The following is a 276,822-nucleotide window of genomic DNA, read 5'->3' as shown; positions in this document are numbered from 1 at the left end:
GGTCTGGGCTAAACTGATGGGGTGTTACTTCTAGATTAAATGTTCCCTAATTCTGAGGACAATGGTTGGTGGTGGGTCCCTGTCATACTGTTTGGAAAGATGTTTTCTAGGAAGGGAAGATCTTTTAAGCCTTTTCTACCATTAAGCCATGAAATTTTAGAATCCAAAGGGTCTTTAAATATTATCATTGGATCTTTAAGTTCCCCAGTCTGTAAGCCTCTCCTGGACGAGTCTTATGATTCATTCATCTTTGTTTCTCCAGCAACCACCCAGGGCAGCCTGGCATGTAGTCAGCCACCCATGTACGTTTGTTGACCTATGTCATATCCAGATGAAGAACCGAAGCCGAGAGAGGCACTGAGAATACCTGAGACCACACAGCAGGCTGGGAGGAGAGTCAGGAAGAACTCAGTCCTCTTGAATCAGTTTGGGAGACACTCGGTGTGGTCCCTGGCCCAGCAGCAGCTGCATTACTTGATCGTTTGTTAGAAACAGAGAATCTCAGGCCTCAGCCCTACTGACTCTGAACCTGCATTCCTATTAAGATCCCCCAGGCGGTTTGTATGCATCTTAAAGTATGAAAAGTGCTACTTGAAGTCATGTCACCTTCCTCAGGGTAAGCCTCCCTGTCTGTGCCCTGCCAAAGCTATTCAAAGTCTATTTCCAGGGACTTCCCTAGTGGTGCAGAGACTAAGACTCCATGCTCCCAACGCAGGGGGCCTGGGTTCGAGCCCCTGTCAGGGAAACAGATCCCACATGCAGCAACCAAAGATCCTGCTTGTCACAACGAAGGCTGAAGATCCTGCGCGCCACAATCAAGACCCGGCACAGCCAAATAAACACGTAAATAAACAAAACAGTCTACTGAGAGTCCAGGATGCTATTACTGTGCTCTATAGCGCGTGGGTCTTGGGGCTTCCCTGGTGGCTCAGACGGTAAAGTGTCTGCCTGCAATGAGGGAGACCTGGGTTCGATTCCTGGGTCGGGAAGATCCCCTGGAGAAGGAAATGGCAATCCACTCCAGCACTCTTGCCTGGAAAATCCCATGGATGGAGGAGCCTGATAGGCTACAGTCCATGGGGTTGCAAAGAGTTGGACACGACTGAGCGACTTCACTTTCACTTTCATAGCACGTGGGTCTTAGTCACAGAGTCGTGTCCAACTCTTTGCGACCCCATGGACTGTAGCCCGCCGGGCTCCTCTGTCCATGGGCTTCTTTAGGCAAGAACACTGGGGTGGGTTGCTATTCCCTTCTCCAGCTATGCCCTAGCTCTAGTCTATTAGTAGAATATAGAATGCTAGTCATGGAGACTCCATGCTGGCTAATGAAGACTAAGATTGAAGGGCATTCAAGTAATATTGGCTGGGCCTCTGCTCTGTCCAGCACCTGGAGCCAGTGTACCCACTCTTCTTCCTGAGGGTTTGAGGGGGTCACGATCTTATAGCACCTCCAGGAAGAAGTGAGCCTTCACCTGAGCACCGTCCCTGCTTTGATGTCAGAGAGTCCAGGAATAATTTGAATGGAACCAGGTACACCTTGGGAGTCAAGTCTGATTTTTCAGATCCAGGAAAAACAAGACCAAAATCAGTTGCATCAATGTCTGTATGTTGTTTATATCTTCCAGTCGCTCCCTTCTCTGCCTTTGCAACGATGCTTACAATTCATGGTGCATTCCCAGCCTGTGACAGAACCCCAGTTGGCAGAACTGGTCTCTAATCAATAGCTCTCCAGTCATTTTTTAAGACTATCCCTCATCCAAGCTTGCAAATAAAAGCCGTCTACTGCAGAGATTCCACTTTTGCCCTGGCCGTGGGCAGGATGGATATACGGCTTTGAGACTAGAGGAAGAGGCAAAAGAACTAACAGTTTGCAGGCCTCACAGATGTTCACCTGCGTCTACAGTAACGGAGCCAAGAAGCCAGGTGACTTTCTGGTGAGCTCAAGAGACAGTTTGAATGGCCAAGACAAACCAGGGGATCAGCTGCAGAACTGGGTGATGTGCCTGGAAGGTTCGTGATACAGCCAGAAGGTGTTCAGCCTGATGAATGTGTCAGGTGGCCCTGCTGGCTGGAACCACTGCGTTTCAGGCCGCGTCATGTCATCCCGAACTATAAAAACCCTTTGGAAAATGACCAAAGCAAGCCGCCGGGGACCCCACTGAGCCAGCTGCCTGGACTGCCGGGCTTTCACCCTCGCTGGGTGGACGCAGCCGGCCAGAGGGCAGTGTGTCGGTGCCGCTATCCAGTCACTAAGTTGTGTCCGACTCTCTGTGACCCCATGGACTTCAGCCTGTCAGGCTCCTTTGTCCGTGAGATATCCCAGGCAAGAACACTGGAGTGCGTTGCCATTTTCCCAGCCCTGGGGTTGAACCCATGTCTCCTGCATTGCAGGCAGATTCTTTACCGCTGAGCCCCTAGGGCGAACGGGTCTTAAATTGAACCAAGCCCTGGCATTTGTTGAACGCCTATGTGCCAGAGATGGTTCTAAGCAGAAAAAAGCTTGTTTAATCTTTGTAACATTTGTGCAGCCTGGCTCCTATTGCAGGTCCTTGTATGAGTTTGTTAGGGCTGCTGTAACCGTGAAATTCCTGATGTTCAAGCTGGTTTTAGAAAAGGCAGAGGAACCAGAGATCAAATTGCCAACACCGCTGGATCATGGAAAAAGCAAGAGAGTTCCAGAAAAACATCTATTTCTGCTTTATTGACTATGCCAAAGCCTTTGACTGTGTGGATCACAATAAACTGTGGAAAATTCCGAAAGAGATGGGAATACCAGACCACCTGACCTGCCTCTTGAGAAATCTGTATGCAGGTCAGGAAGCAACAGTTAGAACTGGACATGGAACAACAGACTGGCTCCAAATAGGAAAAGGAGTCCGTCAAGGCTGTATATTGTCACCCTTCTTATTTAACTTCTATGCAGAGTACATCATGAGAAACGCTGGACCGGAAGAAGCACAAGCTGGAATCAAGATTGCCGGGAGAAATATCAATAACCTCAGATATACAGATGACACCACCCTTATGGCAGAAAGTGAAGAGGAACTCAAAAGCCTCTTCATGAACGTGAAAGTGGAGAGTGAAAAAGTTGGCTTAAAGCTCAACATTCAGAAAACGAAGATCATGGCATCCCGCCCCAACACTTCATGGGAAATAGATGGGGAAACAGTGGAAACAGTGTCAGACTTTATTTTTCTGGGCTCCAAAATCACTGCAGATGGTGACTGCAGCCATGAAATTAAAAGACGCTTACTCCTTGGAAGGAAAGTTATGACCAACCTAGATAGCATATTCAAAAGCAGAGACATTACTTTGCCAACAAAGGTCCGTCTAGTCAAGGCTATGGTTTCTCCTGCGGTCACGTATGGATGTGAGAGTTGGACTGTGAAGAAGGCTGAGCGCCGAAGAATTGATGCTTTTGAACTGTGGTGTTGGAGAAGACTCTTGAGAGTCCCTTGGACTGCAAGGAGATCCAACCAGTCCATTCTGAAGGAGATCAGCCCTGGGATTTCTTTGGAAGGAATGATGCTAAAGCTGAAACTCCAGTACTTTGGCCACCTCATGCGAAGAGTTGACTCATTGGAAAAGACTCTGATGCTGGGAGGGATTGGGGGCAGGAGGAGAAGGGGACGCCAGAGGATGAGATGGCTGGATGGCGTCACTGACTTTATGGACGTGAGTCTGAGTGAACTCTGGGAGTTGGTGACGGACAGGGAGGCCTGGCGTGCTGTGATTCACGGGGTCGCAAAGAGTCGGACATGACTGAGCGACTGAACTGAACTGAACTGAACTGATGGGATATTTACTACAGTCTCTGTACTGCACAGTAGAACCCTCTTTCTCTATTTCTTTGATTTTTGGCTGTGCTGGGCTCTCTCTAGCTGGGGGCCAGGCCTCTGACTGCGGTGGCTTGTCTTGTGGAGCACAGGCTTCAGTGGCTGTGGGTCGCGAGCTTAGTTGCTCCGTGGCAGGTGGGATCTTCCTAGACGAGGGATCGAACCCGTGTCCCCTGCGTTGGCAAGTGGATTCTTAACCACTAGACCACCAGGGAAGCCCCCTCCTTCGTTTTCTTAAATACCTCCTCTTCCTAATGCATAATGAGCTTGTGTGCTCAGTCATGTTGGGTTCTTTTTGACCCCATGGACTGTAGCCCCCAAGGCTCCTCTGTCCATGGGATTCTCCAGGTAAGAACACTGGAGTGGGTTGCCATTTCCTTCTCCAGGGGATCTTCCCAACCCAGGGATCGAACCCATGTCTCCTGTGTCTCCTGCATTTCAGGAGGATTGTTTACTCACTAGCCATTGGGGATCCCAATCTTCTTCCTATTAATTTTAGACCCCTTCTATTAATTATGACCCCTTCTTAATTTCTTATCTTGCTATCTCTACAGGGCTCTCACTTGGGCTCCCACCAGGGATAGAATTTAGGCCTCAGCAGAGAAAGCGCCGAGGCCTAACAACCGGACCACCAGGCACACCTCACTTGTGCTCAGAGGCTGGAACCAGAAGGGCTGTCTTTGGAACGGGCAGCAGTAGCACACTTGGGTCTGTGGGTTTGAGTCTCAAGCAGAGGCAGCATCTTGGAAGATAATCTCTCTTATGTGCAGCCAGCGGTGACACCGAGCTGGGTGCTGCCGGAGCCCAGCCTCTACCCTGGGGCTGTGCCCTCCTGGGGAGTGGACTGCACGGCCGGCTCGCCTTCAGTGTGGGCCGAGGGCCTGCTGTGTGCTGCTCCCACCTCAGACCAGGGCTGTCACCAGCCTGGTCAGATAGGATGTCCCCTCCCTATCATGGCCTTAGAGGAGGTCTCTCCCTGGACCCCCAACTGCCAGGACCAAGGCAGGGGCCACAAGCCTTGGCTTCCTCTCTTCACTCTGCAGCTCAGGCAGTAGGAGCAGCTTGTGCAAAGGCCCTGGGGTAGGAGTGCAGTCTGCTCCTCTGGGCAAAGTGGAGGAGAAGAGGATGACTGCAGCCCAAGTGCTCTCAAGGTGCCTGTGGGATGCGCCCCGGAGCTGTAGCCATTATCTCTGTAACAGGCACAAGGGGAACTGCAGCTCGAGGCTCAGGCTGCTCAGCTGACAACTCCTGATGTGGAGGCTGGGACTCTGCGATTCTGAAAGCCACATCCTTGATGCCACCCCTCACCACCCTTCAATCCTGAGACCTGGGCCTCTTCTCAGAAATTGCCTCAGTGGTGTCAGGCCTGGGCTGTGGGCAACCCTCCTGGACCCCAGGTATCCTCACTGCAAAACAGAGGGATGGGTCTGGGCTCCATGGACGAGCCCGTGGACATACTCCACAGACACACACCGCAGACGTGGACCGTGAATGCACAGCTCACGCAGGCACCGTGGCTCTGCACCCAGAGGGGTTCTGGCTGGGACACTGATGGACATTTTTAAAATTCCAGTTGCTGCCCATTTATTTCAGTGCATATTAGAAATCTGTACATGTGTGTTTAACTAGCAACTCAGTCCATGCTTCCAGTAATAAATGATTCCTTTTCAAAATGATTCATTTCAGTTTAAGTTCAGTTCAGTTCAGTCGCTCAGTCATGTCCGATTCTTTGTGACCCCATGAATCACAGCACGCCAGGCCTCCCTGTCCATCATCAACTCCCAGAGTTCACCCAGACTCACGTCCATCGAGTCAGTGATGCCATCCAGCCATCTCATCCTCTGGCGTCCCCTTCTCCTCCTGCCCCCAATCCCTCCCAGCATCAGAGTCTTTTCCAATGAGTCAAGTCTTCGCATGAGGTGGCCAAAGTACTGGAGTTTCAGCTTTAGCATCATTCCCTCCAAAGAAATCCCAGGGCTGAACTCCTTCAGAATGGACCAGTTGGATCTCCTTGCAGTCCAAGGGACTCTCAAGAGTCTTCTCCAACACCACAGTTCAAAAGCATCAATTCTGCACTCAGCCTTCTTCACAGTCCAACTCTCACATCCATACATGACCACAGGAAAAACCATAGCCTTGACTAGACGGACCTTTGTTGGCAAAGTAATGTCTCTGCTATTTAATATGCTATCTAGGTTGGTTATAACTTTCCTTCCAAGGAGTATGTGTCTTTTAATTTCATGGCTTTAATCACCATCTGGAGTGATCTTGGAGCCCCAAAAAATAAAGTCTGTCACTGTTTCCTCATCTATTTGCCATGAAGTGATGGGACCAGATGCCATGATCTTCGTTTTCTGAATGTTGAGCTTTAAGTCAACTTTTTCACTCTCTTTCACTTTCATCAAGAGGCTTTTGAGTTCCTCTTCACTTTCTGCCGTAAGGGTGGTGTCATCTGCATATCTGAGGTTATTGATATTTCTCCCGGCAATCTTGATTCCAGCTTGTGCTTCTTCCAGTCCAGCGTTTCTCATGATATACTCTGCATATAAGTTAAATAAGCAGGGTGACAATATACAGCCTTGACGGACTCCTTTTCCTATTTGGAGCCAGTCTGTTGTTCCATGTCCAGTTCTAACTGTTGCTTCCTGACCTGCATACAGATTTCTCAAGAGGCAGGTCAGGTGGTCTGGTATTCCCATCTCTTTCGGAATTTTCCACAGTTTATTGTGATCCACACAGTCAAAGGCTTTGGCATAGTCAATAAAGCAGAAATAGATGTTTTTCTGGAACTCTCTTGCTTTTTCCATGATCCAGCGGATATTGGCAATTTGATCTCTGGTTTCTCTGCCTTTTCTAAAACCAGGTTGAACATCAGGAGGTGCTTATTTAAAGAGAGATTTAATCAGGCGTTACTGTGCCCGTGTGTGTGGTCAGTTGCTTAGTCGTGTCCAATTCTGCGCAACCCATGGACTATAGCCCTCCAGCTCCTCTGTCTGTGGGATTCTCCAGGGAAGAATACTGGAGTGGGTTGCCATTTCCTCCTCCAGGGGATCTTACCGACCCAGGGGTTGAACCCTCATTGTAGGTGGATTTCTTGACTGCTGAGCCCCTGGGTAAGCCCCCAGGTGTTACCTAGATCTTGCAAAAATGGGGAAGATGGTTCAGATACAACCTTGGCCTGAGAGACCCGGATCTGCTGTTCTGACACGTGTCCCAGCTCTTATGGTCTCAGGTCTACGATGGACCAGACTCTGACGATCTAGAACAATCCACCATGAAAGGGGACTCGGGCAGCGGACAAGAATGCAGGCTCATTTGAGTGAACACATGGGATCATGCAGTCTGGCCCTGAGCCACGAAGGACTTCTTGGCTTTGAATGTGTGACCGGGTGTGCAGCCCGTCATCGAGCGCCAGCCTGATTATGGGGTTTAGGAGCAGGAAGCCGGCCTGGAGGAGGCTGCGCCCGGCCTGCCGAATCTTGTGTGCATGTGGGAAAGAGCATCCTTCCTGTGTCCATCAGAAGAGAAGCCTTTTCCAGCTGGAGTCTAGCCCCCTCATTTGAGGAATGAGCAAACAAAGGGAATAAGAACCAGGGGAGGAGAGCTGTCTGGAGTCCAGGCTGGAGGGTGGACGCTGCGTCAACTCCCCAGTCCCCTCCAGGAGCCACCCTGACACCTAAACCACTCATGACTTTTTATCTCCTGGGTGGTTTAAATAACTATCATTACGTGCACGTTTTTCAAAAGAGTGCGCTTCTTGCCAAACCTCGTTAAGTTGCCAAGTCATGGGCTGGTGCCCCTTCCCTGCCTTGGAAGGAAGGAAGGAGTTTGGTTGGACACAGGCACGTTCTTCTTCCACGCCATCATCTCCCAGCGCTCTGTGTCTAAGTCAGGGCTCTGGGGACCTCTGGGTGACCAGTCTGGCTGGAAAGGGATTGCCGGTGACCCACAGGGCAGCAGTGAGCACAGGTGACCCCAAGAGGGAGTAGGGGTTGGACGGGGTGAGAGACAGTGTGGGAGGATGTGGAGCGCTCAGACTTTGGAAGTGGCTGCTCTGGGTTCAAATCCTAGCTCTGCCAATGGCTGTGTGATCTCGGACAAGTTAAATAACCTCTCTGTGCCTCACTTCCCTGCTCTCCCAGTGGGAGTGATGACACAGAAGCTACCGTGGAGCCACATTTGGTGGCCTAAGTGACCTAGTCTTAGGATGGCGCTGACAAATGCTGTCGGCTTGCTATTTTCCTAGACCTTAGGAGGGGAGCCCAAGAGCCACAGAGCCCGACTTGTACCGTGACCCTGGGCCCCTGACTATACTCCCCTGGATCTCAGTTATCTCATGGGTAAAACCAGGGTGATGAGACTGAGCCTACTCCTGGGGTTCTCAGGCGTCCAGGCCTTGAGCCCAGAGACTGGCCCAGAGGGCATCCTCGAGAAAGAGGAAGTGTGAGGCCAGACTCTGGCCCGCGCATCACTGGGATCCTGTTGCTTCACATCGGTGCTCAGGATGCCCGCAGAGTGAGTGTCCTGGGTGTGTGGGTGGGCGGGGTGGCGGAGGAGGCCCGGGGGAGGAGCCGAGGGCCAGGGGCTGGGAGCCCGGGGTCTGAGTCTCCAAGAGCCAGGGGCGAGCCCTGCGCCCCCAGCCCCGCTCCAGTCAGGGCACGTCGTGGTTTAGTGACTCTTTGCGACTCCATGGACTGAAGCCCGCCAGGCTCCGCTGTCCCTGGGCCTCTCCAGGCAAGAACACTGCATGGGTTGCTGTTTCCTCCTCCAGGAAATCTTCCTGACCCAGGGGTTGGACCTGTGTCTCTTGCATTGCAGGCGGATTCTTAACCATGATGCACCAGGGCAGCCCAGTCAGGGCATATTCCTTTTTATAATAACAACAACATCAGTTGGGTCCTTGTTAAGTACCAGGTACTTCACAGAAGTGCGGTTAACCCTTACAAACTCCTGAGATGGTTCCGTGTTACAGAGACATGAAGCCCAGAGGCGATGCGACCTGCCGAGGTCACAAAGCCAGCCGACAGTGCAGCGGGATTTAAACTCAGTTCTGAGTGACCCCTGAGCCTGGGTGTGCATGTGTGTTCGCTTTCTATTGTGAAATAAATCTATATGGCTTCACAGGACAGAACCTGCCTGCCCAGTGCAGGAGACGTAAGAGACACCGGTTCGATCCCTGGGTCGGAAAGATCCCCTGGAGAAGGAAATGGCAACCCACTCCAGTGTTCTTGCCTGGAGAATCCCATGCACAGAGGAGCCTGGTGGGCTACAGTCCACGGGGTTGCACAGAGTCAGACGCGACTGAAGCGACTAAGCACACATTTATTTATTTGCTTTTCATTGTGAAATCATGACAGCTTCACAGGAAGTTGCCAAATAGTATAGAGTGGGCCTGTGAACCGTTCACCCACTTTCCCCTGATGGTTACATCTTACACAACTGTGATACGATATCAAAACCAGGAAACTGCCATGGGTACATGCACGTATGGTATAGTTCCGCGCCTGCTTCTGTCCATGGGTAGAGTTGTGTAACCACCACAGCCAGCAAGATAGGAAACTGCCCCACAATCGAAAGATCCCCTCTGTGTTAACCTTTTTAGCCACACCCACATCCCGCCTACCTGCCAGCCCTGCCTGATCTATTCTCCACCTGCATAATTTGGTTCTTTCAAGAGGTTACGTATTTTCCGAAAGATCTTATAGAAAACCCCGAGCAAACCTTCTGCCCAGTAAGTGGAATCATACACTTTTAAGGCTGACTTTTTTACTCAGCGTGCTTCCTTGAGATTTCACTCAAACCGCTCTGCACATCAGTGGTCTGTTCCTCTTTTTTAACAGGTTGTGCTCCGTGGTACAGATACCCCATTCAGCCAAATAAAGGACAATTTGCTGATTGCCAGTTTTGAGCTATTACAAATAAAAGTGCTATAAACATTTGTATAAAGGTTTTTGTGTAGACATAAGTTTTTATTTCTCTGGGATAAATGCCTGGGAGTGTAATTGCTGCATCGTAAGGTAAGGGTCCTTTCTGAAGGAGATCAGCCCTGGGATTTCTTTGGAAGGACTGATGCTGAAGCTGAAACTCCAGTACTTTGGCCACCTCATGCGAAAAATTGATTCATTGGAAAAGACTGATGCTGGAAGGGATTGGGGGCAGGAGGAGAAGGGGACGCCAGAGGATGAGATGGCTGGATGTCATCACTGACTCGATGGACGTGAGTCTGGGTGAACTCCGGGAGTTGGTGATGGACCGGGAGGCCTGGCGTGCTGCGATTCATGGGGTCACAAAGAGTCAGACACGACTGAGCGACTGAACGGAACTGAAGGTAAGAGTATTTTCGTTTTTTTTTTAACAGAAACTATCATACTCTTTTCCCGAGTGGCTGTCCCGCTTTACGCCCCAGCCAGCAAGGTATGAGCGCTCCCCCCCGGCCAGCATCCGCCGTTGTCACTATCTTTTCTTAATTGAAAACTATCTTATTGTAGCTGTTCTAGTAGGAAGAGGTAGTGACGTCTCACGGGAGTCTTCATTTACTTTTCCCTAATCGCACGACTGAGCGACTGATCTGAATCGCTAGTGACGTCAACCATATTTTCATGCTTATTTGCCACTTGTAAACCCTCTTCAGTAATGTCTTTTGGGAATTCCCTGATGATCCAGTTGTTAGGACTTCGATGAAGGCCCAGATTCGATCCCCGGGTTGAAAACTAAAATCCTGCATGGCCAAAAAAAAAAAACCCAAAAAACAAAACCCAGAAATGTCTCTTGCCCATTTTCAAATTGGATTTTTTTCTCTTGAGTTTTGAGAGGCTTCCCCCCACCCCTGCCCCAGCTATAAGTCCTTTGTGAGGTCTGTGGTTTACAAATATTTTCTCATTTTGATGAAGTCCAGTTTATCAATTTTTTTCTCTCATGGATTTTGCTGAGGACCTTAGTCCTGGGTGTGAAAGACAGTCACCTATGCTTCTTCTAAAAGTTTTATAGTTTAATGCTTTACCTTTAAGTCTGTAATCCATTTGGAGTTAATTTTTGCATGCTTTTTAAAATTTATTTTTGTATTGACGTATAGTCGATTTACAATGTACAACATTTGTGTTCATTTCTGTACAGCAAAATGTTTTCACGTTTTTGTATTAGGTGTGTGATTTAGGTTAAGTTCATGGCTTCAGCATTATTTGTTGAAAGTTATACCTTTTTTCTAACCTTTTTTAAAATTGAAGTTGATTTTATGCCTACCCTTTCCAGCGTGGATTTTTAAAAAACCATAACACTCCGCCACCTCCTGTCTTTATTTGTGATCCCTGCAGGATTTTGTTTGAAGAAAAGATTGCACTGCTAAAATAATTTGAAAACGATTAAACAAGAAAATGCCAATGTTCCCCTGACTCTTAAGTATCTGATTAGTTAGTTCTAAGCTAATAAGTCTTGGGTCATGCCTGAAGTTCAGCAGGAAAAGGGACTCCTGGGTTCCTGGCCTCTGCTGGGTCCCTGGCCTCTGCTGGGTCCCCTTTCTCACTGTTTGGGGCCTCTGTCCCTAGAAAAGCATGTTCTCTGCCTGGAGGTTCATTTGTGGGACAAACGACATCCCTGGCCTGGGGCAAGAGGCGGGCAGCCCCCAGGAGAAGAGCAGTTAAGAGCCGGTAATTTAGCTGCGGGGGCGGAAGGAGATCAAGGGAGGAGACCAGCCCGGAGGACTGGGGCGGGGCTTCACAGTGAGAATTTAAATACTTGGCTCCACCCACCGGCTCTTTCAAGCTGGAGAGAATTCCAGCCACTCAGGACAAGAGGTGAAGCAGGCAACCGAGGATGAGATGGTTAGATAGCATCACCGGCTTAAAGCAAAGCCCTGGAGACATGAAGGGCGGGGAAACCTGGCGAGCTGCAGTCCCCGCGGTCGCAGGGAGTCGGACACGACTTAGCGACTGAACAGTGAGGCCCCAGTTGAGGCAAGAGCATTTACAGAGGCCGGAGGGGCATGCGGGACCACTTCCCTCCGCACCCCCTCTCCCCAAATACATGGGATGCTCCAGGGTTAGCCTCATACCAGGAACGGTCCAGATTCCCCTGGTAACTGATGTCTCTCCCATTCCTTCTCTGCCATCCCTACCAACTGCATTGAGATCTTGAAGGTTGCTTGTCAAAGTCTCTTGATTTCTGCCAATAAAAGGCAGCTAAAAACCATAAACTCGGAAGGCCCCTGTTTCCAACAGTAGGATGCTTTCAAGTTTGCAAGTCAGTCTTCTGTCTCGAGTCTCAACCATCTGGTCAGGACGTTTGTCACAGATTATTATGCCCATTTTATAGACAGGAAAGCTGAGGCTCAGAAAGGTCACGTTGACTTTTCCATCCACGAGGCCAGAAGCTTGAAGAGGGAGGGCTCAGGCCCGCCTTGCTGGCTGCTGGGTCCACAGGTCTAGGCACAGCTTTCAGAACCTAGTAGTCGCTCGGTAAATACCAGGCAGGTGAGCAATGCCCAAGAGGATAAGGCTAGTCAGGACAGCAGAGCGTGGATAACCGTCCTGGTGGTTCTCTTTGCAACAAGATCCAGCCAATCACAAGTGACAGGAAGGAGTTGGTGAGAAATGGCCCAAGACCTTCAGAAAAAGGAAAAGCACTCAGAGAGATCAAATTCAAGCTAAGAAGTTCTTAACTCTGGGAGTTGAGAACCGGTTCTTCATTTGAACCCCAGGTAAGCAAAATGTTATCCCCTTCCCTAAAGGATTTTGCTCTGTTCATTGGTAGATCTGTGTTTAAAAAATTCTATTCAATTATTACTTTAGAATTTGTAAACCAACGCTAAAGCATTTGTGAAAATCTATTTTCCCTCGTTATATGAGTATCCACATAGGGTCCCCAAGGGTCCCTCTTTGCTCAAAAAGCCAAAAATATTTACAATCTGGGCCTTTGCAAAACAAAGTTTGCCAACCCCAACTGCAGAGAGAAACTTGAGCTTAATGCAATGTTGGAGGAGATGGGAGAGCGCCCAGGTAAAGGGATGAGAGGTGGGTGACGGATGTTGTGTCCCGGGGCGGGGGAAGGGGCGAGCAGCTCTAAGGAGTGGGCACAGCGCTGCCGTTTCCCCGAAGAGCCTGTCACGGAGAAAGCTCCAGGTCCAAAGTGGCATCACTGATACTAAATAAAGCCCATGGTACCAGACCAAGACTTCCTACCTGGTCAAGCTGCAGTTTCAACCTTTCCCAGAAATGTAACCTTCATCCACCACCCTGGAATGTTCCAGTCAGCACCTCTGAGGTCATCTGTCCTGTGGGACCTCGCCATCCCCCAGGGGAAGAGGCATCTTCGTGATAAAATCCCTGCCACTCCCTCCCTCCACCCAGGAAGCCATCCTGGCCTGAAATGAAACCCTGGTCTTCCTCTGCTGGCGTCAGGAGCTCCCTTGCTCCGCCCGTCTTCCCATAAACGCCTAGTATTTGTCTGCTCCCCCGCGTGGCCTTCCAGATGCTGGGTGAGCTGCTGCGCCATGTAGGGACCCTTGACTAAAGCCAGGTCTTCAGATTTGCTCGGTTGAACTCTTAACGGCGCTTTCACAGTGACTGTGCCCTACAAAGTCCCCATCGCGCACGTTGCACAGACTCCTGGCCTGCAGGGCGGTGTTGTCAGGACCCTGCTTTCCTGCCAGGAGACTGAGGCTGAGAAAATCCCCACAGCCGGTGGGAGGCAGAGCCAGGAGCCTGTGACCGTTAGTTTTATGCGTCAGCCCACTGGGCTCAGGGGCGCACAGATAGCCGGTGAAAACATGACTTCTGGGTGTGGTTGGGAGCTGGTTTCTGGAAAAGATGAGCGTTTGAACTGATAGGCCGTGAAGAGCAGCCTCGGCCCGGTGAATGTCTGTCATCCAGACCCTCGAGGGCTGAACAGAACAAAAGGGCAAACGGCTCTCTCTGCAGCAGTGGGGACCGCCCAGCTTCTTCCGCCTCTGTCGCTACCACTTCAGACTCACACCCAGACTTACACGGTTGCTCCCACTCAGGCCTTTGGGCTCGTTAGTCACTCGGTCGTGTCCGACTCTCTGTGACCCCCAAGGACCGTAGCCCACCAGGCCCCTCCGCCCATGGGATTCTCCAGGCAAGGATACTGCAGTGGGTTGCCATTTCCTCCTCCAGGGGATCTTCCCGACCCAGGGATCAAACCTGGCACTATCCACCTTCTTTCATGAGCCTCCAGCCTGCAGACGGCGGGTCATAGACCTGCTCGGCCTCCAGAAGCAGATGAGCCAATTGGGTACAATGCATCTCTGTGTTTTATGTCTGTATGTCCTACGGGTTCTGATTCTCTGGAGAACCCAATACAGATTCAAACACAAGACTGACCAGTCTCACTCCTGGACCCCAGGCTGTCTGTAGAAGCTGGGTCTATGCCGTCCTGCCACCCCCTCCCCGCCACGTTCTGCAGAATACTTCTTAGGTGCTTGTCCTGTGCTCAGGGCCATCCTGAGTCCTTCAAACTCCTTCCCAGCCTTCCAGGGTTACGCTTTTCCGGCGGCCTTCTCTGATTTCCCAGTAACGGTGGTGGCCTTGCTGCTGCTGCTGACGGGACAGGCCTTGGAAATATTTTTGCGTGTATTACTCACAGCAGCCCTTGTGACTCGGTGCTATTGTTGCCAACCTTGGTTTACAGAGCGCCCAGAGAGCTCACGCCAGTACTCCAAAGTTAAGCATCTAGAAATGCAGGATCGGAACACAGGCCCCACTGGTTCCGAGTCAGTGATCTCTACCGCACACTCTACTGCTTCTGGAAAATAATGAACAATTTCTCACGTGTGTGTCCAAAAGTGCTTCACAAATTCTCTGACATCATCTTCAGAACAGTCCGAGGAGCAGGTCTTATTATCGTCCCCACTGCTGTTTTTCTGATGCTCAGAGAGCTGAACGGAGTTCTCAGAAGTCGCACAACAGTTTCAGCAGAGGGACTTCCCTGGCGGTCCCGGGACTGGGACCCCGCACCTTGGTCCTCCTCCTAAGGACCTGGTGAAACCTCCCTGGGAGAGTCCCCCAGGGGTGCTGCATCCCTGGGAGTCCCCCACCCTCCGGACCGTGGGTCCCTGGTTTGCCACCTCCTCTGCAGCCAATCAGCTTCGCGAAACCACTGCCTTCCTCCCAACCCAGCTCAGCCCAGGACACCCTGGGTCCTGGGAACCTGGAGAATCATGGGTTTGGGAGTGAAACTGAAGAGGAGAAGCCTTTGGAGAGGCGCCCAGTTCAAACTTGCTTTGCTGGGCACGGCCCTCAACCCAGGGTACCACGGGCTGGGGGCATTCCCAGCTTTCCACCTGCCGGCCTGGCCATGCCAGGGGCCAAGAAGGGTGCTTCAGGCAAAATACCTGCCTGCGAGAGTGGGCTCCCTAGGTTCCTCCAGGGGGTACACGTAAGGCCTGCACCAGGGGCGGGGACACCGAAGTTCCGGTCAGCACCTCTGCTCAGACTCAGAGAAGCCTGGGAAATCTCCCCGTCTTAGGAGTCAAACTGAAATAAGGACCTCAACCAGAAACACAGACTTCCTTCAATCCTTACTACGCCTTGCACTAGAGAACGGCTCCTTCCCAAACCATTTCATGCATGTGTTAAAAACAAGTTCTGAATCAGTGACTAAACAAAATCACAGAGCTTGTTTGCACTTAGGATTATTGTTTCAGGCTTATTCCCAGAAGGAGAATTACTGGGGCAGAGGGCATGCCTATTTTTAAGGCTCCTGATGCCGACTGCTCCCCAAAAGAACAGGGATGCTGCAGACCCTGCCAGAGCAGCACGCGTTCCTGGCATCATCACTGAGTGTGAGCTCCGTCCCCCCGCCGTGTCCGACTCTCTGTGACCCGTGGACTGGAGCTGCCAGGCCCCTCTGCCCATGGGACTCTTCAGGCAAGAGGACTGGAGTGGCTTGCCATGCCCTCCTCCCCTACCCAGGGATCTACCCCAACTCTCCCGCATTGGCAGGCGAGTTCTTTACCGCTGGTGCCACCTGGAAAGCCCCCGTCATCACTGGTAGATGCATTTTAAATTCCTAACACCAAACACTCCGCACACCTAGCACATCTTTGCTGAATATGTAAAGGGAATACCGGACCACCCGACCTGCCTCCTGAGAAACCTGTATGCAGGTCAGGAAGCAACAGTTAGAACCAGACATGGAACAATGCACTGGTTCCAAATCTGGAAGGAGTACATCAAGGCTGTATATTGTCACCCTGCTTATTTAACTTATATGCAGAGTACATCATGAGAAACCCTGGGCTGGAGGAAGCACAAGCTGGAATCAAGATTGCCAGGAGAAATATCAATAACCTTAGATATGCAGATGACACCACCCTTATGGCAGAAAGCAAAGAGGAACTAAAGAGCCTCTTGATGAAAGTGAAAGAGGAGAGTGAAAAAGCTGGCTTAAAACTCAACATTCAGAAAATGAAGATCATGGCATCCGGTCCCATCACTTCATGGCAAATAGATGGGGAAACAGTGGAAATAGTGACGGACTTTATTTTCTTGTTCTCTTTATTTTCTTGTTCCCTGCAGATGGTGATTACAGCCATGAAATTAAAAGACACTTACTCCTTGGAAGGAAAGTTATGAGCAATCTAGACAACATATTAAAAAGCAGAGACGTTACTTTGCCAACAGAGGTCCGTCTAGTCAAAGCTATCATATTTCCAGTGGTCATGTATGGATGTGAGTTGGAATATAAAGAAAGCTGAGCGCCGAAGAATTGATGCTTTTGAACTGTGGTGTTGAAGAAGACTCTTGAGAGTCCCATGGACTGCAAGGAGATCCAACTAGTCCATCCTAAAGATCAGTCCTGAATATTCACTGGAAGGACTGATGCCGAAGCTGAAGCTGCAATACTTTGTCTACCTGATGTGAAGAACTGACTCATTGGAAAAGACCCTGATTCTGGCAAAGATTGAAGGCGGGAGGAGAAGGGGACGACAGAGGTGAGATGGTTGGATGGCATCACCGACTCAATGGACATGAGTTTGAGTAAACTCCGAGAGTTGGTGATGGACAGGGAGGCCTGGCGTGCTGCAGTCCATGGGGTTGCAAAGAGTCAGACACGACTGAGCGACTGGACTGAAAGGGTAGACATGTTGCCCTTAGAACACGCCGTATAAAGGTTTTGATGGTTCTGCATATTTTAACTTGGTTATTTAAGCCTCATAATGGTCTTATGAAGTCTATGGTCTTTTTATCTCGCTGTCACAGATGAGGAAGCTGAGGCACCGAGGTCGGAGGCTTGGCCAGGGAGAATGCCCCTCTGGCGCTTCCAGACATTTCTGCTGCCCAAAGGCAGGCCCTCGGGGCTCTGCCTGGGTTCCAGCTGCTGTGTGGTGTTTGGGGAACTGTCGCCAGGAAGAAGGGAAGTGGTGAAGGGCAGGGGCTCCTCTTGTGATTTTCTCTCCTGTCTCCGTGCTGCCTGTGGTTCAGTCCTGCAAAATGCCGCTGCAGCTGCCCTGCGCAGTTACCCGTCGCCCAGGACGGGAGCTGGCGGGGCTCCGTTCCGCCGTCACAGCCGCCGTGGGCTTCGCCCCAGGACGGTGTTTCTTTTCTCAGTTAGAAGTCTTAGATGGTGGTTATACACATACATAAAACATAACATTGACCATTTTAATCATTTTATTTTTTTAGAAATGTTTTGTTTTTCTGGGCCTCAACGAGCCGCTTGTGGGATCTTGGTTTCCCAACCAGGGATTGAACCCAGGCCCTCCTCGGAAATGAGAGTGGGGAGTCCTAACCACTAGACAGCTAAGGAGTCCCCGCTTTAACCGTTTTGGCGTGTTCAGTGCAGCAGTGCCGAGTACGTTCACATCGTTCCGTAACCTGCACCACCGTCCAGCTCCCCAACTTTCGCATCTTCCCAAACTGAAACTGCAAACCCGTGAAACAGCAACGCCCGCCTCGGGCCCCCTTCCTTCTACATTCTGTCTCCGCGGCTTTGACTACTCTAGGACTCTCACATAAGTGGACGTGATGAACCAAAAAAAAAAAGTCATTTTAAAATATGAAAACGATACAGAGATCACTGAAGCAAAGAAGGGGGAGAAAGACGGTCCGATGAGCCATCTCTCTGTAGATGTGTTTCCATTTGCAGCAGCGCTTTGGGGACCTTCAGGGCAACTGCTATTGTAAGTCAGCTGCACCTGAAAAGAACAGCAGAATTGCTCTATTTCATGGCGGGGCTCTAGCACGCTGAAGGTGATGAAAGATCAAAGGCGTTTCCAGTGGTTAAGACTCCACGCTCCCCTTGCAGGCGACTCAGTCGTCCCTGACTCCTGGTCAGGGAACTAAGATCCGGCATGCCAAGCAGTGCAACCAAAAAAAGGGGAAAAAAAAAGATCGTGAACTTGGCATGGCCTGAGACCAGACTCAGTGGACTTAATTGAAGACATTTTGCAGACCTGTGAACGATGAAACTTTTTCCTTCGTTTTGTGGAGATGTAATTGACCTACATGGGCTTCCCTGATAACTCAGTTGGTAAAGAATCTGCCTGCAATGCAGGAGGCCTCGGTTCAATTCCTGAATTGGGAAGATCTGCTGGGGAAGGGATAGGCTACCCACTCCAGTATTCTTGCGCTTCCCTTGTGGCTCAGCTGGTAAAGAATCTGCCTGCAATGTGGGAGACCTGGGTTCGATCCCTGGGTTGTGAAGATCCCCTGGAGAAGGGCTACCCACTCCAGTATTCTGGCCTGGAGAATTCCATGGAGCCACAGAGTCGGTTGGAGCCATGGAGCCACAGAGTAGGACGTGACTGAGCGACTTTCACTTCATTTCCCGATTGACATACAGCGCGGGTTAAGTTTAAGGTATGCAGTATCATGATTTGACTTGCATCTGTGGGACTTACTTTAACGAACCAGCTGCAGACCCAGGGCCTCGCTTGGGCCTCTCCATGGTGGTACCTTTCCACGGTTCTCCCGTGAAGCACTGCGAACCCCATTTGTGGCACGGAAAGCCCCTGACTTCACACTCAGAAGCCCACAGGCTGTGTCTCTCCGCTGCCCTGCCTCCCCGGCCCGGCCAGCTAGTGACTCAGCCAGGCAAAGATACCTGACATCTGGGCCCACTTCTTGGTGGGTGCTTAGCCAATAGACACAACCAAGCCAAAAATCGGGAGGAAGAAGGATTTATTCCTCAGAGCAAATAAGAAGAACCCTGGGGATCTCTCCCAAAGCAGCGTCTCCCCAAACAGCAAATTTGGGGACGTTTTAAGCTAAGGGTAGATGCTGATGTGAGAGGGCTTGAGTAGAGAATTCAGCACAGAACTGGGGCAAAGGTCTACAGAGTCTAAGCTCAGTGGGTTGAACTCGGCATCATCCCATCCTCCACCTGGTGGGGGCCTTAGCTCCTGCAGAACTTGGTCGTGTATCATTATGTGGGGTTTCCCTGGTGGTCCAGTGGTCGAGTCCACTCCTCCGCTGCAGGGGGATTGCCTCTGATCCCCGGTTGGGGAAATAGCATCTAACAAGCTGTGTGGCGAGGTCAAAAAAAAAAAAAAAAAAAGTCATGTTCTTGTGTAAATCCCTGGAGGAACCGACCTGCCCCGAGGCTGCCCTATTGTTTCTGGCCTGCTCCTCCCTCATTTCTGCATTTTCTCCCTTAAGCGCTCAAATTACTGGGTTGGGCTCCTGGGCTAGCACTGGGGAATGGCCTCGGCCAAAATGGGTTCTCTGGTGTCGAGAAAGTCTTTCCTGGTTCTCTTTATCCATGGAACTCCCCTACCGTAGCTTCTTACTGTAATGTTTTCCCTCTGAAGGCCTTTATTTTTAAAAACTTAAAGACAGCCACTTTGGCTGATTTTGTTGTGGTGAGGACCTGTAAGAACAGATCAAGGAGCAGTGGCTAAACCTCAAATTCTCATTGCTCCGGGGCTGGACCCTCAGAAAGCAATTTAGTTCCTGCCCAGGAGGGATCTAAATGCTAAACACAGATGGATCAGGGGCCCAGAAGAAAGCTGGCGAACAAAGGGCAGCCGTTTTGAGAAATCATCATAATTAAAGCTACCTTTTCTTGTGCTTTTTCTAGGAAGTGTTGAGTACTTAGCACACACTATTTTATTGGAATAAGGCATTGTTCCTTCCAGGAGACAGAAGCTCAGAGAGGTGAATCGATTAAGGTAAGCTCACGTTTGGTAAAGCAGAGATAATGCTGATAATCATGGGAACTAGTCCGGGGCGAGCAGTTACCAGGCGCTGGGCTAAGGTTTATGTACTATGTGTACGTGTGTCTGTGAAGTTGCTCAGTCGTGTCCGACTCTTTGCTACCCCATGGACTGTAGTCCACCAGGCTCCGCTGTCCGTGGGATTCTCCAGGCAAGAATACTGCAGTGGGTTGCCATGCCCTCCTCCAGGGTTTCCTTCCCAACCGAGGGATCGAACCGGGGTCTCCCACTTTGCAGGCGGATTCTTTACGGTCTGTGCCGCCAGGGAAGCTGTATGTGTGTGTGCGTGTATCTGTATATGGGTATTTGCATGCGCACACGTGCGTGCTCAATTGTGTCTGACTCTGCAATCCCATGGCTATGGCCCACCAGGCTCCTCTGTCCCTGGAATTTCCCAGGCAAGAATACTGGAGTGGGTTGCCATTTTCTTCTCCAAAGGATCTTTCTGACCCAGGTATCAAACTCAAATCTCTTGCATCTCTTGCATTGGCAGGAGGATTCTTTACCACCTGTGCCAGCTGGGAAGCCCCATATGTGGGAGTAATTTTATATAATTCTGTGTTTCTGCTCCCTGTACCATAAGATCATCCTGCTGCAGAGCTGGGCCTGTGGCCACCTGGCCCAGTGCGGTCCAGAGAGGGCAGGACTCCCCAGAGTGCAACAGCCAGCCTCCAGGAAGGACAAGGCTGAACTTGGGTGGTGAGCTTCCTGTTCCTGGAGGCATGCAAGCAGAGAGTGGGGGCTTCTGCTGGAAGGGTGATGAGATTGTATGCGCCTCCGCTTTCAGATGTCCTTCCCTCCCACCCCTGGTCCTGTGACCGGTGAATGGGTATCCGTCCAGCCAAGAGGGTCTACAGCCTGATGGGAGGATCGTGAGGTGGGAGCTATTTTCACCATCGTCCCCATTTTACAGAGGGTGAAACTGAGAAGCAGGGAGCTGCTGCTGCTGCTGCTAAGTTGCGTCAGTCGTGTCCGACTCTGTGCGACCCCATAGATGGCAGCCCACCAGGCTCCTCTGTCCCTGGGATTCTCCAGGCAAGAACACTGGAGTGGGTTGCCATATCCTTCTCCAACGCATGCGTGCATGCTAAGTCGCTTCGGTCATGTCCGACTCTGTGTGACCCCATGGACAGCAACCCACTAGGCTCCTCTGTCCATAGGATTCTCCAAGCAAGAATACTGGAGTGGGTTGCCATTTCCTTTTCCTGAAGCAGTGAGGTCCTCTCTCAAAGCAGCATCTGTGATCCTGGGCAGAGCTAGGACTTGACCCGAGGTCCTCCACACCACCTGTAGTTAACCTTTGGCTGACCTGACCCCTGACCTCTTTGCTGAGTCTAAAGCCTTGCCTCTTCCCAGCCACTCTGTACTTGTATAATAGTATCCATTTTTGTGTGTGTATATGTATATATATATATTAATCTATTTATTTATTTGGCTGCCTTAGGTCTTAGCCGCTGCACTCAGGATCTCCCTTGCATCTTGCAGGATCTTTCCTTGTGGCCCAAGGACTCTCCAGTTGTGGTGGGCGGGCCTGAGAACAGGCAGGCTTCAGTAGTCGTGGCTGGAGGGCTTAGGTTGCTATGTGAGATCTTCGTTCCCTGACCAGGGATCTAACCCTTGTCCCCCAGATCCCAAGTGACCACTGGACCAGTGGGGACGTCCCAACACTGGCCGTTCGTTCTGGGCAGACCTGAGTGCTGATCTCAGCCTGGAGCTGGGATGGGGGCCTTCGGGATTTGGCTGCTCCTGCCGAGAATCACGGGTCCTCCTGACTCCACTAGGGACGGCCCCTCCCTCCCCGGGGCGGAGAGTCGCTCTCCGGACAAAGGCTGAGACCGGCCGGCTCCTCGCACGTATTTGTAGGCTTGGCCGCAATCTCCATGCGTTCGGGATGGTGGAAAAAACAGGCCCCATGTGTGAATTTTACACCTGCTCTCTCTTTTTAAGAGCAGTTTCAGCATTTTTTGGAAACTGCTTTCTCTACCTTCCAGTTCATTCAGGCCAGCGGGGAGATTAAGCCTTTGCTCTCCCATCCCTCTCTTCCTCGAATGGAATCCTTCCCTCCCTCCCCTGCTTTTTTCCTTAAGACCCTCTCCACCCGCAGTGAAACGCATCGGCGCTGAGGCACAGTCTGATCAGGTTTAAAATTTTAATTGGAGGATAATCGCTTTACAACCTTCTGTTGGCTTCCAGTGTAAACGGCGTGAATCATCTATTTGTCAGTCGCTGTGGTGTCCGACTCTCTGTGACCCATGGACTGTGGCCCACCAGGTTCCTCTGTCCATGAAATTCTCCAGGCAAGATTACTGGAGTGGGGAGCAGTTCCCTTCTCCAGGGGAACTTCCGACCCAGGGATCGAACGTGGGTCTCCTGCATGGCAGGTGGCTTCTTGACTGTCTGAGCCCCCAGGGAGGCCCCCGACCATCCGTAAGTACACATGAATACCCTCTCTCGAGCCTCCCTCGCACTGCCCGCTACCAGTCTGATCGGTTCTGACAAGTGCATATGACGATGTAGGTCTCCCCTTGTCGAGGTATGGACCGTGCCAGTCACTCCAGAAGTTCCCTTTGGTCCCTCCTCTCCCTCATGCGCCTGGAGGAGGACTCTTGCCAGACACCTGGCCAAACACCTGGGTGGCTCAGTGCCTGTTCTCCATGGTCCTGGGGCAAGGGTCCCCCAGCATTAACCGTCACCGAGCTGCCTGGTTTCAGAGTGGGGACCCAGGTAAGGAGAGAGAGGCTAACGAGAGATACAGAAACAGCGCAGCAGAGGGCTTTCCTGCCAAGGGGAAGGTGCCTGGAGGAGGCCCGGAGCCCAACCCATCAGGAATGCGTGTGCCTGCGTGTGTAAGACCTGGCCACGACAATGCATGCGTCTGAAGAGAAGAGGGACTGCCCTGGACATGGTTAAAAACTGTGAGGAGGATGAATGAAAACGATCGCAGGAGGGACGTCCCTGGGGGTCCAGTGGCTATGACTCCGTGCTCCCAGTGCAGGGGCCCAGGTTCCGTCCCCGGTCAGGGAACTAGACCCAAATGCCGCCGTGAAGATACTGGAGGAGGCCAATAAATGACTATTAGAAACAATGATGGCAATGGGGGAGAGACTATTGCAATATGGAGAGAGACAACCCGACTGAATGCCTCGCAGATGGGCTGGGAGGGGAGGGGAGGTGGTTTCAGGGATGGATTTATAGCCAAGGAGCAGAGTGAGGCAGGTGAATCATTTTTCTCTAACAGTGACCTCTACCAGGAGAGGGAGGCTCGCCTGATTCACTCAGGACATTTATTTGCCCCGGCCCAGGAGTATTTCCACAAATGGGAGAGCAGGCGGCCCTATATGTAAATTATTTCGGGGGGGAAGTTGGGAGGTAGAGATGGGGAGGGGACGGTGGAACGCAAAATTGAAATGTAAGCAATGTTCAGAGTTAAGGTGAATATCTGAGAATTCACTTGATCTTCTGAAGGGGAGCGGAATATCCTACCCCCAAAGTACGCCATTTTGGCATATTGATTATCTTGATCTTCTGAAGGGGAGCGGAATATCCTACTCCCAAGTACGCCGTTTTGGCACATTGATCATCTTGATCTTCTGAAGGGGAGCGGAATATCCTACCCCCAAGTACGCCGTTTTGGCACATTGAGCATCTTGAATTAAACTTACTTGAGAAACAGCCAGTGCAAGAAGGACACTCCGCCTTTCTTGGTCCCCGGAAAACAGGAAATAAGCCTCCCAGGTGGAGTGTGCCCCCTCTACGAGGAGGGTCGACGGTGGCATCTTAGTGCAGGAGGGAATTCAGGGCTGAGAAGGCGGTATAAGGAAATCTTGTTGGACTTGCCTGCTGGCTGAGCAGCAGCGGATCCGCCTGCAATGCAGGAAAGGCAGGTTCAATCCTAGGTTGGGACGATCCCCTGGAAGAGGGCACGGCCTCCCACCCCAGTCTTCTTGCCTGGAGAATCCCATGGACAGAAAAGCCTGGTGGGCTACAGTCCACAGGGTCGCATGGAGTCGGACACCACTGAAGTGACTGAGCCCGCGTGCATAAACGAAGCTTGATACTTCCTCACCGATTTCCCAGCCCGAGCCCAGGCTTCTGTGTCTTGCCCGTCCTTCGCAAGTTGTCTCTTTGTCTAAAGGCATAGAGGCATCCTGCTCCTGTCACTGTTTTGAGTCTCATACTTTTCTGAGCTCCTGTATGTACGAAATTAAATTTGTCTTTCTCCCGTTCATCTGTCTTATGTCAATTTAATTATTAGACCAGCCAAAGAACCTCGGAGGGAAGAAAGGGAACGTTTCCTTCCCTACGCTGCTTTCCTTCCCTTCTTCCAAAGCACCACCTGTTGGAAGAATTCCTTTGGCCTTGTTTATTGGACCGCGAGCCCCGTGCTGTTCTGGCACCAAGGATACAATAGTAGGCAGTGCAGAAACAGACCCTGTCCTCCGCGGGCTTCCGTGCGTTGTGGGGAGGACTTCCTGTATGCAGTACAGTACGCAGGACTTCCCTGGTGGCTCAGCCGTAAAGAATCCACCTGCCAAAGCCTGCCAATTGCAGGACGCATGGGTTTGATCCCTGGGTCAGGAAGATCCCCCTGGAGAAGGAAATGGCAACCCACCTCAGTATTCTGGCCTGGAAAATCCCGTGGACAGAGGAGCCTGGTGGGCTACAGTCCATAGGGTTACAGAGAGTTGGATATGACTTAATGACCAAACAGCAATAGTAAACAAGATAAAGGTGTGACTTGTGATCTGATTGAGGGGACGATGCCAGTTAGTGGGAGGGGAGAAAGAGTGCCGTGTGGGAAGGTTTATAATTGCAAACAGGGCTGCGCAGAGCCGGTCTCACCGGGAAGGAGACACCCTGGCTGTGGAGCTAGCCAGGAAACAGGAGGATGCCTGTGGGAAGCAGGGAGAAGGCAGAAGGCGGCTGCAAGGTCCTGAGGTAGGTGCACGCTCCTGTGTTGAGCATCCCCAGTCAAGGAGGCTGCTGTTGTTGCTGGAAGGGGGACCCCCTTCCAGGGCCCGAGAGGGGGCTCTTATCTACTGCAGCCCGCCGGGCTCCTCTGTCCATGGGATTCTCCAGGCAAGAAGACTGGAGTGGATAGCCATCCCCTTCTCCAGGGGATCTTCCCGACCCAGGGATCCAACCCAGACTTCTTGCGTTGCAGGCGGATTCTTATCCATCTAAGCCTCCAGGGAAGCCCGAGAGATGCAGGTAGGTCATCTAGGGCTTCAGCGTGTACTCTGAATGGCAGGGCAGCTCCTGGAGAGCACTGAGCCGAAGAGGGACACACTTCTCTTATCTTTCAAGTGGATCCCTTTGCTATGTTGAGAGAGGGCTGACAAAGGTCCATATAGTCAAAGCTATGGTTTTTTTTTGTTTTGTTTTGTTTTTAAAAGCTATGGTTTTTCCAGCAGGATGTGAGAGTTGGACTGTAAAGAAAGCTGAGCGCTGAAGAATTGATGCTTTTGAACTGTGGTGTTGGAGAAGACTCTTGACAGTCCCTTGCACTGCAAGGAGATCCAACCAGTCCATCCTAAAGGAAATCAACGCTGAATATTCATTGAAAGGACTGATGCTGAAGCTCCAATACTTTCGCCACCTTTCCGAAGAGCTGACTCATTAGAAAAGACCCTGATGCTGGGAAAGATTGAAGACAGGAGGAGAGGAGGGCAACAGAGGATGAGATGGTTGGATGGCATCACCGACTGGCTCAGTGGACATGAATCTGAGCAAACTCTGGGAGACAGTGAAGAGCAGGGGGCCTGGCGTGCTGTTGTCCATGGGGCACTGAGTTGGAGGCACAAAGGAGTACTCAGAGTCGGACACGACTGAGAGACAGAAGATCACGGGGGTCGGCAGGGAGATCAGTTAGGAGACCGACGTGAAATCTAAGGGAGGGCCGTGCACAGGGAAGGCGGTGAGAGAGGGTCGCGTGGAGATGCCCTTGGAAGGTGACGTCGTTTGGGCTCATCCTCTGCAGGGTGCGGGGGAAGAACAGAAGGATGTCGCTGGAAACACGGAGTGATTGTCATCAGGGGGGAGGGGGAGACCCACCTGGTGGAAGCAGGTTGAAGTCGGGGGTAAGGGGAGCAGATTGGAAGAGGGGGCCCTCCTGGGGGCTCAGTTTGGGACCTGCTGAAGTGAGATGCTGTTGGACACCAAGTGGAGAGTTTGAGCCGGCAGCTGGCTCTCAGAGGCCGGGGTTGGGGAGAGGCTCAGAGGTATAAACATGTGAGTCATAGCTTCAGCGTAGGCACACTATTTAAAGCCTTGAAATTACGTAGGAGCTTCAAAGGAATAAAACCTCGGATAATAGCATTGGAAAGCTTCTCAAAGTTCTGCCCATCTGATGCTCGAGTTTTACAAGGAAAAAAGTGGAGCCCAGAGAGGGGAGGTCCCTGGTCTCAGGTCACCCAGCGAGCTGATGGTGAAGCTAGGGATAAGACCCTGGTTCCGTGATTGCTGAGCAGAGCCTCTTTCCTATACCCGGTTTGTCATTGCTCTTTTTATGATGGACAAGGTTCCCGGTCCCTAACACTTTGCCTTTTCACTTCATGGCAAAGCTCATGAGGTCATCAGAGAGCTGAGAAGCTAAGATGACCCCTTACAGCCACCTGGCAAGTGGGGGTGAGGGACTTCCGACTCCTGGTCCGGTGCCCTTGCTCCCCAGCCCCCTTCCTGCCACCTCCTCCAGGAAGCCAGCTGTCTCTCACGCCTGGACCGTCCCTGGATCTTCTTTGTCTTTTGCTCATCTTCCCTCGCACTGGGTTCGGGTCTTTGTCATTTTAGATCCGTTTAGTGTTGACAAAGGTTCTCTCCTTGGCCAAACTGCGCGGGTTCCTCTGAATTGTCTTGTTGAGTGGGCTCTGACTTTGGGCTTCCGTGTCCGCCTCTGCTTTGCCCTGCTTTCTCAACAATCCTGCCAAGTTAGTTCTGCCAGGATCTCCCCCTGATGTTTGGTCGCCCTCGACATCTGACTGGGTTCCTTCTCCTCCACCTCCTCCCGCTGATGTCAGATCACCCTGACCTGCCTTCAGCAGGAATCCTGTCAGGTCTGTGTCATATTGTGATTTATAATAACAAATATACATTAGGCTTTTCTCCTGTTTCTGGCATAGAGCTCTAAAACCCTTGTCATTTCTTACAAAAGAGCCATAGGGGGCATCTTTTGTTATAACATTTACTTTTGTTACTTAGTTCCTGAAATATTGAATAGCTCCAGAGGAATAAATCCTGGAGAAGGAAATGCAACCCATTCCAGTACTCTTGCCTGGAGAATCCCACGGACAGAGGAGCCTGGTGGGCTATAGTCTATGGGGTCTCGAGTCGGACACGACTGAGGGACTAAACCACCACCAGATGGATAAAGGTGATGGATGTCTTTTGTTGCTCATAACGAGCTCCTTTCAACCCATACCTGACTTGATGTTAATAAGGTGACTTTTGGAAAGCCCCTAAGGATGGGGGCTGGTTGCCAGGGACACCAACTAAGATTAGAAGGTTGGAAATTTTAAGCCTACCTCTCCACTTCCCTCCTATATACCGGAAGGGGGCAGTTCAGGACACTGAGTTCAGTTAGCGCTGGGCGGTGGTGCAATCAATCATGCGTATGTCATGACGCCGCCATGAAAACCTGAGAGGGTGAGGTTCAGAGAGCCTCTGGGTTGGTGAACACAGGAATGTGCTGGAATCACGGTGCCCCCTCCTCACATATCTTGCTTTCTGCATCTCTTCCACTGGGCTATTCCTGACCGGTATCCTTTTATAATAAATCATCAAGCTCCAGGAGTTGGTGATGGACAGGGAAGCCTGGCGTGCTGCAGTCCATGGGGTCACAAAGAGTCAGACACAACGGAGCGTCTAAGTAACAACAACATAATAAATCAGGCATCTAGTAAATAAAGTGTTTTCCTGAGTTCTGTGAGCCATTCTTGCCAGTTACATCAAACCCAAGGAGGGGTCGTGGTAATCTCTGATCTCTAGTCTGTGGGTCAGAAGCACAGACAGCAACCTGGACTTCAATGAGCGTCTGAAGTGTGTGTGAGTAGCTTTGTGGGACCGAGCCTTAACCTGTGGGATCTGATGCAAATTCAAGGTGGCCAGCGTCAGGATGGAGTTGAACTGGCGGGCATGAAGCTGGTGTTGGAGAACTGCGTGGTTTGGGATCCTGCCTCCCACTCCCAACACACACACCCCACATTTGGTGACAGAGTGCAGAAGTGTTCAGAGTATTGTGTGTGTGGTTGGGGGTGTAAGGGAGAACAACACTGTGTTTTTTCTTTATAGTTCTGAATCTCCCCAAGCCCTGCTGTTCCCTCTTAGGAATTTTCTATCCTCAGACCCCCACCCCCTGCTCCTTGGCTATACGTTCCCACTTCTCCTGGTTGTATTCTGAGATGAGAGTTGGGAGATTTCTCCCTCTTTTAGTCACTAAGTCATGTCTAACACTTTTGTGACCCCGTGGATAGTAGCCCACCAGGCTCCTCTGTCCATGAGATTTCCCAGGCAAGCATACTGGAGTGGGTTGCCATTTCTTTCTCTAGGGGATCTTCCCGACCCAGGGATTGGACCCAGGTCTGGTGCATCTCCTGCACTGGCAGGCGGATTCTTTACCCCTGAGCCATCCGGGAAGCCCTGAAGTGCAATAGTCCCTGAATAAGATCCGCCCGTCTGCTCTGTGACAGGTGCCGTGCAAATGTCTTCTTTTACAGGAGGAGCCATCTTGTAGGAAGCATGTCTGTGATGATCTTGCAGGAGTGACCTCCCAGGGGCGGGACCCTGGTGGTTGGTGACGTTTGTGAACTGCACAAGGCCTGGCCCAGCACCAGGGACGTGTGAGTGGCCCTGTGAAGATTGGAAGGTCAACCTGCCCATCTTGTGGTCCACATTCATGCTTTTGGGGTGACATGTCTATAGCCACTGGTGAAGGACAACACGTCCAGTAGCCTTCTCTGTCCCTCGGGCCAAGGCTTGGGTGTGAGCATAGGAATTTTGGGGGGTATTTTTAAAGATCGAAGTATAATTAATGTATAATATGTGTTAGTTTCTAGTGTGCAGCAGAGTGATTCAGTTATACATGTTCTTCAGTGTACTTTATAGTAGATGGTGAGTACAGCTCCCTGTGCTGCGCGGTAGGCCCTCTGTTTATCTCCTGTGTACAGTACTGTCCTGGGTTAGCAGTGTGTCTGCTTATCCCAAACTGCTGATTTATTGCTCCCTCACCCTCTTTCCCCTCTGGTAAGCGTAAGCTTGTTTTCTGTTTGTGAGTCTGTTTCTGTCTTATGAATACATTCATTTCTGTCATGGTTTAGGTCCCACACATAGGGAATATCACATGGTGTCTGTCTTTCTCTGTTTGACTGGCTTCACCCAGTGTGATAATCTCTAGGTCCATCCATGGTGCTGCAAATGGCATTTATTTCATTCTTCTTTATGGCTGAGTAGTATTCCTCATCTGGAGAAGGAAATGGCAACCCACTGCAGTGTTCCTGCCTGGAGAATCCCGTGGACAGAGGAGCCTGGTGGGCCACAGTCCATGGGGTCACAGAGTTGGACACGACTGAGCAACTAAGGCATACTCGATACACATTATACACACATATTACACCATGTATGTCTCACCTCTTCTCCATCTATCACTGGGCATGTAGGTTGCTTCCATGTCTTGGCTTCTAGCTGCTGTGCACACTGAGGTCCTGTATCTTTTCGAATGAGAGCATTTCCAGATACAGAGCATAGGAGCTTTTGCCTCTCATTGTGAATAAGCCCAGATAAGCTTCCCCCTGTCAGAGCCATGCCCTTTGCTAACGAATTTTCCTCCCCACTTAGCGCCTGTGATTTGTCCCCTTCCCGGGTCTGTGAGGAGCTCTTACATTCTAGGGCCAATGCAGGCGTTTTGCAGACACTGCTGGCATCTGGGCCGGCAGGCTTGTCGTGCGGGCGGTCCTGTGCATTGCAGGGCACCGAGCAGCGCCTCTGGCTCCGCCCGCTGGACGCCAACAGCACCTGCTCTCAGTTACGACGGCCGGACTCGTCTCCAGACTTCGCCAGCTGTTCCCTGAGAGTAAAATCGCATCCTCCTCCACTTGAGAACTCCCGAGTCACTGGGAAGAATTGTTTTCAGCTGTGGGAGCAGGAGGGGGGCTGGTGTGGGGCCCCTCCGGGGGGAGGTGACCAGAACCAGATGCATCGCTCTGATCGTCACACTGCAGCTCACTAGCTGGCCATGTGTTTTGAATCTAGAGGGGCCCCTGAGATGCTTTCCCATTGTCTTGGAAGTGCTGGCAAATTCTGAGAATGACCAGGCTCCTCCGCAGAGTGAAAGGTGACGACACGTGCGGGATGTCTTGATTAGAGAGAAGAAAGGGCCACTTCCTCAAGGGGAAGGGGAAGAAGGGGGAGTCTGGGTGCTGATCCTGGCCCAGCTCTAGATGGCTGTGTGCCTCAGGGCAGTCACTTAACGTCTCTGAGCTGCGAGGACCAAGTGCACCCAGGGATGAGAGGTGCCCAAGGAGTGTATAGTTGGCATTGGTCTGCCCAGGAAATGCAAATTCTCCATTTTAACACGGAATGATGCTGCACATGATGGCTGGGCTTCCTGATAGCTTTGTGATGTTGAACTCTGTAAAACCGAAACCAAATGTAAGGGTCCTCTACCCAGTGTTAGATGTGAGGGTAAGTGAACGTCCGGTACTTATGCAGTGCAAGCCGCAGTGGGGGCCAGGACATTGCCTCTTTCCAGGAAGAAGAATCAAAGAGCTAGAAAAGAGCCTTTAAAAACAAAAACGGGCAAAAAAAAAAAAAAAAGAAAAGAGCCTGAGTGCTCATTCAGTGACTTCGTGGTTTGTGCTGAACTGATTCAAATGTTCTTGGAAAATTGGATGTTTTCTTAAAAACATTGGGGGAAATGAAGGAAACACAGATGCACCGGGCAGCTGGTAAAGCAAGGCTGGACAGCTAAGTCCCTGTCCTTTGTTAGAAGCGCCGGCCCAGTGAACCCACCTGGCCCCTGCAGACCCCTGGTGAACAGGTCTATGTTATTATGTTGGAATGGGGTTGGAAATCGCACCCAGGTTTGCAGGAGGCACAGTGACCATAGAAAGACTGGAAGTTGCTTTGAACAGGACCAAAGAGATAACAGGTTACTTCTCTTTTAACTTGACTAATAGCGACTGAGAAAAGTGAGCCAGACCTACTGAAGAATTGGTCGCCCGGGCAGGCAATGGCAGCCCACTCCAGTGTTCTTGCCTGGAGAGTCCCAGGAACAGAGGAGCCTGGGGGGCTACAGTCTGTGGGGTCGCAGAGAGTTGGCCGCAACTGAAGCAACAGCACAGGGCTGATCAATATGAGGCTCTTTTCTTTTGGGCTCGAACTGGGTGGCCCAGTATCTGCTTCTGGAGAGTCCTGGACTTGAAGATCGGAAGGAACCTGATTCTCTCTCCCTCCACGGCTTTCTTTCTCCCTCCTCCCCTTCTGTCTTTCCTTTTAAAAGAAATTTTATTTGGCTGCTCCGTGTTTTAGTTGAGGCATGTGGGATTTTTAAGTTGTAGCCTGTGGGATCCAGTTCCCTGACCAGGGATCGAACCTGGGCCCCCTGCATTGGGAGTTTGGAGTCTCAGCCACTGGACCAGCAGGGAAGTCCCAATCCCTCCTTCCTTCATTCCACATTTATCTCTCCATCCATCCACCCAGTGGCACTAACCTGGCAAAACCCTAAGTAGTTAAACGCAACCCTACTTGCTCCCACCCCAGCTCCATGAGTGAGAGGAAACAATCACCTGAGTTACCAGGGCACAATTTACATTAAAAACTGAAACGTAGTTGATCCATAAGGTGGTGTTAGGTGTAGGTGTACAGCAAAGTGGTTCATGTATATTTGCTGTTTTTCAGTTGTGAAGTCGTGTCCGACTCTTTGTGACCCCATGGACCGCAGCACGCCAGGCCTTCCTGTCCTTCACCGTCTCCCGGAGTTCACTCAAACCCATGTCCATCGAGTCGGTGATGCCATCCAGCCATCTCATCCTCTGTCGTCCCCTTCTCCTCCTGCCCCCAATCTTTCCCAACATCAGGGTCTTTTCCAATGAGTTGGCTCTTCCCATCAGGTAGACCTTAAAGTACTGGAGTTTCAGCTTCAGCATCAGTCCTTCCAATGACTATTCCAGATTAATTTCCTTTAGGATGGACTTGTTTGATCTCCTTGCTGTCCAAGGGACTCTCAAGAGTCTTCTCCAACACCACAGTTCAAAAGCATCAATTCTTCGGCGCTCAGCCTTCTTTATGGTCCAACTCATATATATGTATATGTATTCTTCTCTTTTTTCAGACTGTTTTCTATATAGGTTATTACAACATACTGAGTATATAACATATTGAGTATAGTTCCCTGTGCTACGTGGGGTCCTTATTGTTTATTTTACATGTAGCAGTGTTAATCCCAATCGCCTGAGGTGTTCCTCCCTGCTCCCTTTCGTCTTTGATTATCATACATTTGTTTCTACGTCTGTGAGTGTTTCTGTTCTGTGAATTAGCTCATCTGCCTGTCATTACTGTTATTACTGCCATTGTTATTCTGGCTGCACCGCACGGACTTGTGGGCTCTTGGCTCCCTGACCGAGGATTGAACCTGCCCCTGGGCCGTGAAAGCATGGAGTCCCAAATACTGAGCCGCCAGGGAATTTCCCGTATGGGTTTTTAGATTCCACACATAGTGCTATTGAACGACGTTTGCCTTTGGCTTATTTCACCAGCGGATGGCCTCCAGGTGCGTCCGTGTTGGGGCAAAGGGCAGTGTTTCTTTGTTACGGCCGAGCAGTATTCCACTGTGTGGCCTCGTCTATCCATGGACATCTAGGCTGCTGCCATGTCTTGGCTAGTGTAAACAGCACAGTTCACATTTTCATAGAAGAATTATTTGAATCCCTGTCGATTTTCTACAGTCTGCAGAGCTGTAAGTTCCTTTAAAGACTGAGGACAGTGGTGGGCAGCTGGTCAGGACGCCTGCCACGTCTCAGAGTCTTCCACCAGTCGCTCTGTGCTCCTCGGGCCTCCTCTCCCTGCCCTCTTGCTCACTCTGGTCCAGGCACAGTCTCCCTGCTGCCCTCCAAGCTGGCTAAAGCCCTGCCCTTGGGGCTCTGTGTCCTCTGGTCCTGCCTGCCTGGAGTGGGCTGGCCTGAGACGCCCACAGCCCCCGTCCCTCTCAGGCCCTGCCTGGGGTCACCTTCTCAGGAAGGACCCCATCCCCTCCCCGCTTTATTTCCCCTTCTAGCACATACTGCAAATGGCGGAATTCTGTCTCCTCCACTGCACATCTGTTGAATGGAAAATTAGAGTGACTACCAGTTCCCAGGTACTAGGAATTATTTTTAGAGTCATAAGTCTTAAGTCATAAGATTTAAGATCTTTTCAGCACTGTGTCATTTTTTTTTTAAAGCTGGGTTTCTTAACTGAAATAGAATTAATGTACAATATTGTGTTGGTTTCAGGTGTGCATCAAAGCAATTCAGTTACATATATATATGTATTTACATGCACTTTTCAGAGTATTTTCCATTATAGGTACATTACAGGATATTGAATATGGTTCCTTGTGCTGTTCAATAAACCCTTGCTGCTTCTCTATCTTGTGTATAGAAGTGTGTATTTGTTAAGTCCACACTCCTCGTTCATCTCTCTCCACCTCTCTTTCCCCTTGGTTGCCATGAGCTTGTCTTCTCTGTCTGTGAGTCTGGCTCTGTTTTGTGTATAAGTTCATTTGTATTGATTTTTCGATTCTACCTATGTGATATCACGTGGTATTCATCTTTCTCTGTCTGACTTACTTTACTTAGTATGATAATCTCGGGGTTTATCCACGTTGCTGTAAATGGCAACATTTCATTCTTTTTATCACTAATCTTCTAACATATATATGTATATCTATGCATATATATGTGCGTGCGTGTATGTGTGTGTGTGTATGTATATATGTGTGTGTTGGTCTTTCAGTCATGTCTGACTCTTTGCTTCTCTATGGACTGTAGCCCGCCAGGCTCCTCTGTCTACAGGATTCTCCAGGCAAGAATTCTGGAGTGTGTTGCCATGCCCTGCTCCAGGGGATCTTCCCGACCCAGGGATCAAACCGGGGTCTCCTGCCTTTCGGGCGGATCCTTTACCGTCTGCACCGCAGGGAAGCCGTCACCGCAGCTTCTTAAACCGATCATCTGTTGATGGGCACTCGGCTGTTCCCACTTCTTGACTGCTGCAGAGAGTGCTGCTATGACCATTGGGGTGGGACCCCACTATTTTAAAGACAAGGAGACCGAGGGGAGACGAGGAAAGAGACCGAGGTCAGGGCCGTGGCAGCGGGTGTCGTGATGGAGGCCACGTTCCAGACCGGCTGCTGGGCTCGGTCCTTGCGGTGTTGCAGCGGACCCCGTCCTTCACCTCCCGACAGTCTCCTCACCTTTAGAATGGGCGCGCTGCTGCGGCTGGCGCTTGCTGGAAGCATGTGGGTGAGCTGCCCTGCCCAGCAATACTGAGCAGCAAATGTCAGCAAATTAGGAACCCACAAAACCATGACACAGAGCCACGTGGTCCTCAAGACTCTGTCCAGACAGTGTTCCTTCTGTGAGCTCACCTGGTTTGAAAGGGGATGAGAAATGCAGCCAGGAATTGGCCATCCTCAGGGATTGCTTAGAGCAGCGGTACTCAAATCTTAGCATCACTTGTGGTGTGTGGGGTGAGGTGGTGGGAAGCTTATTTGGTAACCTGCATTTCTAGCAAGTTCCCAGGTGACAAGGTGCTGCCAGCTCCCCCGGCTCATAGACCAGTACGACCTCTCCTTCTCCAGATGGTTAACGGCCTCCTGCAAGCTTGTGGCTTTACTTCTACCTGCTCGGCCCTGGGATTCCTCTTCCATCCTTACGTACATTTCCATGTGTGGTTCTCATCTTTCTGGACTCACTAATACCTTATCATTCTATAAGATAACAGCTCAGATAGCATTTTCAGCTTTTTAAAAAAAATTGTGGGCAGGATGGCCTATGCCAATTGCCCCGGCCAATTAAACCTAAATTGTTTTGGCCTCCTGAATCAGGCTACCCCATTGCTCTATGCAGATCACCTCCTCCAGGAAGCCCTCCAGGACTGCTCAGACCCAGCAGGTGTCTCTTCTGAGCTGTCTGCTTACCACTCTCATAAATGGGCCATTTCCTCTGAGGGGACTGTGCATAAAGTCCACTTTGTCCCGGCAAGGAAGATGCATCCCCAGTCCACTTGGCGTTCTTTTCATTTCAACCAGCAGAGGGCGGCTTAGTACCACAATTCTACCCAGCTGGGTTCGGCCTTGGGGGTGAATAACCCAGACCTTCCTGTCCTCAGAAGGCCTTGGGGCAAAGGGGAGGCATTGAGACGACCTGGTTATCTCATCTGTGGTTAAGTGCCGGGACCCGGGTCCAGACATTTCTAGCGGTGTGATCCTGGGCTTTGTGACTCACCCAGCTGACCCTCAATTTTCTCTCTGTAAATCGGCCGTAATAATGCCCCGTGGAAGTTTCTGAACATTGAATAGATTGGTCACATGACTTGTTTAGCCCAGAGCCTGAGTCAGATTTAGCACATGCACGGGTGACCGTGGGCTAGTGATCGCACCTCTCTGCACCTCAGTTTCCTCATCTGTGAAATGGGGATAATTTAAAGTACCCCCCTTATAGACTACTGCCTCAGTTCCCTTTATTATTGTTATTACTTGATAATGATGATGATCAAGCCTCAATATTTACCTGTTCCATTATTGCTGGTTGTGGGTCGAGCTTAAAGTTCGTTCCACCCACTTTCCTGGCTCCTCCTGCTTGCCCTGAGCCGTTTCTCCTGGTGGGGGCAAGATCAGCACCCCAGCTCTTCCTGGGAAGAGTCTACTGAGTTCCTGGTTTGAGCTGGGGAACCAGTTGGCATCTGGAAACTTGGATTCCCTGAATGTGGCTGCAGCTCAGGGCAGGAGTGGGAGTCCGGGGTGCTCCAGGGTGCCCCCACATACAACCCACAGAAACCAAGCTGGCCCTGAGCCCCTGAACAGGCCCTGCTCTCTGTGAGGGGCCGGGGGGGCGGGAGCAGGCAGCCGGGGGGCAGTGGCCGGGTCAGCTCTGCAGCCAGCGTGGGAGGCAGGGGGAGCGTGGACCTCCCCTCTCTCTCTCTCCATCCACACGGTGGGGACAATAGGTCCTGTCTTCTCTCTCCCTTCCAGGGCAGGCTGGCGGAGCACCATCCTTATCCAGATGTGGGGGAAAAGCCCACATTCTAGAGCAGATGACCTGGCTTTGCACCCTGGCGCCAGTGAGCTGTGTGACGCTGAGCAAGTGGCTTCACTCTCTGGGTCTGTTTCTCAGAGTGAAGCTGGGAGACTGAAAATGCCATGTGTGTGTTGTGTGTGTGTTTGTTTTGATCTTGCTGCTGTTATTATGTTAGAAGCCACGCGGATTCCTGTGCAACCTTCAGTTAAAGAGCACAAGGTCACGTTCCCCAGGCCAGCGCCTGGACCGCTAGGGGTGTCCACTGCCCTTTCCTTACATGATTTCACCGAATCCTCATCGCAACATCATCATCCCAGCTTATGGATGAGAAGACTGAGGCTCCAGGAGGTGGAGTGACTTGCTGAAGATCCACATGTGCAGGATCAGCTGACCCAGGGATGGGGCAGAGGGCCTGAGGCGCGAGCACAGTGCCTCCCCGGGACGTGTCCAGCCCTGGACACAGCCCCATCCTGCCTGCTGCTCAGTGTAGTGCTCAGCACGCAGGGGCGCCGTCCACCGGGCAGACCCCTCTGGTGAAGCCTGGCCCCCAGGGCTGTCCCTCGGGGCCACAGCAGCAGCCGACCACTGACTTCTGGGAGGAAAGCTCTGTAGCTGGTAATGATCCATAAATGCCCATCCCTGGCCTCTTGGGAACTGGTTCCCTCAAGCCTTTGGCTTTGGTCGCCCTCTGACTTGCTTTCCACTTCTGCAACGTCTTGAGTGTGCCCCAGCTGTTTGTGCTGTGAATTTAATTCCCAGAATGGCCTTGAGCTTGATAGAAGAGAGGCACAATAGGGATCTAATAAATGCACGGGTGGCCAGGCAAACAGGTGTGATTGAGGTGTGCCGCTCAACCTCTTAGGAGGGGGTAAGATCCTTAGAATGCTGTTCGAGGGCCTGAGCTGGAAAGGGAGAAGGCTCAAGTTCAGCACTTGACTTGAGCCTAGATTAGAGGCAAGATGGGCTTCCCTGGTGGCTCAGGGGGTGAAGAATCCACCTGCAATGCAGGAGACCTGGGTTCGATCACTGGGTCCGGAAGATCCCCCGGAGAAGGGAATGGCAACCCACTCCAGTGTTCTTGCCAGGAGCATCCCATGGGCGGAGGAGCCCGGCGGGCAACTAAGAGTCAGACACAGCTGAGCAACATTCAGCGTCACTCAGTTTAGAGACGGCTTGGCATAAGGTTGGAGTACCGGGCCTGCATTCAACTCCTGGCCCAAGAGGGCCGCCATGCTTTGATTCCCTGGGGTGTGGATCTAGTTTACACTCCTTGTCTTCACCTACGCAGAGTGAGGGCGCGTGGCTGCCGAGCCAGGGTCTCAAGAGGCCTTGCCCCCCGCATGTCCTCTCTCTCGGACCTCTGTAACCTCCACCTGAGGCCAGCGTGCGCTGGAGGCCGGGGCCGTGGAGAGCGGCCCGAGAAAGGCTGCCCTAGACCGGAAGACAGCAGATGCAGGAGCAAGTCGAGTCTAGCTGAGATCAAGCTTGGTCCCCGCCGGGAGAGCCACAGCTGACCACGATGCGGGCTTGTCGTTACAAGCTGCTGAGTGGGGGTTGGTCTGTGATGCGGTGACAGGTTCCTGTCATGATCAAATCGCTTGCTCTCTCTGAGCCTCGGTTTCTGACTTTGTGAGATGGGAACAATAAGCTTCTGTGTTCCAGAGGAATGATGGGGTGGTGGGGGTGGATATAAAATGCACACAAAATACTCAGCACAGTGCCGGGCGTGGCAAGGATCCTGGAACGAGCTCAACTGCGCTGCCGTAAAGAAACAGCCTTCGGGGACTTCCCTGCGGCCCAGTGGTTAAGACTCTGCTCTTCCAAAGCAGGGGACACAGGTTCGACCTCTGGTCAAAGGAACCAGTATCCCACATGCTGTGCAGTGTAGCCAAAAAAGGTCCAGACAAAACAAGCAACCTCCAAATCCTAGCAACTGAGAACAAGAAAGCTCGGCTTTTCACTACTTGTTGATGGCCCGTGGGCTGGGGCTTGGCGCATCTTGTCCGTGCAGAGACCTGGGCTGCTGAGGTCCTCGTCCTGAGTGGTGCTGAGCCGGGCACGGTGCCAGGACTTGGAGTCTCAGCTGGTGACGGAGCGCTCAGCCCGGAAGTGACGTGTGGGGCGCTCACAGCTCACGGGCCCCACGCACCCAGGGGTCAGGAAGTGATCCTTCTTAGCAGGAGAGAGCCGGAAATATTGGCTGGACCAAGGTCATCAATGGTAGCTATTGTTTCCGGCTCTTCAAGGCCGGGGAGTGGAAAACTCAAAACAATTAGAGAAGCGGTGCTATAGCAGCTCTGTTTACTGAGAGCCCGCTTCAGGCCGGGCACTGTGAGAGGCCGCTAACGCGTGTCAGCAAACCCTCATTTCCACGATGGAGCATGCGGCTCCAGGAGCCACACGGCCGGCCTGGGGCTCCAGGCTGGTGGCGGAGCCTGAGTCCAGACCCAGGACTCTAAAGCTCACTGTCTTTCTAGCAGACTGTGTGACCCCTTTTCACAGTCCCCAGAGGTTGACCAAGGGGCATTTGAAAGAATGCCCAGTGGTAAGGCAAGGGTCAGACCAGGCTTCCGTAAACAGGGCCAGCCAGGCAAGGCTGTGCCTGGGCTCCTACCGGCCACCACCAGGGGCCCAGGCGGCCGTCTGTCTGCGCGCTTGAATTCTCCTTGCCCCTCCGGTTTCGCGACACATTGTCTCTCTGAGGAATTCCAGATGAGCCCGCTCAGGGTTCTCTTACCCCATCAGACTGGAGGCAGGGCCCTCCCCTTTGCAGAGCCGTTTGTAACAACTGTCCCCGTTACCACACTTGTGCTGTTTGCCATGGTGTCAACTGCCTCATGAGCGTTTTCTTACGGAAACCTCTCTGCAGCCCTCTGTTATCAGCTCCGTTTTACACACGTGGGAACAGAAGCTCAGAGAGGTTAAGTGTCCCGTCCGAGGTCGCGTAGCTGGTGAGGAACTGCATGTCCGGCGGCCGGGCCACACACCCTCATTCTTTTCTGTTTCTGTGACCGTGCTGGGGTCTTTGCTGCCGTGTGTGGGGCTTCTCCAGTTGGGCGCGCGGGCTCTAGAGCTTTGGGCTCAGTAGTCGTGGCATCCTGGCTTAGTGGGCTCCAGGGCACGTGGGATCTCAGTTTCCTGACTGGGGATCGCACCCACATCTCCTGCATTGGAAGGCAGATTCTTAACCACTGGACCCCAGGGAAGCCTCCCGACATCCTCACTTTTAACCACTAAGAGGGCTTTAACATCCCTGAACTCATCTTCCCCCAAACACACACAGACCCCAAAACTTCATGGTATAATGCAACCGTTTTGTGATGCTTACAGGCTCAGGGACTTGGACAAGTACATCAGGGAGAGTGCGTCTCTGCTCTGTGCTGTCTGGGGCCTCGGCTGAAGGGCCTAAAGGCTGAGCTGACTCGAGGGCAGGGTGCTGGAATCGTCTGCTGGCAGCTGATCCCGGCTGAGACCTGGGTTGTTGACTCCGGACCTCGTTGGGCAGCTGGGGCTTCCTCACGTCGTGGCAGACCTCTGGTCACTGGTGTCTCACGGGGTGGCTTCAGGGCTGAGTGGGAGCTAACGGGACTGAGTCACACAGCCTCGTCTGAGGGGCAGGGTCACTGATGCTGCATTCTGCTGGCTGCACAAGGCTGCCCAGATTCAGGCACAGGCCCTATCTCTCCACGAGAGGGGAGTCAGAGCACTTGTGGGCATGTTCACAAGCTCCACGTGGAGGGCATCGGTACCTGGCCGTGCCTGCCGCACGCCCCCACCCCCGCGGGCCATGGAAAGCTGGGACAGTGCGTGTGGAACCCTAACGGGACAACGCAGACTCAGGTTAGCGCTGACGTCCAGCAGCCCATCGCTGCCTCTTGGCCAAAAGGAAAAAACCTTCCCCCCTATTTATTTATTTAGGCTGTGCTGGGTCTCAGTTGCCACACGCGGGCTTTTCCAGTTGTGGCACGAGTACTCAGGCGCAGCATGTGAGGCCTTGGTTCCCTGAACAGGGGTTGGACCCTGGCCCCTGCGCTGGCTGAGCGGCGTCTCAGTCCCTGGTCGGCAGGGGAAGCCCGTTGGCGGGGCCTGGGTGTGCTGGTCCCGGAGGACACGCTCCTGGGGGCCAGCAGGGGGCGCCCAGCAGCCCTTGGCGTCCCCAGGTCAGCAGAGGGCAGGAGAGGGTGCCTCTCTGGACAGCGTCTGCCTCCACTGCCCAGCAAGGAGCCCTCGGGGGGACCCCAGCTGTGTCCACACCCCTCCCTACGGACTCCAAATAGGCTGTCGCTGGTTTTCCTTGCTTCTCACCGGCTGCGCCAGCTCCACGAACCCCCAGGGGCCGCACCCCAGGCGGGGCTTCAGCACTGGCCTTTGCAGCCTGGCCGGTCGCGAGCTGGGACAAACCACACCCCTGGTCTGGACTTTGGGCTTCCCCAGAGGCGAGACTGGGGGCTGGGCTCCGTCCCCCTCTGGTTTCTAGGACTCCAAGGAGCACCTGCATTGCTTAGGGGAACGCTCCCCTCCCAAGACCCCTGCAAGCTCCTTGGGGACAGATTGTGTTGTCTTGCCTCCAGGCAAGGCACTACCCAGGGCTTCAGTCTTCTCATCTGGAAAATGGGGATGTCGACGACGCCTGCCTCAGGGAGTCACTGGGAGGTGGACAGGTTTAGAGAAGCCCCGGCACCTTAGTAGGTGGTCGCTGACAGCTTCCTGCAAGAAGAGCCCAGGGAGGCAGATTCATGGGCACGAGTCCCCTCGGGCCTCCTGGGGGCTCGGGGAGAGTGCGGATGGTTGAGTGCCGGCTGCCACAGCGGCTGGGCCCAGAGTTCCCGGAGCAGGCCTCCTGGGGCTGCCTTCCAGTGGCTCCAATGATCTGAGTGAGGTTGCTGAGAATACCTCTTGTCTTTACAAAATGACTTGCCCTCCCAGGCCTGTGCCCGAGGCCCCCCGTGTGGGCGTCATCTTGGATTGCAGGTGGGCATCAGGCCTGAGGCCCAGAGGAGACGCTGAGGTTGGGGAAAAGACTGGGGACTTTCCTAGGAGCAGTAACAGCCAGCCTTCCTGGGAATGGGCACCTATGATACACCGAGAAGCCCACCCTCCAGCTGCGAAGGGCATCGCCGTTTGTAGGGGGTGAGGAAGCCCTCCCTGCCTTCATGGCTCTGCCAGATGGGAGCCCCGAGTCACTGGGGTCCTGGAAATTCCTGCCTGCCCTCCCCCCCACCCCCGGAGGCTGGGCCTTGCTTGTCCTCCGTCTCTCCTTCCTGTCCCCCCCCATCCTCTCCACGTCCCCAGGCAGGGCCGGGGCAGCCCCAAGGGTCTCAGCTTCTCTTCATCGGTGGCTGACGTTTGCCTGCCGAGTGGAGCTAAGCGTCACGAGACTCCAGCTGAGAGCCTCTCTCAGCAGCAGAGGTCACTTATCTGTGCTGGCCGTCCCTTCCTCCCAGGTGTGGGCTGTGATCCCGAGGCCTGTTTGCAGGAGTTTGAAGACACAGCATCAGTTCTTTCTCTCTGGCTGTCCCAGCTCTCAGTTGCAGCACGCGGGGTCTGGTTCCCTGACCAGGGATAGCACCCGGCCCCCGACGCTGGGAGCACAGACTTGTTGCCACTGGACCACCAGAGAAGTCTTGCGGCGTCAGCAAGAAAGACAGAAAGAAAGAAAACACAGCCTGTGGCAGCCATCCAGAACCAGGGCCTTCAGAGACAGAGGGGAGAGCGAGGCCTTGGGGCATGGAGCTGCCGGGAGGGACCACTTTTCAGGGAATCGGCCGTTAAACTTCTCAGGACTCGGGGGAGCCTGGCCTTGGGTGCAGCCTGGTGACCTGATGGCACAGGCCTGTGGGCTGAGCACCGTGTGACACTGTGGGCACCAAGCAGGCTGTGATGGCACCGGGGGGCACCCTGGCGGCTCAGTCCTTCCGTGGCCCCCTTGCCTTACCCGCCCTCTGTCCCTGGGCACCCCTTCAGTTTCCCTGCTCTGGACCTCTTACCTTGCCTGTCTCCTGCAGTAGGGAGGGGCTGGATCCTCCTTTCTGGGCCCAGACAGTTGAAGAGATGGCCCCAAATGCCACCAGCTTTCCGACCTGGCAGACTGCCACCACCTGGATGCCACTGTCCAGACCCCAGCCTGGGATGGACCTCTGATGGGCTGACATTTGCCAAGTCAGGCCCAGACTGAACAAAACAGAAGCTTCAATCCCAACTCTGCCTTTCTCTCTGTGTGACCACGGGCGAGACACAGATCTTTCTGAACCTCAGTGTTCTCATCTGCAACATGGAAAATACACTAATAAAGCCATAATAAGTCGTGGGGCTGAATCCTGTGGCACGGCGCTGGGGGCGGGGCAGGCGTTCAGCGAATCCAGCTGTTAGGCTCCACGCTTGCAGCGTTGCCCTAAGGGGACGTTTCCCCACTTGCGTCCTGCCTGCAGCCTCCCGCCTTCGCCTCACTTCAGCACACTCAGTGTCGATGGGGCAGCTGAAAGCCTGAGCTCCAGGGGGAGAAGTTCAGTCTATTATGTGCGTCTTTAGTGGACTGCCCTGAGATTTTCAGCGAGTCTGTTTAACTGACACTTAAGAATCGTGAGTGCTTCTCAGGCAGCTCTAGTCGTAAAGAACGCGCCTGCCAACGCAGGAGATGTAAGAGACTGGAGTTTGACCCCTGGATTGGGAAGATCTACTGGAGGAGGAAATGGCAACCTGCTCCAGTATTCTTGCCTGGAGAATCCCATGGACAGAGGAGCCTGGTGGGCTACAGTCCATAGGGTCACAAAGAGTCAGACACGACTGAGCGACCTAACACGCACATGAGTGCTTACCCCTGTAGGAGATAAGAGACTATTGTGTTTTCAAAGCGGTCGCCAGTCAAGAGGCTCTTCAGGGAACTCGGCTGTTGGAAATGTCTCAGAACCTGCGACATCACTTTGGACCTGCTCAGCGGAGGCACATTCATCCTCTGAGGGTGGGTCTGGTGTTTGGAATTAGCAAGGAATCTTTTGGACCCAAGACTGCTGACTTTGGGTGGAGATTTGAACTGGGAAATGCTGACAAGGGAAAACTAGAATTAAAATGCAGAGGGTGGGGGGAGGGTGGAGGGTGGAGAAAGAATTTCTATCAGGGAGGGCTGTGGATCTAATTTAAGCAGTTTTAAAATAAATGTGTGGAGGATGGTTCTCTGTTGGGTCAGGAAGAGATGCTTGGGTTATGCAGGCCTTTTTGGGGGCTGACCTTGAGCAGAGGCTGATGCCCCCCAGAAGTAACTGTCCCCTGATATTTGACTAAGACCTTTTCATTTGCAGATACAGAGCCCTGCGAGAGTGCGCTTAAGCAAAAAAGGGACATATATTCTGAGAATTCAGGGGTGTCTTAGAAACCCAGAGATCCTGGCCTTATGGGAGCTGAGACCAGGAAGTGGACAGCGGCTGGGAACCCAGGCAGCATCGCCCGTCTCTACTCCCACGGTCTCACTCTGTTTTGAGCCTGAGGTGAAAGATGTGTAACACGTGGCTTCCCAGGAGGCTCAGGGGTGAAGCATCTCCCAGGAGGCTCAGGGGTGAAGAATCTCCCAGGAGGCTCAGGGGTGAAGAATTCGCCTGCTGATGCAGGAGCTGCAGAAGACGTGGATTCAATCCCTGGGTCGGGAAGATCCCCTGGAGAAGAAAATGGCAGCTCACTCCAGTGTTCTTCCTGGGATAATCCCATGGACAGAGGGGCCTGGTGGAGTCCATGGGGTCATAAAGTGTCAGACACGACTGAGCAACTGAGCGTGCACCCAAGCTCGGGGAACATCAAACCTGTTTCTGTAACATTTTGAAGTGCACGATTTAATGGCCTCAGGTGCGCTTACAATGTTGTGTGGCCATTGCCACCATCCATGATTTTGATCACCCTTGATGTGAGCTCGGCACCCATGAAGAGCAGCTCTCTGCCCTCCCCCATCCCCCAGTGACCGCCATTCTACCCTCTGTGAATCTGCCTGTTCCCAGTCCTTCATGGAAGTGGCCCCATGATAATATGGCCCTTTGGGTCTGGCTTATTTCAGCACAACGTTGCTGAAGTTCATCTACTTTGTAGCGTGTGGCAGAATTTCATTCCTTTTTAAGGCTGAATAATACGTCATTCTATGGATGGCCACATTTTGTTTATTCATCCATCCATCTGTGGAGTCTGGTGGTCTAGGCTTTTTGGCTGTTGAGAATAACACCCAGAGCATGGTCTCATCTCTGCTCCCCCCTGCGTCTGGGACTGGGTTTCTCAGCATCGCTGGGTGCGTGGCAGAGGGTGGCCGCCCTGCACCATGTGAGTTGAAAGTGCTCACTTCCGGCCTCCAGTAGAAACCCGGTTCCAAATTTCCGAGGCAGAGACTGTGAGTGTTGGGTGTGCGCGCTGTGGGGTTATGTGGTGACAATGTGGAATCCATCCTTGGGAGCGGGGAATGGTTCTGAGAAAGGAAATGGGAGCTGTTGGGGACTGGGCCAGAGCACACACAGATGGAAATGTTCCCACTTTGATGAACCTGTCTGGAACTTAAAAGTCAAAAGACTCAGAAAGATGCTGCGGCGATTTCTGCATACACGTGTGCTTTGAGTCAGCTGGCTTGTTGTTTGCGGGGGTCTCTGTAAGTCACCCTGGACACTGGGCACGCTGCTGCCTTGACCTGGCCTGGGGACCTGCTTGCCTTGGAGGCCAGTTGGCTGCAGGTGTGGGAGGAGGGAGTCTCACCCAGCCCCCCTGGGGCGGTGGTCCCTGAGCCTGCCCTGACTCCACTTCAGCATCCGCACTCATCCTTCAGCCCCTCCGTAGAGTAACTTGCACCTTTTCCAACTTCTGTTTTGTGAATAAGAGCCACTGACTAATTGACATGGGGCACATCTCTTGAAGGGTGGCTCAGCAGTAAAGTATCTGCTGGCAATGCAGAAGATGCAGGAGACCCGGGATCAATCCCTGGGTCGGGAAGATCCCCTGGAGGAGGGCATGGCAACTCGCTGCACTATTCTTGCCTGGAGAATCCCATGGACAGAGGAGCCTGGTGGGCTACAGCCCATGGGGTCCCAAAGAGTGGACACGACTGAAGTGACTGAGCACGCACTCGCACACGTCTCTTGATACCGTGGAACCTCAGTTTCTTAGCGATGCAGACGCTGATGACGCCTGGCTGTTGCTGCAGGCGTCAGATGCAACTGATGGCTACCGGGCAGGGTGCTCCACCCGGGCACTCGGTCCCCCGAGGGCACCTGGTGACATCTGGAGACGCTTCTGGTTGACACACCTGGGGGGAGTGGGCACCGCTGGCATCAGAGGAGCGGCTAAACATTCTGCAGAGCACAGGACGGCCCCAAACAAGAGTTAGCTGGTCCAACATGTTCGCCTCGCCATGGCTGAGAAACGCTGCCCTAGAGCCGCGAAGATTCATTCGTGCAGCAAGCCTTTTTAAATGTTTATCTTGTTTCTCAGGCTGCGCTGGGTCTTAGCTGAGGCACTCAGGAGCTCTGGTTGTGGCACACACCGTCGAGGGCCTCCCTGGTGGCTCAGACGGTAAGGAATCTGCCCGCAGTGCAGGAGACCCGGGATCGATCCCTGGGTCGGAAAGACCCCCTGGAGGAGGGCATGGCAACCCACTCCCGTATTCTTGCCTGGAGAATCCCATGGACAGGGGAGCCTGGGGGGCTACAGTCCATGGGGTTGCACAGAGTTGGACACGACTGAGTGGCTAACGCTTTCACTTGCATTTTGCACATTCTTCGTTGCGGCCTGTGGGATCCTGACTGGGGGTGGAACCTGGGCCCCCTCGTTGTGAGCATAGAGTCTTAGCCACTGGACCACCAGGCAGTCCCCGCAAGCCTTTCTGAGCATCTTTCTGTGCCGGGCTCTGATTGGGGGAGGAGGGAGGTGGTGAGGCTGTAAGAACGGGAAGGACCCCGCCCCTCCCCACCGTGGGGCGGGGCAGAGGGGCTGGCAGGTAGCGGGCACTCAGGTTCTGTTTTTAGCCTCAGTTGGTGGAAAGCTTGGCACGGGGCTGTTTAGAGCCTGCACAGACGGTGGCGCAGACTAGGGGCAAAGGCTCGGTGGGGGCAGGGGGCCTTCGGAACACTGGATCAGCGAATACATCAGCTGCAGTGCCATGTCGGCAAACAGGTGCTTCCAAGTGCCGCCCCACAGCCGCACCTGCAGCGTTGCTCAGGCAACCGGTTACCGTGTCGATGGCAGAAAGCAGACCTCCCCGAACTTCTTGAGGAAAAAGAAGTGGAGGTGAATTCATTGAGTTTTTTCTGGACCCATGGCTTTTCCTCAACTAATATTCAGCCCCTCCTCGGCCACTGGGCCTTGGAGATGGGCTGGGAGAGGAGGGGCCAGAGAAGCAGGGGAGGAAGTTCCAGAAGATGGGCGTGTCGGGGGTGGCGGCTCGGGCTTTCAGACAAAAACACCCAGAGCAGCCCTGGCCTCTCCCATCCTCCTTCCGTGACCCTTGGTGCCACCACTCCTGGGGGACGAGGCCGCCCTGCTGGTGGGTGAAGGCCGTGCCCTCTGGGGTGGGGCTCCGGGGGTGAGGGCACAGCCGCCCAGTGGGGCAGCCTCTCCCGGGCCAGCCTGAGGGAATGTGCTGGAATGGAGGCAAGGGGTGTGTAGGAGACGGTGCCTCCTGTCTCAAGAGCCCAGATCCAGAATCAGGCCCTCCCAGCCCCGGCCAGGCCCGCCGGCAGGGAGAGCGCTCCTCTTCTGCACGTCTGCGGTGGAGGGCCCTTGCCTTTTGCTTCCACTTGCCTTTTGCTTGCACTTTAAGTCCAATAACAAGGAAGCTCTAGCCATGCAGGCTTCCCGCTGCCCCCAACACTGTTTTGGGGGCTTTCATTCTGTATTATTCCCCTTCCCGCCTTACAGCTGGCTCCCGCTGGACTCAAACCCAGGCCGGCTGACTCTAGTCCAGAGGTTGGCAGCCTCCCAGGTGGGAATCCAGTGGACCAGGCCTGCTTACTCTCTCCCATGGGGCAGGATTTTTGATCTTTCTTGGGTTTGCTGAGCTTTTTGTGCCCCAAGCTTCTGTGCTCACCAGAGGCTTCTGCTTCCATCTGCCCATGATTCAAGATGTTCATCTAGGGACTTCCCTAGTGGTCTAGTGGCTAGGACTCCACGCTCCCAATGCAGGGGGCCCCCGAGTTCGATCCCCGGTCAGGGAACGAGGTCCCATATGCCGCAGCTAAGACATGGCACCACCAAATAAATAAATAAATGAATTAAAAAAAAATGTCCATCTACTGTGCTCCCCACGTGATCTTGGACAAGTGACTGATCCCTCACAAGCGTGTTTCCCTCTCTGTAAGAGGGTTAGAGGAAATTATTCATGGAGTGGATGAAACATTTAAGAGCCAAAACCCAGGGTTTCTGTTATCATGCTCTTCATCATCTAAGGCAGGAATCAGCAAACTTTCTCTGCAAGGCCAGATAGCAACTGTTTTTAACTTTGCAGACCCTGCTGTCTCTGTCACCACTCCCAGTTTTGCCTTTCCCTCTCTAAAGCCTGCCCAGTGTTTTGATAAGCCAATGTGCATGCCCGTGTTTTGATACAACTTTATTTACAAAAGCAGGTGAAGGGCTGGATTTGGCTGGCCCCTGATCTAAGACCCTGGAGCCTTGATTGTCAGTGTCCTGCAGCAGAAGGTGGAGAAAGGTCCAGGTCAGGTTTGGAGTGAAGTGCAAGCTGTCGATGAACATGTTACGGGCAGGGGCTGATCTCCTCTGAGACCCCCTTCCTGGAATCTCAGGAACACACAGTTGGGGCAGAGTGCTTGTGGGTAGGTGACCTTTCCCTCAAGACCAGATACTCATGCTGTTCATCAGCTCAGCAGATGTTTGACTAAAACCTGGAAAGTGACTGACACAGACAGCGAGAACGCAGCCGGGGCCAGCCCTGAGCGTGCCATCCTGCTTTCCGGAAAATTCATCCTGGGTTCCGTCACCATTCAGTCTATCGCTTTGCAGCCGGGACCCTAGAGCCTCCATTCCTACAGTTTCATTTAATTCTCACGCACATGCTGTTGTATCGGGACCATTACAACTGTTCCAACTGACCAAGGGGCCAACAGGCTCGAGAGACAAGGCATGCAGCCGCAGAGGCAGGGATTCAAACCTGAGATGCGTCGACTTGAAAGTCATGTTCCCGCACATGTCTGTGGCCTGTGCCCCTTTCCGGGCACGCACGCAACGGCCAGGGCCCAGCCCTTCTGCTCAGAGCCCCTTTTCAGAGGCGGCCCCCGCTCTGCTCACGCCCCGCCTCCCTTCTCATCCTGGCAGCTTCCTGGTGCTCCCAGCCCTGCTTAGCCCTGCCCTGCCCTGCCTGGCCTGACTCAGTCTAGCTTTTCCTTGTGGGCTGCCAGGGCCCGCCTCCCGCCCGCCTGGCAGGTCTGGCAGGTGAGTGACTCACACACCTGGGCCCACTGCACGCCCCACGCAGGGAGCCAGCGGACGTGACCTCCAGGCTCCGGCCAGCCCAGCCAGCCTCTGCGGCGGACGAGACTCTTCTCTGCCGCCGGGGACTGCCCCATCACCTGCACTCCCTTCTTCCTCGGTTGGAACTGGACTGCACAGAATCCAGGTCAGGCTTTCGTGTTGTAAGCATCTCGGTCCCTTGCTGAGTCGGAGCAGGATGCTCTGGAGGTCACTGGGTGTTTCAGTCTCTGCTGCTGTTGACACCCCTGGGCTCCGGGCTCGAGGACACCCTGCTCCCTGGCAGGTGGCGGTGGGGCTGGGAATGGCTGGTGCTGGACTCAGGGAGGAGGACTCTGCTGAGGGCCTCAGTGGATGTGACCCTAACCCTCATGGTCAGGTTGTGGGGGAAGCCTGGCCCGCATGTGTGCGCAGTGGAAACCTTCCCGAGCTCCCTTCTTGGGCTCAGAGTGTGATCCTTGCAGCTGGATCCGACCTAGTTCAAAGGCATCAGCTGCCTGCTGGGAAACCTGGGGTCAAAGGGGAAGCAGGACGCGGGCCACACCGCCGTCGGGGGTGGCGTAGGGGCTGGACGCGCCCCGGGCAGCGCCTGCTCCTCTGTCTGTGCCCTCTCCCGCCTCGTCCCATCCTGGCCGCCTTAGCAGGGAGCAAGGCTCTGCGTGCAGTTTCATGGGGGCGATTTCATGAGCTCGCAGTTGGAAGCCTTTTAAAGGTCACCCTGGTGGCCTGGCCCCGAGTCTCTGACAGGTGGCCGTTCAGCCCCTGCTTGATGATCTCCCACGGTGGAGAGCTCACCGCCTTTGGAGGCGGCCTTTCATCTGTGTGCCCGCTGTCCGCCGAGGGCTGGCATCACGCTTGCTGGGCACTTCCTTTGTGCCAGATGCTTTGCTGAGGGAGTGCGTTGCATGGATGAGCTCATTTAATCTTTCCAACACCCTGTGAGGTAAGTTTTATTATTATCATCCCTGTTCATAGCTGAGGAAACAGGCCCAGAGAGGTTAAGTAACTTACTCAAGGTTTCCCAGCTTGAACAAAGGGAGCTGAGATTTGAAGCCAGACAAGCCTCGTTCTAGAGCCCAGCTGACTCCTCAGCTCCATCACCTGGCTGCGGCTGGGCGATGAGGAGGCTTCCCAGGGCGGGCGAAACGCTGAGCAAGCATGCGGAGGCTGAGGTTTAGCCTGGGAGCTTCAGATGACTATGGTCTCTCTGGCTGACCTCTCAGGGGAGGGGTGAGGCTCAGAGCAGCAAGGTGACCTACTTCAAGGCTCAGAGACGGCGGAGAGTCAGACCCTCCCCCCGACTTCAACAGAGTGTACACCTCCCCAAGCCAGCCCCTCCCGGGGGGGCTTTGCCTCCAGAAGATCCTGGTGTGTCCGGATGCTCAGGGGTGTCTGTATGAGCCTGCCTCCCTGGGTTGTGGCCCTGAACCAGCGTCTCCTGAGGCTCATTCGGGGACCACCCTCCCTTCCATCCCCTTGAGCACCGAGCTCCCAGGCATCAATGCCACCCGCCCTCCCAGCTGCGTCTCCTCAGTCACTGGGACTTTAGGGGCTTCAGGGGGCGATCAGCCCTGCCCTATTCCCTCCCCCCCACCTAGAAGGTGAGGAGAGTCCCTGGTGTCTGCTTTCAGGGCTGGGACAGTCACACAGGTAAGAGGTCCCCAGGGTAACTCCTTTCTGTCCTCCCCGCCTGGCCATAATAATAACGGCAGCAGCAGTGTTGATCCTGGGCTCGCCTCCGCGGCTCCGCCTCCACCTATCCGACACTTAAAACAGCTGGGCTCTGAGTCAGGTAGCCCCCATGTTGTAGCTTGTTCAGGTCTGAAAACCCCACTTGGCAGATGAGGAAGCTGAGGCTCAGGGAGGGGAAGTCACTTGCCCAGGGTCGCACAGCTGACCAATGGCACGGAGAGCAACAGCAGAAAGTGGAAAGCTCTCATCCTCCAAAGCTGCGTGCTGAGTTCACCGGGCAGCCAGGGCCAGAGTCCGGCGTGGTCGACTTCAGATTTCAAGCTTCTCCCCCATGGCTCCTCTGGACTGGGCTGTGCTGTGGCGGAGCTCGAGAGCCAAGAGTGCTGGTCGTGTTCTGCTTCTGAATAGTACAGGACCTGGGGCGAGCCACCCAGCCTCTGGGGCCCCGGTCACCCCTACCTGGGGACAGGAGCTGGTCACTTCTTTCCTGCGATATCACTGAGGACTGCGGATTGTAGTCGCGGCTGAGACAGCCTTACACACCTGGACACGGGGAGCTCCTTGGTGGCCTAGTGGTTAGGATTCAGGGCTTTCCCTGCCCTGGCCCCGGTTCAGTCCCTGCTCAGGGAACTGAGGTCCCTCAAGCTGCATGGCACAGCCACAAACAAACCAAAAAGGAAACAAAAAAGCAAATCTTGACCCAATACATATGCAGAGAGTGAGTGTGAGGAGAGGTGATTACCTAAGTTGAGTCTCCCGGCCCAACTGTGCCTGGGGCAGCCTCGGCGCTGAGTTCCCACAGCTGCCTCGGGGTGCAGAACACGGGCTGGCTCTACGGCAGGGGAGCCGAGGCTCAGGGACGTGAAGTCACAGGACTGGCAGGCAGGGGAGCAGGGCTTTGTCCCCAGAAGCGAACCCCCCGTCACGATGAGAGGCAGCTCCTCGGGGAGGGGGATCTCCCAGGGTGCAGAGGCAGCCCTTTGGTCTCAGGAGATCAGACTCGCAGGAGCGGGTCCGGGCGCTTAGGGGATGGGCCCAGGTGAGCAGGCGGGCGGGGCGAGTGAGATGGATCCCTGCTCAGGCGTCTCCCGTCAGCCCTTTGGCAGAATGAGGGGGACCGCCCTCCCCCATCCTTCCTGCTCTCAGGGACAGAGGCGGCCCTTGTTCCAAGGGGACAGGAGAGCAGGGAGCTCACCTGAGCCATCTGGACCTGCCCTAAAGGAAGCCCCGATCCTGCCTCCTGGCCCGGCTCAGCCCCTGCAGAGAGCCGGGAGGGGGGCCGTGGGGTTGGGTTGCCTTCAGCCCACTTCCTCCCTCCCCACCTTTCCCGTCCTCTGCTTCTCCTCCTGAGCGGTGTCCTCATAACATCTGATAAGCAGCCCTCCGTTCTATCTGATAAGAGGGGTTCCAAGGCCCTGGCTTGTTTGAGACCGCTAGGGTTGGGGGGGCGCCCAGGCTGGGAGCCAGGAGGCAGCCGCTGCACCCACTCCACTCGTCAGGCCCGCAGCCGTCTTGAGCAAAGCCTTTACCTTCTCTGGGCCTCGGTTTCCCCTTCGGTGAAAGGAGGGGTTTGGCTTGGAATATCCAGCAGGGCCCTGCCAGCTGGAAAGGCTCTCACCTGCTTGAATGGGGGCCCTGAGGGTCTGTCCGAGCTCCCTGCCAGCTCTCCACAGGACCCGCGTGGTCCAGGATACACGTGGACATGGGGACCATTCGCTTCTGATACAAGGAGGACCCAAATGCGTGTGTGCGAACTAAGTCTCTCGGTCATGTCCAAGTCTTTGCGACCCCACGGACTGCAGCATGCCAGGCTTCCCTGTACATCTCTATTTCCCGGAGTTTGCTCAAACTCATGTCCATCGAGTCGGTGATGCCATCCAACCATCTCGTCCTCTGCCGCCCCCTTCTCCTCCTGCCCTCAATCTTTCCCAGAATCAGGGTCTTTTCCAATGAGTAGGCGCTTCACATCAGGTTGGTTATATGTATACGTATAGCCGATTCACTTTATTATACAGCAGAAAGTAAACGAACATTGTAAAGCGATGATGTGTGCCGTGCTCCTCCGCTCAGTCGTGTCCGACTCCTTGCGACCCCGTGGACTGTAGCCCGCCAGGCTCCGCTGTCCATGGGATTCTCCAGGCAAGAGTACTGGAGTGGGTTGGCATTTCCTCCTCTAGGGGATCTTCCCCACCCTGGTATCGAACCTGCATCTCTTACGTCTCTTGCATTGGCAGGCGGGTTCTTTACCACTAGCACCACCTGGGAAGCCTGCCGAGGACCGGAGTGCACTCTGTCGAAACCCTCTCGCACTCTGTCCAGCTGAATTTCTGGAATAAACCCAGGGTACCAATGTTTGTCTGACCACAGGGGAGAGGCTGCCTGAGGCTCTTCCCATCTTGTTGTTTGTAGAAAAAGTCTGTCCTTTGGGGTAAGAAATTGGGTTCAAATCCTAGCTCCGTCCCTCCTGATGGTGTGACCTGGGGCAAGCTGCACCGTCTCAGTTGCTGCATCTGAAGAGAAAGAGGATAACACTGAACTCACTGAGACCTCGCAAGGGCGGTGAGTTCTCCCAGGCAGAGCACTTGACCCGTGAATAGCAGATGCTCACTAAAAGGGAGGATCTGTTCCTGGCACCACAGCGGTCTGGCTCCTCGTGGCTCCAGAATGTCAGGACGCCTCAGGGCGCTTCCGGGATCTCAATGCCGCATTCCCTGCAGACGAGCATGTGTCTCCAGGTGTGACAGTGTGCTAAGGCCCTCGTTCTGGTCTTCCTCTTCGTCTTTTTTTTTTTTTTGGTATTTGTTATTGGAGTAGAATTGTTTTGTGGCCTTTTCATAATGTTGATGGTGCTCTCACGGCAAGAACGTTGGAGTGATTTGCCATTTCCGCCTCCGGTAGACCATGTTTTGTCAGAACTCTTCACTATGACCAGTCCGTCCATGCACGGCATGGCTCATAGCTTTATTGAGTTACGCAAGCCCGTCTAGTACGACAAAGCTGTGATCCATGAAGGGGTCATGAAAGGTAAGAAAAGCTATGACAAACCTTGAGAGTGTATTAAAAAGCAGAAACCTCACTTTGCCAATGAAGGTCCGTATAGTCAAAGCTACGTTCTTTTCCAGTAGTCACGTACAGATGTGAGAGTTGGATCATAAAGAAGGCTGAGCACCAAAGAATTGATGCTTTTGACTTGTAGTGTTGGCAAAGACTCTTGAGAGTCCCTTGGACTGCAAGGAAATCATACCAGTCCATCCTAAAGGAGATCGACCCTGAGTGTTCACTGGAAGGACTGATGCTGAAGCTGAAGCTCCAGTACTTTGGCCACCTATGTGAAGAGCCAACTCGTTGGAAAAGACCCTGATGCTGCGAGAGACTGGAGGCAGGAGGAGAAGGGGACGGCAGAGGATGAGATGGTTGGATGGCATCACCGACTCAATAGACATGAGTTTGAGCAAACTCCAGGAGATGGTGGAGGACAGAGAAGCCTGGCATGCTGAATCCAGGGAGTTGCGAAGAGTCTGACACGACTGAGTGACTGAACGACCACATAATTGTTTATGATGTTGTGCTCGTTTCTGCTGTATGACGAAGTGAATCAGCCACACGCACGCATATATGCCCTCCCTCCCACCCTCCCTGCTCTAGGCCCCACAGAGCACCAAGCTGAGCTCTGTACTTGCAGCAGCTCCCCACTAGCTGTCTATTTACACACGGTCAATGCCCCAGTTCATCCAGTTCCAGTTCATCCCCCCTCCCCTCCCCATCGTGTTCCTCTTCCTCTTTCTTAAAGCTGCTCTGGAAACCACAAAACTGCCTAATAGCGGGGAAGGGGCAGCCCGCTGCACACGGACCTCACCCCCACGTGCGGCTGACTCAAAAGACTGATCAGAATTCACAAGGTATGCGGATCTGTGGGTCAGGGTGAGATCTCAGTTAACTAGAGAGCAAGCCACCTACAGCTCAAGGCTCCTGGAGAGGGATCCCGAATTCTGAAGACAGCAGCAGGGCAAGGGTTGGGGCCCTCTTCGCTCAGACCCCAGGGTCTGGCCCAGCCCTGGAGCCACAGGGCGGGCAGCTTACTGCAGAGGGCACACTGCATGGAGGCCCCTGATTCAGACACGGGCCTGGGGATGGAGCAGATGGAATTTCCTGGCCATTGGTGGCTTCTGGGAAAGGGAGAACGTGCCTGATCAGTTCAGATAGTCGCTCAGTCATGTCCAACTCTTTGCAACCCCATGGACTGCAGGCTTCCCTGGCTGTTATCTCAAAACTCATTACCGAAAAGATATGTTTATTTCCCTTCCCCTAAAGATCAGCATATTCTTCTCCGCTTTTCCTGGAATCCTGGCTAGGGGATTTTCCAGTTAGCAGAAAAACCACATGCACCTTCCTCCTGCTTCAGTGAGGGGGTGAGCGGCTGGAAGTGGAGGAGGTATTGTCCTCTAGTTCTTCTCCTCTAGTTCACCAACTGTATTCATCCCTCCATCGTCCATCCATCCATCCATCCATCCATCCAAAGACTGCTTACTGAGTGTCTCTCTGTGCTGGACACTGCATTCTGGAGATACAAATCTGCAAAACAGACATCCTGCCCTTAGGGAGAGGATGGCATGGCAGGCGTTACAGACAGTTTAGGGAATTCAGTACCTGGGGAGCTATGGCCTTATCTGTTCATCAGCTTCCCTATCTGCTGCACGGGGTGATCGTAGGCCCTACCTCCTGGTGTTACTGTGGAGGTCTGATGAGACGACACATGCAAAGAGCTGGCCCAGTGCCTGGCACGGAGTAAGATGCTCAGTAAGCGTTAACCATGAGAAGAACGATGCTCATGAGCGTGATGAAGGCAGCGATGACGAAGCTCCCGGAAAACAGTGCCCGGCACTCACATGAGCAACCATGCAGATCCGTGAGCTGTGCTAGGCAGGCTGGCTTTCCTTGGCAGCAGCAGCAGGTTATCAGGGGAATGGTAAGCAAGGGCAGGACCCAAGCCAGCTTCTCAGGGTGGGGCAGCCCATGAGTAAGTCATCTCAACAAAGGAGCCATAAATGCTGGCCGTGCCATCCAGTGGCGGGGTTGGGGGTGGGTCTGAGGGCTTCTCCAGGAGCTTGGGCCAGCGCAATTGCCTGTCTGGTTGGTCCAGTTAGGAGTTGCTTGTGAAGCACCTTAGGGTGAAATCAGCCATGAGACCGGGAGCTGGAGACTGCCTCTGCAGGGCTGGGGCAGACTGTCTGGAAAGCTCCCAGAAGCTGGAAGGGGGCAGGGCAGCCAGGGCAGCAGAGGAGGGGATGAACCCCAGCGCTGAGGGCTCAGGGAGGGGGTGCTGTGGATGCTGTCCCAGGGAGTGCAGCCAGAGATGGTCAGGAGGGCCCAGGGGCCCCCACGGGGCTGACGGGGGCTGAAGATGGCAGTCTTACTCACTGCTGTACCCCCAGCTCCCGGAACAGTGGCAGGAAAACCTTAGGCACCTAACTGGGGAGCAGAGTCAAATGCGCGCTGTATGATCAGGCCACCCAGGATGGCTGCAGTCTGGCTTTCCATACATCCCTGGCTTGACCCGTCCCCGCTTCTCCTACCCCCTACTCACGTGGCTGACTCTCATCTCACTCACAGAGCCTAATCTACGTAGGTACACGTCCACCTACTTGTTCCCTGGCCCCGTTGGTGGCTGTTCTAATCTTCAGATCAGAACATCTCCACCATAGCTGAGCAAAGAAACCGAGGCTCAGAAAGGGGAAATTCCCCTGGCAAAGGGGCATGAGGGGCGCGACCCTCTGCTGGTTTCTGGGTCACTGGTGAGCCATCCCGACATCAGTTCCCCCCAACAACTACGAACCTCTCTCTCCCAGTCCTCGGGAAGCTGGACTGCAGCAGGTACTGCCTGCCGTCAGCCGCACACAGCGGGGTGCTGCTCCAGGATCCTGCTTCAGAGTCTGAGATCGCCCATCTATTAAGCCATTAATGTTTGTCGCTGACTCTGGGCTCTTGCTCTGGTCTTGAGGCTGGGCTGGTACAGGGCTCGCCAGCCTGGGGGGTGCAGCCCAACACGTACCACGACTCTGTTGGGTGGTGTGGTTTAACCACCAAGCGGGTTTGCCAACAGGAAGCAGTGGTCCTGGAATCCATAGAAGTGGGTCAAACCCTAGCACCCTACTTACCAGCTCTGTGGGGCTGTGACAAGGCATTCCCCTTTCTGAGCCTCAGTTTCTTCATCAGCAAGACAAGAACTGCAGTATCAGCCTTGAGGGTGCTGGGTAGAGAGGAGATGGTGAAGGGATTTAGAAGTGACAGCCGTTGGCAGCTTCCGCGCACCTGGGGTGACATCCGGAGCTGCGAGTTAGGACCGTGGGACTGGGCTGGTGGGGATGGAGTGTCTGCCGAACCCCACATTAGGAAGTCTTGGGGTAGTAGCTTGGTGGTAGCTGGAGTCGGATGGACTCAGAAGCCATCGCTCGCTAGCTGTGTGACCTTGGGTGGCTTGCCTACCTTACTGTGCCTAAGCTCCTCATGTGAAAAAAAGGGGACCTTGCAAGCAGCCATTCTAGAGCGTTCTTGCAAGAGTAAATAGGGTCATATGTGGAAGGCACAGGGCCTGGCAGAGCTCGGTAAAGGGGGATCTCCTGCTCTGTGAAGGGAGCTGGCTTTATCACTGGCGGCGTTAGTTGGGGAGTGGGGTGAAGGGGCTTTGTGAACACGAATGTGAGGCACAACGAGAGGCTCTGGTCCCCCCCGAGGGAGGGGCTGGGGTCCGTCCCTGATGGGTCGAGAGCCCCAGCCCGCTGTGTCTCTGCTGACAGGTGGGAAGGTGACAGAGCCGTCCTGTGAAGGCTCTGAGGTCCCAGAAGATGTCCGCTTCCAGGCAAAACCCTGAGAAGCGCATTGGACTTGGGGGATCTTAGCCTGAGCCCACAGGGAATGGGGCAAGGAGCAGCTTTTGAATTTAAACCCCAGCTCCCCCACTCTGCCATGCTGCGACCCTGGGCGAGTCACTTAACCTCTCTGGGTCGATGTCCGTATTCACAGAACCGGACAAAGCCACCTTCCTTGCAGGGTTCCCTGGAGGCCAAGCACACAGTGGGTTCTCTGTAAAGGGGAGTGATTTGTGCAGGCTCCACAGAGGGCGAGGGAGTAGATGTTAATGAACGCTGGGGCTGGTCCAAAAATCCAGTCTATGAAACTCCTGCCTGCAGCTTCTGTTGCGTTGCTAATGGGAGTTTATGTGAAGGACACAGCGGGATAAGGGCCCATTGTTCCGAGTGGGGACGGTTTTATGACTCTTAGAAAGCGTCTTTCATCTGGGAGACCAGGGAGCGTATGGAACCTCCCAGCCCTGGGCGGTGAGACTGGGGGATGCTGAAGGCCCTGAGGCCTGTGCCAGGCCGCAGCCATGGTCAGGCCCTCCTGCTGGCACGGGCCGAGGCCTCCCCGGAGTGTCACCGCGGCCTCAGGCTGCCAGCTGCCGCGCCTCCCTTTGCCCAGGCCTGGACCGTCTCTCCTGGAGACCTGCTGTCTGGCCCCGAGTCCGCAGCCCGGTCTGCTCGGCAGGGCTGGAGGCTCACAGGTCTGCGGGGTTCCCTCTCTGCTCTCTCCGTCAGCGGCCGGTGCCACAGCCTCTTCATGCTTATGGCGGCTTCTAGAACAGGCCTTGGGCTCTGTCTGCTGTCAGCTGACCGGCAACTCTCCCTGCCTGGGAGGCTCGCCTGGCCCCCGAGCCCCGGGCAGGGGCAGTAACCTGATGCCAGGAAGCAAAGACCTTGTCTCTCTGTCCTTTCCGACTCCTTGGCCAGGGACCAAGCAGAGAAACCCAGCCTCTTCTTGGCTCAGCAGACAGCCCCGAGTGCTCTGCCTACTCCTCCCCTGCGGAGGCTGCAGACACCACGGCGAGTGGATGACGCTGGCTGCCCAGCTTAGAGCCGCGGGCACACGGGGTCTGTGGGGTCTGGACTGATGGACGGAGGGTCTTTATGTGTTTTTAGGTGCCTCTGATGGCCCGGGCTGGCACTTCCCCCTTTGTCTTTTCCCTTTTGGGCGATGAAGAAAGGCTAGAGGAGGATGTTTAGATACGCGAATGGCCCCAGAATCCCCGCTCATCCTGCAGCAAGACAGTGGCCACAGGCAGTGGGCAGCAGCCTCCTCTTATGATCGGACTAAAAATCCACTCAGGTAAGTGCAAGTGAAGTGTGTGGGGTCTCTGTGATGACCCAACAGTCACTCGGATGGACATTCAAGGCTAGGACAGAATGTCAATGTGCCTCAGTTTCCTCATCTGTAAACCAGGGATAAAAGTACCCGCTTTATAGGGTTGCTGTGAGGATGAGATGAGTTAACACACATTAACCGATTAAACAGAGGCCAGTGGAGAGTGTGATGGAGGTTTGCTATTACTGTTGCTACTATTTTTGCTAGGGCTAGATGACCTCTGTCTCCCTGTCTTTTCCTCCAAATTTGCTTTTTTTTTTTGGCTTTTCTATGGCGTTTCTGGCCTCCCAGAACCTCAGCTTGAACTTGGCTGCGGTTTGTTGCAGCGTGAATGCCAGCCCTGGCTTGGTCCCGTCTTTCAGGCTCAGCGCCCCGTGGTCATTTGACTGACTCGGGCTCTCAGCTCTCCAGTTGGAAATTCCTGGGTGAAGCGAGCTGATTGGCCAGTTTTGGCCAGCTGCTGACCCTTTGGTCCAATCAGGTGCTCTGGGAAGGAGTGGGCTGTCCCGGCACGTGGACGTGCATGTGTCCTGCCACAGCGAATCCGGCCTCTTCAGAGGCTCAGTTGTAAATTTTCATGTGAGTTGTAAATGTGTGGCAGGAATATCATGAAGTGATGCTGTGTCTTTTTCACTGAAATGTCCCTAGACTGGTCATGTTAACCCAATCAGACCGCTGGGTGAGGAGGTGTCTGCCAAGTTTCTCTACCATAAAGTTGTTCTTTCCCTTTTTGCAGTTAATAAGTATTTTATGGGAAAGTACTCTGAGTATGCAATAGCATTCCCAGCTTTCAATTTATTCATTTACTTATTACATCAGTGTGGACTCTTGGTTTCCTATTGTATTTAGTAGAATATGAATCCTTACAATCATTACTTATTTTGATGCTTAAATTGCTCCTTGGTTTGGCTAGTGGAGGTCCATCTAGTCAAAGCTATGGTTTTTCCAGTGGTCATGTATGGATGTGAGAGTTGGACTGTGAAGAAAGCTGAGCACTGAAGAATTGATGCTTTTGAACTGTGGTGTTGGAAAAGACTCTTGAGCATCCCTTGGACTGCAAGGAGATCAAACTAGTCCATTCTAAAGGAAATCAGTCCTGAATATTCATTGGAAGGACTGATGCTAAAGCTGAAGCTCCAATACTTTGGCCACCTGATGCAAAGAACTGACTCATTGGAAAAGACCCTGATGCTGGGAAAGATTGAGGGCAGGAGGAGACAGGGATGACAGAGGATGAGATGGTTGGATGGCATCACCGACTTGATGGACATGGGTTTGAGTGAACTCTGGGAGTTGGTGATGGACAAGGAGGCCTGGTGTGCTGCGATTCTTGGGGTCTCAGAGTCAGACACGACTGCGCGACTGGACTGAACTGACTGCGTGGAGCTTGGCTAGCGGAAGCCTCTTTTGAGTTGGTTTCTGTGTCCTTCTGCTGTGTTTCCACCACTTGTTGAGCAATTTATTAATTTCTGGCCCAATAATATGTTTCAGGCACAGCTTGTTCTTCCCCCGGAATCAGTCATCTCTACAAGGAGCTTTGGTCAGCAGAGAGTGCTATTTAGAATCCACGACCTGGCTGCAAAGTGTGTTCACTGGGACTGGGTATCCCTGCTCCCAGGCTCTTTCAGGGGACAGAGCTCTGAACTCACGCCAAAATCTCCAGTTCCAATCTAACACCACAGAATTCATTCTACTTTTCTCCCTTTGATATTTGTCATTCCTTTAAACAGGGTTTGAAGTTTGAACTCCTGACTGCCACTACACTAGGCTGTCTCTCATGAAAAATATCTTACGGTAAATATCTTATGATATATGATAAGTGTGCTTATGATACTGTGGTATCAAATAGCACATGTATCCAATTCTGTCAGTGAGATGTTGAAAAATCTGTTACACTGTGTTCGATCAATCCTTTAAAATCCTACAGGATTCAGTTCAGTTCAGTCCAGTTGCTCAGTCATATCTGACTCTTTGCAACTCCATGGACTGCAGCACACCAGACCTCCCTGTCCATCACCAACTCTGGAGCTTACTCAAACTCATGGCCATCGAGTCGATGATGCCATCCAACCATCTCATCCTCTGTCGCCCCCTTCTCCTCCTACCTTCAATCTTTCCCAGCATCAGGGTTTTTTCCAAGCAGTCAGTTCTTTGCATCAGGTGGCCAAAGTATTGGAGTTTCAGCTTCAGCATCAGTCCTTCCAGTGAATACTCAGGACTGATTTCCTTTAGGATGGACTGGTTGGATCTCCTTGCTGTCCAAGGGACTCTCAAGAGTCTTCTCCAACACTATAGTTGAAAAGCATCAATTCTTCTGTGCTCAGCTTTCTTTGTAGTCCAACTCTCACATCCATACATGACTACTGGAAAAACCAGTAGCTTTAACTAGATGGATCTTTGTTGGCAAAGTAATGTCTCTGCTTTTCAATATGCTGTCTAGGTTGGTCATAGCTTTTCTTCCAAGGAGCAAGCGTCTTTTAATTTCATGGCTGCAATCACCATCTGCAGTGATTCTGGAGCCCAAGAAAAGAAAGTCTCTCACTGTTTCCACTGTTTCCCCAGTTTCCCCATCTATTTGCCATGAAGTTATGGGACTGGATGTCATGATCTTAGTTTTATGAATGTTGAGTTTTAAGTCAGCTTTTTCACTCTCCTCTTTCACTTTCATCAAGAGGCTTTTTAGTTCCTCTACAGTTTCTGCCATAAGGGTGGTGTCATCTGCATATCTGAGGTTATTGATATTTCTCCCCGCAATCTTGATTCCAGCTTGTGCTTCATCCAGCCTGGCATTTCTCATGATGTACTTTGCATATAAGTTAAATAAGCAGGGTGACAATAGACAGCCTTGACGTACTTCTTTCCCGATTTGGAACCCATCTGTTGTTCCATGTCCATTTCTAGTTGCTACTTGACTTGCATACAGATTTTTCAGGAGGCAGGTCAGGTGGTCTGGTAGTCCCATCTGTTTAAGAATTTTTTCCCCCCATATCTTTAAAATAGAAAGGAACAAAAGGATTATTGTGCTTTTACAGGCACTGGGACTGAGTGGAAGAGGCTGAGGGTCCTATGGAGAGTGGGGGGCAGCGCTCCGTGCTGTCTGTGTCCAGCCCTCTGGACGTGGGTGTCCATCACCCGCAGTGGTTGTTTTGGGAGAACTTTGAGACTACATCCGTAAGAAAAAGAGCTGCTCAAACTGTCCTCTCCCTTACACCAACGGCCATAAAGTAGTAGCTCAGGAAAGTTATTTCCTTCTCTACTTGAGCCCCCGGAACCACCTCCGGCTGTGGCTATGCCTTTGAGTTCAGCGTGTGTGCATGCTAAGTCGCTTCAGTCGTGTCCGACTCTATGCGACCCCATGACTGTCGCCCACCAGGCTCCTCTGTGCTTGGGATTTTCCAGGCAAGAATACTGGAATGGGTTGCCATGCCCTCCTCCAGGGGGTCTTCCCCACCCAGGGCACAAACTGGCATCTCTTGCATCTCCTGCACTGGCGCCGCCTGGGAAGTCCAAACGCAGGTCTTGCCTTGAAGGAACCTAGAAGGCAGCGAGGGGACGGCTCAGTGCGTCCCAGATCCCTTCAAAATGCCTGTCCTCCTGAACAGGGACTGCAGTGTTATGGGAAGAGGTTTCATCCTGGTAAGACAGACCCCATCGTCCTCATTCATAATCAAACTGTGATCCAGCGTCTCTTAGAGAAGAGTCTGTGATTGCTTTGATGACACGGGAAATGAGGGCTAGCTGCTTTACGCACACTCCCATTCACACTGCCTGTGCCAGGGCGGTGTCTAGGCTTGGGAAGTCCACTCTCCCGTCTACCCACTTCTCTTCTGATCTGCTCCAAGGCTGGGCCGCTGGCGGTGGGGCTGGGCTAGGAGGCAGAGGCGGGAGCCCTGGACTCTCACCCTCGCGGTGCCATCAGTTTGCTGAGCAACCCTGGCCAGGTCGCTGAGCTTCGCTGGCCAACAGAAGGCAGCACTGTGCCCTGGTCCTGCCCCCTTCCCCGCTGGGCAGTGGAGCCCAGGGAGAAGAGTCCCAGTCCCACCCAGATGTAGCATTTGTGATTATGCTTACACAATGGATCCTGCACCACCAGAATGCTCGGCCAGTGTGAAATTTTGGTTAATTGAATGTTCTGGGACATGGAAACAGTCCCAGAAATCCTTTTTGTTCCTTTTGTGGCTATTGAAAGCCATTCGCTCATCTATTTAGCAAATATTTGTCTCATGCTTCCACTCCATCGGGCTCTGTCCCAGGTGCTGGGGACTCCGGCGTGAGTGAGGCAGCAGAGTCCCTGCTCCCGAGGACTCACATGCCAGGGAGGACATGGGGCAAATCCCACACAAAACACTGCAGGAGGGCGAGGGGGAGACTGTAGGGCGTGATGGGAGCCCAGGAGCCTCATCTCGGGCTCTGGAGAGCAGATCCATGAGAAGGTGTGACCTGTGCGAAGAGCATCCAAAGCCACAGTGTCTTGTGGGGTGGGGGTGGGGCGGGGGCGGGGGGCGGGGGGCGATGTGGAACAGTAACGGCATTCCAGGCAGAAGGAATGAAGGCAAAGGCCCAGGGAGACGCTTTGCACCTTCGTTTATGCTGCGGAGCTCGGCATGGGAAGTTGGGCAGGTGGGAGAGGAGGGGTGTGCAGGGTCAGGGCAGGATGACGCAGACAGCAAGAATGCAGGAGGACTGGCCTGGCTTGTGCCTCCCTGGTGGCTCAGCTGGTAAAGAACCTGCCTGCGGTGCAGACCCAAGTTCGATCCCTGGGTCGGGAAGATCCCCTGGAGAAGGAAACGGCAACCCACTCCAGTATTCTTGCCTGGAAAATCTCATGGACAGAGGAGCCTGGTGGGCTGCAGTCCAGGGGGTCGCAAAGAGTTGGGCACATCTGAGCGACTACTTCTGGGGCCTGGCCTGGCCAAGAAGGGGAGGGCTGTGGGCTCATTTATTCTCGAGTATGTGTTTCCATGTTGTGATTGTCTTCTCATATAAGTAGAACACAGAGAAAATGAAATGAAAACACTAATTCACAGAGGGGGTCAAGGTCAAAAGGGTGACACAGGGCTGGGAGGGACAGTGACAAGTGGAAGGACACAGCTGTTTCTACAGGGCCCCGGCCCTTTGGGGCCTACAGATTGTGGCCCGGGGGGCCAGGCATCAGCGGATCTTCAGATGTGTTAAGAGAAGCTAGCAGTCCAGCAACTCATGGGAAATCTCTCAATTGTTAAATGTTGGGAGCTAATTAACAACATTAACAAAATCACTGTGGGCAAAACAAAAGGCTTCTGTGGGCTCCATTCGTCCTTCGAGCTGGTGGATCGCAATGCTGGCTCCAGGGGGGTCTCCTGATAGGCGTCCGAGGATGCTCACTTGGTGTGCTTCCAACCTCTGCCGGGTTTTCAGGACACAATGGGAGCCTGAGGTGTGGCCTCCACCCCCAAGCTTGGATCATAGCTTCCCTCAAGACAGTTCAACTGCCCCGGAGACAGTTCAAGTCAGTACCTGCCCAGAATCAACTAACAGAAACAAAAGTGCTAACAGAAGCAACTGACCAGAGGATGAAGCGCTGTAGAGCTCAGTGGGAGAGGCGGTTGGGGAGCAGGGGCCGTGTGGAGAGGCGTCCTGGAGATGCGGGGCTTCTGTTAGATCTGGGAAGAGGGTAGGCTTCAGTGCAGCCAAACCTGTGACAGGTGTTCCAGACCAGAGGACTCACGAGGGCTCAGGCCCAGAGGACTCACGAGGGCTCAGGCCCAGAGGGCTCATGAGGGCTCAGGCCCAGAGGGCTCAGGAGGGCTCAGGGCTCAGGAGGGCTCAGGCCCAGAGGGCTCACGAGGGCTCAGGCCCAGAGGACTCAGGAGGGCTCAGGCCCAGAGGACTCACGAGGGCTCAGGCCCAGAGGGCTCAGGAGGGCTCAGGGCTCAGGAGGGCTCAGGCCCAGAGGGCTCAGGAGGGCTCAGGCCCAGAGGGCTCAGGAGGGCTCAGGCCCAGAGGGCTCAGGAGGGCTCAGGCCCAGAGGACTTACGAGGGCTCAGGCCCAGAGGACTCACGAGGGCTCAGGCCCAGGAGGGGCTGGAACAGGTCTGGACGGTCGTGGATGCAGGTCCAAGGGCTTGTACTGGTTCTCTCTGTGCCAGCAGAATCCGAATGTCTAAATTGTGGTCCAGGGCTTAATGCCATGAGCTCTGAGGTCACCCGATAGACACTTGACGATGTTCTTGCTGCTTTTCTGGCATTCCGGAAACCTTCCTCCATTGTTCATTTGTCCCAGGGATGGACAATCCAGAAGTGCGGGGGCCTTGCCTGTCTCGCTCCGTGATGTCTCCTGTGTGCCTAGAATGATGTCCGGAAGCATAATAGTGTCAGCTGCTCAGTTGTGTCCAACTCTTTGCAACCCCATGGACTGCAGCCTGCCAGGCTCCTCCATCCATGGGATTCTCCAGGCAAGAATACTGGAGTCGGTAGCCACTCCCTTCTCCAGGGCATCTTCCTGACCCAGGGCCGCCTGCATCTCAGGTGGATTCCTTACCATCTGACCTACCAGGGAAGCCCAGAGCATAGTAAATGCTCAACAAATATTAACTGGCTACACACTCTGAGCCATGTGGCCCTAGGCCTGGGGGTTAGGATGACTCTGAACAACTCTTAAGACAAGCTCTATGGGGTTTATGTTCTCGTGTGGAGATGGACAATAAACAAGCAACCCCAACAATGAGGAAGATGATTTCAGAGAGCGCGGACTGGTGTGGCCTGTCTCGCTGGACTGCAGAGGCCTGTTATCCGTGTCTCCTTGTTGAGGGGGCAGGGCCGTGGTCTCTCTGGTTCCTTGTTTCATTCCTAGCCCCTAAGACTGGTGCCCAAACAGGGAGTAGTTAAAAGAAAAAAAATGGTGTTGTTTTTTTTTTTTCTGGTTGTTTGAATGAATAAACACAGGCCAACACAGACTCCAGCCTGCATAACACCTGTGCCCTTTGGAGGCTGCAAAACTCATCATTATCAACCCGAGTAATTGCTGATAAGCCTGAGTGTGAATTTCTTTGCAAATAGGGAGGTAGTGGGGCAGTGTTTAACAACAACAGGGATAATCTTAATTAATGGCCTGATAACTGTAATTAATTGCATCATATCCGGAGGCGTCTTTGGATTTCTGAGAGGGAGTAACTGGTGTTTGGCAGCTTTGGGAGCTGGAAGGGAAGGGTGTGCTAGGATCTCGGGTCTACCACTTCTTTGCTGGGTGGGCTTTGCCAAGTCGCAGCTCTAAGCCGCGGTTTTCTCATCAGGAAAATGGAGCCACGTGGCAGGCTGGCTGCTAAGCTCAGAGCCCTCACTGCCTGCAGCTGCCAGCGCTGTGGTCCTGAGGCTGCCCCCGGAAACGTAGGCAGGGCTGGTCGGAGCCCTCAGGAGGCCCCTCTGCGGCTGAGACTGGATGGGGGCCATCGCAGGTCTGACTTTTCCTCTGGGGCCAACCCAGGCATGCTCACCCCTCGGGGGAGAGCCCGGGGCAGACTCCTGGAAGGAGGAGAAGCAAGAATGGGCGTGAGAGCCCTGCTGGGAGGCCTGGGAGGGCGAGCGGACGCGCGGCGGGCGGTGAAGGAGTGGGGGCCCTGTGTGGCCCGGGGGTCTCTGCGGGCGGGAGGGATGCAAGCCGCGGGGCCGGCGGGGAGCTCCGGGGCGGCTCCGGGCCGCCCGGCCCGCAGGGGTTAAGCGGTGACCTCAGCCGCGGCCGCGCGGGGGGCCGGGGCGGCGCCGAGCGCGGGGCGGCGGCGGCGGCGGGGAGCCGGGCGGCGTGACCTCGCGGCGGCCAGCGGCGGCCAGCGGCGGCGCGGGGCGGGGCCGGCCCGGCCATGGGCGCCCGCGGCCGCCGGGCAGCTGAGGCGCGGCCGCCGGCGCCTTTGTGAGCGGCGCGGACAACAAAGGCCGAGCGGTGAGTGCGGCCCGCGGCGGGCGGGGGCTCCGCGATCCCGGGTCCCGGGCCGAGCGGCCCCGCGGGCGTCCCCGCGCCAGTCCGGGGGCCCCGCTCCGTCCTGTGTCCCGGGGAGCCGCCCCCGCGTGTCCGGGTGTGTCTCCGAGCGTCCCCGTGTCTCTGGGGGAGGCTCCCGGAGCCGCGTCTTCTGTCTGAGTGTGTGGGTCAGCCCTGCGTCCTGGAGTGACGGCATCACCGAGTGCGCGCCCCCACGGCCGGCTGTGTTCCTCGGGTGTCCCGGCCCTCTGCACAACCCCGGTGTGGCCTTGGTGCATCAGCGTGTGCGTGTGTCTGTGCGTGTGTCTGTGTGTCTGTGTGTGTTTATGTGTCTGTATCTGTGTGTGTGTGTCTATGTGCCTGTGTGTCTCTGTGTGTGTTTCTGTGTATGTGTCTCTGTGTGTGTCTGTGTGTATCTGTGTGTGTGTGTGTGTGTCTCTGTGTGTGTTTGTATGTGTCCCTGTGTGTCTCTCTCTGTGTGTGTCTCTGTGTGTCTGTGTGTGTGTGTGTCTCTGTGTGTGTGTCTCTGTGTGTGTGGCAGGCTCTGTGCAGACAGCTCGGGAATTCTCACTCGCACCCAGCGCTTCCCTTCCTCTGCTTTCCGCGGTCTTTAGGTCCTGTTGTCCCTGTGATTCAGCTCCCCCGCACTGACCCGGGGTCCTGGGATTGGGAGGGGTCAGGGAGCGCTCTTCTTGTGTCTGCTCCGGGCAGGCCTCTCCCACCCTGGAGCCCTGCCTGGAGGCGGAGCAGGGCGGCCTCCTGGAGGAGGAGAGTGTGGGAGGCAGGCGAGGACGCCTGGGCGCGGGGAGGCCTCCATGGAGCACAGTCAGGCCTGGCCTCTGCTGGAGGCAGAAGACATGTGTCAGGGTGGGAAGGCGAAGACCAGCCTCCCAGGCCCCCGGGCCGGTCCTGAGACGGAGGCGCCCCTGACGCAGCGGAGCCAGGGGGCAGTGCTTCCTCCCTGTCCCAGGCGGGGACCCTGGGGTCAGGAAGCCCCCTTCAGCCTGAGAGCCCGAGGACCCTGCCTCAGGCCACGCAGTGGATGATGGGGAGGGGTCTCTGGCGCTGAGACTGGCTCAGAGCCCTCGGCCCTGCCGGGGCTTCCGTCAGGGGCATCCCGCCCCTCTCCGGCTGCAGCCCTCTGTGTCTCCCCAGACGCCCTTCCCTGCGGGCCCTCTGTCTGTCCTCCCAGCACGGTGCCCCAGAGCGTCTGGGCTCCTGGGATGTGAACCACGCACCCTGTGACTGGGGTAAAACCTCCCTGAGGGGGCTCCAGACCCTTTGCCCGGCACGTGAGGCCTCGGGGGAGGGGCCCGCGTCTTTCTCCTCCACTGCCCCCCTCCTGCCTTCCCATCCGGGCTCCCTGGCTCCTTGCTGTTCCGTCAGAGGGCCTCTGCCCCCGCGGTTCCCTCTCTCCGGAAAGCTGGTCCCGTTCTCCCCTCTCACGTCTCTCCCAGGGTCCTCCTCCTCTCAGGGCAGCAGAATTGCTGTTGGTGGTGTTCGTAGAGCCCTTGCTGTGGTCGGAGTGAGTTTTTACCAGCCCCCCCCGTGGACCTGTAAGCCTAGGAGAGCAGGTCCAGGTCTGTCCTGATCTCCAGGCCTGAGACACAGGAGGTGCTCAGTAAACCGGTGCTGATTAGTGGGATGACCAGGAACTAAGGGTTCCTAAATTGTGCTGTTTCTCAGTTTAGCTTTGAAGGAGTGTGGGGATTCCGCTTGGCGGACTTCCTGGGGCCCTGATACCAGGTTCATTTAAGAGGAAGGCCCACTGGGTTCCCTGGTGGCCCAGATGGTAAACAATCTACCTGCAATTTGGCAGACCGGGGTTTGATCTCTGGTTTGGGAAGATCCCCTGGAGAAGGGAAAGGCTCCCCACTCCAGCATTCTTGCCTGGAGAATCTCCATGGACAGAGGCTACACAGTCCGTGGGGTCAGAAAGAGTCAGACACGACTGAGCGACTAACACTGCTATTTAAATAAATGGTAAACCAACAGATAAGTGAATACTTTATGGAGCCTGGTATGTGCCAAGTGCTGGGCTAGCTGGTGCGCATAGGTCATCTTTTAAACAGCGGGAAGGAGCAGAGTGGGAAGAATATGATCTTAGATTAGTTGTGAAAAGATAAAGTGGGTGATGCATACTGCGTATATGTGTATAATAGTAGCTTAGATTTATGTCGCTCTTTCCATGTACACTCTCTTTCTGTTTCTGCAACTGCTCTGATAATTAGGCAGTGAAGCTGGCTCACACCCATTTTACGGGTGAGGAAGATGAAGCTCAGCGTTTAAGTGACTGCCGAAGGTCACAGTTAGAGAAGGACTCAAGCCGGGGTCTTCCTGACCGCCCAGGCCTTGCTCTCTTCTGCAAGCTTGTCTTTAGTACCTCTGGATTCCCATCTGCTGTCTTTGCCCTCAAGACTGGGAAAGACAGTCAGACTCGTGGACGGGGAGGGGGCCAGAGTTCTCCTGCCGGCCCCGGGCCGCCCGGGCCAGCTCAGCTCCGTCCCCCGTGTGCCCGGCGAGCTCCCTGCTTTCTCTTTGCCCTGATGGCGGGTGTTAGTGTCACTCCCACTGCAGGCTTGGTCGGATGAGCTCCCAGAGCGGCCTGTCCCCTCGCAGCCTGTGCCTGGCCCCGGGCAGCCGTGTGCTGGACTCCGTGTGTGCCCAAGTGTGAGAGCTGATTGCTAAATGTTAGCATTTTGCGAGCTGGGCTGTTAACTTGCAAGTTTATAGTATATAGTAAACTGGCTGTAGTGTATAAATTTATACTTAAATAAATTATACTGAAAACAAGGGTAATAAATACTCAAACTGTAGTACTTCCTCATTATTTCAGTTTCTATTATCTGTGTTTGTGGTTATTTGTATCTTTTGTATGTATATATGTTTCTCTCTCTCTCTATCTATCTATATATAAATATATACCTATGCAAATCTCCCTCAACTTATGATGGGTCCTGATAAACCCATAGTCCGTTGAAAATCGAACTTGAGGGAATTCCCTGGTGATCTAGTGATTAGGAGTTAGTGGTTTCGCTGCCAGGGCCCAGGTTCCATCCCTGGTCGGAGAACTAGGATCCTACAAGTCACATGGCATGGCCAATAAATAAATAAAACGTTAAAAAAGAAGATATCATAAGTCAAAAATGCATTTAATACACCTGCTGCTGCTGCTAAGTCGCTTCAGTCATGTCCGACCCTGTGCGACCCCAGAGACGGCAGCCCACCAGGCTCCCCCGTCCCTGGGATTCTCCAGGCAAGAGTACTGGAGTGGGGTGCCATTTCCCTCTCCAATGCATGAAAGTGAAAAGTGAAAGTGAAGTCGCTCAGTCATGTCTGACCCTCAGCGACCCCATAGACTGCAGCCTTCCAGGATCCTCCATCCATGGGATTTTCCAGGCAAGAGTACTGGAGTGGGGTGCCATTGGCCTGCATTATAGCTTAGTCTCACCTACCTTAAACAGGCTCAGAACACTGCCATTAGCCTATAGTTGGGCAAAATCATCTAACACAAAGGCTGTTTTATAATAGAGTGTTGACTGTCTCATGCCGTTTATCGAACACTGGACTGAAAGTGAAACGCAGAATGGCTGTCTGGCTGCAGAGTGGTGGTAAGCGTCTGGGCTGTTTACCCTGGAGATTGCGGGTCTGGCCGGGAGCGGAGGCGTCACGAGAGAGTGTTGTCCTGCACACACCACCAGCCTGGGGAAAGATCCAGCCTCAGAATTCCAAGTGCAGTTTCCACTGTATGCTGTATTGCTTTCACACTATTGTAAGACTGAAAATTTGTAAATGGGGCCTTCGTCAGTGGGGGCTTAATGTCTACCCAGCCGCTACCGCCCGTCTCTTCCCAGCTCTGGGCTCAGTGGTTCACCTTGTAGCTTGAAATTGGCCACAGTCAGAGAATCGGATGCAGCAGTAAAGAATCCACCTCCCAGTGCAAGAGACACAAGGCACCTGGGTTCCATCTCTGGGTCAGGAAGATCCCCCTAGTAGGAAATGGCAACCCACTCCAGTATTCTTGCCTGGAGAATTTAGGTCAAGAGTCAGACACGACTGGGAGACCAAGCACACAAGAGTATTTACAGCACAGAAACTGGGAAACACTGAAAATCAAGCCACCCCTTCTTCCCCCTCTGGAGAACCAGTGTTTAGACATCCACATACATGCCGAGGGGATCTGGCAGTGGGCTCTCCGGGCACAGCCCCTCCCTGGAGCTGGCATTCTGACGTGGTGACCCTCCAGGGTCCTCACAGGAGCAGACTGAGCGTGGCAGCTCACCCTGGGGTGGGGCCTGCTGGGATGGCAGGGTTACACTGAGTAAGTGGCCCTCAGGTGAGCTCTGCACTTCAGACACTGAGTGCTTACCTTCCCAGGCACATGGGATACGGATACGTTTCAGGTAATTGAGAGCCTGCTTGGCCACTGATGGGAAAACCACGCTCAAGATGGCCCAGGTATCTGGGAGGCCAAGTGGCTGGCGCGTCCAAGGAGAGGCCATGGCCAAGCTGAATAGCTTGGGGCTGGTGAAGGTGTCGTGGCCAGGACGCCGGTGGCCGGTGCTGCCTGGGGCTGGCTTCGGCAGCAGCGGGCAGGACGCATTCATATGGAGTCAGGGGCAGGGCAGAATTGGACTGTCGAATGGGCAGGCTGTAGCTCTTGGACAGTCTGAGAGCCCTGGCTGGGAGAGGGGTGTGTGCCCAGCTACATACAGGAGGGTGTGCAGAGTGCGGCAGAAGAGTGGGTGGGGAGGGGCAGGGGTCTGGGTGGAGGGAACAGCCAAGGCTCAGAGGCATGAGCTATCGGAAGCTTAGTGAGCTAGGACTCAGTGAGCTAGGAGTCTGCAGGGCTTGCAACAGAGCATCATTGGGGTACCTGCAAAGGAACCCTGCCACACCTCTCCTTCCAGGGGCGTTGTGCTCTATGAGTCATCCGCGCCCCTCAAAGTCTTTAATTTGGGGGGTAGTTTCTTGTTATCCCCTAAACTTGCTGCTACCAAGCATCTGTGGCTGGTGGACTCTTAAAAGATTTCCATTTTAATATCAGGCCAAAAAAAGACAGAATTGGGAAGGTGTGTCTGCTTCCTTCTGTTCACCCCAAAGATAAAAGTAAGGGTTATTTAGGTTATTTGGTGCCTTTTCTTTCTTCCTTTTTTTTTTTTTTTTGGTTTCAACTTGTGGCATGTGGGATCTCATTCATAGTTCCCTGACCAGGGATTGAACCCAGGCCCCTGCACTGGGAGTGCAGAGTCTTAACCACTGGACTTCCAGGGAAGTCCTGGTTATTCAGAGCTTTTGATTACCTCTGCTGCTCGTGCCCTTCATTTAGGCAGATAATCAGGAGCTTGGTTTTTAAAGACAACTCATGCTTATATTTTATGGAAGACATTTTTCATGCATCAATTCATTTAACTCCCATACTGATCTTGCAGGTGGGTACCATTATCCCATCTTAGAGATGAGGGAGTGTGTTAGTTGCTCAATCATGTCTGACTCTTTGCAACTCCATGGACTGTAGCCCTCCAGGCTTCTCTGTCCATGGTGGTTTTTCGGGCCAGAATACTGGAGTGGGTTGCCATTCCCTTCTCCAGGGGCTCCTCCCAACCCAGGGATCGAATCCTGCATTGCAGGTGGATTCTTTACCATCTGAGCCACCAGGGGAGCCCCACAGATGAGGAAACTGAGCCTTTGAGAGCTTGAGTGACTTTCCCAAGGCCACAGCCTGAGTGCCAGGGTTCAAACCTGGTAGGCCCTGAGCTCTTGCTACAGTCCCACTCTGTTCTGTCTCCCTTCTCCCTTTGAAGAAGGGAGGGAGCGGAGACTGACCCACATCGGGACTCTCACACACCCTGCCCTTCACTGGAAGGATGTGTGTCTTCTCACCCACATAGCTGTGTTCATCGCTCTGCAGTTTAGGGTCAAGGCCCAGAATAGAACTCGGTGCTCAGAGGGACCGCTGGCCTGGCGTCTGGAAGAAGCAGACAGTAACGGCTGGTGTTTGGGAGAGCGCTGATGGCCGTAGCTCATACTGACGCGTGGCAGGCTCGGCGGCAGGCACAGGGCTCAGGGAGCTCGTTCCACCCTGACGAGTAGCCTGTGTCCTCAGCCCCCCTTGCAGCTCGGGTGGGTTATCTCACTTGCCCAGAGGATCAGACGCAGCCCTGGCTCTCACCCCTGTACCGTGGAGCCATGCCACCCCTTTCAGGGCCTGGCCCGGCTGCACCCCCGATGGCCCCTGGCAGCAGGACGCACACACGGTGGGGACTCGGGGCAGGCGACGGGTCCCTTGGCCAGAAGTACGGGTTGTGCCCACCCTGGGTTAGAGCCTGCACCGAGACACGGGCTTCACCTTTCCCTGACCTTCCGGCTGCGAACGGCCCTTCTGCCAAGGGGTTCACCTTGCCACCAGCCTGCCGGGAGGGTGGCTCGGTCCAGGCCTCCCCACCGCCTTCGTGCAGGGACAGCCCAGGTCCGGGGCAGGGCGGGTGGCTTGGGGTGACCCCTGTGCAGGGCTGCTCTTGGGGCCAGAGGCGGGGCGGCGTTTCTGGGGCCGAGCCCCCTGCTCCCTGAGAGCCCGGCCCTCACAGGTCCCCCCCAGCGGCTCCTGATCGGGCGCGTCCGCGAGTCCAGCCCTGAGCGGGAGGTGGGAGCCGGCTCCCGTTGCTGCCCTCTCTGTGCTGTTTGAAGTGGGCAGGCTTGGCACGAGCTTTAAAAATGTGGGCTTTTTATTCAATTTCCCTACGAAAACAATGGTTTAAATTAAGTAGAGGCATAACAGTCTCTGGAAATTGAAGAAGAATATTCCTGAACCCAGACATTACTCAGAACCTTTGAATTTCTTTTAAAATCAGGGTTTATTTTACTGTTAAATCACACATGTATTATGTGACCATTGACGAAAACTTGGAGCGTTCAGGGAGAAGACGTTTAAAATTGGCCTTTGTTGCGCCACCTGAAGACAACCGCTCTCGGCACCGCGGTGTGTAACCTTCATTTCTTCAGTGGTTCATCTGCTCAGTCGGCAGGTGCCCCTTCAGGACCCACAAGGGCTGGGTCTGTGCAGGGCAGTGGTACCCTGCTCCTGGCCAGGCCTTTCTCTGCCACACCTGTATCGGCCCCTCTGCATCTGTTTCCTCGTCTGTAAAGTGGGGTCATAGGTCATACAAGCACGCTGCTCAGGACCGTGCCTCGCCCCCACCAGAGCCTGGCAGGGTTGCCGGCTGTCGCCGCACTGAGAGAACTTGCCCTGTGGGTCTTTTGTGATGGCGGAGGAGGCAAAAGCCAGAGAAGTCAAACAAGGCAACAGACGAAACGGCGCACCATGAAACTAGCCCTGCGAAGGGAACAACCTGGTGTGATAGGGCGGGAATAATGGGGTGGGGGCGTGGGTGGGGGCGGGGGTGGGCGAGAAGGGGGTGCATGTGGGACAAGCGGTGCAGAATCTGTCAGCTTGAGGTGGTCAGGGGCCTCTCTGAGGGGAGGCATTTAAGCTGAATCTTTTTAAAAAAATGTTTTATTTTCAAATTTTTTGGCCACACCATGTGGCAGGTGGGACGCTAGTCCCCAGGGATCCAACCGTGCCCCTTGCATCGGGAGTCAGGAGTCTTAACCACTGGACCCCCAGGGAAGTCCCCAAGCTGAGTCTTAAGGGACCCTTCCCTCTCCCCCTGCACGGAGCAGAGAGGGGTGTTCCAGGCAGGGGCACAGCAGATGCAAAGGCCCCGAGGCCTGGTTTGCACCAGGCGAGGGGAGGGAGCAGTGTGAGAGGCCGTGGAGGGCCCTTCGGATCACGGATCACGGATCACGGCAGGAGGTTGGGATGGTTAATCCAGGTACAACAGTAAGTCGTAGGCAGTCTCCCTTTAGTTACCCATGAGTACTTTATTAATGAAATATGATCCCCAAGATTTCAGCTATTAACAGCGCTGGAAAGAAGTTTACCTTTTTTCAGATAATTTATTCAGAAATAAACTGAGTGCCTATGAAATAGAGGAAAACAACAGAATGGGAAAGACTAGGGATCTCTTCAAGAAAATCAGAGATACCAAACGAACATTTCATGCAAAGATGAACTCGATAAAGGACAGAAATGGTATGGACCTAACAGAAGCAGAAGATATTAAGAAGAGATGGCAAGAATACACAGAAGAACTGTACAAAAAAGATCTTCACGACCCAGATAATCATGATGGTGTGTTCACTCACCTAGAGCCAGACATCCTGGAATGTGAAGTCAAGTGGGCCTTAGAAAGCATCACTACGAACAAAGCTAGAGGAGGTGATGGAATTCCAGTTGAGCTATTCCAAATCCTGAAAGATGATGCTGTGAAAGTGCTGCACTCAATATGCCAGCAAATTTGGAAAACTCAGCAGTGGCCACAGGACTGGAAAAGGTCAGTTTTCATTCCAATCCTAAAGAAAGGCAATGCCAAAGAATGCTCAAACGACTGCACAATTGCACTCATCTCACACGCTAGTAAAGTAATGCTCAAAATTCTCCAAGCCAGGCTTCAGCAATATATGAACCGTGAACTTTCTGATGTTCAAGCTGGTTTTAGAAAAGGCAGAGGAACCAGAGATCAAATTGCTAACATCCTCTGGATCATGGAAAAAGCAAGAGAGTTCCAGAAAAACATCTATTTCTGCTTTACTGACTATGCCAAAGCCTTTGACTGTGTGGATCACAATAAACTATGGAAAATTCTGAAAGACATGGGAATACCAGACCACCTGATCTGCCTCTTGAGAAATCTGTATGCAGGTCAGGAAGCAACAGTTAGAACTGGACGTGGAACAACAGACGATTCCAAATAGGAAAAGGAGTCCGTCAAGGCTGTATATTGTCACCCTGCTTATTTAACTTCTATGCAGAGTACATCATGAGAAACGCTGGGCTGGAGGAAACACAAGCTGGAATCAGGATTGCCGGGAGAAATATCAATAACCTCAGATATGCAGATGACACCACCCTTATGGCAGAAAGTGAAGAGGAACTCAAAAGCCTCTTGATGAAAGTGAAAGTGGAGAGTGAAAAAGTTGGCTTAAAGCTCAACATTCAGAAAATGAAGATCATGGCATCCGGTCCCACCACTTCATGGGAAATAGATGGGGAAACAGTGGAAACAGTGTTAGACTTTCTTTTTCTGGGCTCCAAAATCACTGCAGATGGTGACTGCAGCCATGAAATTAAAAGACGCTTACTCCTTGGAAGGAAAGTTATGACCAACCTAGATAGCATGTTCAAAAGCAGAGACATTACTTTGCCAACAAAGGTTTGTCTAGTCAAGGCTATGGTTTTTCCTGTGGTCATGTATGGATGTGAGAGTTGGACTGTGAAGAAAGCTGAGTGCCAAAGAATTGGTGCTTTTGAACTGTGGTGTTGGAGAAGACTCTTGAGAGTCCCTTGGACTGCAAGGAGATCCAACCAGTCCATTCTGAAGGAGATCAGCCCTGGGATTTCTTTGGAAGGAATGATGCTAAAGCTGAAACTCCAGTACTTTGGGCACCTCATGCGAAGAGTTGACTCATTGGAAAAGACTCTGATGCTGGGAGGGATTGGGGGCAGGAGGAGAAGGGGACGACAGAGGATGAGATGGTTGGATGGCATCACTGACTCGATGGACGTGAGTCTGAGTGACCTCCGGGAGTTGGTGATGGACAGGGAGGCCTGGCGTGCTGTGATTCATGGGGTCGCAAAGAGTCAGACACGACTGAGTGACTGATCTGACCTGATCTGATCTGATGACGTGGAAGCACTGGGGTGGGTGCTGGGGGGTGAAGGCCTCACGCACGGATGGGGAAGGGAAAGCCCTGCCCGCAGGTGGCCGTGTGCCCCCAGCCGTCCCTCCAGCCCTCCACGGCCCGCTGGAGCCTTGTGGGCTCCAACGTACCTTGGGGAAGGGCCCTCTGGCTGCAGGAAGAGAACCGACCCGGAGCCCGGGTAGACTCGGGCCCGGGTGAAGGGTGAGCATGGCCGGGGTGTGAGTGGAGGCCACGGGGCTGGAGAGAAGTCGTTGCATTCATGTTGCTTATCAGAAAAAGAGTCAGCTGGAACTGCTGGTGGATTGGTCATGGGGTGGTCACCACTTCCCTGGTGGCTCAGACAGTAAAGCGTCTGCCTACAATGCAGAAGACCTGGGTTCAATCCCTGGGGTCATGAAGATTTCCTGGAGAAGGAAATGGCAACCCACTCCAGTATTCTTGCCTGGAAAATCCCATGGACGGAGGATCCTGGTAGGCTACAGTCCACGGGGTTGCAAAGAGTAGGACACTACTGAGTGACTTCACTTTCCTTGGTCGGGGGGTGAGGGAAAGAGAGGAATCAAGAGGAGCCAAGACTTCTACAATCTTCTTTTGAGTGTCTAGGTGGGTGATGATGTCATTAAAAAAAGGTGGTTCACAGGAGGCTGGAAGCATAGCTTTGGAGAATCCAAGAATCCAACTGGTGTCGGATTTGAGAAACTGGCTTAGAAGTCCAGGCGCGACGTGGGGGCCCCTTGGCTGGGTGTCATTAGCATAGAGACGGTGGTGCAGGCTGGTGCAGGGGTCCTGGAGGCCGGGAGGAGGTGGCTGGGCACTCCGGGAAGGGAGAGTGGGGTGTCCGCAGCACGGAGCTGGTGTCGCCAGGGCTGCAGGCTGTTGAGAGTGCAAGTCAGACCAGATGGAAACACAGAGGCGGGTGGGCCTCTATCGTCAGAGCACCTTTGGAAGATTGATGGGGCTGGAGTCTGAAGTGGGAGTGGCTAAGGGGCCAGGAGGGGACCAAGTGTCGAGATGCTGGCCAAGCAAAGAGGGCTTGGGAAAAGATGTCCCGGGGGAGGGAAGGGGGGAGACCCAAGGGAGTGGCTTGTGCTGGGGGCCAGGACTGCTTCAAGAGGGGACAAAAACAAAAACAGAAAAAGTTGTTTTTTAACTTTTTGGCTACACCCTGAAGCATGTGAGATCTTAGTTCTCTGACCAGTGATCAAACCCGGTCGTGCATTAGAAGGTGCAGTCTTAAGCACTGACCTGCCGAGGACATCCCCAGGAGCCTGTTCTTTAGGCAAACGAGAGAGGGTGGTCCCCGGTGTGATGAAGTGGGGTTGGTGGGGTGAGGCGCTGGGCCCTCGATGGGCGTTCAGTTCAGTCGCTCAGTCATGTCCGACTCTGTGCGACCCCATGGACTGCAGCACGCCAGGCCTCCCTGTCCATCACCAACTCCCGGAGTTTACCCAAACTCATGTCCATTGAGTCGGTGATGCCATCCAACCATCTCATCCTCTGTCGTCCCCTTCTCCTCCTGCCTTCAATCTTTCCCAGCATCAGGGTCTTTTCAAATTAGTCAGTTCTTCACATCAGGTGGCCAGAGTATTGGAGCTTCAGCTTCAACATTAGTCCTTCCAATGAATATTCAGGACTGATTTCCTTTAGGGTGGACTGGTTGGATCTCCTTGCAGTCCAAGGGATTCTCAAGACTCTTCTCCAACACCACAGCTCAAAAGCATCAATTCTTCGGTGCTCAGCTTCCTTTATAGTCCAACTCTCACATCTATACGTGACTACTGGAAAAACTATAACTTTAACTAGACGGACCTTTGTTGGCAAAGTAATGTCTCTGCTTTTGAATATGCTGTCTAGGTTGATCATAGCTTTTCTTCCAAGGAGCAAATGTCTTTTAATTTCATGGCTGCAGTCACCATCTGCAGTGATTTTGAAGCCCAAGAAAATAAAGTCTGTCACTATTTCCACTGTTTGCCCATCTATTTGCCATGAAGTGATGGGATCAGATGCCATGATCTTAGTTTTCTGAATGTTGAGCTTTAAGCCAACTTTTTTACTCTCCTCTTTCACTTTCATCAAGAGGCTCTTTGGTTCCTCTTCACTTTCTGCCATAAGGGTGGTGTCATCTGCATATCTGAGGTTATTGATATTTCTCCCGGCAATCTTGATTCCAGCTTGTGCTTCATCCAGCCTGGCATTTTGCATGATGTACTCTGCATATAAGTTAAATAAGCAGGGTGACAATATGCAGCCTTGACGTACTCCTTTCTCTATTTGGGACCTGTCTGTTGTTCCATGTCCAGTTCTAACTGTTGCTTCCTAACCTGCATACAGATTTCTCAAGAGGCAGGTCAGGTGGTCTGATATTCCCATCTCTTTAAGAATTTACACAGTTTTCCATCTCAGCTCCTTAATGGGACCAGGGATGCTTTTAGGAAATGGGAGAAGATGGGGTAGATTTGCATTGTCCAGAAGGAAGGTTGGAGACAGTCCCAACTGACAGCCTCATGTTTCTCAGTAAAACCTTGAGTGGAGGGTGGTGAGGTCCGGGCCCACCAGGACTATGAGGGTGAGAATGGGGAGGGAGCAGGCCGCCTGGGAGAGGTCATTCTGTAGCCCCTAAAGGAACAGGCAGAGATGCCTGGGTCCCCACAGTGGTGGAAGCAGCCTCTGACCCCTATTGTGTGGAGAGAAGGGAGCAGAGAGGTCGGCTGCTGGTCTGAGATGGCTCAGTGGGGCTGAGCCCCCGTTCCCTGACTCCACGGGGTCCGTGTTCTCCAGGGCACTGGGCGGCCGGGTTGTGGAACACGGGTTGCAGATGAGGGCAGTGTCTGAGCCGGTCGGGAGGGTGGTGTCCAGGCTCTCGGAGGACCCTGCGGCAGAAGCTCAGCACCCCGTCATGCCCACGTCCCACTTGCCTTCCCCAGAGGTCAAATGCAAGGAGCCCCCTTTTCCTGCCAGACCCTGAACTCCGCCCCCTGGGGGGATTGACTCCCCGAGCCCTCACCATGGGTGAGCTGTGGGTGCTGTTCCTGTGCTCAGTCTTCGGGGGGAGGGGGAGAGGCCTGAGAGGTGAGGTGCCCCCGGGCAGCGGGGTGAGGGCATGTGGCCAGCGAGTCGGCTGCCTCCCCCAGGGCTGCCCAGCCTGCTGAGGACGCCGCAGGAGCTCACGGATCTGTTACCTTGCTGTCATTTGCTTGCGTTCCTCCCCGCCTGGCGCGTTTGTGTCCGACGCTTATCAGGAGCCGGGTGCTGGGCTCGGAGCTAGAGATGAGTGAGATACGGTGACCACGTGTCTGGGGTGGGTGTGGGGACAGGAAGGTAACTGATGGGGGGGGGGGCGCCTGACCCGGCAGAGGTGCTCAGGGAACTACCCCGGGGTGGGGGGGTGCTGGGCGGAGCAGGGAGTTGGTGCAGGGAGAGGAGGTGGCCCCGGTGGGCACAGGGGCTGGGTGAGCGCACTGTACTGCCCCGCCTGGCAGAGGAGGTGTGGCCCGGGACTCTGTCTCACTAGGAGCTCACAGTGTATCTTGACCATGGGAGCCGTTCAAGAGTTTCAGTCTGGGGGGGACATGATCAGTATGCTCAGAACTTTCTGTCCTGGGTGGAGACTGCGTTGGAAGGGACAGGAGAGGCCAGGGAGGCCTTAGAGCTGCCAGAGGCGCTGTGACTCCTGGGTCATTGTTCAAACTCTGCTGCCTCCTCCGTGCTTCCCAAACTCTGCTCATTTCTCTTGACTGAAGAGGTTCCTGAGACGCAGAGAGGTTAAGCAACTTGCCTGAGGCCACACAGTATGGCAGGTACTGGTTCCTCAAGTGAAACAGCCAGAGTCTCAAAGGGTGGAAGCAGGTGGTGAGTAACTCGCAGAGAGGGGCTCGCCGGAGTCCCATGCCCATCACCATCTGCAGGCCCCCTCGTGCCTTTAAGTGTTGCCCTTTGGCATCCCAGAGGACGGGTGGTGCCCCTGGGGGGGGGGGAGGAGCTGGGTCACTGCTGGGAGCTGGGAACCTGCCTTCCCAGTAGCCAGCCCTGTTTAAGCAGTTTCCTGGGGCATTGGCTTCCTCCCCACTGAGTGACTGGAAAACTCTGGGGCTGGGCCAGGTCATGTGAGGCCTGGGGGGCGGGGCGGTCTCAGGGTGGAGGGGGGTGGGGGGCGGCGGCTGCGTATTACTGAAGCCAAGAAGAGGCCTCCTCCTGGGGGCGGGGAGACACGGGGAGGAGGTCCCAGGCCCCGGTCACTTGGGCGGCTGTCTCGGCTCTCTGGAGTCTGCTCTACCCCACCTGTGAGGCAGGGTGATACCAAACGTGCTTCCAAGGGACTGGAAAAAATACGCAGTGTTTGCTGAACGTGCCGGGCAGTACGCATTGTCTTCTTTCGGTTCTTTGTGGCAATCTTCTTAGGTTTGTCGGGTCATTGTCTCCATTTTACAGATGGGGCAGCTGAAGATCAGAGAGGGTAAGTAATTTGCCCAAAGTCACACAGCTCGCAAGCGACAGAAGGTAAACCTTCTGTGCCTGGCTCTGGAGCCTCCCCTTGAAGCCCCTCTGGGCCCCTCAGACTTCCTTGGCAAATCGCCTGATACAGTCCTGAGGGGCTTCTGCTTTCTGCCACCCACTTTGCGGACACCCCAAATCTGGTCCAGCCCCTTACAAGCCCTTGGAGCCCCAGTGGCCCAAAGCCCCTTGGTCTTCATTTCCTGAGCCCCCCGGGTGGCTCAGCGCTCAAGGATCCGCCTGCCAACGCACGAGTCGCAGGTTCGATCCCTGGGTGCGGAGGATCCCCTGGAGAAGGGAATGAACCCACTCCAGTATTCTTGCCTGGGAAATCCCGTGGACAGAGGAGCCTGAGGGGTACAGTCCACAGGGTCACAGAGAGTCGGACACGACTGCAGGACTAAACAGCAGCATCATTTCACAGCCACTTGAGGGCAGCATTTCAGAGATTCTGACCTTCTGCCCTTTTACTGCGCAGGGCCTCAGGAAGAGCAGTGGGCTGGGAGCCCAGCAGCTGGGTTCTCCCACCCCTTCCTCAAACCAGCCAGGAGAGTGTGGGCAACATTTCACCCTACCCCTAACTTCACCCTCAGCCTCAGTTTTCTCTTCTGCAAAATGGGCAGATGGAGAATCTAGGGTCTCTTAATCTGATGCTCAATCTGGTTTTAGAAAAGGCAGAGGAACCAGAGATCAAATTGCCAACATCCGCTGGATCATGGAAAAAGCAAAAGAGTTCCAGAAAAACATCTATTTCTGCTTTATTGACTATGCCAAAGCCTTTGACTGTGTGGATCACAATAAACTGTGGAAAATTCTGAAAGAGATGGGAATACCAGACCACCTGACCTGCCTCTTGAGAAATCTGTATGCAGGTCAGGAAGCAACAGTTAGAACTGGACATGGAACAACAGACTGGTTCCAAATAGGAAAAGGAGTCTGTCAAGGCTGTATATTGTCACCCTGCTTATTTAACTTATATGCAGAGTACATCATGAGAAACGCTGGGCTGGAAGAAACACAAGCTGGAATCAAGATTGCCAGGAGAAATATCAATAACCTCAGATATGCAGATGACACCACCCTTATGGCAGAAAGTGAAGAGGAACTAAAAAGCCTCTTGATGAAATTGAAAGTGGAGAGTGAAAAAGTTGCTTAAAGCTCAACATTCAGAAAACGAAGATCATGGCATCCAGTCCCATCACTTCATGGGAAATAGATGGGGAAACAGTGGAAACAGTGTCAGACTTTATTTTTCTGGGCTCCAAAATCACTGCAGATGGTGACTGCAGCCATGAAATTAAAAGACGCTTACTCCTTGGAAGGAAAGTTATGACCAACCTAGATAGCATATTCAAAAGCAGAGACATTACTTTGCCAACAAAGGTCCGTCTAGTCAAGGCTATGGTTTTTCCTGTGGTCATGTATGGATGTGAGAGTTGGACTGTGAAGAAAGCTGAGCACCGAAGAATTGATGCTTTTGAACTGTGGTGTTGGAGAAGACTCTTGAGAGTCCCTTGGACTGCAAGGAGATCCAACCAGTCCATTCTGAAGGAGATCAGCCCTGGGATTTCTTTGGAAGGAATGATGCTAAAGCTGAAACTCCAGTACTTTGGCCACCTCATGCGAAGAGTTGACTCATTGCAAAAGACTCTGATGCTGGGAGGGACTGGGGGCAGGAGGAGAAGGGGACGACAGAGGATGAGATGGTTGGATGGCATCACTGACTCGATGGACATGAGTCTGAGTGACCTCCGGGAGTTGGTGATGGACAGGGAGGCCTGGCGTGCTGCGATTCATGGGGTCGCAAAGAGTTGGACACGACTGAGCGACTGAACTGACTGAACTTAATTTATGAGTATGAGGGTTCTGGTTTCTGGGAGTCTGCAAGAATCAGATGTTTGCCACTTTTTTCCTACTTCCCATCCTCTGTCCCTTGAGGGGAAGGGGGAGATTGAATTGAGAAAACCTCTCAGGGAGCCATATAATTAGGTAGCGCGTATGGTGTAAGCCCTGATGAGCACCACTGTGTGCCCGGCCCTGGACGCAGGCCGCGACCGTCTCCCCGTTCGCCGCCCCCTCCCCTCCCCTCACTGTCTGCAGTCTGTCCTCTGTCTTCCTGAGAGGACCCTATAAGCACGCTGGGTGCCGTGGGGACCCTGGAGGCGGGCTGCAGGCTCATCTCCCCCCAGCCCTGTGACTTGGGCAAGGCCTGTAATCCTCTCGGCCTCCAACTTGCTTCATCTGTGTCACGATTTAAGCAGACTCTGAAGTCGTAGCACTTTGATTTCTACTCTGGTGCTTCATGGTCTGACCACTGAATACTTTTTTTTGCAGTAAGACTCGATTAGCATATTTCAGGACACAGGTGTTCCCCAGAACACTTGTGCAGACTGAGAAACGCTGATGTTGGTGGTTTCCTGGGATGGTTTAAACTCAGGCCCTGTGGACTGATTGCTGAGTTTGGGGGAGCCTCCCTACTGAGCTGTGATAATGAGCCCCCTCTCCAGTCTCCCTGGGATCCATACCAAACTGTTTCTGCTCCTTCCATTCTCTGAGGCTCCCTCCTCCCTGGAGTGTGAGGTGCTTTATCACCGTCCGTGGTGGAGACAGCAGGAGCCTTCCGAGTAAAGCCATGCTGTCTTCCAGGGGCCACAGGACTGGCTGAGGTGCCCTGCTCACCCGGAGCAGGCTCGGAGGAGGGGAGGCTGGGGCACGGGCCCCCGGCTGCTGGGCTGGCTCTGCCCTTCACTCGTTGCTGACCGTGGATGAGACGCAGACCTCAGTGTCCACACCCGTGATACGCGGCTGGGTGCAGTGCTCTGTTGGCCCCTTTAGGGCTGATGCTCCGAGCAGTGGACACACTTGTTGTTTGGGTTTTTGACCACATGGCATGCAGGATAGCGCCCCGGCCAGGGATCGAAGCTGCGTCCCCTGCAGTGGAAGCACAGATTCTTAGCCAGGGAAGTCCGTGGGAGTGGGCATAGTGGGTACCTTTTCGTCTCATGCCTTCCCTTGCCGGGTTCTTGGAATCATCCAAGATGCCCTGGTTTTCTCTTTTTGACCGCGCCATGTGGCTTGCAAGATCTCGCTTCCTGGATCAGGAATTGAACCTGGGCCCAGAGTCCCAACCACGAGGCCACCAGGGAACTCCTAAGTGTGCAGATGGGAACTTTTCTCTCAAGAGGTTAGAAGTGCCTGATGGTGCTGGACGCAAGCAGGTGCCCTGAGTGCCCCGGGGACCAGGAGTCAGTAATTCTCATATGTTCATGCCGCCATTGCCCCGACAGCCTGCAAAGAGTACCATTCTTGAGCCTCACCCCAGGAGACTGTAAGCTTGTAGGCTGGGGTTGGACCTTAGAATCTACATTTTAAGAAGTCCCCCTCATTCAGGTTGTTCTGAAGTCAGTAGTTCACCGGCCACACTTTGAAAAGGGCTGTTAGACTGTGAGTTGAAGAAGACTTAGGAGAGGGACAACCTGCCAGGCTCGGTGATGGCTCCTCGTGACCCTGTTCCGTGTTGTTCCCTTCCTTGGCCACAGCCTTCAGTAACCAGCTACTCTGCTTCTTACAAGCTCGCATTTCCCAAGCATGGCCGATTATCAGAATCTGCAGGAAGCTTTTGAACAAAATGTGGGTTCTTGAGTCTCACCCTTAGTGATTCTAAACCAGCAGATCTTGGCTGGGATCAGAGGTCACGGTGTTTAGAACGCTCTCCAGGTCTTTCGTTGTTTGCCATTCTCCGATGCAGTAGTCTAGGTCCGGGGAAGGCATTCAGGACATGACTGTCAGGTCGGACGCAGTCTCGGACATCATGTCACGTGTGCTACAGCCTGGTGAAGGGGCAGAGTGATCACGTAGGGATGTTCAGCCAGATGGGGAGACGTGCCTGGAAAATGACCGGGTCAGACTAAATACTTGGGCAAAGCTGGTTGGTGTTGTTCTGTCACTCAGTCGTGTCCGACTCTCTGTGACCCCACGGACTGCAGCACGCCAGGCCTCCCTGTCCTTCCCTATCTCCCTGAGCTTGTTCAAAGTTATGTCCACTGAGTCGGTGATGCCATCCAACCGTCTCTTCCTCTGTCTGGCCTTCCTGGTGAATTCCAGACGGAAGCAGAGCCCTGAGACCGGTGGCCTGGGGTCACTGCTCGTGGGCCCTCTCATTTTTCATTCACTTATTATTTATCTACCCATCCATCCACCCATGTACTCATCCATCCATCCATAGATCCACTAGTCCACCCGTTTATTTATCCGTCCGCCCATCACGCTTGAATCTCCCACGTGCTGAGGGCTGCACTGGGCTCCGGAAAGACAGGCATGGACAGCATCGTCTCTGCCCTCAAGGAGCTCACTGTCCAGTCGGGGAGTCAGAAAACAAAGCAAATGATTCCCGTCTGGAGTCTTAGTCTCTCAGAGGGCTGAGTGGCGGGCTCCCCCAGTGGGCCTCTTGGAAGATTTCCCTGAAGTTGGCTTGTGTTAAGGTTCAGAATGTAGACGGGCGGGTCCCAGGCAGATGACACAGGGCACAGCTTCCAGGCTGAGAAAGGGTCAGCAGGAGGCAGGTCAGTCTCACGTCCGCAGCCGCCTCCCTCAGTCCCAGCCTCCCCTTCACAGGCCCACACTGGTTTCCGGGGCCTTTTGGAAATGGATCATCATCTGAGGGGCTTGGAGTCTTTAGAGCCGGCTGCTGCAGGCAGGGCTTCTCACTCATCTGTAGGGTCATGGGAGGGACCTTCCTTCCCCCAGCAGCCTGGGCCTGGGGGCCTGGAGGGACTGGGGTCCATCACCCCTCCTGGCCCAGCTCCCTACCCCACCCACTTCACGTCCCTGCTTGGTTTGAGTTCTCAGGGCTGAGTGATTCGGGCAGGCCTGATGCCCTAGAAGATTTGGGTCATAAGCAGGTGAATATTAATCACGGAGTCTACTCCCAGGGAAAACCTGTTAGGGCTGGCTGCCTGGAGGACCGCCAGGTTCTTTGCCTCCCGCCCAGCTGGGGGGCAGGATGGGCGAGCACCCTCCAGCGGAGGAAAGGGCAGGTGCTCCGTTCCCCGTGGCTGCGTTCGCCTGACGCTCCTGTCCCGCCGTCAGCAGCGGTGGTGTCTGGTTTACAGTGGGGAGGAAACCGAGGCACAGCGAAGGCAGGCGGTCTGCCTAGGTTTGCATAGCCGGGGAGGGGCGGGGGCTGGAGCTGGGCCGGGAGGGTCTCCTGGCAAAGCCCCGCTTTCCCCACGCTGGACTCCCAGCGGTTTCTCCGCTCCTCTGGGGCCACGCCAAGGTGCCGAGGTTTGCTCTCTGGCTCCTCTGAGCTGGGGCCTCAGGGTCTCCTTTTGCCAGGTGGGGGCAGGCTGGCATGGGGTCCCTGGCAGGCAGGGCCGGGCGCAGGACACCCGGATGCAGTGATTCTGCAGGTAGGATCCCAGGGAGCTCTTCTTCTTCGCAACATACAGAGCCCTCCTGGGGCCTGGGCATGGCTGTGGGACTGACTGCCTGGCCAATCACCTAAGCCTTCCCTTGGGGACCCTGTACAAGGGGGACACCCAGGCCCCCCATCCCTGTCCTCCGGGAGCTGACCCACCAGCAGGAATGAGGACGTAGGATCGGGGCTTCGGGAGCTGGTCCTGCTAGCTTTGTGACCACGGGCAATGCCTTCATCTGGCTTAGCTTCCACAGCTCCCTCTGAAAGATGGGATCTATACCTCGTGCCTCATCAGGCCATGGTTGGGGGCAGTGAGACTGTTCCCAAAGCTCCTGGTGTAAAGTCAGTGCTCAGCTGCCTGCCCTCCTCAGGCCCTCGGAGGGTAGTCTTCTCAGGCTGAGAGTGACCCGCAGGTCTGAGAGGGGCTTCCTGGTGATGCCCGCAGCCCCAAAGTGTGGGGTCGTCCTGCAGGCATCGGGGATGGGGCAGAAGAGGGTCCGCTCCGCAGCGGGACGGGGGGATGTGGGTCAAGCTTTGTCCAGGAGGGAGCGGGAGGCTGCCTTTGGCTCGGCCCCCCACCCCCAGCCCTGTGGGCAGTAGCAGCCCCAGACCCTTGGCCCTTCTCCCAGACCAGACAGTCAGAGCGTGGGAGAGGAAGTGACTTGTCCTGCGCTGGTGGGAGTTGGTGAAAGAGCCAGCCTGACCCCTCGCCCAAGGCCCATGGGTCCTGATGCTGCTCTGTCCATTGCTGGGGCCGCGGTCCCCGGGCCTGCCCCGGAGCCAGCTGAGACCCGGATATTCTGGGGTGCGTGACTCACAGGCTGGCCCTGCCTCCGCCAGCTTGCTTCGGGTGTTCCTCTCTTTGCTTTTCCTTAATAAGGTCTCCCGTGGCGCTCGCCTGTGCTTTCTTGGGGCCTGGAGGGGCGGTGGCTTTGCCCCAGGAAATGTGTCCTGGGGTTGCTGCTGGACGGCCGGGGCTCAAACCTGGGGGAGTTCAGAGGGCGGTGGGCTCTCTGCTCTCCAACTGCCTGACTTCGGGCAGGTCACTGTGCTTTTCTGAGCCCCCGCTTTCGGGCTTGGTTCAGTCCCACCCACATTTATTGAACCCCTGTTGGCTGCTAGGTGTGGCGCTGGGCCTTTCGGGTAGAGCAGTGAGCAGACTCAGCCGTGGTCCTCTGGGAGCCTCGAGAGAGAGGGGCCCGTCCCGTGGGGACAGGGCTGGTCCATCCCAAAGCGCACGTGAAGCCCCACACCCGGCTCCTGGTTTTACTAGAAGCTCGGCAATCCAGTGAGTCTGAGTCCGTGCCAGTGAGAGCAGTCGCTGGGCTTCCCTGTCAGTTCCTGTCACTTGGATTTCACACCTGTGAGCAGGAAAGCACAGGACCTAATTCTGGAGGGACGGCCTTGATCGTCCATGCACGTGGGCAGCGTGAGTCAGCGTCCCGGGGGTGAGCTGAACCTGCCGTGTTCCCACGTGTGCCCTGACCTTGGCAGGGAGGACGTGCGACCCAGGTCACATCGCAGGCCGTTCACTCCCTGGTGTGTAGTGGGCACCCAAGAAGTGTTTGCTGAGCTAAAGAGGGGGACAGTGGCAGCCTGGGACTCCTCCTAGCAATTGACACGTGGAAGGAGGGCCAGCTTATGAGCGTCCATGCAGCAGGGAGGAGCCTTGTCCTGGGAAACTCCACAGGACCGAATGAGGGCAGGTTAGACCTTTCTAATGGGAGAGCACCCCTGTGGCTCAGACTGTAAAGAGTCTGCCTGCAACGCGGGAGATCTGGGTTCGATCCCTCGGTCGGGAAGATCCCCCGGAGAAGGAAGTGGCAACCTGCTGCAGTATTCTGGTCTGGAAAATCCCATGGACGAGGAGCCTGCCCTGAGGGGCTCCAGCCAGGCTCGGCCTGATATCTGGTGGCCCTCCCTGCAGCAGAGGGGAGGACGCTGGCTGGTACCCAGAGGCACAGTGGGGCCTGAGTCACGGCCGTCCCTGCCTGGGGGCCTGCTCCAGTGCTGGGCTGGGGGCTGAAGGGGTGAGGGTGAATCCCTGGTCTCTCGGGAAGCTGCCTGCCTTCAGCCCCCAGGTGGTTCCTGGTGAGGATGCCCCGCAAGACTTACTGTGTTTGCGTCCTGCTGCCTTGGGAGGGGCCCGCTTATTGAGGCTCTGCTGGGGACAGCGTGGCTAGACCCCTCGCCGGGGCCCTGGCTAGAGCACTCTGTCTACCGGTCCCCCCGCTTCTCCTCTTGACGGGCTGCCTGTGGGGGCCTCGTCCTACCAGCGCCCCCGAGTGGGGTCCTCCCGGTCCCACCCGCTCACCTGAGTGCTTCCCAGACAGCAGGGCAGCCCAGTGCAGGGTGCCTGCTGGAGGCTGAGGGATGAAGGTGTGACTGTCCCGGGGTTCCAGGCACAGCCCTGCAGCCAGCTCCCCCGTATGTTGGCTGCGTGACCTTGAGCCCTTTTCTCCTCTCTGTGCCTCTGTTTTCCAGTCTGTAGAATGGGAGTGATAATAGTTCCTCTCTCAAAAGGTTGTTATGAAGATTGACGTGATCATAGGACTGAAGGGCCTGGACTCGCTCTGGGCCCTTGGCAGGAATGATTGCATGTTTGGTGTTGCAGTGCTCATTTTGGAACCCGCTCCTTGATGGCACGGGGCCTAGTGCCTGGGCCCTGGACTCCACCCGTTCAGCACTGCCTTCAGGGCTGAGCTCCTGGGCCAGGTCGCTGGGGAGAGGCAGGTCAGGGCCGCGGAGGGGCCCTGACTCCCACTGGAAGCCCCCTGCCGCCTCCCTCCCTCCCTCCCTCCTGCTCCCTGCTCCGGGGCGTGCAGAGGTGAACTCTATGTGGTTTCCTTCACTGTTTCAAGGAGCATCAACCCCCATCTGTGTTCAGGGCCGCTCCCAGGAGTCCCCCAGGCCCCCAGGTCTCCCCTGCAGAAGCGCCCCGCCTGCTTTCGACCGTGGGTGCCCTATCGGTTTACCTTCCCCTGCTGGACCGTGAGCTTTGGGGTCTCGGGGCCGTGTCCATCCTTCTCACCACCGTGCCAGCCCAGCAGGGCCGCTCCTGCACGCAGCTTGCTGAGGTGCTTGGTGAGTAAGCCGTGTGCCTCGGCTAGGCTGGGGGTCAGCGGGGAGGGGGGCCTCGCCCCTGGCCCGGACAGCGCTCCATCTGGTGGTTTGTTCGTGAAATCAGCGATGGCTGCGAGGTGCCAGAAACAGTGCTGGGTGCTGAGCCCGGGAGGGGTGAGCCATGGTCCTCGCTTTGAAGAGGCTGCCCTCTCTCCCCACTTCCTGCCCCTCTGCCCACTTCCTGTGTTCCGGATGCCACGCCAGGTGGTGGAAGCACACGGAGAAGCAGGCCATGGTCTCTGCCCACAGTCTCTGCTCCGAGATCCACGAAAACAGTGCAGGTCCTTTGGAGACTTGGAGCCTGGTATTATCTGCCATGGAAACTGGTGGCGGTGATTTTGGTCTCTGTGTCCCTGTGACTGATAGCAGTAAGGCGACCCTGAATTAACAGGCCATAGTCTGCTCTGATCCTCAGAGGACTTGACCAGACACCCTGTGACCAGGGGTTTCCACCTTGGCCCTGTGGACACCGGAGCCGGATGATTTTCTGTTGCGGGGCTGGGCTGTGCGGAGCATTCCTGGCCTCTGCCCTCTGCATGCCACTCGCTTCCCCTGCCCTCCCAGCTGTGAGAACGCAAATGCCTCGCGATGTTGCCACGTGTCTCTCGGGGGCAAAGTCATCCCTGTGGAGAACCGCTGCCTTGGCTGGATCCGTGAAACTGTCATTGTGTAAGCCAAATGGAATGGAAAATTTGAAATCCAATATTGCCTCCCTCCAAAAAAAGCAAAAGAGGAAAAAAAAAAAGCGCCCACAACATCCCGTATTCCTTGGCTTTGGCTTAAAATCCAAACATCCGTTGGGAGGTGGGGGGGCCCTTGGAAGCTGGAGCAGCTGTGAGCTTTGGCCCAGAGGCGGAGCCTGTGGCGAAATGGGCGGGGCCATCGCCAGGCCCCATCCCCTTGTTCTGAGCAGCTACGGTGTAGGGCAGGCGTCCAGTGACCGCGTGGAGTCCACGGGACCAGCATCAGCCCTTGGAGAGTTGAGTTGGAATGTTGGACGGTTGCCCTCAGTCTCAGTTGGGCCCTGGCACTCTCCTCCACCCCATAGCGCGCATCCTGCTTTGTAGCCTTGCGTGCATGCGTCAGTCTTTGCGACCCCGCGGACTCTATCCCGCCAGGCTCCTGTGTCCATGGGATTTTTCAGGCGAGAATACTGGAGTGGGTTGCCATTTTCCTACTCCAGGGGATCGTTTCTGCCCAGGGGTTGAACTTGCGTCTCTTGGGTCTCCCGCTTTGCAGGCAGATTCTTTGCTTGCTGAGCCATCAGGGAAGCCCATATGATGGACTTAGGTGATTGTTTAGCATCTGCCTGCCTGTGGGGTTGTGGACTTCAGCGAGGCAGGAACCGAATCCCCAGAACCTTGCATGGTACCTGGCATGCGGTAGTGCTCAGTCAAATTTTGTGGAATGATTAAGAGATATTGTCGGATGGATCCAGAGAGAGAAGGACTGGCTTTCCTGGGAACTTCCCTGGGGGTCCGTAGTTAAGAATCTGCCTCCCAGTGCAGGAGTTGTTAGGGAACTAAGATCCCACCTGCCTCGGGGCAGCTAAATCACAACAAAGGCCCAGCTAGGCTAAAAAAAAAAAGCCTGGTTTCCCCCCCTCCCCAGAGGAGGGTGTGGGGCCTGGAGGCTGGTCTAACATGCGGGACACACACGTGGAAGGTGGGCCCTTCATCACTCACCTCCCAGTTTGCATCCTTATGGGAAAGGAGATGCTGTCTCTGCCCCTGACTGAGATCCTGGCCACAGGACAGACCTCGGGTCAACCTGGCGAGGGGCTCAGCCCTGGCAGGGAATCCACAGGTGTCTGTGCTTGCGTCCACCCCCCCGCCCACACCAGTGTGGCATTATGGAGTGCCTGTTCATTCTGGTGGCTGCAAGCAGGGAAGCGAGCCCTGGATCCTGGAGCCCCGCATCCTGCCTTCCCAGGTCCGTCTCTTCCCACAGGTCAGTTGAGGATGCTCCTGGCACGGTGTCAAGTGACAGGCAGGGGCAGCCGCGGTGGGGGAGTCACTGTGAGCTTGTTGCCTGGAGGGGGTTTGCTCTTCCTGAGTTTAGCATTTGGGTTCAAGCAAGGAAAGCAGCCTGATGTCTGCGGCTCTCTGCAGGCCAAGTCTCCAGGCTTTGCATAAGGGACCCTCGGCAGCAGGCTGCGAGGCTGCCCCACCCCGCGACCACAGCGTTCAGGCAGGTGGACCGTCTTCCTGGCGCCATACACTGGGTTTCGGTGGTCGCCGTGTTTCGCCGCAACTGAGGAAACTCAGCGTCGCTGCTCCCTTTGGGGCCCTCTCCCTGACTGTGACCTTCACTGCCTCCTTTGGGGCCTTCTTCCCGACTGCGACCCCCCTTTCTGGAATATTGCCTTTTTTTTGTTTGGCTGTTCCTGGTCTTAGTCTCAGCACGCAGGGTCTTCGCTGAAACACGCAGGGTCTGCACTGCAACGCACAGAATCTAGTTCCCTGACTGGGGATCCAACCCGGGCCCCCCTGCACGGGAGAAGAGCCTTTCTCAACCACTGGGGCACCGGGGAAGCCCCTGGAGTCTTGACTTTGAAAGGCGCAGGACGCAGGTGGAAACTTTGTGGAGCCGAGTGTTAGCCTCAGGGCCGGGTCCAGGGGTCCCTGAGCCCGTCAGTGGGGTCACGGCACAGTTAGACGCTGTGAGAGGGGCTGCCCCTTCTCATCTGGCTCTCACTGGCCCACGAAGGCTCCTGACGACAGTGTTGGGGAGGGCCCGCGGGCTACTCAGCTCTGCCTGGGACCCCCTTCCTGTAGATGGGGCTGCTGTCCAGTTAGAGGGAGGTGCTCATTCATTCATTCAACAAACATCTGTTGAGCACCTACTGAGTTCCAGGCTCTCCTCAAAGCATTTTATGTGAATTATTATCTCAGTTACTGTTCAAGTGTTAGTCGCTCAGTACTGTCCAACTCTTTGCAAGCCCATGGACTGTAGCCTGCCCGGCTTCTCTGTCCATGGGATTTTCCAGGCAAGAATACTGGAGTGGGTAGCCATGCCCTTCTCCAGGGGATCTTCCTGACCCAGGGATTGAACCTGGGTCTCCTGCATTGTAGCCGGATTCTTTACTGTCTGAGCCATCAGGGATATCTCATTTAATCCTCATAAAAGCCCTTTGCAGTGGGGATCTTAAGGAAATGGCAATCCACTCCAGTACTATTGCCTGGAAAATCCCATGGACAGAGGAGCCTGGTAGGCTACAGTCCATGGGGTCGCAAAGAGTCACACACGACTGAGCGACTTCACTTTCACTATGGAAGAGGGAACCAGGGATAGAATGGTGAAATAAAATCTTTGTGTCGTAGTAAGGAGGTGAAGGGCTGGTCACTGTCCTACCTGGGACTTCCCGGGTGGTTCAGTGGATCAGACTCCGTCTGCCAGTGTGGGGGACACAGGTTCGATCCCTGGTCTGGGAAGATCCCTCCTGCTGCGGAGCGACTGGGCCGGCACACCAGCAGTGTTCGGTGAGTGAGGCCCGCTGTTGGTGCTGTTAACTGCTGAGCCGAGCTCTGGAGCCCGCAAGCAGCAACTGCTGAGCCCTTGCCCTGGAGCCTGCGCTCTGCAACGAGGAGCCCCTGCAGGGAGAGGCCTGCGCTGCGCTGAAGAGCAGCCCTGCTCTGCGCGACTAGAGAAGGTCTGTGCAAGCGGCGAAGACCTGGAGCAACCAGAAATAAACAAATAGAAGCCACGCTTGGGGCCTGATGGCACCAAAAAGGGGCTCCCAGAGGACACCCTGCAGGGCCAGAGGCAGCCTCAGGGTGGGGAGCCCTGGTGCAAGGGGCACCTCACTCCCACCAGGCAGCGGGCGGGCTCGGAGCTCATGGCGCCCGTGCGGGTTCTGCGCCAAGGGCTGTAAGGAGGGGCACAGGCGTCCTCTGCAGGACGGGCGGCGGGCGGCGTCTGAGCTGCCTCAACCCCTAGGAGTCCAGTCACAGGTCTGCTGAGCACCGGCCTGGTGTTTGGGACAGTCCCCCCCGCCCCCTGCCCCGGGGTCAGAGTCCGGGCTTTGACTCCCTCCCAGGACAGCAGGCTTCAGGGCCAATCCGTTTCATGGTTGAAACCACCTCCTTTCCCGCCGAGCTCCTCCAGCCCAGCCTCCTCTGCTCTCTGCCCCGAGCCCCAGGCAGCACCTCTGGGAGGCGAGATGTTCACTGCAGGGGTGTGCGGTGATGGATCCCTCGGTCTGTTGAGGAGGAGGCAGCCGCTACAGGGGACAGACGTGGCTGGACGTCTCCACCCGGGGCTTCATCACGGATCGGCCTCTGATGGCCTTCTTGACCGTGGATGGATCTCTTTACGTCCCTGAGCCTCAGTTTCTTCCTCTGTAAAATGGGCTGATTCCATCCCTTGTGGGTGCCCTGCCCCCTTTGGGGCTTGGTGGGAGGACGGGCTTTTCTGTGACTCCCTGGCAGGTGCGGAGGACAGGGAGCGCAGGGAACACACTCACGTCTTCCCTGGGGGAGGCTGCGGCACATATTAAAGGGGCGGCTTGAATCTCAGTGCTGCGCCTTGGGGCTGAGGCCTCTGGGTCCCCTGGAGCTCCACACGGGGCATTTCAGGAGACCCCAGATGCTGCCCAGACAGCTCGCCTCGCCTTGCTGGGGTGGGCTGAGCTATTTTTTAGCTCCGAGTTCTGCACGGGTCATTTCTTCCTGCCCAGAGCTCTCTCTGGGACAAAGTGACAGCCTCTTCACTGAGGGAGGCAGAGCTTGGGCCAGAAGAAGAGGCTGGAGCCAGAGTGGACCCCTGTGGGCCGCGACCGGGAGGCTCCCTCCACGCGGGCAGACTGCCCGTGGGGGCTGTGTGACCCTTCGCAGGAGAGCCAGGCATGTGCCAGGGTCCTTCACCTGCCTGCCGGAGCGGCCGAGGGCTGCAGCCACGGCTACCTCAGGGTCCCGTCCCCTCTCCCAGCCCCATGCTCCGGACTCACCGGACTCACCAGAGCAAGAACCTGGTCTTTGGGGAGCAAGTTTGTAACAATAGTCGTGCCCACCCCACCCCTCTTCTGATCACTGCCTGACACGGGCCCCGGGCCTCTTCCCAGATGGGTTTTGGGGAGCCGCCTCCTGCACGGCTTGGCCCTGAGTCTGTCTGTGCAGTTCTCTGGGGAGGGGCCGTCCTGGCTGAGGCTGGGTTCGGGCGGGCCTGGTGTGGGGGCCCCCGGGCCTCGGCCGCCTCTTCCCCGCCCCTGAAGGTGGAGGTGGGACAGACCTTGGGGCTGGCATGGACTGGCCTTCCCTCACTCATGAGCAAGTGTGTGTCGAGGTCTGCTGTGTGCCAGGCGCTGCTGCAGGGCCGTGGATGGAGCGGTGGACGTAAACGATGATGTCCACGTTCTGGTCCAGCATAAGCATCTGGATATATAGACGCCTGGAGGGTCAAATACCATGAAGACGGGGAGAGCGGAGGCCGAGGACATGGTGTGCCGCGGTCACGCGTGGGCTGTTTGAGAAGCGGGTGCTTGGAGGGGCCTCTGAGAGTGGCCTTGGAGCAGAGCCCTGACGCGGGGCAGGCGTGGCCCTTGAGTGTAACTGGGCAAGAGTGTTTCAGGCAGAGCAGCCAGCTGGTGCTCCAGTGGTTAGGGACCCATCTGCTAATGCAGGAGACACGCGTTTGCCCTCTGGACCGGGAAGATCCCACGTGCCACAGAGCAAGGAAGCCTGGGCTCCACGGTGTTGAGCCTGTGCTCTGGAGCTGGGACTACAGCTGCTGAGCCCGTGCACCCTAGAGCGCGTGCTGCACAAGGGAAGCCACCCCAGTGAGCAGCCCGCACACTGCAGGGAAGAGGGCATCCGGGCAGCAGCGGAGACCCGGCACAGCCACGAACAAGCAAACCACGCCGTCAGTGCGGAGGCCCCGAGGCGGGGCGTGTGGGGCCTGCACGTGGTCCTGGTGCCCCGAGGCGGGACGTGTGGGGCCTGCACGTGGTCCTGGTGACTCTGGTGGAAAAGCTGTGGAGAGAGGTAGGCTTTTAAGTCAGGGAGGGCGGGGAGGGACTCATCGGGTGGGGTCTTGTAGGCCAAGGTGAGGAGCCCGGTTTCCACGGAGAATGAAGTAGGCATTTGAGGGTTTGCGCAGAGGAGTGACTCGGCTGCTGGTTGAGAACAGAGTATGTCGGGCGAGGGGTGAAGGGGGAGCAGGAGGCCCGTCAGGGGCTGATGGCCCTCGAGGAGATGGTGCTTTGGAGGGGGTGGTGGAAGTGGGAGCCACCAAGGTTGGCGGATGGGAGGCACGCAGGTGTGGGGGGCAGAGGAGCCAGGGCTGGGTCCGAGGGGTTCAGTCTGCGCCTCTGGCAGGCTGGAACTGCCCCCAGCTGAGGTGGGATGCTTGGGAGCAGTGAGGGCAGGTGTACTTCTGGGCAGAAGTCTGGAGCTCCTGGGGAGGTCAGGCTGGCAGTGTGACCGAAGAAGTGGTCTTTAAAACAGAAATGGTAGCGGTGGTCTTCCCACAGAAATGGGATGTTCCTGGTGGTCCAGTGGCTGAGGCTTCAAGTGGCCCAGTATCTGGAGGTCCTTGGCCCTTTCTGCAGCTTGGACCGTCCATCCTTTGCCACGTCCTGTCAGATTGGAGTCAGACAGACTCAGACCGGAGGCCTGGAGTCAAGCCCCTCCACTTCCTGGTCCCATCTCGTGTTTCCTGGGTGACTTTGGGAAAGTTGCTTCCCCAGTGTGGACCTCAGCTTCCCCATCCATGAAAAAGATGTTTTGGGCTTCTCTGGTGGCTCATCTGGTAAAGAATCCGTCCACAATGAGGGAGATCTGGGTTTGATCCCTGGGTCCGGAAGATCCCCTGGAGAAGAGAAAGGCTACCCACTCCAGTATTCTGGCCTGGAGAATCCCATGGACTGTATAGTCCATGGGGTCTCAAAGAGTCAGACACGATTGAGCACCTTTGACTTTTCACTTTTTCCAGCCTGGAAATGCTCTGCTGATGGTATGAGTATTCTAGAGTCACACTGGTACTAAATTGCCCGCGAGGTGGGCTTTGGATGGGGAAACTGAGGCGCAGAAAGGTGAAAGGGTGGTGCAGAGTCCATGCTTCCAAGTGTTTGTGCGGGGCCCTGTCGCGTGGGCCGCCCAGGATGTGACCAAGGATGCAGAACGCTCCGATCAGCAGTTTTTCACCTGGCCCTTTAGCCTGGGGCCTCCTGCCTGAACTGGCTTGCTGGGTACAAAGGGGTTAATGTGCTGGAGGCAGGGGTGGGGGGCGCCTGGAGGAGGAGGAGGAGGGGGAGGAAGAAGGGGAGGAAGAAGGGGAGGGGCTGTTCTGGGGACTGTGCTGGCCATGGTTTCCTAGCAACAGCCCCCACGAGTCCCTGCCGCCAGGGGCCCAGTGGGATCCTCTGCCTGGTGGCCCCCTTCGGGTGGCTGCCCTCACCGGTCCTGCCTGGGGATCCTGGACCCGGAGCACGCCCAGGAGGTCAGTGCAGGGAGAGGGGACACTCACCCGGGGCCGGGACAGGGCCTCCATTGTCCGAGGCTCAGCCACCGGCCAGCCGCACCCCTGCCCGCGGCAGGAAGCCCATTGAGCAGCCTGGTGCCCGGTGGGCAGGGAGCAGACCTGGCGCTGCTGTGTCTCCAGCACTCGAGGCTCCTGCCCGTCACCCCTGCCCTCAGCCACAGTCCATCTCCGTGACGCCCGGTCTGCGCTGCCCTCCCATGAGAGCCGCCCTGGGCCTCCCTGCCCGCAGCCCAGGGACTCGGCTCAGAGCGTCTGTCTCTCTGCCCCCTGTTCTTCACCAGTTGTGGGAGCCCAGTTGGGCAGGGGGTCTGCTGCACGGCAGTGCTCAGGAGACACCCGCGATGACCACTTCCAAGGTGATTGCTGTGTGATCTCATGGGTGGCGAGGGTCCCGGAGGTCAGGCCGGGCGTTCTTGTGTTCGGGCAGCCTGGCCTCCGTGGAGCGATCGGCAGGATGGGGCAGTGGGAGCCCCAGGAAGGGGACTAAAGTCTGTGAAGGCCCCTCGGGCGCCGTCAGACGTCTCTCCTCCTGCACCGGCGTCTGACGGGCGACGAGAAGCAGAGGGTGAGTGCCTGCCTGGGTCTAGCGGGGAGGGCGAGCCACAGGTTCAGTGTCTGGACCTGGTTTCTGCGGCCCCAGCGGAGCATGGTCCAGGCGTCTCATTGCGCTCTGTCCGGGGCTCTGAGCCCTGGACGTGTCCTTCTCGCTGTCGCCCTGCCTGTGTTTTCTCGGCTAAGCCCCTGCCTCTCCAGAGCCCCCGCGAGCCAGCCCTGCACGGTCTGCAGCCGGGGGGTGCTGCGTGCGCCGTCCTCCCGGCCCTGGTCCTTCTGGGCAGAGGACCCCCGGGGGAGCGGAGGTTGCCAGCCAGGCCATGGCCCCCTCCCGGGGCAGGGGCACCCCAGCCCCCGGGCTCCTCGGTGAGGTGCCCTGGGCAGATGCAGGTGCTCGGCTCTGTTCAGTGAGTGCGTCTCCACCGTGGGCTGTTTGCCGGTCCCGCGGCAGCCCCTGAGAGGAAAGGAAGCGGCCAGCCTAGGCAGGGAGACACTTTCAACGGGGCCGCCAGGCGTCCCGGGGTCACCTGTGCTCCTTGAAAGCAGCCTTTCTCTGGTGGCACACGTGAGCTCCCAGTTCAGGATTGCGAGCCGGAGCGCAGGGCTCGGGGCTTTCTGGCCACACCATGCAGCACGTGGGGGCCTGGTTCTCTGACCCGCGGCCCCTGCCTTTGAAGCGTGGAGTCTTAACCGCCGGACCACCAGGGAAGTGCCCCCCGCAACAGGTCTTTTTAGTTTTCTTTAAAAAATTACTTTGACTGTGCTGCTGTCCGTTGCCGTGTGCGGGCCTTCTCTGGTCATGGTGGACTGGGGCTCGTCACTGCGGCCGCCAGGTGTCTCCTTGCTGTGGCTTCTCTTGTCGTGGTGCACGGGCTCTGGGGTGTGTGGGCTTAGAAGCTGTGGCTGAGTTGGGCTTAGTTGAGTGAGCTCAGGGGTTGTGGTGCAGGGGCTTAGTTGCCTCGAGGTATGTGGAATTTTCCTGGACCGGGGATCAAACTCGCGTCTCCTGCCTTGGCAGGTGGACTCAACCACTGGACCTCCAGGGAAGTACCTTCTCCCCTGCCAACACGCACAGGTATTTTTTTAAACCAAGCTTGGGAAATACTGCATAAGATGAGTCTGGGGAGGTCTCACAGAGGAGCAGGGTCTGGGTTTTAAAGGTTGAGTAGGAGTTTGCTTATTGGCTCTGAGAGGTCGCACTGGAGGGAATAAACAGACCAAGCAAAGACCCAGAGACACAGAACAAGTGGGGTCAGGGATGGGCCTGAAGCTGGAGCTCTCAGGCCAGGCCTGGGAGCTGCTGAGATGAGAGAGATTGGTGGGGAGTTGGCGGCGGGGAGTGGGGAGCTGGGGGGGCTTGGGTTTCATTTTGAGGCGACAAGGAAGAGCCTGAGGGTGTGTATTTCGGGACAGCCGCTATGATGGCAGAGTTGGTGGGTGGGCCAAGCTCACAGCTGACAAGGGCTGAAAGCGAGCACGGCCCCTGGAGGCTGTGGCCGCAGCAGGGCCCCCCACCCCCACCCCCGTCTCACCTCCGGTCGAGCACTTTCCTCCTGGCTTCCAGGAGCTGGACACGGTGCCTCTGAGGCCAGAGTTGCGGGGGAGGCCGGGCCAGAGCCTGGCCCTCGTTTGGCTCTGTAGGACGGGCTGGCGTCTCCCCTTCCTCTGGCGAGTCTGCAGCCCACCCTCCCCTCCCCAGCCACACTCTCCCTCCAGCATCCAGCCTTCCCGGTCCTCACCCTCCTGGCCTGATTTGTGACGATCAGAGAGGCTTTCTTGTGTGTTTCTCTCGGCCTCATTTGGGCGAGTGGATGGGGCCAGTCACTGGCGTGAGAGGTGGGAGATGGTCCAGAGCCCACCTGCCAGCGCAGAGACGTTAAGAGACCCGGGTTCAATCCCTGGGTCGGGAAGAGCCCCGGAGGAGGGCATGGCAAGCCCTCCAGTATTCTGGCTTGGAGAAGCCCATGGACAGAGGAGCCTGGCGGGCTACAGTCCCTGGGGTTGCAGAGTTGGACACGACTGAGCGACTTAGCACGCATGGCCAGTTTCAAGAGCTAGTGAGGAGGGCCTGGTGCAGGCAGCCTGGAGGATGACTTCCTGCTGGGCCTCTGGGTTGGATGGACCTTGAACTCTAGAGGAAGGACAGACTGACAAGGCTTTGCTTAAATTAGAGCCTGGAAGACACCTGCTGTGGCGAGCACGGCTGCTGAGGGTGGAGGCAAGTGTGAATCCGGCTGTTCTCGGGGTTCCGGTCGCTGAACTTGACCTGCTTGGCGGGCACACCCAGAGCTGGGCTGGTCCTTTGCTTCTCTCTCTGCCTGAATGAGCTTGAGAAGCGCTGCTTGGGGGCTTCTCTGGCGGTCCAGGGGCTGAGACTCCGAGTTCCCAATGCAGGGGCCCAGGTTCGATCCCTGGTCACGGAGCTGGATCCCACGTGCCGGAACTAAAGATCCTGGTGCTGCAACAGAGACCGGTGCAGCCAAATAAAATATTAACAAATAAAAATAAATATTAAAGAAGCACCGCCTGCTTCTGGCCATTCTGTGCGGCGTCACCAGGAAGAGCTGTGTTCAGGGGGCCCGCCTGCCTGTCCAGTGCTGGCGGTCGTTTTGAGAGAGCGATGACCCCCAAGAGCAGAAAGTCTCCTCTAACCCCCACCCACGCGGAGGGCTGTGAACGGCGCCGTGACGACAGTGGCCGGGGCGCCGGGAGCTGCACCCGCCCGCACCGCAGCCCCGGGCTCAGCAGTGCAGGGTGTCCGTGGGGTGGGCGGGGGAGAGGCTAGATGGTAACGGTGGCAAGTGGCGGAGCTGGGGTGTGAACTCTGATCGACCAACGGGTTCCACCCTTTCCACGCCGCCTTGAAGCTACTGTCTGCTCCGACCTGTGATGTTATTTAGCCTTTTTAAAAATGAGAATGCTTGGGGCGTCCCTGGCAGCCCCGTGGTTAGGACTTTGGCTTCCACGGTGGTGGCTGGGGGCCTGATCCCAGGTCAGGGAGCTCAGAGCCGAGATGTTCATGGCCAAAAAACCAAAACACGAAAGAGAAGCAATACTGTAACAAGTTCAATGGACTTTAAAAACAGTCCACATCAAAAAAAATCTTTAAAAAATGAGAACGCTTATCTTCATCTTCCCTCCTTGTAATGCTCACTGTAGAAGAGCTCGAAAACTCAGAAAAATGGAAAGAAAGTGGGAAGAAAACCTGTGGAACCGTGCCGCCCTAGCGAGCACCGTTCATACCCTTCGTGCGTTTCCTTCTGTCCTCTCCCTCCCTGCGCTGCAGGAGCCCACTGGGAACCCCTGGATGTGGGCGATCCGAGTCGCTCTTGGTTCTCAGTCGACTTCCATCCCCAGCCAGGCCACCTCTTCTGCCAGAGACCGGCCCGGCAGGAGGTTCTGGGTCGCTTTTCGGAGAGAGGCTCGTATTAGGAGCATCGCGGCACAGTTCTCCTGGCTCAGCCTCCCACCCTGGAGCTTCCAGGCCACACGCAGCTCAGGGGAGACGTTAAAAAAACTAACCAAGGAAGTAGCCAAGCAACCCCGCCTGCTTCTTCCACACATTCACACCTACGCCCCGCTCCTGGCCCTGCCAGCCTGTGGCATCCTCCGGGCGGGGGCTGTCCTGCCCATTTTACGGAGATGTAGCCCGAAGCTCTGGGAGGCCAAGGGGAGGCCTGGGGCCCCACCGCGCAGCTGAGGTGGAACCCCGCTTGCAGATGGGTCTGACTTCGCCCAGGTCCCCGCAGCTTGAAGCCCTTGGGTTCCCCCCTGAGCCTTCCCCAGGGTCTCTTGCACTCCTGGGGCACGGGATCCAGACCCCCGGTCCCAGCCACTGGTCCTGTTTTGGTGGTGACATCAAGAACGGGCATCTTGGCACCGACCGAGCCTGCCAGGGCTCTGAGGCTGAGCTCGGGTGCTGCTGTGAGCCCTGTGGGCCAGGTGCCAGGACCCCAACTTTATAGGCGAGGACACTGAGGCTCAGCTCACCTGCCCTTGGGGAAGACACTTCCAGCCTGGGTCCCAAGGCAGCGCTTGGTCGTCACAGCCTGTGCCCTGGCTGCTAATGACAGCCGAAGAACCGTGGGTCCGAAGGACCCTTGCAAGAGTGTTACCTGTATTTACTCTTAATTTTCTTGAGGACTCCATGAAGTTGGTCCTTTTTAATCCCCATTTTGCAGATGAATAAACTGAGGCCCAGAGGTGGTGTTAAATAGCTCATCCGAGTATGATAGGCCCTGAGCAGTGGGGCCTAGGCGGTATCGGGTAGCTAGCCTTGAACTCTCTGCTGGCTGCTGTGCCAGGAGGGTCTCTCGCAGGGCCCCTGGCTGCTCTGAGCCTGCCCTCCTCACTCACTCACCCTGAGCCCTGGCACACATGTGCAGAACGATCGCCACAGGCCCTGGCTGTGCCGGGGGCTTGCTGGTGTGTGTCCTTGCCCGGGGAGGAGAGAAGGGAAAATAGATGTGTGTTTGGCTGCTCGAGTTACTCATCGCGCCTTGGGTTGTGTGCTAGGTCGCTCCAGGCGTGGCTGACTGTTTGCGACCTTATAGAAGGTAGCCCACCAGGCTCCTCTGCCCGTGGACTTTCCCAGGCAAGAATACTGGAGTGCCATTTCCTCCTCCAGGGCATCTTCCCAACCCAGGGATCGAGCCCACATCTCTTAAATCTTCCCCAACCCTTTGCTGAGAGTTTTCAGCGTGGGACTGAAAGACGCAGTCACGCACTTTGCGGAGATCAATTGGCTTTTAATCAGAGTGAAAAGTGCAATTCTCTGACCCAGCCCATCCCGCCGAGGAGGGTGCCCCACAGGTTCACGCATCCATGGCTCAAGACCAGGTGTGTGGAGAACGGATTATAGCAGCAAAGCCTGGAAACAACCTGGGCGTCCACTCAGGGATTATGTCAGTCATGGCAGACGCCCGCCCCCAGCACTCTGCAGGCATGAACTCGAGACTGATGTCTATGTACTGTGCTGTTCTGAAATGACCTTGGCGCTTCTCTAGCAGAAACAGCGGTTGCTAGGGCTCCCCGGGTGATGCAGCGGCTGAGTCTGCTGTCCCCCTGCGGGGCTTGCGGGTTCTATCCCTGGTTGGGGGGCTCCTGATAGGTCCCCACATACTGCACGTGGCCAAAAAGGAGGACCTGCTGAGTGAAGTAAACCAGACAGGGAAAGACAATTATGTAATGTCACTCATATGTGAAATCTTAAAAAACTGACACAAATGAATTTTTTTACAAAACAGACGTAGACAGCAAACTTACGATCATCAAAGGGGAAAGTGGGGTGGACGGGTAGATCAGGAGTTTGAGATTGACGCGCTGCTGCGTGTAGAACGGGCTTCCCCGTGGCTCAGGGGCAAAGAGTCTGCCTGCACCCAGAAGCCAGCGCAGGAGACGCCGGTTCGATCCCTGGGTCGGGAAGATGCCCTGGAGGAGGACATGGCACCCCACTTCAGTACTCTTGCCTGGAGAATCCCATGGACAGAGGAGCCTGGTGGGTTACCGTCCGTGGGATCGCCAAGAGTTGGACCCGACTGAATTGACTTAGCGTGCACGCACGTGGATTAAATACATAAACAGTCTGTATAGCACAGGGTACCGTTCGATACCGTGTAAAAAGCTATAATGGAAGAGAATCTGAAAGCGAATGGTGTGTGTGTGTGTGTACACACACTGACTCACTTTGCCGCACACTGGAGCACTGTGAATAGACCGTGTGCGTGCTGAGTTGCTGCAGTTGTGTCCGACTCTTGGCGACCCTACGGACGGTAGCCCGCCAGGCTCTGCTGTCCATGGGATTCTCCAGGCAAGAATACTGGAGTGGGTAGCCATTTCCTCCTTCAGGGCATCTTCCCGACCCGGGCATTCAGCCCACATCTCTTAAGTCTCCTGCGTTAGCAGGCGGGTTCTTTACCCCTAGTGACTCCCAAGAAGCTGTAAATAAACCTCAATTTTTAAAAAAGTGGTTGTACCACAGGGTATGCAGTGTGCTTTCTTCTGCATAAAGCAAGGCATTTATGCAGATGAACAGGCTGGTGCACGCATGGCACAGTCCCGGAAGGAGTCACAGAAACGGGTAGCAGCGGTCACTCCTGGGGAACCTCAGAGACTGCCTTCTCATGGTCAGCTAAGCTTCTGTGTTGTTTGGACTTTGAGAGAAGTGGAGCACTGTGGTTATAATTGAGCACACGCAGGGGTCCAGGGACCGGGTTCATGCCCTGGCTCTGCCGCTCACTATCTGTGTGATCTTGGGCTACTTTACTTATCCCCTCTGGGCCTCACTTTTGTCCTAATTTGGATGAATAGATATTAATATTTGTAAAGCACTCAGAATAAGGTCTGAGGTAGACTAGGCACTGCATAGATATTTGCTATTATTAATCAATTGCTATTTACATGCATTCTACTTTTATTTAGGAAGCCAGCTAATGTAAACAGAGGCTTTAGGATTGGAAAGGAAAGCAGGCAGGCAGCCAGTGTGCGGCAGGCCCTGATTAGAAAGGAGGGTTTGGAGCTTTCCCTCCAGGGCTGAGCCACTCTTCCACAGGGACGTCTAGACGAAGTGCCCCCAGCTCAGACTCGGGTGCAGAGATGGAGTGGGGAGAGCTCGGCGGGGCGCGCCTGGCAAGGTTGCTCCAGGGTCCAGTAAGCCCAGAGCAGGCCCTGGCGGCTCGGTCGTGGGCTCCTCCACCTCCAGGCCTGGAGATACTGCCCCCCTGCTCCGAGCACTTGGGGTTCCGCCCCGATCTGGAGCCACCCGCCTCCACGAAGCCCTTTCCTTCCCTCACACCCACGTGCCTGCTGGCCAAGCTTGGGGGCGGTGCAGGGGGAGACGGAGAGAGAGTGGACGGCCTTCGGTGGGGCCTGTGGGGCGGGGGTGGCCCCAGGGCACCCATGGTGACCAGGCAGCGAGGAGCAGGAAGCATCCGGCCCACACCCATGACCCTTCAGGCTGATCCAGTTCTGGAACGCGGGGGCTGAGCATGATCCTGGCGTCCGAGGCTGGAGCTCCCCTGCCAGCCAGAGGGGCCACCTGCGAGCCCAGCTTAGCCGCGTGGGCTGGGCACAGGGAGGCCTGGGCCGGCAGGGCCTCCCGGGTGGTGGGTGGCCAACCTGCAGCTGCTGGTCTCTCTGCAGGTTAATGATTCACCGTGCTCGCGCCATCCTGGGCTCCCGAAGCTGCTGGGAAATGGGCTGAGAGCGGCCGGCTGGCGTGCACCCGTTGGTCGCGAGCTGGTGACCCCTCTCTGTGGCTGGAACTTTGGCCTTGAACGCCCTCTAATCAGATTCCTGGCCTTCTTTTCACAGGCGAGCGGCTGGACAGTGCTGGTCTGGGCCGGCCCCGTCTGATGGCTTCCTCCCGTCCTCTGCAGCCTGCCGCAGGTACAGTCCCCTCGTCTGGCGTCCCGCCCAGGGCCTCTGACCCTGGCTGTGAATCTGGCCCCGCTGGCGGTTAGCTGGGTGCCCTTGGACCAGTGGCCTCTGCAACAGGGAAATAATGGGAAGTGGGCTCTGGGTGGGGGTTGGAGACTCTTCGCCTGTCCACCTGAGGGCCCCTGGGGAGATGAGCAGAACCCCTGGGACTGTGGCGTCCTCGGGGGTAAAACTGAGAACTGAGAGCAGGAGGTAGGGGCTGGGGGTGCTGCCCATCCATCTCCATCTGCTGAGGTTCCAAAGCCAGGCTGTCTGGCCATGGTGGGGTGGCCAGAGTCGGCAAAAAAAAAAAGGAAAAACACATACTTATGCTGAAAAAATTTTTTTCATAGAAATTCAGTTTGATGTCCTGTATTTTTACGTGGCGATCCTAACACTGGGGCCTCGGACAGTGCCGGTAGATCTGGACCCTGGAGGAGCTGGGCTCGAGGCCGTCTGTCCCGCTGGGCCCGGCCTTCCGTCCTCTTGTTCTCCCTGGGGGTGGCCAACGGCAGAATGGTAACAAGCAAGGGCTGCTTCTCGAGTCCAACCAGCCCAGTGGCTTGGTGTCTCTCTGGCCGTCTCGTTGCCCACAAGCGCAGTGTTAATAACGGCAGCCTCTCCCATGTGATTGCAGGGTTTAGGAACAGGTGGGGCTCCAGCGTGTGCTAATCAATGGCTCACTGCCTGGGACATGTCGTCACTGGGGCGTCGGCAGGACCGGCTGCCTGTGCCCCGCTCTGAGCCCCGGGGCCGAGCCCAGGAGGAATCTCTTCCCCCTTGAGCCTCCGTGTCCTTCTCCTCAGGGTAGGGGACCAGCGTGGTGGGCCCGCCTCCTCCGTAGCGTGGGCTGGCTCCCTGGGTCCCGGCCCCCTGGACTTGCTGGGGGCTCACTGGGGTTGGCTCAGAGAGCGTCTAGGAACATCAGAGGTGTGCGTGGCTCCCTCCCGTCCTGCGGTCTGTCTGTCTGGGTGGGGAGAGCTCAGTTCAGCTCTCAGTCACCCAGGGATGGGCTGTTTGACTTTAAAAGGCGCCATGGCTAGTTGGCTGGGTCTCAGGATCCTGGGAACACAGTTTGGGGAAAAGGGCACTTCCTGATTCATGGCTGTGGCTTTGGGTTCCACGATGTCCCCGCTCCCCGTCATCGGCACCCTGCACCCTTTCTGCTCCACACTGAGGGGCCAGACGTGCAAACTGAGAGCAGGATTACTTTATGATGAAATCAATTCAGTTTCATTAAGCAAACATTTGCTGGGCGTATCTGATGTTGCAGGCTGGTACCTGGTGGAAGCAGGCTCTTGGCCACTCTCCGATTCTCTGAGCGCTTCACACCGTCTTCCCAGATAAATTCAAATCCCCCCACCTCCTTGCAGCCGTGTTCTCACCCCGTCATCCTCAATCACGTCTTCGCTTTGACTGGGCCACTCACTGTTGTTCTCCGCTCCTGCTGTGGCCCTGGCCGCCCCCCAGCCTGAGCCTGTCAGGCCCTTGCTCACCCTTTCAGGCCCTGTACAGGGGCAGCCTGGTGCCAAAGCTGTGCCCCAGGCCCTGGCAAGCTCAAGCCCCCCCTCTGTTGAGCACTGGCTCGGTCTTCGGGGTTTTATGTTTTTCTCGGGTCAGATCTTCCTGCCTCATCCTGTAGTGAACTCCTTGACATTGAGGGACCACGTCTTACTTTTGTTTCAATCTTCTGGCCCAGGGGCTCCTGGAAACAGTTCACTGGATACTGTACAATCTATATGGTCTGATCAGTCCATCCTAAAGGAAATCAGTCCTAAATATTCATTGGAAGGACTAATGCTGAAGCTGAAACTCCAATAGTTTGGCCACCTGATGCGAAGAACTGACTCACTAGAAAAGATCCCGATACTGGGAAATATTGAAGGCAGGAGGAGAAGGGGACGACAGAGGATGAGACCATTGGATGGCATCACCAACTCGATGGACATGGGTTTGGGTGGACTCCGGGGGTTGGTGATGGACAGGGAGGCCTGGCTGCGGTTCATGGGGTCACAAAGAGTTGGCCACGACTGAGTGACTGAACTGAACTGAACTGATAGATTGCTGGGCTGACTGAAGCTATTTGTATTTTTTTTTTAATTTAGTCTTTACTTGCTGCACGCGGGCTCTCTGTCGTGTCAGGCAGGAGCCTCTGGTGTGACACGTGGCCTCTAGTTGTGGCGATTGGGCTCAGTCACGTGGCTCATGGGCTTAGTTGCTCTGCAGCATGTGGGAGCTTAGTTCCCTGACCGGTTCCCTGCATCTGCAGCATTGCCGTGTGGATTCTTCACCACTGGGCCACGAGGGAAGTCCTGCTGTTTGTACTTAGGTGGTTCAGTAAAGAATCAGCCTGCCAATGCAGGAGACCCAGGAGATGCTGCTTCGACCTCTGGGTGGGGAAGATCCCCTGGAGGAGGGCACGGCAACCCACTCCAGTCTTCTTGCCTGGAGAATCCCTTGGACAGAGGAGCCTGGGGGGCCACAGTCCGTAGGGTCACAAAGAGTCAGACACGGCTTAGCAACGGCTTAGCAACGGAACCACAACAACAACAAAGAGAGAAAACACAAAAGTAACCTAAGTCCCTGGACACAGCCTGGGGGCTGGGTCGCCTGGGGCTGGGCCTGGTCTCTGGATGGGGAGGCGGTCTCCATCCCCCCCGGGGTCAGGGCCTGGGCTATGTGACTCAAAGTGATGATAACAGTCATCACGATAATGACTGGGGCTTCCCCGGCGGCTCAGTGAGTAAAGAATCTGCCTGCAATGCAGGAGACACAGGAGATGCGGGTTTGATCCCTGGGTTGGGCAGATCCCCTGGAGGAGGAAATGGCAACTCACTGCAGTATTCTTGCCCGGAGAATCCCACGGCAGAGGAGCGTGGGGGCCTACAGTGCAGAGGGTCGCACAGGCTCAGACACGACGGAGTGAGTGAGCACAGCGATAATGTGATGGTGCGGCAACAGGGACGGCGAGCAGAGACGTCGGGAGGAGCTCGCGTTCAGCCCGCGAGGCCGGGCGCCCGGGGCCTCCAGTGTGCCTGTCCATCCCCCCTCCCAGCGCTCTGTCAGGCAGCTACTCCTGCTGTTCGCATTTGATGGACCAGGAAGCTGCAGCCCGAGGGTGAGATAACGCGACACTCACACAGCAGCCAGTACACAGGAGAGCTGGGGTCTGAACCCAGGCTAGTCACTGCAGTGATGCAGGCTGCGTGCAAAGGGAATCCTCCCCACTGTCCGCCCAGCAGGCTCACGTGGGCAGGACCGTGGGCCCTGAAGCCTCCTTGGTCAGGACAGGTCTGGCTCTGGTAGCCCAGAAATAGTAGTGGGCAGGGACTTCGTGGTCACTTATTCCAGTATTTTTAAAAATAACTTTTTGTATTTATTTATTTTCGGCTCTGCTGGATCTTCGTGGCCGTGCTGGCTTTCCTCTAGTTAGTTAAGGCGAGCTGAGGCCACTCCCAAGTTTTGGCGTGTGGGCATCTCATTTTATTTTATTTTATTTATTTCTGCATTCACGCCTGTGCTGGTCGTCCTTGCGGTGCGGGCTTTTCTCCAGTTGCGGGGCACCGCTTCTCCCTGCAGGGCCTTCCCTTCTTGCGGAGCACAGGCCCTCTCGGGCTTCAGCAGTTGTAGGTACAGAGGCTTCGTTGCTCTTGGCATCTTCCCAGGCCAGCGATCGAGCCCATGTCCCCCGCATTGGCAGGCGGATTCTCAACCACGGGACCACCAGAGATATCCTGGGCTCCCCATCGCGGTGGCTGCTCTGGTCGTGGAGCGCCGGCTCTAGGGCGCACAGCAACACGTCAGCAGTTGCTGTGCAAGGGCTCAGTAACTGGGGCTCCCGGGCTCCAGAGCACAGGCTCGGTAGTTGTGGCTTGCGGGCTCAGTTGCTCCATGGCATGTGGGATCTTCCCGCACCAGGGACTGAATCCATGTCTCCTGTACCGGCAGGCAGATTCTTTATCACTGAGCCACCAGGAAGCCATTTTACAGGATTTTTTAAAATCGTCTAAAATTTCAGCCCACAGACCTGCCAATAGGAGCGTATGTGTGCATTCACCAAGTCCTTATTCTGTACCTGTCACGTGCTGGGCACAGTACCAGATGCTGGGGGTACGACAGTGAGTGAAACACCCGCCCTCAGGAGGCATGTGCTCTAGTAGAGGAGACAGACAGAAAGACAGGGAAAAGCACAGCCTGCCACGTGCTGATAAGGGCCACAGAGACAAGAAAAGCAGGCAAGGCGCGCCAGGAGCCCCAGATGCCACTGTGGGCAGTTCTGGTCCCCAGAACCCTCAGGAGGTGACAGGTTGTAAATAGACCTGGAGGCCCCTGAGGGCGGGAGATGCTCCCTGGGGCAAGGGCAGCCTGGACCCCAGGACTGAGGTGCAAAGGTCCAGAGGCAGTAGCAGAGCGGACACTTGCGTGGTCCAGCGAGGAGGGCCACACGGCTGCAGGGGAGTGAGCAGAGGAGAGCGTCAGGAGGGTCTGCGCTACACACTGTACGGATGTGTGTGCGTAAATCCAGAACGGAAGTGTTGACAGCAACATCAAAAGTAAAACCACATGTGGATTTATTAACAGTGTGGTGGTGGCTGAGTCGTCAGGTCAGGTCTGACTCTTGCTACGCGATGGGCTGTAGCCCGCCAGGCTCCTCTGTGCGTGCAGTTCTCCAGGCAAGAATCCTGGAGTAGGTTTGCCATTTCCTTTTGCAGGGATCTTTCCAACCCAGGGATTGAACTCAGGTCTCTTGTGCTCAGGCGGGTCTCCTGCGTTGCAGGCGGACTCTTTACCGACTGAGCCTCCAGGGAAGCCTATTGGTATTATAAAATTTTAAAAAAGATCTTCAGTAAGCAGTTCATAAAGCAAAAAGCTTCCAGGGAGCCCCCTAATTGATTTTATGACCCCCCAGTGGGTTGAGAACCGTTTGAAGGTTAGTAATCTGGCCTCTGGCCCAGCCTCTGGATCTCCTCCTGAATTCAGCATCACGGAGCCAAGAGTGCAGGGGCTCAAGAGGGACTTCCAGGAAGCCACTGGGCTGAGCGGAGAGGGAACCAAGGCAGATCAGGGTTCAAACCTGGCTCCCCACTTTCAGCTGGTTCCCCGGGTGCTTCGCCTCACCTTGAGAAATCTCTGAGGCCTGGTGTAAAGCGGGGGTGGTTGGGAGGCTTCGGCAAGAGTCACGTGGGCTCATCGCAGGCCCTGAGTGTCTGCTTCTCCACCTCTGGGGGAGGAGCTCATACCCCTGGCCACGTCACCGCCCAGAGGAGTCCACCCCGATGGCCTGGGCCTTAGGGTCCCCGCAGCTCCCAGGAGCAGGGGCTGCATCCCCGCCTCAGTTGGTCTTGTTTCGGTCATCACCCCCGGGAGTCAGGGAAAGGCGGTGAGCTCCGGCTTTCTACTGTGCTCACACAGCGGAGTAAGAGGCTACTGCTTTTTTTTTAAGATGTTTTTTTGATGTGGACCATTTTTCAAAATGTTTTTATTGAATTTGTTACAATATTGCTTCTACATTTTTATGTCCCTCCCCCACCTTTGGTCACATGGCATGTAGCATATTAGCTCCCTGAGCAGGCATCGAACCCACACCTCCTGCATTAGAAGGCAAAGTCTTAGCCACTGGACCACCAGGGAAGTCCCGGAAGGGGCTTCTTGAATTTCATACACTTGCACCGAAAACATTCTGCTCTGGAAACCCCCCCAGTCACTGTGGATTTTTGGATTTTTCTTGTCAGAGAGACTACCAGAATCAGATACGCCCGTGTGTCCATCTGCTGGTCTGTCCACTTGCCTCTCGGCTCCATCCCCCTCCCCACCCGCTTGCTTACCGAGGCATCCACGGCAGTCCTGTCCTCAAGGCTCTCGGGCTGGGAGGCGCAGAAAGCACAAGAGGCGTCATTGTGTAACACACACCGGGCAGTGTGCCAAGCGCTGCATCTACTCAAGCGGTCTCCGCTGGGGGCAGTTTCGTCCCCCGGGGGCCTTTGGCTGGCAATGTCTGCAGACACTTTCGGTTGTCACAGCTGGAGGCCAGAGGCCAGAAAGGCTGGTACACCTCATGTAGTGGCCCCAACACAGAGGCCTCGCAGCCTGGACACGAGGCTGAGAAACCCTGACCTACATCTCGGGTCCCATTCACGGCAGCTTTATAAGGTAGGTGCCCTTTCATCCTCTGCTCTCCAGGGGAAGAGACTAAGGTTCAGAGAGGTGAAAGGCACTCAGACAGGACCCGGCGGGCCCAGACCTCATGCCCTGAACTGCGTGACAGGAGTTGTGAGCGGTCTGCTCAGGGCAGCCCAGGGAGGGGTGATCAGCTTTAGACTTGAACCCAGCCGCTCTGTCCTTGGGTTTTAGAGTGCATTTGGACGAGGTAGCCTGTTCAGTTCCTAAGTCGTGTCCGAGGTTTGCAAGAGCCAGGGAGATGGGCTAAATGAACACTTGAGGTTCTGTTTAGCTTCAGATTCCAGGAAAGAAGTCTTCCAAGGAAGAAGACTGGGAGACCTCAGCCAGATGAAATGGGTGGGAAGGCGAGGGCTTGTGATGCCCTTTAGGGCGGAGATTCCATTTCTTCACACATTTAATGAAAGTTTCTGAGTTATATCTGTTAGTTGCTCAGTCGTGTCCGACTCTTTGTGACCCTATGGACTGTAGCCCGCCAGGCTTCTCTGTCCGTGGAGTTCTCCAGGCAGGAATACTGGAGTGGGTTGCCATTTCCTTCTTCCAGGGATCTTCCCGACCCAGGGATCAAACCCGGGTCTCCCACACTGCAGGCAGATTCTTTACTGTCTGAGCCACCTGGGAAGCCCCGAATTCGACTTGTTGACTAAGAAAAAATGCCCAACCTAAAAACTGAGAATTCTGTTTTACTTGGAGGACTTACTGAGGACTGAAGCCCTGCAGGATGCTCTCAGGCAGCTCTGAGGGTCTGCAGAGGACACCGAGGAGCCAGGATGCATGGGAGTGTCTGCAACAAAGACCAGAGAGTGAGACCCTCAAATGTCACTGTCAAGAAAACCAGGTTGATGAAGTTGGCGCTTTTGAGTGTGTGAGAGATCCAAGAGGCTGGGCTTGTTGACATCGTTTCTTCTGCGTGCGCTTCAGCTCTCTACAGCCAAGTCCTGCTCTCTCCCCCGAACCCCCCCAGGGCGCATCATCAGGGTGCCCCGCATCTGCCGCCCTGGTGGCTGTCACACCCTTTGTTCACCGACCTGGCTGGTGACGTTCATCTACATACCCCAGGCCGGGACCTGTCCCCTTCAAGGGGGCAGAACAAATCATTACACATGTTACAGGAGCAGATGAAGTAAACAGGAGGCAAAGACAGAGAAGGGATGTGGTCAGGGGGCCGTCCCTGCCTGAGTTGAGCTCTGAGGGACCCAGGCAGACCTGGCCCCGAAGGGGTTCTCCCAGGAGGGAGAAGCAGGCTCCGAGGCTGGGAAGCCCTCCAGGCTGGGACCGCGGCCCCCAGCCCTGCCGCAGCTCATCTGTGCCCTGGTACCCCAAACTGGCTGTCTTCAGGCTCCAGACACTTCCGGACAGCTGCTCCCTGCCCCGTGCATGCAACAGACAGCTCGGGGTGCCCATCAAGCCTGGCTGTGCTCATTTGCACGTATGCAAAATGCACAGATGGAAACGCACACGTGGAAATACACCCAAAGGTGTGTGCCCGCCCCCCGCCCCAGGCAGATGCATTTATAAACCCCCGCTTGCTTACAAAATAGGGAAATAGAAAACAAGAAAGTCAAAGGCTCCCTTGTATTGGAGCCCAGATGCACTCACCTCGGAAGCTTGTCCCTGCCCTCCGCCGACTGCCCTTCTGTTTAGGGTCCCAACCCAACCCCAGGCCCCTCAGGGGACAGGAGAGCCTCTGGCCCTCACGTGGGTTTCATCTCGTCCCTGGGACCTGCCCTCCCTTGGACCCCAGCTGCTCCCCACTTGCAGCCGTCTCTCTGGACCAAACGCGGCTAACTCCTCCTTCCTTCCAGGAGATCGGCTGCTTCCCGGAGGCCCAGGCCCCTCCCCCGAGGCGGAAGACGACCCTGGCGAGGCTTTTGAGTTTGACGACAGTGATGATGACGAGGACACCAATGCCGGCCCGGGAGTCCCAGGCGCCGCAGCGGAGACCGAGGCAGACACACCCCTGATCCACTTGGACTCTGCCCCCATCGTCGGTAAGGTGCTCTGGGAGCCCGATGTCTTCACGGCTCAGGGTCTGCAGGACTCCAGGGGGCTCAGAGCCGCCTGGAGGCTTCCGGCTCCCCGTGATGCCTCGTGCTGTCCCCAGGACGCGGGGACCAAAGACAGACTATTGGGCGGAAGCTGCATCCCATCGCCTCCCTTGGGCCCTGGAGATTCCTAGCATGCCTGCAGCATCTGGTGCGCTCTTGCACGTCGTAAATGGAAGCGACTGGCCATTGGTTATGCTTCAGGGACAGTTACTGCCCAGGGCTTGTTTCTCCCAAGCTCCCCCACCCCGCAGCTCCTTCCAGGGAGTCACCCAGCCAGAGCAGCCTCTCCCAGAGCCCTGTGGGCGGGAAGGCCCCGATAAGACCCGTGTGAAACATCAGCCTCTGTCCTCAGGAGGGACTGGGGACTAGACCAGCAGGAACTTCCTGCAGGCTTGGGGGCAAGGAGCTCCTTGGGGAGCTGAGGGTGGGGGCACGCAAGAGCTGGCAGGGGGACCAGTTCTGGTAGAATGTGGGCCGTGGCCACGGGGTGGGGTCCAGCAGGACAGGCAGGGGAGCTTAATGACAGTGTGGGGCTGGGGGAGGCCGGGGATGGGGCGGTGTGTGCTGAGTCCCTTGGGCCGCTGGCCTGATGGACGCTCCTGTTCACCTCCCGCAGACCTAGAGCCCAAGCCAGAGCCCGCAAGGCCCCAGACACAGTAAGTGAGCCTCCTTCCTTTGCTTTGGCGGCTGGAAAACGGGGAGAGACTGGGCGGGAGGTGTGAGAAGGGGTGGAGCTGCAGGGCAGTCCTTGGCTAAGGACCTACTGGGCCGGAGGGGAGAGTTCAGTCCTGAAACGTGTTACTTTTTCCTATATTTTCCCCACAAGCCTGTGAAATAGAAAGCAGGTCTTGCTCCACACCCTGGCTTTGTCCCTTGCCAGCTGTGCTGCTGGAAGGAGTCACAGAAACACTCCAAAGTCAGGCTGTGTGTGTCAGTCGCTCAATTGTGTCCAATTCTTTGGGACCCCCTTGGACCGTAGCCCGCTGGGCTCCTCTGTCCTTGGGGATTCTCGAGGCAAGAATTCTGGAGTGGGTTGCCATTCCCTTCTCCAGGGGATTTTTCCCTACCCGAGGATTGAACTTGGGTCCCCTGCACTGCAGGCAGATTCTTTACCATCTGACCCACCAGAGAAGCCCCAAAAGTCAGACTGTTCGTATGCAAGGTGGAAACAGTGAAGTGTCCCTTCCACTGGGTTGTAGCTGGGAAGTAACAGCTCTCTGGTGTCGCCCGCTGTCCTGGTCTTTGCCGTCGCTGTTTATTCTGCTCCCTTTCCTGTGACTGGTGTTGGGGACCCGCCCTTCTCACCTGGGAGCCCGCCTGAGGCAGGGCAGCCTGACGGCTGGAAGCCCGGGTATGACATCATCCTCTGGGCCCAGCCCTGGCCACGGTCCTGGTGTGCGCCTCAGTCTTCCAGGCCTTGCTTTTCTCATCTGTAAAGTGGACCATTGCTGCCTCCATAGAAGAATGAACTGTTGGGTCAGACAGCCGGAGACACTGCAGGCGCCCAATCGAGGCAGTTTTACCTGTTTCGTCTGTGGTCTTGGCAAGTTGGATGGTGCATTTGGGGGTTGGGGGCCATACAGCCCAAGCTCTCTAAGAGCTCTGGTCACGGCTGCTCACTGCCAGGCTCTGGGGACCTGGGGCTTTAGAGAGTCCTTTCCCCTGGCAGCTCAGATGGTAAAGAATCTGTGTTCAATCCCCGGGTCAGGAAGACCCCCTGGAGAAGGGAATGGCAACTCACTCCGGTATTCTTGCCTGGAGAATCCCATGGACAGAAGAGCCTAACGGGCTACAATTCATGGGGTCTACAGTCCATGGGGTCACAAAGGGTGGGACATGACTGAGTGCCTTTCAGTCTCACTTCTAAGGAAAGCCTCAGTGGTTGATGGCTCCGGCATCTGGGACCTTGAGTTTAAATCCTGGTTGCTTGGGTTGGGAGGTGGGGACGATCTGAGCCTCCTTTTGTTTTCTTGGAGTGAGCTGAACCTGGGGAGCTGACTCTCAGGTAGGTGTTGCCAACCTGGAGATGTGGGTTGTGGCCCGGAGCCCCTGGAGCCAAAGCAGTTCTGGATTCAAATTCAAGCCTAGGATAGCTTGTTTGTGCTCATCTGCCTGTTGGAGTGGGAGGCCCCGGGAGGGTTTCTGCTGGGCCTGCCCCTGCGTGACTGATTATGGCCAGAAATAGGGGCCAGGCTCTCCTCCCTGACTGGAGACCTGAAATGAATCAGTGCTCCAGCTCTGGCCTGGCAGTCCCGTCCTGGGTGACCTCCCAGGGGTTGTGTCCCTCCTGGGTGAGCCAGGCGTGAAGCCACCTGGAAACTCCATCTGGGCAGGGATACAGACACGTCCAGGTGGGACACAGGAGACGGGGCTCTGATGGGGAGGGGCTGGGGGGTCGTGGCTGAGCAAGGGAGTGTGAATTCACCAGTGGAGAGAGGGGAGGGGTCTGTGTACACAAGGAAGCCGCTGAGGGGCACGTGTGTGTGTGTGTGTGTGTGTGTGTGTGTGAGAGAGAGAGAGAGAGAGCGCGCGAGAAGCAGTGTGCAGCCAGCCAGGGCTCCCCTCCCAGGGGTCTGGCTCTTGGCTTTTCTTGGGCCACCCTCATTCCCCGGTCTCTGGGTCAGGACACGGCAGCCTAGCCTGGCCCTGCCCACCTCTTCAGTGTGTCCTGGAGGCCTGGTGACGGCGGCCAGAGTGGGTGTCTGGCTGGCACTGGCCCTGCCCAGAGGTCTGGTCGTGGCGGCCCCAGAGCTGGTGCTGCGCTCTGTCGAGATGCCCAGCAGGTCACCGGGTTCTGGGGAGGAGCCCAGCCTCCGCTTTACCCACCGCCCGCCCTCCACCTGCTCCTGGAGTCAGCTCAGCCCCCGTGAACACCAGCTCCCGGAGCTTCCAATCCTCCCTGAGCCCTTTGCCAGCCGGGTGGCTCTGCGCTGCCTGGGAAGCTCTCTGAGCCCCAGTTTCTGCCTCTGGACGGTGGAAATGGCACCCTGAAGAACGAGAGGCTGGTGGGGGAAGCACTCCATAGCCACACCGTCTGCTCCTGCCCCGCTCCTGACCAGCCTGGATGTCCCCAGTGCCGTGGGCCGGGGGGCAGAGACCCTGTGCACCGGCCGCTGACTCCTGGCTGGGCCCGCAGCGCCAGCAGCTGCCGTGGTTACAGACCCCGCCTGCCAGCGCACGAGGCCCACGAGACACAGGCTCCACCCCGGGTCGGGAAGACACCCCCCACCCCCCCCACCCCCCCGCCCGGAGGAGGGCGTGGCAACCCACTCCAGTGTTCCTGCGGGAGAATCCCATGGACAGGGGCCTGGCAGGCTACAGTCCTTAGGGTAACAAAGAGTCAGAGACGACTAGAGGGACTTAGCATGCGTGTGAAGAAGCATCACTTTGAGATCCCTCACTGGGGTGAACATTCATGGCCCCGCAGAATGTGGACGTCACTGGGAGTCCTGAGACTTCCAGTCCAGCCCCTTCACTTTGCAGACGCGGAGAGTGAGGGGCGGGCCTGCCCCCAGGCACCCCGGGAGACTCCTCCTCCAGAGTCTCTGTGCTGCTCCCAGCTTCGCTCCCTCCCTTCATGGTCTCTGTTTACTTAAGTTCCAGCTCCTTCTCCGGACGGTGGATTTCCACTCTGGTCTCCTCTGGGAGTAGAGCCAGTCCAGATCGCTCTCCTTCTCTTTGTTATCCGAGAGAAAGGGGAAAAAAAATCTTGATTTTCTTTCTTTTTTAAAAAAAATTTACCCCAACCTAGTCACTAAGCAAACATTGCTTTGAAAAAAACAAAACTCCCAAGTGGACGACATTTCACCTCTTTTCACTGCGCTTCCTTCACAGTCCCTGCCCCGAGGCTTGGAAATGGCCTTGGGCTTTGCCTGGCTGCCTGACTCCTCAGCCCATTAGAGTCGCTGCCCCCATCCGGCCAGTCTGCTGCCTCGAGGTGACCTCCCGCCCCACGCCGGGGAGGGAGGGAGGCAGGGCCGCGCCTCACCGTCCGCATCCCAGGCGGGAGCTCGGAGTGTGAAGTGAGGCCTGGAATCCGGGGTTCGAGGGCCGGGAGCTTGGTTCTGAGCTGCACGGAGCTGGCTTCAAGTCTCACTTGTTACTCGCCAGCTGGGTGTCACTGGGAAAGTTGTTTTCTGAAAGTTCTTTCTTAATCAATAAAGCGGGGATGATAAATCAGTGACCCGCGGATGATTCTGTGAGGTGTACACAAATCAGCGTTTACTCGGTGCTGTATTCTCCTGGCGTGTGTTGGCTGCTCCGGATGTATTTGCTGCTGTTCTTCTGGGTCCTGGTCTGAATGTGACGTTAGGGGAACTCACTGGGGTCTGCCCCCGAGGAGTCAGGAGCCCTGGGTCTGAGCCATCTCCCTGACTGTGCTTCAGAGGATCACAGCTGGGCCGGCTGGGCCTGTGTCATGAGGAGGCCCGAGGCCACTGGGGGGTCCGGTGATCTGGGCAGGGCCGCTGGGTCCATCTCTGGCCTTGAGGCCTGAGGACTTCCCGGTCCCTTCACCGGGAGGGGGGGCGTTGCCTGCTGGAGGCGGCCAGGCTGATGGGGAAGCAGAGTTGAGGGCATTGATGCCAGTGTGCTGTGCCAAGGCCCCTGGGGCGAATTCAGGGTCGTCCCCCGCCTCAGTCCAGGGGTGAGCATGGCTGGGACTGCATCCATCCTTCACAGCGCCCGGCGGGCCGCGGCCGCCTCCTCGGCCGCCTCCTCTCTCCGCGGCCGCCGCCTCCTCTCTCCGCGGCCGTCGCCTCCTCTCTCCGCGCGGGCCGCGGCCGCCTCCTCGGCTGCCTCCTGTCTCCGCGGCGCCTCCTCTCTCCGCGGCCGCCATGCCGTCAGCTGCTGCTGCTGGTAGTGACGTTGGTGGCGGTGTTTACTGCGTACCAGGCACCAAGCTAAACGCACAGTCCCGTTTGCGTCCCCCTCTCTAGGAAGTGGCCAGTTTGTTACCCATTCACAGGTGGGGAGATCGAGGCTCAGGGAAGCTGGGCTCTGCCCCCCAGGAGTCAGACAGACCGGGGGTTGCAGACAGATTGTGCCTGTTCATTCACCAGGGCTTCTCTGAGCAGAGGCCAGCTGTTTGACCATCACGCTACCCGCAAGGGTGCACTGGCAACCCCGGGTCCTGGCTCCGGACCCCAGACCTTGGTTCTTGCTGGGGGATGTGGCCGGGTCCCCATGGACAACCCCCTTCTGCATGTGTTTACTGGGGTTAAGAACTCTGCTTCCTGTGAGAGCTGACTTGACCTCTCTGAGCTCTTGGGAGAGTAGTTTTAAGCTGTCACTGGAATGACGCATAGACCCCATCTGGGGAGCCAGGCAGAGTGGCCTCGACTCTGCCCGTGTGCTTCTGTGCCGTTCCCTTGAGACAGAAGCAGTCAGGCAGCCCCCTCCCCTCGGGCCCACACGGGGTCTTGTGATGGTCGAGGGTGGGGTCTCTCTCCTCCTGCAGGGTGGCTCTGTGGGGACAGGCGGTCTTCGCGGTGGTGGGGGCGTATTTTGTTTGCTGCTCGGTCCTCACGGCTTAGCGCGGAGCCAGTCCAGGGCCAGTGCCGAAGGCGTCCCTGTTGAATGAACGAGGGTTCCGATGGGCAGGGGGCAAGTAGGGTCTGCAGGGCGATTCTCAGTGTCTGTGAAAAGGACACCAAACTGTGCGGACGCAGAATCTCTGAACCAGGCTCTGACTCGCGGCCAGCGGGGCGAGGACGGGCCAGCGGGAAGGGAGGCCGCCAGCGGAAGCGCTGACCCGGCTGGTGCCGTGGTGCCAGCTGCCTCCCGAGCGCTCCGAGCTGCGCGTCTCCTGTGCGCCCTCTCCTCTCCCGGTGACGCAGCCCCAGGCAGCGGGGCCACCCATTGTGCCCATTTTGCAGATCAGAACTGAGGCTTAGAGCATTGAAGCCGCTTGCCCAAGATGTCGCTGAGCTGGTCAGTAGCGGGGCTGCAGCCCGTCTGACTGCAGAGCCATCCGTCAGTGGAGCCTGCGGCATCGGCCTTTCTGGTGCACTTTGAACCCCGTGAACTCAGGGCCTCCGTGAGCGCCCAGCACGGGTTTCTGGCTCCCTGTTTTCCTGGACGCAGGCTGCCTCTCACCCCTGAGCCCTCTGGATTTGTTTGCTTTTCTTGCCCGGTTTCGCTGTCCTCCCCACAGCCCTCTGCGGCCTTGGCATTTCCTGTTGGCTCCCAGCCTGGCTGCAGGGACTCTTAGTGGCTCCTGGGGGCCCTGTCCTGCCCTTTCCTGGCTTATCCAGACAAGATGGACTGTGTTGCCCACGGGCCGGCATCACCTGGGTGGGCCCAGTGGGATCGTGAGGATTCCCATGCGGGGGGCGGGGCAGGGTCAGAGAGGGACCGAAAGATGCTGCGCTTTGGCTTTGAAGACGAGGAGGGGCCACGAGGCAGGGCTGCTCCAGAGGCCGGAAGGAGACAGGGAGCAGATTCCCCCTAAAAGCCCCCAAGGAGCCAGCCCCGCCAACACCTTGCTTCTGCCCCAGTGAAACGCTCTGTGGGCGCCTGACCTCTGTGGCTGCGAGATAATGCATCGGTGTCGTGTGAAGCCGCTGAGTCTGTGCTTGTCACAGACGCAGCAGGACACCAACGCAGCAGCCCTGGGAGGAGGGGCTGATGGTGGGTCCCCTTGTGCAGCCCGAGAGAGCCCTCACGGCTCCCAGGAGCTCGAGCGGCCGGTGGTGGCGCTGGGTTCACAGCCGGGGGGTGGGGGGCAGGCAGGGGCTCTGTCTGCTCTTCCTCCGGAGCCCCCTGCCCACCCAAGTCAGCTCTTCAGCCCCGTCCTCCACCCCTCCAGCCTGCCTCTCTGTACTGAGTGCCTGCCGCGTGCCAGGCACTGTGGTGACCGAGGCGGGTAGTGCTGCCCCCGGGGGGCTGATGGGCGGTGCCTGGGTGCGTTTATCAGCTCTGGAGCCGCGTAATAATGGCCTGCACGTCTTCTGCACGTATTACTCACCAGGCCCTGTTCTAAGAGACTCGCCCGCCTCCATTAATCCTAAAGACACTCTGGCGGGGGCTCTGTCATCCCCGTTTTATAGGCGCAGAGAACACACGTCGTCAGCCTGAGGTCACAGAGCCGGGAGGAGGCAGAGCCCGGGTGGCACCCCATCGGCTTCCAGACCCTTCCAGCATCGAGCTCTGTGCTCCCACAGGGATCTGGCTTCGATTCCGCTGGCCCTCCACATCCGGGACCCGGTCATTGTCTGATCTGCCTAACCTTCCGTGTGGTCCCTGTGAAGCGGAGGCTGGATGAGACGTGAGGACCAGACGCTGTCAGCGAGCTGCTCGCCTCACTCAGCGTCTCCAAAGGGTGCGGGTGTGTCCGGGGTGGCTCCAGGCCACCGAGGGGCCCTGCACCGGCCAACCCGTTACTCAGTGTTCCCTGGGGTGTTTGCCTTCTCCCTTTCTTTCTCTTGATTTCTTTTTTTGGTAATAGTCGTGCATATTTATTATAGAAAAGTTGGGAAGTACAGAAGATGACATAGTAAGAGTGACTTTTAATTCTACCACTGTGTGTTCCTGCTCGGCTTCTTTGCTGTGTATATAAAGTGCGCACACACACATTTTATGGACCCATGGTTTTATTACATGTGCTGGTTCCCGGCTCACCTTTTGATCTAATTACAGAGGGTGAGCGTTTTCCCACGGGAAGCTGTAGTCAGCGCCCCACAAGGCTCTTGGCTTGCTAGGGGAGCTGTGTCTCTCTGGGGTGTGACCTCAGAGCGGACGTCAGGGAGGGGGTGCGTGCACCCCAGGGCAGAAGGCTGGGTCTGCGCAGTGGGACCAGGGTCGAGTGTTGAGAAGGTTCCCCGGGGGTCTTGGTACTCACTCCCAGTGAGGGCTGTCTTATAGACACCACGTCGGGGGCCCCTCCTCCGACTTCCCTGGGGGTTCTGCCCCTCTCTGCTCATTCCGTAGGTGGATGTGTGACAATGTCGGGGGTGGCACGGGACAGGCGGGCCCAGGACCCTTCCGTATGTGAGGTGTGGCCGGGCTGCATGAAGAGATGAACGTGCGCAGGGACCCTGTGACTGGGGGAGTGGAGGGGAGTGGGGGAAGGGAAGTGGTTCCGGGGCAGACCCTCTGCCGACAGTTTTACAGGCCTTCTTCATCTACTCCTTCTTGGGACCCTAAAAGGGAGGTACTGCCGCCCCATTTCACAGATATGGAGACTGAGGCACAGGCGCCGGACATGTGTTATCACTCAACCCCCACGGCAGGAAGCAGAGCAGCTGTTCACCCTGTCGCGCAGCAGCTCTGGGGCGTTAAGCCACTGTCCTGGTCTGCAGCCACGAGCATAGCTGCGGTCTTATCCAGGGCTGCTGGCTCCGGAACGTGTGTGTCTTCCCCCTTAAGTCTCAATCCCCAGTTCTCAACCCTGTCAGCACATTGGAGCAGCAGGGAGCTTTAAATATACGATCCCTGGGCCCATCTGGACCAATAGGACAGAATCTCGGAGGCGGGGCCCGAGTTGCATCTCAGAGGAGCTTCCCAGGGGACCACAGTGAGAGCTCTGGGAGCCTTCTGTCCAGGTGATTTCCAGGGGCCTCCTGGCTTTAATGTGCTACACGAGCTAGAAAATGGCCAGGGCTGACACCTGGCAGCAGGCGTCACCCGGCCAGCGGGGTTTGCCTTTCTTCTGCGTCTCTTGGATTTCGGGATGGTGGGAGTGGTGCTGCTGGAGGGGCGTTTCTCCAGGGGGTGATGCCAGGAGTCAGGCCGCGTCCGGCAAGCCCCGTCGCCCCAGCCCTCCCTGCCGTCTGCTGCAGACTGGGTTTGCTCGAGGCCTTATAAGGCTCATGTTATTCTGGTCCTTTCAATCCCCAAAGGTGGAATTCTTTCCTCTTTCATATTTTTCATACCTTGTCCTGAAAAGGGCTTCCCTGATAGCTCAGTTGGTAAAGAATCCGCCTGCAATGCAGGAGACTGCAGTTCGATTCCTGGGTCGGGAAGATCCCCTGGAGAAGGGAAAGGCTACCCACTCCAGTATTCTTGGGTTTCCCTTGTGACTCAGCTGGTAAAGAATCTGCCCGCCATGCGGGAGACCTGGGTTCGATCCCTGGGTTGGAAAGATCTGCTGGAGAAGGGAAAGGCTACACACTCCAGTATTATGGCCTGGAGGGAAAAAGGCATCAGGAACACTGTGTGTGTGTGTGTGTGGCTAGGTGCCTGTGTGTGTGTGGGAGGGGGGCGGGGGGCTAGGTGCCTGTGTGTGCCCAGCCAGCCAGGATCCTCAGATTGTACTGATCTCGGGGGTCTTCTCCCTGACAACTCACTCTGTGTAGCCTCTGGAAAGGGACCCCGGGAATCTGCTGAGCAACTGGGCCCACCAACAGTGGGTATGGGGGCACTGCCATTCTCGGAGTGGGGCTGGGTTCCATCCCTGGTCAGGGAACTAGAGCCCCATGACACAACTAAAGATCTTGAATGCCCTGTGCCCCAATTAAGACCTGGTGCAGCCAGATAGATTTTAATTTAAAAATAATAAATAAATGCATAAAATAGGCTGGGGGGGCGGGGGCATCCGTCATCACTGAGTGTCCCCCGAGCGAAGGGGCTGACGGAACGGGGCGACCAGGACAAAGCAGGTCCCTGCTGTCACAGGACACTCACTCCCCTCGTCCCGGGCTTGTCCCCGGAGAGAGAGGAGGTGGGCTCAGAGGCGCCTTGAGCTCGCGGTGGCCTCCTAAGTCTGAACGCCGCCATCGGGGGCCTGGGAGACAGCTCTTACCCGTCCCGCCTCCTCTTTTCCGCCCAGCCCCTCCTCCTCGGTTCCTCTCTGTGGACTTGGCTCCTCTCCTTGGCCTGCAGGTGACAGTGGCCTCACCTTGTAAGACGGTGTCATCGAGTGGCTGGCCTTTCTGCACCTGCAGGCCGAGAGGCATTAGACGTGCAGGAAGCTCAGATAAGGGCGAAATAATTGGCCTCTTATTGCTTTTTTGTGGCTCTTTCATTATCTAAAACCTTTGGGGAGGCCCCAGGAGGAGGGTTTGCCCCCAGGGAGAATTAGATTTTCCTGCCAGGCAGCAGCAGGGAGGGGCTGGCCCTGGGTGGGCACAGGGTGGGTGGGGCATGGCTGTGGCAGGCAGCCAGAAGGGCCAGGGCAGGCGGAGGCCCCAGCCTCATCTCCTGCCATGCCCACTGCTTCCCTCGCCTGGGGGGTCTCTTCCCTCCCCCCGCCTGGTGTGGGGGCAGCAGAGCTGGGGTCCAGGACAAGACTTTGCAGGTAACTGGCGGCTCTGGTGCTTCCTGGTCAGTTTTCTGCCTATTCTGAACCTCACCTCTCTGTAAGGTGGTCATAGCAGGACACGCGCTTGTCCTCAAGCATTCTGCAGAGCCCTGGGTGCAGAGGAGATACTCCAACGTGCAGGGCAGGGGGGGTGGTGGTCTGTAGCCAAGCCTGGGAAGGCCTGTCCACCCACGGGCACCAGCCTCTTGCTTCCTTAGGGGCTCCTGGTCTCTCTGCTTCCTTCGGCCATGGAGACAGTCAGGGTAGGCATGAAGGTGACTGTTAGACCCCGCTTTCCCACCCAGGAAGGCAGGACCGGTACCCTGGCAGCTGCTTCAACAGAAGCCCGAGTCCAGACCAGCACCTCTAGTTGGGCCAGTGGCTTAGACCTACGCTGTCTTGTTCGGGGGCCACTAATCACATGTAGCTATTTAAATAACATGAGATGAGATGAAAAAATAAGTTCACTGTGTTTTGATAATGTGCAAAACAGGAGCTCATATTTTCAACCCAATCGTGGCTTTTAGTATGTCATAAAATATTTCCAGGTCCATTCTAAAGCCATCTGACTTCACCCGCAAATACCCACATCCGTTCTCGATGTCACCTTAAGAAATTATCCAGGGCCTTCTGTGTCCTCTAGTGGAGATGCCTTGGTGCTGGGTGTTACGATTCCTCCAGGACAAGGACTTGAACTTGTGTCTCTGACTCTATGTCTACGCTGAGTGCTCTCTCTTTCTGAAAAAACGGGTGGGAGAGTAGTCAAGCATGGGCTTTATTTTATTATTATAAAATATTTATTTTATTTACTTTTGGCTGTGTCAGGTCCTAACTGTGGCCCACAGGCTGTCTTTTTGCGGCACAGGCCTCTCTCTAGTTGGGGTGAGCGGGCTCAGTGGTGGTGGCCCGTGGGCCTAGTTGCTCCTGGCATGAGGGATCGTAGTTCCCCAACCAGGGATCGAACTTGTGTCCCCTGTACTGGAAAGTGGATGCTTAATCCACTGAACCACCAGGGAAGTCCCCTGAGCTTGGGCTTTTAAAAAAACCCCAAGCAAACCCTTCCCACCTTGGGGTAGTTTCAGATTTGCGGAGATGCTGTGAAGCAGGCAGGGCTGCACATGCCTTCCCGCCCTGCACCCCCAGGGCTGACGTCCGACACGAGCTTGGGATACGCGTCAAAACCAAGAAATCAGCATCGCCGCCTCACCACTCCCCGAACTTCTGACTTTACCTGAATCTCACCGTTTCTCTGCCTGCGCTCTTCTGTCCCGCGACCCACTCAGGGCTCATGTGGTGTTCAATCATTTACCCTGCTCTGCTCTGCAACACCTTCTGGGTTTTTTTTTTGTTTGTTTCATGATCTTGAGAGAGTTGAGGTGTAATGGGCAGGTGTTTTATAGAAATGTCCCCCAGTCTGGGTTTGTTTGGTGTTTTTCTCACGATTCGCCTGGGGTTATGGGCTGGGGTCGGAGCCCCACAGGGCTGAGCACCCTGTCGTGTCATATCCGGGGACACGAGACCTGTGTGGTGTCACTGCTCTTTCCCCACTGCGTTCCCTTGGTGTCTCTGCCCCTAGGAAGCACATCTCTGGTCCAGCCCATCCTCAAGTGTGTGTGGGGATAAAGCCCTGCTTTCTGTGTGCAGTCTTTTGAAACTTTGCAGGTCCTTGTCATTCAGATGCAGCACTCCCCACCCCCAGTCATAGCCTCCGTTTTGTATGTGGAGACTGGGGACACGGAGATTCCCCCGGGTCTGCCCTGGACGAGGAGAGTCAGGGTGCCCTGGCCAGGAGCGCATCTGATCCTTGTCAGTCATCACAGTGAATACATTTGACCTTTATGCTCTTGTAAAGCAGCAGGTCGGCTTTGCAATGCCTTCTAAAGGTGAGGACGCCAAGGGGGGAAGGGGCTTGTCCGTGGCTGACCCAGCCGTGGCCCCCCCAGCCCTTCTGACTCCCGGCCTTGGGGATGAGTGGCCCTGTCACCTGGTGAGGAGCTGCCCGAGGCTTCGAGGAGCCAGCTGTCTCGCCCTCCTGGCTCACGGCCCCATTTCTCGGTCTGCAGGAGGCCGGCCGCCGTGAGCAATGGGGACGCCGTGGACGCAGCTTTCTCCGAGGTCCAGCGCTCTAGCTGGAGGCGGAAGAGTTCCCGTCGCAGTAAGTCCCCCTCCCCACCCTGCCCCCCAGGTCTCAGCCCCAGGAGGCTGGTGCCAGGAGAGCCCCCCTTCTCTAGGCCAAGGGAGCTGATGCGGGCTCATGCTCCCTGAGGGGCAGTCCTCGCTACGTGGGCTTGGTGGCGGCTCTGAGGCAGACGGGCCACTGCCCACCCGTGAGACTCGCCCCTTTTGCCACCCTGGAGCCATGGTCCTGGAGTAGATCACACATCCAGCTGTTCATCTGTCCCCCTCCCCCCCAAGCTCCTACAGGTCGATCTGGGCGGTGGGTGTTCCCCAGTGCCCAAGACGAGGGGGTCCCTCTGACAGCAGTACCAGACACATGGGTGGGCTCTTACGGTGCAGAGGGCAGGTGCCAGGAGGAGGGTGGGAGCTGAGAGAGCCCACGAGGACCGAGGCAGAGTGCAGAGAAGCAGGCATCAGGGCCAGAGTGTTCAGGTCGAGGGCGAGGGGACGCCTGGCACCGGGGGAGCAGTGAGCCTTGGTGTGGTGGAGGGGAGGGTCTAGGGGTGAGCAGGGCCCGGTGAGGCTGCCATCTCCCCAGGGCCTCCCAGGGTGCGTGGGGGAGGCCTTGGAGGCCCTGCTTTCCTGAAGGTGCCAGGGAGACAGCCATGCAGCCACGTCTGCTTTTCAGTCACATCACTGATACTCTGGGAGAAGGTAGTGGGCTGGAGGCTGTCCAGGGGAGGCAGGTGACGTCTGGAGCTAGGGACCTGGAGAGAGGTGGGCAGGTCTGAGGGCCGCTTGGGAGGCAGAATCTGTGTTGATGGGGAGGGGGCAGTGAGGGGCCTGCAGGGCTTTGGGGACCCTGAGACCACAGGAGGCAACACAGGAGGGAGGAACTTCAGAGTCCATCTGGCCCTCTGTTCCTGGAAGGCCTGTGGGGTGAGGACAGGCTCCCCTCAGGGGTGGGGGCTGGTTTTCCAAAGCCTCTCTCTGCAGGGCTGCACGTCCCTAAAGAGGGCAGAGACTGGGCACACAATTTTAGGGGGCAAGACCTCTGTCAATATTCTGTTTTGGGAGCTACTAACATGGGCAGGGTGTGTGCTCTGCCCTGCTCATAGTCTACCCAGCAAAGTGTTAGGGGAATAGCATGCTCATTTGCTTATTTTTTTTTTTAACCAGTCAGGACCCCACTGGCTGAGTTTTGGGGGACTGTCCTTAACCGCACTCTCCAAATCCCATCATCCCCTGCTCCCTGCCATCCTGTGTACTCAGGGTGGCTGCCTTGCCCTCCCCCCACCGCTGGGTACCAGGTGACTCCTTTGGGGCAGTCCTGGGGGCCTGGGCGGCTGAAGAGGCTTCCGGGGCCCTGCCCGGGGCTGGGTCCGCTTCAGGTTTTCTGCAGGTGCCATCAGCCAGGTGCGCAGGCCTGCTGAAGCAGGCGGGGCTTCCGCAGCCTCTGGGAGGGCTCCTTGGAGGACTGGGGGCGGGAAGAGGCAGCTGTCCCAGTCTTCTGAGAGCAGTGGCCGGCGGGGGCTCCCCAGGGGCCGGGCTGCGGGCTGCTGGCCTGTCCGGGCCGCGGGGACGCGGGCGGGCGGAGCGAGCTGCCAGCTGGTGCAGTCCTGATGTCAGTCTGGCGGCCGCCTCCCGCCCGGCGCCACAACCTCATTCGTGCTCCCTCCCTGTCCTTGTCTCGCAGTCGAGCGGTTTACTTTCCCCGCCCTGGAAGAAGATGTGATTTACGACGACGTCCCCTGCGAGAACCTGGACGCCCAGCAGCCCGGTAAACCTCTTCTCTCTGGACAGGGTGGGGGACGGAGTGGGGAGGCGGGGCCTGGCGAGGGTCTCCTCTTGCACTTCCTGCCTGGCCCTACCCGGCGCATGGCCCCTCCTCCCTGTTTTTAAAAACTGCTGCAGTCAAACCGGGAAAGTGGGAGCCGGCTGCGGGCTGGCCGCCTGGGGCGGGGTTAGGTCTCTATGGGGCGGGGCTAGGTCTCTATGGGGCGGGGTTAGGGCTCTATGGGGCGGGGTTAGGGCTCCATGGGGCGGGGTTAGGGCTCTATGGGGCGGGGTTAGGGCTCCATGGGGCGGGGTTAGGGCTCCATCGGGGCGGGGTTGGGGCTCCATGGGAGCGGTATAGAGCTTCCAGGGGAATATTGGGGCTTCAGGGGGTGGGGTTTGGGCTTCTCTGGCAGGGGGTTGCTGGGCTGTGGATCCTCGACTGTGTCCGATTCTTTTCTAAGTCGTGTCCGAGTCTTTTGCAACCCTTATGGACTGTAGCCCGTCAGGCTCTTTTGTCCAGATTTTCTAGGCAAGAGTACTGGAGTGGGTTGCCCTTCCTTTTCCAGGAGATTTTCCAGACCCAGGGATCGAACCCGTGGCTCCTGCCACATTTCCAGCATTGCAGGCAGATTCTTTACCGCTGAGCCACTGGGTTCTGTGGATCCCCAGGCAAGTCATTCACTTCTCCATGCCTCCATTCCTCCTGAATATGGGTTAATAGTTCAGACATTCCAGGGCTGTTGGAAATGACAGATTGTTAAAGCTGAATGCAGCAGGGAAGGCCTGGGAAAGCCTGGGCCCTGCTCTGGAGAGAGGCCCCTGGTGGGCTGGGAAGGTGGGGAGATTGTGGCCACAGAGAGTGCACAGGGCAGAGGAGGACCAGTCCTGCTGGCACAGGCCCACATGCTCACCTGGCTAGAAGGAGGACGATCCAGGGAGGAGGGGTGTTTAACATCCATTCACCGTAAGAGCGTCTTTGCTTGAACATGCCAGCGGCTCTTCATGGTTTGTCTCATGTAATTTGGTTTGAAACTTTGACTTACGCCGTGTGTGTGTGTGTGTGCGTGCGTGCGTGCGTGCGTGCTCAGTCACTCTTTGAGACCTTATGGATTGTAAACCGCCAGGCTCCTCTGTCTGTGAAGTTTTCCAGCCAAGAATACTGGAGGGACTTGCTATTTCTTACTCCAGGAGATCTTCCTGACTCAGGGCTTGAACCCACGTCTCTTGCATACCCTTCCCTGGCAGGTGGGTTCTCTACCACTGCACCGCCTGGCAGCCCCTTGACTTGGGGTCAGTTCAGTCCAGATCAGTCACTCAGTCGTGTCCGACTGTTTGCGACCCCGTGAATTGCAGCACGCCAGGCCTCCCTGTCCATCACCAACTCCCGGAGTTCACTCAGACTCACGTCCATCGACTCAGTGATGCCGTCCAGCCATCTCATCCTCTGGCGTCCCCTTCTCCTCCTGCCCTCAATCCCTCCCAGCATCAGAGTCTTTTCCAATGAGTCAGCTCTTCGCATGAGGTGGCCAAAGTACTGGAGTTTCAGCTTTAGCATCATTCCTTCCAAAGAAATCCCAGGGCTGATCTCCTTCAGAATGGACTGGTTGGATCTCCTTGCAATCAAAGGGACTCGCAAGAGTCTTCTCCAACACCACAGTTCAAAAGCATCAATTCTTTGGTGCTCAGCCTTCTTCACAGTCCAACTCTCACACCCATACATGACCACAAGAAAAACCATAGCCGTGACTAGACGGACCTTTGTTGGCAAAGTAATGTCTCTGCTTTTGAATATGCTATCTAGGTTGGTCATAACTTTCCTTCCAAGGAGTAAGCATCTTTTAATTTCATGGCTGCAATCACTATCTGCAGTGATTTTGGAGCCCAGAAAAATAAAGTCTGACACTGTTTCCACTGTTTCCCCATCTATTTCCCATGAAATGATGGGACCAGATGCCATGATCTTCGTTTTCTGAATGTTGAGTTTTAAGCCAACTTTTTCACTCTCCACTTTCACTTTCATCAAGAGGCTTTTGAGTTCCTCTTCACTTTCTGCATATCTGAGGTGACTGATATTTCTCCCGGCAATCTTGATTCCAGCTTGTGTTTCTTCCAGCCCAGCGTTTCTCATGATGTACTCTGCATATAAGTTAAATAAGCAGGGTGACAATATACAGCCTTGACAGACTCCTTTTCCTATTTGGAGCCAGTCTGTTGTTCCATGTCCAGTTCCAACTGTTGCTTCCTGACCTGCATACAGATTTCTCAAGAGGCAGGTCAGGTGGTCTGGTATTCCCATGTCTTTCAGAATTTTCCACAGTTTATTGTGATCCACACAGTCAAAGGCTCTGGCATAGTCAATAAAGCAGAAATAGATGTTTTTCTGGAACTCTTTTGCTTTTTCCATGATCCAGCGGATGTTGGCAATTTGATCTCTGGTTCCTCTGCCTTTTCTAAAACCAGCTTGAACATCAGGAAGTTCATGGTTCAGGTATTGCTGAAGCCTGTCTTGGAGAATTTTGAGCATTACTTTACTAGCGTGTCAGATGAGTGCAATTGTGCGGTCGATTGAGCATTCTTTGGCATTGCCTTAGAATGCCATTGACTTAGGGTATTACTTCCTTATTCTCCAGTGGAGGAAGCTACAGAGACAGGGCTGGGATTTGAACCTGGGTCACTCTGACTCCAAGTCCAGTGCTCTGTCCCTTCACTCCAAAGGATTTGGATGGCATTTTATGACAGATGAAGCACAGTTGCTCCCTGTGTTCAATCAACCTGAGAGATTGGTTGGGTAGGGCCTAAGGCTCCAGTTGACAGTCACATCAGAGAGGGTTAAGCCACCAGCCCCAGATCACACAGCCAGATTTCCAATAGACATCTGTTTGTCCTGCTTTTTCTACAACACGATTCTGCCTGTCTTCAGGGGCTGCCCATCTCAAGCCCCTGCATTTGAGGAGCACCCACTCCCTGGAAAATCCCATGGATGGAGGAGCCTGGAAGGCTGCAGTCCATGGGGTTGCTAAGAGTCAGACACGACTGAGCGATGTCACTTTCACTTTTCACTTTCATGCATTGGAGAAGAAAAGGGCAACCCACTCCAGTGTTCTTGCCTGGAGAATCCCAGGGACGGGGCATCCTGGTGGACTGCCGTCTATCAGATCAGATCAGTCGCTCAGTCGTGTCCGACTCTTTGCAACCCCATGAATTGCAGCACGCCAGGCCTCCCTGTCCATCACCAACTCCCAGAGTTCATCCAGACTCACGTCCATCGAGTCAGTGATGCCATCTAGCCATCTCATCCTCTGTTGTCCCCTTCTCCTCTTGCCCCCAATCCCTCCCAGCATCAGAGTCTTTTCCAATGAGTCAGCTCTTCGCATGAGGTGGCCAAAGTACTGGAGTTTCAGCTTTAGCATCATTCCTTCCAAAGAAATCCCAGGGCTGATCTCCTTTAGAATGGACTGGTTGGATCTCCTTGCAGTCCAAGGGATTCTCAAGAGTCTTCTCCAACACTACAGTTCAAAAGCATCAATTCTTCGGCACTCAGCCTTCTTCACAGTCCAACTCTCACATCCATACATGACCACAGGAAAAACCATAGCCTTGACTAGATGGACCTTTGCTGGCAAAGTAATGTCTCTGCTTTTGAATATGCTATCTAGGTTGGTCATAACTTTCCTTCCAAGGAGTAAGCGTCTTTTAATTTCATGGCTGCAGTCACCATCTGCAGTGATTTTGGAGCCCAGAAAAAGAAAGTCTGACACTGTTTCCACTGTTTCCCCATCTATTTCCCATGAAGTGATGGGACCGGACGCCATGATCTTTGTTTTCTGAATGTTGAGCTTTAAGCCAGCTTTTTCACTCTCCATTTTCACCTTCATCAAGAGGCCTTTTAGTTCCTCTTTACTTTCTGCCATAAGGGTGGTGTCCTCTGCATATGTGAGGTTATTGATATTTCTCCCAGCAATCTTGATTCCAGCTTGTGTTTCTTCCAGCCCAGCGTTTCTCATGATGTACTCTGCATATAAGTTAAATAAGCAGGGTGACAATATACAGCCTTGACGTACTCCCTTTTCTATTTGGAACCAGTCTGTTGTTCCATGTCCAGTTCTAACTGTTGCTTCCTGACCTGCATACAAATTTCTCAAGAGACAGATCAGGTGGTCTGGTATTCCCATGTCTTTCAGAATTTTCCACAGTTTATTGTGATCCACACAGTCAATAAATATTGACTATGGTTTGGCATAGTCAATAAAGCAGAAATAGATGTTTTTCTGGAACTCTCTTGCTTTTTCCATGATCCAGCGGATGCTGGCAATTTGATCTCTGGTTCCTCTGCCTTTTCTAAAACCAGCTTGAACATCAGGAAGTTCACGGTTCACATATTGCTGAAGCCTGGCTTGGAGAATTTTAAGCATTACATTACTAGCATGTGAGATGAGTGCAATTGTGCGGTAGTTTGAGCATTCTTTGGCATTGCCTTTCTTTAGGATTGGAATGAAAACTGACCTTTTCCAGTCCTGTGGCCACTGCTGAGTTTTCCAAATTTGCTGGCATATTGAGTGCAACACCTTCACAGCATCATCTTTCAGGACCTGGAATAGCTCAACTGGAATTCCATCACCTCCACTAGCTTTGTTCGTAGTGATGCTTTCTAAGGCCCACTTGACTTCACATTCCAGGATGTCTGGCTCTAGGTCAGTGATCACACCATCGTGATTATCTGGGTCGTGAAGATCTTTTTTGTACAGTTTTTCTGTGTATTCTTGCCATCTCTTCTTAATATCTTCTGCTTCTGTTAGGTCCATACCATTTCTGTCCTTTATCGAGCCCCTCTTTGCATGAAATGTTCCTTTGGTATCTCTGATTTTTTTGAAGAGATCTCTAGTCTTTCCCATTCTGTTGTTTTCCTCTATTTCTTTGCATTGATCGCTGAAGAAGGCTTTCTTATCTCTTCTTGCTATTCTTTGGAACTCTGTATTCAGATGTTTATATCTTACCTTTTCTATTTTGCTTTTCACCTGTCTTCTTTTCACAGCTATGTGTAAGGCCTCCCAAGACAGCCATTTTGCTTTTTTGCATTTCTTTTCCATGGGGATGGTCTTGATCCCTGTCTCCTGTACAATGTCACAAACCTCCGTCCATAGTTCATCAGGCACGCTGTCTATCAGATCTAGTCCCTTAAATCTATTTCTCACTTCCACTGTATAATCATAAGGGATTTGATTTAGGTCATACCTGAATGGTCTAGTGGTTTTCCCTACTTTCTTCAATTTCAGTCTGAATTTGGCAATAAGGAGTTCATGGTCTGAGCCACAGTCAGCTCCTGGTCTTGTTTTTGCTGACTGTATAGAGCTTCTCCATCTTTGGCTGCAAAGAATATAATCAATCTGATTTCGGTGTTGACCATCTGGTGATGTCCATGTATAGAGTCTTCTCTTGTGTTGTTGGAAGAGGGTGTTTGCTATGACCAGTGCATTTTCTTGGCAAAACTCTATTAGTCTTTGCCCTGCTTCATTCCGTATTCCAAGGCCAAATTTGCCTGTTACTCCAGGTGTTTCTTGACTTCCTACTTTTGCATTCCAGTCCCCTATAACGAAAAGGACATCTTTTTTGGGGGTTAGTTCTAAAAGGTCTTGTAGGTCTTCATAGAACTGTTCAACTTCATCTTCTTCAGCATTACTGGTTGGGGCATAGACTTGGATTACTGTGATATTGAATGGTTTGCCTTGGAAACGAACCGAGATCCTTCTGTCATTTTTGAGATTGCATCCAAGTACTGCATTTCAGACTCTTTTGTTGACCATGATGGCTACTCCATTTCTTCTGAGGGATTCCTGCCTGCAGTAGTAGATATAATGGTCATCTGAGGGGTCACAGAAAGTCGGACACAACTCAAGTGACTTAGCAGCAGCAGCAGCCTGACAGGGGCAGCCATAACTATGCTGGGGCAGCGTATGGTCCAACAGGAGACAAGGCAAGGCCCAGGGTCCCCGGAGGCACACTCCTGACGCCCATCGCAGCAACTGGGAGGCTGGGCCTGTGATCCGTGCATCCACTGAGCAAGCTGATCCCTGGAGGAGTCCAGAACCCTTTCCTGTTTATGGCTCTCTCGGATCTGGAAGAGTGGGAAAGGGTGGATATAGGAAGGTCCCCGAGCCAGGAGAGCTGAGTGGCCTGAGGCCATTATTTGGCCCCTTTGGGCTGTTCTCCCTCCTGAATCCAATCAAGCCAGTCATTACTTGGTCACAGTCTTCGCTGGGCACCCCTGTGTGGGGATATGGCATGTCCTGCAGTTTACTCTGAGATGGGCAGGACAGGTCCAAGCCTGCAAACTGAGGACCGGGGTCCCTGCCCTGGGACACCCGCTCTCTCTTGAGGCTGTGGCTGGCCCTCAGCAGGTGTACCCCACAAGAAGCGCTCTTGCTGTGAGCGTCATACCTGCCAAGGCCCAGCACTGCCCTGCGTGGCCTGGGGGCTCAGTGTGCCCTGCACAGGGAGGGTGTCCACTGCGGTGCAGACCACACAGGCCAGGGGACACGCAGCCCTGGGTTCTTACCTGGGCGCTGCCATTGATTCGGGCACAGGGTTCTGTGCTTTGGGCATCGGCTTCTTCACATGAAGTCAGAATGTCCCCCTGACCTTGTAGGACTTCGGGGAGGGTGGCAGCGCAGAACTTCTGCCTAACCTCTCGGGGCCCATTCGACGCGTCTGTAAAATCGGGCAGCGCTAGCTGCCTCCTGGGGTTGTCGTGAGGACACCACGAGGGGGTTGATGTGGAGCCCTGAGCGGGTGGCGGTAAGTGCTTTGAAACAGGCCGTGATCTTGAGCGCTAGTGAAGCCCGAGGCGCTGGCCGGGCTGGAGGTGGGGAAGCAGACCTCTGTGAGGCCCCTGAAGACTCAGGGATTTGGTGACTCTGTCTCCACTGGACACAGTGTTTCTCAACGAGCCTGGGGATCGTGAGCATGGCCTCTGTGGAAGGCAGTGCGGCGGGTGGATGGAGCCCCCTTCCCGCTCACTGCCTGACTTGGGGCTCCATTGGTCTTGTTTGTCTGATAGAAGGAGGTGGTAGTTCCCGGCCCCAAGGACCGCTGGGAGGACCTGGCATGTAGCTGTAGGTGGCCGGGGCTAGAAGCAAGGGGAAGTGGGTGCCTCGTGGTTCCTGCTCCGGGGCGCCCCAGGAACTGACCTCTGCCCTTTGGCTCTTGGGTCTTGGAGCCTCTGCTGCCGTAACGGAGCAGTCACCCCAGGAAAGGCCACGGCCTGGTCTCCAGCCACTCGACTCTCTGGAGACATTGGTCACTATTATCTTTTGCTGAAAAAATAACTCTGTGCTCCCTCCTGATCCTGGGACCAGAGTCTCCAGCTAAGCCTGGTGTATCTGTTCTGCTCTTTGGCTGACGGTCTCTCCAGAGCCCTCACCCCCAGCTGCCCTGTGTGGGGAGGTGGAGGCTTGGGGTCAGTGCGGAGACACTCAGGCCCACCCAGAGCCCCCATGAGTCAGGACCAGCTGCTCTTTGCTGGGTGCCTGCTGCGTACCAGGCTCTTGGCTAAGGGCTTTTCATCTCTGTTTTTTATTTCCTTCACCTTTCAGCTTATTATTATCCCCATGTTGCAGAGACAGCTCTGAAAACCAAAGTTCTCAGCTCTTCAGTATGTGTGGTTTCTGAGCAGATTTTTTTAAATTTTAATTTAAAACCCATCCCAGTGCCCTTTCTTCTGAGTTGATAGCAAGCATTTTCACCTTCGTGCGGTTCTGGGACTCTGGTCTCACCTTTGCGAGGCCTGTGGTTTAGTTATTCTCCAGGTAACAGCCCAGGACGTGAACCCCATCAGTGAAGTGGAGGCTAGGCTGGGACCCTGGGTTCTGGGCCCAGGAAAGTGGATTTCCCGTTTTGGAAGCAGCATCTCAAACCCGAGTTTACAGGGGCCACAGAGGGCCCAGCCCTGATGTCGCCTGTCCCTCCAGGCCAAAGGACTCCCAGGTCTCTGTCCCCCAGTTTCCCGTGAGTCCGTGGAAGAGGGGACACTCCCGGACGCTGGGCCAGGCGCGCCCCCTGCTGGGCCGTCCTGGAGCCTCACGGGGAACTCAGATCTGGGGCGAGGGACCCCAGTCATTCAATGGTCCAGACCATCTTCACTGCCTGCGTGCCCCCACAAGGGTGCTGGGGCCAGAGTTGAGGGCCTGAGTCAGGACTGGGTCCTAGGTCTTCTCTTTTCCACTAAAAAATGCCAAAGAGGCCAGGATGAGCACTCAGATCCTGGAAAGGTGATGCCAATTTATTTTTTAACTTTGGTTTTCTATTGGAGCAGAGTTGATGAACAATGTGTTAGTCTCAGGTGTACAGCAGTGATTCAGTTACACATGCACGTGTATCGGTTCTTTTCCACTTTCTTTTCCCATTTAGCTTATTAAAAAGTGTTGAGCAGAGTTCTCTGTGCAATAGGGCTTCCCAGGTGACTCAGCGGTAAAGAATCTGTCTGCACTACAGGAGACGCAGGTTTGATCCCTGGGTTGGGAAGATCCCCTGGAGAAGGAAAAGGCTACCCACTCCAGTTTTCTTGCCTGGGAAATCCCATGGACGGAGGAGCCTGGTGGGCTACATAGTCCCTGGGGTCTCAAAGAGTCGGACACAACTCAGGGCCAGAGCACACACGTCTCTGCTGTGCAGGAGGTCCGTGTTGGTTCCCTGTTTTACATATAGTCGTGTGTACATGTTCCGGAATCCCAATCTGTCTCCCCTGCCAGGAGGATGTTGTTGAGCCTGTTGTGTGCCAGGCTCATTTCTTGTGCTTTTCTGCATTTTTCACGCCCTTCTCACTCTGTGGGGTGGATGTCGTGTTCTCCTTGCCCCCCGCTTATGGACCAGGAAGCAGAGCTGGAGGTCCACCCTGACTGGCCCCCTGCAGCCGCCTGCCCCCCTGAGTTCAGCATCTGGGTCTGCTGGGCTTGGCCTCAGGACCTCTGCTCACCAGCCTCGTCTCTTGGCCAGCAGAGGCGGAGAGGAACCAGCCCTATGAGGATGCGCGCCAGGACAGGGCGCCCCAGGAGCCGGAGGACCTAGGCTGGAGCTCCAGCGAGTTCGAGAGCTACAGCGAGGACTCGGGAGAGGAGGCCAAGCCAGAGGCAGAGCCCACCAAGCACCGAGTGTCCTTCCAGCCCAAGGTGAAGGGAGGGGGTATCTGTCACCCCAGCCGCAGGCCCCCGAGAGCTGGGTGGTGAGGGCCAAGGCTGAGACGCGTAGCTAAGCCTCAGTGACTCCCAGGAATGTGTGGTGAGAGAGGGAGCAGTGGCCCGGGTATCTCACCCGTGTTGCTGGTTGGCCACGGCGCAGCCTGCACTGAGAATGGGCGTGGTCAGTGCCTGCGGCAGACCTGGCAACTGATAAGGATGCTCACAACTCAGATCCGGCTTCAGAATCCTGCTCATCGCCGCGCTCGGGCAGCCTAACTGATGGGCGAGAGGTGACACACGACAGTGGTGAAGAGCCCGCCTGCTGGTGCCGGAGACACAAGAGCGCGGGTTCCGTCCCTGGTCAGGAAGATCCCCTGGGGAAGGGCATGGCAACCCACTCCAGTGTTCTTGCCTGGAGAATCCCAGGGACAGAGGAGCCTGGTGGGCTACGGTCCATGGGGTTGCACAGAGTTGGACACGACTGAAGCGACTTAGCACATACGTGGATCAATTCAACTCTGCTTCTCAGATCAGTCCTAGACCCCATAGCCCTCTGCCCTGGGGAGGTGACCAAGCGGGCTAAGACAGAGCTGCCAGAGGGCTTCTTTTCCAAAGCCTTTCAAAGTGCCAGCCATGCGTTGGTAGCTTCTGGTGTTTCCTCCTGGAACGCAGTTCATGCTGCTGACTTCACGGAAGGAGCCACGGAAGCCAAGAGGGCGGACTGCCTGGCTCCTCCTCCCCTGCGACAGCCTTACCCGTCCCATCTGTTCTGTGCTGCTCTTGGGTCCCCAGGTCGTGTCTGACTCTGTGTGACCCCGTGGGCGGGCTGTAGCCTGCTAGGCTCCTCTGTTCTATAGGAGCCACTGAAAGGCAGACTATCCACGCTGAGATTTGGGATTTAATGGGAGCCGCTTCTCTGAGACAGGCCTGCCCGACCGGAGGTGACTGGGTCCCTGGCAGGTTCCTTTTCGGAAAAGACCAGGGCAGGCAGGTGGGCTGAGGTGTTAGCGAGTCCTGCCCACAGGGAGGGCAGGGACCAGGCAGGGTCCTCAGGCCTGGGCTGGATTATGGGCGGCGTCCAACTCCATGTTCCAGACTGCCTCCCGCCCCTTTCCCAGTTTGGGGATCCCCTAGGGGAGAGGGGTGCAGGCCAGAGTAGCACCCACACCTGGGAGTCTTCAGACAGATTTTACTGAGATGAAGAGGGTGCCCCAGTCCTCGGGAAGCCAGGGCCTGAGCAGGGGTCCCCTGAGCCCCAGTCTCCTCAGACAGACTTTACTCAGATGAAGAGGGAGCCCCAGTCCTCAGGAAGCCAGGGCCTGAGCAGGGGTCCCCTGGGCCCCGGTCTCCTCTTGGCCGGTCCCAACGGCAGGGCCACAGAAAGCAGCCTTGGCCTCTTGCTAACAGAGAAGTCAAGCATCTCTGGCACCTCTTAGGGTGCTGGTGGGGTCCCGGGGCAGGAGGACCCAACCTAGGCGCCGGCAAACCATGTGTTCTAGGAGGAGACGCCAAGTCCGAAATGGTTTGTCAAAAATGAAGGAAAACAGGCCTTTCTTTGAACATGAGTCCGCGTTCCTATGGCTGCCTGCCTGACGCAGGTGGGATTGGATGGGCCTGATCACAGGAGGCTTCCAAGGGAGGCGGCTGGGAGCCAGGGGGCAGGAGCCGGAGGAGAAGGGGGTCCCTTGTGGGAGGAACGGCCCAGGCGAGAGCTGGGGAACAGGCCCCTTCCTGCTTATGCGCTTTCAAGGTGTGAAGCCGCCATGCCCTCAGGGGAGCCTCCTGAGAGGAGGGTGGGCCCTGTGTGCCCAGCGCGGCTCTGGAGAGTGCAGGCAGGTGGGACTCCAGGCCTGGGCCAGCCCTTGTCCTAAGCCTCTGGCTGTCCCTCCGAGTCCCCCGTGGCCACATTCCTGGCCCCCTGCCTTCTTGCTGGGGACCAAGAGGGAAGCGTTAGGCCCTCTCTGGGCAGGAGGCGAGGAATGTGGAGGTTGGCCTCTCCCATGGGCATCGGGATCACGGGGGCAGGTGGTTGAACTTGCAGACGCTGGGGCCTCACTCCCAGCTCCAGGGCTGGATGGGGCCTGGCCACCTGCTTTTTAACAGCCCTGGGTCCCCAAGGGGGACTTTTTCTGACTGGGACTTCTCAGAGAGCTCTGAGAAACGCTGGGAGAGCCCTCGGCTTGGCCTGGCCCCAGGTGGGCCCCGGGGGGCTGCCTGTGGACCCGTGTCCCGCACACCCTCCAGCTCTTCCTCAGCACACAGACAGCGTGGCAGCATTCTTGGAATTTCTTACTGTGAGGACTTCTTCCCTGGCCTCGGGCCCGGCCCACCTGCTCTCCGAAGAGCAGGTCCCTGCGGATGGTGCAGGGCTTTTCCTCTGACACCCACCTCTGCCCAGGCGCCCCCCAGAGCCCCTCCTGAGCTGCGGGGGCGCATCTGCCCCCATGCCTTTCACGGCAGCCGCTGCGTGTCTCTGGGGCCCCTCTGCTTGCCTGCGTGCTGTGCGCTCTGGGGCCTCAGACAGCAGAGATGGGCTGTGTCGGGTCCTGCCCTCGGAGACTGACGGGCCTGGCACCCTGTGCAGCTGTGAAAGAACCAGGGGAGCCCCTCCTGCAGGGGTCTGGCCAGGCCAACCCTCGGCGGGCGGACTTTTGCCAAAGAGAATGCCTGAGGGTTCTCAGAGGGACCCCTCAGCAGCCCCTGACCAGACCTAAGCGGAAGCCTGGTCCAGGTTCGCGAGGGCCACGGTCAGTGGGAGGTTCCTTTTCCAGCTGTGAAATGAGCTGCACTGAACGTGTTTCTGACTGGGACTTCTTCATAATTAAGGTGACCGTGGTCTGGCCGTCAGAGGCCTGGGCAGCAGAGCCAGCTGGGAGCTCAGCTGGTTGACTCCGATCTGGCCGCTGCAGTTGACCTAGTCCTTCTGACTCTCGGGGTCAGAGAGGCGGAGGCCCGGGGCCTTCAGGATTGTGTCACGTCAGTCTTTTTTGCAGATGAAACAGGACTCCGGTTTTTTTGGAGTCTGAGTAACTCTCAGGACTTTCCCTGTCCCACTACTTTGCATATCAATAGCGAACCTTTGCCCAGTGTGGTACAGCTTACGGAGCAGTTTCATTTATTGTTCCTGAGACCTCAGAGTGGTTTGTATACCATTTGCTTTAAGAGTCTCATTAAAAAAAGAGTCTCATTTTGTTAGGATCAGAGAACCTGAGCAACAGAACCTCAGAGAGGTTAAATGATGTGGTGAAGGCCACGTGCCCGTAAGTGGTAGAACCCCAACTCAGCATCACATCGGGTTGGAAAGAAAATGCCGTGTCCATCCATCCATCCATCCATCCATCTGTCCATCCGTCCATCCAGCCAACTGTCCATCCATTCAACAAATATTGGGCACTTGGTATTTGAGAGACAGTCCAAGAACACTAGCTTCCATTAGTTTGAACGCACTGAGCTCTAGGTTCTGTCTGCTTTGTCTGTTTAACCTTAATGATACTGTGAGCTGGGTACTATGGCCGCTTTACCTGTGAGGAAGCTGTCACTCAAAGAGGTAGAGACTCTGCAGCTGGTGAGCGGGAACAGAGGTTTGAAAGTAGCCTCCCTGCCTCTCGCTCATGCTTTTGGTCCCTCTGCTGTCTGCTCTCCTATAAGTTCCAGTCTTGGTCGTCTCTGTACCTTGCCAAATGCCACCCTTGCTCCTGTAGTTCACGTGTTTGAGTGGCTGTCTGTTCGTGCATCTCTGTCCATCTCCCCAGATAGTACGAAGCCAGTCAGCCCCTGTCCTTCCATCCAGTCGCCCGCTCCTCCCTCCCCGAGCTGTTCCTCCCTCTGTCCGTCCACCCTTCCTCCAAGTGACCGGCTCCAGCCAGTTCGTCCTAGCTCGTAAGAACCCGAGAACCAAATGCGCGCATCCCTTCCCAGCCTCACGCTCAGTGACGTCACATCGGCAGCCTGAAACTGTCCGTGGCGCGCATGTTCGCACCAGGAAGTACGACAGAGCAGGGCGCTTGCTCCTGGAGAACCACGGGTTTACTGTTTACCAGCATAGCACCACTTCCGTCCACTCACTAATCCATCCACGCTTTTATTCATTTATGACTGTCTGTTCGTCCCTCTACCCATTTGCCCAGGTGTAGAATCATCCATTCATCTGTCCATCCATTCATCCGTGGGCCTGTCTACCATCTGTCTGTCGCCCACCCAGCCAGCCACCTACCACCCTTCCATCTCAGAAACTGAGAGCTTCCTATGTCAGGAGCCCCACGCTGGGCCCCCCGGACGGGGAGATAACGGAGACCCAGCCCTTGTCCTCTGAGCGCTGGGAAGGGGCCTGGGCTGTTCCCCGCGCCCTGCCCCCAGCTCCTGAGCCCCAACCCCCAGCTGGCTGGCGTGTCGGGCTGGACGCTGCTGGAGCTGACCCCAAGCAGCAGCCCACTGGTCCCCAGGCCCCCATCCTGCTGCCCCAAGCTGTCTCTCCGCTGCCTCACCCGAGTCTCCTTTCTCCTCTGTCGCCGTGTCTGGTCTGCTGCCTGCCCTGCCCCTCACCTGCTCCTCCTGCTTGGCCGCCCGGGGCTCCAGCTTTCTCCAGACCTGACTAGGCTAAAGGAGAGATGCGTCAGGACTAAGAGAGACATCCTGGCTCTAAGAGTCGGGGGGAGAGACATGCAGGAGCTGAAGCACAAGTGTGATTGTAAGGTACTGTCTGCCTGTCCCTCCTAGTCTGGGGGTGCCCGGGGGCCTTTCCTGCTGTTTCGGGGGCTGGGCTGCAGAGGGTGGGATGCCTCGAGCCCCGGGCCCTGTTGGCGCCTCGCACCAGTTGCCTTGGCTGACGCTGCCGGCTGGCTTGCTCCTGTCCACGTCCTCGCCTTTCTTTCTCCCCACCCTTCAGTGACCCCTTATCTGTCTATGGGAATTCCTGGGTGGGCTCTCAAGCTTCAGGGCCCTCAGAATCCCTTGGGTGCTTTGAAAAACACACATTCCTGAGCTCCACTCACAAAGAGCCTGATTCTGCCAATCTGGGTCAAGGCCTGGGAATCTGCAAATGGGATGACTGGCTAGGTGGGTCTGGGTTACAGCTTGAAAAGTGTGACTGTTGGTGATGTTTAACATGCCTCCCCCTCTGAGCCGTTCAGAGAGCTCCGGGGTTAGGAGGCCAGAGCGAGAGCCTCAGCGCCGCTTCTTCACTGGGACTCCTGCTTCAGCGTAGGGGACGCTGCTGACAGGAGTGGACTCTGCTCACCGGGTAGCTGCTGTGCGCCGTGCGCCCTGCAGGCCTGGATCTGAGTCCCAGTTCCGCCCCGGCTCACCGTGTGCTCCCAGGCAGGCCTCTTGACCTCTCTGAGCTTCGGGTTCCTTGCCCGTGAGATGATGGCAGTAAGAGAGCCGGTCCCCGGGGGGTGTGAGCTCGGATCTGTCCGGCGCTCAGTGCTGCGCTGGGCGCCGCCCCAGAGCTCAGAGCGCATTGACCGATGGTACGTGTGTGTCTGACCGTTTTCTCCCCGGGCGCCCGGGAGGCCACCACCCTACACCTGCCGTTTAGCATCAGTGAGGCTGGTGAGTGGCTGGTGGTCACAGCAGCGGTCAGCAGCTGAGCTGGGACTCGAGCCTGGGTCTGTAGGAATCAGAGCCTGCTCGCCCTCCGTCCTGCGGCCTAGCCCATTCCTCAGAACCGGAGGCGTCTCCGGAGAAGGGGGAGAGGCGCTTTAAAGTTTGCAGGTCCCTTATTCAGAGCCCCTCTGAGAGCCCGTGCTGGGGGCGGGGGCAGGTGTGACTTCTCAGGGAGCCTCAGCCCAGCGGCTGCAGAAAGCGCGTGGAGGGCGGTGTGCGGGCCAGGGTGCTCTCCCGGCCTGTCCCCCGAGTCGCCCCGGGCCGCCCCGTCCTCAGCACCGTGCGATGGTGGAGGTGGCCGGGCCGCCCCAACCTCAGCGCCGTGCGATGGTGGAGGGCGGTGTGGGGGCCAGGGTGCTCTCCTGGCCTGTCCCGTCCTCAGCGCTGTGCGATGGAGGAGGTGGCAGGTTGACCCAGTAGGTTGATGGCTCTTGCATGTTTGCCTTTTGCTCTTTTTTTTGCCCAGGAAGAGCTTCTGATGGTTCCTCCAAAGACCACTTTGGGGGTTCCTAGGGCAGCCCCCCAATGGCTCTCTGCTGAGACAGGAACTGGGCTCCAGGACCAAGGCCTCTGTCCGGGAGTCATGACCCCCCAGAGGAGGGTGGGCATCTCTGTGCAGTTTCTGGGGTCAGCATCTGTCTCTCTCATTAGATTCTCACAAGCACGTGTGGTACCCCCACCATCTCTCTGAAAGGCCGAGAATCGCTGCTCTAAAGTCGAACCATTTAGGTGCAGGGAGGGGCCCGGGAGCTTCCCTTCCCTCCCTAGCCCCACTCCACCCCCACTGGCTGTTGCTTATTTCCAGAGAGTTGGCTTGTTCTGAAAGCCTGCAGCCTCAGTGCCCACTGGGTGTTCAGCAAGCCTTCCTGGCCCAGACCCTTGAGAAGTGCCAGGGCCCCTACAGTGGGGACTGGGAGATGGATTGGAGGATGGTGATAGTGAGGGCAGAGACCAGGGCCCCCCAGATGAGTGCTCCCCACTTGCAGCAGAGAGCTTCAGGGAGGAGGCGGTCTCCTAGAACTATGCTGTCCATTGTGATGGCCACGTGGATCTTCATGTTTAAGTTAATTAAAGTTAAATATCGCCGGGACTTGAGGTCCTCCATCGCACCATTCAGCTCTCAAGCGCCAGTGGTGACGTGTGGCTGGCAGCTGCCTTGTTGGGCAGCGGGGTTGCCTTGCAGAAACTTCCAGCACTGGCCGTGCGTTGGGGAAGTGGCCTCACTGGGGGGCGAGGTGGCCTGGCTGAGGGGACAAGGCAGTGGGTTAGGGGAGGTGGCCTGTGCCTGCCCGGGGAAGCTGTGCCCGGCTCTGTGGCACCCAGCCTCCTCGGTTCCCAGGCAGAGGCTCAGCAGAAGCGTGGCTGTCTGGGCGGGGGAAGGGGTGCCCCAGTGGGATGGAGGGAGCCCTGCGGTCGTCGTCAGCCCTGCAGGGAGCCCGGGCACTTGTACTACCCGTTTACCGTCGGCGTGCTCGCCTGCACCCTGTCCGTTCAGTCCTCAGGCCCTGGCGGGTCTTGGGGGAAACTGAGGCTCGGGGACGTTGAGTGTCTCGTCTAGGGTCGGGCGGCCGGGGGGCAGCGGGGCTGGAACTTGAACCAGGCCTAGGACTCCAGGCCTCGAGGCTTTTCCCCAGTGTCCCTCCATGTCCTTAACTGCACCCTCAAGACAAAAAGCTGGGTGAGAAAGTCCTCTTGCCCTAAGAGGGTGACCCCAGGGAGGCCCCCCACGACGTGAGCCCCTTCCCAGGAGGCCTCGGGGTGGCCCCGCCCTTGGCCTCAGCTGCCAGCGCCCTGGGAGGGGGTGGGCTCCGGGCTCCCCCCTGGGTGGTGGCGGGTGTCCCCAGGCCTCCTCCTGCGTCCCTGACGAGCCCCTCTGCCTCTGCCCAGATGACCCAGCTCATGAAGGCGGCCAAGAGCGGGACCAAGGACGGGCTGGAGAAGACGCGGATCGCCGTCATGCGCAAAGTGTCTTTTCTGCACAGGAAGGACGTCCTGGGTGAGGCGCTGGGGCAGGCTGGGCCAGCAGGCACGCGGGGTGAGGTCGCTGGGTGTCCGGGCTCCTCTGATGGTGGGGCCAGGGCCTGATCCCCACAGGCGCCGGCTTGCTTCCCAGGCTCTGGTAGGTAGGCCCTGTCTCTCCTGGGACCCGTGGGCCTCTCCCTTCAGCGTCCCTGCCCTCAGCCTTCTGCCTCTCACACTCACCTGGCCTCATCGTTGCTTTTTTTCCCAATATTTATTATTTGGCTCAGCTGGGTCTTAGTTGCGGCACGAGGGGTCTTCGTTGACTCCTGTGAGGTCTTCTTGCGGCGAGCTGGATGTTTTTAGCTGCAGCTCGTGGGAGCTTTAGTTGGGGCTTGCAGGATCTAGTTCCCTGCCCAGGAATCAAACCCTGGCGCCCGGCCTGGGGAGCACAACATCTTAACGGCTGAGCCAGCGGGGAAGGCCCTCCCGACCTCGTCTTTGAAGGCGCCTGTGTCTGTTCACCCGCCTCCCCACCAGCCAGCGCTTATGGAAGCCCTGCTAAGTGCCACGCTCCACGCTGAGTGCAGGCACACTGTTAGATGAGCTGCCCCAGGAGCGCCCGGCACTGTGCGGGAGGCAGGCGTGCAACAGGAGGTGCCAGCTGCTCGGTGGGGCACCATGGCGAGAGCGTGGGGCAGGGAGTCTAGAACGTGGGAACGAAGGATCGGGGCTGAGAGCAGAGGAGAAGCAGACCCAGGGCCCTCGGGCAGAGGCACAGGGTGGGGACGGGCACTTCCGGCCGGGGAGCCGGCGTGGGTAACGCTCCGGAGGTGGGGAGGATGAGACGTTCAAGAAGTCAGCGTTTGTCGAGTGTCTGTTGGGGTGCCAGGCACCCTGCTAAGAGCTTTGCGGTTTCTCATTCAATCCTTATAAGCACCAAACCGGTGCAGAGGGCTGTCTTGTTCCCTGGACATGAGGGAACAGGCACAGAGTGGGTGAGTGTCTTGCTGGGGATGCACAGGCGTGGAGGGGACGGAAGAGGCTTCCTCTAGCTGGAGTGAGGCCGGGGGCGAGGGCTCAGGGCCCCGTGAGCACAGGCGTCCACCCCAGGCAGGACGGTGAGGCTCCGCACCCTCCTGAAATCCGTGCACGTGAGCCTCCCTGCGCCTCGGTTTCCTCATCTGTATGTTGGGGCTGATCGGGCCTGTATCTCGGGGGGCCTCAGGGGGATGACCAAGTGGTGCATGGGAAGAGCCCAGCACAGCTGCTCGCCCTGTGCGGCAGGCCTTCTTCCTGGGGGAGCCCCAGAAAGCAGGTGTTTGGTGCTTGGACAACATCTCGGTGAACGGCTGCCGCCCTGGCGCCACAGCCTCCTGGCCGCGTGACCTTGCCCGGTCCTTCCCCTCATCTGTGAAATGGGCTTAATCCCGCCACGGCATGTGCTTGACTGCAAGCTGCGTGGGGAGCCCTGGCCCCGATCAGGGAGGGAACGCTGGGCCGGGGAGCCCTTCCACACCCGGAGAGGCCTGGAGCCGGGACGGGGCGGGCAGGCTGGCTGGCCAGAACGGTCCCTGGTCACCCTCCCCATCCCTGGGCCCTCCCCACCCCGCCTGCAAGCCCGGAGCCTTTCCTAAAGTGACCCTCCCACCAGAGGCGTTATTAATAGCCACAGCTGGCTCAAATCACCGGCCAAGAATGTTCCCCCGGGGCGCGTGGGGGAAGAGGAAGCCGCGGGCCGGGCGGCTGGGCTGGGTGCGGGGCCGGGCCCAGGGGGCCATGTGGGCTGGGCAGGGGGCCCTCCCCCGTGCCCACCCCACCGCGGCCGGGCGTGGCCCGTCCTCCTCCTCCTCCTCCTCCGTCTCCTGCTCAGGTAAGGCCCGCCAGCCCGTCCCCGCCCCACCCCGGGCGCCTTTCCTCCCTCTTCCCCGGAGCCGCCTCCCGCCGCCCCAGCTGCTGACCCGGCTCCCAGGGCCGCAGGCCGCGGGCCCCGTGTCCCTGGGCCCATGTCTGCTGCTCGGGGCCCCGTGTCCCCGGGCCCGGGTCCGCCGCTCCTGGACCTGCGCCCTGCCTGACTCTGCCTCTCCACCCAACTCTGTCTGCCCGGCTCTGCCCTTTGAGAGCCGCCCCCACTCGCATCCATGTCCCTTGCTGGACTCCAGCTGAGCCTTTTCCCTGTTGGATCTCTTTTTTGGTGGGAGGGTTGGGGATGAAAACACAGAGCCAAACAGCTTGTTCTCAGGGCTTGCTTTCTTCCCTCTTTTCGGCGTCCAGAATAAAACTATTTTTAGTGCCTGGTGATGGGGACATGGGCGGCCTGGCCTTTGGCAGGCAGAAGCGGGCGGGTCTGAGCAGGGCCAGGGACTTGGAAGAGTGGGTCCTGAGAGCTGAGCCCCTGTGGCCTTCTCCCTGCTCGCTCCATCGCCCCTCACCTCTGTGTCCGGGCAGGCTGTTCCCCAGAGGATGCGAGGAGGGCTGCACCCTACGAGCCGCTCTGCAGAGCTGCTCGTCCCAGGGCCCTGGGCTGCGGAGGTGGCGGATCTGGCTCCTGGAGTATGAGCAGGTGCGTCCTTCTCGCCCGGCATGTGTCACCAGCCCAGCTCCCTTTGCAGGTGACTCGGAGGAGGAGGACATGGGGCTCCTGGAGGTCAGCGTTTCGGACATCAAACCCCCAGCCCCGGAGCTGGGCCCCATGCCAGCCGGCCTGACCCCGCAGCAGGTCTGTGGGGGTGTGGGTGTCCCCAGGGGGTGGGATGGTGGGTCCCAGCCTGCTGCCCGGGGCCGCACCCATCTGGGTCTGGAAGGTGAGGCGATGGTCAGTGGCAGAGTCCAGCTGGGCAAGGGGCCTCCTGGGACCCCACTCGACCTGCACCACAGGCTGGACACAGTGGACCCTGTGGGTTGGTGCTGCCATGCCAGGTGGGGCGGGGCTGCCCCTGGCACCCTTGCTGCCCAGCCTCGAGGCAGCCAGAGCGGCTCCTGCAAAAAGAACAAAGGTATTGGAAGAAATGGACTGCAGTCAAGAGAGAGCTGGGCAGCATCGAGCTCAGCCAGCTCGGAGGGGACCCTGGGGGCGCCTGGCCCCCCCGTCTGCCCACCTGTCACCAGCTCAGACCCCAGAGTCGCTGCAGGTTTCCCAGGAGCCTGGCTCTTGGGTGGTGCCTTCCTTCTCCCGGAGGGTCACATCGAGATCAGGGCACCCGTGCCCTGGGACCCCCAGTGGCAGAGCCATGACTGAAGCCCTGCCCATGGCTGGTTTTCCCCTCTACGAGGCTGGGAGGTGACCCTGCCTCCCTCTGGTCATGAGGGCTCTGGGCAAGACGCGTTGGGATGGCAAATGCATCGAGCGATTAGCCGAGCTGGCGTTGGCAGGACATCCTGGTGTTGCACCCCTTTTGAAAATGAGAGATTTGACCACACTTCTCGTCTCGGGAACCCGTCTGCCTCCTTCCTTCCCTCTTTCTTCTGCCAGGGCCCTGGCAGCATCGGGGCGGCGGCCCCCAGCCGCCTCCCTGGTGCAGTGAGTCACCGTCAGAGCTCAGAGCCAGGCAGGACCCCAACCTGCCCGCCCAGCAGCTGGGCTTCCCCTTTCTGGTGTTGGCCGGGTCGGGAGCCTCTTTCATTTCTTGGAGCAGCGATGTTAGTTGCTCTAGGCCAGTGGCTCTCATTGGAGGTGATTTTGCCCCCAGGGGTCGTTTGGCCATGTCCAGTGATGCTTTGGTGGTCACAGCTGGGGGTGGGGGCCCCTGGAGTCTACTGGAGAGAGGCCAGGGGAGCTTCTGGCTGCCCGCGGCATAGGACCGCCCCCATGTCAGCAGGCGGAGGCCGAGGGCTGCTCTGGGCACCCCGGAGACTGGGAGTCCTGGACAGAGCTTCCGTTTGCGGGGCGGTGGCCTGGCTCGTCACACAGCCGGGGGGTGGCGCAGTCAGGCGCAGGCCAGGCAGGGCAGCGGGAAGACAGGCACAGGGTGCCCCAGCGTCAGGAGGGATGGTGGTAGGGGGCACCTGCGCCGCCGCGCTCAGGATGGCTCGGGGGCGCACTGGGGGTCCCCTCCCAGCCCCGGGCCAAGGTGGGCAGGCTCCCCCCTCAGACACCGCTTGCCTATGACACCTTTCATAGGCCCTGTCCCAGCTTTGCTGCACAATGGGTTCACCCAGGAGGCTTTAAAAAGCCCTGCTAGCCAGGTAGCACCCCAGAGCAATTCAGTCAGTGTCCAGGGTGGAAGCCACGTGATCCCCGTGTGCAGCAAAAGCCCCACCCCCGCCCCCGGTTGCAGCAAAGGCCCCACCCCCGTGTGCAGCAAAGGCCCCGCCCCCATGTGCAGCAAAGGCCCCGCCCCCGTGTGCAGCAAAGGCCCCACCCCCGCCCCTGTGTGCTGCTGTGTCCACGTGAGGGCTTCCTGAGTGGGTGCTGGTTGGGCCGCCCCGGGGAGACACTGATTTGGGCTGAGATGGGGAGAGAGGGGAAGGGAAGGGCTGGGGTGCTTAGCCTGAAGCAGAGTCCACTTGAGCAGGGTGGGGGTATGCGCTCAGGACTGTCTCCTGGGAGAGGGGTCGGTTAAGGATCAGATCTGTAAGTGGCGGGAGCTGAGATTTCAGTTCCGTCTAAGAGCTCTGTACAAGGGTGGTCCAGAGACGGAGGAGGCCTCCCGTCCCGTGGAGAAGCGTGGTGGTTCCCCATCCCTGGATGGGCCTGCAGAGACCAGGCAGGACCCGGGAGTCCCCGCGTCCCCGGACCACATGCTGCCATCTGGGGAGCATGGGGCGTCTGTCTGGGGTGGGTGGGCAGGGGCTCTGGGTGGTGATGCCAGCCTGCCAGGCTCCAGTGGTCCAGGAGTGGCTCTGGGAGAGACCACTTCCTGCTGCTCCGCTGGCTGTCATGACGCCTCTCCCCATGTCCTGGTGCTCACCTGGGCACCCTTGGCACCGTTGGCACGGGTGCTGACTGATCATGCTCTCTGCCTGAGCAGGTGGTCCGGAGGCACATCCTTGGCTCCATCGTGCAGAGCGAGGGCAGCTACGTGGACTCTCTGAAGCGGGTCCTCCAGGTATGACTCCAGGGGCTTCGGGAGCCCTGCGAGGGGCACGTTACAAGGAGTATTTGGGGGCTGTGGGCATTTTTCAAGGGAAGGAGCCAAAAGCCAGTGTTTCTAGGGAGCAGCAGGAGCTCCGAATGGGGGACACCGAGAATTCCAGGTGCCTTGGTGCTCACGGGATGACTGGGTTTTCTGAAACGACGTTGGGGTTCAGTGAGATGAGGTCTGTCCCGTGGCCCTGAGAGAAAACCCAACGGCGCTCAGTAGCGTCTGACTCTTTGTGGCCCCGCGGACTGCAGCCCTCCAGGCTCCTCTGTCCATGGGGTTCTCCAGGCAAGGATACTGGAGTGGGTGGCCATAACCTCCTCCAGGGGACCGTCCTGATCCAGAGATCTAACTCAGGTCTCCTGCACCGCAGGCCGATTCTTACCGTCTGAGCCCCAGGCCTGGACCTGCGACTGTGAGCCCTCTGGTGCTTGGAGGAGATCCTGCCTCCTTGTCCCTTTGGGGTCCCCGGGGAGGGGCCACAGCTCCCCATGTCTGGGAGCTCCTGGGGTGGGGTGTCGGGCTCACCCGCTCCCTTGCCATCAGAATGCCCAGGAAGTGCTGAGTAGATCCCTGCATGACCAAGGTGTGCCGGCCTGGTTTATTTAGTTTACGTTCCGGAATCAGTGACTCTTCAGGGATGTTGTGGGCTGTCTGTAAGGACCCCGGGGAGGGGCATTGTTGGGGTGGGAGAATGCTCAGAACACTCGCTTCCCCTGCCGAGTTTGGATCCACAGTGGAGGGGCCCAGACCTCGGGTAGGTGGAGACAGGATACCCCGTGTTTCTGACAAAGCCGGCTGGAGACCGTGGCTCTCGGTCTCACTGTGACGTCGCTGCCACTGCTCCGTCAGGCAGACTGGCTCAGTTGTGGGCAGAGCCGATCCGCGCCAGCCCCTGGGGCCTGCCTCCGTGGCGCCCCTGCAGGCAGGCGTCTCCCCCAAACCCAGCTTCCCACCGAAGTCACGGGGTGGGCTGTGGGCGGTGGAAAGGCCCAGGCTGCTGCGTTCACGGAGACCCGTCCAGGCGGGGTGGGGAGCGCGGGTCCGCGGAGTTCTGCTCGCCGCGCCCAGGGGGCCCTGAGGGCAGTGGGGGCGGGCCTTGGGGCGCTCACCCGCCGCCCCGCCGCAGGATTACCGCAACCCCCTGATGGAGATGGAGCCCAAGGCGCTGAGCGCGCGCAAGTGCCGCGCGGTGTTCTTCCGCGTCAAGGAGATCCTGCACTGCCACTCCATGTTCCAGATCGCCCTGTCCTCCCGCGTGGCCGAGTGGGACTCCACCGAGAAGATCGGCGACCTCTTCGTGGCTTCGGTAGGTGTCTCCAAGCCCCCTCCCCGGCCCGCCGAGGCGCACACCGCGGCCCTGACGGGCGTGCTCCGGCGGCCTCCTGCGTCTCTGCTCCCCGTGTCCACGCCAGCGGGTCCCGAGGGTAGCAGCGCCCCAGTCGGCCCGGCCTAAGCCGGGGAGGGCATGACAACGTGCCGCGTGTCCTGGCAGACGTGTCCCGGTCTGGGGCTCGCCCCCAGGAGGCTGGCCGCTGTGGGCAGCCACCCGGCCCATCTCCAGTCCCCCGCGCGGAGCGCTCACACCGAGCAGGGCCCGGCCCCGGAGGACCCCAAGGCGGGTCAGGGCCAGCCCGCTGGGTCGTACGCCGCCCGGCGATCTGCCTGTTCCCAGTGCCCCCTGCAAACTTGGGCTCCCTCTGGGCTCAGCTCCCCATCTGTGGAAGGAGGGGATTGAAGGTTTCTGAAACGGACGTCTGTGGGCCCCAGAGAGATGCCTGGGGTGAGAGAGGGTCAGGTTAGCAGAGCCTGCTTTGGGAGCACCGTCCTCGGTGGGGGGCGTGGGGTGGGGGATGTGAAGCACAGACCCGCCGGCTCCCTTCGCAGGCAGCCGAGCTCCCCGGCACCACCGCCTCCCCCCCGTGACCTGGTGTCTGCGCCTCTGCGCCCTGTCCGCTGCCCGCACTAGGAGACAGGTTTCCTGACCTCCAGGGTAGCTGAGACCCCCTGGGAGCGGAGGGCTGTGGCTGCGGGGAGGTGGGGGTGCCGCCCGCCCCCTCACCTGGATGTGACCCTCCCTGGCTGCCCCCACGCCTGTTTCAGTTCTCCAAGTCCATGGTGCTAGACGTGTACAGTGACTATGTGAACAACTTCACCAATGCCATGTCCATCATCAAGAAGGCCTGTCTCACCAAACCTGCTTTCCTCGAGTTCCTCAAGGTGGGTGCAGGGGTGGTCTGGGGCTCCTCCCAACAGGGCCCCCGCCATGGCGGGGGGCAAGGAGGCTTCTCAGGAGGGGGGACACTGTCCACCGTTTCTCTGGTCCAGGCACCTCTCTTCTTTCCTCTGGGGCATCCCCAGTCCCACAGGAGATGAGCCCCTGCTCCCCGCCCCTAAGGGGGTGATTGAGAATTAGAGGGTCCGTAAGCCGCATGGGATCTGGAGCTTTGACAGGAAGAAGAGGGCCGTGACGTCTTGCGGAAGGGGGCTGGGCTTGGGTGGGTGTTCAGGTGGGACTCAGTGCTGGGGGTCATGTGGAGAACAGAGTCTAAAGGACTAAAGGTCTGGGGTAGCCATGGGGCCACATCCCCACCCCCCCTCCTTGGTGCACGGTCATAATTCAGACGGAGACCCTGCCCAGCAGAGGGCACAGGTGGGCTGGGACCCCCAGCCTCAGAAGACACACCCACAGTCTAGATCCCGGAGGGACGGGGGGCTTTCTCAATGGGGTGCCACATGATGCAGGTCCTGGGGGGATGGTGGGGTTGAAACAGAGGGAGACGGGAGAGTGTCTTCCAGGTACCAGGGTGGTGGGCAAAGGTCAGAGGCAAGTCCAGCTGGATCCTGGGCACAGGGTGCCCAGGAGAGAGGCGCAGAGCCTCTGAGTTCAGTTTAGGTAGGTCCGGGCCTCAAGCCAGGGCCTGGGATGTCATAATGCAGGCATTGGGGTGCCGGTGAAGTTTTGGGTGGAAGCGGAGGCCGGTGGGGACGTCCCTGGGTTGCAGGGGCCGAGGTGTCAAGGTGGCAGGTGGTGGTGTGGTGGAGACAGAAGCGACACCCAGGGCAGTGAGAAGCCCCATGACCACCCCGCCTTGGGATTGGGCCCGTTCACCTTACTTTACGTGGAGGGAAAGGTGGTCTCAGCTCCTTCCAGAGGCCTGGCCTCTTGAATAAACGGCTGAAGGGCCTAGTTCTTGCACTTTTGGTCCAGAGGCCTTAACGCGGTGCTCCAGGCCCCCGAGGGTGTGGGGCTGCGCAGGGGGCCCCCGTGCTGGCAGGGACCCCTGGCTGCGGACCCAGGGGCCTCCCTGGCTCTTCCTTCGGGCCCAAGGCTGACCAGCGTGCTGGGGAGAGGAGCCTGGGTTGGCACAGGTGTGCCTTGGGTGCCAGCCTCTCGCCGCGGACGCTGAGTGAGTGACACCGCCTCCCCCAACAGCGACGCCAAGTGTGCAGCCCCGACCGCGTCACGCTCTACGGGCTGATGGTGAAGCCCATCCAGAGGTTCCCGCAGTTCATCCTCCTGCTGCAGGTACCGCAGCCGGTTCTGGCGGCCACCGCCCCACAGGGTACAACCGGGGCTGGTGCATGCCTGGTGGGGTCGGGTGGGAGGCCTGGCTCTGCCCTGTCACCCATAGCCCTCATGTAGGCCGTGCAGGGTGGGCAGGGGCTCGGCCCCCAGCCCCGCTTTCCTCGCCCCCGGGGTGGAGCCCATTCAGTGCGACCGCATCCTTTCCCTCCCCTGGTGGGAACCTGGTGACGGGTGCAGACAGTTGCCCACAATGGTGGGGGGCACGTGGAATCCAGTGCCCTCGGGGCCCCTGGCAGGGCAGAGAGGCCCTGTGAGGGCTTTGGTCTTGGCGCTCCAGGCTTCCTTAGGGAGTGTCAGCCCCCACTCTGGGTCCCAAGAGCTTGGAACAGCCCCCTTGATTGCCGGGGGTCCTCGGTCAGGAGGTGAGCCCCCGAGGGCCCCAGCAGCGTCTTTCCTCTGTCCTCAGAGTGGACAGCTGCAGGAGTGGGTCTCGTCTCCACACACTCTCCGTCAGTGAGTCAGGGCTGGGTCCACCCGGTCACGTGACTTCACGTTCTCACGCGGTGGCTGTTTCTCGAGGCCTTGCTCCCTGTCAGGCCGCAGCTCCCCGGGCTCCTGGCTGGGTCCTTGTCCAGCTGGGTATCTGTGGGGACTGTGGAGGCTGCGGCTGTGGCCCCAGCCAGTGGAGGGTCTGCTGGGGTGGGGGTCTCAGTCCTGGCTGCCCCTGCCCCCACAGGACATGCTGAAGAACACGCCCAGGGGCCACCCGGACAGACTGTCGCTGCAGCTCGCCCTCACGGAGCTGGAGACGCTGGCCGAGAAGCTCAATGAACAGAAGCGGCTGGCTGACCAGGTGGCGGAGATCCAGCAGCTGACCAAGAGTGTCAGCGACCGCAGCAGCCTCAACAAGGTGGGTGCCGGCCCCGCCCACCGCCCCTGTTGCCCGCCTCCCAGCACCTCCAGGTGGCTGAGAGGGGTGGCTCCTTGCTCCTCTGGGGTTTGCAGACCTTACCTTGACCGTAAGTCTCTCTTTTTCCTCCCCCTAATATTTATTTATTTATTCTGATGGTGCTGGGGCTTTGTTGCCGTGTGGGCTTTCTCTGGTTGCAGCATGGAGACTTCTCTTGTTTCGGAGCACGGGTTCTCGGGGGCATGGGCTCAGTTGCTCTGCGGCCTGTGGGATCTTCCCAGACCAGGGGTTGAACCTGTGTCCCGTGCGTTGGCAGGTGGCTTCTTAGTGCCTGGACCTCCAGGGAAGTCCCGAGGAGCAGTCTTGACTAGACCCCCTCCCGCCCACCCCGACATTAGTTACCAGTCACGCGTTTTTAGGGTAAAAGCTGATTTTATTTAGCAGTAGAATTGCCAGTAAAGATGCCTAAAATGATAGCCTAGTAGTATGTTTAAACAACTGAGCTGTGGAGTCAGAGTCTGGGTTTGAATCCGGATTTTGCCACTGATATTCACTGTGGGGAATCACCCAACTCTCTGAAGCTGAGTTGCTTCCTCTGAAACCTTCCTCTGAAATGAGTTTGCCAGCACCTGAGCCTTAGGGCTTCTGCAAGGCCAAGGAGAACACTGGCAAAGCGGCAGACCCAGAGCCCTTAATGCAAGGTGGCCGTGGTCATTATTACTGTTATTTTTTAAGAAAAAAAAAATCCATGCCATATTTTGAGATTACAACTTAGAAACATTCTAGCAAAAAAAAAAAAAAAAAAAAATCTTAACTTTCAGATGAGTCTATTAGCGAACCTGTTTTTTAAACTATTATTGATTTATTTTATTTTTGGCTTCAATGGGTATTCTTTGCTTTTTTTTTTTTTAATTTGCAGTGAGCAGGGGCTGCTCTTCGTTCTGGTGCACGGGGTCTCATTGCGGGGGCTTCTCTTGTGGGCACAGGCTCTGGGCACTTGGGCTTCAGTAGCGGCAGCTCACAGGCTCAGCAGTTGTGGCTCATGGGCCCTGGGACACGAGGCTTCAGGAGCTGTGGTTCAAGGGCTCAGTGGTTGAGGCTTGTGGGCCCTGGGACACGAGGCTTCAGGAGCTGTGGTTCCAGGGCTCAGTGGTTGAGGCTTGTGGGCCCTGGGACACGAGGCTTCAGGAGCTGTGGTTCCAGGGCTCAGTGGTTGTGGCTCATGGGCCTTGGGATACGAGGCCTCAGGAGCTGTGGTTCCAGGGCTCAGTGGTTGTGGCTCTTGGGCCCTGGGACACGAGGCCTCAGGAGCTGTGGTTCCAGGGCTCAGTGGTTGTGGCTCGTGGGCCCTGGGACACGAGGCTTCAGGAGCTGTGGTTCCAGGGCTCCGTAGCTGTGGCTTGTGGCTCTAGAACGCGGCGCTCGGCAGTTGTGGTGTGTAGGCTTAGGTGCTCCGAGGCACGTGAAATCTTCCTGGACCAGGGATCGAACCCGTGTCCACTGCATTGGTAGCTGGATTCCTATCCACTGTGCCACTAGGGAGGTCCCTAGAGAACCCTGTTTTTAAAACACAAAGTTGGTACGAGAGACTCAGTCACCTCCCGGAGTCACCTGTTGGTGGGCTTCAGTCCTGTGTCTCCTTGGTGGCTTGTGGCACCCACAGCTTGCAGCTGCTCCCACATCTGGGAGGTCCCCAACCCCGGGCTCTGCCTCCTTTCACTCAGTAGAGGGTGGGATTTGGCCCTGATGGTTTGCGGGGAGGCGACCACGCCCCAGGATACTTAGCAAGAACAAGAGTTGTTCTCTGGGGAAGGGACATCGTGTAGGGTCACAGGAAGGTGTTCAGATCATCCGGGGGAGAAACTGGGAGTCTCCTGGCTCTGTGCCCCCAAAAGCAGAACTAGGGCCGGTGACTAAGGTCAGTGGGATTTCAGCCACAAGGGGGAGGACTTTCTAACGTTTGTGAGCGTCACCATGAGTGCCCTCCCCACGTGGCCCGCGCTTTACAGCCTGTGATGCTCTCTGACCTTCACTGTGATCTTTGATCTGTACCACGGGCCCGTGGAGCAGGGCCCGCACAAGATATTCTAAGCTTCGGGGTCCTGCATCTTAAGACGGTCCCACCTCAGGCCAGATTGAGGCTGCACACGCGTGCTCAGGCCCACACAGGACTTTTAAGAAGATGAAATTGGTTGCCAGCATTTAGAAATGGAGAAGCGTCCCACAAAATGTAGACACATTCATCCTCTCGAAGGGTTGGAAGAGCCAGCATCCTGGCCCACCTTCCCAGCTGGGCAGCGGCTGCCACGCCCCCTCAGTCCCCATCTGGGTCTTTCCCCCGAGGTTACCTGCTGGCAGCTGGGTTTGCTCCACCCGTTCCAGGAGGATAGAGCTGGGAAGAAAGATAGGGCAGGAGAGGAGCCCCCACCCCAGGGTACCTCGTCCAGGATTGCCCAGGGTGGGCCTGAGGGGTGAGGGCGTCCCTCCTCCCCACCCCGGGGCAGGGCTCCCGCAGCCCTCTAGTTTGGAATGCCTCTCAGGAAAGTGACTCCGACCCCGTCACAGCCGCCGTGCTGGCGTCTGAGGGTCTTTACGCTCGAGAAGCATCTTCTTCTGTCTCCTGCTTTCGCTCCTCTTCTGCGTCGTGAGGGTTTCTCTTGCTTTGGCTCACACACCTTTGAGGTCACCTGGGAGGAGGAACCCCTTCTCCTTATGCCTGCTCGGGAAGGAGCTGTGCTCCCCTCTTCTCTGCCCACTGGGGGGACACCAAGGCCGTAGGAGCAGTGGCCTCTGGCGGGAGGTCAGGGAGACCTGTCTGGTGTTGGGAGAGGGACCGAGAGCCCTGAGCCCGAGTTTCCCGCCGTCAGGTGGCCGTGCTGGGTGTGTGCGGGGCGGCGGCGGCGGCTGCACAGCGCACCCTCCCTGGGCAGGGGAGCTGGTCCCCGGCGTGGTCTTGGCCACTCTGAGCCCAGCGCTGAGGTTTCCCCCTTGCCGCCCGTCCCCCAGAGAGAAGTGGAAACGAAACTGGGTGTGCTCAGAGCGGAACCGTGTTGGCTGTTTCAAAATGTGCCTGCTCAGGACCTGGCTGCAGGGGGCTGCTTGTGCAACATCCGAGCTTTCTTTCGTTTTTTTTTTTTATCTGCCTAAGTGGCAGGAGGGTGGTTACCAGAAAGCAGGGGACTTTCCTGTCCTGCGTTCCGGGTCACGGCACACGTGGCCGTCTTTTCTGCGGCCTTCAGAGTCCCAGCTGTGTTTTCACAAGCCGGTGGTCAGCTGGGTGGCGGAAGTTGTGAGGTGGGGGAGCCCAGCCTTTGCAGTCATGGGGGGACCCCTGGGGTCCCTGAGATTTGTGTGTGTGTGTGTGTGTGTGTGTGTGTGTGTGTGTTGGGAGCCATGGGCCTTTCCCTGCCTCCTCTCACCCCCAGCCTGGAGCTTCATGGTGTGTGGCCAGCTGCCTTGTGCTGCAGACAGCGCGTGAGGCCCGGCTCCAGCCTGCCTGCTGCTCAGCCAGTATGGGGTCTCGGCAGGCCGCTTTACCTCGGGAATGTCTGTCTTTTCATCTGGGAATGGGGGGCCTTGGGGCCCTCGAGCTGGTGCAAGGAGAGGTGGGCTCTCTGGTGGCATGTGGAGCAGCTCAGGGTTCTGTGATGCCCAGAGAGACATGGTTCTTCAGAGGATGGCAGGGTGTTCTCTCCGGGAGAGGAGTGACCGGCCCTTTTTCTTGCGAGGATGGGGAGGAGGGGGGTGGCTATTATGAAAATGAACTTGTCTGAATACTCCTCTTCTTCCCCCGCAAAACCCCTTCTTAGCAAAGACATGTTTTCCGTGGGTCCCTGGCTCTGATGGCGGTCCTGTGCTGGCTGGTGTCCAGCACGGGATGGGCACACGCCTGCCTGGAGGCGTGAAGGTCTTCAGCTTGGTTGGCATGGTCCGAGGGCTGCCTCGCTGGCTAGCAGAGCCCTCCCAGCCCCGCACGAGGCCTTCCCTGAGGCCCGCGGCCGACACGGGTCAACAGGTCAGGGTGAGGAGCGGGACCTGCCTTCGGGCCAGGAGTCTGCCTGCTTGAGGCTGCGAGAGCTGTGGGGACAGGGGCCATCTGCGGGGTGTCCCACCGTGGGGCCAGCTCCCTGGACGTCACGCAGGGCAGGCACTTAGAGGGGCCCTGCATTTGGGTTAACGCTCTGCCATCACTGTCTTGAAGTTCTTAATAATTCTGAGTGAGCCCCGTCCAGGGCTCTGCAGGTCACGCAGCCAGAGTCACGCGTTCCCTTGGCGATGCAAGCTTTGGTGCCCTTACCCACTTGACAACCGAGGAGGCCGAGGTATGGGCAGGCAGCCTGGCACCTGCCAGGGGGCTCCATGGCGTGCCTCGGGGCCAGGGTCGACGCGTGCTGGAGCCGTGCTGGCGGCAGGGACGGAGCGGGGCTGGCGGGGGCCAGCTCGCCCGAGCAGGGTGCTGGCCGCTGAGGGGCTGGTGGTCAGTGCCTCTGGTCCCCAGGGGTGGAGGGCGTGGTCCGCCTCACCCCGCCCCTCCCGGCCGTGGTCCCCTTTGGGCGTGGAAGGACCGCCCTGGGTATTTGGCACAGTGATGTCTGCGGAGCAGCCCGTGAGCAATGCTGGCGTTGATCTTGCTCTGTCTGCTCCTCTAGCTTCTGACCTCGGGCCAGCGGCAGCTGCTCCTGTGTGAGACGCTGACGGAGACCGTGTATGGTGACCGCGGGCAGCTGATCAAGTCCAAGGAGCGCAGGGTCTTCCTGCTCAACGACATGCTGGTCTGTGCCAACATCAACTTCAAGTAAGCGGGCCTGGCCATCACCCCACCCCAGGGAGCCCTCCCGTTGCGTCCCAGTCTGCCCCAGCCGGGGTCCTGTGTGAGCCTGGCTGAGGTCTCCGACTATCTGACTTCCTCTTCATCTGTCTTTGCCGCTATATCCCTGGTCCCCAGAGCAGGGGACCTGCAGAGGTCACTGAGGGCCAACAGCTGGCCACTGCACAGGGTGGGCTCTTCTGGAATTCTGTCCTCAGGATGGAACAGCCTCCTGAGTTTTGACCACTTTGAAATGCAAGAGGGTCTTCCCTGTGTCCAGCCCGGATCCCAAATCCCTGCAGCAGCAGCAGCAGCAGCAGCAGCATCGTCATCATCATCATTTTTGGCTGCGCCATGTTTCATGTGGGGTCTTAGTTCCCAGACCAGGGATGGAACCTGTGCCCCCTGCGTGGGGAGCCGGTAGTCTTAACCACTGGACCGCTAGGGAAGACCCCCAAGTCCCTGCCGCTTTAAGTCAAGTAGGTTTTCCTCTAGCTAGATCACAGTGTTTTTAGCACGAGGCTTTGCCTTTCCCACCGCCCCCCACCTCCCTGCCAGAACCTGGTTTCCTGGTTCTGGGTCAGAGGTTGCAGAAATGCCTGGGGCCAGGCCGCCGGGCCTGCCTGGAGCTGGGGCTGGGGTTAGAGCCCTGCAGTGGGGCGAGGGCCATGCCTGAGGCCTGAGTCCGCAGACTTGTGGCCCGAGGGTTGCAGTAGCCCTCCGGAAATCTTATGTGTGGCTCCTCTGGGGAATTCACAGAAAGATTGAGACATCCAACTTCTCTTGAAAATGGAAGGTCCCACTTTCTGGGCCCACACTGCCCGGGACCACATGGGCCTGCGTCTGGGCTATGTGAGCCCTTTACTGGGCCTCCCCGGTGACCCGGGTCACTCCCGTCTGCTGCTCGGTCCTTTGTGCTTCGGGGATCGTGACCCTTGACCCCGTGAAGGCCAGCGGGGCCTTTCCCGCCAGGCTCTTAGCCCTGCCAGTGGAGGAGAACCTCATTCCTCACCATTTGGCAGCGCTTTAAAAAACCCCGGAAGCAAGAGCTGGCAGCAACACCCCAGACCCACGCGGAAGGAGTCGCCCTCAGTCAGGTGCCGACCCTGCCCGGCTCTCCTGCTCGCTCAGCCTCTGCCCCCTCTTCCGTCCGTCTGATTGTCCTTCGGACGCTCACTGGACCCTAACTTGGCGCCAGTTCACAGGTGTGGGCGGGACCCGGCCCTGGTAGGGGCCTCAGGCCAGGGAGCCTCTGACCCAGATCAGTGCATCTCTGCCGAGGACGGACTCTTCCATGCACTCACTCAGGCACTCTCTCACACAAACACTGCAGGTTTTTATTTTTTATTTTTTGCCTGCACTGTGTGCCATGAGGAATCTTACTTCCCTGACCGGGGATTGAACCTGAGCCCCCTGCATGGAGCGCTCAGCATGGAGTCTTAACCACTGGACTGCCAGGGGTGTCCCCGAGCTCTTTAATTAAGTCCTGTTTGCATCCTGGGCTCCATGCAGGTGCCAGGGATCTGACCGACACCCTCTCTGCCCTCCTGTTGCTTGGAGCCTCCAGGGTGTGAACGTGTGATGGGGGTGTTGTTGAAAAGTGAAAGTGTTAGTCGCTCAGTCGTGTCCGACTCTTTGTGACCCCGTGGACTATAGCCCGCCAGGCTCCTCTGTCCATGGAATTCTCCAGGCAAGAGTACTGGAGTGGGGAGCCATGCCCTTCTCCACGGGCTCTTTCAGACCCAGGGATCCAACCAGGATCTCCTGCATTGCAGGTGGATTCTTTACCATCTGAGCCACCAGGGAAGCGATGAGGGTGTTGGTGGCCCACATTTGGGGGGTCATTTTGGGTAACTTGGGGTGAGTCATGTGACTTGTTTGAGCATCAGTATCCTTTTCTGAAATAAGGCAGGCTTCCTAGCAGGGCCGTGGTGGGAATAGGGAGGCTATGGAAGGCTAGCGTCTGGCCTAGGGAGAAAGCCCTCCACGTGGTCCCCCTCCGCCCTCATGTGGCCCAGCCTGGCGGCTGCCCCCCCAAATAATCTCAGCGCCTGCAGAAATCGCTCAGTAACAATAATGACCCTTCTTGTCTTTTTCCTCAGGCCTGCCAACCACAGGTAGGGTTCCGAGGCTCGGGGTGGGAGTGCGCCTCTGGGGCTGCCCTGGGTTCCCTGATGCTTGTGCCTCCCCCGCTGCCTGCTCCACCTGCTCGGCTTGGCCGAGGGCTGTACTGGGCTGCGAGGTGCCTGGCTGAGCTGACGTGCTGAGGAGTGGCTCCGGGCTGACCCTGGGGCAGGCGCGGCGGGCTCTCCAGGGCCGTGTCCTCTGTCCCTGGCAGGGCCCAGCTGGAGATCAGCAGCCTGGCGCCCCTGGGGCCCAAGTACGTGGTGAAGTGGAACACGGCCCTGCCGCAGGTGCAGGTGGCGGAGGTGGGCCAGGAGGGCGGCCCCTACGACAAGGACAACGCGCTCATCCAGCACGCCGGTGCCAAGAAGGCCTCGGCCGCGGGCCAGGCCCAGAGTGAGTGCCCGCGCCCCTCCCCTTTTCCTGCTGTTTGTAGCTGTGCACAAGCACCCATGTCCCTACTCGAGTGTGCAAACGCACCCCCCTGCATTCACCCCTCCACCCCACCGCCGCCCCCATCCCAGCCTGTACACCCTCACGTGCACGCACACACAGGCACACACAGGCGTGCACGTGCGGTGACCTTGGATCCGAAAGCATGACCTCTAGGGCCTGCCTGGCCATTGCCTGCCTCCCTGTGGGACTGCAGTTTGCCCATCTATTCTGTGAGGGGCCCAGGTGGCCTGTCCCCAAAACCCGCAGAGCTCAGGCTCAGGGTGGCCTAGCTCTCCTGGATGCTCCTTCCCCGCCCTGACCGTCCCCTCAGACTCTGTCCGATGACGGGGACAGTGAGAAGTGGGGGTGAGCGGCTCCCCCGTCCGCCCGCTTCCTCCGTCTCCTGCTGCAGGACCTCCTGGCTGCCCTCCCTGTCCTGCGCGCCTCCCTCCCTGGGCCGACCTTCCAAGTGCACGCCAGAGCTGTGTGTACCCCTGCACCCGAAGCGCGCTGGGGGCTTCCCGCTGCCCTGGGGTGAGGCCCACACGCCTGTCCCGGGGCCCACCCCCACCCCGCCCTGGCCCCCGTTCCTGGGGGCTGAGTGCCCTCCTGCCCCAGAACCTTCTCCTGCCTCTGCCCTTTCCGCGTGCTCTGCTGCTGCTGGTGTTTGTCTGGCTGCCCTGACTCATCTTGGCTCAGGTGACACTCCTCCAAGAAGCCTTCCCGGTTCCTCCGGGGCTGGCCAGGGGCCGGCCCTGTGCTCTGTAGGCCCGGCTGTGTTCTCGCCTCGAAGGCGATGCTCTGGTTGCCATCTCGTCTGCTCCTTGGTGTGACTGTGGCCCTCCGCCCGGGCGTGTGGTGGGTGTTTACACACATTTGCCAAGTGAATGGAGGAGGTCACTGCGGGGCAGCAGGAGGGCCCTCTTGGCCGGGACACCAGCCCTGTCTCACCCTAACCCTGGGGGTGCCTCTGAGGCAGGGGCTCACCGCACACTCTTGCCCTCAGGGGGCCATACCCGCTTCACCCGCGGGGTCTGCCTCCCCAGGCTGGGAGGCAGGCAGTGGGGGCTGTTCTGCGTTCCTGGCTGTCTTTTCACAGAAGCCCCCCGGGAGGGGCTCCTGGCCCGCCTGCCCTCCTCAGAGGCACCTCCAGCCCAGGTTCTACTCCACTTTCCCCGGGACCACTTGGACTTCTGCTCTGGGACCCCTCCTCCAGCCACTGTTTTATCTGTGACCGCATTTCTCAAAGTAGAGGGCTAGGGTTCCAGATCCCCTTCAAAGAGGAGAGAAGAAATCCTTGTTGAGCCCCAGTTGGCCTTGGATGAGTTTTTATTATATTGTTATTCAAATATGTGCAGATCTAAGACGAGGTATAATATTAATAAGCTTCCTCTGCTTCTATCCCTTGAGCAACCACCACATCTAAACAGATTCACAAGCGGAATAGAAATGAAGCCACAAAACAGTAAAACTCAAATTAGCAGCATTAATGGAACGTGATGGATGAGGTGGTTTTGCTGGAATGAAGTCGCTCTCAGTGTGCGTGTGACTCTCTCACGGGCCGGGTTCTCTTGAGCTCTCTGCGCCTGTACCCTAAGGTGCCTTGTGGTGGTCCCCGTGTCCCTCCAGCTCGTCCCGCCAGGGTCTCTGCAGAGCCCTCCTCTGCCCTTCGCTCGGTGGGAGCCTGTCTCTTATGCCCACGCCCACCTTGCTCCATGTCCGTTGCCTGGAGGCCAGCACACGGTACCAAAGTCCACGTGGCTCCAAAGTCAGGAAGCCCTCACACTGGGCAGCAGGGCGTGGATTTCTTCCTTTCTTCTTTTCTGAACACACCACGAGGTTCGGGGGATCTTAGTTCCCTGACCAGGGATAGAAGCCGTACCCCCTGCAGTGGGAGCACAGATTCTGAGCCCCCGGGCTGCCAGGGAAGCCCAGGGTGTGGCTTTGCAGCCCTTGCATCCAGGTGACCCAGGATGTGTACCTGTCTGTTAGATGATCATCCGGATGAGAATCCAGATTACGTGCCGCTACCCTCCCCTGGGGCTCCACGAGACCTCAGCTTGGGTGACCACGGCGGGGAGAATGCAGCCGGCTTCCCTAGCCTCGCATTTAGAGCCCCCCGTCCGGTCCTGCGGGGCCCCCGGCTCTGTTTCTCGCTGCCCTCCCCCCAGGGCCTCAACACTGCAGTTGTATCCTCCTCAGAGATCTGGGTGCCGTCACCCCAATCCCGCCTCTGTCCCATCGCCCCGATACCTTCCTCCCTAGTACCTCCCACCATCTTCTTAACTGACGCCTCCCCCACCCCACTGAGCTTCCCAGGCAGTGCCAGTGGTGAAGAACCCGCCTGCCAACGCAGGAGACGGAACAGACACAGGTTCCATCCCTGGGGCAGGAAGATCCCCTGGAGAAGGATATGGCAACCCACTCCAGTATTCTTGCCTGGAGAATCCCATGGACAGAGGAGCCTGGCGGGCTACAGTCCACAGGGTCGGAAAGAGTCGGACACGACGGAAGCGACCTAGCACGCATGCGACCCTGACCAGGTCATCAGTTCCACAAGAACAGGGACCTTGCCTGTCTCGTGCCGCTTTCTTTCCAACACGAACGATCGGACCTGCCGTAGAGCAGGCTCTTAGAGCATCTCTGAGCTGCGGGCTGTCCACGGGCTCCCTTAGCATGGCTGTTTTCCTTCAAGGCGGTGCTCACCGTCCTCCTGGGCCCGCGAGGGCTCCTCTCCGCTCCTGGCACAGCTGGCTGTCAGTCTTGTGGTCTCCTGTGACCCTCTGCATAGACTGAGTGTGGCCCAGACCCTAGGCGCTAGACTACCTCCCCGATTGGATTGTCCCTGCTAGTAGACGAGAGCCTGGTGACGTTTCCTTCCGTATCTATAGTGCCATATCCCCAGGGCGACACCTCTTCTTTCTTTTTTTTTAAGATGTGTTTTATTTTATTCATGGCTTTTCTGCCACCCGCGGGCTTTCTCTCCTTGCCTGCGCTGGGCTCCTCTCTGGCTGTGTTGTGTGGGCTCACTGCAGTGGTTTCTCTTGCGGAGCGTGGGCTCTGGAGCTGTGGCGCATGGGCTCGGTTGTCCCGCGGCTCGTGGGATCCCCCCGGACCGAGGATCCCCCAGGGTCTCCTGCACTGGCCGGCGGACTCTCGGCCGCTGAGCCCCCAGGGAGGCCTGGCAGCCCTTGGCTGCTGCAGTGAGTGCCTGCTGGGGTTCCTGTTGGTGCCTTCCCCACCCACAGGGTCTCTCTCTGCCCAGATAAGGTGTACCTCGGGCCCCGCGCCTCTTCCAGGAGCTTCAGGACCTGCAGAAGGACCTGGCCGTGGTGGAGCAGATCACCCTCCTCGTCAGCACGCTGCACGGCACCTACCAGGTACCCAGCGCCAGCTCCCCTCGCTCGGTGCCCGGCGTGCCCTGGCCTCGGGGCCCCCCAGCGATGCCGGGTGACGCCCCTGTGGCTACTGGGAGCCCAGTGTGTGTGGTCTGTGGTTTGGGCGGAAGCTTTGGTTCCGGTTGACCAGGGCCCAGTTGTGGGCATCTTTTTGTTGTTCCCGGTACAGAGTCTGGTTTGTCCCGCAGCGCCTTCCCAAGCCTCTTCCCAGGCTGGGAGGGTGTGTCCCTTTCGAAGGAGGGGTGCTGTGGGGGTCAGAACCAAGGCCTGGCGCCCAGGGAGTGGCCGAGCGCGCAAACCCCGCTCCTCTCCCCCCGGCGGGCCCCAACTGCCCTGGAGTCGTCGAGGGCGGCGCGGGGGACAGCGGGCTGTGTGCTGACGTGCTTGGCTCCCTGCGCCCTAGAACCTCAACATGACGGTGGCTCAGGACTGGTGCCTGGCCCTGCAGCGTCTCCTGCGGGTGAAGGAGGAGGAGATCCACTCAGCCAACAAGTGCCGCCTGCGGCTCCTGCTTCCTGGGAAGCCCGACAAGTGAGAGGAGGGGCCGAGGAGGGGGTCTGTCCTGCTTGGGGCTGGGCGGGGCTGGGCGGGGCTGGGCGGGGCGCGGCGGGGGTGGGCGGGGCGCGGCGGGGGTGGGCGGGGCGGGGCGGGGCGCGGCGGGGCGGGGCGGGGCGGGGCGCGGCGGGGCGGGGCGGGGCTGGGCGGGGCGGGGCGGGGCGCGGCGGGGCGGGGCGCGGCGGGGCGCGGCGGGGCGGGGCGCGGCGGGGCGGGGCGGGGCGGGGCGCGGCTGGGCGGGGGTGGGCGGGGCGCGGCGGGGCGCGGCGGGGCGGGGCGCGGCGGGGCGCGGCGGGGCGGGGCGCGGCGGGGCGCGGCGGGGGTGGGCGGGGCTGGGCGGGGGCGCGGCGGGGGTGGGCGGGGCGGGGCGGGGGCGCGGCGGGGCGGGGCGGGGGCGCGGCGGGGGTGGGCGGGGCGGGGCGGGGCGGGGGCGCGGCGGGGTTGGGCGGGGCGCGGCGGGGGTGGGCGGGGCTGGGCGCGGCGGGGCGTGGCGGGGCTGGGCGTGGGCTGTGCCGGCGCAGTGTTTGGCACAGAGCAGATGCTCGTGGCCGAATGGATGAATGAACGAAGGAGCCGTTCGTACCCGGGTGAGCCCATCCTCTGTTGGGCTGCTCGGACGCTGCCAGCGGTCGGTCGACCGTGCCATCCCCTGGGACCAGGTGCAGCCAGCCTCCCCCAGATGCCCGCCCAGGAGCTGGCGCTCTGTAGACCCACACCCGTTCCACAGGCGTTTGTGGACTTGACGCAGAGATGGAGAGGGAGCCGTGTGGTCCCCACTCTGCAGGTGGGGAGGCGGGGCCCAGACGTAGGAGGCGGGGCCGGGTTCTCAGGGTCCTCACTCCCAGTCCTAGGCCGGGTGGTGAGCGGTCAGAGCCCAGTTTGTGACCCGCTGGGTCTGTTGCACAAACAGTCAGACACGACTGAGTGCACGCACACGTGTGTGGTGGGGGCAGGCGGGGAGAGGCTTACAGGCTCTGTGGCTGCAGGGCAGGGGGGACTAGAACCCTGAGTGGGGGCTTGAACCTGCGCGTGGCCCTCCCGTTGGCTCCCGGCGCCCTGCTGAGCCGCCCTGCCCCCCCTACCCCATGCCTCCTCCTCTCCACGCCCCACAGGGGGCTCGGGACCCCAGGCCCACCCGCCTCTCCGGGCTGGGGTGGACCACAGGGGTGAGACAAACTCAGAAACAGTGAAGGCGCCCTGCCACTCCGAGGCGAGGTGACAAGGACAGCAGGGACCTCTGCCCCCCAAGCCTGCACACGCCTCTGTCCACTCCCTCCTTCATGCATTCACGTATTGTTCCGCCGACATTTACCAAGCAGCTGTCCTGCATCAGGGGCCAGAACAGGCCCGAGTCACAGGCTCTGGGCTGGGTGTGTGCAGGCGGCTGGCGAGGCCTGCGGAAAGGCTGACCAGTTGGGCCCAGGGTGGCTGCTTGAGTTGCAGCCTGCAGAGGCCCAGAGCCCTGTGGCCTTGCTGGGCCCCTGGCCCGGGCTGGGAGGCTGTGGCCTTGTTGCTCTGGGGACCTACCTGTCCCTGCGGCTGTGGTGGGTGGAGGAACTCTTTCCCCAAGGGACTGAGGCTTGCCAGGCCACCGGCCCCTCTGGCCGTGCTTCCATGCTCTGCACAGACCGCACTCCGTCTCCAGGGCTGGTTGGGGTGGGAGATGGGCTGGCAGTCTCCCGGGGAGCCAGGCCCCATTCCAGCACTCATGCCCTGCTCTCTCACTGAAGGTCCGGCCGCCCCATCAGCTTCATGGTGGTCTTCATCACCCCCAACCCCCTGAGCAAGATCTCCTGGGTCAACAGGTTGCACTTGGCCAAGATCGGACTCCGTGAGTAAAGCCCTAGGGTCGGGGTGGACAGCAGGAGGTTTGGGGTGTGTATATGTGTGGGTACGAGGGGGGCGTTCAGTCTCGGGGGCCACGGGGCTTCTCAGTGAAGGGAGATGCTGTAGCGACCTTGGACATGTCACTTCCCTGCTTGGAGCCTCAGTTTCCCCATCTGTAGGATGGTGGGAGTTGATGGAAAGTTAATTAGTGGTCGCCGGGGGTCTCGGAGCCTCGGTTTCCCCGTCTGTAGGATGGTGGGAGTTGATGGGAAGTTAATTAGTGGTCGCCCGGGGTCTCGGAGCCTCGGTTTCCCCATCTGTAGGATGGTGGGAGTTGATGGGAAGTTAATTAGTGGTCGCCCGGGGTCTCGGAGCCTCGGTTTCCCCGTCTGTAGGATGGTGGGAGTTGATGGAAAGTTAATTAGTGGCCGCCGGGGTCTCGGAGCCTCGGTTTCCCCGTCTGTAGGGTGGCGGGAGTTGATGGGAAGTTAATTAGTGGCCGACCGGGGTCTCGGAGCCTCGGTTTCCCCGTCTGTAGGGTGGGGGGAGTTGATGGGAAGTTAATTAGTGGCCGCCCGGGGTCTGGAAGAGGAGAGGCTGCAGCGTCACCACTAAGGGTGTTTTTGGTGAGAATGATGAAAATGTTCTCAAACTAGAGAGTGGTGATGGTTGCCCAGCTGTGCGCCTATACCAGTGAAATGTACTCTTTATTTAAGGGGTGGATTTTATGGTAGCTGAATTATATCTCAATAAAACAGTTGTACAAAGAATGATGCAGGTTAGACGACACTGATTCTCACCCAGAGGCCTCTTTATAATTCTTTTCTCCTGTGCTGCGCGGTGCTTAGTCGCCCAGTCGTGTCTGACTCTTTGTGACCCCATTGACTGTAGCCTGCCCGGCTCCTCTGTCCATGGGATTCTCCAGGCCAGGATACTGGAGTGGGTTGCCATGCCCTCCTTCAGGGGATCTTCCCAACCCAGGGATCGAACCGAGGCCTTCTGCATTGCAGGCGGATTCTTTACTGTCTGAGCCACCAGGCTCTTTTTCTCCTATGCATCCCCTATGAAATAAGGGACATTTCTATTTATAAAGTGTTTCCTGTGTGGCGAGCCTTTTTCTAAGCATTTTACACATCTCTCTTTCATTTCACATTCGTAGTAACACCACGAGGCAAGTCTGTTGTGAACCCCTGTGTACGGTTGAGAGTCTGAGGCCGAGACAGGCACAGCGACTTGCCGGAGCTCACACGCAGGAGGGGGTTCAGAACCTGGGCAGTCGGCTTTAGAGCCCACTCTTAATTCCTGTTCATTCTACTTCCTCAAGTTGGTGAGCTTCTGTCTGCCAAACTACGTTCGTTAAGCTGTAAGCACTTTATTTGTGCTTTTTTTGAATTGAAAAAAGGCCTGGTTGGTGGCCGATCAGAACCGTTATTGTCTTTGACATGCTAGAATCCCCATATGCCGATTCCAGTCAGTAGCGGCGATTTTGGGGGGTTTGTTTTATTTTATTTTGTCTCTGTTTACTGGTGTGATCTTTTTCGAGACAAGTATTCAATATATATCTCCAATAGATTTAAAAATGTTGCTGGGAAGGGGTCAGGACCTCTGACAAAGGCTTTCATCGTTAAAAATAGTATTGGGTCTCTATAGTTATTTGAGAGGATGAGATGGATGGCATCACTCACTCGATGGACATGAGCTTGAGCAAGCTCCGGGAGTTGGTGATGGACGGGGAGGCCTGGCGTGCTGCAGTCCACGGGGTCGCAAGGAGTCGGGCCCGACTGAGTGAACAGCAACAGTGCAGTGATTTTAGGCACAGGGGACAAGGGCAACGAAAAGCAGGCCACCGTTCTCAAGGAGGTTACAGTTTACACCGGCAGGCGGAGGTTTACGTGAGGAGCAAGCCGACGAGGAGGGGCTGGGGCCGCGAGGCGCGTGGAGCCAACTTGAGAGGGCACAGAGCCTGGGGCCTGGACTGGTCAGGGCGGGCTCTGAAGCTGGGCGGAGGTCCCGGTCCAGTGAGCCAGGCTGTACAGCAAGTGCAAAGGTCCTGAGGTGGCCAGAGCTGGTGCATAGCTGGGTGTGAGGGGAGGCCCGTGGAAATGGGGAGCGGGTTTACTGGAAAGCCAGGGTGAGGTGTACGGAGATTGTCTGGAAGCGGGTGAGGTGTACAGAGATTGTCTGGAAGCGTGGGGGCTTGGTTGCCATGCTGAGAGCCGGAGGGCGGTGTGACCTGATTAACGTTTAAGTGGATCATCTGGCTGCTGCGCAGAGAGGGCGTGGAGGGGGCGGTTGGGGGTGTAGGAGGGGAGTTAGGGGGCGCGGAGGGGGTGTTGGGGGTGTGGGGGGGCATGGACGGGGTATTGGGGGCAGAGGGGGTGTTGGGGGCATGGAGGGGGCAAGGGGTGCAGAGGGGGTGTTGGTGGTGGAGGGGTGCTGAGGGGGGTGGGGGGGTGCGGAGGGGGCGGGGCGCAGAGGGGGTGTTGGTGGGTGGAGGGGCGTGGAGGGGGCGTCGGGGGCGCGGAGGGGTCATTGGGGGGTGTGGAGGGGGTGTTGGGGGCGTGGGGGGCACAGAGGGGGCATGGGGGGTGTGGAGGGGACGGGGCGCAGAGGGGGTGTTGGTGGGTGGAGGGGCGTGGAGGGGGCGTGGGGGTGCGGAGGGGGCGGGGCGCAGAGGGGGTGTTGGGGGTGCGGAGGGGGGTTGGGAGCGTGGAGGAGGTGTTGGGGGCGTGGGGGGCATGGACTGGGGCATTGGGGGGCAGAGGGGCGTTGGGGCATGGAGGGGTGCAGAGGGGCATGGGGGGTGCAGAGGGGGGGGCGCAGAGGGGGCATTGGGGGGTGGAGGGGGTGCGGAGGGGGCGTTGGGGGGTGTGGAGGGAGTGTGGGGCGTGGGGGGCATGGCGGGGGGTGGGGGGTGTGGAGGGGGCGGGGAGCAGAGGGGGTGTTGGTGGGTGGAGGGGGCGTGGGGGTGTGGAGGGGGCGGGTGAAGAGGGGCGTTGGGGGTGCGGAGGGGGCGTTGGGGGACGCGGATGGGGCGTTGGGGGGCGCAGGGAGGTGGGGGAGGAACAGGGAGGAGGCCTGGAGTTGGAGGAGCCGGGATCGGGCCCATCGGGGTCTGGTGCTGACCCACAGGGCCTCCCGCAGGTTGTTCCTGTGACCAGGAGGCCTGCGGACGGTGGAGGAGGGGTCTTAAGCGAGGGTTGCGGTGGATCTTGGCAAGGTGGCCTGCTGCTGGGCGTCGGCTGCACGCTCCAATTCTTCCTGCCCCGTGGGGAGGCATCCAGGGCCTGAGCCCGTGTGCGGACTGTGCCTGTCTCCCGTCCGAAGTTCAGATGCTTTGCCGAGAGGGCCCCGGTTTTGGCGTGAGAGGCGCTTGCTAGTGTCAGCGGCTCCCTTCTCCGTGGCTTGTGAAGACACTCAGCTTGCCACTCCCACGGGTTTCACTGCAGCAAAAGTTTTAATGGAAAGAGAGTCATTTGAAATCTTACTTGAATGCCTGGGCTCCCTGGGGCTTGAATAATTTGCTTGAATATTTTGCCAGTTTGTTTTTTTATCTGCAGTGCCTGGTGCGGGAGGGGGTGGGAATAATATGAGCCTGTTAGAATATGTTAAAACATTTATTCACAAAGGATGTTATTCCTTTAATTTTTTCCCTGTATCTTCCTCTCTCCCTGAGTCCAGTGTGCCGAGATCATAATCCACCAAAGATTGAGAGCAGGGGGCTGGGCAGGGGCCGCTGGGAACTGGGATGGGGGTCAGTTCTACCCTTTGGAAGGGCAGGGGTGCTGGGGGGTCTGGGGACCCCACTGACACCCCAGTGTGGCCGCCGCTGTGCCCTGCGGCCTGAGGAAGGCAGGCTGTCTCCCCTAGCCCTGCCTAGAGCCCCCTGGGCCTCTTCCTGTGCATTTTGGGGTCTGAGCACCACGCGAAGCGGAGCCAGACTGTGTGGGTTCAGTTCCCGGCCCTGCGGTGTCCCAGCTCTGTGATCTCGGACGGACGACTTCACCCTGCATGCCTGGGATTCTCCATCAGAAAATGGGGATGTCCCTGGGGTGTCGGCTGAACGTAGGGGAGATGGTGCGTGGAAGGGGCCGCCCCCAGGAAAGGGGTGTCTGCATCTCCCTGGGCAGTGGTGGGCCTGGGGTCGCATTTGGTGCGGGGGGGGGCCAGGACGCCCTCCCCCTCTCCCTGCCAGTTAGTCTCTGTCCGTTAAGGCTCGGGAAAAGGTTTGTCGATAGGAGGCCCTGGAGATGGGGGTGGGGAAAGGACAGGCTGGGGCTCCCGGCCTCCCTTCCTGCGGCCCCCCAGCCCCTGCGGCTCCGAGTGCTGCATCCGTGGCCCGGGGCCCCTGGAGCCTTTCCCGACAGGGCCTTCCCTGTCCCCACCCCTGGAGGGCCTGGGCCAGGCAGACCCCAGGGCAGTCCCACCATCAGAGAAACAGGTCCCCGCTGGGTCTTCGTTAACCTTCAGCCGTCAGAGGGCGGAGCCAGCACCTGCCCAAGCGCTCGGCGGGAAGCAGTGGGTCTGCTCTGCAGGAGGGCCGAGGGTGCTGGCCCTGGAGCCCCTCTCGGGTTTACCCCAGCCGGGTGACCACGGCCGCCGCCTGGCCTCCCCGGGCCCCAGTGTCTCTGCAGGACAAGATGCGTGTGGGGATGCCCGTGGCCTCGGTCTGCAGCGTCTCCGTGGGGTGGGCAGGTGTGACAGGGGCCTTGGGTTTAGCATGTAGAGCGGGGTAGGCTGGGCTGTCTGCTGGGGGCACCATGAGGGCGAGGTTGCAGGGCCGGGACTGAGCGTCTGGGGAGTGGGAGGCAGGCAGGGCTGGAGATGCTGGGTAGAGCCGGCCAGGGTGGGCGCTCAGCCCGGGGGCGAGGGGTGGTCCAACCTCTTCACTAGGACAGTGATCATAGTGGATTCTATTTCTTTTTAAAAAAAATATGCTTTAAAGAATTATTTATTTCTTTGGCTGCGTCGGGTCTGGGTTGAGGCAGGCCACTTCGTTGCAGTGGGCAGGCTTCTCTCGTTGCGGTGCGTGGGCCTCGCTGTCCTGCGGGATGTGGGATCCCAGTTCTCTGACCAAGGTTCAGATCTCCGTCCCCTGCTTTGCGAGGTCGATTCTTCACCACTGGGCCACCAGGGAAGCCCCTGGGTTCTGTTTCTTGAGTGTCTGGCGCCCCCTGGGTATTAGTGTACAGTCTTCCCGGTGCTCACAACTTCTAACGGTTGGAATTATTTCCCCCGTTTTCCAGACGAGGCCACAGGCTGAGAGAGGTGACGTGTGCGGCTCTGAGCCACGCTGGCAGAGCTGGCAGAGTCAGCCTCTTGCGGCCGGGGGGTGGTCCCGAGGGCTCTGGGGCGCGGGCAAGGACCCCCGAGTTGGGTGGGTGCTGGCGGACACAGCCGATGCTAAATAAGGCCCCACTTAATGTCAGCTGGAAGTCGTGCTTAATGTCACTTACCCAACACGGGCTTTCCGTCTCCGAGGAGGCAGGCTTCTGATTCGGTCTCAGCTGCCCCAGGTTTGTGATGGGAACAATGGCAGCGGCAGATGGGGAACAACAGCCCCATTTTCTGTTAACGTTCCCAGTCGCAGGCAGGGAAGGCACCATCTGGAAGGAGAAGGTCAGATCATTAAAGGAAGAGACAGGATAAATTGCCAGGACTTGATGGGCTGGGAGTGCGTGGAGGGGAGGGGAAGACGGAGCTTGGGGTGACACGGTGATGGGGGAGCGGATGCTTCCACTCATGGAGCTCTGGGCGGGCAGGTGGGCTCGGACCGCTCTCCCGGGCCCTTGCCTGCCGAGGCGGGGGTCCTCGTGACTGTGAGCGCCTTGGGTCCACCTGACTGTGAGTGCCTTGAAAGCAGGGCCAGACTCTGCAGCCTCGCCTGTCTTGACTCACCGCCTGGGCTTTGTCCAGGGGTGGTGGGCGGTCCTAACGTGCCAGGCTGCGTCCCCAGGGCGGGCGGGCTGTCTCAGCTCTCCCCTGTCCTGCAGATGCTGTGCGGGCTGCCTCCGGGGGTTTGTTCCTTGGCTCCTGAGCCCTGTCTTTGCCCCGCCCCCGCCCGCCCTGTGCAAGTGTGAGCTCGCCTGCTGGCTGTGGGAGGGTGCGTGGGGCAGCACCCTGGAAAGTGTGAAGTGCGGTGCACACTGCCATCCGCTCACAGAGGTGCGCGTCCTGGGCTCAGCTTGTCCTTTCCTTGGTGGCCTCTCCTCCCCAGCGGCGGGAACCAGGGCGCGGTGGAGCGGAGCGCCTGGCGCTGGGGGTGCCCCTGGCCCACTCAGGGAGGGAGCTCTTTGCCCAGAGACTCCACCGCTCGAGGGGGTGGGCCGGCACCGGAGCCTCTGCCGGAGCGGGACCTGGTTGTTTGCAAATCCCTGCATTTGTGAACATCCTCGCCTTCTCAGAGAGCCTCGGCGCCTGCCGCCTGGATCCAGCACATAGGCATCACCTTTCTCTAGTGGATGGCAGTCATAAAGCCCCTACGCGGTGTGATTGACGTACAAAGAGCCATGCGTGTTTCATGTACACGACTGGGTGAGTTCAGAGGTAAGCATACCTCGTGAACTCCATCGCCACAGTCTACGCCCTAAACAAACGCATCCTTTGCAAACTGCCCCCCTGCACTCTGTCTTATTATTGTTATTTGTGTGTGTGTGATAAGAACACTTAACATAAGGCTTATCCTCTTAGCAAATGTTAAAGCGCACAGTGTGTGCCCAGGTGCTTCAGTCGCGTCCGGCTCTGTGGCCCCATGGACTGTAGCCGCCAGGCTCCTCTGTCCCTGGGACTCCCCAGGTGAGACTGCTGGAGTGGGTTACCATGCCCTCCTCCAGGGGATCTTCCCAACCCAGGGGTTGAACTCGTGTCGCTTACGTCTGCTGCATCGACAGGCGGGTTCTTTACCGCTAGCACCAGCTGGGAATCCCAAAGCACATAATTCAGAACTGTTGACTGTAGGCCATGCAGATGATCTCTGGGATTTATTCATCTTGTGAAAACAAAGCTTCATGCCGTTCCCAGTTAGCCCTATTTCTCCAGCGCTTTCCCTGGGCTGAGTGGGGCTTGGGGAGGTGACTGCTCTTGGAGGCCATCATTCTGATTTGACTAATCCGGAAAATGGGGCTCAGGGATGAAGCTTCGTTCATGCCACACAAGGGCATGAGAGTCCGCTGTGCGTGCCATGCCGTGTGAAGGATGGAGTGGAGTGGAGGAGGAGGTGTGGGAAGTTTCAGCCTTCACAGAAAACGGGTGTAGTGGGAGGCCGGTGGACACACGAGGACTTGAAACACACGTGCACGTGCATTCACACGTGTACACACGTTTACTTGTGCGCCTGTGCACACATGCACACAGAGGGAAAAAGACGCAAGCCTATTAATAAAAGCCCGAAATGGTGGTCAGGGCCATTGTGCACACCCGTAGTGCTGAGACAGAAAGCGATGGAGGTGGGGGAATGGGGCGATGGTCAGTTGAGGCCTTTCTGAGAAGGCGGGGGCTCAGCGTCAGCCTCAGCGAGGAGCCGAGCCGGCCCTGGAGAGGGCGGAGGGCAGAGGGCAGAGGTCCGCCCTCCTGCGGGCTCGTCCCGTTTCAGCCGCAGAGGAAAGCCTAGCACAGTGGGGCCTGCTGCCGGGGTGAGGCTGACAGGGAAGGAGGGTCCTCGCAGCTCTTCTGGAGGAGTCTGGATTTTATTGCAGGTGGACGAGGACCCGGCAGAAGAGGGGAACCGCGGGGTCGGGGAGAGGCTCAGCAGGACGGCGCTGGCTGCCGCAGGGAGGGCGGGCTGCAGGGGGCAGCAGTGAGCATCCAGGCGGCTGGGTCAGCACGTGGGCGCGGTCTTGGGGGGGGCCCCCCGTGGACCACTTCATCCTGTCTCTCATGGGCCCTCCCCACCCCCTTCCTCTGGCGCAGGGGAGGAGAACCAGCCGGCGGGCTGCAGGGGTAGCAGTGAGCGTCCAGCTGGCGGGGTCAGCATGTGGGCGCAGTCTGGGGGGGCCCTTAGTGGACCACTTCGTCCCGTCTCTAACGGGCCCTCCCCACCCTGGTCCTCTCGCGCGGGGGAGGAGAACCAGCCGGGCTGGCTGTAGGGGGCAGCAGTGGGCATCCAGGTGGCGGGGGTCAGCACGTGGGTGCCGGCTTCCAGGCCCCGTGGACCACATCGTCCAGTCTCTAACGGGCCCTCCCACCCCCATCCTCCCGCACAGGGGAGGAGAACCAGTCTGCAGGCTGCAGGGGCAGCAGTGAGCATCCAGGCGGTGGGGTCAGCACGTGGGCGCGGTCTGGGGGGGTGCCCTCGTGGACGACTTCCTCCCATCTCTAATGGGGCCCTCCCCATCCCCTTCTTCTCGAGCAGGGGAGGAGAACCAGCCGGGCTGGCTGTGTCCGGATGAGGACAAGCAGAGCAGAGCCCCGTTCTGGTGCCCGATCCTGGCCTGCTGCGTTCCCGCCTTCTCCTTCAGGGGCCTCAGCCTGCAGGTGAGTGCACGTGGGGGCGGTCGGAGCGCCCGGGTGGGGGGCCCAAGGCAGGGGAGGCCCAGCTGCCACCCCAGCTTCTCCACGTAGGGCCCATGGGGTTGCTCTCGGGGTCGGCGTCCCCCCAGAGAAGGGCGCAGGCAACCTCTGTGGGTCAGGGAACCGACAGTTGAGTCGTTCTAACCTAACAGACAGCAGCGATCTGTCAGCTGATGGCGTGATGCCCGCTCAGCAGACAAACTGGAACGCACCTGACCGCTGTGCCCTGCTTGGGAGGTTTCACCTCTTACGACGTTGCTGGGGCAGCCGGCTTTGGCTCCACGGCCATCACCCCTCTCAGTGCTTTGCCATTACTTGCTAGTTTTATTATTTATAAGAACCCCATGAGGAGATGTCTCTAGGTCTCCTTCGCAGTAAAGGCTCAGATGACATGATTTTTTTTTTTAATGTCATGGCCAGTGAGGATGACAGGAACAGGAATCTGGTTCCCTGGAGCCTGCACCCCTGGCCGTAAGCACAGGCGGTTACCACCACGTCCCACCCACCCCCTCAGCAAACAAGAGCAAAGAGTGCTGCGTGGTATAAAGAGAATAAATCAGATACAGTGAAAACAGAGATGGGGGCATGTAGTTAGGAGAAGGCAATGGCACCCCACTCCAGTACTCTGGCCTGGAAAATCCCATGGACGGAGGAGCCTGGTAGGCTGCAGTCCATGAGGTCGCTAAGAGTTGGACAGGACTGAGCGACTTCACTTTCACTTTTCACCTTCATGCATTGGAGAAGGAAATGGCAACCCACTCCAGTGTTCTTGCCTGGAGAATCCCAGGGACGGGGGGGCCTCGTGGGCTGCCGTCTATGGGGTCGCACAGAGTCGGACACGACTGAAGCGACTTAGCAGCAGCAGCAGTTAGGGGGTCAGAGAGGGCCTCTCAGAGGTGGTGGCGTATAAACTGAGGCCCTGTTGGTAAGGAGGACCCAACCATGGGAGGGCCCAGGGGGAGAAAATTCAAATCAAACAAACCGACACAGAAGCCTGCCATTGGAGCCGTCGGGGCAGCTGGCGTGGCCGTGGCTCCGGGAGCCAGCAGGGGAGGCTGGGCTCTGAAGCCCGACGGTGGGTGAGCTGGTTCAGCTGGCCTTGCAGGCTGCATCGGGTTTGGATTTCATCCTCAGAGCAAGGAAAAACCAAGCATGGCGCCAGTCGGGACCAGCGGGACCTGGTTTGCCTTTTGGAAGGATCATTAGACACTTCCGGCCGATGTGCGGGAGGGCACTGTGGACCCGGAGGGGCTAGGACGGGAGGCTGAGACCCTTGCAGAGCTCGGTGCCGGGGTCCCGCTGAGCTGGGCCGGGACTTGGTGCAGGTGGAGGGAGGCCAGGGTGAACGGAGACCAGGGCGGCTGTGGCGAGGTGAGAGAGGCACTGATCGTCAACGTAAGTGATGTTCTATTGCAACACTTAAAGAAAAAACTCAGACCAGCGCACTGTGGGCTTGGCTTGCCTGCCTTTTTTTTTTTTAAGTGAATAAAGAGCCAGGATTAGGAAGGCAGCATCCAGTCCTGCCTTTATTTCCGTTCTTAATAATTGTTCACCAATGATGTTTTGTGTGTGGGAGCTAAATTTTTATTGTAAGAACTTAGGTTGAAACGTTTTCTTGATGTCTGAGTATTGTGGCCCCCCTGAAGGGGTGTCCCCGGGGTGAGCACCCTGCTCTCCTCCCCCTGGTCCTGGCCCTGGTGGAGGCAGTGGGCGGGGGGCCTTGGGGACAGGTTTGGGCAGTGCTCTGGGCTCGGACTGGCTGAACTGGTGAGAAGGTGGGGCTGGGGGTGAAGGAGACGAAGAACTTGCCGGGTCTTTGGCTTTTGCTCCTGAAAGCTGGGCTCGGTGGGGTGCTGGGCCCTGTGCCACAGCCTGATTTAAGGGTTCAGTGAGTCAGGCTCCTCACTGCGAGCTGGACTCCTGGCCAGTGCTCGGTGGACAGTGGCCGCACCGCTGTGCTGTGCTCAGTCGCTGTCACGTAGCGGTAACGCTGACGACAATGAACACGACAGGGACGTCACTTAAAGCCCTTCAGCCGTGACGACCGCACATCGCGTGCGGACGCGAGAGCTGCACCATGAAGAAGGCTGAGCGCCAGGAGTTGATGCTTGTGAACTGTGGTGTTCGAGAAACTCTTGAGAGTCCCTTGGACTGCAAGGAGATCCAACCAGTCCATCCTAAAGGAGAGCAGTCCTGGGTGTTCATTGGAAGGACTGATGCTGAAGCTGAAGCTCTAATACATTGGCCACCTGATGCGAAGAGCTGACTCATTTGAAAAGACCCTGATTCTGGGAAAGATTGAGGGCAGGAGGAGAAGGGGACGACAGAGGATGAGATGGTTGGATGGCATCACTGACTCAATGGACATGAGTTTGAGGAAGCTCCGGAGTTGGTGATGGACAGGGAGGCTGGTGTGCTGCAATCCATGGGGTCGCAAAGAGTCAGACATGACTGAGCAACTGAACTGACCTGACCTGAGTCTTGACCACAAGGGGCGGGTCCTTCTGGGACATGTCTGCAGCAGGCTCTGCTCTGGGCCTTTCCCGTAGATGGACTCCGTGACCCCCAGCCACCCTGAGACGGGGATCCAGGGGCCGTCACTTGCTCATGGCCCTGGGAAGGGGAGTGCCCTGACCCTTGCCCCATCCTTCTCCTCCCCCTGTCTCCCCGGGCCTTGGCTGGCACGTGGCCAGCGCAGTTCCCCGTCAGACATCGCCGGCCTCTGTGGGCCTCCAGTCCTGACCCCATTAGTAAGGGGCTGCCTGCGGGGTCCTGCCGGCTCTTGCCCCGGGGCACAGTCTGTGGGCCGTGGGGCGGATTCCGGTCCCCTCGCCTGTGGCTCTCCTGACCCTAGCGGATCCCATGGAGAAGGACTTCTGGGTGCGGAATGCATCATCCCGTCTCCCCCCAGGGCGCTGGACCTCTGCGGGATGCAGGACGCAGGTGACCTGACAGGTCACGCCCGGGGTGGAGGCGTCCCAGACAGACTGCTGCCCCAGGGCCTCCCTGAAAGGACGCTCCCCGACCCGGGTGGGGAGCCACCCACCTCCTGTCACCAGGGGGTCTTCGCCACGTGAAGCCCTTGGGGCTGAAAGCACCCTCAGCCCTACTGGTTTCGTGGTTTGGGGGGCTTTCCGATGGCCTGCTTGCTGAGGTGGGAGGAGGTCCTTCTTGGACTTGGGCTCCATCTGAGCTATAGGCCCGTCCGTGGAGGGCGACGGGGGGGGAAGGGGAAGGCTCAAGGCAGACCCATTTCCCCCCTTGGGCTGAGGTTCCATGACAGGCCTGCCAGGGGAGAGGGGCTCGGGGCGTGGTGGGCTGCTGCCCACTCCAGGCAGCTCTCGTATACAGGGGTCTCGGGGGCCTGAGGGCTGCAGCCCAGAGCTGCAGAGGCAGGCTTGCTCGGGCCTCAGCGCACCAAGTGGCCTCAGTGCTGGCTGCCAGCCCCGTCAGCCAGAGTGACCGTCGGTGGGCCCGTCCCCGCCTCTGCCCAGTTGCTGGTCTGGTACAGCCCCTCCCCCACAGTGCTGTTCAGCGGATGGAGTTACTGCCGTCAAGTGCTAACATGTCCCACCAGAGGCCCTCCTGACCAGTGACCGCTGCTGGGTGCCCCGCCCCTGCCAAGGGCGTTATGCCCACCATCTCTAGTCAGGGTCCTGCCGAGATGCCGGGGTCCCCATGACCAGGAGGAACTGGTCCGTGGGGTCACCCAGCTGGTGGCACTTCCCAGGCGGCCTCAGTGGGGCAGGAAACCTAAGAGGCCTGGGTCGGATCCCTGGGTCGGGAAGATCCCCCTGGAGGGGGCGTGGCAACCCACCCTAGTGTTCTTGCCTGAAGAATCCCATGGACAGAGGAGCCTGGCGGGCTGCGGTCCATGGGGTCGCAAAGTCGGACACGACCGCGGTGACTCGGCACGCATGCTGGTAGCAGATGCGCTGGGACTGGAGCCCACTGCCCGCACCCAGAGCCCGCCGTGCTCTCCCTGCTCCGCGTGGGGCTCCTTGGTTCTTGGAAGCCAGCTTCCTGTCACGGGCAACCCTTCTGGGTCCAGAGCCCGGCCCATTCAAGGAGCCTTCGAGTCTTTGTCCCCGTCTTGGGCCCAGGCTCTGCTGACTGGCTGGCGTCCGGCCCACTGGGGTTGCCATGGAAACACCCGAGCCAGGCTGCGGTTGCCCCCCACCCCCCGCCCCAAATCCAAGGGGAGAGGAGCAGGAAGGGCCAGGCCCTGAGCGGGCTGTGGTCCCCCAAGAGGCGGGGTGAGGGGGCAGGGCCTGAGGGCATCCGGGAGCCAGGTGTGAGCTCCTGGCCCGGCCCACGCTGTCCCCAGGGGGCCACGGCTCCAGCGTGTTAACGGAAAAGAGCACCAGCCATTCCCTGCTGTGTGACCCTGAGCCAGTCACGTCCCCCCGCCCTCCAACTTCACGTTTGCCGGCCGCTCAGCACGGGGGCTGCGGGAGGTGACCCTTTGGGTCCCCTCAGCTGTGGCCTTTAGAGGCTTCCTTGTCAGATCACCGCAGCGGGGCCGGCACGAGCAGGCCGCGGGCGCCAGCAGAGGGCAGCACCTGCCTGCTCAAAGGCCCGCCCCGCGGTGGCCGCGTCCTCCCCGGGGGCACCTCCGCCCTCCCCAGCCAGCCTCCTCCTTTGGTCTGGCTGGAGTTTTCAGCAAGGCCCCTGAAAGGGCCAGGCCCTCCCCTCACACTGCCGTCCTGGCCAGAGACGTGGACGGCAGATTTAGTTCAGGAACAGGCCCGAGGGCCGCTGGCGTGGGGTTGGGGGCCGCTGATGCCGAGGAGTGAGCAGCCGGCGGTCCTCAGGGACAGCCCCGCGCAGACGGAGCCCCCGGACTGCGGACCGGCCTCTGGTCCTGGCGGGGTCGGCCGAGCAGGGCTCTGCTGGCCTGGGACCCCTCCGCCGTGCTGCTCTGGGGGACACGGGGGCCAGGGGTGAGGGTGCGTGCCGCCCCCGTGGCCTCGGGCAGGTGCTTATCTTCTGTGGACCTTGTCTTCCCTGCGTATGAAATACGAGGGCTGCACTTCGTGGTTTTCAGCAAAGCCCAGTTTGGAAAGAGTTTCATTCAGGCTCCAGAAGGTTCCAGGAGGGCGGAGGTCCCCTGTGAGTGCCTGGGGACTGCCAGGGAGGAACCTGCCTCTCCCTGGCCCCACCCTCAGGGGCCTGGCTGGGGGCCTGAAGGGGATGCAGGAACCGGCAGGTCTAACAGCCTGACAGACGTCCAGGCCCAGGTCGTCAGCATCTCCGGCACCTCAGTGTTCACCCCTGTGTATGCCGTCTGTCTCTGCAGCTCGGGGCCCTGGTCCACAGTCCCGTCAGCTGTCCTCTGCTGGGCTTCTCAGCTGTCAGCACCTCCCTCCCACAGGGCTACCTCTGGGTGAGTAACCCCCACGTCCAGCCGGGGCCTCGGGCCTCAGGGCACGAGCCAGGGGAGGCACGGGGAGGGGGGCGGTGGTGCTGGAGAAAGCGGCCAGCCCGTGGGCCCCGTTTTGCACACCCTCGCCCAGCAAGGTCTTCTGGGGACTTCCGCTGCAGGCTCTGTGCTCAGAGCTGGCACGTGTGACCTCAGCAGGAACAACAGAAAGCCAGGGGACTGATCAGAGAGTAGGATTCTTGTGACTGTCCTTGGTGCTGTGACGGACATGAACTTAGCAGTGCGGAGTATCTGGATGGCAGGTCTTCCCCCCGGGCGTCAGGAGGCAGGGCTGCCCTTCTCTCTCAGAGATTCCAGCCCACCTTTCTGCACCGGGGTTCCGCAGAGCCTGCCTTGATCCACTCAGCGCTTTGCTCCCCATGTGGCTCGCGGTACAGACTGTGGCCTCCTGTAGGTCCCAGCCTCACCACCCCTCCAGTCAGTCTCCAGGCATTCAGGCAGGGAAACCCTGGCTTACCCTTCAGGGTCCAGCCCAACTGTCCCTTCTGAGGATGATTTCTTCTTCACTGGCGTCCAGTGTCTAGTATATGGTGTATCTACCCATCCACTATCCTTCCATCCACCTATCTATCTGTATCCTTCCATCCATCCATCCAGCCTTATAATCATCTGTTCATCTACCCATCCATCCATCATCCATCCATTCATTCAGTTAGTCGCTCTCCCTTCCATCCATCTGTTGATCCATCCATCCATCCATCATCCATCAGTCCTTGTAACCATGTGTCCACCCTTCTATCCATCCATCCGTCATTCATCATCCATTCACCCAGTCTTCTATCCCGTCTGTCCATTCTTCTGTCCATCCATCCTTGTGATCATCCATCCATCTATCATCCATCAGTCCTTGTAACCATCTGTCCGCCCTTCTATCCATCCATCTGTCATTCATCATCCATTCACCCAGTCTTCTATCCCGTCCATCCATTCTTCTATCCATCCATCCTTGTGATCATCCATCCATCCATCCATCCATCATCCATCAGTCCTTGTAACCATCTGTCTACCCTTCTATCCATCCATCCACCCAGTCTTCTATCCCGTCCATCTGTTCTTCTATCCATCCATCCTTGTGATCATCCATCCATCCATCCATCCATCATCCATCAGTCCTTGTAACCATCTGTCCACTCTTCTATCCATCCGTTCACCCAGTCTTCTATCCCGTCTGTCTGTTCTTCTGTCCATCCATCCTTGTGATCATCCATCCATCCCTCCATCCATTCAGCAGGGATATAATGAGTGTCTACCATGTGCTGAATGCAGAGACGAAGCTGAAGGAGACAGGGCAGAGTGTACGCTCGCTCTCTGTTGCTTGAAATTTACCTTAAAGATAAGGAAATAGAAAGCTGGCTGGGTACCTAGTCCACCTCAGCTCTTTTCCTGGTTTTCTTCGGGCCCCGGATCTCACTTGTTGCCGTGGCAGCTGGGAACACGTGGCCTTCAGTGACAGCAGGATGCCTGTGGGCAGGAGAGGGCATGTTTCTTTTGGTGCCTAAGCCCCGTGACAAGCAGATGCTGGGGGTGGGTCAGTGGGGGCAGGGGCTGCGTCTGCGTCTGCCAACGAGACGCTCACCTGACGGCCTTTCTGGTCTCTGCCGTAGGTTGGAGGCGGGCAGGAGGGGGCGGGGGGCCAGGTAGAGATCTTCTCCCTGAACCGGCCCTCGCCCCGCACGGTCAAGTCCTTCCCACTGGCAGCCCCCGTGCTCTGCATGGAGTACATTCCAGAGCCAGAGGAGGGCGACGGCAGAGACAGAGACAAGGGCTGCCCCGCTGCTGACGCCTCGGCCGGGGTGCACCCCACCATCTGCCTCGGGCTGCAGGACGGCAGGTGAGGGGCCTGGGCCAGGGCGGGCTGGGCACCCTGGGCACTGCCCCTCCAGCTTCGCTCCTCACCCCCAACATTCGGTGCCCCTGGTTGGGAGCAGGAGGTGGGGGCCAGGAGCAGGAAGTGGGGGCCTGGAGTGGGAAGTGGGGGCCAGGGGCAGGAAGTGGGGGCCCAGAGCAGGAAGAGGGGAGCAGGAGCAGGAAGTGGGGTCCACAATGCCCAGCCAGTGTCAGGAGCTGCTCTGTGCCACCCGGCTTCCTCCTGGTAGTGTGGTGCCACGGGCGACGCTGGCTTCGGTGCCGGGCAGAGCTGGGTTTGGGGCCTGTACTTCCGTGTGCTGTGTGACCGCTCTGTGAAGGGTGTTACCCCCCCACATGTGGGGCTGCTGTGAGCGCCCACCAGGACGTGGGCCACGTGAAGACTTCAGCTCCCTTTGCTGTCATTGGCCGTGTCCACCCGTCTGTGGCCTCAGCTGGCCTTGCAGGGCAGGTGAGGGTGCGGAGTGTGCCCAGGGTATGAGACCTGCTGGCAGAGGGCGCTCCCCCCTTGTAAGACCTGCCTGGAGCTGGTGAGTCAGCAAACACTTCCGTGCAGCAGGGGCCGCCCCTGGCAGAGCCTGGCCTGCTGGAAGGCCCAGCCATGTGGATGGAGGGTGAATATTCACCCCGTTAACTGGACTGGGAACACGGTTGGAAGAGGACCCTGGGATGGGCTGCAGCCCCGCACCCTCGTGCCCGCGTGGCTCCTCGCACCTGCCGCAGGGTCCGGGGATGTTACGCACACCTGCTGTGTGCTGCTCCTGGGCCGGGAGCGCGAGCCTCGCGGTGGCCCGTTTCCCGCGCAGCAGCCGGGGGAGGAGCCGGGGTTCTAAGTATACTTGGAACCAACTTGGAGGCGCTAGAGCTTCATGCCGTCCAGGTCTGGGTTCACGGAACCCAGGGGCCTGGTGAACGCTTTTTGCTTTTAATGAGATCAAACTACATAAAGTTTATCATTTTAGCCGTTAAAAATCACGCAGTTCAGAGGTTTCCAGTACATTCATGATGCGTGGCCATCACCCCTACTTATTTCTATAACATTCTCGTCACATCCCCCAGAACCTCTGCATCACCTCACATTCCCTGCCCCAGCCCCTGGGAACCACTCATCTGTGCCCATCCATTGGTCTGGATTTGTCTCTTCTGCTCACTTCATCCAAACGGGCTCACCCAGTGTGTGGCCTTTTGTGCCTGGCCTCTCTCGTTCCCCCTAACGTTTTCAAGCTTCATCCAGGCAGTCCACACGCTGGGGCTTTGTTCCTTGGTATGGCCGTGAGGTAAGCATCACGGCCCTATTTTTCAGAGAGGACTGAGGCTCAGTGGTCCAGGCCAGCCAGCTGGAGGGGGACAGTCAGCTGGATTTGCCCTCAGATGTGACCCTGAGAACCGTTCTCCCAGCCCCCCGCTGTGCTGTGTCCAGAGCCCCCTGTTTTCCGTGGCTCCGCCCCCTAAAGCCCGCCCATGGAGAAGTCTGAGCGATGGCCTGGTCTGGTGGAGGTGGGGGCTGGAGCCCTTTCGCCAGAAGGGCGGGGGGCTGAGTGAGTCCCCGCCTCTCCCTGCAGCGTCCTGCTTTACAGCAGCGTGGATACGGGCACCCAGTGCCTGGCGGCCTGCCGGAGCCCAGGCCTGCAGCCCGTGCTCTGCCTGCGACACAGCCCCTTCCACCTGTTGGCCGGCCTGCAGGATGGCACCCTCGCCGCGTACCCTCGGACCAGCGGTAAGGATGTGGTGCTGGGGGTTCTGGGAGCTGCCCTGGGCCCCGACCAAGAGTCAGATCCAGGACCAGAGAAGCTGTGGGAGGCAGACCAAGGAGGCAGCTCAGCAGAGTCTGGGAATCAAGGTGCTAGAGAGGCTGGAGGTCCCTCATCCACATCGGGGTCCCCAAAGGGACGGGGCGCTCCCTGTCGTATGGACAGCTCAGCCCATAGGCAGGAGACTCTGCTGCATAGGAAGCGAGTCTCTGGGCTCAGAGAGACCTGGCTTCACGTCTGGGCTCTGCCCTGATGACTGCAGTGTCCGTGGCGAGCAGCTGCTCCTCCGTGCCTCGGTTTCCTCATCTGTAAAATGGGGATAATGGCAACACGCGCTGCTCATAGGTACAGGTGGGGTAAGCATTCCAGTGAAGGCCAAGCATAGCGCCCAGCACGGTTGGTGCCCAGTGGGGTCAGGCGCTGTGGCCTCCACTGTTTGATCGAGGTGTCAGTGGCACAGACGATGACGTCCGGAGGGAAGGTGGACAGCGTTTGAGCTGCTGTGCTCCAGGACAGGATCAAGTGGTGCGGTCTTTTAATTCTCACCACGACCCTCAAGAATGACCTCCTCCTTATGGATACTGATGCTGAGATGCAGGAAGGGATATGGAGTGCTATGGTCCCCGTCCTTCATGGCTTATTCAGCTCCCAGTCCAAGGACAAGAGCAGGAGTGGAGGGAAGCGGGTCCAAGACCAGCACCCCTGGAGGCTGCTGTGCCTCAGCCTCAGCCTTCCTGCTCCGCCACCCCCCTCTGCCCTGCCTCTGATTGCTGCGTCTTCACAGCCTGCTGCAGCTTATAAGCAGATATTTGTATTGAGCTTTTTTTTTGCCACTTGGCACTGTGTTGGTATTTTAAATTAGCTTTTGATAACGCATTTATAGTTTTTAATTAAAGGGGGTAGAGGGAGGCGGGGCGATCCCTCTCCCCATCAGACACACCGTGTGTGTGAATGTCAGTCCAGGCTCAGATCTTCGGCAATCTACACCAGAACTTCTGGGGAGATGGCCACCCTCTGGCTCCCGTGGGAGTCTGGGAGCCCAGCCCGGCCTGCTCTGCACCCCCCAGCCCCCAGATGGGCTGCCTCGGGCCCTTTCCCTCTTGGCTCCTGACTCTTCAGTTTGGGAGTGCGGGTTGGGAGGAGGTGGGCAGGGTGTATCCGTGTGCCGGGGCTTCCATGACCAAGTACCGCAGACTGAGTGGTTTCGGCAGTCTAATTTACTGACTGCTATTCTGGAGACTGGAAGTCTGAGAGCAGGGTGTTGGCAGGGCTGTGCTCTCCCTGGAAGGTGCTGGGGAAGGGTCTGTTCCAGGCTTCTCTCCCAGTTTCAGGGGGGTCCTTGGCTTGTGGCAGCATAACCCCCATCTTCACGTGGGGCTCTCTTTGGGGAGCCTGTGTCCAGAGAACCCCTTGGACTCAGAGCCCCACCCTCCTCCAGCATGACCTCATCTTAACCAGTTCCATCAGCACCCCTACCAGCAAACAAGGTCGTGTGCTGGGTGCTAGGGGTTGAGGCATGAATAAATGAATTTGGGGGACACAATTCAACCCACCGAGGGTTGGGGTCTAATCACTGACTTTCTGCCTGGGGTTGCTCAGATCCATAAGAGCCACTGGGGACCGTGGACCCAACACCCTCGTTTCTGGAGTCCCATGGGTGAGCCAAGACCTGAACCTCAGTGTCCTCCCAGGACTGGAGTCCTCCAAGTTTCAGGGGGCTTTGGCTGCTCTGGGCAGAGTGGGGTGCCGTCTGGCCTGGAGGAGGAAGTCGAGGTGCGCTGGCAGCCGTCCTGCCTTCAGACATCTGTCCCCCAGATGTTTACCAAGCACCCACTAGGTCCCGTGGATGTGGTAGCCAGCAAACCGGCCGTGAGCCCACCCGCACAGCTTACAGAGGGAGACGAGACAGGTCTACAGATGGGTCGAGCGAGCAGGCAGGAAGCTGACGGTTGTACGCGGTGCTGCTGGTCCTAACGGGAGCTGCAGGGTGTCGGGGGAGGGCCTGGCCCTCAGTGCCCAGGGTGGGACCCCGAAGCCGAGACTGAGGAGAAGCATCCAGCAGCTGTGAGATGGCTGTGAGGATTCTAGGGTCACCGGGCCACCTGGAGCCCTGGGCTGTCAGAGCTGGGGGGCCTCAGAGTCCAAGCAGTGTGGCCGTGGCAGTGTCTGCTGCCCTCAGGATCTCTGCTTATCGGCGTTCATTCCTTCCTTCCTTCACTCACTCACTCAGCAAGTACGCGTTCATGAGGTGCCAGGTGGGCCCGCCCCGTCCATCCTGAGTTCGGGCACAGCTGCCTGGATGCCCTCTGTGCATTCCCTGCACTCCCGGCCCGTCTCTGAGCAGAGACAGGGACTTGACGAGGCCTGGTGGGGCTGCAGGACTGTCCCTGGTTAGCCGCTGGGGACGGGAGCCACAGTTGACCGTCGGAGGAGCCAGAAGACGGGACGGGTGAGGGGTGGGCTGAGGGGTCAGGCTGTCGGGATCGGGTCCCACTGTGAGAGACTGGACCTGCTGCTGCTTCTCCTCTCGGGGCCTTGATTTCCTCACGTGTAAAGTGGGCGCATATTCCACCCCTACTCACAGGGTGGCTGTGAGCGCCAGGGGCAGCCAGTCAGAGGCGCATGTCACGGAGCTCGGGGACGGATGCGTGCCTCTCCATCCCAACATCGTCATTACTGTCCCGACCACTCCCCCGGTGTTGGCTGCCCCTGGGCTCCCTCGGCCTCAGTGACTGTCACGACCCCTTTCGGGGTGTTGAGTGCCCCTCGGCTCCCCTGGGCCTCAGTGACTTTCTCTTTGTGTCCTCCCTTCTGGCCTCAGACCCCCAAGGATCCTGTTGGGTTTTCTGCCCTGTAGCCTGTGGCGGGGGACACCTGCCTCTCGGAGGTACCTTTGCTGTGACAGGCCTTGGTCTCCGGAGGTTCACCCAGCGTGCGCGGGTCCAGGCCCAGATGAACAGGCTGTCACGCCGGGCGGGTGTGACTTTGGAGGTGTGGGTGCCTGTTCTGGAATTGTGTACGGACAGCCGCTGGAGGGCAGGGAGAGCGAGGAGGGATGGGCACCCCCACAGGCTTGGGGTGGGCAGGGTGCTTGCCCTGCCCAGAGCGCCCACTGATCCTGACTGAATTCTTAGGCTTGCAGCCTGTGGAGGCTGGCAAGATTCTTAGAGCCCAGAACTCCGGGGTGAGAGGTGATCTGCTTGTTAAATCTGTCACCCTGTTGACCACCAGGGGTGAAAGTGAAGGGGAAAGTTGCTGAGTTGTGTCCGACTCTTTGCAACCCCATGGGCTTCTCCAGGCCAGAATACTGGAGTGGGGAGCCTTTCCCTTCTCTAGGGGATCTTTCCAACCCAGGGATCAAACCCAGGTCTCCCACATTGCAGGTGGATTCTTTACCAGCTGAGCCACCAGGGAAGCCCCAGAGAACTGAGACAAATCCAGGGAGGCACCAGGGTTGATTCAGCTGAATTCCATCCCCTTGGGGGGCAGGTGGGAAAACGGAGTCCCAGCAAGGGAAAGCCTCTTGTTCAGGGACCTACCATGGGCCCCTGAATCAAGGAATTCCTGTCCTGTGTTCTTTTTGATATAATGATGTTGGTGTTATTAAATTTTTTTTTCTTTTTAGAAGCATTTTTAATTGGAGGATTAATTAATTGGAAGCTTTACAATGTTGTGTTGGTTTCTGCCAGGCAACACGTGAATCAGCTGTAAATATACGTGTGCCTCCTCCCTCTCGAACCTCCCTGGCGTTATTACATTTTAGCCATTAATCATTCTGTCCTGAAGCCAGGTCTCTTAGGAGACACCCAGCAAGTGGAAGGGTGGGCAGGACACGTGTGACCCTCAAGGGTATCAGACACTCCCCCCTCCCCCAGGCAGGCACTGTCCCGGGAGCGCAGAGGGCACGAGGGCTCGGGGCGTAGCTGCTCCCAGGGCAGGGCTCGCGTGCCCGCTGTGGGGCGTGGTGCCAGCGTCCCTGACCGCTGCCTTCCTAACCGGCCCGAGTGGCGGGCGTTCCGGCTCTGGCCGCTGGGGGCGCTCGGGCCCGGCTTTCTGTGGCTCCGGTTTCCTGGGGTGGGGTCATGGTCCGCTGAGGAGGCCCGGCTGCCTGTGGTCACTCTTCCCTCCTGGACTCCAGCCCTGGGCCCGGAGGTCTTTGGAAACTCTTGGAACCTGAGAGAGCAGCCGGGAATGGGGGCCAGGGTCAGCTGAGTTGCAGCCCTGGCTGGCCGGCACACCCCCGCCTGGGGGGCTGTGCCCACGTCCCGGGCTCCCCGGGCCCCTGCCGTCGCGTGCGTCCAGGGGGGTCCGCACGCTTGCGCAGGCGGCCGCCTCGAGGCAAGGGACAGCCGACGCCCAGAGCTGACGCGCGCCGGCCCTGCCCAGCCGGGTGATCTGGTCTGGTTCTTTCAGCCCTGCGCCTCGCTTTTCTCAGTGGTAAAACAGGGAAAAGAACAGAATCTTGCACCCAGGCTGGTGAGAGGTAAGGAAACAGTTCATGGAAAGAGTGCCCGGCACGCTCACGAATAACAGAACGTGGCAACCGCTGTCCGCGCTTTCCCTGTGCTAAACGCGCCCGTTTCCTTTGAGCCCGGCCGCGTCTGCGAGGCGTGGGCGTGCTCATCATGCCTGCTTTACAGCCCAGGAAGCTGAGGTTCCCAGTGGCCGCGGCGCCTGTCCAGGGACGTGCAGAGGTTGAGAGGCTGCAGCCAGGACTCCGGCCCAGCCTGCTTCCCACGTTCAGGGCTGGGAAGAACCGGACGTGTGTTGATTGGGCAGGGTTGATGGGGGTGTGTGTGTCTGCGTGTGTGTGTTTCCTAACTCAGTTGAGCTAGGAATCTTCTAAGTTTAAGGGGGGCTGAAGGGGAGAGGAGGACCCGTTTAACGGAAGGGGAGGATGTGGTGGGGGTGGAATCTGCTCTGCCGCCCAGGGGCTCCTCTGTGGACAGTGGTGCCCGTCACGCCACCCAGCAGCTGCCTCGGAGGGCGGCCTGTGCCAGGGTTACCGTGCACCCCTTCCAGGGACCCTGTGGAGGAGGGTTGGGGGGGCCGGCCCTGGCACCCAGCCCAGGCTCCTTCCTCCCTCCACCGCCCGCCCCTCAGGGGTGGGCCCTACTTCCTGCTCAACCCTCCTGGCCCACCTGGCACCCTGGCAGGACAGGACAGCCACGGGGGCTCTGTGTGACATCAGGTGTGACTTCAGAGAAAATCCCGTCTCCGTGGACTCTGCTTGCAGCTCAGGGGAAACCCTTGGTCTGTTTCTGGGTGAGCTGAGCATCCCTGGGGTGGGCAGGGGACAGCGTCCTTCCACGCTGGGCCAGGTCCCTTCATCTGCCCATCTTCAGGGATCATGGGCTGAGGGCCGATGGCCTGTGGGGACTTCCTCCTTCCGCACCTGGGGTGGTGGCATCTCTGGGGGAGGAAGGTCATCGGAGATCTCGGTAGAGGTGATACAGTGCCTTGGGGTGGGCGAGAAGGTCTGTGAGAAGGCAGGACGGTCTCAGCAGATTACGGTGTCTGAAAAGTCCTCAGAGACAGTCTTGTTGGCGGCGCCCTCTGCGTTCTCCAGATGGGGAGACTGAGGCCTTGAGGAGGGGAGAGAGGCTCTCGAGGTCCGTAGTGGGCCGCTGGCCGGACGTGGCCCATCGTGTCATGCTGCCTGCTCGTGTGGTAGCTGTTGATTAACATTTTGGTCTCGCCGGCCACTGGCCACTGGGGGTTTTCTTGAGGGCAGGGTGTGTGTCTGATTTATTTCTGCTTCTGCAGCCCTGAGCACGGGGCCTGGCATGGAGTCGGTGCAGACTCGGCGTGCGTGTGGGGTGAAAGCAGAGGACAGAGGAGAGAAGGAGAGAGGAGTGGAGAGCACTGCAGATGGGAGCAGGGGCTGGGGGGCAGAGCCGGGGCTGGGAGGAGCCTGGAGCCGGGTTGGGAGCAGGGGCTGGGGGGCCTGGCCGGGGCCGGGAGGAGCCTGGAGCTGGGCTGGGAGCAGGGGCTGGGCGGGCAGGGCCGGGGCCGGGAGGAGCCTGGAGCCGGGTTCGACCCCCCAGGGGCCTGGTTTCTGAGGGCTGGGGGGCCCCAACCTGTCTGCTGCCCCCCACCCCCTGCTGACCTGCCGGCTTCCTCTCCCTGCAGGAAGCGTCCCCTGGGACCTGGAGAGCCCGCCCATGTGCCTGCCTGTGGGGCCGGGGCCCGTCCGCGCCCTGCTGAGCCTGGAGGAGGCCGTGTGGGCCAGCTGTGGGCCCCGGGTCACCGTCCTGGACGCCACCAGCTTGCAGACTCAGGTACCGGCCCTGCCTTGCGGCTCGTGGCCCCAGGGGCCGTCTCCCAGTGTCCCCTCTGCTGACCCCTCTCACACCCGGCCAAGCGCTGCCCCTGGGGGCGTCTCGGGGTCGTCAGGGTTTCCTGGGCTGCACGGGGGGCCGGGATCCCCGCGGGGCCGCCCCCTGCCCCCTCCGACATGCTCCCTCAGGGCTGCCGAGAGGGGAAGGGTCCCCTGAGGGCTCCCTGGGCAGTGGGTTCGCTCCTCCGTCGTGTCTGCTGCTTCCCGGGGAGGTGGGCCTGGGGTCCCTGTGCCCCCAGGGATAGCCTGGACCCGGCTGTGCTGAGGGAGCAGCTGGTGCGGATGCTGGCACTCGGGGCGCCGGGCTCTTTAGCCAGTGTGGACCCCACGGGGAAGGGGTGCTCGGCCAGCACCGGGGTCCTGCCTCATCCCGCCATGAGCGCTGCTGATCCTCGGCCGCTGCGATGCGGGCCACGTCTGGGGGTCCTTCCTGCCTCAGCCAGGACCCTCTCCTGTCACTGACCAGCAGCCATGCCCAGCCCCTTCGCCACAGCCCAGGCTCCACCCTGCGTGGTGTTCTGGTGGCGACCCCTGTTGCTTGATTTGCTTGGGTTCCCAGCTTGGCCTCCAGGCTGGGGGGAGCCTGAGCCTGACCCGGCTGCGTGCCTTCCTGCCAGGACCATCTTTCCTCGCCCACTTGGTCCTGCCTCAGCTTACTCAGCAGCTAGGCAGTCTGGGCTGGATCCCGCATGACAGGTCCTGGTTTGGCAGGTGGAGACCCTGAGCCCAGGGAGCTGAGGGTGAGCCCCGAGACCCGGGGTTGAACCTCAGGGTCCCTGTGCTAACTCACCGTCTCTGTTGAAGCTTGAGGTTCAGCCTTTGCATCTGTGCCTTCCCGGCTCAGCCTCCCGGTCCTGGGCCCTCATCTTCTGGGGCCTTGGGGCCTTGTCTGTGAGCCCAGGTTTTCCTGCCCTTTCCCTGGGGTCCCTTCGCCTCTGTGTGAGGTGATGCTCGGGAGCCCCAGTCCTGGCCAGGGAGATGTTTGGTCAGCCCCTTCAGGGCGCTGGAAAGGGAGGTGGGGTGGGCTCTGCCCGCAGCAGCTTGGACAGCGGCGAGGGTTTGGGTCTGGAGCAGCTGTTAGGTTTTGAGAAGCGGGTGGGGGCTCACGGTGAAACCTGGCCTCCCCCCTCATCCCCACCACTTAGGCTTACACCGTGGCACCGGGGACCTTTGACCTCACTGCTGGGCCGGGCTCTGGTGGGGGAGGCCAGGGAGGGGCCCACCGGGAGGACACTGTGTTGGCCCTCCTCTGCGTCTGGATTTCCTGGTCCTCCTTCTCCCTGGCAAATGGGTGGGCACGGGGGGCCCTGACTAGCTGCAGCCCAGACCCCCTTCCCAGCCCTGCCCTGTCACTGCCTTCAGGGGCCTCTCACCTCCTCGGCCTTCTGGGAGAAAGATGACCAAGGGAGGTGGCTCCCTGGGGCAGCCGGGGTCACTGATGGGCCTGGGTCTCAAGGCATTTGGGAGGAAGAAGGATGAGTGCCCCCTGCATCCCCCCAAGCAGCCCCCTGGCCAGGCCCAGTGTCTTCCCGGGTTTTTCCTGGGCTTGGGGACATGGCAACCCACTCCAGTGTTCTTGCCTGGAAAATCCCAGGTACGGGGGAGCCTGGTGGGCTACCATCTCTGGGGTTGCACAGAGTTGGACACGACTGAAGCGACCTAGCAGCAGCAGCAGCAGCAGCAGGGGCCCTACTCAGGGCAGTGGTGGATGGGCCTTGTTAGTGTTGTAACCGCCTAACTGGCCTCCTTCCTGCCGGGTGTGTGGTCTTTTGGGGATGTCGAGCTGCTCCTTTGGAGTTGCTGGTGTTGGTGGGGGGTATGTGTGCATCGCGGGTCTGCCATCCCCTTGCTTCGCTGGCTGGAAGGCCCCCTTCTGCCGACAGCCGTCCCAGGAGCTTGAGACAGATGGACGAAGGGAAAGACAGGGCCCAGGCATGACCCTGCCCGCCCTCACCCGATCCCACCCCTCACCAGCGGCCGCACTGTCCTGCCCAGGCTTGCAGCCCAGCTCCGGCCCCACCGTCCCCAGGGTGGAGGGGCCACAAGGCTCCAGCGCGAGGCTGCCATGATTTAAGATTAGTTTGGACCACCCACTCTTAGAAGGGGGATCAGTGTGGCCCTTGCCCTGCTCTGCCTGCACCGGGGGGGCATCGGGCGGGCCCTGGGTCGGGGGAGGCAGACCCTGGGTGGGGGGAGGCGGAATGGAGGAAGGGGCGGCTGAGGAGGCCCTGCAGCAGGGCAAGAGGGGCCTGGAAATGGAAAAGTTTGTGCGGGCACGGGCGGGTGGTTCGCCTTCAGCACACGCCATCCTCCGCATAGTAACGAGGAGACCGCCACGCATATTTAATAGGGCCTCGCTCCGCCACCGGCTCGGAGAAGAGGAGGCCGGCCCACCTCCGCGCTGGGCTCTGGAACGGCCTTCTGGCTGCTGCTAGTGACCGCCAGACCCAGCCGGGGGCTCCGTGCACCCGGCCAGAGGACTGGCCTCCGGCTGGGCTGCTGTCCAGACTGCCCTGGTCCCCAGGGCTCAGGCACATCCTCAGTGCGGGGCACGCCTCCGTTTAGAGGACTGTTGTGCCAGGCTGTCTCCCAGGACCAGGAGCCCCTGGGGACTGGAGGTCCTCCACTCTAGGGGGCCGGGGAGGGTCCTGGCGGCCCCGGGTGTGGACGCCCGGCTCTGGCCTGATGTGAAGACATGGGGGTTCATTTAGAACTGTGTCAACACGAAGGTGCTTTCTGCAGTTTCTCCACCACCAGGAAGTAAAATAATAACCAACACACACTGAGTGCTTAGCGTGGACCCGGCCTGGGGTTAAGCGTTTTACACATCTTAGCCCACTTAACCCTCAAACCACCCTGTGAGGTGAGTACTTTAATTATTCATACTTTACCGATAAGTGAACAGAGGCCTGGAGAGGGTCAGTGATCGCCCAGAGTCACTCAGCCAGGAGGAGGCCGAGGTGGGATGGGAGCCCGGGCGTCCACCTCTGAGCCTGCTCTGAAGTCCCGGGTTGGCGCGGGGGCAGAGGGGCGGTCTCCGGGGCCACACCGTCCGCCACAGTCTCTGTCGCGTGTAACTCTCGGGCAGTGTCATCCGTTTAAGTACCGCTTTGGCCAAAAAGTTCGTTTGGGTTTTTCTGTAACCTCTTAACCTCCACCAGTGTGTCTTCTGGGCTAACGACATGCCCTGTTCCTTTCCTGGCGTCTGTCTGGCTCCTGCAGCAGGTACTCTGAGTCAATGGTCCTGGAGGATGGATAGGAGGTGTCCTGCCCGGCAGGCGTTAGCGCAGAGAGAGGGCTGGAGGGGTGGGCTGGAGGGAGACCTCGTCTCAGCTCTTCAGGAGCTCGGAGCAGGCCTGGGATGGTCAATGCCAGCCCAGGGAGGGCAGGCTGGTCGGGGGCAGGCCCAGGATGGTCAACGCCGGTCCAGGGAGAGGAGGCCCAGGATGGTCGATGCCGCCCAGGGAGGGCAGACCCGGGATGGTCAATGCTGGCCAGGGAGGGCAGGCCCGTGGGGGCAGGCCCAGGCCCTGTGGGCTCCCAGGGGAGGAGAGAGGGCTTCCAGAGCAGGGAGGAGGGTTTGGAGCAGGGAAGGTCTAGGCGGGGCAGGTGAGCAGGCCTGATGGAGATGGGGGCTTGGGGGCGGGGAGGGGCAGGCCAGCTGTGTGGGTGGGGGGCTCCTGGGAGCGGCCCTGAGCTGCCGTTCCCATTAGGCCCGCTGGCCTCGCAGCTGCCCTGACCCTGCGGATTGTGTGGCGTGGCGCCCAGCCTGTCTGCATTGGCCGCTCACCCCCAAACTGCTTGTTCAGCCCCTTGATCCCCGCGGAGGCCGTGGCGAGGCCTGTTAAATAATAATGTAGCTCACCAGGGCCTGTGTCAACACCGCATCCTCCGTGTTCATTATCTCGATTGCCACCTTCAAAGTCTAATCCAGTCGTCTGGAGTTCATTTTAACTGATCGCTGGAGGGGACGCGGGTCTGTGGGATGACTGTTGCATCTTAATTAAAAAAAAAAAAAAGAATCAGGACAGGAGGCCTGAAGCTTGTGGGGCGCTCTCCGCCCAGCCGGCGTGGTCGGGGCACCGGGGCAGGGTGGGGGTCTCCCTCACCCGGCTTGGCTCGGGGGAAGGTGGCAGTCGCGTTGGGCAGGGGTGCGGGCAAAGGGGCTGAGCTGGGTGGGTTTCCTGCTGGGCCCCTTGTACCGAGGGGGATGCCCACTGGAAGGCGGGGTCTCTGGCCTCTGCTCCAGGCCCCGCTGGCCCCTCTGCCGCCCTCTGAACGTGCCAGGCTCCCTCCCCATGCAGGCCTCTGCCTCTGCTCTTGCCCTGCCTGGAGCAGGAACGCTGTGCCCGCGGGCTGTCCCTCGGGCGGCTCCTTACAGTCCCCCAGCCTTGGCTCGGCAGCCAGCTCCTGGGTGGGCCCTGCCCGACCTCCACCCCTGCCGGGGTCTGCACACATCAGCAGCTTCGCTGTCCCCAGAGGATTGGTCACCGTCTGCAGTTGTGTCCAGACGGCTGTTGTCTCTCTGCACCCACCTGGCTGTAAAGAGATGAGAGCAGGGAGGGGCCTGGCCTTTTTTTTGTTTTGTTGGCAGGATCTTGGTTCCCTGACCAGGGATCGAACCCAGGCCTGCTGCACTGGGAGCGCAGAGTCCTTCCTAGGCACTGGCCTGGGGGACGGCCCACGGCCCATCTTGTCCACCAGAGCTTCCCAGGGCCACGTGTGCGCCAGCCTCTCGGTCAGTGCTGCTGGGCGTTTGCAAAACCGCCCCCCAACCCAGGGCGGGTCAGGAGGGCAGCTGCCCACTGCTTTACATGTTCTTTTGGGGCCAAATGTTGAAAATCTGGGTGGGAGGCAGCTTGGGGCTCTGGGGCCAGCTGGGAAAGCGGCCCGGGAGGAGTTGGCCTCGGAGGCCGCAGACCAGGGAGGGAGGTCACAGTGGAAGAGGCGGGAAGGGGCCCAGGGAAGGGACGGGGCAGAGGGTCTGGAGGCGGGCAGGGGCGGGTCCCGCTCAACAGCGGCCACCAGCGCAGGGCAGAGGGGCTCGGCAGCGGCACGGCTGTGCTCCCCCGGCCCGCCCCCTGCCAGCCTTGGCTGCTCCCCTTCTTCCCAGTCCCTCCTGGGTGCCGCTGCAGCAAAACAGGCCTGGGGTCGAGGCTCCCCCGGCCCTGCCTGGAAAGTGCCGGAACGCAGGGCGCCCGGATGGGCCCCGGGCCTGGCTCCCGGCCCACAGGGCTCTCGTGAGAATTGATGGGGCAGCCGTCTCCCATTAGGCTCCGACCCCACCGCCCCCCAGAAGCTTGTCTGGACGGCCTCCTCCCCCACTTTCATGGGCACTGGGTCACACCTCATGACTTGCAGCCGCAGCCCCTCTGCTCCACAGCGCCTGACTTTTGGGGGACGGTTAGTGGGAGCTTAACCGGATGGAGACCCCGTGGGAAGGACCACTCCTGGTCGGCCCCCACAGCCCCCACCGTGTTCCTGGGGCTGGGAGCAGGCTGATGCATGCTCGGTGAAGGGTTGTGAAGACAGCAGGCATTTCTTTTCCTTTCCTTTTTTTTTTTTTTTAAACTTTTTTTGGCCTTGCCACTTGGCTTGTGGGATCTTCCCCAGCGGGGGTTCCCTAACCCTAACCCTAACCCCCTGCATCGGAAGCACACGGTCTGAGCCACTGGATGCCAGGGAGCCCAGGCAGAGGGCGTCTCGCTTAGGGCGGTGCGCTCCATCTGGGGCGGGTCGGCGGCCAGCTGCAGGGCTCCGCTCTGGCCACGGAAGGCGCCTCCCCACGGGCGTGCTGTCCGGGGGCCCAGCGCTGCCTGTCCGTCTGCCTCCCTGGCACCTGAGTGCTGGCTGCTGATACCAAGGCACGCCAGCAAAGAAACTCCTCTGCTTCCTGGACACAGCGCCCACCAGACTTCCCCCTGCGCATCCCCACACCCACCGCCTTCCCCACCCTTGGTTTTCACGTTTAGTGCCCAAACTTAGTTTGCATGTATTAGCTGTTGTAAATCTATCATAACAGTGTGACGTGGCATGAATAATGCATCGCTGGGCTGTATTAGTTTTCTGTCTCCTATCTTATTTATGACATGAAACGGGTGGGAATTTGCAAAAGCAAAATTCAGGCGCAGGGCTTTTTGGGTAATGGTATGCAAATCGGCGTGAGGGGTGGAAAGATTCACTAAGCCCGTGGGTGTCCAGGGGCCTCCGAGGCCTGGAGCCCTGGTGTTTAGGCTGCTCAGGCTTTTGGGTCCGGGGTCCTGTTACTCTATGGAGTTGTCTCAGTTCACCAGTTTTAATTATTATTTTTTTTAATGTGTCTGTTGTCGTTTATCGTTGTCATCCTGTTCTTTTTGCTTTAATTAAAAGTTGGCAGGTGAAACTTGAGAAATCGATTTTCTAAAGGTTTTCTAAAGGAAGCCTTCCAAAGGAGTGTGAGTGTTTTCTAGCAGCATGAAGGACTGAGGTTAGATGCTCAGAGGGACTTCCTTTTAGGCCACTTATGGAGGACGGAGTGTGGGCCTGGGCCTGGGGTTCCTTCCTAGGAGGGCGCCGAGGGGTCGAAAGGGGCTCCCGGCCGTGGTCACGGCCTCTGCCCTCACGTCTGGGGCTGTGGGGACCCACCTCGAGGATGCTGGGCGGGGCTCGGGGGGCTTAGGGCCGGGGTCTAGCTCCCCTTCTTCTCACCAAGATTGCAGGGCTTTCTTCTAACAGTCGGTCTCCCCTTGTCCTGAAAGATGTAGGTTGAGGGAAGGATTTCATGGTTTAAAAAAAAGTAGTTTGACGCCGTTGGCCGAGGGAACAGGTTCCAGGAATCCATGGAGGGAGAAAGGGGAGACGGTGCAGGGAAGGCAGGGTGGGGCGGGGTGATGGTGGGAGTACAGCCTGGGGGACTGAGGTGGGAGGCAGGGGATGGCAGTGGGCTGGAGGGCGGTTCTCTGCCCCCCGAGCCCTGTCCCCCCGCGTCTCGGGCTGTCAGAGGCTGTCCCCCTGCACGTAGCTCTTCCGCGTCCCCTGCCCCGAGGTTAGTCTCCCCCGAGCCCTGTCCCCCCGCCCCCGAGGTTACTCTCCCCCCGAGCCCTGCTGCAGAATTAGGGGGGGAGACACCATAGGACCTGTTGTCCAATGCCCTGGGATTTGGCGAAGACACAGCGCGCCGTGGATGGAGCCACGGGATGCCAGGCCTCGGGCTGGGCCTCAGCACAGTGGAGACTGGACGCTCAGGCACGAGGGATCACTCGGGGAGAGGGTTGGGCTGGTGCCCAGTGTTGAGGGTGAACACGGTCGGTCATGTGATGGCCTTAGCAAGCCTGGCCGCAGGGCTGGGGGAAGATCTGCCCAGTGGGAACCTCGAGAGGCATTGCCTGCTGCCCCTGCTGTGGTCTGAGTGGGCTTAGACGGTGGGTCAGTGTGGGTTTGGGAGCCGGTCTGGCTGGTTCCAGTCCCTGGCTCCACTACCAATTGCCTCAGTTTCCCCACCTCTAAAATGGGGAGAAAATTACAGAACCTGCCTCAGGACTCAGCACTGAGATGCACCTAAAACTCCCAAGTCCTTCCCGGTGAGGAGTCGGCCTTCATGTTGTGGTGAACACAGGACCTCCTCAGGGTCACAGGGACCCCCCAGGAGGCGGCGGGCCATGCCCTCCTCCAGGGGATCTTCCTGACCCGAGGATGGAACCCACGTCTCCTGCACTTTCCTGCATTGCGGGCGGACTCTCCACCCACCGAGCCACCCGGGAAGCCCTGGTCCCCTTGCCCCCCGCATCCAGCCCCCCGGCACGGGTCCCAGCTTCGCCTTGGTCAGCGTGCATCCTGATCTCTCAGGGGACCCCTGCATCCAGGGTGTGGATCTGTACGTGGTCTGAGGCACGGCCCTTCCCGGGGCCTCACCCTGCGCGGGAGGGCAGGACGCTGCCTGGCAGGGCCCGCTCACCTTCTGTACTGAGCCCAGGGGCCCTGGGGTCCAGGCTGTCCTGAGCAGGGGCCCATCGGTTGAGCAGGTGCCGTGGTTGCTGAGCGCAGGCCTGTGAAGGGGGCACCCGGACTAGCGCCGTGTGGACTGGCTTGGGCAGGACGGGCGGGCGCAATGCCATCCGTCCCTCGGGGCTGGGATCAAAGCCAGGCCTCCATGGTGGACCTTTCTGGAATGGAGCTTCCTCACGCCTCGCCCTGCTCCGGCCTGACGACCCTGGCTCCCTCTGCCCTGGCGGCTCCAGCCTCCACGCCTGCTCCGGGCTCTGGCAGCGGCCCCCCTGTGTGCAGCTGTGGAGAGGGGGTCCCAGGGTGACAGGCAGCCCTCTCCCGCGCCCCGTGGGTTAAGGCTGATGGGGACTCACCCAGAGGCTGGTCCCGGCTCTTAGTGAGGAGGAGCCCGTGGAACCTTTGCGGTGGTCCTCTGATTGAGCCCGCTCAGTCGCGTCCCGCTCTTTGCGACCCCGTGGTCCCCTCACTGCCCCCCTTCTCAGTGTGAGGAGGAGGGAGACGGGCAGGAGACAGTGACGAGATGCGCTCTGGCCGCACAACATCCCAGCAGAGGTGAGTCGGGCGTGTGCTCAGCCCCGCGCTTCCAGGACGTCGCTGCCCCTCTGAGTCCTGGTTTGGCCTCCCGGTCTGACAGAGGCTCTGCCGTCCCACCTCCGCTCACTCGGGCGGCGAGGGCGCCCAGGCGCAGCAGGTGCCAGCTGCCCGAGCCGTCTTCTGCTCGGTCTTCACCTGGTCCCCGGCTCCCTCCTCCGCCTCTGCACTGCGGCCGGGCTTCTATAATTGAAGGGAACAGAAGGAGATTAAATAGGACTAATGAGGAGCGTGTCTTCAGCCCGGGCTCTGAGGCGCCTTCCAGCCGCACAGGGGGATTTCAGTCTGCGTTAGTGGTTCTCTGCTGTTTGTTTTTGTCCACTGTCGTTTATTTTCTGGTTCTCACTGTGATTTATCACGGGACATTGACAGTTCTGTTCATAAAGACAGAATGTACTGCGGCAGCGGGACAGGCTCCCTGCTGGGGGCGCTTCCTGTGGGTCTCGCTCTGGGTGTGGCCGCGGTGCCAAAGGGAGTCTGCACCCACCTCCTTAGGTGCTTAGTGACGAAGGCACCTCTGTTGCAGGAGTTTTTAACTTTGGAGGGGTGAGTGGTTTACAGACACTTGGGAGATGTTGGCAAAAACTATTGATCATCTTTCTAGAAAAATGTACCATGCACGCCAAATTTTTGCCCAGTTCATTCAAAAATGGCTTGTTGAAGACAGGTTTGGGACTGGTTATCGGTCTGGGGCAGGGATGGCGTCCATCACTCTATCCCTTCTAGGTTCCGGGGTGGCCCTGAGCCAGGAGACCCCACACTTGTTGAAGTCTCTCGTTAGACAGGAATGGCCTCGTCCCCACTTTACAGATGAGTAAACTGAGACCCAGAGGCTTTAATGGACTTGCTGGTAAAAGGCAGAGGTGCAGGCACGCCTTAAGCCTCCCTCCCGGCGCAGGATCCCTTGGTCTTGACCAGGTCAGATTCTGGAGGCAGAGTGTTAAGCTTTGGACGGAGCCCTCCAAAGGTGTCCGTCCGTGGAGGTCAGGTGTATGCTGTGGAGTCCTGTAAATGGGTGACCAACGGTCCCATTTTGTCCAGACAAGGAGTTGGACTCCCAGTGCTACAGCTGGGGCCTGTCTGAGCGTACCGGGGTGAGTGTGGCACCCTGCGTTGGAATCCTGGCTTTCCCCCCAAATTTTCCAAATACTGCACCTCTGTGAACGGCACTCAGCCTCTCAATTTGTTTATTTCAGCTGTGAAATGTTGGTAAGAATAAGGCAGATAAGGGAAGGGTATTGTGTGCTAATTGCTTTTAAAAGACCACCTCTGGCTGCTCGGTTCAGCGGCTCCAAATGTGACCTCTGGTCTTAATCCTGGGGTGTCCCCTGGCTGGCAGAGTTGACCCCACAGCTTTCTCAGAGCCTCAGACCTGCCTGTGAGGAGAGGGTGGAGGGTGATGCCCTCCTCCCAGGTTGCGGGGGCACCGAGCCCCCCAAGTGGAGGCAAGTTGGGGAGGTGCTGGTGGGTGCTCCGTGGGTGGTTTCTGGGCCCATGACTGGACCTCCCAGGTGAGTGCGGACCAGGAAGCAAGGGCCCCTTCAGGCCCATGCCCTGCGGGGCACTCGGCAGGAGGGTGTCCGGGGACAGCCCCACGCCCCCGCCCTGCCCCTGCCCAGTGGATCGCCTGGGCTCACCCTGTCCCGTCCTGGGTTCTTTCCCTCTTCTTCCATGAAGACCTCTGGGAAGATGAAGTGCCCCGCAGGGCGTGGACAGTTGGCGCTCAGCGGGCTGGAGCTTTGCCAGCCTCCTGCTTTTCTTCCGCAGCTCCCAACCCCCAGAGCGCCCAGCCCCCTTTCTGGCTCCATGGCGTGATCTCAGCCCTAACCACTTGGAGTGCTGAGCTGCTCACCCTGGGAATTTATGGAAACAGGCCCAGACGCGTCACCTGGAGGCGCATAAATCGTGCAGGATGCGGCTGGGCTGGGTCAGCCCTGTCTGGGACGGGATCGCTCACCTGAGACCCTTCGAGCAGCGGTCTGCAGCGGCTGCAGGGAGAGGCCGAGGGGCCCAGCCCTGTGGGCAGCCGCGGGACCCTGGCTCCGTCCCTGCTGCCTGCCCACTCCTGCCCGCAGCCCTGTACTTGGGGCCCTCACGGCCCATCGGCTGTGTCCCGTGAACCACCCGGCACTCTCCCAGCTCTGTGACGATCGGGACTCTGGAGATGGGCTGGAGCCGCGAGGCAGCCCCGGGCCCTCCCCTCCAGCGGCCAGCCTTTTTTTTTTTTTAATAACTCCTCCCACCCCCACACAACTTTAATTTTTCAATTTTTATCAGAGGATAATTGTTTTACAATATCATGCTGATTCCTGCCACACAGCAACACGAATCAGCCTCAGCTGTACGGATGCCCCCTCAGTCTGGAAGCTCCCTACCCCCACGCCATCCCATCCCTCCAGGTGGTCCCAGCGCTGGGCTCAGCCCGCTGGCCGTCTCATTTGCGTATGGGAGTGTGTGTGTTTCCACCTCCATCTGTTTCACCCTCTCCTTTCACCGCTGTGTCCACAAATCCAGGCCCCACGTCTCCTCTGCTGCCCCGCAAATAGTTCCGTCAGTAGCATCTTTCTAGATTCCACATGCACGCGTTAGTATACGACATTTGTCTTTCTCGTTCTGACTTACTTCACTCTGTACCATAGGCTCTGACGCATGTATCCCGTATCATACATAAACACACATGCCATTTGGGACTAAATCATTTAGAAGCCAGCGGCAGATGTCTTTACCCGTCACACTAAATGCTTCAGCAGGGCCCTCTGACCTAACTTCAAAAGCATTATCGTGCCCGGAACATCACATGAATCTACTGCCCAGGGACCCATTTTCCCAGTCTGTCCCCAAAGCACCTTTCATAGCCACCCCCCTCGCCACCTCCACCCGGCTGGGAATCCCATGTTGCACCTGATGGTCATAGTTCTTTTGCTTCCTTTTATTTTTTAAATAACTTTATGTGTTTATTTACTTTTGGCTGCACTGGGTCTCCGTGGCCGTGCGTGGGCTTTTCTCCGGTTGTGGGAGCGGAGGCTGCTCTTTGCGGCCGCATGGGCGTCTCATCGGGGCGGTGGCTCTGGTTGCTGACCACGGGCTCTAGGGCGCGTGGGCTCGGTAGTTGAGGCTCTCGGGCTTGGTTGCTCTGAAGCATGTGGGGCCTCCCCGAATCAAGGATCGAACCTGTGTCTCCTGCCTCGGCGGGCGCATTCTTCACCCCTGAGCCCCCAGGGAAGCCCTCGTCTCCTTTTAATCTAGGAGAACTCCGCTCCTTTTCCTGTGTGTGTGGTCTCCACGAGAGTGACTTTTTTGAGAAGTCCAAGCCTGTGTCTTGTCCAAGGTCCCACCAGCTGGAGTTGCCCCACCATTCCATCCTGATGAGGTGGGAGCGTTTGGCCAGGTTCTCTGCAGGGAAGCAGGGCTTTCCCATCATATTGCTGGGAGGCGGGGAGGGTGTAGGCTGGTCCCATCCTTGGTCGCTTGGTTGAGGTGGGCTCTGCCAGGTGTCCCTGTCATCAGGGTACCAGCTTCTATTTGTAATTACTGTGGGCAATTCTTGCAAAAATGGGAGAATACTGTGTTCCTCAGCGAATTTTCACTGCAAACTTTTATTTAAAGAGGATTGTCCTTCACCGCCACGTAACTGCCCTCCTTGACTACCACTTCACATGCATGGATTATTTTTAAGGCCTGGCGAGCTACCATCCAGGACCGCTGCTGCTAGTTTTGATGCTCACATGGTCTCAGATTCGGCCGAAAGGCGCCCCTTGTGCTGGCTCCTGGCTTCTTTGGATGCTCCCCATCACTCTTTGGTCGCCCCCTTGCTTTCTGCCTCTGAGGACGCCCTGCGCTCGCCTGGCACTTTCCCTGCCCCAGTCACCATTTCTCCAGGGCGCCCTGCCTGTTTCCCTTTCACGTGGGATGGTGTTTAGAAACCAAGGAGGGTGTGCTCACTGCCGTTGGGGAGGCATTGCTTCCAGACGTTGCTAGTGCACAGGGCCAGGGAAAAAAATCTCAAGTTCATACTGCTGCCTCTAACTCAAACCCAAGGTCGCAGAGCTCTCCTGTCGCCTCTCAGGCTTCGCTTGACTCTTGCTGTTTACCCCCCGCCCCTTGTTTCTTAGTTGAGTCCAGCTCTTTGCAGCCCATGGACTGTAGCCCGCCAGGCTCCTCTGTCCATGGGATTCTCCAGGCAAGAAGGCTGGAGTGGGTTGCCTTTCCTCCTTCAGGGGATCTTCCTGACCCAGGGATCTAAGCCTCATCTCTTGCCTCTCCCGCGCTGGCACCAGCTGGCAGCTCCGCCGCCGACCCTGGTCCTACTAATAGCGTGTGCCTCAGCCCCACAATGTGGTTTCAGGGTCCCTGTGCGTGTTCCAGCACGAGCACCACCCAGCCTGCTTAGCAGAGTTCAGGGTTCCTTTGTGGATCTTCTTGTCCTTAAACACGGACCGAGGCTGTGTAGTCAGAGGGCAGAGTTCCCAACCTGCTTGAATGGATTCTTCTCTATGTGGGTGTGACCATGTTCCAGTAAAACTAGATTCACCAAACAGGGGTCAGGCTGGTGTAGCCCGAGGGCCACTGTGTGCAGACTTGTGATCCAGACTCGCATCCTAACAGAGCAGCTCCCAGTGCCAGGGAGGCAGCCAGTAAATAGCCTGGAGCGTAGGGGCCCCGCGGGCTGGGCCTCCTGGGGCCCAGAGGAGGGGCATGGCTGCGTTGGTTGTGCAGGTGGGCGGGGGACCTTCTTCAGGGACAAGGCGGGTAGAGGCCTCTTAGACGGTAAGGTAGCGCCCCACTTCTGCCCCCCCCAGACTGGCCAGAAATTAGAGGAGGGGTCCAGAGGTGAGAAGGGGGAGCCACAGCCTGGACTCGGGGTGCCAGGTGGGTAGCGTTTCATCCAGCCTTAGTGGATGGCCTGGCTGCCTCTTGGGGAAGGATTTCTGAGCTCCTGTCTCCAAACACACCATGTTTGGGAAACAAAATGAGGTGCGTGCCTCTCAGCACTGAGCCCCTGCCACCCAGGGGTGCTGCACTCAGCGCCCTCAGCCCCCTGGGGACCCACGGTGCTAGGGTGCCACCCGTCCCTGCCCCATATGCCCAGGAGGCCCCGCCAGGGCACCCAGACCCAGCTTCCCCCAGCAGGCTGCTGGTGAGGGGAGGGGTGCTGGGTGGCGCGGAGGTGACTGAGGAGTGAGGGGGGCGCTGGGGCTGCCGCCGCTCATGCCCATCCCTGCCCCGCACCCCGCCCCTGCCATGCCTCACCATTGGACTTGGCAGGTTTGCACAGGCCTCAGGCAAAGCCCTCTGGGCCTGGAGACAGACTTGTTACGCCTCTGGAGAAATGAGCCTGGATTTCCACTGCTGACTTCTCTTTTAATTAGATTCCGGCGGCAGCGTGCGGGGCGGCCTGGCAGCAGCGTGCGGGGCAGCCTGGCTGCAGCGCCGGGGAGGCTTTCCCTGCGCCCAGGTCTCTCTGCACTCGCGGTGCAGTCTGGCTTTGTCGAGTCGGGAAATGCCTCTGGCCTCCCGTCAGGAGCCACGCAGGAGTCCGCACGCGCGTGAGCACGCACCCACCTTCCTGTTGGTGTCTGTGTGCATCCGCGTGTAAGTGTGTGTGTGCCGGTTTTTGGAGAAGTCTGCAGACAAAGCCTGCTGGGCCCCTTCCATCCAGCTGCCCTGTCCCTTCCCGTCTGCCTCTCTAGGTGGCACTGTGGATCTGGCCGCAGAGTCTCACCTGCGATGGGGCTGCTGGTGCCTCGGCTGGCGGAGGGGGTGCCCTGTTGGAACCCTGTGCTCTGCCTGGGTCTGGGCCTTCAGGAAAGCTGAGTGCGGGCTGCGGGAAGATAACCCCCCACCCCACCAAAAGGGGTTCTTTCTTTGAAGAAGAGCTCCTCTAGGGAAAGGAGCTTCCGGCCAGCGCTGCCGGGGCTGAGTGAGAGGCCAGAGACAGGGACGTTCCCCTCCTTGCCCTGCACTGCATGGACGGAGCCGGCTTTTTGGAGGCTGGGGAGGGGTGCTGAGGAAGGAGGAGCAGAAAAACACCCCCACAGAAGGCCCTAGTCTGAGTCCCCAGTCTGAAAAGGAGGGAGGCGCTGCCTGGCCTCTGACCATGCCTGGCCTGATAGCAGACCCCCTCCTCACCCCCAGGCTGATACGAGACCCCCTCCCCGCTCCTGGCCTGATACGAGACCCCCTCCCCCCGCCCCCCTCCCCCAGCCTGATACGAGACCCTCCCCCCCCACCCCGGGGAGCCCCCGCTCCGATGGACGTGACACGTTCCCACCTCAGAGGAGCTGCAGCTTCTGCCCTCAGGCCCCCGTCAGGACCCTGGACTTTGCTGTGACCCCAGCCCGCCCGGCCTCCCCACCTGGCTGCAGAGTCCTGCCGTCGGGACCGGGCTCAGAAAGCGCTGTCTCATTGGCCAGCTCGCAGTCCTGCCTGCCGGGGCCCCGCGTCCTGATCGGGGTGCGCACCTAGCTCACCAGCCTGGCTCCCCCTGGCTCCCTGGTGGAGACCCCCTGCCCCAGCTTCTTTATCATGGCGGGAAAACTCTGGTGGTCTGAGCCGGGACGGACCTGGGGCTGAGCCAGGGTTGGGGTGATTGCGGCAGAAGAAACAGAGAGCCTTATTGCCGTTTCTCACTTGCTGAGCCCGTGCAAGGCCCAGAATTCCTGCCTGCTGCCACATAGCTCTCAAACCGAGCTTCTTCCCAAGGTGAACCTGAGTCGGTCACTTAGCAGGCCCGGCCCCGCCCTCACTTTAATCAGTCCACCAGGGTTCTCAGGGCTACCTGGCGTGACCTGGCCCTGCCTGCCTCTCCCACCTCTGTCTTGCCATAGCACTCCCAACAGACCCAGTAACACGGCACGTTCATTCCTGCCCCAGGGCTTTTGCACTTGCTGCATCCTTTGCCCAGAGTGTTCTCCCCCCTACCCCATATCCCAGGGCTGATTCCTTTACGTTTGATAAATGCTACTTTCTAGAGAGATTGTCCCTGGCCACCCAATCTTAATGGGCTCTCGGTACTTTTCTGAGCAGTGGTTATCACTGTTGGGAGTAGCCTTTGTCTTAACCGTGTGGGCTCCTTGGTTATCTTGTTCATCACTGTATTCCCAGCATCTAAACCCACGCCAGGCATATCATAGGGTCTCCAGAACATCTGCTGGACGAAGGAGGCTGTATTAAGAACTGGGTTTGTGCTAAACCCTCCCTCACCCAGAAGTCCCTATAACCCTTGTGACAATCTCCACCTACAAATGGGGAGATGGAGGCGCCAGCCTGGGAGGTTACTGAGGAAAGGAGATTTAGCAGCAGGTCTGATTCCACGCCCATGTTCTAGCCAGCATCTCCTAGAGTCATGGGTTTCCACCCAAATCTGATCTTTATAGAAAAAGAAATGGAAAAAACAGAAAGGAGGAAAGTCACCATGTTCTGCCCTGGAATAATCCTCACTGTGCAGGCTTCACTGCCCGTCCCCCTCCCCTCCCAGCCTGTCCCCCTCCCTGGCCCTCCCCACCCCCTCCCCCTGCCCCTCCCCGCCCCTCCCCGCCCCTCCCCACCCCGCCCTCCCCGCCCCTCCCCCACCCTGCCCCGCCCCCACCCCGCCCTCCCCCCTCCCCCTCCCCGCCCCCTCCCCCTCCCCTGGTTTTGGAGATGGCCCTTTTTGTTTCTTTTTATAATAACTGCTATGACATTCTCGCTTTTCTATGTTCATCGCCCACTTTCTGTAGACAATAACACAATGTTGAGTAGATGGACGGTCCACTGGGTGGATGCGCCAGAGCCACCTGACTGTCCCCAGTGATCAGGCATCTGTCTAGTCTGCTCTGCTGGGGCTTGTTGATGTTTAAGTAACAACCCAGTATCGTAGCTGGATTTCAAGCATCCATCCATCTGCTCTTTGATCAAATTTCACCGTGTGCTGAGGTGTCTGCCGGGCACGCCGAAGGGCCTGAGGCTCAGTGTCTGTCCTTGGAGTCCATGGACCAGAGTAGGAGAGAGCCAAGTGTGGCCAGAGTGGAATAGATGTCGCCGGGCTGGAAGATGGCAGGCAGAAGGCCAGTGCAAGGGTGCCCAGGGTGGGCCTCGTGGAGGCCAAGTCTTCAGGTGTTGCAAAGCTGTTCCCAGCAGGGCAGTGGGTGATGCCCGTTGCAGGCAGGCCATCGCGAGAGCAGTGATGTGGCTGCAGAGTGCATCCTGAGCATGCTTCGGGCCCAGGCTTTGGTTGGACAGGGAATGCGGGAGTTGGGGCAGAGCTGGGTCTGAAACGCTGAGCTAGGGAACTTGGATTTTCTCCTGAGCTGGATGGTAAGCTGGGTGTTTATCTCCTTGCTTTGCAAGAGTTACTTTTTTAAGATCAAACTTTTATATACACCTGTTTAAAGGAAAATCAAATAGCATGGGAAGGTTTATCTGGAAAGGCCCTTCCCACCCCCATCCCCATCTCCAGTCCTGCTCCCTGACATACTTTCACCTGTCCTGTGTTTGAGCCGTCGGGAACTTCCCTGTGACTCTTAATTGTCTGCGCCACTGTTTCTGGATTTGTCAAGTTTTGGACACGTCGTGTCTCCCTGCAGTGAAGATGAGGGTTGGCTCGCAGCACCCGCCTCCCTTCCCCAGTGGTTCTGTTCTGTTGGTGCCTTTGTTGTTGTTGTTGCTCCGCCACTCAGTCGTGTCCGACTCTCTGCGACCCCATGGACTGCAGCACGCCAGGCCTCCCTGTCCATCACCAACTCCCGGAGTTCACTCAAACTCATGTCCATTGAGTCGGTGATGCCATCCAACCATCTCATCCTCTGTCGTCCCCTTCTCCTCTGCCTTCAATCTTTCCCAGCATCAGGGTCTTTTCAAATGAGTCAGTTCTTCACATCAGGTGGCCAAAGAATTGAAGCTTCAGCTTCAGTCCGTCTAATGAATATTGAGGGTTGATTTCCTTTAGGATTGACTGGTTTGATCTCCTTGCTGTCCAAGGGGCTCTTTTTCAGTAGGACAGTTAGTGAGCCTCGATTCTTCTTTCTGTGCCTCTGTAACTTTAGATAATGTGCGCGAGCTGCCACTTCCTCTTCCGTAGACTTGCCGCCCTGTCCTTCCCTCGCGTCACGGTCGAGCCTCGTGTGCGCTTGTCTTTCCCTGTTCCTCCTTCAGTGCTATCCCGTGGGTAGCTTGAGCTGGGCCACCTTAGAAGTATTGACACCCCAGGAATCAACAGACACAACACACCAGGATTCACCCCGCCAGTTGTTAAGCGTTTACCAGCACACCGGTGTGGGGCTTCTGAGTCCCTTCCCTCTGACCTGGGTTCGGGGTTGGGTGAGCTTGGCCCGGGGCTCCTGAGGTCCCCTCCCTCTGACCCAGGTTCAGGTAGAGGTGGGTGAGCTTGGCCCAGAGCTCCTGCATCCCCTCCCTCTGACCCGGATTCAGGGTTGGGTGAGCTTGGCCCGGGGCGTCTGAGTCCCCTCCCTCTGACCCGGTTCAGGGTTGGGTGAGCTTGGCCTGGGGCGTCTGAGTCCCCTCCCTCTGACCCGGTTCAGGGTTGGGTGAGCTTGGCCCGGAGTTCCTGCATCCCCTCTCTCTGACTTGGGTTTGGGGTTGGGTGAGCTTGGCCCGGAGCTCCTGCATCCCCTCTCTCTGACTCGGGTTCGGGGTTGGGTGAGCTTGGCCCGGAGCTCCTGAGGTCCCCTCCCTCTGACCCGGGTTCGGGGTTGGGTGAGCTTGGCCCGGAGCTCCTGAGGTCCCCTCCCTCTGACCTGGGTTCGGGGTTGGGTGAGCTTGGTCCCCAGAGGCTCGGCCGGCCGGCCCGTCACGGACAGCACTCCTTCTGTGCCGCAGCAAAGCTTCGAGGCGCACCAGGATGAAGCCGTGAGCGTGACGCACATGGTGAAGGCGGGCAGCGGAGTCTGGATGGCCTTCTCCTCCGGCTCCTCCATCCGCCTCTTCCACACTGAGACTCTGGAGCATCTGCAGGAGATCAACATCGCCACCAGGACCACCTTCCTGCTCCCAGGTGAGACCCTGCTGTCCCGGGTGGGGGGCTGTGGACGGGGGAACAGACACGGGGGAGGCGGCCTCCAAGCTGGGCCAGCCCATCTCACGAACCTCGAGGCAGCCTTTGGTCGGCCACGAGAACTGGGCCCCTCGGGGTAAGCAGCTGGCTGAGGGTCCCGACCCAGGCCTGCCCTCCGGAAGCCCTTCTGGCTGTCCCCACAGCACAGCAGGCCGGCACCCGCGGAGGCAGGCTCCAAGCTCGGGGACTCCCGCGAGCCAGGTTGCTTAACGCGCCATGTCGGACAGGAGGCCCAGCCCACCTATACCTGCCACTCCTCAAACCCAATTCTGCCTCAAATCCCCTTCAAAATGAGCAAAGAGAAACAGAGAAGCCAAGTACGGACCTCTTTCCTTAGAGGTCTCTGAAGAAAGGCTGGGGTCCCTCTAAGTCTGCCATCAGGGTCTGGGTCAAGGGGAGGGCGAAGGCCCTGATGTCCTCTGCCTGGGGCCGGTGCTTCACTCTGCAGGGCTGTTTGTGGGACCCACAGGGAGGGCTACGATCTGGGTGCACCCTGCACCCTTCCCCTCACCCAGAGTCTGCCGAGGCCTCCGTGGAATTGGCCACAGGCCTCGCCCTTAGCGCTGATCCCTGTGAGCCATGCTGGGAGCCAGGACAGACGCGTGCTCAGGGCCCACCGCTGCCCCCAGCCAGCTTGAGAGCAGCCCTCAGGGTCAGCGGGCCTCAGCTAGACTTGCCCCTGAGTTTCCACCAGACAGACTGACCCGGAGCTGGTCTGGGAGGATGCCGGCTGGGCTGGGGGCAGCAGCTGGGAAGGACCCCAGGGCCAGGGAGACAGCAGGTGTGGCGGGCTGGCCCGGAGCTGATGGTGACAGGGACTCGGCTGACGGCCACCGTAGAGGCTGGGAGTGGCATGCGCTGAGCCGGGGGCCAGGGCTCCTGCCTGGTGAGGCTGGGCAGAGGGCAGTCACGCCAGGCAGCACCTCAGAGGCCACAGGGTTCCACCCCAGCGGCCTGGTCCCTAACTCCACACAGGCTGCCCGGCGACCACTCTGGCTCCTGCTGCCCCCCAGCCACTCTCACCGGCCAGTCCTCGAGTCCAGACGGGTGGCCGTAGCAGGGGATGCTCACCAACAACACGGTCAACAGCCACAGCGGCGGTACGCAGAGGCTGCACTCCGCCAGGAGCCCTACGCTGAGCTGGGTGCCAAGGGCTTTACGTAATCAGGACCTCACTGTCCCCATTTTACAGATGCAGAAGCTGAGGCTTGTTCGGCAGGGTAAAGTGGCTGTCCCGTGGTCGCACGGCCAGAGACAGGACTGGGAGTCACGTCAGGTTGGACTCAGTTCAGAGCCTGGCTGCGTGCAACGGGGGAGAGGTGGTTTCAGAAGCGGCCAGGGTCCCGGCTCGGCCGCTGTGGGGTCACAGCAGGTCTCTCTGCCTAGCGGAGCCTCTGGTCCCTCTGTGGGCAGTGGTTCCTGGCTCCGGGTAAATACTGTCAGGAAGATGCCTTGCTTAGGCCTGGGTCATCCATGAGGAAAAGAGACGCCTTTCTAACCTGCCCCCCAGGGTGTGGGGTAGGGGCTTGGGGGACCTTTGTCATGGACCCTCCCTCTCTCCCTCCCTCTTTACTTCCTTCCCTCCCTTCTTTCTTTATTTTTTAGCTTCAGTTTCATTGTCTCGCATAGTGTTTAGCCATTATGTGAGGTAAATCTATTTTAATTACAGTAAAAATTTCTCAGTATCACAGAAATATTTCCACATCTGCGCTGATAGCTAAATTATTTCACATTAGTGGAACAATGGGGAAAAAATGGATAGCCTTATGGGCCTTTTTCATCTTCTCAGTAAAGTCTGGGGGGGCGTGGAGCAAAGTAGAGAAGGAGTCGAGCGTGCCCAGCGGCCGGGGCCGGCTGTGCACGGACCTGCTGAGGGCGGAAACCAGCAGCTCCTGCTGCGCAGCTGCCCTCCCCGCGCGTTTAAAACGTGTCCTCACGTCCAGTGACTGACTTGTTCTTAGCAGTTAGTCACCCTTAAAAAAGAACTTCTCTGGTGGCTCAGACCGTAAAAGATATGCCTGCAATACAGGAGACCAGTTTCGATCCCAAGGTCAGGAAGATCCCTTGGAGACGGGAATGGCAACCCACTCCAGTGTTCTTGCCTGGGAAATCCCATGGACAGAGGAGCCTGACCGGCTACAGTCCATGGGGTCGCAAAGAGGCAGACACGACTGAGGGACTAACACAATTTCAAGACACGTATCAGAAGAAAGGGCAATCGTTACCGTGAGGACGACTGCAGACAGGTAACCAGAGTCCCCGGGGGTTAAACGACCAGCTTCAGGTCCCTCTGCTGAGGGGCCCAGAGCCCGGACCTGGGTCACAGCCGTCTCACGGGCTAACCGGGCGGCCTCCCGCTTCTCCAGCGTCTGTTTCCCAGTCTGAACGACGAGGGCCTGGGATCGGAGCTGAGCTCGTGGGGCCAGATAGGAGCCCAGAGTCAGACAGGCCCTGCCAGCTGTGTGGCCCAGCGCTCCAGCCCCACCTGTCAGTGCAGGCGCGGGTCTTCACCTGAGCCGGTGAGGACAGCGCCCCAGGGCCCCCAGGTGTCACAGCCCCGGGCCTCCTCCCCACGGCCTGGCCTTTCCTAACACCAGGAGCCCACGGGTGTTACAGCCTCAGGCCCTGCCGGCCGGGAGGCCCCAAGCCCAAGAGGAGCCAGCCCTGGGTGGAGGGGGCCTTCAAATCCAGCCCATACTGTGTCCTGGCGGGAGAGCAGAGCAGGATTCTTAAATTCTTTATTAGAGATATTTTTAAAAGGCTTTTAGGTATTTTTTTTTCTCCCCCCACACCACCAAATGAAATAATTGTGTAATTACTAATGAATTTGTTCCTCTTCTTAAGTGTGGTCTTTTTTAAGGACGTGTTAAAAATTCATCGCGCTTCCTTCCCCCGGACCCTTTTCCTCCACTCGCCTCCCTGACTGGTATTAATGCAGTTTTGAACCTAAACTCCCTCCTCCTCTTGACTAGTCAGGTCATTAATAAAATGTTCTCCGAGAGCCTAAGCTTTTTAAAGTTGTATATCTCCAGATAGATGGCTTGGGTGAGTTGAGCACTGCCGCATTAAGTCTCTGTGATAAAATATTTATCCACCATTAGACTTTTTTTTCCCCCCTTTTGGACTGTTTGTGAAGTGCCTTGCTCTTTTCCTCAAGGCAAAGCGGGAGGAGGAAGGGCCCAGAACGAGGTCTGCAGATGAAGTCATTTTTCCGTTCTGGCACCTCTTGTGGTTTGTGGCCACCTTCTCTCATTTGCCGGGTGTCTGTGCTCTGGGGGGCTCGGGGGAGGGAAGGGCATCAGGAAATGGTCGCTTGCTGGTCCTAAGGTCCCCGGGGCCCTGGAATAGGAGGGAGGCATGTAGGAGGGAGGCATCTGCCACTGCTCCTTCTCTTGGCTTTGATTATTTCGTGGATTTCTGGCTCTGATGGAGCTGATCTTAAAACATTTGGGTCTAGGTCCTTTTCATAATCACATTTTCCTAATAGCCTCCGTTTATTGATTGTATATTATGGGCTAAGAGCTGTGCTCAACTGTGTGTAATGTATTATAGTGTGTGGTATATATGTGTATATTTATATACACACAGTGTGTGTTATATACATATATAAAATTTCTAATAATCATAAAATTGAGCAGAGCACGTACATTGAGCGATGGTAGAAAGTGGCTCGTGGATTCACGCAGCTGGTAGGAGACGCCAGCGCCCACGTCCTCGTTCCCTCCTCTGCTGTCATTCGTTCATCCTCTCATTTAATCACAGGCCCTTTTATAAAGTGTTTATTGAGTTTAGTTGATTTGCGCTCTTACAGAAGCCGCAGGTGTGCAACGTAGCGACCCACAGTTTTGAAGGGCCGCACGCCTTCACCGGTTACTGCGCGGCACCGGCTGTGCTCCGTGTGCGGCGGGCGTGCCTCCGCAGTGTGTGTGTTTGAGGCCAGCAGTCTGTACCTGCTAACCCCCCACCTCTCTCCTGCCCCCGCCGCCTTAGCTCTCCCACTGGCGACCACTCTGGATCTGAGTTCGCAGATCCTCTGCAGGTGTCCGCCAGGAGCCAGGGCATTTGATCAACGTGCTGGGGAGTCCGTTTGACACACAGATAAGCTGCTGCCCCCGGGAAGCTTACATCTGGGGAGGCAAACAGCACATGTCACAGAGAACACAGAGGAATTCCAGAGCTTGAGCAGAGCCACAAAGAGAACACGGGAGGGGCTCGCAGCTGGAGCCTCCTGCGCTTACTTCCTGAGTCCCGAGGGCTGGGGCACCCGCTGTTGGACGTCCCAGGAGCCGGTCCTGGTGCTGGGGGGCCTACACTCCCAGAATTGGTGTGGGGGTGGAGAAGAGTCCCAGCTCCCCCAACCCAGACGCTGTCTGTGAAATAGCCCGACACGCCAGCTTCTTTCCCCCACTCTGGTTTGCATTTGCACATGGAATCCACACTATGAACGTGACCTGTGGAACCTGCATCCTGTCGCCGGACTCGTATATCCCGCTGCCTGCCAGCAGCTCCACCCGGGTGTCTAATGCGCGTCTCAGACGCATCGAGTCCTGAGCTTGGACGTCCCCCTAGCCTGCTCCCCTCCCGTCCCGGGCTGTCTGCTGCGCTGCCTTGCACCCGGCTGCTGCACACGCAAGACCTGGGAGCCGTCCTTCCTCCCCTCCCCACCCCTGTCTGTCCAGCGTGTTGGTTCTCACCACCTCCCTGTCACCACCGCGCCTCGGACCCCATCATCCCTGCCTTGCTCGTCTCTCTGCTCGCTGCACCCCACCCCACCCTCTGTCACGTTGTAACCAAAAGGCTTCTCTAAAATCGGGGTGCGCTGCTCCCCTGCTCAGACCCGCCAGCCATGCCTCGTCATGCTCAGAGTGAACAGTCCCCGCCCTCGCCTCGGCCTGGCCACCCTCCGACCCGCCCTCGGTCATCTCACGGCGCCTGGTTCCTGCGCTACTCTGTCCTCCGCAGAGCTGCTGGCTCATTCCCATCACCGGGCCTTTGCACGTGTCGTCTCCAGAGCTTCCCTTGGGTCTTGGCGTGGCTGCCTCCCCTTGTCATCAGATCTGGTCTCCTGGCTCCTGCCCCCCCATCCTCCCAGGAAGCAGAATGAGGCATGAAACCCGAGACTCCTCGCACCTACTGTCTGCCTCAGCACCCCCTTGGAATCTCTGCCTGGTGTCTACATTCCTTGTTTTTGTTTCCCCTTCCTCCGTCCCCTCCCAGGGCTGCATTAATACCGGGGTGTGTGTGTGTGTGTGTGTGAGTCGCTCAGTTGTGTCTAACTCTTTGCGACCCCATGGACTGTAGCCCACCAGGTTCCTCTTGTCCATGGGATTCTCCAGACAAGAATACTGGAGTGGGGAGCCATTCCCTTCTCCAGGGGATCTTCTTGACCCAGGGATCAAATCCAGGTCTTCTGCGCTGCAGGCAGATTCTATACTGTCTAAGCCACCAGGGAAGCCCCCATTAATACGGTAGCTTCCGTTAAAATTGAAGTGAAGTGAAATTACAGACTCAGTCCCTCAGTGCCACCAGCCACATTTCAAGTGTGAGTAGCCACATGGGACTGATGGTTACTGAACTGGGCAGAGAACATTTTCATTGTCATAGAAAGTTCCAGAATGTTTGCTCCTTAGGAACAGAACTTTGTGCGGTTCCCCTCTGCCTCCAGCACCAAATGCAGTGTCCCCCCCATAGTAGGTCCTGGGGATGTGCCGGGGTGCTGAGTGAATGGGTGGTTGAAAGTATCAGACCAGTGTGTTAGGTAATGCTGTGTGAACCGCAAGTTAGTAAATCCTCCTTCTGGGGTGACTGGGAGCTGCACCAGTCTGCTCTGAGACTCTGCAGAAGAAGCCCATACACATGCAAGCGTGGAACTCAAGCAAGTTGCTCAAGCGTAGAGAGGCAGGGATTTCCCTGGAGGTCAAAAGGTTAAGACTCCATGCTTCCAGTGCAGGGGCCGCAGGTTCAATTCCTGGTCAGGGAACCGAGGCCCCACCTGCGATGAGGTGTAGGCAAAGAAAGAGCGGAGAGGCAGTATAGAAGCATTAGGCTGTAATAAGTGACAGACTAGCACTCTGCCCCCCCACCCTGCCCCGCACTCACCAGCTGGGTGACCTCTTTGGACCTCATCTGGAAAATGGGCACAGCATCCAGGCCGTGCCCCCCTCTCAGCTGTTTCAAGGCTTGCATCGGGCTGGGGCAGGTGTGTGAAGTGCTTTGGAACCTGCAAGGCAGTACTTCTCACAGTGTGGCCCCGGGGCCAGCAGCCTGGGTGCCCCTGGGAACCTGCTGGAAATGTGGGCTTGCGCCCCACCCTCTGGGGGAGGGTGTCAGCTCTCCTGCTGGTGCTTACGCAAGCCCAGCCTGAGAACCCCCTGTTCCGAGCATCACTTCACATGTCGTGGCGTGACTTGGAATTTGAGGAGAGACTAGGTCTGTCAGGGGGCAGGAGGATCCAGGCTGGAGGTGAGACAGCCCTTTGGGAGGGCAGGCCTGGGCCCCCAGCGCCTGCCTCATGCCCCTTCCCGTTGCCCGGAATTGTCAGCAACAGAGCGGCAGCGGTGGAGGCCGGCACCCAGCCGCGCGTGCCCTGTGCCAGGCTCTGGGCTACGTGACTCACAGCCACTGGCTCACTTACTCCTCAGGATGAGGTTGTGAAAGGCCGTCGTCGTCGCCTTGTGCAGTGAGGGAACCCGGGCACAGAGGGGTTCTGTTTCCGGCCCGAGGACGTGGAGCCAGGAGGTGGCCGAGCCGGGGTTTGGACCCGGTGCCTGCGCCTGGCACCCTGCTCTTGGCTCGGGCTGTGCTGCCCACACTGCGCCTCCTCCCCGGAAGGGCACAGGGACCCACCTTCCCCCGCCACTGCTCCCCCTCAAAGGCAGAGCCAGCCAGGGGGTGACGACAAGAACTGGTCTGCAAGTCTGGACCGGCGTCAGAAACACACTAGTTCCCGGTGCTGGGAGCCCATTCACCACGGGGCCTGGGACTGCATCTGTGCCCCCGCAGGAGGAAGGCCCGTGCGGGCAGGATGTCAAGGCCGGGCTGGAACCCACAGGGTTGCCAGCTTGCCCAGACCCCTCCCCACACATCCCTTCTGCACTGTCTGCTTCACCCTCAACCTGCACCTCCCCAGGCCTCTCTCTACTCCCCAGCTGGCCAGTTATGTCCCTGGCATGGGCGGGCCCTCAGCCTGTACCTCATGCCAGGTGAGCCGGCCACTGCATCGAGAGCCGACGTGGGCCAGCACTGTGGCATTCCCTCATTGTATCCCCAAGGCAGGCCCGCTTTACACAGGAGGGAATGGAGGCTGGGTGACCCAGGGCCAGAGCCCAGCCAGGTCAGCCTCCCAAGCCCCACTCCTAATCCCAGGGCCGTCCAGCTTCTCGCTTGTCTCAGGAGAGCAGCCCGAGGAGCCGTGCTCTCAGCTTTGGGGGCCCCGTGCACCGCCAGCCCCCAGGAGGACCTGCTGCTCATGCGGGCTTCTCTCTCTGCAGGCCAGAAGCACCTGTGCGTCACCAGCCTCCTGATCTGCCAGGGTTTGCTCTGGGTGGGCACCGACCAGGGCGTCATCGTGCTGCTGCCCGTGCCTCGGCTGGAAGGCATCCCTAAGATCACAGGTGAGACCCGGGAGTCAGCTGCACGTGGCCAGGGGAGGGTGGGTCTTGTGCCCAGATGTGTGCGCGCTCTTCTGATCTGGGGACGGGTCCATTCCCCAGTGTCCTCTGTCCTGTCAGTGGCTCTTCTGATCTGAGGACGGGGTCCGTTCCCCAGTGTCCTGTTGGTGGAATTAAAGCACCTGGCCCAGCAGTCTCCTTGCAGGTCTTCTTTCTGAGACTCAGTTACTTCACCTGGCCATGGGCGCAGCAGGCACGTTGGCCAGATGGCTCATGATTGGCCGAGACACCCGACTAACAGGAGAGGATGGTTTATGATTGGCCGAGACACCCGACTAACAGGAGAGGATGGTTTATAATTGGCCGAGACACCCGACTAACAGGAGAGGATGGTTTATGATTGGCCGAGACACCCGACTAACAGGAGAGGATGGTTTATGATTGGCCGAGACACCCGACTAACAGGAGAGGATGGTTTATGATTGGCCGAGACACCCGACTAACAGGAGAGGATGGTTTATGATTGGCCGAGACACCCGACTAACAGGAGAGGATGGTTTATGATTGGCCGAGACACCCGACTAACAGGAGAGGTTCAGCCTCCCGCTCTGTCGCCACAGCAGCTTCCACGTGTCCCAGCTCCAGAGACAGAAATAACTGAGGGCTCACGGGGACGGAGGGCTCACGGGGACGGAGGTCCACGTACAACTGTGTTTGCCTGGGTTAGAGGAGGGGCCGCCCTGATGTGGTGCTGGGATCTAGGGTCAGCAAGACCCCAGAGCTCTGGGCCCCGTCTCTGCCTCTGCCCTGAGGGATGGATGATGAAGTGGCCTCTTCCAGCCGCTGCAGGAGGGGAGGGCTGAGTGGAGTGGGAGGGAGACGGCCTGAGGGAGACCAACCCCAGGTGGACTGCAAGCCTCTCTGCCCCAGAAGACCCTCTTCCTAAACTGCGGGACTTACTGCTTTCCTGGTCTCATCACTAGGTCATTTTTCTCATCCCGGGATCCGTCCTGGGGTTGCAGGGATGTGCTGGGCAGAGACCCCGCCCGCACGTACTGACAGCCTGGTCGGGGCGGTGCAGCCAGGGCAGCACGTGCCATGATGGCAGGCGTCCTGGGGTCGGCGGAGCAGAGACAGGACTGATCGTCTCTCATGGGTGAAGGCAAGAAGGGAGCCCTGTGGAGGGGCTGAACCGGGCCTCGAGGCCAAGGTGTTGAGTCAGGCAGATGTGAAAGGCTCCCTGGGCAGAGGCGATGGCTTGGGCAAAGGCATGGAGACGTGAGGATGGCCCAGGCAGGGAGCTGCAGGTGCTTCCACACCAAGGTTCCCCTTGTGGTTTATAAGATCACTTGTGTTCCCCTTCTCCACTCTTCCAAAGGAAGTAGCCCTGGAGCATGGCAAGCACTCCTGCAGACCCATGGCCTTCCGGGAAGCTGCCAACGTAGATGGCAGTAACCCAAATAAGCCAAAAATGAAACCCAGGAAGTTCTCCAAGAGACTCAGTTCAGTTCAGTTCAGTTGCTCAGTCATGTCCGACTCTTTGCAACTCCATGCACTGCAGCACACCAGGCCTCCATGTCCATCACCAACTCCCGGAGCTTACTCAAACTCATGTCTGTTGAGTCGGTGATGCCAACTGACCATGTCATCCTCTGTCGTCCCCTTCTCCTCCAGACTCAATGGGTCTTTAAAACTCTGGGCCTTTGGGCCCCTTCTCTCTGCCCCCTTCCTGCAGGGAAAGGCATGGTGTCGCTCAACGGGCACTGTGGACCTGTGGCCTTCCTGGCCGTGGCCACCAGCATCTTGGCCCCCGATATCCTGCGGAGTGACCAGGAGGAGGCCGAGGGGCAGCAGGCCGAGGAGGACAAGCCGGACGGGCCGGCTCCCGAGCCCGCACCCGTGCCCGCGAGCCACGTGGGCGGGGAGCTGATCCGCAAGAAGGGCATCCTCCTGCAGTACCGCCTGCGCTCCACCTCCCACCTCCCGGGCCCGCTGCTGTCCGTGCGGGAGCCGGAGCCTGCAGACGGCTCGGCCCTGGAGCACAGTGAGGAGGACGGCTCCATCTACGAGATGGTGGATGACCCCGACGTCTGGGTGCGCAACCGGCCCTGTGCCCGTGACGCCCACCGCAAGGAGATCTGCTCCGTGGCCATCATCTCTGGAGGGCGCGGCTACCGCAACTTCGGCAGCGCCGCTGGCAGCCCCGGGAAGCCGGCCCCGTGCGGGGAGACGGACAGCACCCTCCTCATCTGGCAGGCGCCCCTGATGCTGTAGCCCCGCCCAGGCCTCGCCGTAGCCCCGCCCAGGCCTCGCCGTAGCCCCGCCCAGGCCTCGCCGTAGCCCCGCCCAGGTCACACCGTAGACCCGCCCGTGCCACGTGGCGGCGGGCCTGTCTGCAGCCCGCTAGACTGTCGGCCTGCAGTGGGCCCTTCCCGGGGTCCAGGGTCCCCAGGAGCACTGGGTGGCCTCGCCCTTAAGGGGCCTGCACGGGGCCACAACAGCCTGGAACTCCGCCATGTACCTGAGCGGAGCAGAGGGAAACCTCTTGCTTTTTAAGAAAAAAACAATTTCAGTGTTCAGGGGAGTGGTTTGGGTTTGGGGAGATGGAGGACACCTCCGGAGGAGATGACCTTCTTTTTAAAAGCAAAAAAACAAAACAAAACAAAACCTCACAACTGCCCGGCAAGCCCCGCGCCTCTTGTCTGGGCCCAAGCGGGGCTCAAGGGCGGCCACACGACCCTCCTGGAGGGGTGCGTGCGTGTGAGTGAATGAGAGCGTGTGGGCTGGTGTGTGAATATATATAAATACGTATATATGATGTATATTATATGTGTATAAATGAAGTTTGTACATATTGGAGCTCTGGGAGATGCTGGAATAAAAGGCAAGAATAACGTCAGTACTTGGGTTGTGGGTTGCTTTTTAATTTTGTTTTGTTTGATATGTGGTAACCTAGACAGCATGTTAAAAAGCAGAAACATCACTTTGCTGACAAAGGTCCGTATAGTCAAAGCTATGTTTTTGCCAGTAGTCATGTATGGATGTGAGAGTTGGACCATAAAGAAGGCTGAGGACTGACGAATTGATGCTTTCGAACTGTGGTGTTGGAGAAGACTCTTGAGAGTTCATTGGACTGCAAGGAGATCAAACCAGTCACTCCTAAAGGAAATTGGTCCTGGATAATCACTGGAAGGTCAGATGCTGAAGCTGAAGTTCCAATACTTGGTCACTTGATGCGAAGAGTTGACTCACTGGAAAAGACCCTGATGCTGGGAATGATTGAGGGCAAGCGAAGGGGGCAACAGAGGATGAGATGGTTGGGTGGTATCTTTGACTCAATGAACATGAGTTTGAGCAAACTCTGGAGATAGTGAAGGACAGAGGAGCCTGGCTTGCTGCAGTCCATGGGGTCTCAAAGAATTGGACACGACTCAGTGACTGAACAACAAGGAAAGAAAGCAGCTGTCACTGTTCCAGGTTGTTCTGGAACCAGCAGGAAGGACTGAGGCTAGGCAGTGTGAGAACAGGCCCTAGAACTGTGCTGTCTGGCGCAGTCGCCGATGGCCTCATGTAGCTATTTTTTAATTAATTACAATGAAATATCGCAGATTTGATTTTATTTTTCAGTCCCATTAGCCACATTTCTAGTGTGACTTGAGGTGCTGCACACACGAGGTTTTATGCCGACTGCATTTGACAGCACAGAGATGACTGTTTCCATCACCCCAGAAAGTCCTCTCCTGCTAGAGAGGGGCTCTTGGGAGCTTCTTTTCTGAATGTTTCTGGAAGAAAAGACTGGGCCCCAGTTCTGGAATGGTGTGGAGGCACAGGCCTAGGCATCGACTGGGAAAGCCTGGGAGGAAAAACAGTTGAGGGCTTCACTGTGGGGGGGGGGGGCTCTGGGGCTGTTGCTGTGGGCAATAGAGCTCTGCGGGGAGGGGCCTGAGACCCCTAGGGTGTGACGGAAGGTGGGGTGAGTTCCAGGGGGTGGGAGCAGAGCCCACGCTGAGGGTGGGATTGGCAGGTCGGGCCAATCCTTGGCTTTTCTTGGGTTTCTAGAGCTGCCTGCAGGAAAAAAACAAAAAACCAAACCCAGCCCACCACCCAGAAGGGAAGTGTTCTCTCCGCCTATCCGCCCACCCGTCTCTCTCTTGTCTCCATGTGTCTGTCCACCCCTAGCCACGCTTCTGTCCTCCCCTCCATACTTAACGGTGGCCACACTGGCATGCGGGGAGGAGGGAAGCCGAGGGGGCAGGCAGACCTCCCGAGGTGGGGTCACACGGCTCGGTGAGTGTCTGTGGGAACCCAGGGCAAGAGCCGCCAAGGAGGGGACATTTCAGCCAGGTCCTGACCCGCCCACTGAGGAGTCATTCCCCCGTCCACTCCTTTCACACGCCCCTCGAGCCCTGCAGTTCTCAGGCCTCGTGCTGGCTGCTGGAGCCACAGAGGTGAGCAGGTCTACCGCCGTGACTGTCCCCAGGAAAGGCATGCGGAAAGGGAGGGCAGGCGGGATGCCTGTGTGCAGGGCTGAGGGAGGGCAGGGTGTGCAGAGGAGCATGGGAGGCCGTCCCACGGGAGTGGGCTGCCTGGGGGTGGTCTGATTCCTGGAGGGTGAGTGTCCAGTGTGGGTCCGGGGGAGCTGTGTCTGCGGGAACCCTGACCCTGGACGCTGACCAGCTGCATCTGGTCCAGATGCACCCACCTTCTCCGGGCCTCAGTTTCCCATTTTCTATCAAAGGGAGGCTCACTACTGTCCCGCCCGCCTCTAATGGGAGAGGAGGGCCTTGCTAAGTACAAATGGGATAAAGATCAGGTCTTCATCTCATTGCTCAAGTTAATCAAATGCCCTTTCTGGGTGGGGCTCTCAGGCAGAGCTGGACAGGACTTTTCCCGGAACAGTAGCTGTAGGTAGGGTTTACTTGGGACGATGGACAAGCCTGCAGCCTCAGATCTAGCAGGCCTGTGTTCACGTCCAGCTCTGCCAAAGCCCTGATGTGTGTCTTTCAGAGCTTCCCTTCACCCCCTTCTCAGTTTCCTCATCTCTAAAATGGGCGTGATGAGACCTTGCAGGAGTGCCAAGGATGAGTGGTATTAATAATACTTATTTCCAAGAAGTCCGTGGAAAGTGCTGGAAAGACCCTCCCCCGGCAGCTCTGTGATGATTTCTGTGTCATCCTACTCAGCCTTGCTCCAAACGACTTGAGGCAGACTGTTCATATTAAGGAGTCCCTCCTCTTGTGCAGGAGTTAGCGTCTGAGAGCTCTGTGGTTCTGTTAGATCCCAGCCCTGGAGCTCCCTCAGCAGAAGGGCACCCGGGAGATGTGGTGGGGCCCATGAAATCCGTCACCGAGCAATTGACTGACTCCGCTGCTGTAGTGAAATTATCATATCAGTCAACAGCTCATCTTGCAAGCCTCTGACGACAGAGCGAGGGGGAATCGGGGGAGTAGGAAGCAGCTCCCGAGACGCGAGGAGGACGTGCCTCGCATAGGAGAGGAGACCCTGGCTTTAGATACTGATCAGAGTAATAATAACCACAAGCACTCGGGGTGTCCCCGCTCATCTCATCCTCACAGCCGCGCTCTGAGAAGCTGTTCTGTTTGCCTCGTTTGCAGGTAAGGCATCTGAGGCACCTCCCTTGCAGGTAAGGGATCTGAGGCACTGGGAAGTTAAGCAGCTCCCCGGAAAGTGTCAAGGCCAAAGACTGAGGACTGTCTGCCGCCAGAGCCAAACTCTGAGCCACCAGGTGCCTCTGGCCCCAAGAGCAGAACTTGGGAGACAAAGTTCCAACTGTGCTTTCCCCACTCACTAGCTGTGTGGCGTCAGGCACGCACCTTAATCTCTCTGTGTCCCAGCAAGGGGAGAGTGAACAAGCCCTGCCTTGGGAACCAAGTGCCTTTCATTCAGTGTTTAGTAAAAACTCACTCTTCCCTGAGAGCTCAGTGGGTAAAGAATCCGCCTGCAATGCAGGAGACCCCGATTCAATTCCTGGGTTGGGAAGATCCCCTGGAGAAGGGATAGGCTACCCACTTCAGTATTCTTGGGCTTTCCTTGTGGCTCAGCAGGTAAAGAATCTGCCTGCAATGTGGGAGACCTGGGTTGGATCCCTGGGTTGAGAAGATCCCCTGGAGAAGGGAAAGGCTACCCACTCCAGTATTCTGGCCATGGAGAATTCCATGGACCTTACAGTCCATGGGGTCACAGAGTCGGACACAACTGAGCGGCTTTCACTTTCACGTGCCAGGGCCTGCATCGAGGTGGACACTGGGCAGACTGGTGAGCCAGACACTGCTCACGTCTGTCCCCTCCCCATTCTATGGGGGATGCAGACGAACCAGAAGATAAATAAGAGAAATGTGTCAGATGGTGTCTGTGCTCTGGAGAGAAATGGCGCGGCGGGGGTGGGGGTGGAAAGTCCCGGGGCGGGCACGGTGATGTTAACCAGGGCGGCTGGGGAGGCCTCACTGAGCAAAGAGCCACAGCAGGACCACACGAGCGGCCGCAGAGCATTCTGGGTGGAGGGAGCACCACGTGCAAAGTGCAGGTGGGCCCTGGAGGCGGGGAGGGGCACCTGGGAGGTGGGCGTGCGCTACTGGGCCAGATCGTGGGGGGACATTGCCTTTTCTTGGTGACAGAGGGAGTTGTGGGAGGGTTTTGAGCAAAGAACTGATGGCCTGCCTCTGGCTTTGTGACAGTCTCCCGATTGCTAAATGGAGGAAAACGCGTGGCGGCGGGAGTGGAAGTGTGGGGGCTGGGAGACCACCAGGAAGCTGTTGCCGCAATCCAAGTGCAAGATGCTGGTGGCCCGGGCCACGGCGGGTGTGCCTGAGGTCAGGGTGGATGGGTTGTGACGCTGGAGCATCCGACGAGCAGACACAGCCTCTAGACAAGCCCCTTGTCAGGAGATAGCTATGAGCTGGACCCTCTCCCAGCTGGGATTCTGTGCAGCTGCTGACCGGGGATCTCGGGCTGCTGGCAGACTGCTCCCAGCTGGGCAGCCCAGCCTGTGGTCCTTTCCCATATGCTCAAGGACACTCAGCCCCTGGGCCATCGCAGACCCGGGGGCTGAGACCCTCCCTGCCCTGCGGTCAGCAGCACTCTCCCGCCCTGGTGGGCATGTCAAGGACGCAGACCTCTGCCCTCTGCCCACAGCTCTGTCTCCCTTCACCTCCCTGGCTTTCTTCTGCCTGTGTGAGGCCCAGGGTGTGGATGGGGAGTGCATTTCCTGCCCCAGGAGCCCAGGTAGTGTCCATCCTCAGGCTTGTTCCCTCTGGTCGGCCCCGTTTCCGACTTGCAGATTGAAATGGGACTTCCGGCCAGGAGAGAGCAGCTCTGGGGCCCATGGCCTCTGGGCTCAGACAAGGAGCTTTGATCTCAATTAATAACAGGAAGTGGCTCATCTCAAGTTTCCCCAGAAGCAGATCCTGAGACGAGGATTTTGATTCCAGTTGGGGACACTGAGGGGGACATGCTGCTAAGCTGCTAAGTCACTTCAGTCGTGTCCAACTCTGTGTGACCCCATAGACGGCAGCCCACCAGGCCTCGCTGTCCCTGGGATTCTCCAGGCAAGAACACTGGAGTGGGTTGCCATTTCCTTCTCCAGTGCAGGAAGGTGAAAAGTGAAAGTGAAGTCGCTCAGTCGTGTCTGACTCTTTGCGACCCCATGGACTGCAGCCCACCAGGCTCCTCCGTCCATGGGATTTTCCAGGCAAGAGCACTGGAGTGGGGCGCCATCGCCTTCTCCGAGGGGAACATGAGACAGGGACAAAAGTCAGAGCCAGGCGTGTTAGCTGAGCAGGTGACCTGTGCTGGGGAGCTTGGGAGATACGCAGAGCTTCAGAGTTGCCCTGGGCACAGGGTGAGGATGCTGGCATTTACCCCACCTCTCACCAGTAGTGCCCTGGGTGGACGCTGCTCCCAGAGCCGTTCGTCCCGGCCCTCCAGCCTGCCTCACTGCTCAGCCAGAGAGAGGGTCCTGGGCTGAGCATCCCCCTTACCCCCAGGAGAGTGTGCACAGCCCAGTAGAGCTGGCTGTGGCTTTTGCAACTTTAAAATGGTTTCTTCCCCAACAGAGGCAGGCTTTCAGGAAGATAATCTTGCTATGCACACAAAAATATCTAGTTAGGACCTCAAAGCTGGTTGTTTCTTCTAGGTTTCATCCCCCTCTGTCTCAGCTTAGGCTGCTATAACAAAAGACCATCTCTGGGTAGCTGAAACAGTTTCTCTGTCCTGGAGCCTGGGAAGTCTCAGATCAAGGTGCTGGAGGATTCAGTGTCTGGTGAGAACTCTCTTCCTGGCTTGCAGGCTGCCTTCTTGCCGTATCATTGCATGATGGAGAGAGGAACTTCTGGTTTCTCTTCTTCTTACAAGGGCACTAATCCCATTGATGAGGGCCCCACCCCCATGACCTAATAACCCCAAAGGCTCCACCTCCAAATACAGTCCCATCACATTGGGGATCAGGGCCCACATTCAGCCCATAACACCTTCCCTTTCTTCCCTTGCAACACACACACACACACACACACATGCACACACTATCTGGCATTGTTTTAGTGGCAGGCATGGGGGCAGGCAGGGAGAGGTGGACTCACCAAGGTTTATAGGGGATGAAAATAAGCCGTGGGCTTATATCTTGAACACATCACCTTGCTACACAACTGGGCACCTTTGGGCTAGGATCACTGGGGGTGTAAGACTGTCCCTTTCCTCATGGAACATGCAGTCCAGCAAGCAGGATGCTGGTGCCAAAGAGGGAGATCCAGCTTCTTTTGTCCACGCTTTTGCAAGCCCATGGACTGTAGCCCCCAGTCTCCTCCATTCATGGAATTTTCCAGGCAAGAATACCGGAGTGGGTTGCCATTTCCTTCTCCAGCGTGTCTTCGTAGTACAAGGATCAAACCCGTGTCTCTTGCATTGGCAGGTGGGTTCGTTACCACTGAGCCACTAGGGAAGCCCATGTGAAAGCCCTGTAGTCACACATATAAGTGAGGGACCTGCCCTACCGTTCCACCGGGGGTCTCAGAACCTCCGAAACCTGCTTTCTTTAGGTTGCCACGCATGTTCGCGCATGCTCATGAGGGTGGGGTTCACACAAGGTCAGCTTCCGCCACAGAATATGGGGACGTAAACTACACCCAGCCCCCCAGTCTGATGGGTGAGACAGAGCCCGCCCAGCATGTTCCCAGCCCGATGGGGAACGGATCCTTGTTCTCAGGGAGCGCCGAGTCTGATGGGGGCTCACAGCCCCTCTCACCTAGCTCTATGCGGGAGCTGCTAGTTCGATGGGGAGACATGGGTCTGCCCTAGGGATCCCCAGATCTGATGGGGGACTCCCAGTCCAGGTCCCGGGGACCTGCCATTTTGATGAGGAAGATGCAATTTCTCCCCAGGGGGAGACCCTAGTCTGAAGCGGGCATCCATTCCCGCCCTTGGAGGATGCTCCGGTCGGATGGTGGAGATGCCCGGCCTGAAGTGGGAGCTGATCCCTTGCCCTTGGTGAGCTCCCTGCCTCTGACGGGGGAGGAAGGATCCTCGACAGTGAAGAGATCTAATGACAAGACCCACAACAGAAACTTTTTCACAACACAGACCTAATTACATCGCTGCTGACCTGCTCTCAACTCCTCATTTCCACTTTCCGGGGAAATGGCAAATAGCGAGAACGTGTGAATTGAGAAAGATTAATATAATTACTGAGCTATTTCTTGTCATCTTTTCATATCAACAATAATCACAAACCTTTCCTGGGGAGAAGCCTGGCCATGATGGACTGTCTCCCTGAGGCAGGCAGCTGGCTTCTTCTCTGCAGGAAGCAGAGCCTTGCAGACACCACGTTCTGGAGGCCAGCCCCGGTAGACGGCTTGGCCGTGTGGTTGCAGACGCCGCGTTCTGGAGGCTAGCCCTGGTAGGCGGCTTGGCCGTGTGGTTGCAGACGCCGCGTTCTGGAGGCTAGCCCTGGTAGGCCGCTTGGCTGTGTGGTTGCAGACGCCGCATTCTGGAGGCCAGCCCTGGTAGGCGGCTTGGCCGTGTGGTGGAGAGGCCACGGGGCCTTGAGCCAGCAGACGTGGGTTCGAGTTTGGGCTGTCACCACTCTGCGTGTGACTCGGAGGTCCCCACCACTGAGCTCGAGTCCAGCCCAGTACGAATCTAGAGGCACTGATCACAAGTCCAGACACCGTGTTAAGTGCGTTATAACCTTGATGGCAAGGAATCTGGGCAACCCCTCCCCTCTCAACCATGTTCTGTTATTATCCCCACTTTACAGATGAGAAAACTGAGGCTCAGAGAGGTGATGTCACTTGACCAGGGTCGAACAGCACAGAAGAAGATCCTAGGGCTGTGGCCTTAGTAGGTGCTTTGTCATTCAGTCGCTCAGCTGTGTCCGACTCTTTGCGACCATGCGGACTGCAGCATGCCAGGCTTCCCTGTCTTCACTATCTGCCAGAGCTTGCTCAAACTCATGTCCATTGAGTCGGTGATGCCATCCAACCATCTCACCCTCTGTCGTGCCCTTCTCCTGCCTTCAATCTTTCCCAGCATCAGGGTCTTTTCCAAGGAGTTGGATCTTCGCATCAGGTGGCCAAAGGATTGGAGTTTCAGCTTTAGCGTCAGTCCTTCCAATGAACACCCAGGACTGATTTCCTTTAGGATGGGCTGGTTGGATCTCCTTGCCGTCCAAGGGACTCTCAAGAGTCTTCCCCCCCACCACAGTTGGAAAGCCTTAATACCCACACCCTGCTACCCTGGCCCCATCCTGTCCCTGTGCCCCCAGAGGACAGAGGGGTGAGGGCAGGGGCCCAGGTGGCAGTGTGGCCACAGGACGTCTGTGGGACTTTCGCTTCAGTTTCCACTTCTAGAACGTGGGGCTAGGAAGAGCACCGCCTGCGTCAGCTGATTTGAGGATGCCGAGTTAACTGGTGCAAAGTGCTCTGAGCAGCCCCTGGCCCAGGGTGAGCCCTGTTAGCTGGGCTGTCATCCTCCTGCACAGGGGCCCTGCCTGGCACCTGTATCCGAGACGCTCCTCTTTAGAGCGTTTAGCGCCCAGGCACGTCATGGGCCCTTTGCACCCCTCTTAGAGACGCGGAGCCCAGAGAACCCAGCAGTGTGCGCAGAAAGTGCTGTCGGTTCTGCTGTCTCAGTTCACACAGACCCTGGGACCCGCACCAGACGTTTTGGGAAAATGCTGTAAGAGCAAAGTGTGGTGAACTCAGTACCGATAGACATCCCATTGTGAGCCATTTACGGTGTCCAGAAAGCAGTTTGGGGCTGCAAGGAGATGAAACCAGTCCATCCTAAAGGAAAGCAACCCTGAATATTCACTAGGACTGATGCTGAAGCTCCAGTACTTTAGCCACCTGATGCAAAAAGCTAATTCATTGGAAAAGACCCCGATGCTGGGAAAGACTGAGGGCAGGAGGAGAAGAGGGCAGCAGAGGATGAGATGGTTGGATGGCATCACCGACTGAATGGACATGAGTTTGAGCAAGCTCCAGGAGATGGTGAAGGACAGGGAAGCCTGGCGTGCTGCACTCCATGGGGTTGCAAAGAGTTGGACACGACTGAGTGACTGAGTCAATGGCACCCCACTCCAGTACTCTTGCCTGGAAAATCCCATGGACAGAGGAGCCTGGTAGGCTGCAGTCCATGGGGTCGCGAAGAGTCGGACACGACTGAGCGACTTCACTTTCACTTTTCACTTTCATGCATTGGAGAAGGAAATGGCAACCCACTCCAGTGTTGTTGCCTGGAGAATCCCAGGGATGGGGGAGCCTGGTGGGCTGCCATCTCTGGGGTCGCACAGAGCTGGACATGACTGAAGCGACTTAGCAGCAGCAGCAGCAGCAGAGTGACTAACAAGTTTGCAGAACACTTATCTGTGTTTAAGCAAGCAGTACCCAGGAGTTGGATGGGCACCAGGCTGTGGGTGGGGCTGCAGAGCAGATACAGTCCCTGCCTTCCTGGAGCTGAGCCCCCAGCCTCACGGACAGCACAGGTGTGAAATAAGAAGGTCTGTGGAGGCCAACATGTAGGGAAGAGGATGCTCCACGCCCATGAGATGCCAGCCCAGCAGGAAGGCCTCAGTCTCCGTTTGCGAGATGGTGATATCGGTTCCTTTCCCCGGCTGCTGCCAGGACTGAAGGAGCCGCTGTGGAAAGTGCTCAGCACAGGGCCTGCTCACTCAGTGGCAGCTTTTCTCGCTTCCTTTCTTTATTTTTGGCTGCACTGTGAGGCATGCAGGATCTTAGTTCCCCGATGACCAGGGATCACCCTGTGCCCCCTGCATCGGGAGCCCGGAGATTTAACCACCGGACCGCCAGGGAAGTCCTGATGGTCCCTCTTTTTAATAGAATGATATTAACAATGGGCGTGGTCAGTAGTGAGCATGTAGGCATATGTGGGCAGGGAGATGGGACTGGGGGGCATCCCCTTCCGATGGGGGGAGATCTTGGGAGCCAGCTGCAGGGGAACTGGGCATTACTGTGAAGCTGGATGCTGTTGGCAAGCCCAGGGCTGGGGGCTTCTGGTTCCAAGTGTTGGGGGGTGGTCTGTGGCCCAGGGTGATCAGGGATCCCTCAGCTCCATTCCAGAAGGCCTCCAGGGTTCTTTGAGCCTGAACCTAACTGACTGACAGACATGATCTTTTCCCCCTGTTATTTCTGCTAAATTAGGTGACCAGGCCTTTTTCTCTGGCAAATCCAGGGACACAGAATTGCTTGCTATTTTGCATAAATCAGGGACTCATTTGCATCTATTTGCATATTCCTTTGGATATGAGGTTCAAGAGGCCCAAACTCAATATGCGTGAAATGAAATAAGTATGTCGAGTTCAACCTCTCTGAGTTGACCTGAACCCCACAGGCAGGGATGGAGGACCTCAGAGGGGCCAGGGCTCCCTGGGGTTTGTCAGATCAAGGAAGAGCCCTGGGGCCAGCTCTTTGCAAGGATGCTCAGGATTGAGGCGGGGAGGAGGGCTTTGAGCACGAAGCTTCTCTGACTCACTGTGGTGAAGCCGCAGGGCAGGTGTCCTTGGGACGCAGCACGGGCCTTGGAACAGGTTGTAGCCCCGCTAATAGGGCTTACTTACTGAGCGCCTCCTTTGTGCCAGGCACTGTATTAGCTTCTCCACAGGAGTCCCTGTTCTCATTGCAGCTGAATGAGGTAAGTTATTATCAACCCCATTTTAGAGATGAGGAGGCTGAGGTGCAGACGGCGGAAGGGACCTGTTCAAGGCTACAGGTCCTTGGAGACCCTGGACTCTAACACAGGCCAGTCTGGTTCCAGAACCTTTCTTTTCTGTTAGGGAGAGTGAGAAACCCGACCACTGGCAGCTCAGAGTCCCCCTTGGAGCCCCCAAGCATCTCTTTCCCAGGGCCAGGCCCTCTCCTCTCCTTCCCCGTGTTTCACGGGGCTGCTTTGCGGGGAAAGACCTGTAGGAGCACCTCTGCCTTCAGCGTGCTTGGTTTCCATGGCAACAAGGGCACGACAGCCTCCATCCCCCATGGGGAGGGAGTGGCCGGGTAGCTCCCTCGAGGGAAGGAATGCCAGGCCCAGCCCCTGGCATCAGGGCTGGCACTGAGCAGGGCCTCTGTGAGTACTTCTGGAGTTAATTCACAGCTGAGTGGGCACAAGGGGCATTCCTGCCCCCACTGTTTGCCCAGCCCTCTGGGGACAGGTTCCCCTCGGGGGATGGGTTCCCCTCTGCGGATGGGTTCCCCTCAGGGACGGGTTCCCCTCAGGGGACGGGTTACCCTCGGGGGACGGGTTACCCTTGGGGTATGGGTTACCCTCCGGGAATGGGTTCCCCACTGGGGAACGGGTTCCTCTCCGGGTGTGGGTTACCCTCTGGGGGATGGGTTACCCGCGGGGGACGGGTTACCCTCAGGGGATGAGTTCCCCTCCAGAGGTGGGTTACCCTCCAGAGATGGGTTAACCTCGGGGTATGGGTTACCTTCTCGGTATGGGTTACCCTCTGGGGACGGGTTACCCTCCGGGGATGAGTTACCCTTGGGGGACAGGTTACCCTCTGGGGATGGGTTACCCTCGGGGGATGGGTTACCTTCTCGGTATGGGTTACCCTCCGGGGACGGGTTACCCTCCAGGGACGAGTTACCCTTGGGGGACAGGTTACCCTCTGGGGATGGGTTACCCTTCAGAGATGGGTTAGGGTGCTGAAGATTCTCCGTTACTTCTCTTGTGGAGACGCTTCCTTACCTTTCTCTGAAATCTGAGTCTGTCTTTCTGTCCGACAGTGGAGCATGATGGATGCGGCACTATGCTGGTTCTGGGCCTGATAGCTTCTTCTTTCATGCTTTGGGAGCCCTGAGCTCGCATGTGGAAAGTCCAGCTCCCCTGATGGAGACACAGCTGGGAAGACCCACAGAGTCAGAGAGGCCCTGAGAGAGTCCTGCTGACGGACGCCACGCACACAGGTGAGCTGTCCTGCACCCTGTTGCCGGGTCAGGTCCCCAGATGACGAAAGATCCAGATGTGTCATGTCGAGCAGAAGACCCATGGAACTGAGCCCAGTCAACCCACGGAATCACGGCAGATCATCACAGAGGATGCTGTTCTAAGATGTTAACCGTTGGGGCAGTTTGTTTTATGTAACCACATGCCTCCTCCCCTTCTGGTAACAGAGCATCCTTGGGAGATGCCCTTTCACCTGCTCACCCGGGGGGTGGTACCAACCCTTTTAACACCTTGTTCCTTCAGTCCCAGGAAGGGTTGGGACCCAGGCCCAGTCAAGATAATATTAAACCACATGGCAATAGTGATTGGCTCGGAGATGGCATGTGACCCTAGAAGAACCAATCAGGGCCCTTCCTGGGGTTGATATGTTGATGATGGGTGAGAGAAGCCATGTCTGCTGCGTTTGCTGAGCTGGGGTGATGTGAACCCAGAAGCTGTCTGTGGTCCTGTCCCCCACCTGCCTCCGCATGCCAGCTGGAAGTGGGTCGATTCCAGCTGTGGTCTGAGAGGACTCGAAGGTGGTGCGGTGAGTGCTGGGCCAGCTCTCTGCCTGGACTTTTCAGTTTCGTGAGTTACGTGCTCCTTCTCCTTTAAAGAGCAGGAGGTTTCCGTCGCTTGAACCGATGGGACGCATCACACCGACTCTATTTCTTGGCTTTAAATGGCTTACGCCGCGTTGTTCTGTCTCAGAGGCTCCATCCTCACGGGAAAGGAAAGAAAAGGCGAGCCTGTTGTGTCCAGGGCGCTGGTGCTGGGCGCTCTGCTCTATTCTGGCGCTGAGCGCTCACCGCTGCCTGCAGGGGAGGTGGCCCCTGGCCATTTGGCAGCGTGGGGGCGGGTCATAGGCCAAGCGGCAGACCCCCACCCATGGCGTCGCGTGGCAGTTCTGCTCGGGGCAGAACAAGGCAGACATCAGGCGGGGAGGAGGGGGAGGTGAGGCAGTCCCATGAATTTTTCCAGCCTTAAATCAATTTAATGGGAGCCTCCGATGACTCTGATTTCATTTTTCATTTTCACCATTACAATTATCAGCTGATATTACCGGCAGCTCAAGCTTGAAATGGGACAGCAGACTAAGGCTGTCAGAAAGGAAACAGGACCAGATCACACCAATTATCTAATATTTTGCTAATTAGACACTCAGTGCATCGCTCTCATTTACAACAAGGGGAAAAGAAGACCTTGCGTTATCATTGTCATTCTTCTTTGCCGATCAGCAGTTATCACGTACCCTAGCTTGGGGATGTTACATCCCAGAGACAACCTCCTTTTCCCAGTTCCTCCATCCCCACAAAACTGTCCTGTGACATCGGGGGGCTCCTGAAGCCCACCTTTAGTCCTTCTGGCTGCTCTGGGGACACAGTGCTGGTGCCTGGTGTGCTCAGCCCCCGGGGGTGACGCAGTGTTGGACGCAGGATGCGCGGGGAGAGGCTTCAGGCGTCTCCAGACCTGAGAGCAGGGGTTCAGAGGAGCACCCAGGGCAGGAGTTGGACTGGAATGTTGTTCAGTCCATCTGGTCAAGGCTATGGTCTCTCCATTGGTCATGTGTGGATGTGAGAGCTGGACGATAAAGAAGGCAGAGCACCAAAGAATTTTTGCTTCTGAACTGTGTGTTGGAGAAGACTTTTGAGAGTCCCTTGGACTGCAAGGAGATCCAACCAGTCTATCCTAAAGGAAATCAACCCTGAATATTTACTGGAAGGACTGATGCTGAAGCTGAAGCTCCAATACTTTGGCCACCTGAAAGAAAGAGTCGGCTCATCAGAAAAGACCCTGATGCTGGGAGAGATTGAGGGCAGAAGGAGAAGAGGGTGACAGAAGATGAGATGGTTGGATGGCATCATCGATTCAATGGACATGAACTTGGGCGAACTTTGGGAGATGGTGATGGACAGGGAGGCCTGGCGTACTGCAGTCCATGGGGTCATGAAGAGTCGGACTTGACTTGGCACCTGAACAGCAACAACCAATTGTTCAGGGTCAGAAAGCTCCCCTCCCCTTTACGGATGGAGGAGGGGCACAGAGAGGGGGTGTGACCCAGCTAAGGAGCCACAGAAAGTTGCAGCAGAGCTGTGCCTGGGCCCTGGGTCTCCTGAGCCCCAGTCCACCAGGCTTTCCACTCACTGCATATGGCCAGTGTGAATGCAAGGTTGTCAGAGTCTCCTGTGCAGCTGACAGTTGGTTAGAAGGAAAGCATGGTCAGTGAGTGTGTTTGTGGATAGCCCACCTGTCTGCAGGCCTGCACGTCCACACGGCCACCCCTTTTTAGCACAGAGGGTGGTGGGAAGAGCTTAGATTTAAGGTCAGAAAAACAGGGTTCAAATCCTGCATCTACCACTGACCAGCTGTGTGATGTTTACCACATTCTTCAACCCTTCGAATCCCGAAGGGAGCAAAAAGCCTGGAATGAGAGAGGTCTCTTGAAAATCAGGAGTCCACTGTTTATCCAGCAGGACCATTTTCCAAATGGACACACAGGGTCAGGGACTGGGCTTCACTGTTTCATTTCAGTAATAACAGTAACTGCCACTGTGTACTAAGGACCCACTGTGTACTCTAAAGGAAAGGAAAGTGAAGTCGCTCAGCGGTGTCTGACTGTTTGTGACCCCGTGGACTGTAGCCCACCAGGCTCCTCTGTCCATGGGATTTTCCAGGCAAGAGTACTGGACTGGGTTGCCATTTCCTTCTCCGGGGGATCTTCCTGACCCAGGGATCAAACCCAGGTCTCCTGCACTGCAGGCAGATGCTTTACAGTCTCAGCCACCAGGGAAGCAGGTCGCTCAGTCATGTCTGACTCTTTGTGACCCCATGGACTATACAGTCCATGGAATTCTTCAGGCCAGAATACTGGAGTGGGTAGCCTTTCCCTTCCTCAGAGGATCTTCCCAACCCAGGGATTGAACCCAGGTCTCCCACATTGCAGGCGGATTCTTTACCAGCTGAGCCACAAGGGAAGCCCAAGAATACTGGGGTGGGTAGCCTTTCCCGTCTGCAGGGGTCTCCTGACCCAGGTACTGAGTGGGGTCTCCTGCGCTGCAGGCGGCCTCAGGGACGTGCCTGTCCTCTAGGCACTTGTCAAGTGCTTTATGTGCATCTCGTTTAACCTGAGTCTAGGGGGTCGCACAGAGTCGGAAACGCCTGAAGCGACTTAGCAGCAGCAGCAGCAGCCAGTGGGATGGCCAAGTCTCTTTTACAGTGGAGAAGACCGAAGCTCTCAGAGGTCAGGTGACTTGACCCCTGTGGCCCAGGACAAAGCAGGGCTTGTTTCCCAAGCCCTTTAGGACAAGAGTGTTTCGCCAGGTCCTTCAGCCTGAGGATGAAATGCATGGTGGTGGTGGGGTGGGGGGGTGGGGACCACCGGGAGGGACAGCATGTCCCGGAGGCACCGGCCACAAGCCCTTTGACCTGTGCCTCGATCCTGATCCTAGAGCTCAGGGCAGCGGCTCTCAGAAACACGGTCGGCTCTGCTCCGCTGAACTTCATCGTCTTTATCAAATTAATATATGTGAACCAGTGTGACCACCTAATTAAGACATTTCCCAGGGCCCTGTGCTGGCTGCTTAATGATGTGCGGGCAGCTGGCCTCATGTTGAGAGTCCTGGGTCAGGGCCTGACCCGACGGCGGTGGGGCTCCCGCTCCGCCACGGTCCAGGGCTGGGCGGGACCAGGGTGGCCGCCACTCCTGGTGGGACTCCGGGGCTTCTCGGGAAGAGGGTGTGCTGTGTTCGGCTGTACCTGAGTCCCTCGGAGCTAATTGGTAAGTGATGAGGTGAGACTTTCTTTTCTGCCCATAATGGCTCAGCCCTGCAGCAGAATGCCCCCAATTTGGTTAATGAACTTCTTTTCTGTTTGGAAATGAGATTTCTGAGATGGGATAGGAGGGCAGGCAAGGGAGGCTGCGTGTTCTAGCTGAGTGAGGATTCCGCTTGGAGAGGGGCGGTGAGGTGCTGAGGGAAGTGCTGGTCCTTAGGAGGTGTGATGGATGGATGGGGTGGGGAGGAAGTCAGGGATGGCACCCTTGTTTCAGGTTTGGGCAAGTGGACAGAGAATGGTCAGTCCTGCCAACGCGTTCATTCATTTACCCATTCATTCACTGATTTATCCCACACACACACATACACTCACACACACATACGCTCACACACACATACACCCCCCCCCCACACACACACACTGCTCACCTGCCGGGCGCCGGCGAGAGACATTCCACTCGTGACAAAGGTCATGAGGAAGGGGGCTCGGCATACGCAAAGGCGGGATGGAGCCTCGGGAGTGCCCCCGGATATTCTCAAGCATCTACCCCCAAAACCAGAGTCTGCCTACTTTATTGCTTTGTGCTCTCACCTCTGACTTTACTGGGGGCTGTCCCCCACCACCATCTCGCTCGCTCTGTCAAAGAGCTAACTTACAGCTCCAATTAATAAAGTTCCTGGGCAATTAGGAGTGTTTAAATCCAAACCCCTCAGATGGCTCTCTAACTCGCCTGAGAAGTTTACCCGGACACCTACAGCTATGCATACGATTGTTTACAGTCTCCCAGCCTCGAGAGGCACGGGAAGCCTAAGATATTCAAATAGCTTAGAGCCTCTCAGAGAGTTAGAAACTGTCAGAATAAAACTAGTAAAAGATTTCATTGATGAGCCAATGCTTGTTGCCAAGTTTTCACATCCCCTGAATTGTATCCTTGAATGTGTATTAATTAATATAGTTGGTATGTAGAAAAAATAAGTAGTGGCCTTGGTGTTAGTAACTGTAGACCCTTAAGGTAATAAATTCTTTCCTTTGTAAACCCATTACACATCCACCCTATAGGAACGTAATCTTATCTTCGGAAGATGGCGCCAAACCTTAAAATAACTACTCTTAGAGAAAATAAGTCTTTGTTGATAAGTCCTTGTCAAGAGTTATAAAATGTTAATAGGCCTCTGGCCAGAAGATGATGTAAATCACCCAAACCATTTGTATACGATAAATTTGCAGGAAAGAAACCCTGGTTTTTGATAAGCATCAAAGACTGCTGACTTTGCATCCCCTATTATCCTCTATGTGTAACTTAGGGTATAAAAGCCCCTGTTGAAAATAAAGCTATGGGCCTTGCTCACCAACACTTGGTCTCCCCATGTCATTCTTCCCTTTAACTTCCAGCTGAGTGTCCATCTGGAGCGCGGAGGTCCTCTGCGACCATTTATTTGCCTGGGCTTCTAAGACCCAGTCGAGAAGGTGTCTAAGGTGGGGCACCTTCCGCTATTCGAGAGGGCGCCTGCGGCCTCCGTGGTCAGAGCTAACCTGGTGTCACGGGTTATATTGATTTTCCGCGTAAACCAAGCCACTCAGCTTCTTTTCTCCATTGAATTTTCCTACTGAGCTATCCTCATTCTATTACTCTTTATTATCTCTAATTAACATATAAATAGTCGCCTAGGCCGTCTCTCCTTCGAATACCCTGGATCAGCCGGGGCTGGACCTTGGCACTCACCTATTTGCCAAGTCCTGGGAGCCAGGAACTGGGAATAAAACTACTGAACAGAATAGACCAACAATGTCTGTCCACACAGAGCCAGCATTCTAGTAAGATTTAGTCTTAAACTCGAGAGCCACTTAGAATCGTAAAACCTGGAGTCTTGGGTTCACTGAATCTAAAATCAGACTCTTCACTGTAGTTCCTCTATGTGAGCGCTGACTTCATGTAGCATCTCGGTCCTTGAACTGACCCTGAGAGGAGAGTTCTAGGCTTGGTAGCCCCGTTTTACAGATGGTGCCAGCGAGGCTTAGAGCGTTTCGTAAGACAGCTGCTAGATGGCTGAAGCCAGAACCGACCGCGGCCTCCCCTCCTCTGCTTCGCCTCATCTTACGCACTGTGGTACCTGCCGACGGGCGTGTCTGAGCGTCCCAGAGCATTCTCCTTGCTCCTCGAGGCCCTCTGTGGTGTGTCCTGAACGAGGCAGCCTCTCTGGGCTCCACGGTCTTTCTTGTCCTGATCCCTGGCCCCCAGGACCCTCCTCCCTTGCTCAGCCCCACCCTCCTCACCCCAGCTTCTCTGTCCCCAGTTGACTGGCTGCTTCTCTTCCTGTCTCAGCCAGACTCTGGAGCAGGCACCCCCAGCCCCTGCTCTTTGCCTTCCCCGTGACTCCCAACCCCCTGGGTCTGCCTACGGTGACCGCAGAGCCGTCTTGGATCACAGGAAGGCAGGAATGAAAATGAGAAAGCGGTAATCGCTAGTGCTGTTGAGGGCTTGCTCGGTGCCAGGCCCTCCCTCATTTGACTTTCCCAACATTGTTAATCCCCACGGGTAGATGCTGTTGCTACTTCCATCCCGCAGACCAGAAACGAGGCCCTGGCGCACACAGCTAGTAAGCGGCTGAGCTGGGATCTGAACCCAGAACTGTGCTCGGGAGCCCACACGTTTAACCAGTGCTGCGTGGGGACAGGACGCTGGGTGAAGAATCCCCCCGGGCCAGGCTGCAGAAGATGAGTCTGATCTGCAAAGAGCTGCCTGGTTTTCAGTGAGGGGAGGCAAGGGAAGAGCCTGGAGGCCTGCTGACGGAGCGTGCGAGCGTGTGCTGACTCTGTGTGACCCCATGGACTGTAGCCCACCAGGCTCCTCTGTCCGTGGGATTCTCCAGGCAAGAATACTGGAGTGGGTTGCCACGCCCTCCTCCAGGGGATCTTCCCCACCCAGGGATCGAACTCAGATCCCTCGGTGGGTTCTTTACCACTGGCACCACCCAGGAAGCCTCACCTTGGCTGTGGTACTGTCGAAATGTGGGCCTGCGCCCATCTGAGCATTTCAGACCCAATGATTACAAACAAATAAACAGCGGCAACCATCAGTCACAGCCACTTTGCCGCTTCCTTCTATCCCGGAATGAACACTGCCGAAAGCTGCCTCCTCCGTGCTCAGCGCCAGCCCCGCCCCCAGCTGTGATGTCAGCGTGGCTGCCCCGGGATCCCCGTCTGGTTTGCCTTTAAATTTTACAACCTTGTTTCTGCAGCTCAAGGCCGTGCATTAAAGACCACACGCTCCAGTGAACATGCATGGCTGAGATGGCTCAGCGTGGGCAAGGGCGGGCCTGTGTGCAGATGGCGTCGGGGGTCTGCTCCCTCCTAGAATTCCTCCCCTGGCTGACCCGCTAAAGCTTTCTCTTGGGCATCACTTGGTTCAACCGTTCCCCTGCTCCAACCATGCAGCTTGTGTCTGGGCACTGTGTTAAGAGTCGGGGTAGGGACTTCCCTGGTGGTCTATATGCTTCCAATCCAGGGGGCACAAGTTTGATCCCTGGGCTTCCCAGGTTTTACTAGTGGTAAAGAATTCAATCTCTAGGTCGGGAAGATCCCCTGGAAGAGGAAACGGCAACCCACTGCAGTATTCTTGCTGGGAAATCCCATGGACAGAGGAGCCTGGTGGGCTACAGTCCATGGGGTTGCAAAGAGTCGGACACGACTGACTGACAGCAGCTTCGGGTGACTAAGACCGCACACGGCGTGGCGAGCATTTAGGTGTAAGGAAGGAGAGGCAGGCTAGGATGGGGATGGCGGGGGCCCACCAAGCCGGTGTGTGTTTTCAGGCAAAGCCCCTCGGAGAGCCATCTCTACCTGATCCCGTTGCGGGGCAGGGGGCTCTGGGGTCCACGTTACACCTTTGAGTTGGTCTTGGCTGGCAACCTGTCAGTCACCGGCCAAGGGTTAGCCTCCGGCATGCAGAGTCCTGGGCAGCCCCGCGCCCTGCGGCCCTGAACGGAGAAGCCCATTCTCTGGGGGAGAGCGGTGGGCACAGGTCCTGGGGGGCAGGGGCGGCGAGCAGACTCGTGGAAGCCGCAAAGGGGCTCCAGGGGGTCTGCGGGAGCGCCCGACAGCCTTCACGACGGTGTGGACAAGCTCACGAGCAGGGACAAAGGACAGCCTGGCCAACGAGGCGATACTGGGTGGCACTGTGGCCGCTGATGGAAGCCACTGACGCCTGTGAGCGCCCGGAGTGTGCCCGCTGCCGCACCGCGTGCCGCCTGTCTCCCGACCCCTGACAGTTCTCCCGCGCGGACGCGATTACTATCATCCTCCTTTCACGGGGGCGGCCAAGGAGCGCAGAGAGGTTGTGCCACTTGCCCGGAGGCACACAGCTGGTCAGGGCAGAGCCAGAGCTTGGGCCCCAGAGCCTACACTTAAAAAGAGCCATTAACCCAGCCTGGTAGAAAGTCAGGGAAGTCTTCCTGGAGGAAGGCGTCCCTGGTGTCAGCTTCTTGGACCCCATTTTTCCCGTTGGTTGGTCATTCAGCAGTTATTCACTTGCTGCTGCAAGCCCCAGAGGACCACAGAGGACAGGAGGAGGAATGATTCCAAGGGAAAGGGCATTCCCGACCCTGCAAAGGGGCAGGAAGGGTGCCGCTGGAGCCTCACCCTGAGGCGGGGGCAGTCACAGGCCTGCCGTGTGGACGGGGTGGGGGTGGAGGCTGCGCTGCTTCTCCACGAGGACTCAGGTGACACAGTCCCCCTGAAGTGCCGGGAGGCACCCTCGGAACAGTCCTGGCGTGTGGCTTTATCACCTTCCATTTCAGAGGAGACCGAGGCTCAGAGGGGCTGCCGGCGCAGGGCGGGGAGGAGCAGAAAGCGAGGCGGCGTCCAGAGGCGCTGAGGGATGCGGAGTGCATCCCTGCTGACCCAAGGTGCTTGTAAACTGTCGCCTCTGCCTCCATCAGACTCGGAGGACAGCGTCTGGCCTCCGCATTTCCTGGGCACCTAAGGAGCTCTGGCCCCTCCTGGAGGCATTCAAGTCCTGCAGGGAGCCGCCTGCCGCCTCCTTTTGGCGGTGGAAGCGCAGAGTCTGGGGTCACCCATGAAGGACCAGGGATGGGGACACGGCTGGCTTCCAACACCTCCACGGCCTCCCGCCGTCGGTGAGCCTGCTGTGGTCCTCTGAGAGCCTCAGTGTCCGCATCTGCACAGTGGGTATCCTAGGCCTCTCAGGCCGTGTAGGGGCCTTGTAGGGGGTCAGGGCTTCCTATCTCAGGCCCGAGAGACAGATGTGGGAGCCGAACACGCATCATTTTGGTGCAGGCAGCCCCGGGCAAGGCCTGTGACGGGGAGGGAAGCGGGCCCTCCGCCTGCCCGTGTCTCTTGGTTCTGACCCGAGAGGGAGGCTCCTGGCGCTGGGAAGAGCCCGGGCTGCCAGTCTACTGGCCTCCCTAGTCCAACTTCAGACTTCGCTGAGCTGCTGAGCCTCCCTCCCCGAGCCCGGGTTTCTCCAGAGTTCAGGTTCCGTCGCCAGGGCTGTTGTGATCCTTAATTCCTGTGTCTGAGGGGGAGGGAGTCTCCCTGACCTCCCACTTCTGTTTGTTTTCTGGAACTTTCCAGGTCCTTCCAGGCCTTCTCAGGCTGCCAGCCACTGCCCTCTCCATGCATTCCGTCTGCACAAGGGTAGGGGTTCTGAATGAGCTGCCTTGAGGGGCGGCAGTGAGTGCCCCGGCACGAGGTGCTCACCCCCGAGCCCTCCCCACGAGTCCTCTGGGCCCTTTGCGCTCCCCTAGCCCCACCATTTTTCTTACGCTGCAGCAATCGTCTAGGGTTGTATATATATATGGATCTATATATTCATATATATAAAATATATATATGTATATATAAATCCGTAATAACAGTGCAGCAATACTAATGAATGTTAACACTTGCCTCTAAGCCCAGTCCAGTCTACTCTGGGCCGCCTTCATCTCTTCACCATCAGGGTGAGTCCCAGGCTCATGGAAGCCTCTCAGCATCACGAACACCAACTCCGAGACTCGCACCGGGAGCACGGCCCTGGTGGTGCACAGATCGCATTCAAATGCTGGTTTCGCTGTGGCCCCAGGCCTCCACTTCCCGCCTACGCCCGCCCCGTCACCATGGCAGCCCTCAGTTTCCTCCCCTCCCAAAATGGGGAATGTTGACGGCCTCCCGGAGAGTGTAACCCTTACGGCAGGCCTTAGGGCTCACTTGTGCTTGAGGACGGGCTCGGGCATACAGCCCTCTTCGCCACCCTTGGCAGAATGCAGAGGGCAGTCCTGGAGGGAACTTGCCACCGGGCTCAAGTAGGTGAAATGCGACACGCAATCAACAATTCAGTGATGATTCAGGTTGTTGCAGTAGACGCACAAAGCCACACAAAGAAGCCCCGCTGCCAAGGAGCTCACTGTCAAGCCTGGGAGATAGGCATCAACAGTAATAACCATTTCTGAAACAACAATACTGTTAGCAAATAATGACTATTTGCTGAGCTGGGCTGAGACCTGTAAAGTGCTTTGCACGGATTTTATTATACTTCTCATAAAAACCCACGGAGTCTCCCTGGAGAGGTGTAGCTGCCTGCTTTCAGGGCCACACAGCAGGGACTCTGCTCTTGCGCTCTGTCCACGGGCCGCGGGCTCCCGAGTGCCCTCTGTGTGTCAAACCAGCCAGTGTCCCTGCACGGTCGCTTGAGCTGCCAGGGACAGAAAACCTAACTCAGAATCGCTTAAATAATAAAGGGAGTTCACGGCAGGACTGCTTCAGGCAAGGGCTGATCCAGCTCGCAGCATCCTTTGGTGTGCATAGGACGCCAATGCACTTTCCCTGTCTTCATTTCTTGGCTCTGCTTCCTCAGTGTTGCATCATTTTCAGCAAGTCTGTCCCTCCCGCCTCTAGGATGGTCACCAGCCAATTCTCCCTTCACGTCTGCGAGTAAGCAAGGCTCCAAGTCACTCAACAGCTGAGTCCATGTCCCAGGATTTGGCCTGTGGTTAGCTACACTTGGGGTACGTGCCCATTCCTGTACCAGTCACTGTGGCCAGCCAAGCCCTCCTGTGGGCAAATCACACGGCCAGGAAACTCAGGGCGATGGCAGGAAGAAGGAAGAGGATGGCAAGCTATGCATAAACACCCATACCTCTGACCAGAAAGGCATCACACCCATTCAACAGGTGAGGAAAATGAGGGTTGGAGCCGCATGCGCCTGGATGGTGCTCTCTGATAACATCCACACCTCTGACCAGAAAGGCATCGCGCCCATTTCACGGGTGAGGAAACTGAGGGTTGGAGCTGCCATGCGCCTGGATGGTGCTCTCTGATGGGGGAGGGAGCCTTTCCAGGAGAGGAGAGCCAGCTCGCCACTGTGGGCGTCTTACATAAAAAGTTCTGTGCACACACCCGTGCTTAACAAGGGTTTTGTTTTCCTAACACTTCCCACTTTCCTAAAACCCACAGTCTCACCTCACTCGAGCAACTGAAGAATGCAAATAGAAACAGCCAGACTCATTTTTTGGCTCAACAAATTGGCAAAGGTGGACAAAACACTGATCCCTGCTGCTGGGCGTGTGGACTGAGGCAGGCTGTTTATCCCTGGCTGGTCTGAGCTTTCTGGGAAAGAGTGCATCTGGATCGTGTTAAGAGCCTCTAGCAGTTGGTAGCCTTTGACTCCCACCAATCTTACTTCCAGGAATCCATCCTGAAATGCTGTGGACCATTCAGTAAAGAAACACAACGCTGTCCAGGGCTGCGTTACGTGCAGCAGGGGAGCCCTCGTAAGCCTGTGTTCTCAGTTGCTCGTGTACTGATTGCAACGTGCAAAAAAGATGCAGCCGTCTTTTTTGCTCTAAACCGGAGCTTAATTTCTATTTCAACATTCCATTCCGACCAGGGACACAAACCTAATCTCTGTGGCTCAGGCTCCCTACTCCCCGCTGCCTCCTTCCCTCCTTGGGATTCTCTCAATCCTGTGTGAGTGTTCGTTCCTGATGCCTTCAATCACAGCCTGTCCCCCGGGTTCCTCTCCCCGCGTGTGTCGGGGGACATTCTCCTTCTGGACCTGAGGCCCTAATGGCAGCAAGCTCAGACCCTCTGCTGGACCCGCAGGCAGAGATCTCCTCTGCGCTTTCTGTGTTGATGCAGGGACTTGGGCAGTGGCAGGTGGGTCCTCCTTGCCTTAGACTCCCGAGCCTTTATAGGGTTTCCACCAGACTGTACCATCTCCTTGCTCTCTCAGATACCCTTGTGCTCAGCCCAGGGATTCCTGAGCTGGCCTGGGGTGGGATCCTTGCTTTTAGACCTTTCTGCTTTCTTCCCCATCTTCTGCCTTATGTCAGAAGCCAAGACAGCGCAGTTGCCTAGATAAGGTGTGGGGTGGGGCAGAGATGCTGGTACATGAAGGAGGATTCTGGGGTAATCTTGGCTAGAACCTCAAATAAGAACAGCTAATATTGGGAATTCTCTTGTGGTTCAGCAGTTAGCACTCTGTGGTCTTAATGCTAAGGGGCTGAATTTGATCTCTGACTGGGAAACTGAGATCCACAAGCCATGGGGCAGCCAAACAAAGCAAAACACACAAAAAACCAGCTAATATTTATTGAGCACTTACTCTGTGCCAGACCCTATTCCAACTGATTTACATGTATTCCTTATTGTGTGTGCTCAGCCGCTCAGTGGTGTCTGACCCTCTGCGACCCCATGGACTGCAGCCGGCCAGGCTCCTCTGTCCATGGGGCTCCCCAGGCAAGGATACTGGAGTGGGCTGCCATGCCCTCCTCCAGGGGATCGAACTCGCCCTTCTCCGTCTGCACCTGCATCGGCAGGCGGGTTCTTCACCACCAGCGCCACCTGTCAAGTCACATTAGCCCATTAATCTGTCTTAAAACCAACTTTGGTTGTTGAAGAAACGGAGGTTCAGACTATGGATTTTTTATACCCAAGATCACATAGCTGGAAATAGGACAGGGCTTTGAGCCCAAGCAGTTCAACTTCACACTTCCTGCTCCCAGTCATTCCTTCCGTGACCAGCAGGGACTGGGAGGGGCTGTTGGTGGTTTGGGAGCCCAGGGCCGGTCAAGGAGGGGAAGGAGGCTCAGGGTCAGGCCCCCTCCTCCGCCTCCTGCTGGAACGACCAGCCCTTCCCCGGGCAGGGCTGAGCTCTCCGGTGGCAGGTACACGAGCCGGTGTCCTCTGTGGTGACCAAGCCTCGGGCCCCCCAGCCTTGACCTCAGCTCTGCCAGGGGAGCCCTGGATGCCCGCCTCTCGAGGCTTCCAGCAGTGAATGCATTTTGCACAAGAGCCTTGGAGGCCAGATCCTTGTGTGGCGGGCCTGGGAGACCCAGCCTCCTCAGATCCCACATTCAGTCCTGTCCAAGCCGGGGGTGGAGTTCTGAGCACCTGCTGTGCACTCTCTATATATTTATATGCTGTCTCGGTGGACCTCACATTAGCCCTGTGTAACAAGTCACCTTTTACAGCTGTGGGCACTGAGGCTCAGAGAGGTGGAGTCGCTTACCTCTGGTCACACAGCCAGCTAGGGGGCAGCTTGGGGTTGAACCCCAACTGGCGTAAGCTCTTTCCACTCCATCAGGGATGTGAGTTGGAGGGCTGGTCTCTGCCCTAGGGTTCTAGACCCAACCAGGCCCTCGAGGGGCCAGAGCCAGGGTCGGGTTGCTATGGGACTAAGGACCGCTGGGGGGAAGCGCGGGCTCTGTGAGTGCCACGCTGAGGAACCTGTGTGCCGTCATCTGAGGCATCCAGACGGTCCAGCTCTCGTCAGAACTTCCTGAGGTGGTTCTTTCAAAGGGACCACGTGAGTGAGAAGGGACAGTGGCAGGGATACATCTGCTTCGGCTGTCAGCTGATGGGCTCTGTAATCACAGAGTCCAGCGGAAACTGCAGCTCTGCCTGCCAGCAGCTGTGTGGTTTGGGACAATCCCTTGTGCCCTCCAAGTCTAGGATTCACATTTAGAAAAGGGCTATAACAGTGCTTCCCTGACTGTTGAGATCAAAATGTACAAAGTCCGCACACAACCTTAGCCAAAATCCATGTTTTCCATGTACTTGGCACCATCCTAACCCTTCACACCCTTAACTTCATTTGATCCTCACTACAACCCAGTGGAGATGTGGCAGACTTGATTTTCTTGGCTCCAAAAATCACTCTGGACAGTGACTGCAGTCACGAAATTAAACGACGCTTGCTCCTTAGGAGAAAAGCCACGACAGACCGCGATAGCATGTTAAAAAACAGAGACACATCACTTTGCTGGCAAAGGTCTGTCTAGTCAAGGCTATGGTTTTTCCAGGAGTCATGTATGGATGTGAGAGCTGGACCATAAAGAAAGCTGAGCACCAAAGAATTGATGCTTTTGAACTGTGGTGTTGGAGAAGACTCTTGAGAGTCCCTGGACAGTAAGGAAATCCAACCAGTCCATCCTAAAGGAGATCAGTCCTGGGTGTTCATTGGAAGGACTGATGTTGAAGCTGAAACTCCAATACTTTGGTCACCTGATGTGAAGAGCCTGCTTGTGGGAAAAGACCCTGATGCTGGGAAAGATTGAAGGCAGGAGGAGAAGGGGACGACAGAGGATGAGATGGCTGGATGGCATCACTGACTCAATGGACATGAGTTTGAGCAAATTCCAGGAGATGGTGAAGGACGGGAAAGCCTGGCGTGCTGCAGTCCATGGGGTCACAGAGTCAGGCATGACTGAGCGACTGAACAACAATACCCCAGTGTGGGGGGTGGGGGAGGCTCAGAGAGGTGGGCCACCTGCCTGAAGCCACGCAGCACAGCCTGGGGCTCGACTGGCCTGTCTGCCTTGAGTGCCCACGGCTCTTTCCCTGCCCCTTTCACGCTAGGGCTGGGGCCCTGGTACTTCTGATGCTGTGGTGCCTCCTGCGGAAGTTGGCTCAGGGTTTTGCAGGAATCCTCCCTGAGCTTCCTCGTACTCCTGGCCACTGGGGGTAAGGGCGTGGGTCCTGTTGTTTCTTCCTGAGACCTAACAACCGCTTGCCTCCAACCTTTCTTCCCTCCCTCCTCCTCCAGGCCTATGAAATCTTGCCCACAGGGGCAGTGACACTCTCCAGGAACATCGCTGGGGGAAGACACTCTGCTGGGGCTCCCAGCTCAGATCCCCACCTCCTGCAGCCACAAGGTAGCTGGTGGTGGGCCCTGGGGTCACCCCAGCAGACTCCCCAAAAGCCTTCCAAACAGCACCCACGGGCTCATCACTGCAGAGACTGGTCTCCTGGAGCATCTGTCTCAGCTTGGGCCCCACCCAGCAATCAGGCTCTGAGACGACGCTGGGTGAGGCAGTTTGTTTGGGGTCTAATCCCTGGGGCCAGGGGAGCAGAGTACAGATGGAGGCGAGCATCGTCAGGTTGGCTTCTGGCACACTGGGGGCCAGGGTTCTGCTGCTGGAACCTTCTGGGGGGACTTGGGGAACTCTTCTCTGGGGGCCAGAGGGAAACATCTCCCCACTGGCTCCCATCCCCAGGGGTTTGGGCTCCCCTACACGGTTGGTCATATATGTGGGTCCCGCTGCAGCTTCAGAAGAGGGGCCAGAAGTGGGAGGTTGGCACCCTGGGTGCCATGAAGTGCCCCCTGGGTGAGGCTGCTGGAGCGGTGGTTGGAGAAGGGGTGGGACTTGGGGGTTGGGGAGTGGACCTGTGGAGCTCCACGGGGGGCGTGCAGCACCAGCATCTCTGCCTGTTCATTCCAGGTCCTCTCCCTGAACCCACGGGGACTCAGGCGTACCCCGCCCTGACAGTGGTCTGCAGTTAACAAACTCAGCTAGGCTTCTGTTGTACAGGGTCTTTCTGAATGCCCACCTGTCCTGTCCCGGGCCCTGTGTTGAGCAGTGTGCAGATGATCTGAACCTCACAATTCTATGTGGGAGGCTGTATACTCTTCCCTCCACAGTGCGGAGGAGGTGGAGGCTCAGCGGGGTGAAGTCAGGTGCCCCGGGTCACACTGGATGGAGTGGGGCTGGGCTGGGCAGTCAGAGACCCTGCTCCTGCTGCTGGCTTGCCCGCCCTGCTCTCCTGCCTTGTCTGCATCCCCTGTCACTGGGGCCAGACTCCTAATGGGAGGTGGTAACAGACTGTTCGGGGTGGGGTGGGGGGGTGGGGAGGGAGGCCCTGGTGGGAGGAGGTGAGAAAGGGGGGGACGGGGAAGTCGGCGGGTGGGGCCGTGTCCACTCTCAGCCCCGACACCCCTCCCCCATCAGGCAGCCCCATCCCCTCTCCCCACCGCCCCCCACGCCCCACCCTCAGCCCCCAAGACTCCCAGAAGGGCCTTCGTGACGCCCTAGTCCAGGCTTTCAAGGTTCCTTGAAAGGAGTGAAGTCCTTTGTTGGAATGACATCTTACATGACTCGCAGCACATCAAGCAGATGAAAGGAGTCTGGTCTAGGGGCGGCTGGAGGTCAGGGCCAGAGCTCCGTTTTCTCTCCCGTACCTTCGAAATGGCCAGTGGTAAAGAGCCCGCCTGCCAGTGCAGGAGATGGAAGAGACGCAGGTTCCATCCCTGGGTCGGGAAGATCCCCTGGAGGAGGGCATGGCGACCCACTCCAGTGTTGTTGCCTGGAGAATCCCATGGAAGGAGGAACCTGGCGGGCTACAGCCCATGGGGTCCCAAAAGGTCAGACACAACTCAAGTGACTTAGCACGCACCTTCGAGATGCCTCTGAGACCATTCCATGGGTCCCAATAAATCCCCTTTGAAAGCCCCTACTTTTATCCACAACCTCCTAGAGGAGATGGGGAGGAGACCCAGGGAGGCCCCCGACAGGCTCAAGGTCACCCGGGGGTCTGGGGCAGAGGCAAGGCCGTGGAGGCATGGCCATAGCTACCAGGTCTGTTAGCTATGGAGACCACGGCCGAAGCATCCAGGGGAGAGTGTCCCCGCGTCCTCTGCACTGCTAGGGGCTCCACGTTGTCGAGTTCCCCTTGCAAACACCATGTGTGCCCCTGGGGCTGCGTTTGCTCACCGCTGCAGAGGCTGGTGCTTCCAAACCCTTATCGTCAGAGCGGGGCTCTACTCCGGGCCTCCCCCGCCCCGCTCTCCAGGCTGAGATAAGGGCGTTATCTGCCTTGGGGAGCCGAGCTCCTGGAGCAGCGGACGTAATGAATGGTGTTTGCCGATGAGCCCGTGTTCCCTGAATCTCCTTGAAGAAAAGACGCAGAAATAGCTCAGCAGGCTCTAAATGCCCCGAGACCTGACTGCCCTGGGGATGTGAAGACCCTGCCACGTGAGGCCCTGTTTCAGGGGGAGCCCACAGGGAGCCCCCGAAGTAACGCAGGGGTGAACTGGGTCACCGCCAGGCAGGGGCAGTGCCTGCGGTCTAGCGGGCCTCCGTCTGGCTGTGCTGTGCGTCCCTAAGCCTCCGAGCCGCAGTTTCCCGGTCTGCACCGGAAGCCGGGGCCTAGATCACCTCTAGCGCCTCAGTAGCCAGGCAGCCTCTGTCTCCAGAACACGTGCTGCCCTGGGCCCCCGAGGCAGGTGAAGCCCGTGGGCTCCCGGCCCGGTCTGATACCCAGTACCAGCTGCACTCTGCAGCCCCCCGCTGTCCGCCGTGGCTCCCACCGGCTCCCCGCCCGGAGGACCAGCTCCAAAGGAGGCCCGTCCTCGGTCAGCAGAGCTGCCTCGCCCGGCAAAGGGCTTTCATCTCTGTGAGCAGAACTTGCCGCCGCATCAGCAGAAACTTCTGGCTGGGAAGAAACGGTCTCCTAACTCCAGAGGGAGCCTTCAGAGAGCCCAGCCTTCGGCCCTCTGGACTGTCAGGGCTGAGCGGCGGCAGGACGTCGGGTGAACTGCCATGGTTCAGGTGTTAAGGGTGAAACAGACCTGGCCGTGAATTCTGACTCTGCCGCTTACTTTCTGTATGACCTGGGACTCAGTTTCCCTAACTGGATTATGGGGGTTAATAATACTAATAGTACCTAATTCAGCGACAGGAAAGGTTCGAGAAATAAACAGCAAGTATACAAGATGCGGCACACCGCTTGGCACGTGGTAAAGACTCTACTGAGATAAATTGACTGTATTACCAACCTCCTTGTGCCTCTGTCCTTTGCAATAAGATCGTGCAGCTGATCCTGCTCAGCAGGCAGAGTCCAGCTTCCCACCCCTAGTGCCTGGTCTAGCCCTGTGATCACTGGGACTAGGGGGAACGCGGCCGGAGCCATGCCGTACCCAGTTCCAAGGCGGGGTCTGGTACATTTCTACTTGTTTGCCTTTGCACTTTCCTTTGTCATGAGAACATACCCAGGCTGGCCTGATGGAGGGTGAGAGACATGTGGAGAGGAGCTGAGTTGCCCCGGTTGATTAACCACCAGCCAACTAAACCCCAGACACAGGAGCCCAGCCCAAATCAGAGCCTCTCAACTGACCCACAGACTCATGAGCTAAATAAATCCTTGTTTTAAGCCACTGAGTTTTTATGGCTGTTACACAGCTTTGCTATGACCTAGATGACTGGTGTTGGAAAAGACTCTTGAGAGTCCCTTGGACTGCAAGGAGATCTAACCAGTCCATCCTAAAGGAAATCAGTCCTGAATATTCATTGGAAGGACTGATGTTGAAGCTGAAACTCCGGTACTTTGGCCACCTGATGTGAAGAACTGACTCATTGGAAAAGACCCTGATGCTGGGAAAGACTGAAGGCAGGAGAAGGGGACGACAGAGGATGAGATGGTTGGATGGCATCACCGAGTCAATGGACATGAGTTTGAGTAAGCTCTGGGAGTTGGTGATGGACAGGGAGGCCTGGCGTGCTGCAGTCCATGGGGTCACAAAGAGTCGGACCCGACTGAGCGACTGAACTGATTGAGATGACTGATACAGACGTTTATGCTGGTAAACTTTGGGTATCAGAGGATGCAGCTGTAGCATGAACTCGCTGTGTGGCCTCGGGGAAGCCACACCTGTCTCAGCTATGCCTCCTGTTTGCTGAATGGCAGTAATAACACGCAGGGCTTTTGTGGTGACTACCGTGCCTAAGCTGCTGGAGTTAGACTGAGGTTTGAACACCAGCTCTACCGCTCTCTGAACGCCGAGCCTTGAGCATCCCTTGATATGTCTGAGCCTCGTGTTCTTCACTTGCTGGGTAATAAAACTGTCTCAGAAGGACTGTGTGAAGACTATCGCTTATACTGAAGGCCAACTCCGGTGCTTGGCACATGTTTCAGTTATCCATTGGCTACATAACAAAACACTCTTAAACTTGCAGGTTTAAAACAAAAATTGCTTGCTGCTTCTTTTGACTCTGTGAGTTGATGGGTTAGTTTTTCTGGTCCATCTGCTTTTGGTAAGGTGTCTAGGGGTGGGAGAGGGGGCATGTTAATGGGAGGTGAGACTTTTCTGTGCTAAAACCAAAGTGAGTGAAAGTCACAGTATAGTGTCCGACTCTTTGCGAACCCATGAACTATACTGTCCATGGAATTTTCCAGGCCAAGATACTGGAGTGGGTAGCCTTTCCCTTCTCCAGGGGATCTTCCTGACCCAGGGATCGAACCCAGGTCTCCCACACTGCAGGTGGATCTTTACCAGCTGAGCCACAGGGAAGCCCAAGAATACTGGAGTGGATAGCCTATCCCTTCTCCAGCAGATCTTCCCAACCAAGGAATCGAACTGGGGTCTCCTGCATTGCAGGCGGATTCTTTACCAACTGAGCTGTGAAGGAAGCCCCTAGAACTGGGGAGTCCCAGAGAAACACCGAGATTGTCGCTGCTTTGGCCTGGGTCACTCGTGTGGTGATGGGCTAGCCTGGGCTGGGGTGCAGGGTGGCATGACTCCTGCGGTGGGTTGGCGGCTGGTGCTGGCTGTGGGCTGGCAGGCAGGGCTGCAGGGTGCCAGTGCGCTGGTCTACTCCCGGCTTCTTAGGTGGTTCGGGTTGTTGCTGTGATTCTTATTGATATAATGAAAGACCTGGATGGATGATCTCCCAGGTCCCTCCCTCCCAGCTTCTGTGCTCGATCCAGGAGGATAAATGACTTGCCCAGGGCCACCCAGGGAGGTAGGGGCAGAGCAGATACATCACGGGCCTCACACAAGCAGCGCTATTGATAAAGCAATCAGTAACAGAAATGACAGAAGCATGAAATGTACATCCGAGCATGGGTTCAGAGCTTTGAACGCAGCAGGACCATCCCGGGGGCAGGCTGTTCTCTGCCTGAATTACTGCAGACAGTGACGTGCTGGGAGAAGAGTTAGAGGGGCCTGGAGGCAGTGTGGGTGACGGTCTCACAGACCCTAGACCCCTGTCCCATGACTTGCAGGGGCCCTGCTGGAGGGGCTGTGTTTTCAAACTAAGGCTGAGGGTATGTTTCAAACCGAGGCTCAGAGAAGTCAAGGCACTTGCCCAAAGCCACACAGTTAGCACAGAGCCGAGCAGGGGTGGAAACCAGGACTGACTGCTTGCAAAGCCCAGCTTCCAAGCTGCCTTCAGACTTCCTCCTGGAGCTTTCCTCTGGGAGGCAGGGTCAGGGAAGGTGGCCGGTGGTCAGATGGGCAGCAGCCTCCTGCTTCTGCTCTGGAGGAAGGGGAAGACCATACTGAAATGAAATAGGATCACTGGGGATCATAGCCAGTGGGTCTACAGGTCAGGAAATCTCATTTCCTCCACTTTCTGACCCCAAAGCCCTTCTGACAGGCAGCCTGGTAGATGGTTAAGGTCAGAATTTGGATTGGGTTGAGCTGGACTTTGAGGCTCAGCCAAGTCCCTGAATGGCTGCGAGGCTTCAGGCAAGACCCGTACGGTCCCTGGGTCTCGGTTTCCCCAGAGAAAACCTGAGCCCTGCACCCAGTGCCCAGCTCCCAGAATCCCTCCGTGGTGTTCTCTGGCATCCTGCGCTGAAATCCCGCTGTCCTGCCCGAAAGTGGCCGAAGGGACAGAATGGCAGATGACCTCTTAAGGCATCTTTCTGACAAGGTTCTCCCCGCAAAGCCCAGCAAAGCAGGTGCAGACTTGCCTGCTTCCCCACCCCTCCAACCCCGGGCACCAGGGCACAATCAAAAAGGAAACGCAAGCCGAACGGATCGGCCAGCCGGGGGCGCCAGTTGCTGATTTATTCCTGGGAAGGGCCCCGCGTCCCCCGAAACGGTGACCTCTATTAATGTTGACGTGTTCAAAAGCTGCAAATTGGGATGCAGCGTGCCTCTCCGGTCCCTTTAAAGAACCTGCTGTTAAGTTTCAAAGACCCTGGCGGAGCGTGAGGAGTGTCTGGGAATGCAATTCCTCCAGGAGGAATATTCCATCAAAAGCCCGCGTGATAAATGGGTACCCGAGTCACGGCAGACACTCACCTCGGACGAGCTCCCCAGCGTGGAGACTTCACTTGCAGGGATGAAAGGAGATTCATTCCAAACGGAATGCCTGAACAAACAGCCAGGGCCTGCGTGCCTCTCTGCCTCTCTGTCCTTTGCTGCAGACCCAGTTCCTCCAGCCCCACCAGAGCCAGTCTGGGCTGGAGGAAGGTCAGCTCCTTGCCAGGAAGCCACACAGACAACCAAACCCACAGAGATGGGAAGAAGCCTCTGTGTGCCCAGGACATGCTGGCTGCTGCGCATAAGCAGTCTTATTTGTGCCCATTTGTGGCTGGGAGATTATTAACTCTGTCCTGCGTAAGAAAATGAAACCTGGAGAGTGTGGGACACTTGCCTAAGATCTCATGGCCCAGGAGCCAGGACTCTGACTTGGAAATGGTTCTCTTTGTACCATTTAGCTCTGGATGAACCCTTAAAGGGGGCTTCCCAGGCGGTGCTAGTGGTTAAGAACCCATCTGTCAATGCAGGAGAACTAAGAGACACGGGTTCCATCCCTGGAATGGGAAGATCCCTGGAGGAGGAAATGGCAACCCACTCCAGTCTTCTTGCCTGGTGAATCCCACGGACAGAGGAGCCTGGCAGGCTATAGTCCATGGGGTCGCAAAGAGTTGGACACAACTGAAGCAACTTAGCATGCACATACACACGAGTCCTTAAAGGCAAGAGGTCCCAACAATGGCATTTTATAGCACGAGGTCCCGAGTGGGGTCGTGGCCAGCCCAAGGTCACATGGCCAATTTAGTAGAGAGGAACTTTCGAGTGATGGAAGGAAGTGCAGGTCTTGAGGATCTCAGAGAATCAGCACCCCCGAGAATCCCTTCACCCCTCCCCGTGGCCTCCCGCGGGGTGGTTTCTGCCCGCCCACACGCCCCTGACGCTGTCTCATGCTGTGCCCCTGACCACAAGCCTTTCCCCCTCTCCCTAACACTCACCTCTAGGGCTCAGCAGGGGGCTGGCCTCCTCCCCGCCTACTAGCCTGGGCACGCGCTCTCCTTGGGGCTCCTGCAGCTCCTGGGCTCTCCGAGTCCGCGTCACCTGAGCACGGATTCCCTCCTGCAGATCTGTTTCCGAGCTGGGCCCTGAACCGTCGAGAGGGCAGGGCTGATGGCACTCACGTTCCTGGCTCCAGGGCCCGGCTCGCGGTGGGTGCTCAGTGAACAGCAGCGCAGCTAAATGGAGTTTGCGAGCTGCCATCCACCCCCCGACTTGCAGTTGTCCCTGGGATGTGGGCACTACTCAGAGTGTGTGTGTGTGTGTGTGTGCGCGTGCAGGGGCTTTAGCTCCCAGCTGCTCCTTTGGGGAAAGGCCCCGGAGTCACGGCTCAGGCATGAGGGTCCTGTGGGTGCCCCCCTGAGCCCCACTGCAAGGAGTAGCCTGTGGGGCCCTGCTGGGGTCAGGGCCTGGTCCCCACAGCCTCCATTCATCACACCTCCCAGGTCCCCATCAGTCCTGCTCCTAATGTGCCCAAGGATTGATCTTCCTTGGCCTGGCCGAGGGCTGGATCGATTTCTATCTTAAAGGCACCAGCCTCCCTTCAGAGCCTTCAAATGAGCATTTTGTGGAGGTGGTTATTTAAAAAACAGCGCTTTCATGCTGTTCTTGACTCAGAAATACTGCGGGCTTATCTTCACTGGCCCCGGGCACGAGGCAGGGCTGTGTCCCCCGCTCGTGTGCATGCTCAGTCTCTCAGTCGTGTCCGACTCTTTGCAACCCCATGGCAGACTGTAGCCTGCCAGGCTCCTCTGTCCATGGAATTTCCCAGGCAAGAATGCTGGAGTGGGTTTCCATGTCCTTCTCCAGGGGACCTTCCCAACCCAGGAATCGAACCCACGTCTCCTGCGTTGGCAGGTGGATTCTTTACCACCGCAACACCTGCTCCACAGGGCTTGTCTCATTTGATCTCTCGATAACTGTTTGAGGCGGGTTTTTATGATCCCTGTTCGGATGAAGACAAAGAGGCGCAGGCTGGTGGGAGAGCTTGCCCGGGGGGCAGGGCTGGGACTGGAGCCCCCTTCATCTACACACGCTGGGTTCCTATGCATAGTGGGGACCTAACCCAGCAGGGGTGACGCCCCCCACCCCGGCAGCCTCCTGCCCCAAGGGTCGGGGGTGTCCCTGAGACGCCCTGCTGCCTGTTGCGTCCCCGCTGCCTCAGCTCCAGGCCCCTCCCATCCTTCCCGCAGCCTCCAGCCCGCTTGATTGCAATTAAGGACGGAACAACCGAACAGGGCTGGACTGGGGAATTAATAACCTTATCTCGCCCCAGCTGACTCTGGGGCTGCCGCACACCTCTGGCCAGGGGCGGGGGACACTTTCTTTGTCTATCTGCAGGCAGGGCTCAGATTTCCCTTCTTAGACCAGAGGGCTCCATGATCTCGCCTGCTGGTGGCTTCCTGTCCCCGTCCCCAGCTGTGGCTGCGGGTGCCTGACCACTGCCCGGGATTTCCCCAGAGCCCAGGGCTTCTTTGCAGAACTGTTCCCCTGAGTGTCTGGTTTGAAGTCTCAGGGCTGGATGGGCTCCAGGGGCTACTGGGTGCGTTCCTCTGTCACCATGCCGGTGGTGGCCGCGTTCCCCTGGGAGGGCTGGCTCTCCGTCCAGGTTTGTTGGGTGGAGGTTGTGAGTCTGTGCAAGGGCCGCTGTCAGGCTGCGAGCTCGCGCCTGCAGAGACGGGAGCCTGCGCCGGGCCTGGCACTGGACATAAGTAGCGCACGAGCAGGTCGCCGCCCGGGACCCTCGTGGCCGCTGGCTCACGGTCCTCCCAGTTGTGATGAAGGAGACGGTCTCAGTCACCAGTGGAACCGCCAGGGCTCTTGTCTTGCAGGTTGCAGAGAAGCGAGGCTGGTGTTCCCTATCCGCCCCCCCGGCCCCCAAGAAGTTTCTCCTGCTCAGCTGACTTTGGTTGGTTCATTTGCCACAGAAGGGGAGACCCTTGTCATTGAGAAGAAAATCAAGTGATGCAAATGATGCCGGAGGGAGAGAAACAGCTAAACCACGTAACGTGGGTCCAACCCCAAGTGCTCTTCTGGGTGGCTTGGTGCGTGGATCTTGTGGAACCCCGATTCTGCCGCTAGAAAGTCAGTGTCTTTGGATGAAGGACTTTGATTTTGCTGAGCCCACTGCCTCTCTGTGAACTCTGAACTATAGCAGCAGTATGTGCCTCACGGTCTACATAGTCCAAACTTGTAGTTTCCCCAGTAGTCATGTACAAATGTGGGAGTTGGACCATAAGGAGGACTAAGTGCCAAAGAACTGATGCTTTCAAATTGTGGTGCTGGAGAAGACTCTTGAGAGTCCCTGGACAGCAAGGAGATCTAAACCAGTAGATCCTAAAGGAAATCAACCCTGAATACTCATTGGAAGGACTGACGCTGAAGCTGAAGCTCTAATACTTTGGCCACCTGATGTGAAGAGCCGACTCCCTGGAAAAGATCCTGATGCTGGGAAAGATTGAAGGCAGGAGGAGAAGGGGACAGCAGAGGATGAGATGGTTAGATGGCATCACTGACTCGATAGACATGAGTTTGAGCAAATGCCAGGAGATAGTGAAGGACAGGGAAGCCTGGCGTGTCACAGTCCCTGGGGTTGCAAAGAGTCAGACACGACTTAGCAACTGAACGACACGCCAAGATACAAATGAGTCCATCTGTGTAAATTCCTAGCACAGGGCATGGCCCAAAGTTAGGGTTGTAAGAGTGTTTATGGTCACTATTTATTTTGTCTTCATGTGAGACTCCTCTGAGAGGGCTTCAGAAAACTGAGGGTCAGAGAAGGGAAGTCACTTATCCAGGGTCACACAGCTGTAAAGGGAGAGCTGAGATTTAAACCTCAGAAGCCTCCCGCCCTAGAGGAGACTGTCCTTTTTTAGAGCGCAAGGGCCAGGGCTTGGCTCTCCCCTTTGTCCTTGACTCCTCACATGACCTTGGGCAAGCTGCGTCACCTTTTTGAGCCTCAATTGTTCCATCTTTCAGATGGTCATGTTACTTTTGCTGAATGAAGGCCTACAGCTGGACTGGATGGATTGGACTAGACTGCAAGCCTGGAAGGGGCCTCAGAAACGATCCAGGCTCATTCTGTCCTTTGAAAGATGTGGTCACTGAAACCTGGAGAAGAGGAAAGCTTCCAGGGCCACACAGCATTTAGGATGCTGCCAGGGCCAGAAGTTTCCAGCCTCTAGGGCCAGCACTCAGGGGGTGACCCCGGGAGACCTCTCTCCCGCTGAAACCTCTGGCTCCTCCCCAGCGGGCGGGGGTGGGTAACCCATCTCCAGGCCGCAGGCCTCTGCTCCTTGCCTCTCCATCTTCTGCCTCTTCTGATGGGTCCAGCCAGGTACAAACCTTGACCTGCAGAGCTACGGTTCCAAAATCTGAGGCTTCACCTTCCCTGTCCCCACCCAGAGCTGGAATGGACATGCCCCAGAGAAACCAACATTCTGATTGGAGCGTCGTTAAGATGGTGGACTGAGGAGCAGTCTTGCAGTTTCACCAGGCGGCCACTCAACCCCCTCTATCCCATTAGGAGCCCATCAACAACTTGGGGGACAAAGGAGGAAGCATTTTTTGGAACCTGCAGAATCCCCATTGCCCTCTCCTTCAAGTCTCTGGAGCTGGAGGAAAAAGCCAGGGAACAGGACCTGTTTGGCAAATGGGATGGGAAGGAAGGGCCTCCCACAGGACACAGAGAGAAACAGCCTGGAAATAAATGGGCACTGCCAGACCGCCTACTCAAGGGGGATTGGAATTCCATCTCGGGAGATTGATGCTCCCTCTTGCTGGTCTCCAACTCTTGATATTGGATTGCTGATACCCCAGAAAGTTAATGCCCCAGGAGCACTGATATTTAAGGATCATTGGAGCCACAATCTCGGGGAGTTGTGATTGCAGGAGTGTTAATCACCGAAGAAGGCAGTTACTCAGGATGTCCCGGACGACCACTCCAGGAAATCGATCCTCCCAAAGCATTGATTCCTGGAACTGTTGGTGCCCCAGAAACAATCGTTCCTTGTCCTCAGGCTCCTGGCTGCCTGGTTTTTCCGGGAGATCCAGCCTTGATGGAGACACTGTGAGGGATTTTTCTCCCCAGAGGAGTTTTGGAGAAACGCTTCTGGACTCCAAGCAGCGGTTCCCACCTCTCTGGCACCAGGGACTGGTTTTGTGGAAGACAATTTTTCCATGCGTGGTGGGGGTGGTTTCGGGATGACTCAGCGCATAACATTCATCGTGCACGTAATTTCTGTTACTATTACCTCGGCTCCACCGCGGAGTGTCAGGCGCTGATCCTGGAGGTTGAGACCCCTGCTTTAGCTCCACCGCGGAGCGTCAGGCGCTGGTCCTGGAGGTTGAGACCCCTGCTCTAGAGCACGGCTCTCTCACTTGCATCATCTGGAGGGCTTCTCAAATCACACGCTGCTGGACCCCCTTCAGAGCTGCAGATTGGGCAGGTCTGGGGTGCAAGCGTTTACATTTCTAACAAGTTCCCAGATGACACAGGTGTTGCTGGTCCCGGGGACCGCACTGTGAAAGCTTCTGTTCTAGAGCATAGATACTAAGTTTTTAACTCTTACATTTTGCATTTACATTTAAAGTCACCCAGTCGTGTCCGACTCTTACGACCTTATGGACTATACAGTCCATGGAATTCTCCAGGCCAGAATACTGGAGTGGGTAGACTTTCCCTTCTCCAGGGGATCTTCCCAACCCAGGAATCGAACTGGGGTCTCCCGCATTACAGGGGGATTCTTTACCAGCTGAGCCACCAGGGAAGCCAAACATCTGACTTGTAGTTTGTCTCCTCCTGCCGCTTAAGAGAGAGATAAAAAGTGTCTGACACTTGCGGCCTATTTCCTCCATTTGGAGACTCCTAGCCTTCCTGCCTGGAGAAGGCAATGGCCACCCCACTCCAGTACTCTTGCCTGGAAACTCCCATGGATGGAGGAGCCTGGTAGGCTGTAGTCCATGGGGTGGCGAAGAGTCGGACATGACTGAGCGGCTTCACTTTCATTTTTCACTTTCATGCGTTGGAGAAGGAAATGGCAACCCACTCCAGTGTTCTTGCCTGGAGAATCCCAGGGACGGGGATGGGGCCGTATATGGGGTCACACAGAGTCAGACACGACTGAAGCGACTTAGCAGCAGCAGCAGCAGCCTTCCTACCTGTTACCCTCTCGTTCCCCCCTTTTCTTTTAGGAGGATTATGTTGCTTAGGGAAAGGGTCGTCGTCCTTAAATCGGTGAGGCAACATATTCTCCTAACCCTTGTATTGAGGGTTAACTCTGGCTGCATTTCATTTCATTTATTTATTATTAAAAATTTATTTTTTGTTGAAGTATAGCTTTTCTTGGAAGGAAGGTTATGAACAACCTAGATAGCATATTAAAAAGCAGAGGCATTACTTTGTCAACAAAGGTCCGTCTAGTCAAGGCTAAGCTTTTTCCAGTGGTCATGTATGGATGTGAGAGTTGGACTATAAAGAAAGCTGAGCACCAAAGAATTGATGCTTTTGAACTGTGGTGTTGGAGAAGACTCTTGAGAGTCCCTTGGACTGCAAGGAGATCCAACCAGTCCATCCTAAAGGAGATCAGTCCTGGGTGTTCACTGGAAGAACTGATGTTGAAACTTAAACTCCAATACTTTGTCCACCTGACTCATTGGAAAAGACCTTGATGCTGGGAAATATTGAGGGCAGGAGGAGAAGGGGACGACAGAGAATAAGATGGTTGGATGGCATCACTGACTCAATGGACATGGGTTTGGGTGAACTCCGGGAGTTGGTGATGGACAGGAAGGCCTGGCATGCTGTGGTTCATGGGGTCGCAAAGAGTCATAGATGACTGAGCAACTGAACTGAACTGAATATCTTTTCTTAGGCTTCAAATTACTTTAATTTTTTTAAACTGAAGTATAGTTGAACCGTGAACTTCCCAATGTTCAAGCTGGTTTTAGAAAAGGCAGAGGAACCAGAGATCAAATTGCCAACATCCGCTGGATCATGGAAAAAACAAGAGAGTTCCAGAAAAACATCTATTTCTGCTTTATTGACTATGCCAAAGCCTTTGACTGTGTGGATCACAATAAACTCTGGAAAATTCTTAAAGAGATGGGAATACCAGAACATCTGATTTGCCTCTTGAGAAACCTATATGCAGGTCAGGAAGCAACAGTTAGAACTGGACATGGAACAACAGACTGGTTCCAAATGGGAAAAGGAGTTCGTCAAGGCTGTATATTGTCACCCTGTTTATTTAACTTTTATGCAGAGTACATCATGAGAAACGCTGGACTGGAAGAAACACAAGCTGGAATCAAGATTGCCGGGAGAAATATCAATAACCTCAGACATGCAGATGACACCACCCTTATGACAGAAAGTGAAGAGGAACTCAAAAGCCTCTTGATGAAAGTGAAAGTGGAGAGTGAAAAAGTTGGCTTAAAGCTCAACATTCAGAAAACGAAGATCATGGCATCTGGTCCCATCACTTCATGGGAAATAGATGGGGAAACAGTGGAAACAGTGTCAGACTTTATTTTTCTGGGCTCCAAAATCACTGCAGATGGTGACTTCAGCCATGAAATTAAAAGACGCTTACTCCTTGGAAGGAAAGTTATGACCAACCTAGATAGCATATTCAAAAGCAGAGACATTACTTTGCCAACAAAGGTCCGTCTAGTCAAGGCTGTGGTTTTTCCTGTGGTCATGTATGGATGTGAGAGTTGGACTGTGAAGAAGGCTGAGCGCCGGAGAATTGATGCTTTTGAACTGTGGTGTTGGAGAAGACTCTTGAGAGTCCCTTGGACTGCAAGGAGATCCAACCAGTCCATTCTGAAGGAGATCAGCCCTGGGTGTTCTTCGGAAGGAATGATGCTAAAGCTGAAACTCTGGTACTTTGGCCACCTCATGCGAAGAGCTGACTCATTGGAAAAGACTCTGATGCTGGGAGGGATTGGGGGCAAGAGGAGAAGGGGACAACAGAGGATGAGATGGCTGGATGGCATCACTGACTTGATGGACGTGAGTCTGAGTGAACTCTGGGAGTTGGTGATGGACAGGGAGGCCTGGCGTGCTGCGATTCATGGGGTCGCAGAGAGTCGGACACGACTGAGCGACTGATCCGATCTGATCTGATAGCTGATTTACAGCGTTGTGTTAGTTTCTGTACAGAAAAGTGACTCAGTTATACATGTATCTACATACGAACTTTTTCATGTTCTTTTCCACTGTAGTTTAACATAAGGTGTTGAACACAGCTTCCTGTGCTGTACGGCAGGACCTTGCCATTTATCCACGTTGTGTATAACAGTCTGCGTCTGCTGACCCCTGCCTCCCGCTGCGTCCGTCTCCAGGGCCCTATACTTGGCAACAAGTCTGTTTGTGCGTCTGTTTCATAGATAGGTTCATTCGTGTCACCTTTCAGGCTCCACAGGGTGATGTCGTGTAGCGTTTGTCTTGTTCTTCCTTCACTTGGCACGATAATCTCTGGTTGCACCCATGTTGCTGGAATAACAGCGTTATTTCATCCATTCTCATGGCTGAGCAGCATTCCTCTGTCACGCGCCACGTCTGCATCTGCCCCCTGTCAGTGGGCATTTCGGCCGTCTCCACGTCTTGGCTGCTGTGAATAGTCCTGCTATGAACACAGGGGTACATGTGTCTTTTTGAATCACAGTTTTGTCTGGATATGTGTCTGGCTGCATTTTGGAATCAATCACTGGTGAAGATTTTAAACTGTTGTCCTACTCGGAGAAATTGATTTAATTTATCTTGGGTGGAGCTAATAATTCAAACAGTTCTCTAGGTGATTCCAGGGAGTGGTCAGGAGTGGAGGCCCACTGGGCTCAGCAGGCTTGGGGGAGGTGAAGAACTAGCAGCTGCGTCCTGTTAGAGCGTCTGAGACGGGAGAGGCGAAGCCGGGCACTGGGGCTCCGGGGGAGAACCTTGGGCTGAGCTCCCAGAAGGAGCACCCCAGACTCAAGGCCCAGGCATCCCAGGACCCTCTTCTTAGAGCTACTGAGATGGCTTCTCCTGGCTCTGGTGCTGTAAGGGGGGTCACCCATATTCAGTAGACGCGTATTTGGCACCTACCGTGAGCACTGTTATAGACCCTGGGGTGTACAGCTGTGAGCGAAATAGACAGACATCCCTGCCCTCGTGAAGCTCAAGTCTGAGTTCATGGCACTGATGCCACCAAAAGCGGTCCAGAGGCGCCCTGGCATCTGAGCGCCCTTTGCTCATACTCACGGCTGGCAAAATGATGGCGCCGGAGCCTGGGGCAGGCAGTGAGGTCAGGGCTGGTTACGGGGTGGTGGAGGAAGCGCTCAGTGCACCCTCGGTGTAGATTCTCCCAAACCTGGCCGAGAAGGGAGTCCAACCGTCTTCTGGGTTCTGTTTGCTGTCGGCAGACCTTGGCTCAGCTTTCAGGTGACAGGCCTCTTGACGCCGTCCAGTCCATGCCCCTGCCCCCAGGGAAGGTGATGGCAGGTCTTCCCCTGGGGCGTGCCCCACGTGGGGGGTCTGAAGCCCCCTCTCTCTCACGTCTTTGGACTCTTCTCTTCCTTCTTCGGTTCTGTCCTCCTCTCTTCTTCTCTCTCCATCTCAATCTTCTGTTTTCGTCCACTTTCTGCTTCTCTCTCTCCATTTTCCCTTTGTTGGCCCATTTCCATCCTTCCAGGCACACTCAGACCCCTGACCACCCTGGGGCTTCTGGAAGCATCTCTCGTGATTGGATCCCTCTTCTCTGGCCACATCCGTTTCCTCTTCATGCACGTGTCCTAAGCCTGAAGCTCCACGAGTCCCCTGGGGAAGCCTGACTGGTTTCCCTTCCTCTGCCGATGGATGCAAGTTCTCTCCCTGGCCGGGCCCGCAGAGCAGACTCCAGCATCCTGCCTCTCTCCCTCCTCACGGACCTGGAGCAGCTGGGGGTTACTCAACCGTCAGAGTCCCCGTCGAGGAGCTTCCGATCTTGGTTGGGTCAGGAAGCCCAGCCCTCAAGATTAGTTAGGGAAGCGACCCTGATTCATTCTCTGAGACGTGAATTCAATGAACATTTATGGGCCGCCAGTGATGTTTCAGGCGCTGAGACAGAGTGAGAAATAAATCACAGTCTTTACCCTAAGGAGTCAAGTGAGTGATGCTGAAAGTGCCATTCATCGACTCTTCCGTTCCTTCCCTGTTCATTTGTTCATTCATCCATCCGTTCACCCATTCAGTAACTAGTGACCACCTTCTACGTCACAGACACATGGGGATACAGAGGGGATAGAGAAGTAAACGCGAGACATCTCTGCTGTCAAAATCACCCCCTAGTTGGGAAGACAGACAAGCCGACAGTTCAGGGGCTCAGAGCTCTGATCAGATCCCAAGTTTGGACGGCGGCTCTCCTCTTCAGCCCATCTGCTGGGTGCTGAGTGGCCTGGGCTGGGACCGTCACTGCAGGCCTGGCTCAGGAACGGGGCAGGGTTGCCCTGACGCTGCTCGGAAGGCCTCTGTGCTCCTGACGTGCTGCTAGGCCTGCCTGAGCTGGGTTAGGGGTTGCAGCCCAGAGCCTGCTGTAAAGTGTGCCCCTTAATACCTTGATGGCGTCAGGCACAAGAATGAAAACCGTCTGCCACGGGGAAGTGGAGGAAATAATTTCCCAGCTAGGAAATTACTGAATATTTAGGACCAGGAGCAGATCGTTTAGAGGGGGAATGAATTTCTCCGGCTTCCTCTGGCGGAGATAAATCAGCCCAGATGCTCTCGTACTTTCATTTACCCCTGCGGAACGGGTCTGGATGGGTGTTTATGCGATGCGAAGGTAATCGTTCTCTCAGAGGTAACAATTGCTTTCAAAGCCATCAGTTCCCTCCTGATGCTGGTGTGGCCGACCCTATCGGTCAGCCCCTGCCTGTGTACACTGCCAGGTCCTGGAGGCCAGGGAGCGCAGAAGTGGGGTGATGTCACCTTCCCTTCTCATGGTTGAGATCTTGTTTTTTGGTGGGGCATTGAGGAGGATCCAAGCCTTGGTCAGTAACAATGGGAGACCCAACAAAGTGATGGGGTTGGGCCAAGGGTCTGAGCCCCAAGGCAGGACTGGGGGAGCTGGACTTTAGTTAGACTTAAGGAAGGACTTGCCCTGTCAGAGGGTAGCTGTGGCGTTGCTTTCCTTGGGTGATGGGTCAGAGCAGAGGAGACCCTCATCTGTGGGGGACGGACGTGGGGGATGGGCTGGGTGGCCTCTGAATCCCGAATGACACAGGATTCTGTAGCACCCAGGTTACCAGCCCATGAGTGTTGGTGATCTTGCCTTGACACTGGGCACAGACTAATATTTTCTTCATAAAGTTATGTTCTTCTAGACCGGAGTTTGGTCAACTTTTTCTCTAAGGGCCAAATAAATGGTAAATGTTTTCCTTTTGGTGGGCCACACAATTTCTGTAAAAATTACTCAGCTCTATGGTTGTAGGGCTAAAGGGGCTGTGTCGTTCCATCGCTCAGTCGTGTCCAACTCTTTGTGACCCCATGGACTGCACACGCCAGGCCGCCCTGTCCATCACCAACTCCGAGTTTACTCAAACTGATGTCCATCGAGTCGGTGATGCCATCCAGCCATCTCATTCTCTGTCGTCCCCTTCTCCTCCCGCCTTCAATCCCTCCCAGCATCAGGGTCTTTTCCAAGGAGTCAGCTCTTTGCATCAGGTGGCCAAAGAGCCTGTAGACAGTATGTAAATGAATAGGTGTGGCTGTGTTCCAATAAAACTTTATTTATAAAACACGTGGCGGGTTGGATTGGCCCCCCTGCCTTGGTTTACTGACCCCTGTTCTAGATTTGATTGTCAAACGAAGACTGAACCAGGAGTTTCTGGCTTGTGTTTTTGAGACTGCTTTATTTCATTTTGCTGATTAGAAAAGTAATGTTTGCTTATAGTAAAAAATTAATATAGAAGGTGAAAGTCATTGGTAACCCTCCCCCTTCTCAAAGACACCGGCTGTTCGCAGTTTAATGTCTGTATATATTTTTGTCCCAACACCACATTCCTTATAAAGGTCATCTTGTATAGACCATATTTACTGAGGCTGTTATATTTCGAATCCCAAGTTGACTCTAGCTGAAAGGAAAACAGAAAATGGTGGCTGGGAAATGAAGCTCAGGGTGATAGGAAATGAAGCAGGTGGCCTTCCCTTCCTGGGAACCTCCCTCCCGGGGAGCGGCCTGGTGCCCCTGTGATGCCCCTGTGTGCCAGCTGAGGGGGGAAGGGGAGGGAGCCAGGCCGCCGGGAGCCAGGTGTCCTTAGGAAGAACGTGCTGAACCCAGCAGCGGGGTGGGCACCCTGACACACTGCTGATGGTTGACGGGGGAGTTCTTGGCAGCAGGAAGGGGAGCCCTGAGTCACGCGGGGCTTGGCTGCCCTGAGGGGCTCTCCCAGCTTGGGGCACTGGGAGGGGCTGGCCTGCTCATTGCCTTGCCTTGAGCAAAAATGCATTGAATCAATGGAAAAGGGAGGGTACAAAGAGGTAGAGAGAAATCTAGTCTCAGAAAAAAGCTCCCACTGCCCCCAGGACTCCCAGGCTTCCTGGGGATGGGGGGATGGGGAGCCTGAAGCCCCTTGTGGGTTCTTAATGCCGTCTGTGCCCTGAAACGGGAGCCGAAGGTCCCAGACATGGGCTTTCCTGAAGTCTCAGTTCCGTGGAGGAGAAAGTGTCTTTCCCCATCAGTGACAGGACAGAGAAGAAGGGAGGAGGAGAGGCTGCCCCCGGGCCGGCTGTGTGTCTCCAGGTCCAGGCGGGCGAGGCGGGGCACCACTCCCTCGAGGCTGGGCTCATGCCCACAGCCCCCCTTGGTGTCCCCGAATCTTGGCCCTCGACCACTCATTTCCAGTCACGGGCGTTCTGGGATCACGCGCGGGTCTAATCTGGGAGCATGGAGGTATGCTGTGGTTTTCCGGGAGAGTCAGAGCACCTGATAGTTATAAGAACAGGAATCCTGAGACCTGGGTTTAAGGCCGGCGTTTGTCACCTCCTCACTGGAAGCAAGCCTCCTGTGGTTCCTCACTCTCTGCACCTCAGTTTTCCATCTGTGAAATGGGTGTGCTAGTAACATCCTAACAATCACATGAGATGATCTGTGTCAAGTGCCTGCCCCAGCGAAGGCTACGGGAGGCATCTTTTATTCTTTTGATAAAATGTAATTAAGGCCTCAGTATAATCTCGAACTAAATCTCAGGCTGATTGATAGAAGGTCTGGAGAAAACAACTAGGAGTGGTCAGTCACTTATTTTTTTTCCCTCTAGAATCTAAGAGTCTTGACGACAAAGTTGGACTGCAGACTCCTAAGCCAAGAGCCTTGACCGCCTAGTTCACAGCAATGTCTCTAATGCCCAGCTGGGGCCTGGGGCCTAGTGGGTGCTTATCAGCAGTTGTGGGGAGATGCATATATGCCCAGGGAAGGGGAGTGTCAGAGGCAGAGGAGCTGAGAGATGATCCCCTAGGACCCTTCGTCCCCTCTGGCCTCTGGCCTGAGACCCGGCTTCTTGCCTCCTTTCCCCAGCAGCCCAAGAGCGGATGGCCCAGTTTTCTCCATCACTGTCTTATGCCACTAATGAATTTCAGGTTGGTTGGATCCAATTTGGCTCCTGAGCTACAAAAAGTAAAAGAAGTATAATTAAACAACAATAACAACAATGGAACAGAAGTTCAGCTATCAGAGTCGATTTTTCTCGGGAGTTGATGATGGGGAACTAGCGCAGCCTCACGTGGTTCTGGAAGCAGCGCCAGGCGGGGTGCGGCGGCGCGGTCCCGCCTCCAGAGCACGTGCGGTTCCCGCGGGGGCGGGTCTGAGGCTGGGTCCTCTGCTCCCCTCCAGGCATCCGCACCTCTGACCGGTCTGGCATCCCTTGTGACTGGGCTGACCTTTGTCCCTCTTTGTCTTCTGGAACGTCAACTCTCCAGTCAGCCTTCTGCGGCCCTGGCCTGTGCTCCTCCTCCATTCACTGCAGTTCTCTGCCCCCGACTCCTTCTCCTGCAGCAAGGCTCCCCACCTGCTCTGTGGCATCTTCAGAGAGCACAGACCAGCAGCAAGGAGCTGGAAGGGCCCTGAGAAACATGGGCTCCCGCCCCACAGGACAGCCGATGATCACAGTCGGGTTACCGCATACTTACCACGTGCCCACGTCGCTGCCTTCTCCTCATGGCTCTGCAGAGCAGGTCCTGTCATGGCCCCATTTTTATAGATGGAGAAACTGAGGCTTGGAGAGGTGAAGCACCTCGTCCAAGGATTGCAGCCAGGTAGGGGTTAAGCTGGAGAAGAGCGTGCTGAACGCTGTGTTGCGTAACAGCTGGAAATAGGCAAGGCAGGGCAAAGCCTGTGACTTCAAGATGCTCACAGTCAGGGCAAGCCTCGAACAAGGCTGACTGGCTGGCAGAGTGGATGGATGAGCAGCTGGATGGATGGATGGAGAGATGGACGGATGGATGGAGAGATGGATGAATGGACGGGTGGACAGACAGATGAAGGGGCAGAAAGCCAAATGTGGGGACATAGGAAACGGGCAATGAAGACAGGCTGCACAGATCCCTCTGGGCTTGATGTGGCGGGGACCCAGTGAGCAGTCCTCGCTGACCCCGACGTCACCCCGCTGCGTGCCCTCAGCGACACTCTGAACGTCTCTGGGCATGGTAGTCTCATTTGTGAAATGAGGGCTTCATCGCCATACTCTCTGAATTCCCACTGGACTCCAGTGGTCTCTGACAGACTTAAAAAACTCCAATGGTTTTTTAAGTCTGTCAACCCCAGAGTTGTGAGACTCATGCTCATACTGGGGAGCAGAGGTGATTGTGTGGGCGGTGGCAGTGGACGAAATTTGAATTCTGACTTGTGGGAATTCTCAGATAACGGCAATTAAAAGCTGGCAGCGGAGACTTAGACACAGGTTTCTTTTGTTCATGTCCATAAATACTGTTTTTTCTTAATTAACAACCAGCATTTACGAATCAGGCAATTTTTCAATTTCCCTTTGAAAAATGAACAGCAGGGCAACATGGGCTCCTACTCCCAGAGTAAGTTAGTGGCAAAGAGCCAAGCTTTGCCCTGAGTCAGAAGGAGTTCAAGTCCCAGTGCCGACCTTTTCTAGCTGTGAGTCTTTGGCGGAAGTTACTTACACTCTGTGCCTCAGTTTCCTTATCTGTAAAATGGGGGTGATGATATCACTTACTTCATAGGGTCACTGTGAGGACTAGATAAGTCAGTGCATGTCGAGATTTAGAATAGTGCCTGGAACTCAGTGAGGGCTGTGTCAATATTGCCTTTTCTTATTGTGATTTTTTCCCCCTGGGGTATTAGCCTGCTTAGGGCTGCCAAAACCAAATTCCATGGACTGGGTGGCTTATACAACCCGTTTGCTCATAGTTCTGGAGGCTGGCAGTCCCAGGTCAGGGCGCTGGCATGGCTGGTTTCTCTTGCAGACAGTGGCTCCCTGCTGTTTCCCCATGTAGCCTTTCCTCTGTAAGGGGCATCTCTGGGGTGTGCTCCTTCTTGCAATCACACCAGTCCAGGAGGATCAGGACCCACACTGAAGACTTCGTTGTGAGACTGAGCCTCCTTAAAGGCCCTATTTCCAAGCATAATCACACTAGGGGTTAGTGCTTCAACTCAGGGGACACAATTCAGTCCAAATGACCATGGTGGAGCATCAGCCCAGGGTGGACAGCAGCTGCTTCCTCGGACAGGATTGTTTTTTCGTGTTCACAACAGTCCCCGCTAGGGTGACTGCGCTTTGTGGCCGGGTTCCTAGCTGGAGAGGTAAGGAATCCGCCTGCGGTGCAGGAGAGGCGGGTTTGATCCCTGAGTTGGAAAGATCCCCTGGAGGAGGAAATGGCAACCCACTCCAGTATTCTTCATTGGAAAATCCCATGGACAGAGGAGCCTGGTGGGCTACAGTCCATGGGGTCATAAAGATTCGGACATGATCAGATCAGATCAGTCGCTCAGTCGTGTCCGACTCTTTGCAACCCCATGAATCGCAGCACGCCAGGCCTCCCTGTCCATCACCAACTCCCGGAGTTCACTCAGACTCCCGTCCATCAAGTCAGTGATGCCATCCAGCCATCTCATCCTCTGTTGTCCCCTTCTCCTCTTGCCCCCAGTCCCTCCCAGCATCAGAGTCTTTTCCAATGAGTCAACTCTTTGCGTGAGGTGGCCAAAGTACCAGAGTTTCAGCTTTAGCATCATTCCTTCCAAAGAAATCCCAGGACCGATTTCCTTTAGAATGGACTGGTTGGATCTCCTTGCAGTCCAAGGGACTCTCAAGAGTCTTCTCCAACACCACAGTTCAAAAGCATCAATTCTTCGGTGCTCAGCCTTCTTCACAGTCCAACTCTCACATCCATACATGACCACAGGAAAAACCATAGCCCTGACTAGATGAATCTTTGTTGGCAGAGTAATGTCTCTGCTTTTTAATATGCTATCTAGGTTGGTCATAACTTTCTTTCCAAGGAGTAAGCGTCTTTTAATTTCATGGCTGAAGTCACCATCTGCAGTGATTTTGGAGCCCAGAAAAATAAAGTCTGACACTGTTTCCACTGTTTCCCCATCTATTTCCCATGAAGTGATGGGACCAGATGCCATGATCTTCGTTTTCTGAATGTTGAGCTTTAAGCCAACTTTTTCACTCTCCTCTTTGACTTTCATCAAGAGGCTTTTGAGTTCCTCTTCTCTTTCTGTCATAAGGGTGGTGTCATCTGCATGTCTGAGGTTATTGATATTTCTCCCGGCAATCTTGATTCCAGCTTGTGTTTCTTCCAGTCCAGCGTTTCTCATGATGTACTCTGCATATAACTTAAATAAACAGGGTGACAATATACAGCCTTGACGAACTCCTTTTCCTATTTGGAACCAGTCTGTTGTTCCATGTCCAGTTCTAACTGTTGCTTCCTGACCTGCATACAGGTTTCTCAAGAGGCAGGTCAGGTGGTCTGGTATTCCCATCTCTTTAAGAATTTTCCAGAGTTTATTGTGATCCACACAGTCAAAGGCTTTGGCATAGTCAATAAAGCAGAAATAGATGTTTTTCTGGAACTCTCTTGTTTTTTCCATGATCCAGCAGATGTTGGCAATTTGATCTCTGGTTCCTCTGTCTTTTCTAAAACCAGCTTGAACATCAGGAAGTTCACGGTTCACATATTGCTGAAGCCTGGCTTGGAGAATTTTAAGCATTACTTTACTAGTGTGTGAGATGAGTGCAATTGTGCAGTAGTTTGAGCATTCTTTGGCATTGCCTTTCTTTGGGATTGGAATGAAAACTGACCTTTTCCAGTCCTGTGGCCACTGCTGAGTTTTTCAAATTTGCTGGCATATTGAGTGCAGCACTTTCACAGCATCATCTTTCAGGATTTGGAATAGCTCCACTGGAATTCCATCACCTCCACTAGCTTTGTTCGTAGTGATGCTTTCTAAGGCCCACTTGACTTCACATTCCAGGATGTCTGGCTCTAGGTCAGTGATCACACCATCGTGATTATCTGGGTTATGAAGATCTTTTTTGTACAGTTCTTCCGTGTATTCTTGCCATCTCTTCTTAATATCTTCTGCTTCTGTTAGGTCCATACCATTTCTGTCCTTTATCGAGCCCATCTTTGCCTGAAATGTTCCTTTGGTATCTCTGATTTTCTTGAAGAGATCGCTAGTCTTTCCCATTCTGTTGTTTTCCTCTATTTCTTTGCACTGATCGCTGAAGAAGGCTTTCTTATCTCTTCTTGCTATTCTTTGGAACTCTGCATTCAGATGTTTATATCTTTCCTTTTCTCCTTTGCTTTTTGCTTCTCTTCTTTTCACAGCTATTTGTAAGGCCTCCCCAGACAGCCATTTTGCTTTTTTGCATTTCTTTTCCATGGGGATGGTCCTGATCCCTGTCTCCTGTACAATGTCACGAACCTCATTGCATAGCTCATCAGGTACTCTATCTATCAGACCTAGGCCCTTAAATCTATTTCTCACTTCCACTGTATAATCATAAGGGATTTGATTTAGGTCATACCTGAATGGTCTGATGGTTTTCCCTACTTTCTTCAATTTAAGTCTGAATTTGGCAATAAGGAGTTCATGGGCTGAGCCACAGTCAGCTCCTGGTCTTGTTTTTGCTGACTGTATAGAGCTTCTCCATCTTTGGCTGCAAAGAATATAATCAATCTGATTTCGGTGTTGACCATCGGGTGACATCCATGTGTAGAGTCTTCTCTTGTGTTGTTGGAAGAGGGTGTTTGTTATGACCAGTGTATTTTCTTGGCAAAACTCTATTAGACTTTGCCCTGCTTCATTCCGTATTCCAAGGCCAAATTTTCCTGTTACTCCAGGTGTTTCTTGACTTCCTACTTTTGCATTCCAGTCCCCTATAATGAAAAGGAAATCTTTTTTGTGTGTTAGTTCTCAAAGGTCTTGCAGGTCTTCATAGAACCGTTCAACTTCAGCTTCTTCAGCGTTACTGGTTGGGGCATAGACTTGGATTACTGTGATATTGAATGGTTTGCCTTGGAAACGAACAGAGATCATTCTGTCGTTTTTGAGATTGCATCCAAGTACTGCATTTCGGACTCTTTCGTTGACCATGATGGCCACTCCATTTCTTCTGAGGGATTCCTGCCCGCAATAGTAGATATAATGGTCATCTGAGTTAAATTCACCCATTCCAGTCCATTTCAGTTCGCTGATTCCTAGAATGTCGACATTCACTCTTGCAGTCTCTTGTTTGATCACTTCCAATTTGCCTTGATTCATGGACCTGACATTCCAGGTTCCTATGCAATATTGCTCTTTACAGCATCAGACCTTGCTTTTATCACCAGTCACATCCACAGCTGGGTATTCTTTTTGCTTTGGCTCCATCCCTTCATTCTTTCTGGAGTTATTTCTCCACTGATCTCCGGTAGCGTATTGGGCACCTACTGACCTGGGGAGTTCCTCTTTCACTATCCTATCATTTTGCCTTTTCATACTGTTCATGGGGTTCTCAAGGCAAGAATACTGAAGTGGTTTGCCATTCCCTTCTCCAGTGGACCACATTCTGTCAGATCTCTCCCCCATGACCCGCCCATCTTGGGTTGCCCCATGGGCATGGCTTAGTTTCATTGAGTTAGATAGACAAGGCTGTGGTCCTAGTGTGATTAGATTGACTAATTTTCTGTGAGTATGGTTTCATTGTGTCTGCCCTCTGATGCCCTCTTGCAACACCTACCATCTTACTTGGGTTTCTCTTACCTTGGACGTTGGGTATCTCTTCATGGCTGCTCCAGCAAAGTGCAGCCAATGCTCCTTACCTTGGACGAGGGGTATCTCCTCACCGCTGCCCTTCCTGACCTTCAACGTGGGATAGCTCCTCTAGGCCCTCCTGTGCCGGTGCAGCCAGGGCGTGGGGTATCTCCTCTCGGCCGCCCCCTCCCGACCTCGGACGTGGGGGTAGCTCTTCTCAGCCCTTGCTGCGCCGTTGCAGTCTGGCACTCTCGGTTGCTGCCCCTGACCTCGGACGTGGGGTAACTCCTCTTGGCCACCATCCTTCGGGAATGGGGTCCTTCCGCCTTCTGCCCCTGACCTCGGACGTGGGGTAGCTCCTCTAGGCTGCGCTTTAGCGCGCCCGTTGCCGCCGCCGCCTGCGCTCTAGCGACTAAACGGCAACAACAGCCCTTCGTGATTTGCTTAGGACTGAGGGGGTTCCTGGGACTCTAGTCTTTCAGTTTTAAAACGAGGCAAAACCCAGGATGAGCTGGACACTCAAGTCCTAATCACAGCCCACTTCCTTCATTTATTCACCTGCCTGGCCCTGGAATGTTGACCTTGCCTCGGAGGGACACCTGGTCCTAGGAAGGCTGGTGAGAGGCGGGAGAAGAGCACGCTGGGCTTCAAGGCGCAGGTGAGTTTCTTGGCCAAGGCGGGAAGAGGATGGAGCCCTGGGCTCTGCGAGAGCCCGGGGTGGCAAGGGTTAAACCTGCCCTGGGAAAGAACACAGCAAACACCAAGGGAAGGAACCAGCAAAAGCATTATCATGATTAATGTTATTTCAAAGACTTAATTTTCCCCCCTCTTTCAGAAATGTTTGTGCGCTGTTGTGCTGAGTGCATTCTTGATTCTGAATGTCCTTCCCCTGGAGTAATTTGGAACAAGGTCACTGTTTAGCAGGCGGCCTCCTCGCCTCTCGTCTACCTGCTGGCGGCCCTGCCAGGCGGAGGGGCTCTGAGCCAGCAAGAGGCAGACCAATGGAGGAGGCACCAGGACCGGTCCTGAGGCTTTCAGGGCTAGGCCTCCTCTGGCTGTAACCTAACCTCAGCTCGCCCAGGACAGACACAGTCTTTGGTCCTGGGGTCGAAGTAGGAGAGGTCTGGGGTGAGGATCAAGACCTGTATTCTGGCTCTACCCTTTGTTGGGCTCCCCTGGTGGCTCGGATGGTAAAGAATCCACCTGCAATGTGGGAGACTGGGGTTTGATCCCTGGGCTGGGAAGATGCCCTGGAGGAGGGCATGGCACCCCACTCCAGGGCTCTTGCCTGGAGAATCTGCATGGACAGAGGAGCCTGGTGGGCTGCAGTCCATGGGGTCGCAAAGAGTGGGACATGACTGAGCGACTAACCACCCCTGTTGGCTGGGAGATTTTGCATGTCTCAGTTTTCTTATCTGCAAAGTAGGGACAAGAATGGTATGTCCCCTTCTGGATGGTTGTGTCGGCTCTTAATTCTGAGAATTTCAAGCACTCCTCAACTTTGGCTGTGCACACTGACCCCCTGGAGTGGGCGAGCGAGGCAACCTCTGAATTTCCAGTAAGCGTTCAAGTGCTGCTCACACTGCTGGCCCAGGGACCGCATTTTGAACGACAAAGGTTGTGAAGATGAAATGAAATGTAAGTTCCTAGCATGGTAGGAAGTGCTCAAAGTACATACTGCTTATCACCCTCATATCGTCACGACCGTCATTATCGCTGCTTCCTCTTCACCGTCTTCATCGCCAGCATCAGCATCGTCTTCATCGCCATCGTCATCGCTGACCTCGTGGGTTGGTGCCATCCCTGGACTTGTTGTCTAGGCCTTCTCTTGCTCCCATTCTCCAGAGGAGGTAGTTGAGACCCAGAGCTGGTTTGAGACTGCTACCAGCCAATTTTACACAGAAGAGAGGCTCCCTGGGGTCGAGGGCTGTTACACTGAAGTAGACAAGAGCCTGATGGGTAGAAATCGGGAGCCTGAGGCTCAGGTCTCACTCTGTTCCTTATTAATTAGGCCGTTGAACTTTTACAACAGGCGGATCACGACCTTAAAGACTATCCAGTTTAACTTCTTCCTCTAACGTCTCTGATATGTGGGGACACTGAGGTCAGATAGAGGAGAAGATACACAGTTAAGGGTATAGATATTGGAGGTGGACAGTCTTGCATTCAAATCTCTGCTTCATCACATGCTGGTTGTGTTACCTTGGGCGAGTCACTTAATCTCTCCAAGTCTCAGTTTTTCCATCTGCAAAATGGGGTGTGATAGCCAGGCTCCAAGATGGCCTCCACTGAACCCCACCTTCTGCTATTTACACCCTTTTTCAGTCTCCTCCACATTGTCCCAGATTTGGTCTGTGTGACCAACAGAACATGTCTAAAGGGATGGTATCCACTTCCAAGGTTAGGAGACTAGGTTATCAAAGATGCTTAGACTCTATCTTGAGTTTCTGTCTCTCCCTCCCACTCACTCTGGGGGAAGCCAACTGCCTAGTCCTGAGACCACTCAGGCAGCATATGAAAAGGCCCATGTGGTGAGGAGCTGAGACCTCCCAATGGCCATGTGGATGAGCCTGGAAGTGGATTCCTTGACCCCTGTTGGACTTTGTGATGGGACAGCAGCCCTGGCTGACAGCCTGCCTATAGCCTCATGGGAGACCCAGAGCCATCCAGCTAAGCCACTCCCAGATTCCTGACCCTCTGAAGCTACAGGAGATAATCAGTGTTTGTCATTTTAAACTGCAAAGTTGTGGAGTAACTTGGTACACAGCAGTGGGTAAATAACACACGGGGATAATGCTATCTGCCTTGCAGGTTGGTTGTGAGGATGAAATTCAGGTAAGCACTTTGCATGGTACATGATGCGTGCTGAAGGCTGTGTGAAACGTAAATCAGCGAGAGTGTAAAGCAGATCATTGACAGCTCCGAGGTCACATAGCAAGGGCGTGACAGGGTTGACGATCCTGTGGTTCCCAGATGCCCAGTGTTCAGCATTTGTGTCCCCTGAGGCTTCATGACCTCGGTGAGCACCGAAGGCTTTGCCAGAAAGGAAATGGCAGGACTAGGGGGTGTGGGGGGCGAGCGGAAGATGTGACGGTGGTGGTGGTGGTCCCTGGGCCTCTGGGAGGGAGAGCAGTCAGGGTATGTGCAGGGGGTGTAGGGCCGAGCACAGGAATAGTGTCTGGGTGCATATGTGTAATGGTATATGTGGCTGTGCACAGGTGCAAACACAAGAAAGCACGTGTGTATGTGTATGCACACGCACACGTACACTTGTATGCACGCACATGTGAATATGTGTGTGTGCATGCGTGTGTGTGCACGTGTGTGTGTGTGTGTGTGTGTGTGTGTGTGTAGGTCACCTCTGAAGACCCTTCAGCCCAAGAGCAGCTGATGATCTGATTCACTGCTTGTTTCTGGGCCTGATGTCTGTGGAAGGCTCAGAAAAACCATGGCAACAAAGAGACAACGAGCAGGAATGGAGAGGCCAGGAACCAGGGTATCTCTGAGGTGACCAAGAAAGAGGCCCAGGAGGAAGGCCCACTGGGCTTTGTTTCCCTGGCCCTCATGAGGCTTCTTGGTAGAGAGATATCAAAGAGGGTCTGAGTGGGAGGTAAGCCCCTGGGCCTCCGGTTTCAACATTCCAGGGAGCCCAGGGTTCTCAGTACCCACCAGATGGCTCCCTTGGGTCGTCTGCTCCCAGGTCCTGGACCACTAAAGTTAGATGCATTGTTCTTGGGAGGCTGTCCATGGCTTCCTCCAGCTTCTTAGATGGGGCTGTAACCTGAACTATGGAAAATTCCTAGATATTACTCATTGTAGAGACAAGCATAATGGAGGCACAGAGAGGTTAAGGAGCCTGCCTCAGGTCACACAGCAGGCTGTGCCAGACTCAGGCCTGGAATCCAGCCTCCTTGCTGAGCACTCTCCCCCAGGGTGGAGCCTCCGGTGGGTGTCCTGGGATGCCCTGGTCCAGAGGCCTCCTGTGTGCATAGCCCCCTTGGGCTGGTCAACCGACTGCCAGGAGAGCTGACCCGCCTTTGCCCCTGCCTGGGCTGGATGGGCCACCCTCTCACCCCTGGCTTATCTGCCTTTGCATTTCCACAGGGAATAACTGGAGAAGACAATTCTGGGGGAATACAGAGTCTGCCAGGTTTGAGTCTGGCATTAACATGGGCAGCTGGGTATCAGGTAGGCTGGAAATAGAATCAGTTAAAAGCGTCCCTCAGAAAAGGCAATGGCACCCCACTTCAGGACTCCTGCCTGGAAAATCCCATGGACGGAGGAGCCTGGTAGGCTGCAGTCCATGGGGTCACTGAGGGTCGGACACGACTGAGCGACTTCCCTTTCACTTTTCACTTTCATGCATTGGAGAAGGAAATGGCAACCCACTCCGGTGTTCTTGCCTGGAGAATCTCAGGGACGGGGGAGCCTGGTGGGCTGCCGTCTATGGGGGTCACACAGAGTAGGACATGACTGAAGTGACTTAGCAGCAGCAAAAGGGTCCCTGGGGGACTGCTGGGATCAGCTTGGCAACTGTCTCTCTTGGCTTCTGCCAGACGATCCATCTCAGGGATGTCTCCTCCTAGCCAGATCCTGCCTGCCATGTACCAGGAACATCTGAGAGTGTTCTGGAAGGTTCTAGAATGTAGAAATGGGTTACAAGGGTCTCAGTTATGTACTTGATCACAAAGAAAGGGAACTGGTGTGCATCTGGAGAGCCTGCTGGTACAAGGTACTGAGTGAAACCCCTGTACACCCTTAGCTTCCCTTCTCATTGCACCTGGGGTATGAGGCTCCATGTTATAGATGAGGAAACTGAGCCTTAGAAACTCTAGATTACTCTGCCAAGGTCACCCATCTTCTAAGTCGCAGAGCTGAGATTTGAATCTAGATCTGTTTAACTCCAAACCTGGCCTTTTCCCACCTCTGATATCTCTCTGAATACCCTCTACACCTGCTATGTCCAAGTACCAGTTTGGATACTGGAGATACAGACGTAAATGGACTCTAGGCTTTGCCCTCAAAGCACTCATAGTTTAGACAGTATATTAGCTATTGCTGCTATGTTAATGCTGTGTAACAAATAGTCCCCCAAATCTCAGTGGCTTATAACTCTAAGCAATTATTCCTCTTGCTCACAGTGGTTGGGTCGGCTGGAATGGCTCTGCTTCAGGCTGCAGGTTGGGTCCAGTATGGCTTCCCTTGTCTCCATCTCCTTCTAACAGTGGCTACTTAGTTCTGCTTCCATGACTGGGCAGAAATGGACGATATCCTCCAAGCCTTCATGCTGAAATCGGTGCACTGACCTGCTTCTCAGTTTCTGGGGCAAGTTACATGGCCGAGCTCTGCATCGATGGGCGGGGAAAGTTTC

At 56.9% G+C, this 276,822-nt stretch overlaps 1 protein-coding gene and 1 long non-coding RNA gene across 3 annotated transcripts; both read left to right on the top strand.

The window, feature by feature from the left end:
* The first annotated feature begins 10,944 nt into the window (after nucleotides 1-10,944).
* LOC129647973 (uncharacterized) lies at nucleotides 10,945-26,730 on the top strand. Of its 2 annotated transcripts, none has more exons than XR_008712598.1 (3): nucleotides 10,945-12,528; nucleotides 19,869-19,959; nucleotides 25,416-26,730. It is a non-coding gene; the product is annotated as an uncharacterized LOC129647973 (long non-coding RNA). The 2 variants fall into 2 exon arrangements; XR_008712597.1 differs by lacking the exon at nucleotides 10,945-12,528 and adding an exon at nucleotides 25,169-25,215 and having other exon boundaries at nucleotides 19,491-19,959.
* A 39,647-nt stretch (nucleotides 26,731-66,377) lies between these two features.
* ARHGEF10L (Rho guanine nucleotide exchange factor 10 like) lies at nucleotides 66,378-219,663 on the top strand. The gene is given in 30 exon segments (XM_055574325.1): nucleotides 66,378-66,510; nucleotides 104,681-104,755; nucleotides 112,768-112,953; nucleotides 113,627-113,666; nucleotides 125,314-125,405; nucleotides 127,065-127,148; nucleotides 136,139-136,308; nucleotides 140,893-141,009; nucleotides 143,809-143,917; nucleotides 146,493-146,599; nucleotides 148,851-148,928; nucleotides 150,091-150,270; nucleotides 151,065-151,181; nucleotides 152,398-152,490; nucleotides 153,227-153,400; nucleotides 158,050-158,195; nucleotides 160,310-160,324; nucleotides 160,546-160,727; nucleotides 164,032-164,046; nucleotides 164,049-164,146; nucleotides 164,568-164,695; nucleotides 166,450-166,550; nucleotides 174,897-175,018; nucleotides 180,354-180,440; nucleotides 182,102-182,328; nucleotides 183,926-184,080; nucleotides 190,247-190,395; nucleotides 208,845-209,019; nucleotides 216,570-216,692; nucleotides 218,425-219,663. Coding segments are annotated over 29 exon segments (3,843 nt in total). The 5' UTR covers nucleotides 66,378-66,510; nucleotides 104,681-104,721; the 3' UTR covers nucleotides 218,964-219,663.
* The last annotated feature ends 57,159 nt before the right edge of the window (nucleotides 219,664-276,822 follow it).

The sequence above is a fragment of the Bubalus kerabau genome, chromosome 3 (genome assembly GCF_029407905.1).
Source record: "Bubalus kerabau isolate K-KA32 ecotype Philippines breed swamp buffalo chromosome 3, PCC_UOA_SB_1v2, whole genome shotgun sequence".
In the NCBI taxonomy this organism is placed as follows: Eukaryota; Metazoa; Chordata; class Mammalia; order Artiodactyla; family Bovidae; genus Bubalus; species Bubalus kerabau.
Note: the sequence above shows the minus strand (reverse complement) of the source record. Positions and strands in the feature narration are given on the sequence as shown.